The sequence below is a fragment of the Mytilus edulis genome, chromosome 12, assembly GCF_963676685.1.
Source record: "Mytilus edulis chromosome 12, xbMytEdul2.2, whole genome shotgun sequence".
Classification (NCBI taxonomy): Eukaryota; Metazoa; Mollusca; class Bivalvia; order Mytilida; family Mytilidae; genus Mytilus; species Mytilus edulis.
The window spans coordinates 73,691,718-73,980,075 of NC_092355.1; the positions used below are offsets into that span (position 1 = coordinate 73,691,718).

The 288,358-nt window shown below is 32.3% G+C and overlaps 4 protein-coding genes across 10 annotated transcripts; all 4 read right to left on the reverse strand.

Moving 5' to 3' along the window:
• Nucleotides 1–73,600: 73,600 nt before the first annotated feature.
• LOC139499160 (uncharacterized) lies at nt 73,601–88,755 on the reverse strand. 6 transcript variants are annotated; one of them, XM_071287849.1, is made up of 9 exons: nt 88,667–88,755; nt 85,992–86,071; nt 84,129–84,189; nt 80,211–80,373; nt 78,432–78,719; nt 77,677–77,743; nt 76,954–77,024; nt 74,796–74,873; nt 73,601–74,083 (listed from the first exon to the last, which is right to left on the reverse strand). In XM_071287849.1, exons 3-9 carry the CDS (start codon nt 84,162–84,164, stop codon nt 73,749–73,751), a joined length of 1,038 nt encoding a protein of 345 aa, XP_071143950.1. In that variant the 5' UTR covers nt 84,165–84,189; nt 85,992–86,071; nt 88,667–88,755; the 3' UTR covers nt 73,601–73,748. The 6 variants fall into 6 exon arrangements, with proteins under 6 accessions (XP_071143950.1, XP_071143948.1, XP_071143947.1 ...); XM_071287847.1 differs by having other exon boundaries at nt 88,520–88,755; XM_071287846.1 differs by lacking the exon at nt 88,667–88,755 and adding an exon at nt 88,520–88,654 and having other exon boundaries at nt 86,051–86,071.
• Nucleotides 88,756–117,990: 29,235 nt separating this feature from the next.
• Nucleotides 117,991–119,325, reverse strand: LOC139497833 (uncharacterized). The gene has a single exon (XM_071286071.1). It carries the CDS (start codon nt 119,323–119,325, stop codon nt 117,991–117,993), a length of 1,335 nt encoding a protein of 444 aa, XP_071142172.1.
• Nucleotides 119,326–121,088: 1,763 nt separating this feature from the next.
• Nucleotides 121,089–237,722, reverse strand: LOC139499158 (uncharacterized). 2 transcript variants are annotated; one of them, XM_071287839.1, is made up of 18 exons: nt 237,598–237,722; nt 198,861–198,987; nt 196,772–196,851; nt 194,971–195,053; nt 194,690–194,713; nt 192,111–192,194; nt 185,190–185,291; nt 183,697–183,795; nt 183,041–183,139; nt 182,307–182,414; nt 180,284–180,355; nt 171,838–171,889; nt 162,596–162,856; nt 158,778–159,209; nt 145,412–145,569; nt 143,092–144,363; nt 124,222–124,252; nt 121,089–121,798 (listed from the first exon to the last, which is right to left on the reverse strand). In XM_071287839.1, exons 5-18 carry the CDS (start codon nt 194,705–194,707, stop codon nt 121,518–121,520), a joined length of 3,069 nt encoding a protein of 1,022 aa, XP_071143940.1. In that variant the 5' UTR covers nt 194,708–194,713; nt 194,971–195,053; nt 196,772–196,851; nt 198,861–198,987; nt 237,598–237,722; the 3' UTR covers nt 121,089–121,517. The 2 variants fall into 2 exon arrangements, with proteins under 2 accessions (XP_071143940.1, XP_071143942.1); XM_071287841.1 differs by having other exon boundaries at nt 194,971–195,083.
• A 21,980-nt stretch (nt 237,723–259,702) lies between these two features.
• On the reverse strand, nt 259,703–262,381 carry LOC139497834 (uncharacterized). The gene has a single exon (XM_071286072.1). The coding sequence runs from the start codon at nt 262,379–262,381 to the stop codon at nt 259,703–259,705; it is 2,679 nt and encodes an 892-aa protein (XP_071142173.1).
• Nucleotides 262,382–288,358: the final 25,977 nt, after the last annotated feature.

The window sequence follows — 288,358 nt, forward strand, 5'->3', positions numbered from 1 at the left end:
GGATTATTTAAGCTTCTTTGGTCAAAAAGGGGTCTTACTGAACCTACTCCTTTGATACGACTGTCATACAAGTGAGAGGTTTAGCGATATAAAACCATGTTCGATTCACCATTTCCTACTTTTGAAAATGCCTGTACCAAGTCAGAAATATGACAGTTGTTGTCAATTCGTTTAACGTGTTGCATCCTTTGATTTTGCCATTTGATTTGGGACTTTCCGTTTTTAATTTTCCTCGGAGTTCAGTATTTTTGTGATTTAATGTATACATTTTCTGCCGTCAGACAAGCGAAGCAATGGTTGCGTTTTTGTAATTTGATAGATGCTGTTTGTGCTTTTTTATAAATGATTGTTTGTTTTGAGATTTAACACAGTGGTAATTGCTGTACCCATATTTTGACTTTTTTATTTATCGTGTCTGTTTTGTTCACGCATCGTTGTAAATATAACGAAATGTGATGCGACTGTCATATTAGCGATATAGGTACCAGGATTATAATTTTAATACGCCGGACGCGCGTTTCGTCTATATAAGACTCATCAGTGACGCTCAGATCAAAATAGTTATAAATCCAAACAAGTACAAAGTTGAAAGAGCATTGAGGACCCAAAATTTCCAAACAGTTGTGCCAAATACGGCTAAGGTAATCTATTCCTGAAATAAGAAAATCCTCAGGTTTTCGAAAAATTCAAAGTTTTGAAACAGGAAATTTATAAAAAAATGACCATAAAATTGATTTTCATGTCAACACCGAAGTTTATGTTTAGCGCTGTAAAACAAGGTTCAGTCCACCATTTTCTACATTTGATAATGCCTGTAACAAGTCAGGAATATGACAGTTCTTGTCCGTTCGTTTGATGTGTTTTGTCATATGGTTTTGCCATTTGATTAGGGACTTTCCGATTGAATTTTCCTCGGAGTGCAGTATTTTTGCGATTTTACTTTTAGTGAATATTAGTTTATTGGAAAGTTTATAATCCCCTTTTCAATAGAAAAATTGAATATTTGCTTATATTTAATTAATATGTTTCTTTCCTTAGCTATCATTACATGTCATTATATTCTATTCAGTGTTCTATGTTCTTCTAATCTATAAAATTTACATAGTTTTGACTGTTTAACAGCGAGGTCATTGATATTACAAATTCAGACACAAACTTTAGTTTCTTCTTTAAAGCAGTAGTAAACACTCTCCTATAATATTTTAAGCATATAGTACAAGAGTTATTGCATGTCGATGATGGATTTTGAGTGAAGTGCGACGCCATCTAACAAGTATTGCCAACCAGGAAATTAAGCGAATTCAAGATGTTGTGTGTAGTCTGTATAATGTTTTCCTGGGTGCAAATGTTGGGGGCCTTGCTCAAAAAGGTGCATATCAGATTATTTTGAATACAAAAACAACAGATAAAAAACACATTTCGTTCAATGTCACGGGCTGTTTTTCAAGTCAGTAATGCAAAACAATCTTTTATTGAACCGATTAAGATAACACTTGTTAATGAGAGACCGTTGACACTGACCGAGGATGCTATGTCCATGATGAAATGTGTCAATATTGTCTGTATTTGTAAAGGAAAATTTGTCTGCTAAAAAGAATAGGTTTGCGTACAACAGAACCTTTCATGTACAGACCTGTGTGCATGCTAGGCAAGTGAAACGTGTAGAAATATTAATACACGTCTTGTAATGGTTGATGGTAATGGAGTTAATGCTTGATTATATAGCTTTCTGTACTGGTACACACTGACCCAGGTAAGAGAGGGGTTTGAGCGCCTTCAAACTAGATTAACCCGGCAAATTCTGTATGAGTCTGTCTCAAGTCATGAACATATAGTACAGTGGTTGTAGTTTGTTTCTATATATTATATTTTTTGGTATTATTTTGTACATAAAATCTGGCCATTGTGTTTTTCGTTTGAATTGTTGTACTTTTTTGCATTTATGAAGAGCTGGTTTAGTTGTATGCGTATTACTCATTATATATACAAATAAGTGTTTACTGTTTCAATTACTATAATTTTTTTCGGTTCACCGTATGTTTCTACTGAGAAACAGTAGGTTTACATTATTGGTTAATATTCTTAAAAAGTCAAATAACAAATCAAAATGGATACAACTGACGTTAAAAAAAATTAAACACAATCGACTAAAAAATAATTTAGTAACTTAGTTACATTCTTTTCAATGGATTTAATGGAATGCCAACTTTTTTGATAATTTTCTATTTTTTTTTATTCATTTAAAATGTTACAACAATAAGACAAAACCTTTATCAGGATCGCTGAAAAAAAAACAATTAAGAAAGCCAATGATGAGTAAGAACAAACACAGTTGAAGAGCAAGATCTAAAAAAGTACCTATAAAAACACAACGTCATTAAAACGTCTAGGTGATTTTACAGAGTTATCTCCCTGTAGTGTTAGGTACCACCTTAAAAATTAACGAGATTTGAACATTGTTCTTTTTTTTAAGCTGTTATTATCGCAGTAAACAACGGAGATAATGCGATCACTTCACTTTGTCAACTTATACTCACTAGAGTATTCCTTTGATAACACTAGTCTATTGAGAAGGATCTTTTAACAGCTTGAATTTGGATAAACCTGTCATTCACATTATCAAGTTTAACGGAAAGGCCTAATCATATACCAAAGAATGACGAACATTTTATCTTAAATTCCTTATCAATAACCATGCTGTTGTCATCGATAACCTGTAAAAATTTAAACGTTGGTTTAAAGCAAAGCTGTACACTTTTATAGTTTCAGTTAGTTTTATCACAGCTAACGAATTTCAAAAAGGATCGGCAATATATATATTATCAATTAAAGTTGTACCAGCGTTCGCCTAAATTGTATAAATTTATAAGATTTTGATAGAGTCTTAATTTGAATTTACATGACTCATTTGACATCGTGCTATTACTAAAGAAGGATATCTGTTATCCGAAATATATATCATATTGTTCGTTTTATTGCGCTTTTTGGTGATGTTGTACCCTTTTAGACTTATATATTATCATGATCATTATACTTAAGGTGCAAAATTATTTTGAAAAGATAACGTTTTTTAAGTCAATTTAAAAAAAATCAAAGTTAATTGATAAGGCAAATTGAAGTTGATGCTACATATTTAATTAACATTGATAAAGAAGGCATCAGAACACACTAAAAACTTTTTGAAATTTGATAATATTTTACCCTTGTACATTTTATAAAATAGATATTAAAAAATCTCATGTAGCTATTAAAATTTTGTTCAGGGTCTAGTCTAGTAACATTTTGCGTGATATTGATTATCAATAAATATAAATTGTTTATAGCTTTAAAAAATATCGCTTTGAAAAAAACTTAACAAAACATTCCAGTTTTTATATGAAAAAAATACAAAAGCTCAAATTAAACGCAAGATGCGGGTCACGTTTAAAATAGACACATCTGTGACGTCAAATAAAAAAAGTTAAAAATGCCAAATAGAGTACGAAGTAGGAGAGAATTGAGAATTAAACATTTTGCAAAGTTTTGCCAAATACAGATCAGGTAATCTTTTCCTAGTGTAGAAAAGTTTTAGTGTTTTGAAATAATAAATTTATAATTATGACCATATCAATGATGATTCATGTCAAGAAAGAAATTCTGACTGTAGGCATTTGATACCTCGTAATGAAAACATTCACCTACAGTGTCATCGACTCAGAAGTTGCAAATACACTAATTATAGATACCAGGATTTGAATAGTGTTCGACTGATATGCGTGTCATAATATATACTATATCGGTCATTAGAAAGAAATATATAAAGATACATAAATCTAACGGGGGAGATAACGTAAGATTGACGAAAGTAACAAAGTCCAATTATATAATCATACCCGTATGTAAATTATCACGTGTCGACAATCGTTTTAGTCCTTCTAACTTCGTATGATCATTATCAACAAAATGTGGTTATATAAACAAGACTTATTAAGCTTATAAGGTAAGTTAAAAGTCTTTTGTAGTATTCATGAGGCTTGTCGCAAATATAGCATACTATTTTGTCCCACTTTATTGAACAAAAATAATTTTACCTAGTCAACGAATATCGATGGGCGTATTTCATGATGTCACCATCAATTTCGGGATACATTGAAATATTGTGTAATCGAAGGCTAATTGTGGCTATTAATTAATAACACTTTTAGGAATGCTTCGTAATAAATGCCTAAAGTGCATTTTAACAAATGGCATGCAAATATCTAGTTTAAAAACAATACATAATACACGAACGAACCCATACACAAACACACTACATGTAGTACCGGAAATCGTACATATACGTTTTTATTCTCTTTGTACTGCAATGGCAATCGGACCAGCAGGAACAATACGATAGCAACAATTGTGTAATGGTCGCAATCGGGAACACAGATCCAGTTTATCTACGTTCGTATTGAATGGTAACAGGTTTTGTTATCGTATATATTGATACACGTGATTAACTGTGCACACAATTTATTCTTACATCAGGAAATAGTGAAATGCATTACAGAACCTCGATATAAAACATTTAGATGTATTTATAAACTGTTTCCTTCACAGAAATTTATGAGAGGTTCCTGTCATGAAATGGTTGTTATGAACTGTATTGGTATTCGATAGAGAGGCAATACACATCTGTAGAAAAGTAAGTGATTAACACTGTGTAACTTATTAATCAGGTGTTTGTTTATTTTATCATCTTTAGAATTTTTAAAAAAGAATGTAAATACCTTCGCATAAACTCTTATAACGACTGCTGGTGATACTTAGGTGGGAGGTCAATAGTCCTTTGAAGAATAATTTTTCAAAGAACATGACAAACGTGAAATATTAGTATGACTAAAGCTGTTATAAGTGCGTTTAACTTATCAGAAATTGATATTGATCATACATGTAGGTCATTTATCAGTTTAATAAATTGTTGAACTTTACACTCAGTCTAGATTTAAAACTCAGATGATCCTATTATAATGATATAACAGTCAAATCTGATTTTTTCCAGATAAATTATATGATGAAATATGAATAAATACAACATAGGTATCTCAGTTTAGGACTGATTGTGTACTAAAAGTGTAATCGTAGATCACCGGAATATAATGACTGAATTATTCGGGTTAAACATTTACATGTAAAAAGTAAAATCACAAAAATACGGAACTCCAAGGAAAATTCAAAAAGGAAAGTCCCAAATCAAATGGCAAAATCAAAAGTTCAAACACATCAAACGAATGGATAACAACTGTCATATTCCTGACTTGGTACAGGCATTTTTTATGTAGGAAATGGTGGATTGAACCTGGTTTTAAAGCTATCTAAACCTCTCACTTGTATGACAGTCGCATCAAATTCCGTTATATTGACAACGATGTGTGAACAAAACAAACAAAAACAATAGGCAAAAATGTCACAAATAGGGGCAAATAGTCTAATTCGGTAGGTCACATTCGTGAAAAGAGAACGGAATTGTAGTTACGACATAAGGAACATATCCAATATCATCGGTGAAACGGATATTCCATAACGGTCAACCAACTCGTGATGGCGTCCGTAAAATTTACAAAGTTATGATTTCAACTTCACTATTTGAAACTCTTGGTTTAAAAATGAAAATTCACACAATTTGGAAGCTGAAATCATCTCTTTTGTCGTATAGTTTTGTTTTCAACCGACTCTCATAGTCAATTTGTAGATATAAGTCATAATCAAATGGCAAAATCAAAAGCTCAAACACATCAAACGAATGGATAACAACTGTCATATTCCTGACTTGGTACAGGCATTTTCTTATGTAGAAAATGGTAGATTGAACCTGGTTTTATAGCTAGCTAAACCTCTCACTTGTATGACAGTCGCATTTAAATCCGGTAGTAAATGAAACAAAATTAAAAAGAAACATACAAGACTTACAAAGGGAAGAGGCTCCTGACTTAGGACATGCGCAAAAATGAATCAATAGTTATACTAAAATATGCCATCTTTAATTACTTGACAACAGTATCGTAAATATATCCCTTCTGAATTAGTCTGTTTAAAGGTTTGGTTAGCTTTTATTGACGACATATTTGTGCTTTGTATACAATATTGGATGTGTGAAATACCAGAACGTATAAGATGTCGACATGTTGATTTATATTTAGGAATGGCGTCCTTGTACCGATGATAACATTTAGTAAATATTTGACTAGTTTGTGATATCGAAAATCATGGTGTTATTATATTCAGTAGGACGGTGATTTCTTTCAGTAAACTCAAATACGTCGTTACAAACACGAGAAAATCGAACAAGTTGAGATTCATCAACACAATAAGATGGTGACAAAGGAACCTCACCATCTAAAAATGGATAATTTACAATAGGAAATGAACATCATCTCTTTGTCGTTAATATTGGTATTAAACGGTCTGTTCAAGATATAGATATCAAGATCCAGGAAAGGATGTTTTCACTGTTAGCTTTTAAAATGAAGTCGTATTTATTGAGAGCCAATGAATCATCCAAGTATCAAAAAGTGTTCTTCAATTTTTGTATCGGATGTTGCTTCGATGGCTGAATTTAGTCATAAGTTGTTAATCATAACAATACAGAAACAGGACTGTAATAAGTGGTGCACAGTTAATCCCTATTGGAATTCTGATAACTTGCAAACAATAATTCGATCTAGTAAAATTTCAAGGGCAGTTATAGTATCAAAACAGGTCCAGTGACATATAGTTCTTTTGTTTGTTGTTACTAAAAAATGACCTTAAAGAGTTTGAACATATATATTCGCATTCTGAATTTTTGAAGGCCCATGTAAGTAGGTATGTGACTTTTTATTAACGAGATTATCAGGCAAAGAAGTATATAGTGTAAAAAATCAAAATTGTGAAAAGATTCGAAATCGGCTATATAAGCATGCAATGTATCAGGTACTTCCAACGAATGTTTGACACTCCAAAAGTAATTTATTTCACTATTTTCAAAGGCTTATTTGAACAATTTATTACCAGGTTTTGGATTGTAACAATTGTACTAGTAAGTAGAATAGATAGTTTAGTAGTGGAACAATTGCCTGAAGACGAAATAAATCTCTACTTGTAAGATGTTATGTGCAGCTTCGGAAGCCAGTACATAGTTTGAACTTTCATTGCATTTGGTTCTGCTTGAAAGAGGTAGCTAAAAGCTTATGTTTGTTACAAATGTCATTTTTCGAAAATAGATTTAGTTGGAATGTTGGTGAATTCGTGATTTCTTTATACAGAACCTCAATGTAAAATTCACGTCATACAATAAGGATATTATAAGCAGCCTTATAAGCCGAGACAAAAAACAAGTTCCTTGGGGAGTTCCTTTAATTTATTATTGATACGAGAAATAGGAATATTATGGTTGTTGTTATGAGTGAAATGTTCTTTGAAATGATTCAAACAAATATCAACTATGCTCATTACTGAATTTGGAGGGGGGGGGGGGGGGGATTTATGGATTTTTTGTCAACTTTTTCTCGTTTTTTCCATTTCGAGCTGTAAATTCGGAGTGAGTCGTGGATCATGTTACGACACTCATTCCACTTAATAAGTGACAGGGGGTGATATTTAGGTCCTTTATTGAGGAACGATTTCAACTCTCGGTCATGAACGATGTTATGGTTTCCTGTTATAACAAGGGAACTGGGAACATAAATGTATAATGATTATGATCTGCATTTAATACCCTGAATATTAAGTATGATTTTAACGAGATGTGGGATATACATCCATTTGATAACAACCCAAGGACACAAAAACAACTAAACGACATGTAAAATTATGTCAACATATGTTTATGGATCTAAACTGCTCCTAATTAACTTGATTCTTCTTATTAGTGTTCCATTTATACTTCCTTTTGCCTAATGTCAATAATCATTAAATGACGAGTATTCTTTTGACACCGTATTACTGATTATACTTTTACTGTAACACATAATAATTGTCTTGATGTTTTGTTATCATGTACAAAGTCCAGTACCTGTATTCTGAGGTGAACAGTTTTTATTTTTTATTTACGAAATTTCACATTTTGATTATTTTTGTAGACCGTATGCATGACTTCAAGATATTATTTTTATCTTGTTTTTTTGCCACATCGCAATTTCACTGACATAAACCTCTAATCCACGAGTTTGATAATAGTTATAAATTAAAACAGTTAAAAGTATGCACGACTTAAAAGTTGAAAGCAAACATGTTTAAATGATATATAAAAGAGATATTGGCCGGACATGGTTATACAAATAACACAGCAGAAGAAAAAACACAAAACGTTAACCCCAAAACACTTCATTGTCTTAAATATGAATGATATATTTGCCACTGGACTTTCATCAATTATCAAGCAATCAACCAAATCATTAAAAGTTGAAGTACCATTATTTTCGTTAGTGGTAACCATCGTGAACGTTCAAAGATGTTCGTTGAGTTTGCTTATAGTGAGCTGTCTGTTGATTCGAAAGAAAAACACTGGAGTAGAACCTCTTTAAATACAGCATACAATTTGTATGGTGAATTTCCATTGAAATAAGCTTTGAACATTTGACAAGTAGTGGTAACATGCATGCTTCTACCATGATACTGATCGACTTTGAGTAATCAAAACGCACAATGACCAGTACAATAATTCACAACGAACAGTACTAATCAAACAAACTAAAGACAACGAACCGTACAGTGATAACAGTCTTTAAACAAATAAAATATAACAAAAGGTTTGTCGATGTGAGTATTTTGAATAAGCAGGTGTATGAATTACTTGTAAACATTCTAAAATAAAAACTCGGTATAACACAAACCTCATTAACTAAAAAGTCAAAACTATAATACATAATTGGTGTCCGTATAACATGTATTATATAAGTGATATAACATTGTCAAAGAGAGACGAAAGATACCAAAGGGACAGTCAAACTCATAAATCTAAATCAAACTGACAACGCCATGGCTAAAAATGAAAAAGACAAACAAACAATAGCACACATGACACAACATAGAAAACTAAAGAATAAACAACACGAACCCCACCAAAAAACTAGGGGTGATCTCAGGAGCTCCGGAAGGGTATATGCACATTCCATTAAACATCCTTACTAAATGCAAACCGTAAGAGTGTATGCATATTCAATACTGTATAAATATTAAAATAAAATAAGAAGAAGTGGTATGATTGCAAATGAGACAACTATCCCCCAAAGTTCAAATGAAGTTGATGTAAGCAAATATAGGCAACCGTACGACCTTCAAAAAATTGTGTGCATCACATGTTTAAGGTTATTTAGAATAAACAGAACAACTATTACAGTCATTCCTTATAATTCAAATCTTAATTCCACTTGTATCATGCCCTTCTTAAATTATACAAGACGAACATTACCCGTATTATGCTAAACACTGACTTTAGAATAAATGCGTTTATTTACGATATGCAAAGACTATATGATAAGGCCCCTTAACACTATGTACACTAGATAAAGAAAATTAACGCCATTATATGCTCCGAAACATATAAATGAACCAAACTTTAAAAATATACAAGACGAACAAAGACTAGAGGTTCCTGACTAAGGACCGACACAAAAATGCGCCGGGGTTAAACAGGTTTTATGAGGGCTCCCCATCCCCCTTCACCTCTAGCCAATGTAGACATAATAACTTAAACGTTCACATCTTTGAGTGTCACTGCCAAAAATAATTTTTCGGCTCCCTAACAAATATGTCCTCTGCAGCTGCTCCAAAAAGTCCACTCTTAACTAAATCTGCAGAAGGGGTCTTTTACATATGTACTATAGGTTAGCTGCAATCTCCCTTTACGTATAATATGACAGTGCTTACTATGAAATTTAATAATAATTAAACTACAAGTCATCCGCTGTATTTCAAAATGCTATCTGTTTCTTCAGAAAATAACCATACTTTGCGTTGTAATTATGTAAGCAATCCATTCATTTGTTTACACGAGACTCAGATGAAGACCAAACTACACAAAAAGAATCAACAATACTGTATACAATTCTATCGTCATTCAAAAATTTTAAAGAGGTTCACCAAAAAATAAATATAATTATCCCCATTTTCACGCAAATCTAATTTTGTAATCGCAACTCGACTTTTGTCACCCGCAACTCGATACTCGACAAGAAGTGAATCTCGAAGTAAAAGTATGGAGCGTTGGCCAAATTCAAAACCACTATTACCAAAGTCAAAGCAATAAAGTATTCAGAAACACAACATGCTTGACTTTCTTAACATCTGCCATTTTAAAATGTTTGTCAGCACAATAAATGTAACAATGCATTTGATAATGTCAGTGTTTAAATATGAGGCTCAGGTTTCTCTACATTTTAACTTAAAAAAAAGGGCAGAAATGACATAATCAATTAGCACTGATGCACATGTCCATAGTATGGAACGTCAACACTGTTTTGTTATGACTATTTTCATTATATGATTTGCACTTGTCATATAATGACGTGCTAACACCTTTATATGATGTGCAAATATTCTTATAGTATGTGAAAGTATCCTTATATGATGCCAAACATCCTTATATGATGTGCAAACATACTTATATGATCTGCATATATACCTATATGATGTACAAATATACTTATATGATGTGCAAATGTACGTATATGACGTGAAAACATTCTTATATGATATGCAAACATTCTTACATGATGTGTAAATATCCTTATATGATGTGTAAATATACTTATCTGATGTGCAAATGTATTTTTGTGATGTGCACAGATCTGCAAATATAATTGTATGATGTGTAAATATACTTTGATGATGTGTATTTTCCATTACATTATGTACAAACATCTTTATCTGATGAGGTTTAGTCATTATAGTATGTGCTTGTAATAACAATAACGGTACCATTTTTTCTGCACCAGATGCGCATTTCGACAATACATGTCTCTTCGGTGATGCTCGGGGCCAAAATATGTGAAATCCAAAGTTTATATAAAGATGAAGAGTTATAATCCAAAAGTTCCAAAAAGTATAGCCAAATCCGTGAAAGGAATCAGAGCTTTGTATGAGGGAGATACATTCTTTAATTTATAATAATTTCTAACATTTTGTAACAGCAAATTTTAATGAAACAAAAAATCTGTATTTTCATGCCAGTATCGGAGGACTAGCTACTGGGCTGGTGATACCCGTATACTGGTGATAACCTTACATGATGTGGTTTGGTTTACTTCATTCAATGATGTCAAAACGTCATTATTTGATGTACTTTCATCTTCGTTATGGTCAATGAACATAATTACGACAAGAACGATTACTGTCTACGTCATAAATGATTCCGATCTACTTTTACGGAATTACTATAAACCCGGCTCAAATCTGTAGCTATCGTTTGGAAAATGGTCAAGATTTAAAAAGTGATAAACCTTGGCATGTTGGTACCTCGTTTTAAGATGAAGAAATCACATCTGATATTGTGAAAAATTGTCAAAATATGAATTGCAAAGTTTAGTTTTAATCGACGGGTCTACAATAATTAACATACGGTTAAAGTAATTAAATTTAAAGAAATAATTGTTTTATGTCATGCTCTATGCTCATTTAAACAAGGGTAGGCATTATATTTGTCAAGATCTTTATACCTAGCGTTAGTGTTTTTTTCTATAAGAAGTTAATACATGAATTTCAAGTATGTTCATTTTTGTAAATTTTGCCTTGCTGATCATTTTAGCTGTTCAAGTTTCTCTTTATGTATTACTTTTCTCATGATAGACACAAAAATGGGCCAAAATCGGACATTGATAGGGTAATGGCTCATATAAGGGACCGGTCATTTGTAACCCAAAAAGAGGGGATAGGGAGACATAAAGGGGGCCTTTAATTTTATTATTTTTGGAATAGAAAGGTGGTGTACAATTATTAATAGTTATAGATTTGCCGCCGTATAAAGTTATGGCGTTGTCTTCGTCATCCGTAGACATAAATGTTTACGCCTCGTTACGCTAATTCCTTTGTTTCAACCATTTCTTCTAGCAGAGTATTTTTCATCTGAAGCTTATATTGAATGAAGGTGTGGTAAATATCAATTAGACCATAACCGGCATATCCAAATTGAGCTCCCTGGAGTCGCAAACAACGTCCACGCTTGAAGTTCTAGATCCACTACTGACGCTATATTTTAAACTTATAATGCAATAGAAACTTAATTCGTTGGTTCTTTTGTTGTAATTACGCACAGAAGTATTGAAAATGTGTGTGATTGTTCTGTGGTGGTTTTTTTGGGGGGGGGGGGGGGGGGGGGTGAAATGTTTATGTCTTCGGAAAGGGGGGTCTTGATACCATAACTATGAATTATTTATTTTTAAATCTGTTCTTGTCTACACTTTTTTGAAAAAATGGTATTTCTATAGATAAGTAATCAAACTAATAAGTAATAAAACAACAAAACTCTTAAGAGCCAAAAAATGAGACCTCTACTAATTAGTATATTCAGACACATTGCAATCTATTGAAGTTTCCAGGATAAACGCAAAATGTTAAAAGCTGCTGCCGTCAATCTTCATTTTTTAAATTGGAAACACATTCCGCCCAACATGCCCAATGACCAAAAAAAAAATAGTTGGTACGTTAGCCCTGTTTACTTGAGTCTGGAGGTGTATATATGAGCGGCTTCCCACGAAACCTTTTATATGACGGGTTACTGTCCATTGACAGTCCTTTCGTGGTACAATGGTTGGCTCGAGTGCAGGAGGTCGTGGGTTCGAACTCCGGCCGGAAAAAAACCAAAGACTTTCAAATTGATATTTGCTGCTTCCCTGCTAAGCACGCGAAATTAAAGAGTAAGACAAAGGCTGCTCGGCTCGGAATCAGAATAATGAGTCCGGGTAAGGTGACATGTCTTCCTTAGGACTGTTACCCTGTGAACTAGCATGTTAAAAATCCGGCTCAGGATGTTGGTCTAGTAAAAAGCAGGGTTAATATTCGTATCACATTAACATGTTCTCGTACAAATATGTATGGAACGCCATGACTGCCTTATGTTCATGATCAGCATTATATGCAGTGGTCACAACATTATAAGCAGTGGTCACACCATTATATGCAGTGGTCACATCATCATATGCAGTGCTCACAACATTATATGCAGTGCTCACATCATTATATGCAGTGTTCACAACATTATATGCAGTGCTCACAATATTATACGCAATGGTCCCAACAATATATGCAGTTGCCGGGACATTACATGCAGTGGTCACAACATTATATGCAGTGGTCACAACATTTATACGTTTTTTCTTGAGGAAGGTGATGATCAGTGATGGTGATGATGATGATTGATGTATGTGATGGTGGTGGTTCAGATTCAGTAAACTTCGGATTTTTTTAGCAGAAATTACCGAATCCAGTCATAATTGGTAATGCCCAGCAAACAAATTGAAACAGTTAAAAAAATCATGTTATCATTAAGGCAATATACAATATTTAAAACTCTGATTGAGATAAGGAAATTAAGAAGTATGATCAATTTACCACAAAATTTTCCACACCAGGGCATTTTTTTCTTATTTTGATCTTATTTTGATGATAACTTTCGTCATATTCAAAACTTGATACGTATATGTTACAGGGAATGTGTAAAATCACTAACAGCTTCAGTGGTTTTGTAAATTCCCTAAAATTGTTAGGGATTTTACAAAATCACTGAAACATTTGAAAATAGAGCTATGGATTTTGTAAAATCCCTGACTATAAGTTTAACTTGCTATTAGAAATGTGTTTTTCTTAATATAAAAATAGACTAATAATTTGAAATGCATTTGTTTAGTAAATACAATGAGCTAAAACTAGTGTATAATGATAATGACTTAAAGGTATATAAACAGATATTTAGACCACAATTTACTTTTTTTTTGCATGACACGTTTCTGTGTGTGTTACATTGTAGTGTTGTGTCGTTGTTATCCTCTTATATTTAATGCATTTCCCTCAGTTTTAGTTTGTTACCCCGATTTTGTTTTTTGTCCATGGATTTATGAGTTTGAACATCGGTATACTACTGTTGCCTTTATTCATTGACATCTACTATTACATAATTGTCCTGCTTTTCTACAGGCACACCTGTTTTGTTCACATCTGTTCTTTCCAGAACATCCACATTTTAAAAATCCTTGTCAATCACAAATGGAAGAGAGATTAACAGCTTGTCGAAAAAATGTAAAATGTTCAATTCAAACAGCTGATGGACTCAAAAACAAGAAATCAGTGGGTTCAAACTTGTTTCTTGTGTATGACCCTAACAGAATATTATGCTTGGTAGCAAGACGATAGCCTTTCTCTGACTTTCCTTGGACAATAGCCATTATATTTCGGGGATCACCTTTTCCACGATCAACGACTGGGATAGGAATAACAACATTACATCCAATGTCCACTTCTTCTAAAACTCTATAAGACCGACTCAACATATAATTGGCTTGTTTTACCATTGAATCGGGAACATTTGCACGTTCTGTTTCAATGACTGTTTCTGTATCACACAGAGAGCAAATTACTTTTGACAAAAAGTCTTCTGTTATGATAGATTTTCCACATGAAACATGTACAGTTTTGTTACAAGAAGCACAAGAAGTTGCATTCAATGCAGTTGCTTCACATACAACACACAAGTCAGTTTTTGGTTCAGTAGGTTGTGGCTCAGAAATCTCAATTTGTTCATCATCAGTTGTGCATATGTTTTCGTCATCAGTATTTATATTAAGCGCCATGTTTGCTAAATCTGACAAATGTTCTTTGCTGTCAACTTTAGCTATAAATTCATCAGGTAGTGAAGATGATGTTAGCCCAACTCTTGCGTCGTATTTGGTTTTGATGTTATATTTGTTATTTTCGTGGGATTTTGTCTGATGCTTGGTCCGTTTCTGTGTGTGTTACATTTTAGTGTTGTGTCGTTGTTCTCCTCTTATATTTAATGCGTTTCCCTCGGTTTTAGTTTGTTACCCCGATTTTGTTTTTGTCCATGGATTTATAAGTTTTGAACAGCGGTATACTACTGTTGCCTTTATTTATCTACCCCAAACATAGCTTTGTAGGGAGCTCTATTTATGTCTGAATAATGACTTCTGTTTTTCTCAAATTGTGCAAATTTGACACCGACAGGCCAGTCTTTACAAAGGTTATCTCGCATCCATGTGATAACCATATCCTTGACATCAGCATTACCTCGCTCAATGCTGCTCTGTGTTGAGGTTTGTTATGAATAATTTTACATTCTTGCCATAAGTTTTTAAGCTCACTAGTGTACTTATGATGTTTGCAGTAATTCGGCACCATTATCACTTTGAAGGATGTTTGGAGTACCAAAAAGAAGAAATATATCAAGTATTTGCATTGCTACTTCATGTGCACGCTTTGGTGTAAGTGGGCGTAAAATTACAAATTTTGTTAAATGATCTTGATATACGATTAAAAATCTATAATCGTTGTATTTGAATGATTGCATGTCTATCAAATCAACCTGTCCTCGGGAATTCAATTATTGCTTATTATAGGCTTAACGACAATGCCTTTACTAGCAGTTCTACGTTTTTTAAGTTGGCATTCCTCGCACAGTTCCTTGTAAAGTTTTAAAGCTTCATATCAAACATTTGCGTACTTTCTATTTGCCTCCTTTCCCATTTTGTCCCTACAACCATGACCTATTGATATGTAAATTTTCTGTACTATGCTGTACATGTCTTCAAGACATACATAATATTTTACATCTTCATTTGATGAATACCGTTTCTAACGAATTTTTTCACATCTCCACATTAGAAACTTCATACCCACATCAAACAAAATAATACTTTATTTTTATTTGGATTAAAACAGATGAGAAAGTTTAGAAATTTATTTAAACTTTTATCACTTTGTGATAGGATACATGTATTTGAGATATGACCAAAGTAAATAAAACGTTGACATGCAAATCCGTATTCTTACCTATATTCTCTGTTGTCTTTTTTATTATCATTTTGTGAATATAAACGTTTTTATATTTGATTTTTATATTATTTAAAAAAAAATGAAATAATTGGTTTTATTTTTATAATAATTACAGAAAAAAACTATAATAAACAGTAACTTACTTTTTTTAAAACTAGGTAGTAATGAGAGCTTGTTTTGTCTTCTTTCTGTGGCTCTTTGACAATAAGTTCCAAAATGTCATCATATTTTTCCCGGTTCCATATGTTGCACTTTAATTTTCCCTCAATTATTTGGAGTAACTTCTGTGTGTATGTTTGCTTTTGATTTAAGGACATTTGTGCCTGAGCCATTGTTCTACAGTATGTTAGTTGTTTAGTGCATGAAAACTTCTCACTTAGATTAACCTTAAACTTATTGAGTGTTACTGCTGTAGGGTTTTTTCACAGAAATTTTTCAATCAATAAGAATGAATTTATTTTTACAATTTTCTGAAAACAATCAGTGAAAAAAGATCTTAATTATTTCAGGGATTTTGTAAACTCATTGGTCAAAATCAGGGATTTTATAAAATCCCTGGTCAAAATCAGGGATTTTATAAAATCACTGGTCAAAATCAGGGATATTATAAAATCACAAATCAGTTCAGTGATTTTACAAATTCCCTGAAATATCAGTGATTTTACAAAAAATTTAGACATATCATGACCCAGTATTTTTCAAGGAGAACAAAATATCTGTCAGGAGTAAACCGTTCATTGCATTTTGGATTTTTTTTAATTTATGTTGGTCAGCGATGTTATTCGAAATATAGTTTTACTTAAACATATACGATTTTTAATCTTATTTGAAAAAGGCATTAAACACTGATGTAAACACGGCTCTGATAACAATCATTCTTAGTTATAAATAAATAGCACGAAATATATCAAATCATTTTTAATTACAAAATGAATAATGGAAAGAAGAAGCCTTTTTTTATGTATAAAACATATTAGACATCACATGGGATAACAGTATCCTGAAATTTTAAGGTTGTGCATCTATCAAAAAAAAAAAATTAAACCTATTTAAACCGGAATTAAATAAGTTGATTTAAATCTTTCATATAAGGTTAGCGTTTGAGATAAATAATTTAGAGCTATTTGGTGTTCCCAGTGCCCAACATTTAGAAGTAACAGTGAAAACTGACCAACTCGCAGTAAACCAAATAGTATTATTCGCCTTTTTGTCATTCCTGATGAAGGTATATCCAGAAAAAGCGCATCGGTCGCATGCAACTTTAAACGTTTTGTTTTCTTTTTCATCGATTGTATGACGATAATATATTGCCTTTTATGATTTATTTCAGTTCCAAGAAATAACACGACAGGAATACTTAATGTATAGCGTCGCAATGAACGTTGTGCTAGGCGCGCTTCAGCTGGCCCCTAGACAAAAAAGTGTAAATGTTCAGTGATTATAGATGTCATACTAAACTTCGAAATATAACAATGAACTAAAATTAAAATCATACAAGACTTAAAAGGACAGAGGCTCCTGAATTGGGACAGGCGCACAAATGCGACGGGGTTAAACATGTTTCGTAAGATCACAACCCTCCTCTATACCTCTAGCCAATAAAGAATGAAAAACACCCAGTAATACGAACAGTAAAACGCACTTGAAAAGAAATGCAAGTCCTATGTCAAAATAGGAAACAATCGAAACTAATCAAAATGACAATGATAATAAATTAACAAAGAACTGCTATATATAAAGCTTGCAGTTACTGCCATACGCCAGCTCCAGACCTCAATTCATGAAACTGATTGAAAGGTTATGTCTTCATTATGCACACTCTCTCCCTGTTGTATTTATTGCTAATCTATTTCGGAACATTCATGAAATATGCGTCACTGGCAACAAAAAATCGATAATCTAAATTAGGTTGTTTACGTACAAATTACGAAGAAACTTAGGATTCAACTCCCTCGTACAAAGTAGCCCTTATAGATGGATTTTGATATGTTTTAACTTCACTTTGACCAAACACCTCTTCAATTGTTTTCGGTTCTTATTTTTCTTGACTTTCAATTTCAGTTTTCAGCGTTCCGTAGTTGAATTCTTTACTTAAAATTTAGCGTTTTACATTGTACTGGTTTTTTGAGAGCAACATTGGTGTACGGCCAAATATGGAAAAATCCATCATGCAGCTGACACTGTGCCTTCTCTTTACACGCCCCTTTCTGACTGGATGTACCTGTTTTCTTTTAGTTTGCTAAAAGTCGATTGTCGTACGATAATTTAAAAATGTTCCAATAAAAAATGCAAAACGGAACAATAATATCCCTTATTACAAAAAAATCCCTTTCCTTTTATTTACTATTTAAAAACAGTGGTTGATCTTAGTGTTGTACAGCGGCAACTATTACATACATATGAATGCTGAAAATAATGTTTATGGTATACGTTCGTATATGATATGAATGGTTTCAACTTTTATAAAACCAGAGTTATAAGTTTGATATAAACGTTTAATTCATTTGGCCTTTTTAATTTTATTTGACTTTATTTGTCTTTTTAACTTGATTTGAATCAAGCGTCACTGATAGGTCTTTTGTAGACGAAACGTGCGTCTGGCGCAAAAACCGGCAAAGTTTATATCCCGGTAACCATCTATGATGAGTTTATGTACATGTAGATACCTTGTAAACTGAATATTAAGGGCCAAAAACTTACAAAGGACAGATTAAATGATATATTCTTTAGCCAACATGATTGCAGAAAGTAAGAAGTCGTAGAACCAGTGATACTGTACGCTTTTTTCAAAACTACCTCTACCCTTTTTTATAAGGAAAATATACGTCATTTTCATCAAATTGGGAAATTTAAAATAAACCATGAATTTGACTGAAACTTCAACTTACAGACCCATTTTCAAGAGTCAAACCCTGCTTTAAGATAAGACCCCATTTTGTCAGTGATGAATCATGATACATAAATAGACCTTCAAATCTGCACATATATTTTTTTTTTTTTCAAACTGAGATTCTTCTCCAGGGGAAAAAGCCTTTATTCTCCACTAATTTAAGGCAAACAATATCACTGAGAGCAAAACAGAAAAAATTGAAATTAAAAGAGATAATACACCGTGTATTGAGCATTTCTATTGCTTAGAGTTCAGTAGAAAATATATATTCATGCTCAACCTAAACATACTATTTGACCTACTACGAGTTATTCAGTTTTTACTGTTACTCCTGTTTCTTCTTAAAAATGGGTGCTAGAAAAACCAGCAAGTAAAATGGCCAATATCAGATCCGTACGTCTTGTTTTGAAATGAATTCTCTTCTTTTGAGAAATATTTATTTTGTCATCCAATTTTTCACCGTTTACAACTGTCTGTCTGTCGTTTTATTTCATACATGAACTTTTAAGTATCAGTATGTTTTCAATTCATGTTGTTTCGTTTCGTTCCGCTTTTATTTCGTTTCGCTTTTTACAGGTACCCCTCTTTTTGCCCCTTTTCTATTTTTGATATTTTTATCAAATATTTTAAAAACAAACTTTCAAAAAGTGAAATAATCAAAAATGCACGTAAGGTTTAATATTTTAAAAGTTTGATCAAAATCCTAAACTATCAAATTTAAAAACAATATTTAGAATTTTAATCTTTTAATAATTTGGTTAAAAATTCAAAATTTCAAAACTTTTACACAATTTGAAATTTTGATATTTTAAAACTTTGATCAAAATTCCAAAAATCTAAAATTTCAAAACTTTTTAAAACTTTGAATTGATAAGTATTACACGGACCGTAACGTTCACGTCAAAATTGAGTCTGAAACGTCGTTTTTACGCAAGTGTGACATTCTAGTAAGATTCCGAAAATTGACGGTGATTTTAAATTATTTATAGGAAATTGATGTTTTTTTGATTTTTGGAAAATTGAGAAAAATAACATTTCGAAAAATCATGAAATTCGATTTTATCAGAGCACGAATAAGTAAAAGAAATGCCGTAAATTTGAGTTAAGTTCGTTTTTATGCCAAAAAATGGAAGTGCAACAACATTGTAAGCCTTTGAAAAATCGCCCATAAACCATCATTTTATATTTTACAGGATATTTGTCTGGAAATTTAGAAAATTAAGCAAAATAACATTGACGCAGAAATAAAGATTCTAACTTTTTTTCAATTTTAGATTAAATTTTTGGAACTCTCAAAACTGTAAACCCCCTAAAAATTCCAAGTGGGACAGAAATATCTTAGTTGTATGGAACGCATTTTTTCTATGGAATTATATAATAACATCATAAAATATTGCGTAAATGACTGAGGAAACATTTCTGTTAGACAATGGAAAAATCCGTTTTTGAAGATATTTTATGGTTAAGATAAAAAAAAAAATCATGGTTCAGTTGTTACAATAAACGAAACATGTTACGCGGGACACCCTTAAAAATCCCGTTGTTGTTAATTGAAGCTTGTCGCATGTAACATAAAACATAGTTTATACAATTATTTTCTTCGTTTTTCTTTTGAAATCTTTATATTTTAAAATGCGTACAACAGAAATTTATTTTAAATAACAAAATTGCAATTTCGAGACCCGTATCTTGCCGAACACGTCAATTTTTTCAATGAGATACGAACATCGCGCGTAACATCTAGTACACACACAAAGAAAACGCAAAAATTTTTCAAATGTAAAAAAAATGGATTTTTTTAAGAAAGAGGAGGAGGGGGAAATGTCTTGTCCCCAAGAATCTTTTATAAACTTATTTAAAACTTTAGCCGTATTTTACGCACCTTTTGAAATATTGGTCCTCAATGCTCTTCAACTTTATACTAGTTATATGTATAAATATTGTGAGTCTTTTGAAGACGGAAGAAACGCGCATCTGGCGTAGTCAATTATAAGCCTGACAACTTTGATGACTAATTATCAGTACCACTCCACATAAAAAGCAAGCAAATTAAGTTCATGTACGAAAACCTGCATATTTGTATTTCTTTTTTGTTATTTCGATTGAAAAGTTCAAAACAAAAACTATCCATATTTTACTTATACTCTTCGACCTGACAGACAGGAATTAAGATGTCGTAGCAAATTAGCACTTGCTTTGAATCTAACAAATCGTACAAAAGGCTCACACGAACAATTGCTTTGGATCGAACAAATCGTACAAAAGGCTTACATGAACCCTTGCTTTGGATCTAACAAATCGTACAAAAGGCTCACACGAACCCTTGATTTGGATCAAACCAATCGTAAAATAGGCTCACATGAACCCTTGCTTTGAATCTTACAAATCGTACAAAAGGCTCACACAAACCCTTGCTTTGGATCAAACCAATCGTACAAAAGGCTCACACGATTCCTTGCTTTTGATCCAACCAATCGTACAAAAGGCTCACATGAACCTTTGCTTTGGATCTTACAAATCGTACAAAAGGCTCACACGAATCCTTGCTTTGGATCGAACTAATCGTACAAAAGGCTCACACGAACTCTTGCTCTGGGTCAAACCAATCGTTCAAAGACTCACACGAACCCTTGCTTTTAATCGAACCAATCGTACAAAAGGCTCACACGAACCCTTGCTTTGGGTCGAACCAATCGTACAAAAGGCTCACACGAACCGTTGCTTAACGAACCTAGGTATCATTACTCTTTCAAAAGGTAGCGTACATTACTGTCAAAGTTAAACCTATTTAAAGGTCCACCTAACAAGAATTAAACATAACTTCCTTATTCATTGGACACGCAAATGTACCATTGATTATAACATTTGAAGGATCCAGTCATGTGGCCTAGATATAAATTATTTTTCTGAATGTGACCTACCGAATTAGACTTATTACCAGATGTGTACTAACATGAGCTGCATGACGGATGCCAAATCTATATACCCTTCCGGAGCACTTGACATCAACCTCAGTTTTTTATTGGGTTGCTCAGTCTTTAGTTTTCTATGTTGTTTTTGTGTATTTGTCTGTTTGTCTTTTCCTTTTAGCCATGACGTTGTCAGTTTGTTTTTGACTTATGAGTTTGAATGTCCCTCTGGTATCTTTCGTCTCTCTTTTATTGATTTATTTTCCTGGATGACAACACCTACACTACAACAACAATTAAAACTTTAGGCACAAAGCATTGGTTTTTTTCTGAGGTATAGTTAAACATTGTTCATTAAAAATAATATTTAAAAAAGTAAACAACATTGACATGACATAAAATGCTTAGTAAATTTTCACTGTATATATGTCTTCACAAAGCAATGCGTAGTACAAGTGACGTAAACTTCAACGTGATGGGCGGTCATTAAATTAGTAGAAGTAGGAGTAGAAGTAGAAAGTAAAATCACAAAAATACTGAACTTAGAGGAAGATCAATTGGGAAAGTCCATAATCACATGGCAAATCAAATAACAAAACGCATCAAAAACGAATGGACAAATCTTTCACTATTTAGGAATCTGCGACACTTGAACTATACACATTATTGCTATTCCCAGCTGACCCGATAATCTGTCCGCTTTAACTATTGACGTCATACAACAATCACTTTTCCATTGTGGCGTCAGATATTTTGTATAATGACGTCAAAACTTTACGGGAACCCTGTGTGATTTCCAGTAATAGCGTACAAATAGCGATAAGGTGTATTGACGTACTAAACACAACAAAATCACTTTTCGAATGTGGCGTCAGACATGTTCTATTGTGACATTATTTTTTTTTCCAGAATCAAAGGCTATGTGATGTCCAATAAGGGAGCTACCATTTGATTTTTATGGGGGAGGGGCTAGGATGAAAAATTTTGTCCTTCATTTTTTTTTTAGTTGAATCTCTGTCCTGCCTTTTTATTTTTCACTCTATTAGGTCCTGCCTTTTTTTTTATTAGTTTATCCTGACTTTTTTTACCTAAATTGTCATCCTGCCTTTTTTTTTACTCAAAACTCCTGTCCTGCCTATTTTTTCAAATTTCATCCTAGCCCACCCCCCTAAAAATCAAATGGTAGCTCCCTAATGACGGACAAAAAGCGACAAGGGAGACCCCTCGTGTGGAATCACAAAGTCACAATTTTTTTGCCGCAATATGAATCACATAATCAAAGACCCCATGAAGAGGCTTCTTTTATAAGGTGTATTTGTAAATGCTTTTTTGTTCCGACGTTGGAAAGTTCTTGGCGGAACTAACAAACTAGCACGTTTTAAAGACTGGACGGCCATACTTCCTTGACGGCCATTGAATATGTCGGCCATACCGTCACATCGTCCATGGGACATATCGGCCACACATTGTGAGACGTTTCGTCCACACTTTAATTTTTTTTTTCTTATTGAGGTTATAACATAAAATATAACAAAAAAATAAGTAATTATTCATAATAATAATATAAATATGATTTTGTAGTATATTTTTTCAATACAAGAGATCTTATTTATTCTTGTAAGAGTTGAGTGATCATCATCACTCGAGTTATAATTTAACTAAATACGGCCTAAATATCAATCATACCAATATACTCTAGCATAAGAAATAAAAAGATAATATATTTTTTAATATATTGATACTGTCTTCCTCGTACTGGTCCCACAGTGAAGTTAGGCGACCTTGAAGCTGCTTGTATGTGTCTCGTTGATATTAGCTGAGCTGCTGTTCACTCACAAGCTTCTGTGTGATGGACACGGTCTTGCGCTTTTAATTACGTAGTATTGTGAGAAGAAATTAAGACTTTAACAGATTTTATTTTTTCCCATGATTCAACACATCGGGCTAAAACGTCACAACCCACTCTCGTAGGTCAAGCAAAAAAGTTACAAATACTTGATTTTCTCCGTTATGAGAAGGAATATAAATATAAAACGTTGTGATTGTGTTTTTTATGTTTAGACGAACATATTAAGATGATAAGTAAAAAATCGCGGAATTTCCCTTTAAGGTCTGGAGCTGGCATGTCAGTTAACTGCTAGTAGTCTGTTGTTATTTGTGTACTATTGTCATCTTGTTTATTTTCTGTCGTTACATCTTCTGACGTCAGACTCGGACTTCTCTTGGACTGTTATTTAATGTGGGTATTGTTATGCATTTACTTTTCTGCATTGGATAGAGGTATAGGGGGGTTGAGATCTCATAAACATGTTTAACCGCGCCTCAATTTTTGCGCCTGTCCAAAGCCAGGAGCCTCATGCCTTTGTTAATCTTGCATTCTTTTTAATTTTAGTTTTTTGTGTATAATTTGGAGTTCAGTATGGCGTTCATTATCACTGAACTAGTATATATAATTGTTTAGGGGCCAGCTGAGGGACGCTTTAGGGTGCGGGAATTTCTCGCTGCATTGAAGACCTATTGGTGACCTTCTGCTGTTGTCGGATCTATAGTCGGTTGTTGTCTCTTTGACACATTCCTCATTTCCGTTCTCTGGAGCTTCTTTTTATTCAAATGTGTTGAGCATGGCATTGTAATCTTCGAAACTTTTTGCCAAAGTGCAATAATTGACCTTGAGTCGAATATGTAGAAAAGAGCCCACTAAAAAATCATCAGTCTTTAACTTTCATCCTTACATCTTTAATCATGATAATAGTCAATCAGTTTCTGAATAGATTGAAAATTGACGTGAAAAAATTCTATGCTATGACTAGAAATAATAAGGTGGGAAATTGCAAATTTGTATCAAAAGAAAAAATCGGCCCTGTATATTAATAAAACATCCGTCTATTATTTTGCTACAGTAGAACCACTACTGTAATCTAAGTAGCTAATGATGTATTTAGAGATTTCAATGAGATAGCAACAACAAATAAAGGCAACAGTAGTATACCGCTGTTTAAAACTCGTAAATCCATGGACAAAAAACAAAATCGGGGTAACAAACTAAAATTGAGGAAAACTCATTAAATATAAGAGGAGATCAACGCCACAACATTAAAATGTAACACACACAGAAACGGACTAAGCATTAGACAAAATCCAATGAGAATAACAAATATAACATTAAAACCAAATACATGAATTTGGAATAGATAAGTACCAAAAACACACTAGATCGAAACTAGTTCTATTAGGAAGTAGCATTCAGAGATAATTGAACAAAAATATAAGTTTGTTGTATTAGATGTGTCGCCTTTTTTTTTACAGGAATAGAAGGGTGATAATAAAAGTAAGTGTTCATTTTTTAATTTTAAGTTGTCATCCTTTATTCATTCAAAATAAAATAAAAAATCTTACAAGACATTATTTATCAATTGAGGGATAAGATGTTATTCATATTGAAAAACAATTAAATAAGCTGAATTAGTTTGTAATTCAAAAGTAAGCATCTAATTCATGTCTCCATTGTTTTAATTTGAAGAACTTGTATAAAATATATTAGATATACAATTTTCAAATAATAACAAAATGCATGATTGACATACATGTAGTGAAAACTGTCAAATTCTAGTGCAAATATTAGAATTAGATTTTATAGATGTTTGAAAAAGCTGTAGGGGTAAATTCAGTAAATAAATATACGTCATCAGGGACCGCCCATTTGGGGGAGAGCTTTCTGTCTAAAAGTGAAGGCATGTGCTCTTCTGATTGGTAGATAATGTTTGTAATCAATATTTTTTGGTAGATGGATCAAAACTAGAGTTGAAAAAAAAAAATAATAATGGGGGTCAGTATAGGAATTCAGTGCGAATCTACGTTGTTTGTAAACAAGGACATGTGAATGCCCAAAAATGCCGCATGACCCTATGTTTTTATTGTTGCAAAAGATAGGGCTACATTTGTACTTTCATGAATGATATATGAAAGTTTTTAATTTCTAAAGGTAAATCAGGCATAAATTTATTTCCACACATAGATTAGCATTAAAGTCAATGGGAGATTTTTTACTGAATTTACCCCTATAGGAAAATATGCACGTTTTCACTGTACTTGTTCAAGGCCACACAATAATCACAAAACTCATTTCCTGTAAATGTTAATGTAGTGGAGGTATTTTGGAACCATTTGAAGCTGTTTTTTTACACAAATTTCTATATTTAACTGCGGCTATCCAGAATGCACTCAGTGTACTGTGAGAGAAGCATGAAGTATATGGTAAAAATCAGTTTTTGTGTCCAGATTGAAAGAAACAATAGAAATTACACTTGAGAGTTATGATATCAATGAAAGGCATAAATATTCCCCTCATTCACATCACATTTTGCACATATTTCTCCTCATAATGTATAAAATCATATGGAAAAAATGGATTACCTCCCTTTGACATAGTGTTTTTTTTTTTTAGCTGTGTTTCCCATGTTAAGTTGTAGAACAAGTGGTAAATAAGCACTTTTCTAGTATTTTAACACTGGAATAATCTGACCGCATGAAGATATTCATTTATTTTTACATAACGCATTACGTTTCTTTATTTAAAGAACATACTAAACAACTTTTCATGATTACATGTCCTTCATCTATGAAACAAGTGTTGAAATGTTTGTAATTGGATTTTTATGTTAAATAATTGCTTTTAAATATTCTAAATTGTTACTTCAATCTCCCAAATGTAAAGTTTGGTCATATCTAATCTTATTTTTTCATATTTGGCACTTTTTTCTACTTCAGTTCTGGCTGTCTAGTTTTGGCGAAGAACCCATCCTGATGTTTGGGTAACAGGAATTTCTGCAGAGTGATTGTCAATGACATTTTGTGAAATTTACAAGTAATTAAAACATAGATTTAGTATGATGAAACATAATTGTTGTTTTCTTTGGTATGAAACTGCTTAAAAAAGCCTTTGAGAAGTCTTTTTGTGGTCTTTTCATGGTATTTAATCAAAAACTTCCATATAAGGAAAAAACTAACTAAGAGTACACCAAGACTTTAGTTTCTAGATGTACTTGCAATACTGGTCAAAGCAAACACAAAAAAACAATTCATATTTATTAAACATAGTATATTACACCATTCTTTTATAAACAGTCAATGCGCAACTTTATATACCAAATATACATTGGCCGCAGTATGGGCTGTAGTATAAATTCTGCTCTATCTTTACAAATTCAGCATTTATGAAGGTTGTATTGAAACTGGAACTTGAAAATTGGATACAATACATGTTTGTTACAAAAATTTTTGGAATAGAAGTAAAAAAGTCCCTTATAGGGGTAAATTCAGTAAATAAATATACGTCATCAGGGACCGCCCATTTGGGGAGAGCTTTCTGTCTAAAAGTGAAGTCATGTGCTCTTCTGATTGGTAGATAATGTTTGTAATAAATATTTTTTGGTAGATGGAAAAAAACTAGAGTGAAAAAAAAAGAAAAAAAAATGCTGAATGTACTATTTTTTTTCCCTACAGGGTTGAAAAGTAATGGGGGTCAGTATAGGAATTCAGTGCGAATCTACATTGTTTGTAAACAAGGCCATGTGAATGCCCAAAAATGCCGCATGACCCTATGTTTTTATTGTTGCAAAAGATAGGGCTACATTTGTACTTTCATGAATGATATATGAAAGTTTTTAATTTCTAAAGGTAAATCAAGTATAAATTTATTTCCACACATAGATAAGCATTAAAGTCAATGGGAACTTTTTTACTGAATTTACCCCTGTAACAAAATGACAAGATTAAAATGCGTCACAATCTCTTCAATTAAGAGTAATCTCAATGAAATATATTGCCGTGTATTCTTTAAGTATAGATTTAAATATAAAAAGCCATATTACCGTTAAAAAACTGTAAAAGACTTGCTGAACTGTCTTTGTCTTTGTAAACAAGATCTTCTAATCTATAGCTATTAACATGATTGGTAAAGGCAACATTAGTTTTCCGATGTTAATTTCCATGATTTGATTTAGAAGATAAATTAAAGTGAAAAAAACCATAATATGTGGGATTCGGATGAACTCCTAAGTAAGACTTGATGCCTCGTTATGATGATAATTTCCTGCTATGCATGCATCCCAATAATGCTCTCAGCAGTTACCACAAAACGTAAAGCAACTAATACTTCTTCAGTCATTTGGACACTATATGCACTGATTTATAATGGCCATTTACAAATGCTCATCATATCGATAAAAAGCATTAATATACAAAGTTGTTTCATTTCCAGTGATTAACGACATCTCTGCAATTTTTTTTATGATCTATCGTACGTAACAATTATATGCAGTATGTACAAAACAGTATGATATAAATTAATAAATCATGATAACACAACAGTTATGAAATGTATCTTGTTAAAAGTGTTATCTTTTATAATAATTTTTCAAAAGATAATAAAGAAATGCTTCATAAAATGATTGATTTGAAATAAATAACAGTAGTTAGTCTTGTTTAAATTATTCAGAATATTTGCACATGTTATGCTTAATTAGGCAATTCAAAAACTAATTGAAAAACAGAAACTGTCATACTCATAAGAGTTATATTTCATAGAAAATTGAAAAAGTTTTAAAAAGATGACAAAAGTTTGAAAAACGTGATAATCTCTTCAATTACTAGTAATCTCAATGAAATATATTGCCTTGTATTACTTTAGTATAAAAATAAAATAAAAAAACAGTATAATAAAAAAAGTTATGATACAACTACAGTTGTGAAAAATGTATCTTATTAAAACTGTTATACAATCTGATTTAAGGTACCATCGAAGATAAATATGACTACATCGTGCAGCAACGATAAGATATAAGTGATATTTTAGATCGAATGATGACACATTTAAGGAATGACTGTAATATTTTTTCTGTCTATGAAGAAATAACATAAAAAATTTGGTGCACACTGAATAACGCGCGTAGCGGGTTATTTAACAGTGTGCACCACATTTTTTATGTTATTTCGAATAGACAGAAAAAATCTTACAGTCATTTCTTATAATTTAATTCTAAATTCCATTTTCAACCGTAAAAAAACATGAAAAAAATCTACTGTTAGTATGTAAGCTGGATATATTAAATATCCCTCTGGTATGCTTTGTCTCTCTTTTACGTGCTGGATCCCTAGCATTATAAACTGTCAATTAGAAAGAAAAAAAATCTACTGTTAGTATGTAAGCTGGATATATTAAATACCCCTCTGGTATGCTTTGTCTCTCTTTTACGTGCTGGATCCCTACCATTATAAACTGTCAATTAGAAAACAAACCAAATCTACTGTTAGTATGTAAGCTGGATATATTAAATATCCCTCTGGTATGCTTTGTCTCTCTTCTACGTGCTGGATCCCTAGCATTATAAACTGTCAATTAGAAAACAAACCAAATCTACTGTTAGTATGTAAGCTGGATATATTAAATATCCCTCTGGTATGCTTTGTCTCTCTTTTACGTGCTGGATCCCTACCATTATAAACTGTCAATTAGAAAACAAACCAAATTTACTGTTAGTATGTAAGCTGGATATATTAAATATCCCTCTGGTATGCTTTGTCTCTCTTTTACGTGCTGGATCCCTACCATTTTAAACTGTCAATTAGAAAACAAACCAAATCTACTGTTAGTATGTAAGCTGGATATATTAAATATCCCTCTGGTATGCTTTGTCTCTCTTTTACGTGCTGGATCCCTAGCATTATAAACTGTCAATTATAAAACAAACAAAATCTACTGTTAGTATGTAAGCTGGATATATTAAATATCCCTCTGGTATGTTTTGTCTCTCTTTTACATGCTGGATCCCTACCATTATAAACTGTCAATTAGAAAACAAACCAAATATACTGTTAGTATGTAAGCTGGATATATTAAATATCCCTCTGGTATGCTTTTTCTCTCTTTTACGTGCTGGATCCCTAGCAATATAAACTGTCAATTAGAAAACAAACCAAATCTACTGTTAGTATGTAATCTGGATATATTAAATATCCCTCTGGTATGCTTTGTCTCTCTTTTACGTGCTGGATCCCTATCATTATAAACTGTCGATTAGAAAACAAACCAAATCTACTGTTAGTATGTAAGCTGGATATATTAAATATCCCTGTGGTATGCTTTATCTCTCTTTTACGTGCTGGATCCCTACCATTATAAACTGTCGATTAGAAAACAAACCAAATCTACTGTTAGTATGTAAGCTGGATATATTAAATATCCCTCTGGTATGCTTTGTCTCTCTTTTACGTGCTGGATCCCTAGCAATATAAACTGTCAATTAAAAAACAAACCAAATCTACTGTTAGTATGTAAGCTGGATATATTAAATATCCCTCTGGTATGCTTTGTCTCTCTTCTACGTGCTGGATCCCTACCAATATAAACTGTCAATTAGAAAACAAACCAAATCTACTGTTAGTATGTAAGCTGGATATATTAAATATCCCTTTGGTATGCTTTGTCTCTCTTTTACGTGCTGGATCCCTAGCAATATAAACTGTCGATTAGAAAACAAACCAAATCTACTGTTAGTATGTAAGCTGGATATATTAAATGTCCCTCTGGTATGCTTTGTCTCTCTTTTACGTGCTGGATCCCTAGCATTATAAACTGTCAATTAGAAAACAAACCAAATCTACTGTTAGTATGTAAGCTGGATATATATTAAATATCCCTCTGGTATGCTTTGTCTCTCTTCTACGTGCTGGATCCCTAGCATTATAAACTGTCAATTAGAAAACAAACCAAATCTACTGTTAGTATGTAAGCTGGATATATTAAATATCCCTCTGGTATGCTTTGTCTCTCTTTTACGTGCTGGATCCCTAGCATTATAAACTGTCAATTAGAAAACAAACCAAATCTACTGTTAGTATGTAAGCTGGATATATATTAAATATCCCTCTGGTATGCTTTGTCTCTCTTCTACGTGCTGGATCCCTAGCATTATAAACTGTCAATTATAAAACAAACCAAATCTACTGTTAGTATGTAAGCTGGATATATATTAAATATCCCTCTGGTATGCTTTGTCTCTCTTCTACGTGCTGGATCCCTAGCATTATAAACTGTCAATTAGAAAACAAACCAAATCTACTGTTAGTATGTAAGCTGGATATATTAAATATCCCTCTGGTATGCTTTGTCTCTCTTCTACGTGCTGGATCCCTAGCATTATAAACTGTCAATTATAAAACAAACCAAATCTACTGTTAGTATGTAAGCTGGATATATTAAATATCCCTTTGGTATGCTTTGTCTCTCTTTTACGTGCTTGATCCCTACCATTATAAACTGTTCATTAGATAACAAACCAAATCTACTGTTAGTATGTAAGCTGGATATATTAAATATACCTCTGGTATGCTTTGTCTCCCTTTTACGTGCTGGATCCCTAGCATTATAAACTGTCAATTAGAAAACAAACCAAATCTACTGTTAGTATGTAAGCTGGATATATTAAACATTTATTTGGATGTAGTTAATCACATGATTAGTCATTATGTATACACAGTAAAGATAAATGTATAAGCAGTTAGAATTAAAAAAATATTCATTGAAAAAAAATGTATTCAGTATTATGTATGATTATTATTTAAAAGATATAATGGTTAATATTTAATACTGTCGATAAATTAAAGTAACATGTGATTACAACTAATGAGCTAACAGTACCTAACTATTAGCATTACAAATTGCATATCAAACATTCAAGACAAAATATATGTACTTATTAGTTTGAAAAATCTGGAATTCCATAGGGATTTTATGGGGTCGGTCTTAGTAACCCTTAAATTTACACCGAAGATAAAGCTTCTTTGGCCAAAAAGGGGTCTTACTGAACCTACTCCTTTGATACGACTGTCATACAAGTAAGAGGTTTAGCGCTATAAAACCAGGTTCGATCCACCATTTCCTACTTTTGAAAATGCCTGTATCAAGTCAGGAATATTACAGTTGTTGTCAATTCGTTTAATGTGTTTTATCCTTTTTTGTTATTTGACTTTCCGTTTTTAATTCTCCTCGGGAGTTCAGTATTTTTGTGATTTAACGTTATACATTTTCTGACGTCAGACACGCGAAGCAATGGTTGTGTTTTTTAATGTGATAGATGCTTTTTGTGCTTTTTATAAAAATAACTGTTTGTTTTGAGATTTAACACAGTGATGACTGCTGTACCCATATTTTGACTTTTTTATTTATCATGTCTGTTTTGTTCACGCATCGTTGTAAATATAACGAAATGTGATGCGACTGTCATATTTGTGATATACATAAAGATTCTTACATTGATACCAGTGGATTATCGCCTAGGCGAGGACTTTACAATTTATTATTTAATTATCGAGATTGGATAAATCCGATAATCCACGAGTAACTATGTAAGAATCTGTTTCTCTAATGATTAAAACTACAATTTCTGTTTTTGTTAACCGAAAATCCCCTTCGAGTGCCTTTCACATTGCACGAAGTTGTCAATTTCATTAACACCTGTTAGCATATTTTGAATCATCCAGTTAGCTAAAAAGGTCATGACCCTACAAATTATCCAATGATCTTTTGAGATCACCAGCAACCACACGTTGATTAAATATTTTTATACAATGGGTTCGGAAAGGGATAAATTTCCATAGATTTAGAGAAATGTAGTTATCAACGGTACCAGGATAATTTGTATACGCCAGACGCGCGTTTCGTCTATATAAGACTCATCAGTGACGCACAGATCACAATAGTTATAAAGCCAAACAAGTAAAAAGTTGAAGAGCATTGAGGACCCAAAATTTCCAAAAATTTGTGCAAATGGCTAAGTTAATATATTCCTGGAATAAACAAATTCTTAGGTTATCGAAAAATTCAAAGTTTTGAAACAGGAAACTTATAAAAAATGACCATATAATTGATTTTTTATGTCAACACCGAAGTTTATGTGTAGCGCTGTAAAACAAGGTTCAATCCACCATTTTCTACATTTAATAATGCCTGTACCAAGTCAGGAATATGACAGTTGGTGTCCGTTCGTTTGATATGTTTTGTCATATGATTTTGCCATTTGATTAGGGACTTTCCGATTGAATTTTCCTCGGAGTGCTGTATTTTTGCGATTTTACTTTTATTGAATAGTAGTATATTGGAAAGTTTTTAACACCCTTTTCAATAGAAAATTGGCAAGGGAAGGGTTGTAGCGCCTTCAAACTAGATTAACCGGGCAAATTCTATATGAGTCTGTCTCAAGTCATGAACATATAGCACAGTGGTTGTCGTTTGTTTCTATATATATTATATTTTTGGTATTATTTTGTACATACAATCTGGCCATTATGATTTTCGTTTGAATTGTTGTACTTTTTTGCATTGATGAAGAAGGCTGATTCAGTGGTGGGTATTACTTATTGTTGAAGGGCAAACGATGTCTCAGTCGGTCTCTTGTGGAGAGGTATTGAATACCTCTGAAATTGTAGTACGTTGCAAGGGAAAACAAGGTTATGCATTTATTTGTTTGTTTTCGCTTTACATTTCGTTTAAAAATAACACATATACCAATTATAGTTCACATTTACTTTAGAATATGATTATCCGTTATACAATCAAAAAGTAAACAGTCATATTATATGCTGTGCATTTTCTTGAATAAACGAATATATATATACCTATTGATATATTCTACTGGCTTAACCGAAATTGTCCGTATTCAATCAGTTCTACAAATAGAACTTAACGGTCATTTTTGTTTTAAATTCAACCTGAACGTGTATTGAGGCATACCTATTCTTTGGTGTAAATTTAAGGGTTACCAAGACCGACCCCATAAAATCCATAAGGCAATAAAATTCCAGATTGTTCAAAAGTACATATATTTTGTCTTGAATGTTTGATATGCAATTTGTACTGTTAGCTCATTAGTTGTAATCACATGTTACTTTAATTTATCGAAAGTATTAAATATTAACCATTATCAGTCTATGGAAGAAGCGATTCGATAAACTTTTCTTATATCAACGAGCGATATTGTCTTATATCAACGAGTTGCATTGTGGGAAATTTCAGACGAATATTAGCATTTGTACGAAGAAAGGCAGATTTCTCGGTATAAAGTAATGACTCTTTTCTTAAAACAAGGTGACATTTAACATGACATACGTCTGGTGTATAATTTTCATGAGTTATTTTATGTAATAACAAGCAAGGTGTATTTAAACGAGAAAATTGAATTATTGAATAAATGAAACATAAATGCACGATTTATCATTTGTAGATGTACACATTCTATAAATATCATGTAGCAAATTCAGTGAAATGCAATTGAGATGAATTCAATTGTTTGCTACGCCAAAATCACCTATAAGTCAACGATACTGCTATATAATAAAATATCAATACGATATTTGTCTTATATCATAGCGACGATTTTTTAATATCAAAAATTTATGAATACGATACTTTTCTAATATAACTGCTATAGTTTTCTAATATAGAATTAATACGATGACACGTCACAATGCATGTCAAGAAAACTGCAAACATAATTCACAAACTTAGATCATGACCAGTTCAATGTTTTAGGATCAACATCACTAAAATTTCGTAACTGTAACACAATTAACGCTTACATGAATTTATCATTCCGAAAATGTTGCTTGACCCTATTGATAGTTGAAAGTGTTAACAACCTGTTCAGTCTATTGTTTTCAATCACATGGTTTAACCAACTAACTAACATGTTTAACCCTGCCACATTATTTATGTATGTGCCTTTCCCAAGTCAGGAGCCTGTAACTCAGTGGTTGTCGTTTGGTTATGTGTTACATATTTGTTTTTCGTTCATTTTTCTTTTATATAATAAGGCCGTTATTTTCTCGTTTGAATTGTTTTACATTGTCTTATCGGGGCCTTTTATAGCTGACTATGCGGTATGGGCTTTGCTCATTGTTGAAGGCCGTACGGCGACCTATAATTGTTAATGTCTGCGTTATTTTGGTCTCTTGTGGACATTTGTCTCATTAGCAATCTTACCACATCTTCTTTTTTATAATTATATTTGAAGTGATGATGCAATGGCGTAATTTAAAAGCGGTTGCAAATACGTATACCGACCTATTAGATTCTAATTTACTGGTCACACTGCTATAGTCTACCCACCTTGGTAATATCGAAATAGACAAAAAATATCATTACTTAAAAGAAACATTCATTCAAACAATCCAATCCAATACAGCTCCAAATTACAATGAATATTCAAATGGTAAAATCAATAATCCAAACAAATTAAAATGTACAAATGCTGATGTCCCGCTCTTTGAAGATACCAACTGAGTAGCCTCAGACTATAAAAATTGGACAACGAAAATCAGTATTAGTCTTCAATTTCTCACATTTTATTGATTACCCAATCCATGATTACGCCCATCATTTTTGTCGTCATATATCAATAACATGTGACAAATAAGTATGATACATTTGCGAAATGTGTCATGTTAACTACAAAACCTTTTCACTTACCTGATGAGGCTACTAAGTCTTGGTGACAAAAAAGTTTGTTGATAATGATCATATGAAGTTAGAAGGACTGAAACAATTGTCGACACGTGATATTTTACATACGGTTATGATTAATCTATTTGGACTTTATCTACTTCGTCAGTCTTAAGGTATCTTATGTTTGTTTATATATTGTTTCTAATGACCGATATATGACACGAACATCTGCGTACACTATTTCAATCTTGGTATCTATAAATAGTGTATTTGCATTTTCTGAGTCGATGCCACTGTAGGTGGATTTTTCTCTACGAGGTATCAAATGGCAATACTTAGAATTTCTGTCTCGACATGAATTATCATTGATATGGTCATAATTATAAATTTACTTATTCGAAACACTAAAACTTTTCTACACTAGGAAAATATTAACTTATCAGTATTTGACAAAACCCTGCAGAATGTTTCATTCTCAGCCCTCTTCTACTTTGTACTCTATTTGGCCTTTTTTACCTTTTTTTATTTGAGCGTCACTGATCTGTCTATTTTAAACGAAACCCGCATCTCGCGTTTAATTCGAGGTATTGTTTTTTTTTTTCATACAAAAAGTAGAATGTTTTGTTTAGTTGTGTCAAAGCCATATTCGTTACTATAAACAATTTCTGTTTTTTAATAATCAATAGCACGCAAAAGGTTACTAGACTAGACACTGAACTGAATTTTAATAACTACATGAGATTTTTTTCATATCAATTTTATGAAATGTACAAGGGTAAAAATACGAACATTTGTTTACAAATTGACAAAAGTATCCAGTGTGTTCTAATGACTTTTCTGTCAAACAATTATCAATGCTAATATATATTTAGCATCAACTTCAATTTGCCTCATCAATTAACTTCTCAAAGACATTAGTGTTTTCCCCCAAACAAATAATTTCTCTCTTCACCATCTTATGACCAATGGCTCTGGGAATCGATAGGTTATTTCACTTGAATAGGGTATTTAATTATTTGTGAAATGAACATTAGCTTAAAAAAAATTAGCTTTTCAAAATAATATTGCATCTTATGTATAATGATCATGATGATATATATACAGAAAAATCTCTAATTTAATTTTCTCATTTTTGAATTTGTCTTGCTCTACAGGAACGTATTTGATTTGGTCTTTCGACTGGATTGATTCTAGCGCCATTATTTACTCGTATGTAGAAATAACGAAGATCTATCAAATCGAGTTATACGCCTAATATCGTTCACGGGTTTTCATTTCTGTTCACTTGTTTCAGCTGAATCAGATTTGGTCTAGTCAGGATCAGTCCTATGTCATCCGTCTGTTAGCATTTCTTATTTCTTAATAATGGAGAACCCCTTATGTGACATGTTTGACCTGCTGTGACATTTATTTTCTGTTAATGTTTTAAAAGAATTAACATATAGTCTTTAAATACTGCTTCACAATAGAAAAATACGGGAAAAAAATAATACAAATTATTTTTAACAGGACATTAACACCAGTAGACCACTTACTTAAAGTTATTTCTCGCACACGTGTATTTGTCGATTCTTTTTTTAAATTCGTTAGCTGTGATAAAACTAACTGAAATTATAAAAGTGTACAGCTTTGCTTTAAACCAATGCTAAAATTTGTACAGATTTATCGATGACAACAGCATGTTTAGTAATAAGGACGTAGAGATACAATGTTCGTCATTCTTTGGTATATGTGCCTTTCGTTAAACTTAAGAATACGAATGACAGGTTTATCCACATTCCAGCTGTGAATAGATCCTTCTCAATTGACTAGTGTTGTCAAAGGAATACTCTAGTAAGTATCAATCGTGTTGGCAAAGTGGAGTGATCGTATTATCTCCATTGTTTACTCCGATTATAACATCTTCAAAAAAAGTATGAGTAGAACAATGCGAGACAATGTTCAAATCTTGTAAATTCGTTTGAATGAATTTGGCTTTTTATGGTACTTTCTTCATATAGCTCTTTAACTGTGTTTTTTCTTACTAATCATTGGCTTTCTCAAATTTTTTCTTTCAGCGATCCTGATAAAGGTATATTCAGTAAGCGCTTTGAACACATTATATTAATAACCTTTTGCTTTCATTCTTTTTAAATGAATAAATAAAATTTAGAAAATTAATAAAAAAGTTGGCATTCCATTAAATCCATCGGAAAGTATGTAACTAAGTTACTTAATTACTTTTTAGACGATTGTGTTGAAATTAATTTTGTTTAACGTCAGTTTTATCCATTTTGACTTTTTAAGAACATTAACCAATAATGTAAACCTACTGTTTCTCAGAAGAAACATACGGTGAATCGAAATAAATAATAGTAATTGAAACAGTAAACACTTATTTAGAATTATTGTATACACCGTAATGTTCGGTTTCACAAAAGAAACATTCGGGAAAACGAAACAAATAATGATTAATATTTGGAATAGTCCAATGAAACAGTTAACACTTACTTAAAATTATTGTTTGCACAATTTTATTCGGAAATCATTGTAGAAGTTCACATACTGAGTAAAAAAGTTATCTGAAATTATAACAGTGTACTTTTGTTACGATTATGACAACAGCATTTTTACGGATACGGGTTGTAAGATAAAATTTCCTTCATTCTTGCGTTTGTGCTAAGACATTTTTGTTAAATTGGAGAATTATCATAATTTCAACTGTATAAATCTTCTCTATCAAAGGAGCAGTTGTATCGAATGGATTATAAAATTGAGATGATCAAGTGATACAATGTCATATCTGTGTTGATTGCTACTTCTCGTAATCTTGGTAAAGGGTACCATATTGATTTAGATTGTCTTTACTATTGCTTTAGTCCAATTTTTTCAATGTCAGATTTTAAACATATATTACACTTGTTTCTCTTAAACGAAGCACCAATGTCTCCTCTACAACACCTATATAGTTTTGGGCCTATGGATTCTGTTTAGATTGATCCACAATCTAGTAGCATTGCATTTCATCAATAATCTCATTTTGTCAATTTCAGTTTTCAATCCTAACTACCGTTTTTCGTACGTACACTATATACCTTTTCTGTTAACAGACCATAGCGTCCCTAATCAATGGAATTTTCTTCTAGTATACTCAATGCAAACGCAGATATACCAAATGACGCCATTGAAGATGTGCATGTTTAGTAGGTAGAATAAGGATTGCGTATATGGATACATCGGCAGACCCTTAAAAAAAAATACCAGGAACATCATATTTTATCAAAGTATTTATCTGGAGAAAACACAGATTTGACTCTCATACAATTATAATATGGTCATCTGATGTTTAATTCTTGACTGAGTGTAAAGTTCGTCAATTGATTCAAATGGTAAATGACCTACATGTTAATCGATATCATATTCTGATGCACTTATAATAGCTTAAGTTATACAAATAATTTCACGATTGTCATGACTTTTAAAAAATGATTCTTCAGTGGACTCCTCCTTCTCCCCAAGTATCGAACTTCACTAGCAATCGTTATAAGTGTTCATGAGTAGGTATTGACAATCTTTATCAATACTTCTCAAGATGAAAAATAAACAAAGTCCTTGATTGTAATTGATTAAAAAGTTACACAGTGGTATTATTTTCGTTTGAACAGATGTCTATTGATACTCTATTGAATACCAAAAACAGTTCATAACAATCATTTCATGACGGGAACCTCTTATTAATTTATGTAGGAACAAACAAAAATTCACATCAAAATGAAGGAAAATTAAATTTCTTAACATTTCAAGGATTTATTCCTAGGCACTGTAATGCCTGACAACATTTCCAGATGTACGGGTGAATCATGACTCCAGAAAACATGCTGGGTACTGTTAAGCACGTTTCAATGTTTACAGTAAAACGACTATCGTAGATAACCTGCAGGGATCTCCATGGATGAAAATTGAACGATGGAGAAACTTTCACCATCATAAACCGTATCTACGCCGTACAGTGTAGCGCGATTAAAAGTATTTCATCCCTCCACATAAGGATAGTTTAACATGCTAATTAATTGCCTCTTTAAATTATATTTATTTGAATTTTCATTATAAATTCTATATAGAAGTATATATATTTTTAATAATTGCCGTTTGTAACCCTTCAAAGGCCAAGCCCTCATGCCCACTCCCTTTCCCTTAGTCGAGAATGACCAATACAATGTAGCTATCACGAAGGTCCCCATGTAGGTTTCTTGCTATTTTTGGTAATTGTTATGGGGTTAAAAATCATGTGGAGCTTATTATTCACGGACACTGTCAATTTCAGAAGTCATGAACCCATTACCGGTATGGCTGGTTTGCAGCATCGACAAAACGAGTCGTACGGGTTATGTAAATGGTTAAAAAGATTTGTAAAGCAAACGTTGTCAAATGAAAAGGTTTTGAATGACTGTTTCTAGCAAATCGATGCTATGCAACATGCATCTTTCGAGTCTGAATAGAAACCGGAAACGCGGATGTATCAATTTGATTGTAAACTACGAAATGAATTCGGAATTACGATACGATATTTCTTTACAGGAAATATTTAAAGTTTTTACTTTTTAACTTTTAAAGTAATTTTATATTATCGTTACAGCAGTACTCGAGTTATTTGCAATGAAATGATAATTGCTGTTTTACGTCTTATTTTGTAGTTCTTAAAAAGGGGGATGTTGATTTCGTAAGTCAAAATAAAAGCACGTGGTCGCCTTTTTAAACTTTGTAACTGGATTATTAATTTATTTATTTTATCTGAATTATCATAAGCATTTGCGGAAACTTAGTTAAATAATTCGACAAATGAATCGTCTATCTTCAGATAATATTCTCCTGTCTGGTTTGTTGATCTACCTGAACAAGCTCAGGTACAAGTGATTAGCGATCTTAATCCGGATATCCCTCAGGCGTTTGAACTGTATTGGATTATACTATAAAAAAAAAGCCTGAGGGTTATGCAATTATATGCATTTATTTATAATTGCTAAAAATATGACTTCAGGCTATAAAAACGATCACAGTTTTGAACGATGGCGGAAGACAATTGAACGATGGCGGAAGACAATTGAACGATGGCGCGAGTCATTTGACGATGGCGCAAGACATTTGAACGATGGCGGGGCGCCATCGTTAAATATGTCATGAAGATTCCTGAACCTGGATCTGTATTCCCGATTGCGAAATAGAAACAACTGTTGCGTTCTTATTTTCCTTTTGATCCAATTGCCGTTGCAGTACATTTGTACGCTGATCATAATACAGTCTGTTTTCATTTACGACAGTTTAATTTCTGTGTTAAACCTGCTGAATCTATTTGTTGGTGTGTTCGTGTGTGTAATATGTGTAGTTTTTAAACTATAATCAATGTATCGATATTTTTATTAGTAATACGATCAGTAGAAAAAAGGTTCTGAAAAATAATCAGGTGTTGCTTAACTTATGGCGAGGTGTATATATACACATGGAAAAAAGTATTGCAACACCAAATTGAAATTGAAATAAAAAAAACACTTTTTATTTTTTTGTGATACAATTTGGTAAAATAGAACAACTTAAACATTATTTAAGTATCACCTGAGCTTAATCAATAAATATCGAATCGATAAGTTTTTATCTGCATATGCAGCTACTGTACCCGTAAACAGCAAAACAGATGTTTTCATTCTCATTGTTTTCAACACTTTAAATAACCAAGTTTTTAAAGTTATGTGATTGACACCTTGTAATGGGTCCTCGACAACTCTAAACTGCAGCAAGATGGCACATTATCAGCATGAGAGAAGCAGGGATGTCGCTGTAACAACTGCAGGTATTGTTGGTCATCACCATTCCACTATAAGTCGTTTTGAGTTAAAAATAAGGCACTAAACGATGTTCAAGACCTTCCGAGATAAAGAAGACCCCCTATACCATTTGCTAGGGAAAATCAAGCATAATGAAGGTTGGTCAGAAGGAAACTCATTGCATACAATACAATCCTAAAAAGAGAGTGGTGGGCATACAGGAGCTTTTTAACAAGAACTGTTCGTGATCGACTCATCGCTACTGGTTATCGTGCGATAAGACCATTTCAGAGACCTTTGCTTACAAACAGACACACAGTTTTCCGTATCCAATGCAGTGCAGAGCTCGCTAAAGTTGACAATTAGCATCGTGGAGGAAGATCCATTGTTCCAATGGAACTCGGTTCATCTTCCTTGGACGGATCGTAGCCCGGATTTGAACCATACCGAGCATATATGGAACACTATTGGGCGGAACGTGCGCGAAAGGACACCCCAGTTCAAACAAATCATGAAATAAACAATGCTCTTCATCCGAAATGGTTGCTGCTACCTTAGCAACAAATTAGTCGATTTTTGGCAGGAATCAGAAGACGTTTAGATGCGGTTATCCGTTTGAATGGAGGCTGCGCACGAAGTTCTAATTCTTTGGCGTATAACGATCAAACATGATGTGAACAGTCATTTGAAGATTAATTTTGAAATGTCTGGCATTGTAAGGTTCGACTACAGTAAAAGTTATAAAATGCATTTTTTTGTACAAAAAACACTTCATTTTGTTATTAAAATTGTGGTTATATAAATCATTTTTTTTCTAACATTTTTTGTTCGTTTTAATCCCAATGTTATCAAAAACTATGTTTCAATAATATTATACAACTATTTTATTAAATTCAATCCAAAAAAAGAGGCTGATTTTTCAAATTTTAAAAAATTAAGGTGTTGCAATACTTTTTTCCATGTGTATATAATTGCCTGTTATTTATTCAAAGGCGATATATCTGGTTTACTATTGCTCATTTATTACTCAATATTTATCAAAGGTACCAGGATTATAATTGAATACGCCAGACGCGCATTTTGTCTACATAAATTGTAAGACTCATTAGTGACGCTCATATCAAAATATTTTTAAAGTCAAACAAGTACAACGTTGAAGAGCATTGAGGATCCAAAAATCCAAAAAGTAGTGCTTAATACGTCTTAGGTAATTTATTCCTTGGATAAGAAAATCCTTAGTTTTTCGAAAAATTAAAAGTTTGGTAAACAGGAAATTTATAACAATATTTGTCATAAGTATTCGATGATACACAGTGTCTTTGTTTTTCTAAAATCGATGGTGACACCATTAAATACGCTGATATTTTTGAACATTAACTACTTCAGATGATTTTAGAACATTTACTACAATAACAACAACCGACTTTCCTCCAAATTTTCCCAATGCAAACGAAGATAAATTGAATGACACCATTGAAGAGGTGCATGTTAAGAATGGAGACTAATTGAAAACGTTTGAGGATAGATTGGCACCAAACGTAATGCAAAAATACCAGGAAAATAATTCTTGATCATATTATTTGCCTGGAGAAAAATCCTGATTATATTATTTGGAATGTTTCCACTTCGTAACTTTTGTTTGTTTTATATATCCCTAGTTAGATAAATGTATAATTATATATGTGTTTATAATTAATGGTAAGTAACGTGCTCACAGAAGAGTCTTGTTGAGATGATTCTTGCGTCTGTCGCACAAAATGTCAATCTCCTGGTATCTTGGAGTTCATATACAACCAATCAGTCAAAGCCACTGCTGGTTGAGCTCCCCCCCAGGATATAAACAGCCAAGTAGTCAGAACTTCTGTCTTGTCATGAATCATCGTTGATATTATCATAATTATAACTCAACTGTTTACGAAATACTAAATATGGAAAAGATAACCACAGCTGTTATTTGCTTAATTTTTAAGAATGGTTAGTTCTCAATTCTCTTCAACTGCGTATTTTGTTTGGTCCTTTTACTTTTTTTATTTAATGTGTGTTTATCTTTCTTTAGCGAAACGCGCATCTGATGTACGTCTCGAGTTATTGTCTAAAACATAAAAGGTAACATGTTTTGTTTATTTTCAAGTCAATATATAGACAAACCATGTATCTGTCGAATAAAACTATACTCCTTGCATCTCTGACAAGTTTTAATTTTATTTAATTATTCATAAATATATTTGGGATTATTTAAGCTTCTTTGGTCAAAAAGGGGTCTTACTGAACCTACTCCTTTGATACGACTGTCATACAAGTGAGAGGTTTAGCGATATAAAACCATGTTCGATTCACCATTTCCTACTTTTGAAAATGCCTGTACCAAGTCAGAAATATGACAGTTGTTGTCAATTCGTTTAACGTGTTGCATCCTTTGATTTTGCCATTTGATTTGGGACTTTCCGTTTTTAATTTTCCTCGGAGTTCAGTATTTTTGTGATTTAATGTATACATTTTCTGCCGTCAGACAAGCGAAGCAATGGTTGCGTTTTTGTAATTTGATAGATGCTGTTTGTGCTTTTTTATAAATGATTGTTTGTTTTGAGATTTAACACAGTGGTAATTGCTGTACCCATATTTTGACTTTTTTATTTATCGTGTCTGTTTTGTTCACGCATCGTTGTAAATATAACGAAATGTGATGCGACTGTCATATTAGCGATATAGGTACCAGGATTATAATTTTAATACGCCGGACGCGCGTTTCGTCTATATAAGACTCATCAGTGACGCTCAGATCAAAATAGTTATAAATCCAAACAAGTACAAAGTTGAAAGAGCATTGAGGACCCAAAATTTCCAAACAGTTGTGCCAAATACGGCTAAGGTAATCTATTCCTGAAATAAGAAAATCCTCAGGTTTTCGAAAAATTCAAAGTTTTGAAACAGGAAATTTATAAAAAAATGACCATAAAATTGATTTTCATGTCAACACCGAAGTTTATGTTTAGCGCTGTAAAACAAGGTTCAGTCCACCATTTTCTACATTTGATAATGCCTGTAACAAGTCAGGAATATGACAGTTCTTGTCCGTTCGTTTGATGTGTTTTGTCATATGGTTTTGCCATTTGATTAGGGACTTTCCGATTGAATTTTCCTCGGAGTGCAGTATTTTTGCGATTTTACTTTTAGTGAATATTAGTTTATTGGAAAGTTTATAATCCCCTTTTCAATAGAAAAATTGAATATTTGCTTATATTTAATTAATATGTTTCTTTCCTTAGCTATCATTACATGTCATTATATTCTATTCAGTGTTCTATGTTCTTCTAATCTATAAAATTTACATAGTTTTGACTGTTTAACAGCGAGGTCATTGATATTACAAATTCAGACACAAACTTTAGTTTCTTCTTTAAAGCAGTAGTAAACACTCTCCTATAATATTTTAAGCATATAGTACAAGAGTTATTGCATGTCGATGATGGATTTTGAGTGAAGTGCGACGCCATCTAACAAGTATTGCCAACCAGGAAATTAAGCGAATTCAAGATGTTGTGTGTAGTCTGTATAATGTTTTCCTGGGTGCAAATGTTGGGGGCCTTGCTCAAAAAGGTGCATATCAGATTATTTTGAATACAAAAACAACAGATAAAAAACACATTTCGTTCAATGTCACGGGCTGTTTTTCAAGTCAGTAATGCAAAACAATCTTTTATTGAACCGATTAAGATAACACTTGTTAATGAGAGACCGTTGACACTGACCGAGGATGCTATGTCCATGATGAAATGTGTCAATATTGTCTGTATTTGTAAAGGAAAATTTGTCTGCTAAAAAGAATAGGTTTGCGTACAACAGAACCTTTCATGTACAGACCTGTGTGCATGCTAGGCAAGTGAAACGTGTAGAAATATTAATACACGTCTTGTAATGGTTGATGGTAATGGAGTTAATGCTTGATTATATAGCTTTCTGTACTGGTACACACTGACCCAGGTAAGAGAGGGGTTTGAGCGCCTTCAAACTAGATTAACCCGGCAAATTCTGTATGAGTCTGTCTCAAGTCATGAACATATAGTACAGTGGTTGTAGTTTGTTTCTATATATTATATTTTTTGGTATTATTTTGTACATAAAATCTGGCCATTGTGTTTTTCGTTTGAATTGTTGTACTTTTTTGCATTTATGAAGAGCTGGTTTAGTTGTATGCGTATTACTCATTATTGAAGGGCAAACGATGTCTCAGTCGGTCTCTTCTGGAGAGTTATTAAATACCTCTGAAATTGTGGTACGTTGCAAGGGAAAACAAGGTTTTGCATGTATTTGTTTGTTTTCACATTACATTTCGTTTAAAAATAACACATATACCAATTATAGTTCACATTTACTTTAGAATATGATTATCCGTTATACAATCAAAGAGTAAACAGTCATATTATATGCTGTGTATTTTCTTGAATAAACAAATATATATACCTATTGATATATTCTACTGGCTTAAATGATGGCCGAAATTGAACGTATTCAATCAGTTCTACAAATAGAACGAAATGGTCATTTTTGTTTTAAATTCAGCTTGAATTTGTGTTGAGGCGTACCTATTCTTCGGTGTAAATTTAAGGGTTACTAAGACCGACCCCATAAAATCCCTATGGAATTCCAGATTTTTCAAACTAATAAGTACATATATTTTGTCTTGAATGTTTGATATGCAATTTGTAATGCTAATAGTTAGGTACTGTTAGCTCATTAGTTGTAATCACATGTTACTTTAATTTATCGACAGTATTAAATATTAACCATTATATCTTTTAAATAATAATCATACATAATACTGAATACATTTTTTTTCAATGAATATTTTTTTAATTCTAACTGCTTATACATTTATCTTTACTGTGTATACATAATGACTAATCATGTGATTAACTACATCCAAATAAATGTTTAATATATCCAGCTTACATACTAACAGTAGATTTGGTTTGTTTTCTAATTGACAGTTTATAATGCTAGGGATCCAGCACGTAAAAGGGAGACAAAGCATACCAGAGGTATATTTAATATATCCAGCTTACATACTAACAGTAGATTTGGTTTGTTATCTAATGAACAGTTTATAATGGTAGGGATCAAGCACGTAAAAGAGAGACAAAGCATACCAAAGGGATATTTAATATATCCAGCTTACATACTAACAGTAGATTTGGTTTGTTTTATAATTGACAGTTTATAATGCTAGGGATCCAGCACGTAGAAGAGAGACAAAGCATACCAGAGGGATATTTAATATATCCAGCTTACATACTAACAGTAGATTTGGTTTGTTTTCTAATTGACAGTTTATAATGCTAGGGATCCAGCACGTAGAAGAGAGACAAAGCATACCAGAGGGATATTTAATATATATCCAGCTTACATACTAACAGTAGATTTGGTTTGTTTTATAATTGACAGTTTATAATGCTAGGGATCCAGCACGTAGAAGAGAGACAAAGCATACCAGAGGGATATTTAATATATATCCAGCTTACATACTAACAGTAGATTTGGTTTGTTTTCTAATTGACAGTTTATAATGCTAGGGATCCAGCACGTAAAAGAGAGACAAAGCATACCAGAGGGATATTTAATATATCCAGCTTACATACTAACAGTAGATTTGGTTTGTTTTCTAATTGACAGTTTATAATGCTAGGGATCCAGCACGTAGAAGAGAGACAAAGCATACCAGAGGGATATTTAATATATATCCAGCTTACATACTAACAGTAGATTTGGTTTGTTTTCTAATTGACAGTTTATAATGCTAGGGATCCAGCACGTAAAAGAGAGACAAAGCATACCAGAGGGACATTTAATATATCCAGCTTACATACTAACAGTAGATTTGGTTTGTTTTCTAATCGACAGTTTATATTGCTAGGGATCCAGCACGTAAAAGAGAGACAAAGCATACCAAAGGGATATTTAATATATCCAGCTTACATACTAACAGTAGATTTGGTTTGTTTTCTAATTGACAGTTTATATTGGTAGGGATCCAGCACGTAGAAGAGAGACAAAGCATACCAGAGGGATATTTAATATATCCAGCTTACATACTAACAGTAGATTTGGTTTGTTTTTTAATTGACAGTTTATATTGCTAGGGATCCAGCACGTAAAAGAGAGACAAAGCATACCAGAGGGATATTTAATATATCCAGCTTACATACTAACAGTAGATTTGGTTTGTTTTCTAATCGACAGTTTATAATGGTAGGGATCCAGCACGTAAAAGAGAGATAAAGCATACCACAGGGATATTTAATATATCCAGCTTACATACTAACAGTAGATTTGGTTTGTTTTCTAATCGACAGTTTATAATGATAGGGATCCAGCACGTAAAAGAGAGACAAAGCATACCAGAGGGATATTTAATATATCCAGATTACATACTAACAGTAGATTTGGTTTGTTTTCTAATTGACAGTTTATATTGCTAGGGATCCAGCACGTAAAAGAGAGAAAAAGCATACCAGAGGGATATTTAATATATCCAGCTTACATACTAACAGTATATTTGGTTTGTTTTCTAATTGACAGTTTATAATGGTAGGGATCCAGCATGTAAAAGAGAGACAAAACATACCAGAGGGATATTTAATATATCCAGCTTACATACTAACAGTAGATTTGGTTTGTTTTATAATTGACAGTTTATAATGCTAGGGATCCAGCACGTAAAAGAGAGACAAAGCATACCAGAGGGATATTTAATATATCCAGCTTACATACTAACAGTAGATTTGGTTTGTTTTCTAATTGACAGTTTAAAATGGTAGGGATCCAGCACGTAAAAGAGAGACAAAGCATACCAGAGGGATATTTAATATATCCAGCTTACATACTAACAGTAGATTTGGTTTGTTATCTAATGGACAGTTTATAATGGTAGGGATCCAGCACGTAAAAGAGAGACAAAGCATACCAGAGGGATATTTAATATATATCCAGCTTACATACTAACAGTAGATTTGGTTTGTTTTCTAATCGACAGTTTATAATGGTAGGGATCCAGCACGTAAAAGAGAGACAAAGCATACCAGAGGGATATTTAATATATCCAGCTTACATACTAACAGTAGATTTTTTTTCTTTCTAATTGACAGTTTATAATGCTAGGGATCCAGCACGTAAAAGAGAGACAAAGCATACCAGAGGGATATTTAATATATCCAGCTTACATACTAACAGTAGATTTTTTTCATGTTTTTTTACGGTTGAAAATGGAATTTAGAATTAAATTATAAGAAATGACTGTAAGATTTTTTCTGTCTATTCGAAATAACATAAAAAATGTGGTGCACACTGTTAAATAACCCGCTACGCGCGTTATTCAGTGTGCACCAAATTTTTTATGTTATTTCTTCATAGACAGAAAAAATATTACAGTCATTCCTTAAATGTGTCATCATTCGATCTAAAATATCACTTATATCTTATCGTTGCTGCACGATGTAGTCATATTTATCTTCGATGGTACCTTAAATCAGATTGTATAACAGTTTTAATAAGATACATTTTTCACAACTGTAGTTGTATCATAACTTTTTTTATTATACTGTTTTTTTATTTTATTTTTATACTAAAGTAATACAAGGCAATATATTTCATTGAGATTACTAGTAATTGAAGAGATTATCACGTTTTTCAAACTTTTGTCATCTTTTTAAAACTTTTTCAATTTTCTATGAAATATAACTCTTATGAGTATGACAGTTTCTGTTTTTCAATTAGTTTTTGAATTGCCTAATTAAGCATAACATGTGCAAATATTCTGAATAATTTAAACAAGACTAACTACTGTTATTTATTTCAAATCAATCATTTTATGAAGCATTTCTTTATTATCTTTTGAAAAATTATTATAAAAGATAACACTTTTAACAAGATACATTTCATAACTGTTGTGTTATCATGATTTATTAATTTATATCATACTGTTTTGTACATACTGCATATAATTGTTACGTACGATAGATCATAAAAAAAATTGCAGAGATGTCGTTAATCACTGGAAATGAAACAACTTTGTATATTAATGCTTTTTATCGATATGATGAGCATTTGTAAATGGCCATTATAAATCAGTGCATATAGTGTCCAAATGACTGAAGAAGTATTAGTTGCTTTACGTTTTGTGGTAACTGCTGAGAGCATTATTGGGATGCATGCATAGCAGGAAATTATCATCATAACGAGGCATCAAGTCTTACTTAGGAGTTCATCCGAATCCCACATATTATGGTTTTTTTCACTTTAATTTATCTTCTAAATCAAATCATGGAAATTAACATCGGAAAACTAATGTTGCCTTTACCAATCATGTTAATAGCTATAGATTAGAAGATCTTGTTTACAAAGACAAAGACAGTTCAGCAAGTCTTTTACAGTTTTTTAACGGTAATATGGCTTTTTATATTTAAATCTATACTTAAAGAATACACGGCAATATATTTCATTGAGATTACTCTTAATTGAAGAGATTGTGACGCATTTTAATCTTGTCATTTTGTTACAGGGGTAAATTCAGTAAAAAATCTCCCATTGACTTTAATGCTAATCTATGTGTGGAAATAAATTTATACTTGATTTACCTTTAGAAATTAAAAACTTTCATATATCATTCATGAAAGTACAAATGTAGCCCTATCTTTTGCAACAATAAAAACATAGGGTCATGCGGCATTTTTGGGCATTCACATGGCCTTGTTTACAAACAATGTAGATTCGCACTGAATTCCTATACTGACCCCCATTACTTTTCAACCCTGTAGGGAAAAAAAATAGTACATTCAGCATTTTTTTTTCTTTTTTTTTCACTCTAGTTTTTTTCCATCTACCAAAAAATATTTATTACAAACATTATCTACCAATCAGAAGAGCACATGACTTCACTTTTAGACAGAAAGCTCTCCCCAAATGGGCGGTCCCTGATGACGTATATTTATTTACTGAATTTACCCCTATAAGGGACTTTTTTACTTCTATTCCAAAATTTTTTGTAACAAACATGTATTGTATCCAATTTTCAAGTTCCAGTTTCAATACAACCTTCATAAATGCTGAATTTGTAAAGATAGAGCAGAATTTATACTACAGCCCATACTGCGGCCAATGTATATTTGGTATATAAAGTTGCGCATTGACTGTTTATAAAAGAATGGTGTAATATACTATGTTTAATAAATATGAATTGTTTTTTTGTGTTTGCTTTGACCAGCATTGCAAGTACATCTAGAAACTAAAGTCTTGGTGTACTCTTAGTTAGTTTTTTCCTTATATGGAAGTTTTTGATTAAATACCATGAAAAGACCACAAAAAGACTTCTCAAAGGCTTTTTTAAGCAGTTTCATACCAAAGAAAACAACAATTATGTTTCATCATACTAAATCTATGTTTTAATTACTTGTAAATTTCACAAAATGTCATTGACAATCACTCTGCAGAAATTCCTGTTACCCAAACATCAGGATGGGTTCTTCGCCAAAACTAGACAGCCAGAACTGAAGTAGAAAAAAGTGCCAAATATGAAAAAATAAGATTAGATATGACCAAACTTTACATTTGGGAGATTGAAGTAACAATTTAGAATATTTAAAAGCAATTATTTAACATAAAAATCCAATTACAAACATTTCAACACTTGTTTCATAGATGAAGGACATGTAATCATGAAAAGTTGTTTAGTATGTTCTTTAAATAAAGAAACGTAATGCGTTATGTAAAAATAAATGAATATCTTCATGCGGTCAGATTATTCCAGTGTTAAAATACTAGAAAAGTGCTTATTTACCACTTGTTCTACAACTTAACATGGGAAACACAGCTAAAAAAAAAACACTATGTCAAAGGGAGGTAATCCATTTTTTCCATATGATTTTATACATTATGAGGAGAAATATGTGCAAAATGTGATGTGAATGAGGGGAATATTTATGCCTTTCATTGATATCATAACTCTCAAGTGTAATTTCTATTGTTTCTTTCAATCTGGACACAAAAACTGATTTTTACCATATACTTCATGCTTCTCTCACAGTACACTGAGTGCATTCTGGATAGCCGCAGTTAAATATAGAAATTTGTGTAAAAAACAGCTTCAAATGGTTCCAAAATACCTCCACTACATTAACATTTACAGGAAATGAGTTTTGTGATTATTGTGTGGCCTTGAACAAGTACAGTGAAAACGTGCATATTTTCCTATAGGGGTAAATTCAGTAAAAAATCTCCCATTGACTTTAATGCTAATCTATGTGTGGAAATAAATTTATGCCTGATTTACCTTTAGAAATTAAAAACTTTCATATATCATTCATGAAAGTACAAATGTAGCCCTATCTTTTGCAACAATAAAAACATAGGGTCATGCGGCATTTTTGGGCATTCACATGTCCTTGTTTACAAACAACGTAGATTCGCACTGAATTCCTATACTGACCCCCATTATTATTTTTTTTTTTTCAACTCTAGTTTTGATCCATCTACCAAAAAATATTTATTACAAACATTATCTACCAATCAGAAGAGCACATGCCTTCACTTTTAGACAGAAAGCTCTCCCCCAAATGGGCGGTCCCTGATGACGTATATTTATTTACTGAATTTACCCCTACAGCTTTTTCAAACATCTATAAAATCTAATTCTAATATTTGCACTAGAATTTGACAGTTTTCACTACATGTATGTCAATCATGCATTTTGTTATTATTTGAAAATTGTATATCTAATATATTTTATACAAGTTCTTCAAATTAAAACAATGGAGACATGAATTAGATGCTTACTTTTGAATTACAAACTAATTCAGCTTATTTAATTGTTTTTCAATATGAATAACATCTTATCCCTCAATTGATAAATAATGTCTTGTAAGATTTTTTATTTTATTTTGAATGAATAAAGGATGACAACTTAAAATTAAAAAATGAACACTTACTTTTATTATCACCCTTCTATTCCTGTAAAAAAAAAGGCGACACATCTAATACAACAAACTTATATTTTTGTTCAATTATCTCTGAATGCTACTTCCTAATAGAACTAGTTTCGATCTAGTGTGTTTTTGGTACTTATCTATTCCAAATTCATGTATTTGGTTTTAATGTTATATTTGTTATTCTCATTGGATTTTGTCTAATGCTTAGTCCGTTTCTGTGTGTGTTACATTTTAATGTTGTGGCGTTGATCTCCTCTTATATTTAATGAGTTTTCCTCAATTTTAGTTTGTTACCCCGATTTTGTTTTTTGTCCATGGATTTACGAGTTTTAAACAGCGGTATACTACTGTTGCCTTTATTTGTTGTTGCTATCTCATTGAAATCTCTAAATACATCATTAGCTACTTAGATTACAGTAGTGGTTCTACTGTAGCAAAATAATAGACGGATGTTTTATTAATATACAGGGCCGATTTTTTCTTTTGATACAAATTTGCAATTTCCCACCTTATTATTTCTAGTCATAGCATAGAATTTTTTCACGTCAATTTTCAATCTATTCAGAAACTGATTGACTATTATCATGATTAAAGATGTAAGGATGAAAGTTAAAGACTGATGATTTTTTAGTGGGCTCTTTTCTACATATTCGACTCAAGGTCAATTATTGCACTTTGGCAAAAAGTTTCGAACATTACAATGCCATGCTCAACACATTTGAATAAAAAGAAGCTCCAGAGAACGGAAATGAGGAATGTGTCAAAGAGACAACAACCGACTATAGATCCGACAACAGCAGAAGGTCACCAATAGGTCTTCAATGCAGCGAGAAATTCCCGCACCCTAAAGCGTCCCTCAGCTGGCCCCTAAACAATTATATATACTAGTTCAGTGATAATGAACGCCATACTGAACTCCAAATTATACACAAAAAACTAAAATTAAAAAGAATGCAAGATTAACAAAGGCATGAGGCTCCTGGCTTTGGACAGGCGCAAAAATTGAGGCGCGGTTAAACATGTTTATGAGATCTCAACCCCCCTATACCTCTATCCAATGCAGAAAAGTAAATGCATAACAATACCCACATTAAATAACAGTCCAAGAGAAGTCCGAGTCTGACGTCAGAAGATGTAACGACAGAAAATAAACAAGATGACAATAGTACACAAATAACAACAGACTACTAGCAGTTAACTGACATGCCAGCTCCAGACCTTAAAGGGAAATTCCGCGATTTTTTACTTATCATCTTAATATGTTCGTCTAAACATAAAAAACACAATCCCAACGTTTTATATTTATATTCCTTCTCATAACGGAGAAAATCAAGTATTTGTAACTTTTTTGCTTGACCTACGAGAGTGGGTTGTGACGTTTTAGCCCGATGTGTTGAATCATGGGAAAAAATAAAATCTGTTAAAGTCTTAATTTCTTCTCACAATACTACGTAATTAAAAGCGCACAGATGATCGTTGGTCGTAGTTAATAACCACAATATCAAAATAAACGTGCGTGTACCGTTTTGTATTATTGAATAAAACTTCCTATATAATTATATAAATATAAATATTTTCGAATTAATTTCAAAAATTATTGTCCGGATTTTTTCATAAAATATCTGTTGAACATTTTTACTGATCTTGAACTGAAAATATTTTACGTTTTATTTACCGATTTAACTTTGATAACCATTTCAATGAAAAATATGTGTGGAAAGAGTGTGTATATTATTTTGTAGAGTCATTGTATATTTCTCGATTTGCGTAGAATTGGTTTGAACTTTACCTTGCAGCAATTTAGCCTCAGGTAGACATAGGTGTGAATTCAAGTGTACACAGCTGTGAACGTTGTCATTTCGAATGAATTAACAGAAAGGGTATAGCGAGTGTAATACACCGATGACAATAGAGAAACACTAATTTAATTGAATTTATTTATTTTAATTTTTTTTTTAATTTCGGAAGTGTATGCAACATAAAAATGGAACAATTTCCGATAATATTCTATGCAATTAGCATACAATTAAAATATTCAGTTGAAAGAACCTTAAAAATTAAATGCACACCTGATTTACTTTACCGGAATTTTTTAACTTGTGTTTAAATCTGGCGATTTTTAAAGGCTAAGTATCGCAAATCTTTCGCGATTTTAAAGTGATTAATTGAAAAAAATACAACAGTGCAACTAGCATGATTATTTTTTCTTTTTAACATTTCGTTCTTACTTATTTAAATTAATCTGACAATCACTAACTAGATTATTTGTGATAAGAATGCTAATAAATTATCGTTTATTTCATTCATGGATATACATATACTATAAATCTTATCTAATACATTATTTTGTTTGAGGATTTTTTTTTACAAGTTTGTTTTATATTCTATGCATGATAATTGCGTGCAATGTTGAACAGGATAGCGGTCAATTATCCAAATTAGTAGTACAGTAGTTGTAATAAAAAGCATATCTTAGTAATGTATAACTGCTATTGACGATTTTATACAGATTAATTCGTCCCAACCTCGTTTTTCTTGAAACAATCTTTACTTGTATACTTGTAAGTTTTCTGACGTATATGTGCCATTGAGGATGAGTTCCAGAGATCCTCTCTACCAGAAAAAGCAAACTAGTAGCGTTTCGTTGATATGATTGTTGGGACAGACGAGGTCAACCACTTGTATATAGATAACCAGAATTACCATATAAGTTTATGCTGTCAACACCATCAGAGAAGAGTTCCCATCGTCGAATGTGGTACATGATGGCTTCCAAAAATGTACAAGTGGCATGTCTGACTCTAAACAGTTTGTAAACGGACTAAACAGTGACCTATAGACATCGACCGCTAATTGTTCTTGACATTTGAAACTGCATGCATATATACGTTTTTGAGAGTGATTATTTATATTGTGTCTGACGAAAACTAAATGCCTGCATGGTTATATTGTTCGTTTTGGTTTGGTGAGTGTTCTCTCAAAAAAAGTATATATTTTACAAATACATGTATATACCACAAAGAAGCTCTGAAAATATATACTACTCCCATTTTGTTTGGGTGTAAAAACATCGATGTTTACAGCAATACTTAATGAATAAAATGATGATGGTAGAAAGAAATATGAGCGTCACGTGGCAAATATTACATGATCTCGGACCATGCCTAGTTGTCAATCTGTATTCCAATACAACCGTATTAAGTAGGTAGTATTACAGGGTTCTTAGGTCGTTTTACTTTAAGATGTATGAAAGGTTCTCTCTCTCTCTCTATATATATATATATATATATATATATCGTATGTAACAATAATCAAACGTCTATAGGCCATAACTAAACGGGTCAATTCGGGAGGAAGCCAACATATATTTAATAAGATAACGAAATAAAATTTAAAAAGGAAACAAAACCTATACATTTTTCACCGAATATACCAGATAGGGTCACACATTTTAATGTAAAGTGTCTTTACAAATGACCGTTCTGAATTGATTCCATATATCATTCAAAGATTAGTTAAAAAAACCAACTCTTTTAATAAAGAAATTGAAATGTCCGATATTTCGATATTTACATTTCTATAACCTGACATTGCAAATATTATATTACATTTATACCAACATATTATGTCCAAGCTAAAGCTCTTCCTAACATCGCTCCTTGTCAATAGCCGTTGAATAACATAATAGTGACTCTGTGGTTATGTAAAACCACATACTGTCAACGGCAAAATTATTTCATTTATTGATATTACTTTTACTTAAGGATCTTGACATATTATGAATGACAAAACTATTTTATTCAATAAGACTACTTTTTCTGTTTAGTCTGTTTTTTATGATATACATTTGACGTGAAACTGTACTTATGTATCCCGTCATACTTTGAACCACACCATTGTTTTATTTATTATTATTACTTTTACTGTTAAATCTGGTTTTTGTTATATCTACTTTACGTGAGTCTGCATTTATGTATGCCGTCATACGACAAAATTATTTTTATGTCTACCTGTGCGAATTTCAAACGCGCAATTTTACACCAGTAATGAAAACCTTCTATCATTTATGGGTAGACTTTACATAGATAAATTCAGCCGTATTTGACGTGAAACTGTACTTATGTTTCCCGTCATACTTTGAACCACACCATTTTTTTATTTATTATTTTTACTGTAAGTCTGTTTTTTGTTATATCTACTTTACGTGAGACTGCATTTATGTATGCCGTCATACGACAAAATTATTTTTATGTCTACCTGTGCAAATTTCAAACGCGCATTTTTCACCAGTAATGAAAACCTTCTTTCATTTATGGGTAGACTTTACATAGATAAATTCAGCCGTATAGGAAAAGCAAAATGAGAATGTTGAATTTGATGTATGCCTTTTTGTGCTACTTTGTTACATTTGTTGTTTATGTAGTGATATTAAGATGATAACACAATATTGACTGTTGTACCCCTATTTTTTACATTTTTACTCTTTGAGTATGTTTGTTTTGTTCATGCATCGTTGACAATGTAATGGAATTTGATGCGACTGTCATACAAGTGAGAGGTTTAGCTAGCTATAAAACCAGGTTCAATCCACCATTTTCTACATTAGAAAATGCCTGTACCAAGTCAGGAATATGACAGTTGTTATCCATTCGTTTGATGTGCTTGGACTTTTGATTTTGCCTTTTGATTTTTGATTTTCCTTTTTGAATTTTCCTCGGAGTTCAGTATTTTTGTGTTTTTACTATTTATTAATTTGAAAAATTACCTTGTCTAAATACGGAAATATTCTTGATATTAATCAATGTAATTTAAATAAAAGAGGCATACTAATGAATCTTTTGTATATCATTGATTGTTACAAGAACACTGCATTAATTTTGTTTTTCTTATAATTGAAACTTTTCTTCCTCGTCAAATCTATATACTATGTGTTTATCAACGAAATCTTATCATATAAGGATTTGATACCTATAGCTATCAGCACTGCAAGGTTATTTTGTCATTAAAAGAATATAATTACCAATCTCTCTCTCGAAAGAATGTTGTTCAAAATGGTCGTCACATACCAACTTAGCTTGCTAAAGATGAAACTTGTTGCTATTACTTTAAGGCTGCACAAACATGGAATGCATGTCTTCTTTGTGTTGTGGGATCGGGAAAACTATGTACACTTTTGTCACAACCTTGTTTGACAGAACAACCCTACACTTAGCAAGACATTTTAACAATGTATGACGTCTACGGCAATACCCGATTGATTGATGATAACGCACGGTCGGTAATCCCCGAATCTGTTTGTTCTTTGTGGTTTATAGATATCACCAGAAGTCACATGACAATTTTATATCGGACATGCCGACAAGATGGCGATTTCCAAGAACTGATAATTAATTTCAAAAATCGATTTTGATCTCTTTACATACAGAATTAAACTTTTTTATTGATGAACATGTGGTTTATTATGCTTCAAGAACAAAATATCAATTTTTCATTTTTTTGCGGAGTTTCCCTTTAATTAAACTGATTGAAAGATTATGTCTTAATCATATGACTATCAGACATACTCCCTCCCGTTAGGGGTTTAGTATCATATCATCATAACATAGATGAGAGGAACACCTACAATGTTTAAAAAGGAAAAAATGACAAAAAGCTGAATTTCTGCGGATGGCAGTATTTACGGCTACTGTATCAGTTTTTTTTATGATTTGTTGTTTGATTAGAAGTAATCATAATTATAGGAAATTAATGCTGTAATGCACTTATGTGCTAGTTATTACAGGGTTTTACTTAGTTTTAAGAGATAAGTAGTGACAGCAGAAAGAAAAAATGGGTTCATTCGTTATATATTGAAATCGACTGCGGCGCAAACTTTATATATACAGCCACACCAGTCATAAACATTACTGTCCGAACTGTTAAATATTGTCTTGTAACACATGTGCATAACATAAAGCTGTGTAAAAAGTACAAGTGAACACATATTTTACTTATCATCATCTATATATCAGTAATGCAAACAGCAAATCAGGAAAAAAACAAGCTCAAACAAAAAGAAATATATTTATCTAAATTCCCTCTAAATCATACCAGCAAGAAAACAAAAACACGAAACCAAAAGTTTTCGAAATTGCGGGCAACACATCACTGTTGTTACTCATTCGTAAACATTTGATTTTCTGTTGTTGTTTATTTGAATGTCTGTTGTTGTTTATTTGTTTGTTTTTTGTTGTTTGTTTGTTATGTTTTTGTTTTAAGAATCCACGTGTATTGCTTGCTTCACTACATTCATGTTTGCGGTTTTTTTATTTTTCTATTTTGGTGTTTAACCACTAAGTTTGACATATTATATTCTGATTATTGGAAAATGATTTAAACAAATAAAAGATGAAAAATGCAACAGATTTGGCTATAACATAAATATGTATAATATAGAATGTAATCAATCAACGAAGCATTGAGACAAGGTATCTTTACTAAGTACATCTAAAATAATAAATATAGATTTAAAAAAACTAGATTTTCATTGAGTTAACTAGATGTTACAGTGCTACGAGTTCAATAAAAACAAAATTGGTGTTTATAATAACTAAGATAAAATTCTATAGTTAACGCGATAGTATACCCGTTCTGGTGGTGATGATGACCAAAATATATTCTAAGGACATAAATATGAGAAACATACCTCATGCTTATCCTTTGTATGTTTGCAAATTTGAAATCAATATCAGTTTCAATGTTTAGTAAATAAAGAATATTAGTTACTTGATCTAAAAGGTCGACCTCTCCCCCCAAAAAACAATTTCCCTAAACAAAAACAAAAAAAACAAAGTACGTACCATGACCTGTAGTTGCTTATTTGGTTTTTAGTATAAAAAAAAACGTAATCCACTGCCAATATTATTTCTGATTCTTTTATTTTGTATTAAAATGTGTAAAAAAATGATATTGATATATAATTATCGTCGAAAACCTTTAAGAGATCGTCTTTTTTTTCTGTTTATTAGAGTCGTTACACTAAACTGGTGATTTCGTATAGTACATTTGAGAATGTGAGCTTACTTAAAAGCGAAATTGGTTTTAAAGGAAAAATAAACAAATTATTTAAAAAGAAACAACAGTATAAAAGAAGAGCGAAAGAAACAAAAGGGTCAAATAGTTATCAAAAGTACCAGGATTATAATTTAGTACGCTAGACGCACGTTTCAGAAGACTCATCAGTGACGCTCAAATCAAAATATTGATAAAGTCAAACATGTACAAAGTTGAAGAGCATTGAGGATCCAAAATTCCAAAAAGTTGTGCCAAATACGGCTAAGGTAATCAATGCCTGGAATAAGAAAATCCTTAGTTTTTCGAAAAATTCAAATTTATAAAAATCACCACATTATGGATATTCATGTCAACACCGAAATGTTGACTACTGGGCTGGTGATACCATCGGGGACGAAACGTCCACCAGCAGTGGCATCGACCCAGTGGTTTAAATAGTTATCAAAAGTACCAGGAATATAATTTAAACTCAGCAATCGAAATTTAACTGACAATGCCATGACTAAAACAGATACATACAAACAGACAAATAAAAGTACTATACAAGACACAACAAAGAAAACTTAAGACTGAGCAACACGAACCAAACAAAAATCTTGGGGTGAGCTCAGGTGCTCCTGAAGAGTAAGCAGATCCTGCTCCATATGTGGCACTCGTTGTGTTGCTCATGTTATTACAAATCCGGCAAATATTTTAATTCGGTAGGTCACATTCGTGAAACGGGTAGGGGGTTGTAGTTACCAGATAAGGAACATTTCCGATATCATTTGCGAAACAGTTCTTCAATAACGATCAACCAATTCGTGGTTACGATCGTAAAATTAACGAAATGAAATTGAAAATGGAAATGGGGAAATGTGTCAAAGAGACAACAACCCGACAATAGAAAAAACATCAGCAGAAGGTCAGCAACAGGTCTTCAATGTAACGAGAAATTTCCGCACCCGGAGGTGTCCTTCAGCTGGCACCTAAACAAATATATACAGATTTCAACTTCACCATTTGGAAGCCTTTGTTTATTAGCTTTCATTTAAGCATGCCACTTTTTTTCAAGATAATTGGAATCAAAAATTCAAGGTTGGGAAGGATATGTTAATTAATAATGTTCAGCTATCTATTTCCATATTTTACTGTGTAAACATCAGACAATAGTCAATAGCAAAAGTCGTTAGTTAAAGAATGGAAAAATCAAAAGCTCAAACACATGAAATGAATGGAAAACAGCTGTCCTGTGTCAAACACGTCAACTTTAAAAGGAAAAAAAACGCATTACTAGAAATTCCTTTTCTTAATTGTGTGATTGTCGGGTAGTATGTCAATACATTGTTTAACATTAAGTATATTATATTTGATATTTTACATTTATGCTCAATCAATTAAATAATACATACTGATAAATCAAAAGTGTAATCGTAGTTTCAGCTGACAAGAGTTAGAAATTCATGAAGATCTTACTATAACTGTATAAATTAGAAAGGTGAATAGTATTTATACATAATGAACAGGGCATACACATTGATGCTGATAAAGTATGCACGCCAGTTTTCAAAGTTAGTTGTACATATCTCCCTAAATAAAGGCAACAGTAGTATATCGCTGTTAAAAACTCGTAAATCTATGGACAAAAAACAAAATTGGGATAACAAACTATAACTGAGGGAAACGCATTAAATATAAGAGGAGAACAACGACACAACATCAAAATGTAACACACACAGAAACAGACTAAGCATTAGACAAAATCCGATGAGAATAACAAATATAACATCAAAACCAAACACATGAATTTGGGATAGAAATGTACCGTGACACGTCTTATAGTAATGTGAATTCACACTCAAATATAAGAAAAAACAAACGACAAACACACCATTAAAATGTTACATACACAGAAACGAACTATGATATAACAATGACCATTTTCCTGGCTTGGTACAGTACATTTTTAAAGATAAAAATGGTGGGTTGAACCTGGTTTTGTGGCATGCCAAACCTCGCATTTAAACAATGTATCTAATACAGGTCCTTATTATTGTCTCTTTTTAATTTTTTTTTGTATGTTGATATGTTGAGGTTGTGTGCATTTAACAAAGTATATTTGCGAAACTTTATTGTTCAAACGAGACGATTTTAATTTTGAAATTATTAATTTCCCCCATCTTAATAACAATACACTAACTTCACCTGCATATGAGATATACATTTCCCATCTTATTCGATATGCAAGAGCTTGTAGCTACTACTTAGACTTTGTAAATCGTCACCAGTGTCTGTGCAGAAAGTTGATGAATCCGGGGTAGGTCAAAGACCTTCTCGTCCTTTTACTAAAAAATGTTCATCGGAAGGTACCAAGACCTTGTTGATAAATATTCCATATCAAATTCACAAATTATACATGATGGTCTTGATGTATAGATTCTGCGTACTTACGTTGTTTATCATCTTTTAAATAACGTATTATAGTGTTTCATTTGTCTTTGTTTTATTATTAATATTACTTTTACTATTTTTCGTGATATTCATTTGACGTTGCTCGGTACTTATACACCCCGTCAATGTGTTTGTATTATCTTTCTTTTTTACTGGTGTGTTTTGTATATGCGACTTTTTGTTTTTTCTTTGGTACTTATAACATGACTCTGTACGTTAATAACAGACCCCGTTAATATGTTATTGTTTTAGTATATGTCATAATGTTATAGGTTTATTATGAATTAGAAAATACTTTGATCGACAAACAACAAAATCATTTTAATCGCGGAGTGGTATTAACCATTTGTGGATTCTTAGAGATTCTAAAGAACTTCTGGACAATTTGAAATCTCGATCTATCTCTGAAATTAACTTTTGATTGTTTAACAGTAGGTCTGTATACCAGCATTCCCCATGTGCAATTATAAAATTGTTTTGAATAAACATTGGACGACAACATTTCTTCCTATCTAATGTATCTAAAGTCAGACATGCGAAGCTATGAATGTGTTTTTAATTTGATAGATGTTTTTGTGCTTTTTGTAAAATTGTTTGTTGTAAGTAACACATTGATGACTGCTGTGCCCATGTCTTGATATTTTCTTTCATTTATTCTGTTTTGTTCACGCATCGTTGTAGATATAACGTAATTGTATGCACTGTCGTACAAGTCAGAGGTTTAGCGCTAAAATATCATGTTCAATCTTCCATTTTCAACATTTGTAAATGCCTGTTCTAATTTAGGAATATGCTATTCGTTTAATGTGCTTTGTCATTTGATTTTGCCATGTCATTACGGACTTTTCGATTGAATTTGCCTCGGAATTCAGATTTTTGTGATTTTACTTTTTTCGTACTAAATTTGAGTCAGAAGTGATTGACGTGTTGAATAATTTGTGTCTCAAGCATATTTACAAGAACAATTGTGATAAACGGCAAATGCCAAAAACAGTTACCTCTATAGTTAACCAACTGACAAAATATATAAACCTGAACTATGATATCCTCTGCATTTCAATTTGGTAACGTGTACGTTAATCTTTTATGCAGTTCCCTATTTGCTGAGAGAACTATTCTGAATTTTCATTTATTATCTGTTACTTGACATTCAGCAATTATCAATTGCTCAATTAATCATTAAACAGATCCTTTTAGCAGCCAAAAAGGTAAGGACACAACATTCACATTTGATACAGCTCTGAAGTTGGATTGTGATTAAATAGTTGTCACAGCATCAGTTTCTGACACCAAATGAATGTGGTCTAATGAACCTAAAAAAATAAATTTACCTAGTATAGTCCAATATTCGACATCTTAATACATGGACATGGATTGATTCAGCATATCGAAGCATTTCAAGAATTCATTTTTAATAAAATCAAACAAATCTGAATTTGGACCCTTTTGACCTTAATGTGGACCAATTGGATAACAGGGCCCAAGTCAAAAATCTAAATACATGGTTAGATTTTGCATACATATGTATCTAAGAACCCATACATTCATGTTTCATTAAAATCAAACTAAGTTAAATTTTAGACCCCAATGTGGACCAACTTGAAAACCATTAATAAAAAATATAAATACATGTTTAGATTATTAAGCATATCAAAGAAACCCAATAATTCAAGTTTTATTTGTCAAACAAAATTAAATTTTGAACCGTTCCGACCTTAATGTAGACCAATTGGAAAATGGTACCAGACAATTTAAATCTAAAAATACAGTTAGAATCGGCATATCAAAGTACCACAATAATTAGATTTTTGATGAAATCAAACCAGCTTTTTTTTACCTTTTTTACCTTTTACTTTTAAGACCAATTTTATAACATGGCCCCAAAATCAAAACTCTAGATTTACGGTTAGATTTACCATATCAAAGAACACCAGATATTCAATTTTTTTGAAATCAAACAAAGTTAAATTTTGGACCCCAATTTGGACAAACTTGAAAACTGGGCCTATAATCAAAAATCTAAATACATGTTTATATTCAGCATATTAATAAACTCCAAGAATTCAATGTTTGCTAAAATTAAACAAAGTTTTGTTTTGGACCCTTGAGACCTTAATGTAGAATAAAAAAACGGGATCAAAAATTAAAAATCTAAATACTGTAAATTCAACAATTATAGCGATGTTTTTATGATTGCGAAAAATGTGATAGAATTATATTCGCAATAATTTAAAATCTTTTATATGGAGTAAACAGGAACTTTTCTCAATATTGCAAAAATAGTACACACTTCCAGGTAGATTCGGTGGCATATCAAAGAACCTCAATAATTAAATTGTTGATGAAAATAAACAAGTTTAATTTTAGACCCTATGGACCTCATGTGGACCAATATAAAAACGGGGATCAAATTCCGAAAACTTAATACACGGTAAGATTCAGCAACTCAAAGAATTAAAGAATAAAATTCCATTGTAATTAGTTAAGAAATAAGCAATGAAACAAAGTTTTTGGAAAGTATTGTTTATGGTCCCTTTTTTGGACCCGAATCATTAAACGGTTTAGACCATAACCACCAAATACAATCCTAACCTACTGTTTTGAAATGGAACCTTGTAGTTCAATTTCAGTAAGGTCCATAACTCACACACAAGTTATTGTCTGAAAACTAGAAAAATACTTATTTTGTCCTATTTTTGGTCCTTTGATCCTAAACTGTTGGAACCATAACCCCCATAATAAATTCTTACTTTTCTGTTGTGGTTTCAAACCAAGTGTTTAAATTTAATAGAGATCCATTTACTTAAACTAAAGTTATTTTCCGGAAACTAAATGTTTTCGTACGATGCTGACGACAATGACGACGTGATACCAATGTACGAACTCATTTTTTATTTGCAGTAGTATAAATACTAATATCAAAGTTAATCCTATCTAGGGGAATTTTAAACAAAGTTCACTTGGTTTCCAGTATATCAAAGCATCTTCAAATTATGTGAAGGCATAAAAATATAAAACACATAATTAACAGAGTCTTGTGATTTTTCATAGCCTGGTCGGTTTCTTTTCATAGCCTGATCGGTTTCGTTCCATAAAAGACCATCAGAGGCAGAATTATGGATATATATATACATTATTGGACCTGAAACAATCCAATTGCATCTTTGGACCTGAAACAATTCAATGACACCCTACAGTGATTCAATTTAAGCTTCATTGATTATAACTCCAACGTGGGACATGGTACAGCTAAAGGGTCGATTGAAAACTAATGGTTAACACATTACATTGACAAATACCAAACGACGTGACTTTAATAGCTTCTTGTGTATTTATATCATGGAAACGTACCCAGAAACCATACATTTTTTAAATATGCATACATAAATCTTTTATTTGAAACCAGGAATGATCTTTACTAAACTGGAAATACGATTATCTCTTTTTTTACAAGCAAAAGTATATAAACCCATATTTTTTTATGGAGTTAAAAACTAATGTTTACGGGGACGAGTAATCAATGTTATCTTAAAGGTATGTGTTAAAGAAAGTTTGCCGTTACCACCAATAAGCCTATAATCATTTAGCTATGTTTAATCATAAAAAAAGGGTTACTTGTTACAAATGCAATATTTAAATCAATTTATACATGTATGTAGAGTTAGCAGCCGGTTCGTTAATCGATAATCAATAGTCAATATCCAATCGGATGCAAGCAGTCGGTTCGATATTCAAAATTAAGTCGAAAATCATAGAAAAAAAATACTTGATAACTTTAAAACCATGATTTTCATAATTAAGAGGACTAATAAGATACTTAGGAAATCGTTTAATGACCTCTTCAAGATCTCGTAAATGATCCTTGTCATCGAATATAAACCCTTTTCTAAATTGCATATAAGTCTTTATTTATAATAATTTTTTATCAATAAAACGTCTTCAAAGAAGTCCTTTTATATATGTTATATCTAACAACAAAAAGAAAAACCGATAACTCTAGCAACTAAAATGTTGATGGAAATTAAAAAAAAAAATGAAATGTATAGTGAAAAACTACCTGAACCGCTTAAATGCGGGTGAGACCCCCTGGTCTCTTAATTTCATAACATTTAGTTAATCATAGACCTTGCATTTATAAAGGTTGTATTAGAAGGATTTCCGAGAGTAATGTCATCTTTCGTATCTACGGAGAGCTTATATTGTCACTTTTCTGATCTCTCAATATGTCAGTAAAGATCTTTTTCTTGAAACCTTTGTGTAAACGTATTGATAGTCTATGAATTCGTCGAAATTAATTGACGTTAAAAGAACAAGAGGGTCTCATTATAATTTAACGGTCTCGTGTAGATTTTCGCTATATTTCTGAATATCTAACTGGCACTTTGGGCCCTCTGTAAACATAGAAGACAGGAGGTGCGCCCATATTCCCTTAAGTCACGTTTGTATCTACCGATAAACATAATGTCTGCTTAATATTAGGCAGATTGAGAGATCAGGGGGTTCTCATTGCGATGTGTCCTGAAATTTGCACTATTGCTAGCTGAAAGGTGACAATCGAAGTCCCTCATAAATATCGGAGATGACATTATCCTTAGAATCCTTTTTAGGGAATCAATATATATACAGAGTCTGTTGACTCATTACATGTTTTTGACATTGAAAGAACAAGATGGTTTCAGGGTCATTTAAGTGGTCTCAGGTAGGTTTTCACTATATATTTCTTTTTTGGTGGCTTTCCATATATATTTCTATTTCTATTTATAAATGTTTCTAGAGATATCGGTTTTTGTTTTTAGTTTTGTTTTAAATAATATTAGATTGAAAAACACAATTTTAATGTCGTTTTATTGATAAAAAAACTTAATAATATAAAGGTACAAAGTCTACATATGCAACTTGCATAAGCATTGATAAAAGTTTAAATTCGGGGACGACGATATTTAAATCAACTTGAAGTCTTCGAAAAACGATTTCCTACGGATCTTATTATCCCTTTCAACTTTGAAAATCTTGCTTTTAATGTTATCAAATATAATATTTTCAACTGAATTTAAATATTGAACCGACTGCTAGCAGCTGGTCGCATATTGAATATCTAATATCGAATAACTAACTGGCTGCTAACTTCGCATCCATAGGTATAGATGTATGTGAATTTTGCAGCCGCTTCGTTATTCGATATTCGAAAGCCAGCAGTGGGTTCGATATTCAAAATTTAGTTGAAAATCATAAAACATTAAATACTTGATAAAATTAAAAGCATGATTTTTATAGTTGAGAGGACTGAAAAAATACGTAGAAAACCATTAAATGACCTCTTCAAGTTGTCGTAAATTCTCGAATATAAACCCTTTTCTAAGTTGCATATTTGTCTTTATGTACCAAAATGTAATATAGATTTTTATCAATTAAACGACTTCAAAGATTTACTTTTATATGTAATATTTCTTAAAAAATGAATAAAAACAGAGAACTCTAAAAACATTTAGAAATATAAATAGAAATATTCATTGAAGGTCCAAAAGAGAACTATATATAGTAAAAACCTACCTGAGACCGCTTAAATGAGGGCAAGACCCCCCTGATCTTTCAATGTTCATAAAATTCAACTCAATCATGATAGACTCTGTATATGTAAAGGTTGTATTAGAAAGATTTCCTTGAATAATGTCATCTTCGATATCTACGGATGGTTTAGATTGTCACTTTTCAGCAAAAAATTGTCAAAATCTTAGAACAAAGGGCAAAGGGCAATGGTGAGAGTCCCCTGATCTCACAATCTCTCTTATATTATGCAGCCATTTAGTTAATAGGTAGATACACACGTGACTAAAAGGAATTTGGGGTAGACTTTATGTCTTCCATATTTACGTAAGGCCCAAAGTGCCAGTTTGATAATCAAAATGTATAGTGAAAACCTACCTGAGACCGCTTAAATGAGGGTGAAACGCCAATGGACGGTCTTTTAATGTCCATAAAATTCAACTATATCATAGACTCTGTATATATTTTAAGGTACTGGTGAATGTAACATTAAACAAATAGGTATTTAATTGCCCAGTGTAATTTATAAGTAAATACGTTATAGATAATGCATATTTTAAGGTTTTTCTTGTCGAAGAACACTCCGAGGTGTGTTCTACGACAAGAAAAACCTTAAAATATGCATTATCTGACTTATATACCGTAAAAAAAAACAATTATAAAGATTTGTAAAATTTAGTATCCTATTTTACCGACAACACTAAAGTGGGATATTCCTTTCTAATGCGTTCAGGTTTTAATACGCCCTGCGGCTCATTTAGAATGTGAAATAAAACTCACAACATAATTTAGATATAAACCTTTTAAAAAATATTATCCATACACAATTAAAATATTACTTTAACGGTGTATGACAAATACAAGACACATTGTAAGTACTTTATTGTACCACTTAGCTTATGAAAAAGGGGTAGGGGGTATGTTTTTTTTTCTTCTATTTGTTATGTTATTTCTATCGCGGAAAAATGGTTATTTTTTTAACAATTTTACTTGAATCGAATGAAAAATTCAGAAAAATTGTCTTTTGAATAGCAATACATTTTATTAAAAGATTGATCATTTGATAGAGTAAAAGGTATACATAAATTTAAAAAAGTTAAGAACTGACACGAAGACGAATATAAATACACGTAGGTCACAGACTGAGTATGATTTCCTATTCAGTGTGTATCGTTCTGAACATGCATGACATATTTGCCACTGGACGTTAAGCAAGCCACCAAAAATCAATCAACCTATTCAGTTTGACTCAATAAGATTTTCAAAATCTTACACACGAATATGTTAAATCTGGATTTGGTTTATGAAAGTCTACATTAAAATTCATCTGACATATATGATAATGTTTCTTTATTGTAGCGATAAATTAACAAAACTTCACGTTATTTGTCTCTTAAATTAAAATGTGGGACTACAATGACGGTTTCTTTTACATCTATCATCGATTGAACTTTAAAAAATAAATTTCCAAATAGGCAACAAAAAACTATAAGACGAATAAAGTTTTGAAGTAAATCATAGATTGCATGTTTATCAAGGAAAATAATGACCTCACACAGGTCATTATTTTATGCCTTGGAGCATATATCATTGAAAGATGGTATCGTCCGGGTTGATTCTGAAAAAAAATGACCTGTCGTTCTGAAAGAAAATTACTCCATATAGGTATATAATTATACTTATTACTATGATCACAAGTCAAAGTTCAAGTTTTTACTAAACATAAAGGGGAAGCATTTCATCAGCTGTAATATAACTTTCTAGTTCATGTTTGTATATAGGTGAGATGATGATGACAATTATCAAGTTAATCAAATTTTGAATGGTTAGAACACTGGAAGTGAAATGAATTTTTCATTTGTTTACATTTTGTTGTGCAAGTGTTACGAATGTATGTAATTACTCAAGGCATACCTTCTACATGCTATATATTATGTAATTCGCATATTAAGTATCATTTCTTGTAACCAAATATTCATATTTAAACGTCTGATATGCCCGATATACATAGAAAAATACTTCAACTGCAGTTGTTTATTTACGGAAACTTTTTTGTCTGCCATTTTTTGGGGACCGAAATATGTGTTTCTATATCTTTAAATGGTAAATGTGACGTCACGACATCCCAAATCTATGGCAGATTTTTTTAACAATCCTTATCTATGGCAATTTTTGTTGTTTCCTTATCTATGGCGGTTTTTTATTATTTCCAAATCTATGGCAATTTTTTGGTAAATGGAAAACAATGCCGTACATTTTCGACCAGTAAGTGACTTACATGACAACGGGATTTTGTCTATAAATCTTTGTAAAATAAACATTCCATAATGGTCAACCAAAATAGTCATCAATTATGAATTAATTAACCTTAAAAAAGACTTCAAGATGAAATGGTGTGCTCTGTAAAAAATAAACATTTTTAATCTGTGCATGGTACCTGTTTGATGTGGATTTATCCGATAATTTGGTCTTTCACTTTATAAACTTTGCCAGCCGTAGACCATAGACTACCATCAAAACTACTTTTCAAAAATATGCGATACTGAAAAAAGCGGTGCCCTTATTCATCTCGGGTATTGACCGCTACAGCACATCTTGTTCCTCTTCGGAATAGTCGGTCTCATCATTATTTTAACCACCGGCAATTTTTCAGGAAAATAGCTTCAATAACAAGGGTGTTCAAATCTATGGGTTCCGCCATCGTTATTGGCGGCGAAGATGTAATATGGCGTTATTCAATTGTGACGTTATATGTTACTCTCTCCCCAAGATCTGTCATGGATTTGGAGAAAACAAAAATCTGCCATAGATTTGAGTTGTTTGGCGTTTGTAACGTCACATTTACCATAGATTAGGAATCTGCCATAGATTTGGAACCCGCCATAGATTTGAGTCCTACATAGTTTATATAGTTTTAATATTTAACTGGCACTTTGGGCCCTCCGTAAACATAGAAAACATAAAGTGTATCTAAATTCCTTTTAGTCAGGTGTGTATTTACATATTAACTAATTGTCTGCTTAATATTAGGCAGATTGAGTAAGCAGGGGCTTTCGCCATTAGCATGTGCTCTTTGTCCTGAAATTTTGACAAGTTTTAGCTGAAAAGTGACAATCTAAGCTCTCGGTAGATATCGAAGATGACATTATTCTGGGAAATCCTTTTGATACAATCTTTTTATATACAGAATATATGAATTTGTCAAATGTTATGGACATTGAAAGAACGCTATATATTTCTTTTATGGAGGCATTCCATATATTTCTATTTATATTTCTAAATGTTTGTACAGTGATCGGTTTTTGTTTTTGTTTAAAGAAGTTTTAGATATAAAATTACAGATTTTATGTCGTTTTATTCATAATAATCTATATTACATAAAGACAAATATACAACTCACATAACTGCATGATAATTTATAAGGGTTTATATTCGAGGACAACGAGAGTTTAAGGCAACTGGAGGGTCATAAAACGATTTCCTACGTATCTGTTCACTCCATTCAACTATGAAAATCAAGCTTTTAATGTTATCAAATATTAGATTTTTTATGATTTTCACCTAAATTTGAATATCGAACTGCCTGCTAGTAGCCGGTATGATATTGAATATCGAATAACGACCCGGCTGCTAACTTCACATCAATCATAATATATACATTGTTTTCCCAGAATGAGGCATTTGTCAAAATTAGTAAGATAAGTGAGGCGTGTTATATCGTTAAAGGGTGGCATATCCAAGAATGGCAAACTGAGAGGGGGATTTTAGATGGGCAGGTGGTTGACCTTGCTGCCAAACAGCATAACAATGAACTAACATCTATTTGTTTTTAACATAAGATGCATCCCTAATACGCAAATGTTGACGAATCTATAATATTAAGTGTCTCATAAAGATCAAATATATAATGTAACAAACAAAAGTATAGATGCTTTAAAACTGCTGTTTGATTAATAGAAATATATTGAAAAGAACTTAAACTAAAATTACCTTTAACAGAAGTCCTCTTGTTTGAAAATTTCTACTTTCGTTTCATATATTAAAATTACCGATTGTCGATTAGTCATGTCTACATACGGGTATCTAGTATGGCATGCATGTTCATTGAACCTATAACAAAATATCAACTTTAAACGTGTGTAGTACGGAAACGTAAAAGCGCCATGAACATTTTCCTCTGGTTATAGCTTTAAATTGTGATCATTTGCGAAATAATTTGAGTCATCTTATATCTTATTATAATTTTCCAGAGAAGCATTTGTTGAAATTGGATGAAGCTGCGTGTTTCTTGTTTGCGTTTCTCTAAGTAGTGTTGGTCAGAGTATAATTAAAATGTTGATCTATGTAGTTTGTGTAGGATGTAGAATGTTACCAGTGTACAGTCGATCCGAAACATTTTATGTCATTATTTTATTATATTCATTGGTTTTTTAGCGGTTTTATTGAATATTTTATACATTATTTGCATTATCGCATATTCAATTGTTATAAAGATAGTTACGAGCCAGATTAATAATAGATTCTCCACAAGGCTGCAGACAAATGTCTATTTACCAAAAAGCAACAGTGATCAAAAGGAAAAGACACGTGATAAAACTGAAAAACCGAATGACAGTCTTAAATACTCGCGGAATATTTCATTTTTATTTATTGCGACATCAACTATGTCTTATATTGGATATTTGTTAACAGTGATCAGCTTTTTAATTGATTTTATCAATCAAGACACTACAAGTTCCTTTAAATCCGTGTCGGCCATTTTGTACAGAGGATTTTTCATTAGTAGTGCGGGGAATCCTGTCGTTTATCTGTTTCTGGAAAGACAGTTCAGAGTGGAATGTAAAAATATTTATTCTAAATTGTTTGGAAAATGTTGTTGGAGCAAGGAAATACCGATTACCGCATAAATGTCTTCAGAGCAAGGAAATAACGATTGCCGTATAAATATCATTCAGAGCAAGGACACAAAGATAACCGTATAAATATCATTAAGAGCAAGGAAATAACGATTACCGTATAAATATCATTCATAGCATGGAAATAACGATAACCGTATAAATATCATTCAAAGCAAGGAAATAACGATTACCGTATAAATATCATTCATAGCATGGAAATAACGATAACCGTATAAATATCATTCAAAGCAAGGAAATATCGATTACCGTATAAATATCATTCATAGCAAGGAAATAACGATAACCATATAAATATGGTAATTTATTTGACTTTCATTTTTCTGACTTGGTACAGGCAATTTCTTATGTAAAAATTGGTTAACTAAACCTGGTTTTATAGCGCTAAACCTCTCACAAGAACGACAGTCGCATCAAATTCCATTATATCGACAACGATGCGTGAACAAAATGTAACAAAGAGGGGAAAACAACAACACGAACCCCACCAAAAACGGGGGTTGATCTCAGGTGCTCCTGTAGAGTTAGCAGATCATGCTAAAAATGTGACACTGTCGTATTGCTAATATTATTACAAAGCCTGTAAATAGTATAATTTGTTAATTCTAATTCTTGTCAAATGATTTGTTTTTTGTATTTCTGAATACCCGAGTGCTCATTTATGCTTATTACTTGACAAACCACTGGTTGTAGTACCATTTTCATACAAAGACAATATTATTTGACGTTTCATACTTACGAAAAACAAGATATTTATCGTGAAGAGATGACATACATTTCACATCTTATTAGTTTTTGAATACAAGGATCGGTCGATTATTCAACAGTGTTTTAACTATGCAAAGACCTGATAACATTTATTCTAATGCAATTTGTATGTAACATCTTTTTTCATTGGCTTTAAGTTGCCGTCAAATCCACAGTTGACCAGGCGTAACTAAGGAGGGACAACCATTTTGAAATGATTGAATCAACAAATGTTCGATTACTACTTCTTAATCGAAAATAAAACAACACCTACCTCAAATTCGCCGTTTTAATGTAAATTTATTCGAATTTGAAGCGTACAGGTAACGTAATAACCTCCAGTTTGTAAGTTTTCATTTGTATGACGTCAAGTTTACCTATGACGTCTTTGCGCCAGAATCGTTCATGAAGTTTCGCGGATTTTTTTTTATTTGTCAAATTTAGACATTTTTCCAAGTTTTATCGTATTATTTCTTTTTGTAATGCCGTAGAATCGGAATAACAGTACTGTAGTTGAAGAGTTGCCACCGTCAATTTTGATTTGACGGTCGCAAATCTCCGTTTTACTGTCTCCGCTACGCGTCGCCAGTAAAACTGCATTTGCGACCGTCAAATCTACAATTGACGGTGGCAACTCTTCAACTACAGTACTGTTATTCCTTAATTATACTTGATTTATTTCACTTAAGTTTTAATTTGCATAAGAACAATCTATTTGAAGATGTGTGTAATAAGGATAATGACTGTTATAATTATTATTGAAGGCAAAGTTACTTGTCAGTCGACAGTTCTGCGGGCATGTTCTAGTTTGTGTATAGCAATGAATTACACAAATAATAAGTTTCAAAATTGTATTTCCTAAGTATAAAAGGAACAATATGTTTATCCGAAATTGAATTTTGTCTCAATAGTTTTTAAAGTTTCGTTCACACATGGTCATACATGATTTAATCATCGTTCATATTGTCGCTCTGAATAAATATGTTTATCTATTTTGTTCAGTGTTCCTTTGACAATTTCGAAATGCTATCCTATCGTCATCTGTAACAACTGTGTTTTCTATTCCATAAATGAGGTCATTATATTCCGGATGTCCTTTTAAAAATGTTAGAAATTTGTTATAACCGTTTTCGTCTCCAGATAAAAGTTCTCCCATTAAGATCCTATTCTTTTCTTTTTGTAATCGTCCAATTTCAATCGAATCGCCTTCCGTTTCATTCAACGTATTACCAGATACATGTTGATCTACCAATAATTGTTCTGTTGTGTTGTTATCTGTTGAACGATAGCGATATAAAACATCAGGCCACTCTGACAATCCTGCAAATATTTACAATTTTATTTCATTAAAGTCCTTACAAGTGCAGTATCAAATGAAATAAAAGTACTACAAAAAACATAAAATAATAGGAATACATGACCCAAAATATTGCAGTTACAAATAAAATGTAAATAAATCGAGAAAAATTGAGAGATCATTTCTCCTCATTTTGTAACATATACACTCGTACAGATTCAGAATACTTTATAAGTTTAAAAAAAGATATGCAATGCTTAGAGTGATTTAAATAAACTTCAATTATAAAAGTCAATTATATCCGATGTCATTGCAAACGAAGTAATGATCTAGGATTTTGGTGTAAGGGTTATAGAGCGTTGACAGAATAATTGTCTCTTGCCACAGCCAATCAACATGTCCTTCTTCTTTTTAAATATCTCGAAGCTGTTTTATGGAAGGGTCACGCCTGCATTACATAGTGATGACACGCGTTACGTTTGAGCAGAAATGTAAAAGCCATCCAATGGAGCAGATGGTATGGTATTACTTACACATAGAAAGATTACAACTAGAAATTTAAAACATCAGCTTTGTCATTGATTTTATTTTAAATTTCCTGATAACGTAGTGAGAAAGAAATCATATGGATTAAGTATGATCAGGGTAGTTTTTGCCAGATCTGATCACCTCTTTATCAATAGCATAACATTTTATTGTTATCGAACATTATATGTGTATTGAAAATATACATACCAATTACAGCTAACTCAGTGATCATAACATCTATTAATGCTATGATGAAGTAAAAACATGTTAATCTATATTTTCTTCCTGTAACGAGAAATATTTCTGTTCATATTTTTTCAGTACACGATCGCGATACTGTTTTGTCTGTAACAGAAATAACTTAATATATCTATGTATGTAAGACTTTAAAGTGCGATGGTACTCTAAAGTGCGATGGTCACGCTAAAGTGCGATGGTCTACGCTAAAGAACGATGGTGTCTTGCGCTAAAGTGCGATGGTTGTTTGTTTGCTTAAGTGCGATGTAACAAAAGAGACATGTTCAAGGGCACTAATGTTTAAAACAAGTCTTTTTGCACAATCTGGTTTGCTATGATAAAACATATAATGCGATAGACTTTTACTTTACCGGTATTATTATGTGACTGTTTCTAAATTTAGAAGACTGACCTAGTAATAATTTCTTAAAGTATAAAAGTATTATTTAGGTGTTACAAAATACTATATTTCCTTTAAATGAATTTTTAATAATTCGGCCGTATTGGATTGATTGTTGGTTGCCGTTCAGTGGCAAATGTTTCATGCATGTTCAGGACGAGGGACGTATTGGATGTATTTTGCCGTTTACACAGCCTATTAATGTAAACACGTCCCCTTAAAGTTGTCAGTTGCAAATACAAAATTCAGTCATTGTCGGGATAAATGAAATTTAATTGTACAATCTTTAATTGGAATGCGAGAGAAAGGGGTTGTAGTTTGAGCTTTCCCCTTTTCGTAGCGGATATTAATCATGATTTACGCTTGAAAACGTGTACCTTTATTTTACTTACGTTTATACTCCTCAATAAAATCGTAAACATTTATATGCATCTGTTCGCTTATTTCATCTTTCGGCAAGTTCATTTTTTGGTTTGTATAAACGACTGTGAACGTCATTATGCAACTTTGTTTCGTACGTCTATACTTTCGCGGACCATCGCACTTTAGCGTATGGAGGCATCGGACTTTAGCGTAGACCAACGCACTTTAGCGTATGGAGGCATCGGACTTTAGCGTGGACCATCACACTTTAGCGTGACCATCGGACTTTAGCGTGGACCATCGTACTTTAGCGTGACCATCGGACTTTAGCGTGGACCATCGCACTTTAGCGTGACCATCGGACTTTAGCGTGGACCATCGCACTTTAGCGTGGACCATCGCACTTTAGCTTGACCATCGTACTTTAGAGTGGACCATCGCACTTTAGCGTGACCATCGTACTTTAGCGTGGACCATCGCACTTTAGAGTCCTACATATATAACGATATATGTACTAACATTTGGTCAGATCATCAATGTACATGAACACATATATAATATCATGTTTGCATTAGAGACACTCATCCAATGTCGGGAAAACTTTTGACAACACAACTGTCGGTACACTTATAAAGTTTTCGTGGCTTTGTAATGAATTTGGCCTTTTAACATTAAAACTTTTGATTCGAGCATCAATGATAGGTCTTGTATGACGTACCATTCATCCGGTGTTATCAATAATATTTGTATATACCTGCTATCTCTGTGTATTTTATATTGAAATGATTACAGGATATATCAGATAATGTAATTCTGGCTTTCACCTGTCGTTAGTCAGGAATCTGTCGATTGTTGATGTGGGTCATAAGTGTTTCTCGTGTCTCGGTTTTTAAATACTAATATATTAGACCGTTGGTATTTCCGTTTAAATGGTTTCACATTAGTAATTTTTGGGGATCTTTATAGCTTTATGTTCGGTGTAAGCCAAGGCTCGGTGTTCTTTGACCTATATAATGTTTGATTTTTATTAATTGTGACTTGGATGGAGAATTGGCACATTGACACTCATACCACGTCTTCTATATCTATTAAACTAAGTATGTTGCATACAGGTGAGAACAACTGACTAGCTCTCCTTTTTTTTAAAGATTATTGGTCGATCTATGACTGAACATTAGTCTTAAAAATGCTAATTAAAATATTTCCGATTATCAAATTTCCCTACTATCAATGATAACAACATCTGTTGATCCTGTTAGTTTTGTTTGATACAAAGCATGCAGCATGAGATTCTTTTTTTCTTGTCAAATTTTAGTAGAATATTTATTGTAATTGGCCAAGGACATAAATGAGATAGTTACTTACCTTTATAATAACTACTTCTACCGTCGGTAAATCTGTCTACTGATGTTGTGGACTCATTCTTTTGTGTTGACCTGTGGAAAGTTATTTTCGAAAATTTCACTAATCTTAATAGAAAATAAATGTAAAAACTTTAACTGATTATACAGAAAACAGCGAACCTAACTTAATAATCGTGAATTGCATGTCTTGGCCTTTTATAGCCAACAACACTATTGGTTATTCCTGTTTAAAGGAAATAATTACATTAGATGTATGTTTCATTATAATACGTTATTCTGATTGGCTAACTGCACATCACCTGCTATTCATGAAACAATTGTATTAGACAATAAAATTTATTATTCATGATGACACGAGGTCCCACAATAAAGTGCACAGGTAAATTAAACGAAAACTTGATAAAAATCGTGTTTTCATGATTCTAGCTAAAAAAAATGTAATTATAAGTATTGAATGCTTCTTTTTATAACTTTATAGGGTTGTAAAAGCGTTGACCGTGCGCACATTTTTAGTATGAAGCGCTTCCGCGCTTCATACAAAATGTACTTCGGTCAACGCTTTTACACCCCAATAAATTTACAAAAAGCAGCATTCAATTCTTAATTGAAAAACGATTCTTAAGGTGGGAGAAAAAAAAATCCATGCATTAAAAATAGTAAGCATGCTATTGTAGTATTGAATGGTTTTACTGAATTTTTTTTATCATATAATCAATAAACTTACGGTCTGATAACAATTTTTGGACAAGATACATTCCGAACAGTAGAAGCAATAAAAGGACAGAGTGTATCTGTAAGTGCAAAAAACAATGAAAGAATCTAATAGGATTGAAAAGAATTATGACAATTACGTAAAATATAATATACATTTTGAAGATTGTCATGTAAATTGACATTATATCATAAGTCAAATCGAAGTAGAAAAAACTTACAATTATTTCTAATACATGTAATAGAGGGATTGTGTGCCTTGACATTTAGGTTTAAAACCTTCTTTTTACTAACATTACGTAGCAAATACACTGATAATGTGGATAAATTATGAAAGTTGAATTAACTAAGAAATGCGATAAAAGTAAAATAACAAAAAAAGGAACCTCGAGGTAAAATTAAGTCCCACAATCAAATGGCAAAATCAAAAGCTCAGACACATCAAACAGATACAAATGGACAACTGCCATATTTCTGACAGGAAGTTTCGTATGTCGAAAATGATGGTTAAACGTAATTAATTTAGATTTTAAAACTTAATTGAATTCATAGTTTAAATTCGCATTTTAAGAGGAAAAAATCCATTTGATTTGCAATGCTAGAAATTGAAACAAAATTGAAGATGCGTATTATCATCCCTTATTATCAATACAGATTTTTCAGTAGTATAAAGGACTAATTGATCAAATTGACCTCCCTAGTTACAAGATAATTTGTGACAGTGGCAGTCTTCCTCTCAGAGTAGTGAAGTTGAATATTAAAATTTACCTTTATCATTACAAGATAGCTTATGACAAGTGCAATCTTCTTTTGATGGTATACAGTAACAGTTGTGCTCTGGCTTGATAACAAATATGTACCCTTGTGAAGAATCGCATCCACATGTTGTATCATTTATCATACTTCCTTCACGGTGGACGATTTGACCCTCTTCATTACAAAATGACTTTTGATAAACACACTTATTGTTACCATCAGTTGAGAATGGGAAAGGCTGATACCGTTTATAGCTGCATCCTGCTTTGTTGAAATATGGTTCGAATATAAGTTTGCTGCCTATAATTGAAATAACAGTAATTTGATATAGACGACTTGCATTATAAAAAAATTTACAATAACAAATAAGAAATGTGCTTTGATTGCAAGATAACAAATTAAAAAAAAACAAAAGACACAGATATAAACAACAATAGATCCCCGTTCTGTCTTCAGGAATAACCGAAAGCAAGACAGTACATTAAGCTATATGAAAAACAACAAAACTACATTCTTTGAATATGAAATGTCACTACGGCCACACACACAACGAACGTGTTGTTAGTATTTATATAAATATTCTGTATCAACTTCACAAATAATACATGATGGTCTTGATGTATAGATTCTGCGTACTGACGTTGTTTATCATCGTAACAACGTGTTATATTGTTTTTTTCATTTGTCTTTGTTCTAATATTAATATTTCTTTTACTGTTGAATTGTTTTCTGTGATATCCATTTAACGTGGCTCGGTACATCCAGTCAATGTGTTTGTGTTTTCTTTCATTTTTGCTAGTGTGTTTTGTACATGCGACTTTTTGTTTTTCGTTGGTTCTTATAACATGACTCTGTACTTTAAAAGATCATGTCAGTATCCTATCAGTATGTTATTGTTCTATAATATGTCATTATGTTATATTTCTATTATAAATAAGAAAATACGTGGAACCACAAACATCAAAATTGATTTATTTAGTGAAATGAACCATTTGTGGATTCTCATAAATTCTATAGAACTTTTGGACTAATTTAAATCTCGGTCTATTTCTGAAATTGATTTTACATACTTTTGATTTTTTAACCCTGCATGCTAACATTGCCCATGAGACATTTTAAATTTGTTTGTATAAACATTGAACGGCAAAAATATGTGACGTATAAATTTTCTGACGTCAGACACGCGAAATTGTTTCTTTAAATTGTAAAACGATGCTGACTGCTGTACCCATATTTTGACTATTTTATTTATCATGTCTGTTTAGTTAACGCATCATTGTAACTATAATGGAATTTGATAAGACTGTCGTACAAAGTGAGAGGTTTAGCGCTATAAAACCAGGTTTAATCCACCATTTTCTACATTTGAAAATGCCTGTACCAAGTCAGAAATATGACAATTGTTGTCCATTCGTTTTTGAAGTGTTTTGTCATTTGATTTTGCCATGTGATAAGGGACTTTCCGATTTAATTTACCTCTGAGTGAGTATTTTTGTGATTTTACTTTTTCCATGTGACTAAGAGGATGAAAGAGCCGGTTGCTAAACAGTAAAACATTTCCAACTTAGGCGAAGCTAAGGTTAACAATGTTGAAGAGAGTCCATTGTTGAAGATGCTAATAAACCTAGACAAGGGTAAGTTTCTTTTTCGACATTGAGTTTTAATATGACTTTGGTAAATTGCGTCTATCGCTTTCTCATGATTATGTAAAAGGCTCGTATTTGACTTTTGTTTTTAGATACGGACTATATGAAGGGGTATTGATTGGTTAATAAATGATAACAGTTTTACCTGTGCTGCTGTAATCGAGTCCATCACAGGTCTCTCGATACGAATTCTCTGGTGAACGTAATAAACATACATAGCTCTGACCACAATAAAACTTTCTTGCTCTTAGACGCCAATGTCCTGGAGCTGGACATCTTAGTTCATATTCCAGTGTAACAACAACGAGCTTAAAGATATCAAGAATTAATTCGAACAAAACACTGTTTCATTGTGATCATATCTGTTATCAATATATCAAATTATATGATAAATTTATGTCAACGTAATTAGTATAAAAAAACTCACCGAACTACCAATTATTATCAAATTGTAATATTAACAAATGTTCCCTTTTCTTTGTTCTCATTAAAGCAATGGGTATGGAACAACTAGTTTTTTTAAAGCAATTGCTTTTATGCCGTCGCGTATGGCCATCTTTGTGACCCAGATCAGAGACTCCGCCCAGATCAAGCCATAGTATTTTGTTAAACAGGCTCCTGGTCAGTCATTCTTTAACACCTATGTATGTTTTCTAATGCAATACATAGCTTGAAACTTTAAAAAAAAGTTAGTGGATTTAAGAAGTTTCAGAATATGTTCTTGTAGATGTATTTTTGTATTTAAAGGGTCAACCGTTTGACTATCAAATAACATAGAAGTCCGAGTGAAAAAAAGTACATTTTAATAAATGCGATTCCGTTTTCCGCCGTTCGTACGATGTTTCAACAAAATATGGATTCATTTCAGTTGTTGATTTAGTATTGAAAATTTAACAGAATTATCTCCTAATAAATACGGTTTTTTATGTTTAATTTGTGTTTCTTTAAGAGGTCAGGTGCTCTTGTTCATTCATAAAATTATCGTTCATTCATACATTTATCGTAAAATCAAAATCACTACACAGGTTAATGCGTAGTGTCAAATTATTACCTGTAATCTAAAAATAGACAAACTTTATTTGCGCAAATAATTTAGCGGAACGAAACCCTTGTTGAAAACACATAACAATAAGTTCGTTTTCCTTTTCTGTCAAAACTCCGTAATATTTATCGATCACCTTACTAATGAAATGGACCCGCCCAAACGTAGTAGATGCCAAGTCGGTCCAGATGAAGAGATATTTACAATTTGGAATTTTCTAGTTTATTAATACATAGATTGAAAAAAAGTACGTCTTTTTAAATATCATGATCAAAACTGGGTTTGCATAAAAAATGTCAGATGAAACCATTATCCTCGTCTTTTCAGTGAACAAGTCTACTACACGTTTGTTGACACTCGACGGTCCACCGTGTTAGCAATTTTATTTCACATGTTTTCGAAATATTGAAGATCATGTTTCTCAATGTTTCCTGAAAATTGATAAATATCAAAGCAACGTAGAGCTGTTTGTTCTTGTTCGTATAATAAAATTGAGAATGGAAATTGGGAATTTGTCAGAGACAACAACCCGACCATAGAAAAACATACAACAGCAGAATTAAGGTCACCAGCAGGTCTTCAATGCAGCGAAAAATTCCCGCACCCGGAGGCGTCCTTCAGCTGGCCCCTATACAATATATATACTAGTTCAGTGATAACGATTTAATGTCATGTTTGGCTGTGATGACCCCCCTTTTCGGGATTGCATGAGAATTGTAGTTATCTCGTACCCACATGCACTTGTTTCTATCCATAGCAAGGTCGACTATCCATATAAAACTATTTATATGGATAATCGACCTTCCTATGGATAGAAACAAGTGCCTGTGCTCGTACCGCATCAGAAGGACACATATCAACTGAGCAATAATGTTTGGAACTTAGTTTTAACATGAAAATGATGACAAAGTAACATTATGAAAATATTTTTATTAAGCTGAAATATACATTTATTCTTTACATGTTTATGTCTTGTAAGATATTTTATTTCTTTCCCGTTTTTTAACATTTGCGTCTGGAAAGTTGAAATGTTTTAACTTAATCATTTGTGTTAATGGTTAAATATAAATTAATAATGAAAATTGTTAAAATTAAATCAATAAAGGAAATTATTGCCAAGGAAGTTACAAACACTACCAGGAGATAATCCATGATGATTTCTTTTTGAGTTATATGTTTCAGCACATGTATATTTGACCCCAACTTTAGCCTGGTAAACGTGTTGTCTCCTTGTGAAATATAAAACATATTAAAAATGACTTTCTGCTAAAGTCTTTTATTTATATAAAGTTAAAACCTTCTTACTTTTAACTAGACAACACTCATGTCAGGTTTAATTCTTGTATATATGTGGATGAAAAATAAAAGTCCCCAAACATTAACATGGCAGCAATTGCTTTTACAGCCTTTAAGGCTTTGATTTTAAATAATTAGCATACATGTTCATAGAGACCGTTTATACACACTAAACGTGTTAAATTTAAATGTATAGTAGTATTACAATGTATAGATATCATTTGACACTTAAGGATGTTCGCTTGTCATTTTTTGGATTTTTTGTCAGATTTTCGGAATCCTCTTGTTTTATCCATTTGAATGCCTTAAAAACTTTTGCCGATGTCCTCCAATTTTTTCTTTACATGTATAATTATAAGGCATCTATAAAAGCCTTATAGAATCGTTGTTATTTTTTAATAGTTTTTGAGAACGTAAACCTGTCAATGATAAAGCTATGAAAAATCAAGATAGAATATTTTCCCGCCAAAATTTCAATGGCTAATATCTGGAAAACAGGCACATTGACCTACATAATTATGTTTTTTGCTATTTTCTTTATTAATCCCCTATCAGTTTGTACTTGTGTAATGAAAAACCTTATTATTATGAAACTTAGTAGCGAACTCCCTTAATATACATATGTTACGGCTTGAGCTTGTAATATTAGATGTAAAATGTATGACAGTCAATAAAATATGATATTGCAATGACAAAAACAAATACTTTATTCACAAACATTGAATGTTCATACACAAGTAATTCATTTCGTTTAATATAATTCCCAAAAAGCAAGAAGGATATTTAAAACAAAGTAACCGCATTGAATAGTCAACAGTTAAATATAAAATAAAATAGCTAGTCTGCTATGAAATTGGATTTTACTAGTTTTATTAATTTCATAGAACATTGTGATTTTATTGGTGAATCAAGTTAGTTCAATCTTTATTTTTATATCGAAATATGAAGCATGCCTGTTAAAACCAAGAACTGCTCATAAAATTCCTTTACTGCAGTCAGATTATGGAAATTTATGACAGCATATCGATATACTTCTTTTTTCGATTTTTTAAATTTATTGAAAGCATGTTGTCTTGCAATTTACAGATATGAGCAACAAAATTCTGCTTAAACAGGTGATATAGACTGATATACATTTTTTTATGGTAATATTCTTTATACAGCATACAAATGTCAGTATTCACCTCAGAAGCTAACAAAACCTTTAAATAAACTTATTAAGAAGGGAGATGGTTACGATAATGTTGTCAGGTCATTTGAAATTGCATATTTTGGCTTAAATATTGATTCACTTATAGGGTCTTTGCATTTGAATTAAACACATTTACTTAAAAACCAGTTGCTGGCATGACACGGGTTGTGTTCTTCTCATATATATAGTTTAGTAGCGAACTCCCTTAATATACATATGTTACGGCTTGAGCTTGTAATATTAGATGTAAAATTGGCAATGTAAAGTTGGCAATGTTTTACTGTTTAACAAAGGGCCTGATCATCCTCTCAGTCACGTAGAAATTATATGCACAATAATATACATAAATAATACTTACAACACGTTTGGTGACCTTCTACTGCTGTCTGTTATATGGTCGGGTTGTTGTCACTTTGACACATTTCCTATTTCTATTCTCAATTTTAGTTACACATTTTTATGAAATAATTTGAACGTAGTAATTGTAGGAATCAGTGTGGTTCTTCACAAAGTGAACACAGAAATTGTCTTACCTGATAAAACCAACCTAGGAATAGTGTTTTCATCATAGAGAGTGTATAGAGTCAAGTCAATCTACAAAAAATTAAAGATCGTATACATGTTTTACCGTAGAATTCCTTGTCATAATTATATATACACTGCTTTTAATTATCAATCGCATTGGATTTTTTGTTATTCCGATAGTTTAAATACGGTCTCAAACTATTCTAACAAAATGTAAAGTATTGATTTTTTTACATTAATTGTTATGAATCAATTTGGAGATGAGCAAATATTTTTTATCGTTGACGCGTCGTCTTCGTCACGCAGGAGTTGTCTCTTACTTTGCTTACCTCGTCAAAGTGCCTCATTTTAATTTACCGCCCTTTTCGATGAATTGTAAACCCCGGCGGTGAACAACATGGAAAGCATGGCTGGAAGTGGAATGAAGTTGACTGACCAACTGTGAGCAGAAGAAATTTGAAACAGACGAATAAACAGTCAAGATTTTACTCAAAATATACCGCACGTTTGGTGGTGATAATCGAGATCGACTTGAAATCGGGTGGAACTTTCACTTTCAGACAGAGCTTCCAGTTTACACGCAGGATTACTGAAACGTCAACATCTAATTGATAGGTGACAATCAGACATTTTTTCAATTTGTTATTAGTGGCGGTTCAAAAATTTTCCTAAAAAGGGGGGGGGGCGCTCCAGTCATGCTTCAATGATCCATCATATAATCAACCAAATTTTTCCACAAAAAGGGGAACCCAGCCCCCCCTTGGATCCGCCTATGGTTATGACAACCTGAATAAGGAGGGGGCGACTGTGTGATTCTAGTTGTATTAAGGAGATGACATCAATTTCAATACTTTTGCGTCCTATCCCCATCTTCAATGTGTCCAAAGAGTAAAAATGGTTGATAATATAAACACAACCGACAACACCTAGAAAGATGAGTGAAGAAGTTATGGAATTTTATTGATTTGTCTTATATTTCTGATAGTCTTCCGACCTATTCACATATGTTTAAGCCTGAAGAGGTGACCTATTCCAGCAGCATGTCATTTCATATATTTGATATTATAGGAAGTGCCCCAGTATACATATCACCGAAATGCCAACCTAGTAAGAGACAATTTATATGTCTGGTCTCTTTTGTCGAAATCTAGTTGAAAGGTTTAATCAACAAAAATAAAACAATAACTTGAGAATCGTTTTATCCGAACACAGAAAAAATAGTTACTGCAACGACATTACTTAAACCTCAATTTGATTCAAATTAAACCAAACTTACACCGCGAAGAGAAATAATGAATATCTGATAAATAATGAATAGTCATCCAAGTTTTTAAGGGGTTTGTGTTTCTCTTTAGTTTTTTCTGTAGTGTTTTGTGTTTTGTATTTGTCTGTTTTTCTTGTTTTGTTTTAAATGGCGTTTTCACTTTGGTCTCTTTGGTATCTCTCGTCTCTCGTTTATGGAACGTCAATAACCAATTACAAATAATCAAATCATATTCCAAAACACAAATTACTGTTTTACGGGTGAAATCAAAGGCACCTTACATTAGCTCATGTAGTTTTTATTAAACCAAGTTTTTAATGTTCCTCAATTTCATGCTTAGTTATATAGAGACTAGTTTGTTTGAATTGTATCATATGAAGAATATTAACAAGAAACACATAAGATTGAATTGAAGGGCCAACACAGCGGTATTTGTGTGTATGCAGACAAAACCATTTTCTTTAGGAGAATTTTTGGGCTAAAACATATCATAACAATATATGAACTAAAACATTGAATTTAGAAATCAAGCAATGATTTTCAAGAGTATACAAGACTTCACTTATTGATACAAGATGAAAATCTCTCATTCTTTTACAGAACTTACACCAAATACATAATGTAGATTTGTTCTGTTGGCTCCTTCGTCTGAGTAAATATACTTACAAACAAACGAACGAAAGGTGTCTGAAATTATCAAATGAAAGATATGACTTGCTGTTGTTGTCTGCATCTACACTTCATCATCATGATCATTGTTATAATATATCTATCGAACCACAACGACTATCTTGGATAGTTATCAAAGGTACCAGGATTATAATTTAGTACGCCAGAAGCGCGATTCGTCTACATAAGACTCATCAGTGACGCTCATATCAAAATATTTATAAAGCCAAATAAGTACGAAGTTGAAGAGCATTGATGGTCCAAAATTCCAAAAAGTTGTGCCAAATACGGCTAAGGTAATCTATTCCTGGGATAAGAAAATCCTTAGTTTTTCAATAAATTCAAAGTTTTGTAAACAGGAAATTTATAAAAATGACCACATAATTGGATAGACAACATTAAAATGGATCAATCAAATTGCAGGATGCATTTAATCATACACCTTTAATATATATGATGTCGCAGGTAAATTAAGGTATCACAACAAATTCAATGTCCAAGAGTTTATCTTTATTTTCACCTTTTGTCTTTCAATTATTGACACAATTGTTCACTACAGTGCATTATCACAAAACTAATCACACAAATGAGTTGTGAATAGGAGATGTGAACATAAATTGTGTATCGTTTGATATACTTATTATGTTTGAACTTCAACTGATTGGCGCAATAATCTATCTATTACCTGCATGTAAACAATACTATGTGTGCTTTCAATATCAATATCAATATTATTACTTTTAGGAATTAAAACAACAGGTGATACTTTAAAAATACTTAAATGCCACCTTGAACTCTCACGATTGTTTTAAAAAGTACTTTGTAACAATACATACACATATAGGAAGGTACACGTATAGTGTATTGAATTAACAAGAACTGATAAATTACCAACAGTTGAAATATAATGACACCCTCGTACTTGATTTCAAAGTTTGATGCAGACAAATGTGAAACTACAAAACAGCAACTGATTAACATAAACATGATAAAGCAACTGATTCAAATATAAACACTTACGTTTCAATCAACGTGATCTGTCAAGCCTGATGCGCACAATACAGTCGTCGGTATTTAATTTAAGACATTTTTTCGTGTATTCAAATCAATTCACACTAGGTAAAAAAAACTTTAAAAATTGCACACATTCATTGTAAAATTGATTTGATATATCGTACACACGTTGGGTATTGTTGTCCTTATTTTTTTTTCACATTCAGTTCCAAACCTAAGTTTTAGAAAGCTTATGTTGAAATCATGTAAAAATTGGCTTGTTGATAATAAATTGTCTTTACATTTAGGAAAGACGGAAAACATTTTATTTGGTCCAAAAATAAAACTTTATAATGTTAATGTAGATGATTTGTCTATTGAATGTGATAGTTTTTAAATTGAGGGTTAATCAAATGTGAAATATTTAGGTATCATTTTGGACAATTTGTATCTGGTGAACATGTTGTTGATACTATTATAAAGAAAGCTAATCAAAGACTAAAATATTTATATAGATTTAAAGAACATTTGTCTAAACAATCTAGAAATCATTGTGTACTACTTTCATACAATGCCATCTTGATTATGCTTATGCTTGTTAGTGAAGGCTTATCCAAGAAACTTAACGACAAGCTTCAGGTTATTCAAAATAAAATTAAACGGTTTATATTTTATCTTCCTTAAAATAAACGAATCACTGTAAATGAATTCGAAAAATTGGGATTATTGAATGTTTGTAACAGAGTGAAACAACTTCGTCTGAATCATGTATAATAAATAATAATGACAGACATCAAGTATTATGCAAATTGGGTTAAATACCAAAAGGTGCTTCTTGGAAAAAGTTTAAATGTCATCTTGCACTCTCGCGACTTTTTTCGTAATCAAAACATTCAAATGTAAGAAGGTACACGTAAAATACACAATCTAGTGTATTGAATTAAAAAGAACAAATAATTGTAAGAGACAAAAACAATCAAAACCAAGGAGTAAACAAAGACTCACAAACAAAACAAAGGACATTTACATCAACAGTTATAAATAATAATTAAGAAACAACACGAACTCCACTTAAAACCGGGAGTAAAATCAGGTGCTCCGGAAGAGTAAGCATTTCCTGCACTGTATACGGCATCCGTCGTGTTATTTCTTTGTTCAGTCCGGTAATGATGGAAGGTTATTATGACTGAGGAAGAATATTAGATATGATTTCTGACACACTTTTGTCATAATGGCTCATAATCAGCTCTTGATGCCGACCGTAAAATTTCTTGAGTGATGACCTTAATTATAAGATTTGAAGCGATTGTTTGAAATGAATCTGCTGCGTTATGGATCAGTACTTATCTTATCGTACACAATTAAAAGGTGTTTACACCTATGTATTGATTTTAAAGTTTGATGCCAAAAAATAGAAAACTACAAAACAACCGCTGTTTTACTGAAGCAAATGAATCAAATATCAACACTTACTCTTCCGATATAGTTATCTATCAAGCATGAATTAATCTGTTCGTCGGTATGTGTTTGCCAACATTTACTATTCTACCAGAACGATGAATTTTTTATCTTCTAAGCATGAAGAAAACTGGTCATCAGTGTGTATTTACCAACACTTACTATTCTACAAGGACGATATTGTTATCTTCTAATCAAGAAGAAATACGATCGTCTGTTTGTATTTGTCGACATTTTGTTCATGTGTATAACAGTCTATGGAAGAAGCGTATCGATAAAAACTTTTCTTATATCAATGAGCGATATTGTCTAATATCAAACCGTAAATATGCAGACGCTGCATGTAAAAAAGTTTGTTTCTGGCAATGCAAATATATTTTATATTTATAAAAAAACGATTCTATAAGTTTGGAGTATTAAACGCGTCGGATGGAAGGTTTTTTTTCTACAACAATAAATCACTAGAGCGTAAAATCGACAATAACCTGCTTTTCAAGGTCATTTTGATAGGAAAAAATCAAGTACACCAGTGCAAAAAGAATCAAGGTAAGATTTTGTTATCAAAATACCATCTTTAGAACATATTGTTCAAATATAAACAACAATCAAGTCTAAATATATAGCCAATAGTTGGTTTAAAGCAAAAGTTTGTGTCCGTGTTGAATTTCAGGTGCGGTGTTTTTCTTATATACACAAATAAACAAATGCTATTTTGTCTAATATCAATGCGATACTTTTAAAATATCATAGCAATATTTTTTTTATATCACTATAAGTATAATTGTGAGCTAAAAAGCAGCATTAGGATCACTGCTTTACTTCAAAATGTTGTTGGAGGCATATTTGCAAATTTCTAATTTGTTTTTGAAACAAATCAATCAAACAAGCGTTTAGGAAAACTTGTTAAATAAGATAAATAGCAAACTATCAAAATTATTGTTTACATATATTACATTCACTATATTTTTTTTCAAAAAAAGCATCATATAGTTCCTCCATGTGCAAAGCTTTCAATGATTTTATTTTTATTTTCAGGCAATGGAAGTTGAAGGTGCGGTCGGCTCCACAACAGAAGAGGAAGATAATGAACCCGAATCCGGAAAAAAAACAAAAACAAAACAACACAAATGCAGTCAGTGTGCGTTTACCTCAAGATGGCCAAGTAGCATGCATAGGCATAAAAGAACCCACACTAAGGATTTTTTTTTATGTGAATTATGCCCTTCAAAATTCGTGGGAGAATCTCTACTACGCGATCATCAGAAAATCAAACACGGCGATGGTTTAATTTGTAGTCACTGTTCAAAGAAGTTTCGGAGTAGACCAGGTCTCTCATACCACATGAAAAAAGTGATGGGTAATTTTGAACACAAGTGTCCTTACTGTGACAGAACTTTTATTAGTAAACAACACTTTAATGCACATGTTAACAAACATCAGAATTACAAGCCTTTCAAATGTGCCCAATGCAGAAAATCTTTCTTCTACAAACATTTGCTGAGGACACATGAAAAAAAATGTCACGAAAAGAAGGAGGCCAAATGTGTTGAGTGTAATATGCAGTTTTCATGTCAAGTTGCTCTTCGCAACCACTATACTGGGAAGCACAGTGGTAACCTGCATCGTTGTGAAGTATGTGGAAAGTGTTACAATTGGGCTGCAAGCTATTACAGACATATTAAGACACATAAGTAAATAAAACTTGTTATCACTGTAATAGAATAAATATTCTGTTTTGTTATTGTTGTTTTAATGTTTTTTCTGCTTTATCAAGTCAAGTTGTCGTCTAAAAGAATACCAGCCCGAACATGAGGTAATGTTTTCGATTCGTCGACCTTATATCTCTCTGCACGGATGCCTTTACTTCCTTTGGCAGGTTCGTTCAAGCTGCTGATTGTTCCTCGTTTTCTTTTTGGATTTGTTGTTTTCCTTTCAGGCATATCAAAAAAATGATCTCTGGAAGAAGAAGAGACGGCAATGTAACAAATAAAATTACTACAAAATCAAATGCCATATTTTTTTTATATTTTAACGCAGCTGGTGTCTTTTTTGTCATGTTTTGGATACATTAGTTTGAAATACACAACACATATACATAGTCTAATATAGTACGTGTTTGTTAGATGTTTCTATTGGTTTTGTGTGTGTATATTTCGTTCCTCTCTTGTCAGAGTATAACAATATTTCCATAAGTTGTCTTATAAATGTGTATGATTTGACTAACGTACTGTACGTACTGTAAGGAAATGGGGAATGTGTCAACGCGATAAAAGCCGACCACAAAGCAGATAACAGCCGTACATGTCTGAATTTGTGTGTTTTCTCTTACAAAGTCTATCAGAAAATTCGCTAAAACTTTTATAAATACCTCATAGATATATTTCGAAGTCGACGAATATCTTCCTCTGATTGCAGTTTGCAAAAATATAAAACAACACGTTTAATAATTTATTGCGTCCGAAGCGCTTTTCTGGATTTACCTTCATCAGGAACGCTCAAAGCCAAACATTTGAAATCCGAAGATGTATAAGTACCGAAAAAGTGTCGATGTCATCATTGTTCGACTGGAGCATTGGAGGAACTGGATAAACCCTCGCCGATGACGTGTGCATGTAAAAACCCCTGAAATTTAAATAATGGTATAGTTTCGAGAAACTTTGAATCATTACATATTATGTCATCATGTTTTTAAATTCAATATGACAGTAAGTTTTTTTTAATTTTTATTTAAAATCTACATTAAAGTTCAGTTTAAATCAGTGTACTGTTTTAACATCACATCTTTACGATGATTCAAAGTATTGATTTATAAACTGCTTGGTATTTAATAGTACCTTATTTAAATATTTTGTATAAAAGACACAATTACCTGAATTCGTTTAAACGGGTATTGTACAGATCGCATGCACTAAACATCGCTTGTGGGACCTCTTCTGCCCTCAATACGCCTGTGCCTTTACAGTCCCAGTCCTGGAAAGCCCCAAACAGATTTTCTACATCAAGTGTTCCAATGCTTCTTGCGTTGTATGATCCACCAGTGAACGTATATAACTGAGAACGACGATCTATATGTAGCAGCAGTCCTTCAAATAAAATAACTGGTATATCTTTTACATATCTGCCTTCAAGTGGGAACACATCAAATCGGACGCCATTCAACAACCATTGTCTTAATTCCTGTTCGAACTTATGTCTCTGAGTGCACGATATGCCTGCTGCATCCTGTGCTCTGTACCAGTTTCTAAAAATCCGACAGAAATCTGCTTCAACTAAATACCCGGCATCTTTCATAGCCATTTCTACTTCAACACTAAATGTTTTAAGTGCATAGCCTACGTTTTGCTTAACCAAAAGGTCTTGAACCAAAGCGAGACTCAAATTTGATCCATTTTCTTTTCCGTTTTTGGCTACTTCAACCCAGGCATCAGCTTTTATTCCGGCTTGAGGAATACCAGTTGAACAAATCTTAGTTCGCATATTTGTGAGTAAATGCTCAGGATCAAGAAATTCAAGAATATAAGATGACTCTTCCTGAAGAAACTTTGGCTGTGAGTACCAGAATGATGGACACTGTGTTCCCGCGACTTTACATTCTAAACTAAACGCAGAACTATCATTCCATTTCTGTAGCTCTGTTGGGTATCTATAACATGCTAGTGATGCATTCAAAAATTGCTTTGGTAGCTTTGACTGTATATAGGCTTTGGCGATGCATTTCAGTTTCTTTGGCTGTTTGATGGTTTGTTTTTCTGTAATAATAGATCCATCACCAAAGGTTATTGTAAATGCATTGATCAATTCAGCTTTTTTCATCGTTGATACGAATCGTATTCCTTGCTCTTTAAATTTGTCATTCAACGGCTTAAAGATGTGAAGAAGTTCAACTTTTGTCAGTTTGGAAAGTGAATTACCTGACTTTATCAATTGACGAAATTCTTCTTCAGACACATTTCTTTTCTTTTCTGACTGCTTAAAATTTTCATACATATTATAAATGTCCAATGCATTTAGTGTCGATTTATTTTTTCCTGAGTTCGTTTCCATCGGATCTTCATTAACGACGTCTTCACCAACGTCTTCATCGGGGTCATTTTCGATGTTCACACACGAAAAAGTATCACTGTGTTCATATGAAGTGATGTCCCTTTGGGTTGCGTCTACTGTTTGTAAAACTGCTGTCATCACTGTGTCTGGTAAGTCATCACTATGTAGCAATTCTCGTATTTTGTTCTGAGATGGATGAAGAAGTTTTCTCCAGTGAGTGGGCGTTTCAAAAACACGTGAGACACCTTTTTGTCTTCCAACAACCAATGGTTCATCAAAACAATTTCCCTCGTCAAGTGAAAAAGTAACATCAACAGCTAAAATCACATCTTCAAATGTATGAAGACCCTGTAAAACTCCCGTCTGAGCAATCTCCTTGATAATACTTGGTTTCTTTGTAGCACAAGCAGATGACCATACGTCTTTTGCAAGTTGTAACATTGTAAGAGGTTCTCCCTTTTCTCCTCTAGTTGCCAATTTTGCAAACGCTCCGTCAAAGCACTGAGCTACTATATTCAACTCATATTGGCGACATGCCTTTCTAACTTCGCATAATATATTTGATGCTTGCTGAGTGGTAAAACTATATCCTGTAAACCCATATGCAACTGGACAAGAATGAGGAAGTTCAGGTTTGTAGACTCTTTCTAGGTCGGATAACATTACAACAAAAACTTGCTTCGCCAGGTCTCTACATAATGAATACGATGACAAAATGCTCTTTTCACAACTGAAAACAACTTGTTCAAAATATTCAGTCGACACTGTATCTCTATGCGTAACGTTTTCGTCATGTGACATAAAGAAGTCATCGACAGTGTTGATATCTATATCTGAATGCTCGCACGTATTCCACGATATGATTGTACTTCACAAATAAATTTGCAATTGGTTTGCGTAAACTCGGAAATATGTTGCTTTAACTCTTTCAATTTAGGATGCAAAGATGTAGGCCGCTTTGGTAACCCTCCACCATATAATTCGGTTAGAATTGACCACATGAAATCCCAGAGTGCATTTGAAAAAGATACCTCTATAACGCTTGTTGTTTCTGGTAACCAGCATACTAATAGTCCCGTTGTGACCTTCATAACATACATTTCCATTAGAACTTGTAGAACATATCTCTGAGGGGGTTTATAATATGGATCAGTTGAACACCCCATGAAATCAGTTTTACAGGGACACTTTATTTCAATAGCTATCTGTGGTTTTGAATTGATACGGAGACTTCCATCTGGACTGACAACACACAAAGTTTTACTGTCTTGTTCTATGATATAGCAGCCTTCTTCAAAAAAAGTTAAAGATGGATAATAAGTCGGCATAATGATATGTACCAAAGTTGCCACAGCATTTATTTCATTATCACATCCATAATTCATCCTAGATTTTACTTCATCCGAGGGCTCTAACTTTGGTTTACCACGAAGAACCTCATCAAAATGACGTTGTTGGGATTTCAAAGTGTCCAATCCAATGGCAGCATAAACTGTACTTCCTGTTACTCGAGCCTCTGTACGTATATCCATCCAATCCTGTGTTCTCTGTTTGACAAAATTACAGTAATGAGTTTTAGGTATATTGTAAGTTTCTTTCATGCTTTTAGTCATTCCAACTAGACATTTGTAGTTTACTTGAACTGACAGATCAACTAATGATAACATAGGTTTTTGAAATCCATTACATACAGCACCAATCTGTAATATTCGTGTCGTAGACGTTTGTATAAGAGTGAGAGTTGTTTCTATCTCGTAGAGTGATGTTTGGACGCTGCTAAGTACAAACGCCATCTTAGAATCCTTCCATTTCGGACCTGCCTCATTTTTTAACTTTTCTAAAGCATACTGACGTTTCTTTTTGAGTTGTCGTAGGTCTTTCTGTCTATGACTCATGCTTAATACCACATTTTTCAAGCCTTCAACAACACAATTTGGGTTACCGTCATTTAAAACATTGTCTTTTAGCAAAGTCTGAATAGATGTCAAATCAGTTAATTCATTACTAAGTTGTACTTTTCGATCAGAAAACGTTGGCGAGTTTTCAAAGCCAAAACAATCCACATCCCAAACTTTCCTCCTGGGTTCAGTTTTTTCAGGTCTATACTCAATTTATATGGACTATTAGGGTGTTTTCTTTTCTTGGCTATTGTTTGTATTAATGGTAACATAATACCTGGTTGTTTAGAACACTCTTTTATATCAAAATCGACAGAATCAAGACTTTCTTTACTGGGAACAATGAAATTAACTTGTGCCAAAGATGTATCATACTGTCCTCGTTCAATTTGATTCGATAGAATTTGACCTTAATTTTTCAATCCTGACATGAATCTTAAAAATTTTCCCTTAAATAACTGCTTTCCAGTCCTCCAAAACCGCCTAACTACTTCATTGTATCGCATTGCACTTGCATTTTCAGTAGTGAACCAGGTAACAACATTAAGAAATAGGTGATATGCTATGTTGTTTAAAGGAAGACGTTTGTTGGCAAGGCATCTGAAGAGAAGCGTTCAAGTGGCAAGCTGGTTATTGTCATATAGATATCGAATTGCCAACGGGAAAAAGTCTTTGATGTCAAATAAAAACTGCTTTTCCCTGTCTACAAGTTCTTCAGTGTTTATTATAAATGCATCTTCTGTTTGGCAAAATTTTTCATTCGTGGTATCTGACTTGGTTGTATCTATGGCCTGAGGCTGCTGAATTTTATTTTCATTACTTTGTTTTAGTTTTTTATTAGGATTACAGTCGATATCTTCTAAGTTCGGGACAATAGAAACTGTACATTTGTCTTTGTTTGGAATTATTATTTTTCCATTTAAGTATTCAGTTGCAGGCGTTATTGGGAACCGGATCGGATTCAGTTGTGTTTTGGAATGTTTTTTTCTTCTAAGATATGATATTTCCTTGTCTTTGTGAATATTAACAGCATGACCTATGATAGATTCAAATAGTTCGGTAGAATATACACAGTAGCCACATTTGAACTCCGCCATAGCATCATCACTGAAAATAAAATTACTCAGTATAACCATATGATCAAAATAAAAGCTTGCTATCAGTTAAGACTAACGATAGGGTAAAACAACTCTTTTTGAAATGATTAGTAAAAAGCGTTTTTTTCTGTTACGAGTGTTAAATTTTACATATATTTTGCTTTGTAATTAAACCCGTAATGAATCACATTTGAGAATAAAGTTTCCAGTTTTCTTAACATACGTTGTGACTTGTCGTATTTATTTTATATGATAAAACTATAGCAATTATATTAGAAAAATATAGCACTCATTATTTTTTGATATTAAAAAATCCTCGCTGTGATATTAGACAAATATCGCATTGATATTTTAAAATATAGCGGAATTATGGAATTATAGGTGATTTTGTTTAAGATAACAATTGAATTCATCCAATTTGCATTCCACCAATTTTGTAACATGGTGTTAACTGATAATACACTCTACAAATAATAAATCGTGCATCTATTTCTCATTTATTCAACATATCGACTTTCTTCTATTAATACAACTTGCTTGTTGTTATATTACACAATCTATGAAAAATATACAGGCAGACGGTTGTCGTGTTTAATGGTACTCTGTTTGAAGAATAATAGACTTTTACTTACCGAGAAATCTTCGTTCCTTCATAAAAATGTAAACATTCGTCTGAGATTTCCCACAATGCAACTCGTTGATATAAGACAATATCGCTCATTGATATAAGAAAAGTTTTTATCGTATCGCACCTTCCATAGACTGTATAAACCGTATCACGCCAGGTAAATGATTTGTATAAAACAAAATTTTGAATGAACTATCGGTTTTTTTCCTTTCAAGTTCATTCGGAATGTTTAACATGTCACCGTGGAACCTAAAAACTTGTTTTAAGTGTAGCTAAAAACTCTGGAGGCAAAAAACAAATACGTATATCACATAGAAAATATTGAGAAAGTATGCTAATTACGGATTGTGCAATGAATGTGTTCGGGCTAGACAACCTTCATTTGAAGGATTCAACATCTTATAACCAGTAAATTAACAGAAAAAAGGTATACGATATAAAAGGTAAAGTTCACAATAAGAGAAACAACCACCATAGGACACTATAATTTAAAAAAAAAAAAAAATAGTGTGTCAACATCGTATTTTATTTGGCCGCTTTAACTTTTTTGGATTCGAGCGTCACTTATGAGTTTTTTTGTAGACGAAACGCGCATCTGGTGTATATACAAAATGTAGTCCTTGTATCTATGATGAGTTTATTCATAATCAAAAAGTCAACTAAAGAGCAAAAACGAGTCCAAGGTCATCAATGGGTTAATAATTCAGTATGTTTTTTTTTATTTCAACCGGAAGCAGGTTTCAACTCGCTCTTAAAATAATGTATTATAGTTGTAACATGACACTACTTTAACTCCAAAACGTACAGAGGATGTTGACTATGAGCCACCATTTTCTACATTTGAAAATGTCTGTATTAAGTTAGAAATATGACAGTGACATTTTAATTTGTCATTTGATTAGGGACTTTCCATTTTTATATTTTTTTAGCTAACACCAGCTAATTTCTAGAAATGAATATCAGTACATATTGTTTACGACTGTCAACCCTGTCATGATCTGTTAAAGTGGCAAAACAAGAAAATTCGGTATTGTTGTTTTGAATTATTGAATCGTTCTCGTATCCGTAAATGTCTTGAAATAAGAATCTATACATTTTATTAGATATCTTCACTTTCCTGTGGAAAGACCTATTGGTTTTTTTCTGATTATTATTATTATTATTAGGTCTCCACTGTTTTGTGGAAAGACCTATTTGCTTCCACTGTTTTTTTTTAATTATTATTATTAATTTTTTTCTTCTTTCTCCACTATTTTTCTGACGGTGCTTTTGTGTTTCGCAAGATGTCGTTTAGATTTTTTTGTATTTGATATCGAACAGTTAATACGATTTTGAAACTGACCCTGTTAAGCCGAACACTTTTTATTGTAAGAGTTATATCCCCAAACACTGTTTTTCTTGTGTACAAATCTCCTTCGCAACCATTAAAGATTACGAAAAAACTATTTCACGTATTTGCTCGTTATATACTCAGGATCGTAAAATTAATTTTACTACATATGGGATACATTTCGCCTCTTGTATTTTTTGTAAGAAATATGTAGTTGTAATTAGTAAACCAGGAGTGATAGAGACCTAGGATGTTTTGATTTTAAGTCCTTGGTAAAAAAAAAACAATGGTTTAAAGGTACTTTTGATACATGTAACTATTTACACCACTGGGTCGATGCCACTGCTGGTGGACGTTTCGTCCCCGAGGGTATCACCAGCCCAGTAGTCAACATTTCGGTGTTGACATGAATATCAATAAAGTGGTAATTTTTATAAATTTCCTGTTTCCGAAAACCAAGGATTTTGTTGTGCCAGGCATAGATTACCTTAGTCGTATTTGGCACAACTTTTTTGAATTTTGGATCCTGAATGCTCTTCAACTTTGTACTAGACTTAGTTTTGCTTTATAAATATTTGGATATAATCGTCACTGATGAGTCTTATGTAGACGAAACGCGCATCTGGCGTACTAAATTATAATCCTGGTACTTTTGATTACTTTTAAAGTGTACGCTTACATAAAATTATAGTTTTCTCCCCTCTTTTGTTTAAAAATACGCATATGATGATACAACTCGTTAACCAAATTTAATTAAGACCTATGGTCTTTTGATTTGAGGTCCTTAGTTTATGACATTGTAATTGAGGTCAAGGTCATAGGTTAATTTGACGTTCTAGATTTTGACCTTTGCTTTACCTCATATGTATACATGATAAAGCCATGGAACTTTTTGCATTAAGTGCCAAGCAATTTGACATTGAAAAGGGAACCGGGAGTGACTCTGTGTAACCTTGAAGTAGCTATTTTTTGTACTTTTTTTTAATATAAAAGTATACAAAACTATATATTTTTTTGTAAACAGTGTCAATTTATGTAACCGAAGTTACATTTTTCAAACCAGAAGTAACAAATTATCACCCTAATTAAAAAAATATTGTACAGAAAGCATATTTTTTTTAAAATCAGCATACTATAAGCTATCATTTGACGCTGCTAATGACTTGTGGAAAGACCTTGTTAATTATTATTATTTTTTTCTTCTTTATGTCCTTCTGCAACTTTTTTCTGACGGTGTTTATTTTCGCAAGTTGTCGCTTAGATTTTTTGTGTATGATATGGAACAGTTATAACTATTTTCAAACTGACCCTGATAGGCGGAACACTTTTTATTGTAAGAGTTTTCTCCCAAAACACTTTTTTCTGGTGTACAAATCTCCTTCGCAACCGTTTAATATTACGTAAAAATATTTTACCAATTTGCTCGTTCTATCCTTAGGATCTTAACAATAATGTTGAGCGAAGTGATCCGGTCACTCCATATGAGAGTTATATCCCCTTCTGGATTTAAAATAAGTAAAATGTAAATGGAAATGGTAGACATAATTGATAGAGACCTATGGTCTTTTGCTTTGAGGTCCTTTGTCCAAAAAAAAGTGTCAAGGTCAATGGTCAAGGTCATTTCTAAATTTGGATTTTGGCTTATTTTCACCTCAAACACATATTTTTAACTTACTTGTTAGTTGCAACATGTCGTCACACATACATAATGGTTTAAAGGGTACGCTTACATAAAATTAGAGTTTTCTCCCTTCTTTTATTCCAAATAACGCATATGTCTGTTTAGTTCACGCATCATTGTAAATATAACGAATTTGATGATACTGTCGTACAAAGTAAGAGGTTTAGCGCTATAAAACCAGGTTTAATCCACCATTTTCTTACTTTTGAAAATGCCTCTACCAAGTCAGGAATATGACAGTTGTTGTCCATTCGTTTTTTTATATGTTTTGTCATTTGATTTTGCCATGTGATTAGGGACTTTCCGATTTGATTTCTCCCTGAGTTTAGTATTTTTGTGATTTTACCTTTGATTTAAATAAATACTTACTGTCTTGTTACAGATGTCACATGTGGTGCAGGGTCTGCTAACCCTTCCAGGGCGCCTTTTCTTGATGGGGTTTGTGTTGCTCAGTCTTTAGTTTTCTATATTGTGTGTTTGTTCTTTCTTTTTTAGCTATGGTAATGTCAGTTTATTTTTGTCTAATGATTTTGAAAACCAATGGTATATGTTACAGATGCCACATGTGGCGCAGGGTCTGCTAACCCTTCCGGATTTTGAAAACTGATGGTATATTTTGTACTATTTTGGTGACGCTATAGTTTTAAAGTTTTGAGGTACTAGATCAACAAATACCTAACCCAGCGACATTTGCATGCACCTGTCCGAAGAACAACATGTACAATAAATCGTCATTTGTAACTCTACATTGACTATTCATGTGGCATGCGTTTGATAATTTGACTTCTCTGAAATGTTTATATTATCAGATTATTACAATGCATTTCTCATATTGCATGTATTATCAGCTCTAGGTTTAATAAAGTTAACGGTACCAATTTTCTTGCACCAGATGCGCATTTCGACAATACATGTCTCTTCAGGGATGTTAATATCAGCCCAAGAGCCGCCTGGCTCGAGGCTGATATTGACCAAGGGCTGATAATACATGTGATATGAAAAATGACATGTAATGATCATTTTATCATATGCTTTAACAATTGAGAAAATAACAGATTCATATATATTGATCCTAACCTTTTACGTGGTTCCAAAATAGAAGTAACAAGATTGAAAAGTTCACGGACGTCGGACCCCAGATCTCATACATTCGATATCAAATCTTTCTATCATATGCTACAACCCAGAAAAGTATATACGAATCGACAAAATAATTCAACAATATGCATAATGAACACTGTTTAGAAAAGTCCACTTTTGTTAAATTAACTTTCTAAATTATGTTTGAAAGTTTTAAAAATGCATATAATTAATATTTATTTGTTGTTGTTTTTTTTTAATTATTTTACACTATACACTTTCCATTATCAAGATAATTGTTTTGTACATTTCTTTTATTTTTCTCGCTGGAAACGTAGCATAGCCATTGGGGTTTATTTTCCGCAATTCGCCAATTATAACGGATTGTCATGCGATAACGTCACGGATAGGCATGTGATAAACTTTTCGTATCAGTCCGCAAAGCACCAATTCGAAAAATATGGAGTTTACGTTAATCTAAGGTTGTTCGGGCCTATTCGTAGTTTCTTTCAGAAGTGCCGTAGTTTTTGTTATTTTATTCTTTACAGAAATTGAATCAAAATTGGTCGAAAAAAAAAATAAGGGGTCACGGACCATTTCAGCTAAAAATTTTACTTTTAAACAGGTATGTTCACATTTAGATATATTGATGATGTTCCGAATAACAATCCATACTTGTAGCTCTGATTGATGTCCATTACTATATATCCCATAAACAGACGATTTTAATGGATAATTATCCATTTCCCCCACTTTAGTAGCACTATATCAACTTCGCCTGCATATGTGATATATATTTCCCTATTTATTTGGTCTTCTAGAGATTGCAGCTCCTACTCTGACTTTGTGAAACGTCACCAATGACTTAGAAAAATGTGAATGAACCAAGGGTATGTCAAAGATCGTCTCGTCCTTTTTCTTAAGGTTCATCGGAAGGTATCATAGCCTTGTTGGTAAATATTCCGTATCAATGATACGGAATATTTATCAACAAGGCTATGATACCTTCCGATATTCAATTTTACAAATACAAGATGGTATTGCAGTATAGATTTTTGGTAGTGACGTTGTATTTTTTTTTTAGTCTATATGAATATTACTTTTACTGTTTAGTCTGTTTTTGTCGATTGACGTGGCTCTGTAATTATACATCCCGTCATTGTGTTATTGTTTTTTTGGTCCATTTTTGGTATTTTTGTTTTCATTCTTGCTATTGTGTATTACCTGTAGCCTTTTTTGTTTTGTTACATATGACGTAGACCTCTACTTATACATACAGGTATACCTTATGGCAATTTGGTCTAATCAAGAAAAAATAACAGTTATTTAGACAACTTTCGGTGTAGGTCATCAGTAACGAGCCGAGTGAAGGAAACAATACAAAAAACGACCAATAAGAGACTTTTATAGGTTTTGATTCACCTATTCGAAATCCAAATTATAGTAAAAAAATATTTGGTTGAAGTATTTACGATGGTTTAAACAGGTCTCATTAAAAAAAGTACCATGCATGGTGCCTTGTTTAAAGATGGTCCAAGATAGCGTCATCTGAATGAAAAACCTATCTGGAATTGAATAAATAGCGATGAGGTGTATTCCATCATTGTGTCATGTTACATTTTTATTTTGTATTCTTGTCTTTTATTTTTACTTATGTACTTTGTCTATATGCCTTTTGTTGCTTCTTTGTTATCTATTTTTTATTGTTTTATAGTATTTACGATTATAACACAATGTTGACTGTTATTCCCCTATCCATTCGTTTGATGTGTTTGACTTTTTGAGTTTGCCATTTTATCAGGGACTTACTGTTTTGAATTTTACCAGGAGATCAGTATTTTTGTAATTTTACATGTGTATTAGGATATGCATACCCTTCCGGGGCATATGTGATCCCCCAGGTTTTTGTATCATCTTTCGTTTTCTATGTTTAGTGAACTATTGTTTTTTTTGTTTTTTTATTTCTTTGTCAGCTATGTCGTTGTCAGTTTATTTTCGACTTATGAAATTGAATGTGTTTGTGGTATCTTTCAAATCTGCTTTTACAGGAAAATGACAACTACAATTAAACACAGAGTACATGTACTACATTTAATTATTGTTTTATTTGATAAAAATCTTTTAAGAATTGAAAGCTCTTTTTTGTTAATTCATTGGGGTGTAAAAGCATTGACCGCAGTACATTTTGTATGAAGCGCGGAAGCCAACCAGAATAAAGTATTATAATGAAACATACATCTAATGTAATCGTAATTGTATAAGAGTCATATGAGATATTTTTTACTTTAATGCAACAGTTTTAAGTGGGATGTAGTAAATAATGACATGTATTTTTATAATTTAATTGGTAAATATAGCAATACTCATACATATTACAGATATTACATGCTTGATAAAACATCCTTCAGATTTATAACTTTATTGGTAAATATAGCTATACTCATATATATTACAGATGATATTACATGCTTGATAAAACATCCTTCAGATTTAAGTATGGTTGAACTGTATATCAATCAAAACAAATCCTTAAATACAAACATCACACAAACATAAAAAGATATTTGGTAAGGCTTAGTTTTCATGGTGTATGTTAACTAGATAGAACAATATACATGATACACACACATAAATAGGTTTTGAAAGTGTCTTGTTTATTAATGTTAAAATCTACCTTCAAAACTATAGATATTGATAAGGGGATATTGCAATTAAATGAGTACGTGCAAAAATGATTAAATAAAATATATACAAAAAATCTGTTAGACAGACAAATAACTAAATAATCTACTTTAAAATCAGAATCTGTTAAGTCAGAGAATCTGTCAAACAGTTAAATGGCTGAATCGTCAACTGTAACATCAAAATCTGCTAAACAGTCAAATGACTCAATAACCTTCATCAGAATGCACCGAAAAAATCAAATGAACTAAAGGTACAAGCAAACTAGGTGTACGTTACATTTATAAGTGTTGATGTTAATCAATTGACAACCATATCTCTTCAAGGAAAATTGAAATTGTGCAATATCAAACTTGGCCTCTATATTGACCTGAAAGATTTATGATTTATTGCACGGACAGCTGTAATGTATGTTCACTTATCTTTTTTTTTACTTAATGTCAGATGATTGGAATCCTCTGGTTTATCCATGAAGTGTCATCAAAAACTTTGCGCTGTAACCCGCACTGCTCTATTTGAATGCTATCAATTATGGTTTGAATATGTATTTATTTAATTCTTATTCGTGTTATTATGTTCGTAGATTTTGAAATAAAATTGTGTTAATGTTAATTTTCAAGAGAATCGTTTTCTGCAAACAAAATATCACTTTCGAGTTTGTTTTTCACCGAAAAAAAACCTCCTCAATTATGCGCGCCTTTATGACATAGTTCACCAGATCGAGGAGAACCAACTGTATCCCTTTATTAACGTTTATCAACCGTCTTAATGATCAGATCGTCATTTTTGGGGATAAACTATAAGTAATGTTTGTGCAGTAGGTACCTCATGACAGCAGTGCTGATTATCAATTATGAAAATCCAATTTTCCGAAAAATACATGCATTATAGCATCATAGTTTCCGACCACTCGTTCAACATAAGGAGGGAAATGATGATGTCCCTAAACACACGAATGAGGTTCACGAAAACCATTTTTTATATCAGAAATGCATCGAACTCGTATCTTTCATTTTTGTCTGTTTTTTTCTTATTTCGTAATTTATACTTAATAAGTCTACCAACAATCATTTAAAAACTTAGAGATAAAAGATACAACAGATACAGATAAGGGATACAACAGATACTGATAAAGGATACAACTAGAGATAAAGGATACAACAGATACAGATAAAGGATACAACAGATACTGATAAAGGATACAACATATACAGTTAAATCGGCCTCATATCTTGACTAATATCTATAAAAGAGGGACGAAAGATACCAAAGGGACAGTCAAACTCATAAATCTAAAACAAACTGACAAACAATAGTACACATGACACAACATAGAAAACCAAAGAATAAACAACAGATAAAGCATATACAATGGGGGTCGGTTGAAAACAAAACTTTACGACAAAATAGATGATTTCAGACAGTTTATGCCTTTAAATTTTCATTAGACAGAATCCACAAAACGAGTTAATTTCAAATCAATCCATCAGGAAAGGCAAAACACCAACCTCAATATCAACCATGACATCATCCTGTCAATATATAAAGCAACAACATATTAATTAAAGAATAACTGATCGCAGAATTTGAATATAAGGAAATAGTCAACGAGTGACCTAACAACACATTAATTCACAGATGCACATAGTGCATGAGTTAATTAGCAGTGTTGTTTGATCACGACTTGACTATTGTTATGTATTTGTTTTAATACATTGTCAATTTTTTTTATAATTTTTATGAAATTAAAGTCAAACAATGTAAGGAACTATATCTTTTTCTAAGCATTCACATCTTGTTTTGATATCAAGTCTTGACAACGCTTTTTTTTGTATGACGTCAGAGAAGTGATAATCATTTTTATTTCACATGTGAATTTGAATTTATCGTTTTTTGTTTAACTGGAAAATCAATATCCTTCAATTGAAAAAAGTGTATAAAGAATTACTTGAGTTGTTCATCAATACTTTTAAACAAGAACAGATTGAACGATTGCCATCTAGTCCAAATTGAGGTTTAACGCTAATTTAAAGTGATTAACATATATTTTCCTGAACAACCATATGTAATGTATTACACCGTCAAATGACTCATGAATCTTCTGAAATGCTCCAAAGATCAAACTGGAGAGTATAAACAAAAATGCAACTAAACGTCACAGGAACCATCATTGAAATGCCATGCACATTTAAACGACTAGAGAATCAAAAATAGCATGCCTTGCAATACTACTACTGTAATAAGGACTAAATGGTACAACAACTGTTGTACTCACACTTTAACTTATATACAATAGACTAAAAACGTATATTAATCAAAGGTACCGAAAAAGTAAAATCACAAATATACTGAACTTAGAGGAAAATCAATTCGGAAAGTCATAATCACATTGCAAAATCAAATAACAAAACGCATCAAAAACGAATGGACAATAACTGTCATATTCCTGACTTGGTACAGGCATTTGCAAATGTAGAACATTAATGGTGGATTAAACCTGGTTCTATAGCGCTAACCCTCTCACTTTAATGACAGTCTCATCAAATGCCGTTATATTTACATTGATGCGTTACAGACAAAATAAATAAAATAGTCAAAATAAGGGCACATCAGTCATCATCGTATAACAATTTTAAAAGGGACACTTCAACAGAACACAAAAACATCTATCTACGAGCACATTAAATCATTTGAGTGTCTGACGTCAGAAAATGTATACGTCACATAAATTTGCCGTTCAATGTGCATACAACAATTTTAAAATTAACATAGACAATGTAGGTATACAGGGTTAAATAATCAAAAGTATGTAACAAAGAATAAATTTCAGAAATAGACAGAGCTTTAAACTAGTCCAAAAGTTATAAATATAATTTATGAGAATCCACAAGAATTTATAAGGAATACAATGTCTCACAAAGATGCATTAAATGAAATGAACAATTTCATGATTTAAGAAACAGCTATCAAAAGGTCAAACGGAAGTCATGTATGCACTCTTTAATTATTAGAAACTAACTTTCAAAAACGCTGACGCTGTTTTGTACAAAATACTTGGCTTTGATTTAATCACACATTTATCAAAGCTAAAATCAATGGGATACCCTTATAATTTCAATTTCATTTGTTAATAATAATGTTGAGGGAAAAAAATCACCTTATAACTAAATATCCCCGAACTCCTCTAAATATGACATCATATACCTGTCAATCTTTTTTTTCAACGCAGTTTATGACCTGCTTTAAAAAAAAGAAATTTCAGGTCATAACGCATACGAACATCATTTCAATTTCAGTATTAAGGGGACATTTCTTTTTATTCAAATCTAACACTTTCCTGAATAAGTTTTCTGGGGTACATTATTTTTCCTTCCATGCCTCACTGTACCCTCTCTCCTAGAATCATTCATTGTATTATATCAATTAACAAGCTAAAGTACCTTAGTGGTTTTTTAATCTCTATCCAAATATTCAGCGTTTATATACAATATATATATTACATAATATACTAAAATATTCACAAACCAGTGGTAAAAAGTATAATGACAAAGACATCAACACAATAATAAAAAAAAAAAAATGCAATGATAACTTTAGTCGCTTGCACTAAAACGTTTCATGCATGCACGTTAAAAAGTTTTCCAAAACATATCTCATAAATTTTAATCCACACAAATATTCAGTTGTTATATACTGTTTATTTGAATAGTTTAATAGAATTGACATTACTATTTACATTTTTAAGTAAATTCCTTCTTGTTAAATCACCTCACTATACATAACTTGACTAAAGTGCTTGCGTCTCAGTATTTATCATGAAGTGCAACCTCTACTTAACTGTGAGGGTTTCCAAAGCCCTTATCAACCCAAAAGATGATTGTTATTACAATAATAAAGCATGCAAAGAAAGTAGAGATGAATAAAATACAAATCATTTAAACAACTTGTTCTTTTTCTTAACAAACAGGTGTCTTTCTTTTCTCTGTACTTTCACCTTTTCTGTATTTTCACTTTCTCTGTAATTTCACTTTCACTGTTGTTGTACATCTACTTGTCGTTGTGTTTTAACGTGTTGATTATTGCTAAGTAGTTCTTCTGTAGACGTATTTTATAATCTGGAACATCTGGTAGATCTAAAATAATGTAATAAATGTGTTATAATCTGGAACATCTGGTAGTTCTAAAATAAGGTAATAAATGTGTTATAATCTGGAACGTCTGGTAGATCTAAAATAATGTAATAAATGTGTTATAATCTGGAACGTCTGGTAGATCTAAAATAAGGTAATAAATGTGTTATAATCTGGAACGTCTGGTAGATCTAAAATAATGTAATAAATGTGTTATAATCTGGAACATCTGGTAGTTCTAAAATAAGGTAATAAATGTGTTATAATCTGGAACGTCTGGTAGATCTAAAATAATGTAATACATGTGTTGTAAATAAAATATTGAGTAACATGTATTATCACTGTCTTGAATAGCTTCAAGGATAAACCAATACCTTGATTTAACCATTAATATTTAAGGGGAACAATTCTAGTTAAGAGCCACTTTGATTTTATTTTACAGCATCTGTCTGTAGAACTAGGATACTCCGAAAAGAGGGTAATATACCTTACCTAACAATGACTTCATGGTTTAGCTAACAAGCAAGCTAAAGTAATATGCCATCAAAGAAACCATTTAGTAGTTTCAAACATATATTTTTTTTTATTTTTGATATTCCTAATTATTTTTGTGGTTTATAAAGATGCAAATCAATAAAACAAAATCATCAACCATTAATCTTATCAAACTTTTAATCGGAAATATTGAAAATATTGATGTTAGTGAAAGAGTTGTAAACAACAATTTCTTTGTGCTTTCGTTTTATCCATTGTATTGACCTATTTAGGATTTTTTTTATTATTATGGCTACGAGTCGGTCAGACAATCAATCTTTCCAGCTGTCTAATAATGCAAAATACACAATAGTTATATTTTGATGTAAACATAATTTGTTGCTAGAAAATAAACCAACAGTTGAGACCATACAAATGAAAAGGGTGGAATAAGAAAAAAAAAAGAAGATGTGATATGATTGCCAATGGGACTACTATCCACAATAGACCAAAATGACACAAACATTAACAACTATAGGTAACACTTCAACAATAAGCAAATGGGGAATTTTCTAAATTTCAGTATCAAAGTGTCATTACGTGTATTCCAAAAGAAGATAAAGATAGACGTTATCTAGCTAATTGGCGCCCAATTAGCCTTATGAATACTGACACCAAGATTGCTTCTGCCGTTATTGCTAATAGAATAAAACCTGTTTTACCATCTATTATCAGTGACTGTCAGAAAGGCTTTATTAAAGATAGATTTATGGGTGAGAATACGCGTCTATTGTTTGATTTGATGCACTATTTAGAAAAGCATAACAAAACTGGTCTTTTACTACTAGTAGATTTTGAAAAGGCTTTTGACTCTATTGAATGGTCTTTTTTGAAAAAAAAGCATTGAAGAGTTTCAATTTTGGGCCATCTATATGCAGATGGTTTGAAGTATTTTATTTGAAAGCATCAAGTTGTGTTATAAATAATGGCCATCTTTCAAGCTTCTTTAATTTGGAGAGAAGCTGTAGACAAGGTGACCCCCTCTCCCCTTATCTTTTTATTATAGGTGTTGAGTTACTTTCTATGAAAATAAGGTCAAACCCCAAAATAAAGGGAATTTTTGTTCATGAAAACGAATCCCTTTTGAGTCAATATGCTGATGACACTTTCCTTGTTTTGGATGGAACTGAAACATCTTTGAGGGAGACTTTAAATTTTTCGACTCATTCCAAAAAGTATCTGGGTTAAAAATTAATTCTTCTAAAACTAAAGCTGTGTGGGTTGGGAATAAAAAGTATTCAGATCTGATTCACTGTCCTGATTTAAAACTTCAGTGGTGCTATTCAAATTTTAAACTTTTGGGAATTGAATTCTCTATAGATCTTGATAGTATGCCAGAAATTAATTTCTCCAAAAAGATAAAGGAAGTGTCAGGCATTCTTAAGAGTTGGCAACATAGAAAATTAACCCTAATGGGAAATATTACTGTTATCAAGACTTTGGCACTTCCAAAATTAATTCACCTGTTGACTGCACTACCCAACTTGCCAGAATCAAAATTAAATGAGATGAATACTTTATTCTTTCAATTCATATGGAATGGAAAACCTGATCGAATTAGACGAAGTACTTTAATCGGAGATATTCCACAAGGAGGTTTAAATATGATTAATATACATTATTTTAATATATACCTTCAGATTGGCTGGATAAAGAGGGTTTCATCCAATTTATATGGTAGTTGGCAATCATTATTATTAAAAAACCTTGAACAGTATGGTGGAGAAAGGGTATTGCATTTTCAAAAGGAGAAACTCAGAGAAATCTCTGATAGTCTTAGCAATCCTTTTTCGAAGGATGTATTTTTTAGTTTTCATGTAGCAAGGCCTGCTACCAATATTTCTGTTCAAGATATTTTGTCATTAGATATTTTAAATTTCGCACCTCTAGTAGATTTTCCGTATTTTATTCAGTGGCATAGAAGGGGAGTGCAGTCTTTGTTTGACCTTATTAACTTAGAGACTAAGGACTTTTGTAATTTTGATCAGATAGGACCAAGACTTCAAACACATAATTTTTTAAAGTATTATTGTCTCATTGCAAACATTCCAAAGTATATGAGAGAATATATTAAAGAAAAGATTGCTCATGTAAATTTTAAAACTTTTAACTGTATTGATAATTTTTTGGAAAGATTATTGTGTAACAAAAAGGCAAAGTTTGTATACAAAGATCTTGTTGACAGAAATGTGCAACTGCCAACAGAAAAGTTCTTACAAGGGGAGGAATCACTAGGTATTGAAATTGCAGATTGGTCAGAATATTATGTTATTTTAAGAAAATCATGTAAAGACACTTATTTAAGAACTTTTCAATATAAATTTTTACATAGAATAATTGCAACTAACACTTTCTTATATAAAGTTAAACTTAAAGATTCAAAGCTTTGTACTTTTTGTAAGGTTTCTGATGAAACCATGGAGCATTTATTCTATGAATGTCCAATAACACATTTTATATGGCAAACTTTTTCACAAAAATTGAAAAGATATTTTGTGAACTTTACATTATCTAAGAAGCACATTTTTCTTGGTCTTCAAAATGAGAGTTTACTGTTGAATTTGATTATTGTTATTGCAAAGAACTATATATACAAATGTAAATTGTATGAAAAGAAACCAAGTATTATAGGGTTATTAGCAAAAATAAGAAAATATCAGAAAAATGAACATTATATAGCAAAGAAAAATGGTACCACACCTTATGTTCAAAAATTCTGGGCCCCATTAGATTACATTTTTACTGATTAGTCACCACTACTTTTGATTCAAATCATATAAAATAAAAAATGAAACTTACAGTTCATAAAGAGCAGATCTTTACAAAGATAACATTTTTCTTTGCAATACACAAGTTGATTTATGTTATGTTAATGCAAGTGCGAGAGTGTGTGTATGTGTGTGTGATTGTTTCTTTTCCACTTTTTATTATAATGTTGATATTTAAATAATTTATATTCACATTAGAAGAAAAAAATGTAGTCAATTTTTTGTTGTATATATATATATATATATATATATATATATATATATATATATATATATATATATATATATATATCAAACCTCTTATCACCATAGTCAGGTGGTGATGTAAAGGGATTGTAAAAGCCTGACTACTGAAAAACAAATTAAAAAAAACAACAAAAAAAACAATAAGCAAATACCGCATAGTCAACTATAAAAGGCCCCAATATGAAAATGTAAAACAATTCAAACGAGAAAACTAACGGCCTTATTTGTATAAAAAAATGAACGAAAAACAAATATGTAACATGTAAACAAACGACAACCACTGAATTACAGACTCCTGACTTGGGACAGGCACATACATACATACTTTGGGGGAAGGGGTTAACATTTTAGAGGGATCCCCCCTAACCTGGAACAGTGGTATAACAGTACAACATAAAAACGAACTATAAAAATCGGTTGAAAAAGGCCTAATTCATCAGATGGACAAAAATACAAGTGGACGTAGAAGCATTCTTGATGCAGTAGCACTTATTATTAATTAGTGAACAGGGTTCTCTTTTAATGTTGTACATTTGTTGTCCATACAATAGGGAACACTTAGACATAAACAGTTGTAAATTACACTTTTTTACAGTGTACATATGCCTCAAAAATTGCATTGTACCATGAACAAATACTGTACACATAAAAAACGTCGAGTTGATTTAATTTTTTTGAAATGAAAAATACCAAATTTTGTAAAGTATTTATTAACTCATGATTTACCTATATTGCCCCTTCTTTTAGAATTGCTAAATGAGCATAACAAAAAACAATAGTAGGTACTTTATCTATATTATTCTACTCACAATTTGTTCAATGTCCTTTTGATAAGACTGGATCATATATTTAAAATCAAGGACAAAATGAGATTCTTTTTAATCAGTGTCAAAATGTCAATTATGCACAAGCATGCACCATTATTCATAAAAAACAAAATAACTAATGTCTATCCCAACAATGTCAAAATGTTAAATATAGGCTTACGATTTTTTTTTTATAATATTGCATATTCTTACAAAAAACAAAATAAAGACAAATAGTGGATCAAATTATATTAGGCATTTTTTTCTTAATACTGATTTCATCAGCTGGAATAAATGTTTACTTCATCGTAAGTGGCTTGATATGTTTGTTGACAGAATTTTGGTTTGAATTATAAAGCGACAAAGTGCTAAAAGTATTAAAAGTTCATATCAACTGATAGGGCGGAGCTTATGTTTTAATTTAAATAAAGACAGACTATTTAAATATATATGTGATAAGGATGATATGACCGTTATAATTATGATTGATTTATAATCACCTATCAGTGATAACAAACGGATATACAAATGACCTGAGTGTATGTGACGAATAACTGGACACTTCATTGATAAGTTTACCCTGACACACCTGTATATAGATGGACTAGTCTTCAATAAGCGAACCGGTTAAATCAAGCCCAGTCAAGTGAAATAATTCAAGTAATAGGAGTTACATACAGGTTGATAAACGCAGTGTCTTGAATAGCTTCCAGGATAAACCAATACCTTGATTTAACCATTAATATTTAAGAGGAACAATTCTAGTTAAGAGCCACTTTGATTTTATTTTACAGCATCTGTCTGTAGAACTAGGATACTCCGAAAAGAGGGTAATATACCTTACCTAACAATGACTTCATGGTTTAGCTAACAAGCAAGCTAAAGTAATATGCCATCAAAGAAACCATTTAGTAGTTTCAAACATATATTTTTTTTTATTTTTGATATTCCTAATTATTTTTGTGGTTTATAAAGATGCAAATCAATAAAACAAAATCATCAACCATTAATCTTATCAAACTTTTAATCGGAAATATTAAAAATATTGATGTTAGTGAAAGAGTTGTAAACAACAATTTCTTTGTGCTTTTGTTTTATCCATTGTATTGACCTATTTAGGATTTTTTTATTATTATGGCTACGAGTCGGTCAGACAATCAATCTTTCCAGCTGTCTAATAATGCGAAATACACAAAAGCTATGTTTTGATGTAAACATAATTTGTTGCTAGAAAATAAACCAACAGTTGAGACCATACAAATGAAAAGGGTGGAATAAGAATAAAAAAGAAGATGTGATATGATTGCCAATGGGACTACTATCCACAATAGACCAAAATGACACAGACATTAACAACTATAGGTAACACTTCAACAATAAGCAAATGGGGAATTTTCTAAATTTCAGTATCAAAGTGTCATTACGTGTATTCCAAAAGAAGATAAAGATAGACGTTATCTAGCTAATAGGCGCCCAATTAGCCTTATGAATACTGACACCAAGATTGCTTCTGCCGTTATTGCTAATAGAATAAAACCTGTTTTACCATCTATTATCAGTGACTGTCAGAAAGGCTTTATTAAAGATAGATTTATGGGTGAGAATACGCGTCTATTGTATGATTTGATGCACTATTTAGAAAAGCATAACAAAACTGGTCTTTTACTACTAGTATATTTTGAAAAGGCTTTTGACTCTATTGAATGGTCTTTTTTGAAAAAACTTGTAAGGGTTCCGCGGAACCCAGTGTCTCGCCTACTTTTGCTGAAATTCACAGGCTCAACAAAATGAGGAAAAAAATCAATAAAAATATTCCTCTTGATACTATCTTTTGATTTTCAGTAGCTTCTGTCCAAGTTTAGTAAAAATCCAGGATAGTTTATGAATCTAATAAATGTTTTGAAAAACTTAAACTGCAGACTGTATGTAATGTTAACTGGAAGAAAACTTAGTCCATTTATAAGTAAAATACAGATACACAGGTACAAAATATTATCAAAATTTCCTTCTAAATACTAGCTTATGATCTTAAACAAGCTTCTGTCTAAGTTTGGTACAAATTAAAAGTACAAAAAGAAAGTTTTTTTTTTTTTAAATTTAACCACAGAGTGAACATGTTATTTCCTGGCAGAAAATCTAAGTCCATTTAAAAGTAAAATACGGAAAAAATGGATTTATTTTTTTACAAAATTTCCTTATGCATAATATCTTTTGATCAAAAACTAGCTTCTGTCTAAGTTTGGTACAAACCCAGGATAGTTTAAGAAAGTTATTAAAATTTTAAAAACTTGAACCACAGAGTGAATGTAATGTTTCCCCGCAGAAAAACTAAGTCAATTTAGAAGTAAAATACGGAAAAAATGGAATTTTATTTTTTACAAAATTAACATTTGGATACTATCTTATGATCATAAACAAGCTTCTGTCCACGTTTAAAAGTAATCCAGTAAAGATTAAGAAAGTTATTAAAATTTCAAAAACTTTAACCACAGAGTGAATTTAATGTTTCCCTGCAGAAAAACTAAGTCCATCTATAAGTAAAACACAGAAAAAATGGAATTTAATTTTTACAAAATTTACTTCTGGATACTATCTTATGATCATAAACAAGCTTCTGTCCACTTTTGGAAGTAATCCAGTATAGTTTAACAAAGTTATTAAAATTTCAAAAACTTTAACCACAGAGTGAATATTTGTGGACGCCGCCGACGCCGACGACGGAATGTAGGATCGCTTAGTCTCGCTTTTTCGACAAAAGTCGAAGGCTCGACAAAAAGCATTGAAGAGTTTCAATTTTGGGCCATCTATATGCAGATGGTTTGAAGTATTTTATTTGAAAGCATCAAGTTGTGTTATAAATAATGGCCATCTTTCAAGCTTCTTTAATTTGGAGAGAAGCTGTAGACAAGGTGACACCCTCTCCCCTTATCTTTTTAGTATAGGTGTTGAGTTACTTTCTATGAAAATAAGGTCAAACCCCAAAATAAAGGGAACTTTTGTTCATGAAAATGAATCCCTTTTGAGTTAATATGCTGATGACACTTTCCTTGTTTTGGATGGAACTGAAACATCTTTGAGGGAGACTTTAAATTGTTTCGACTCATTCCAAAAAGTATCTGGGTTAAAAATTAATTCTTCTAAAACTAAAGCTGTGTGGGTTGGGAATAAAAAGTATTCAGATCTGATTCTCTGTCCTGATTTAAAACTTCAGTGGTGCTATTCAAATTTTAAACTTTTGGTAATTGAATTCTCTTTAGATCTTGATAGTATGCCAGAAATTAATTTCTCCAAAAAGATAAAGGAAGTGTCAGGCATTCTTAACAGTTGGCAACATAGAAAATTAACCCTAATGGGAAAGATTACTGTTATCAAGACTTTGGCACTTCCAAAATTAATTCACCTGTTGACTGCACTACCCAACTTGCCAGAATCAAAATTAAACGAGATGAATACTTTATTCTTTCAATTCGTATGGAATTGAAAACCTGATCGAATTAGACGAAGTACTTTAATCGGAGATATTCCACAAGGAGGTTTAAATATGATTAATAAACATTATTTTAATATATACCTTAAGATTGGCTGGATAAAGAGGTTTTCATCCAATTTATATGGTAGTTGGTAATCATTATTATTAAAAAACCTTGAACAGTATGGTGGAGAAAGGGTATTGCATTTTCAAAAGGAGAAACTCAGAGAAATCTCTGATAGTCTTAGCAATCCTTTTTGGAAGGATGTATTGTTTAGCTTTCATGTAGCAAGGCCTGCTACCAATATTTCTGTTCAAGATATTTTGTCATTAGATATTTTAAATCTCGCACCTCTAGTATATTTTCCGTATTTTATTCAGTGGCATAGAAGGGGAGTGCAGTCTTTGTTTGACCTTATTAACTTAGAGACTAAGGACTTTTGTAATTTTGATCAGATAGGACCAAGACTTCAAACAAATAATTTTTTAAAGTATTATTGTCTCATTGCAAACATTCCAAAGTATATGAGAGAATATATTAAAGAAAAGATTGCTCATGTAAATTTTGAAACTTTTAACTGTATTGATAATTTTTTGGAAAGATTATTGTGTAACAAAAAGGCAAAGTTTGTATACAAAGATCTTGTTGACAGAAATGTGCAACTGGCAACAGAAAAGTTCTTACAATGGGAGGAATTACTAGGTATTGAAATTGCAGATTGGTCAGAATATTATGTTATTTTAAGAAAATCATGTAAAGACACTTATTTAAGAACTTTTCAATATAAATTTTTACATAGAATAATTGCAACTAACACTTTCTTATATAAAGTTAAACTTAAAGATTCAAAGCTTTGTACTTTTTGTAAGGTTTCTGATGAAACCATGGAGCATTTATTCTATGAATGTCCAATAACACATTTTATATGGCAAACTTTTTCACAAAAATTGAAAAGATATTTTGTGAACTTTACATTATCTAAGAAGCACATTTTTCTTGGTCTTCAAAATGAGAGTTTACTGTTGAATTTGATTATTATTATTGCAAAGAACTATATATACAAATGTAAATTGTATGAAAAGAAACCAAGTATTATAGGGTTATTAGCAAAAATAAGAAAATATCAGGAAAATGAACATTATATAGCAAAGAAAAAAAATGGTACCACACCTTATGTTCAAAAATTCTGGGCCCCATTATATTACATTTTTACTGATTAGTCACCACTACTTTTGATTCAAATCATATAAAATAAAAAATGAAACTTACAGTTCATAAAGAGCAGATCTTTAGAAAGATAACATTTTTCTTTGCAATACACAAGTTGATTTATGTTATGTTAATGCAAGTGCGAGAGTGTGTGTATGTGTGTGTGATTGTTTCTTTTCCACTTTTTATTATAATGTTGATATTTAAATAATTTATATTCACATTAGAAGAAAAAAATGTAGTCAATTTTTTGTTGTATATATATTATATATATAAACGCCTAAAAAAGTGTACACAACAACTCCAAATACAAAAAAAGGTAACTATAAATGTAATTATTTATAAATATTTCGGATAACAGATATCCTTCGTCAGTCAGATTCTGATGTGAAATGAATCATCTTTGAGTCTCGTTAGATTAAACTTTTACTAAATCTTGAATTATATACAATAAAAAAAGTCAAACCGAACATCAGTAAAGACGCTTGCACCATTCTAAAAAAAATGTTAACATGACATAGGTTATATGGTTTATTACAACAGAGAGCACATATATATGCTTTAAATACAAATAATAATGTGCGATTTGAACTAGCACAATTCTAAAACTGTATCGGGAACGACAATTATGATGGTATAACATGTATACGCATGATAACGTCTGTAAAATTACCCAATAGACAGCACTGAACGATCTAAATATTTGAAATTGAGAGTAAAGTAGTTACATCAGACAGAGTCTGAATATTTAAACATCGTGAACAAACGGCCGTAAAAATGTAATAATATTTTTTTACTAAGTATAACTAGAAGAACGTGGCTAGGTACTTATACATCCCTCAAAAAATTAAGCAATTTAAATTGGTATCTTCAACAAATGTATTTAACAAATGAAAAAGGTTAAGAAAAAGAAACAGAGACTGTAATAATAAGTAATATAACCTGAATGTGAAGCACTACACGGAGTCGAACTACATCTTTTCATTTATCCCATTTGGTGCCAAAGTTGTTAATTTTCGTATCCAAAATCTTTCCCGAGCGAGTCTATCCTCCTTAGACCAAGCAGAGTTGTGGTCAATGATTTTAATGGTCAGTCGATTGAGATCTGCCTTAGTGTGGCCAGGGGATCTCAAATGTCGACTGAGAGGGAGGTCTGGCTTGCATTGGTAGTCGCTACGATGGCCGTTCATTCGTTTGTGAAACGGCTGTTCTGACTCGCCAACATACTGTTTACCACATTTACACTGTAAGAGATACACAACATTTGAAGTCTTGCAGTTAACATTGCAAAATATGGTGTATTCTGTGCCAGTGGAGTGACTGTTAAAAGTCTGGGTATCCAGTATTTGTTTGCAAGTCAGACATCGTTTGTTTCCGCAACCCTTGCAAGATCCCATAGATGATAAGCCTGCTTGAGAGGATAAATCAGCTCTCACCAGCAAGTCTTTAAGGCTTTTGGGCCTACGGAATGCCAGTACAGGTGGTTCGGGAAAGATCTTGGATAGTTTTGAATGTTTTTCGATCTCTTTCCAATTTTCGCGGATAAGGTGAGATAAGTTGTCAAATTTTGGATGGTAATTCAACACAAAAGGCACCCTCTTGTTGACCTTTTTTTCTTTATATTGTAAAAGCTCATCTCGGCTGATGTTGTTAGCACGAGAACAACCTTTATCAATGTCTTTTCTTTTGTAGCCCCGATGTTTAAGGTGACCGCGAAGTTCTTGTAGACGTTTTTTTGCAATATCGTTGGTGGAGCAAATCCTTTTTATTCGTATGGCCTGGCTGTAGGGAATGCTCTTGGTGCAGTGTTTGGGATGACAACTCAAAGGAGATAGATATTGATGTTTGTCTGTGGGTTTGCAATACAGATCTGATAATATGTTTCATTCCCTCAATTGCGTTGTAGTGTCAAGAAATGTGATCTTAGAGTCAGAGATTTCATATGTGAATTTTATTGAGGGATGGGCATTGTTGGCATGATGAATGAACAGATTTAGTTCTTGTTCAGTATTGTCCCACTTCATGTCAATATCGTCGATAAATCGAAACCAAGAGAGGGGTTGATGAAGAGATGCATTGAGAATTCTTTGTTCTAATTTCCCCATAAAAATATTGGCATAAGACGGGGCCATCTTTGTTCCCATTGCTGTTCCATTAACTTGGAGGAAGTGTTCGCCATTAAATACGAAGTTATTGCATTTCAATACCAAAGTTAGAAGCTGGATGAGACATTCAGTTGGTGGATGTAAGGTGTTACGAGAGTTCCAGACTTCCCTACAGGCTTCAATACCATCGTCATGGGGGATGTTAGTATAGAGGGAGGTAACATCAAGCGAAACAAGGATCGTTTCAGGTGGGAGAGGGTTCAGAGATTCCATTTTCTTAAGATAGTGTGTTGTGTCTTGTATATAGGATGGTAAATTTTCTACATGTGGTCTCAGATGAAAGTCAATAAATTCTGATATTTTCTCTGTAGGGTGGTCATTGGCGGAAACAATTGGTCTACCGGGATTATTAACTTTATGAATTTTAGGCAGAAGATAGAAACGCCCGGGCTTTGATTTTTCAGGTTTTAGGTATTTAAATGTGTCTTCATCAATATGCCCCTGTTCACACATGTTTTTCAGGTTTGTTGTGATCTCTTTGTTGAACTGAGGGGTGGGGTCAGTGTCTAATTTCTTATAAAATCTCTCATCAGAGAGTTGACGTTCTGCCTCTTGAATGTAGTCACATTTGTCCATGACGACAACAGCGCTACCTTTATCAGCTGGTTTAATTATAATGTCGTCTTTGTTCTTAAGTTTCCGCACAGCTTCATTTTCTTCAGACGATAGATTGCTGAATGTTTGGGAAGTGGCAGTGGACAGATGTGTTACGTCGGATTTAATTTTGTCAATTATATGTTCCAAAGTTGCACATTTACTGGGTTTCGGAATCCATGAACTTTTTTTCCTGAATCTGGGAATATCGACATCTGCTTGGTCGTCATCTGAGTCGAGATCACTTGTGTCACTTTGAGTGGTACCATTTGTGGTGTTCTTATAAAAATATTCCTTGATTCTGAGGGATCTTGCTAGCTTGTCTAGGTCATCTTCCAAAAGTATAGAATCTATTTTGCCCGGCGTGGGACAAAAATTAAGACCTTTTGACAGTACCTTAGTCTCGGTCTCCGACAAAGCAACTGTAGACAAGTTGACTACAGTGTTTGTGGAGTTCATGCAACTTTGTTTTTTTCTCTTGAATCGGCGATTCCGGGTTTTTTTACCGGTTATGATGTTACGATTGAGAGTTAAGGTGGTCTGCTCTCTTGCAACAGTGTCCAAAAGTACGCCGTCTCGTGTAAATTTATTAATTTGTTTTTTGTGTAATTTCCGGGATTCAATGCGTAAGATGTCATGGAGGCGCTCGTTGATGTTGAGCAATTCAGGACCGGAAAGTTCTTGACATGATTTGTTGTAAATGTTGTTATAACTACGTTGTAAATTTAAATGTTTATGAGACGCTTCAGTGTGTAATAGATCCATCAATTTCACGGAACTACTGTGGAGAATATTATTCCATCTATCCATAAATCTGATAGATTTTGCACCGGTGGTAAGGGGTGAAGCTTTCAAAATAAGCCCCATCGGAACAATACCCTGAGACAAATAAGTTTTTAAATTTGATACATGATGTTCGGTTTTAACTATTTTTAGACTCAAAGCTCTAAGCTTTTTAAAAAATGACATAGTTTGCCTGATGTTAAGGCTGTAAGAAAAATCGGATCGCGTAATAAATCACTCGATACAGACTAAGAATAAAAATATATATATATATATATATCAAACCTCTTATCACCATAGTCAGGTGGTGATGTAAAGGGATTGTAAAAGCCTGACTACTGAAAAACAAATTAAAAAAAACAACAAAAAAAACCAATAAGCAAATACCGCATAGTCAACTATAAAAGGCCCCAATATGAAAATGTAAAACAATTCAAACGAGAAAACTAACGGCCTTATTTGTATAAAAAAATGAACGAAAAACAAATATGTAACATGTAAACAAACGACAACCACTGAATTACAGACTCCTGACTTGGGACAGGCACATACATACATACTTTGGGGGAAGGGGTTAACATTTTAGAGGGATCCCCCCTAACCTGGAACAGTGGTATAACAGTACAACATAAAAACAAACTATAAAAATCAGTTGAAAAAGGCCTAATTCATCAGATGGACAAAAATACAAGTGGACGTAGAAGCATTCTTGATGCAGTAGCACTTATTATTAATTAGTGAACAGGGTTCTCTTTTAATGTTGTACATTTGTTGTCCATACAATAGGGAACACTTAGACATAAACAGTTGTAAATTACACTTTTTTACAGTGTACATATGCCTCAAAAATTGCATTGTACCATGAACAAATACTGTACACATAAAAAACGTCGAGTTGATTTAATTTTTTTGAAATGAAAAATACCAAATTTTGTAAAGTATTTATTAACTCATGATTTACCTATATTGCCCCTTCTTTTAGAATTGCTAAATGAGCATAACAAAAAACAATAGTAGGTACTTTATCTATATTATTCTACTCACAATTTGTTCAATGTCCTTTTGATAAGACTGGATCATATATTTAAAATCAAGGACAAAATGAGATTCTTTTTAATCAGTGTCAAAATGTCAATTATGCACAAGCATGCACCATTATTCATAAAAAACAAAATAACTAATGTCTATCCCAACAATGTCAAAATGTTAAATATAGGCTTACGATTTTTTTTATATAATATTGCATATTCTTACAAAAAACAAAATAAAGACAAATAGTGGATCAAATTATATTAGGCATTTTTTTCTTAATACTGATTTCATCAGCTGGAATAAATGTTTACTTCATCGTAAGTGGCTTGATATGTTTGTTGACAGAATTTTGGTTTGAATTATAAAGCGACAAAGTGCTAAAAGTATTAAAAGTTCATATCAACTGATAGGGCGGAGCTTATGTTTTAATTTAAATAAAGACAGACTATTTAAATATATATGTGATAAGGATGATATGACCGTTATAATTATGATTGATTTATAATCACCTATCAGTGACAACAAACGGATATACAAATGACCTGAGTGTATGTGACGAATAACTGGACACTTCATTGATAAGTTTACCCTGACACACCTGTATATAGATGGACTAGTCTTCAATAAGCGAACCGGTTAAATCAAGCCCAGTCAAGTGAAATAATTCAAGTAATAGGAGTGACATACAGGTTGATAAACGCAGTGATGGACTTTCGAATCATGATATGGTATGCAAGTTGTTGTGTATGGTATAAAATAATAGTACAGTTTCTAGGTTCATAACAGCTATTTCTTAAATTAATAAAAGGATCAAATGCACACAAGGCATCTCTATGCTATTTTTTATGAAGACAAATACACATATTACCTGTATTAGTTAGTGGTGGCACTGTGCTTTGTGAATAAGACTTCAATTTTTGAGCTAGACCTTTGTATCTTCTATTTTGCATTAAAACATCAATACAAACAGATTTATTAGGCTCTCCCCTTTTGATTACTATATCTAGCATGGTGTTTTCCTGGTCAGTATTTTGTTCAATGGTACGTCTGTCGTCCACTGATATCACTAACCTTGTCATCATTTGATCTAAGATATCACTGAAGTCTAATTTGGTATCTACAATCGTATAACATAACACTTTAAAAATGAGTATTATATACAATAGACAAAATTAAATAAGAAAATGTGGTCACAGGTGTTAATGATACAGATATTCATCGACTAAATGCCACGCAGGTCATTGCAATGCCTTATTTGCCGGTAATTAACAAAATGGGATGCTTTAAAACTCACTTATTTCAGAAGATATGAAACAATTCAAAAAAGGAAGAATACAAAGTCTTGGTTCCTACTTGATTGAACAAAATCGATAGAAAACCAAATGAAGTATGACATCAATAGAATTATCATTGTTTTGGTCACATTCATTAATTATTTGTTTACAAGACTTTGAGCAAGAGGGAGCACTCCATAATAAGATTTACTTCCGGAGGAATATATTGATTGAGTGTATTTGATAAATCCTTTCGAAGTTTTGGGCTCTCAAGGCATTTAACTTTCGTTGCTTATTTAATATTTCAATTTCATTCATTTGAGTGTACCTGATTAATTGTGTGCGTACATTTTAATGTATGACTTCATTATCTTTGATGAGTTATTGTGCATCTTTCCGGACTTAAGAAAGACAGATAAAGAATGTAACAATTGTTTAAAGAGGGTTGTGTGAGCTCAACCCAACTCTGAAAAGGGACATGGTATTAACAAACAGCAAAAATAAAAACGGTAAAATTCAATCGGAAATGGCTTAACACCAATTGTCAGTAAGAACAAAAAAATGTGAATATTCAATGTAATTGTATAAGTTTAGTTGTGTTATAATATTTGCATTAATGAATAATCAAATAAATGTTTCAAGTTCCCTTTCTCAATAAGTGTACTATATTATTGTCTTTGACATAACTTGAAATTAGCATGCTTACATGATTGGTATAACAAAGAAGACTGCTATTGCGACAACAATCCAGCAGAGACTTGGATGAAAGCAACATTTCACATTTTGGAGTCCACAAAAAATACTTCTGATTTAAATATTCCCCGTATTCAAATTTCATATCATATAAACTTTTGATGAAGTTGGCACATGATATTTATATATTTACTGAGGCAAGCGATCAAGGATGAATATCTTATCTATGGGGTTGATATAAAATAAAGAAGATGCGGTATGATCGCCGCATAGTCAGCTATTAAAAGCCCCGAAATGACAATGTAAAAAAATTCAAACGAGAATATTTACTTTTAATATAAAAAGAATGAATGACACATTCAATATAAACTGATATCAACAGTAAAAACTTGTCTTATTATATAACTTATTTACCCATCTCTAATTTCTAGTATTGTCTATAATCTACTTCTTCTTTTGTACTAAATAAAATATCTGCTTTGGCAATTACTTAACTTTTAAACTCTGGTTGAAATATTTGAAAACAGATTTTTTTAAATTAATAACATCAAAAAAATAACAATGACAAAGTTACATCAGTGTGTAGAAAGATTATTTTGTAGATTTATTAGAAAGGAAAAACTATATTACAAGATCGTAAAAGAGGGACGAAAGATACAAGAGGGACGGTTAAACTCATAAATAGAAATAAACTAACAACGCCATGGCTAAAAATGAAAAAGACAAACAAACAATAGTACACATGACACAACATAGAAAACTAAAGAATCTAAAGCAACATGAACCCCATCAAAAACTAGGGTTGATCTCAGTTGCTCTGAAAGGGTAAGCAGATCCTGCTCAACATGTGGCACCCGTCGTGTGTTGCTTATTTGATAACAAATCCGATAAATAGTCTCATTCGGTAGGTCACATTCATGAAAGGGAAGGGGATTGTAGTTACAAAGTAAGGAACATATCCGATATCATTTGTGAAACGGTTATTCCATAAATAACTGTCAACCAACTCGTGATGGATTCCGTAAACTTAACGAAGGGATGATTTCAACTTCACCATTTTGAATTCTTGGTTTAATAGCTTGCTTTTGAGCAGCAACCCTCTATCAATACATACCTAATAAGAAATGCAAGCACAGGAATATCATATCAATTGGGAGATTTGTACCCCGTAAGCAGGTGCTGCAGGAATGTTGCTACTTAGAAATGGAAAGTACACAATTGGAAAGCTGAAATCATCTCTTTTGTCGTAAAGTTTTGTTTTCAACCGACCCTCATTGTCAATTTCTAGATGTAAGTCAAGATATGAGTTATTTGTAATGTAATATTATGTTCTTCTTTGATATGTATGTATCTACTGTATTCGATAGATTCTTAAATGTTTTGTTATAGAGAACTGTACTAATTTAACTTTAGATATAAATGCTAATAAATGAATGACGTTATGTATCATACATTGTCATGTTATTTTCTAAATGTGGTTGAAACTGAGTTTAGTATTAAATCTATTAGGTAGTTTGTGCCTCGGTGACACTAAATGTTACACAAATACATATCAGCTTAAATGTAACCTTACCTGCTGCACTAGTGTCAAACTGTTTTTGTTTCTGTAGAATAAAAGAAGGATACATTCTAGAGTTTGAGATAGGAGTGCACATGCTAAAATGTATTGCCTGCTTTACTGGCTATTAATGTTTTGTTGATATTCCTACAAGTACCACATTAACTTTACATGATTCAAGAAAAAGATCAAGGTCAAGGTCATATAGATTAAGCCTAAAATACATATACATCAAATGTAATCCTTCCTTACACTAAATATAATTGACCTATTGCTTATAGTATAAAAGAAACATACCAACCATTCCAACTTTATATTGACCAATAATCTATGAAAATGAGGCCAAGGTCCAAAAAAAACCTGTCAGAAAGATATGTTCACCTTAAAATCATTCCATATACATTTGTACTTAAAATAGTTGACATATTACTTATAGTATCTAATAAGCAAGCATACCAATGAGACTTTACATTGCTCAATAGACCATACAAATGCAGTGAAGATTATACTTGTCAGACAGATATATATATATATAAATAACAATAATTAAATACGCCAAATGCAGTTGACCTATTGCTTGTAATGTAAGAAAAACAGACCAAAACACAAAACTTAACATTGAATAATGAACCTTGAAAATGAGGTCAATGTAAAATAAAACATGCAGCCTGACATTGTACAACACTTTCATACATCAAATATAGATGCTAATTGCTTGTGATTTAAGACAAATAGATCAAAGCACAAAAACTTGATTATTAAATGAGGTCAAGGTAAAATGCCTTATGTCAGACTGACATACTCATTGTAAAATATTTCCAAACACCAAATATAAGTGACCTGTATTGCATACATAATTATAAAAACAATATAAAATACAAAAAACTTAACTTAAAACTGTGCACAAAACGAAGTAGGGTCAGATGACAACTACCAGTTGAACATGTACAATTTTACTCCTTATATTCACCACATAGTAGAACTATTGCTCATAGTATCTAAGATATATGTAATTGACCACAAAAACTTAACCTTGTTCACTGACTCATGACACGAGGTTCAGGTCAAGTGAAAACTGTCTGACAGCCATTAGAACCTAGCCATTAGAACCTACGAACGAACAGATGCACATCACTGTTTAAATTTTTTATCACTATCATTGAAACTCCAGGCATTGAAAAAATACTAAAAGTTATCATGAGTTAATTAATCCCTTTGTATTATGTAAATTTAATTGACAGGAATGACAGTGCCTTGTTATTTATTTGGAGCCCGAACCATTCATCTGGACATTTTAAACAAAATTGACAGAGACCACCAGTAACATAAGTGTTAAATTGAAAATTTCGGAACAAAATTAGGGTGGTAGTTAATTTGCTGCACATTGTTTTTCAAGATAATACACACAAATAAATCAAAGTGCTTGTCCTCAAATAGATGAGGTAATCAAAGAGCAGAATGCTCTGAGGGATACGATTGCCATAGTTTTCATTGACACATGTAGAGCAGTTCTGCCAAATTTTCATTAAACAAATGCATGAGATTTGGCCAAAATTCAAAAGATCAAAGAGGAAAGAAATAGATCCAAGAATACTGTTGCAAAAAAAGCATGAACATGCGCGAGTCTCAAGCATTTTTGGCCGGTAATCCTGGTACAGCTGGATAGTATTATTCTCTAAACTAATTCAACTGCACATGCAAAATGTAACAATCTGAATAGTCACTCAACTTGACTGTCCCTTTGGTATCTTTCGTCCCTCTTTTAAAGAATAGCCAATCCCCGTTACAAGTGTATGAGCCATGTACTTATTGTGTTTTATCGAATTATAGTTATCCTGTACCATTGTAAACTCGTACCATTAAAAAAAAACTTGTACCAATGCAAACTCGTACCATTGCTAACTCGTACCAACTTATTTAAATGCATTCAAATGGTGTTAAATGATGAATATACCTGATATACGTTACTTTCACCGGGTTGACCCAATACCTCTTAAGTCTGTAAAATGTATATAATTTGAAAGTACAATGACCAATTTGTAGCTTATGTTCCTTGTATATTGGATAGAAAATACTGTGGCAGATGTAGATAATTAAGGTATATACAGTTTCACCCGAAGAAAATTTTTCATGAATAATTAAATCTTAGCAGTTAGTCAAAATGATTGCCAAAATTATTTTTACTGTCTATAAATAAATGTAACAATGAAATTTAACTGATTCCTGATAAGGGGGTCCGCATTTTCCCCGCAAAAAAAGCACATGGCTTTCAACAATTGTAAACATAGCATTCAATTTGTGATCATGGATTACAGCTTTAATTAACTTTAATTGGATATATACATATTAAACATGTTCAATTTTAATAAGGTACAGTTAAAGCAATGTTTTAACTTTCCTCTAGATTAAGTTCTACAGTGGCGGATCCAGAACTATTCCTAAGGGGGAGCCCGCAGACTGACCTAAGAGGGGGCCCGCTCCAGTCATGCTTCAATGATTCCCTTTATTATCAACCAAATTTTTTCCACAAAAAAAGGGGGGGCTGGATCCGCCTATGTTCTAGATTGAAAGATCAGTTAAAACATTAATGCTTTAAAACATTCTTTATTTTTGTCTAAGTTTTCATTTAACTCCTGTGTAAAATTCAAGTAATTCAACTTTATTTCTATTAAGTTTACAAACAGAAACCCATAAAACATCATATTTTTTATATATTTTTCTGAATGTTACAGACCTTCTAAAATTCAAACTGACCACACGCACGATACACGCACGCACGATACACGCACGGTGAATGCACGATACACGCACGGTACACGCACGATACACGATACACGCACGATGAGCGATGAGCGTTACACGGAGGATTAACGCCAAATGAATGATGAATGATGAACGCACGATACACGCACGATACACGATGAATGATAAACACACGATACACGCACGATACACGCACGCACGATACACGCACGTTGAATGATTCATTAACGAATGAACAACGAACGCTTTTTACACGATTCTCAAAGCTTAGTATTTAAAATTGATATTCATTGTAATTAAAGGCAATAATATGCTAGTTGCCAGCTCAGATTCAAATAACTAAAGTTAAGACGGGTATTTTATGGTATTTTATAGGCACCGGAAATATTTCTGAACTTAGACAGAAGCTCCTAACAATCAAAATATAGTGTCTTAATTAAAGTTCAGCCTGAGACTTCAAGTTTACGGCAAACGAAGGCGAGACATTGTGTTCCGCGAAACCCTAAACTAATTTTATTTCATACAGTTAAAAATCTAAATTTTATTTTTATGCATATAATGTCCGACGCATTATATATATCTATAGACAGTGACTGATTCTAGAAATTATTTCAACTACATGTTAGATATAATTGATTGCAATAAATGAATGATCTATGTAGTTTTGTTTTCATGTTATATAATTTTCACTTTGACGGTTTATATGTATATATCTAAAAAAAAAATAGTAAGCTGTTTTCGTATTCACTTCAAGCATAGCAGAAATTATTTGATTCTTTTATGATTCAGATTCAGATTCAATATTTTATGTTAACATGCACTACAATGTTTTGTAGTTCTGTACATAAATACTTAGGATATATTAGGTTAATTTCACCAATAAATGAGCAGTTTAACATTATTTAGAACGTGTCGGATTGTCCTTGATATTGCCGAAAATCAGTGATTCGACTGACACGAGCGAACTGACAAAACAACTGATTAAACAATCATAATCTCTTTTTTTATGTAAGTTACAATGTTTCTTATATTATACATTGTTATCAGAATCGTATATGTTAATTTAGAGCAAAAGATATTATTTTGTCAGAAAATTTGATTGAATTTCGTACAAATTAATTAGAACTAGCTAAGAAAATGACATTTACTAAATAATTAGAAAATTTAAACATTTGTTATACCAAATACTTCATTATATACTTCTGAAAGGTCTTTTCGTCCTGAATTTGCATGAAACTTTTGCCACTGGACGTTTAAACAACCACTGAATAGTCAATAAATCATTTTTTTTCTCTCAGTAAAAATGAATTAAACAATATAACTGACACAATTGGTGTCTGTTGTTTTTTTGTACAGTAAACATACTGAATTTGTTTTTATTCCTTTTATACAATTTCAAGTATGTAAGAAAATTCATACATATTTCCAAACATCCTGACACTTCAAATTTCCAGGAGGTGAGATTCTCGGGGTTTTACATAAAACTCTTTGGGATAATGCAATTTGTAATTCCAATTTGAAACCGAACAGTAATCGATATCCTATGGGTTTTTTTTAAATGCAGGTCTAATTTAATAAGGAGATTTGAAAAACCGATCTTAATATTAGTTGAAATTTTTCAGTGCAATCATTTTGTGTCCGTCGTTGTCTTTCATACATATCAATTGGTGTATCCACTGTTAGCTGTTCGTAATCTGTTGTTTATGGCAGTCAGGCCTCCCGATCGGTGTCCAAATTTAAGCCCCCACTTAGGTAAATTAAATTAAATGATCATTTATAAGGGGGGGGGGGGGGGCATTTTTCTCTATGCAAACATTATTTTCCTTCCTGAAATAAAAAAACAGCTTACTAATTTTTCTATATTTTTTCATTTAATCATAAACCGATGCATATTAAAACTTTGCAAATGTGGTTCTTATGTTAAGATGAACATAATTAGATGATATGTAAAAAATCGCGGAATTTCCCTTTAAAAAAACATTTTCCTGTCCCTAAGTACCTATGACTTTTGATACTTTTCCTGAAATTCTCAAGTCATTAAATCTTTTACAAATTTCTTCCTACAACACTTTACATCCTTTCAAATACGCTCTGAATGCCCGCGATTTCGCGGGTGTGTTCTAGTCGATTTTAAAATTAGAGTATCAATTCACTGCGTGCAGCCAATTTGAGAATCTTTGATCATCTTTACGTTTTTTAGCCACGATATGTCTATGAACAACAAAAGCCCAAAACAGTAACCTTATGTAGTCGTAATTACGAGTGGATATCTTGTCAATCGTACGGTTGTATTATCAAACTTACTAATTTGATACGGAAAATGTTTGTTTTTTTTGTAAGTAACCAAGCATGTCGTTTTTTTCTGTTTTTTATGGGAATTGGTTAAAAAGTCATAGTTCAAAGTCATGAAATGATAATATTAGTCCAGTCGAAATGTGAAACAATTGCTCAGAAGGTGGTAAAAGCATCAAACTTTGCAGAGTGTTAGTTGGGGTCATAACTAACATTTATAGCTATGGACCCAATTCAGAAAATCAAAATGGCGGCTCTGGGCGGCCATTTTGAAATCATGTCCAAAAAGTCAATAAAAATTATTTAAAAAATATGAAAAATCTGTTACTTAACTAATTTTGATAAACTTTCGTGTTTCTTATGACAAAGAATATAAACTGAGGACTATTGAAGTATTTAGTGGCCATCTTGAATGGTGGCCATTTTGGAAACGTAAATTTGCAATATATTATTATTCGCTGTCCTAAATTGTTTTTTGAATTTAATTTAATACTAAGTTTTATATGCATTTACAACTAGTTTTGCTCATCATTTATTAATGACTGTTGCTTTTCATATAAGATATATTCACCAAGTGCTCAAATAAGGTATGCTTATGTTAACAAATAACTGTATTTAAATAAATACGTAAATTCTTTTAATTGCAGTTTAGTATGTAGGGCGTAGGTAATTTTTTACCATTAAAAAAATCCGTATATAAAATATGAGCACTGTATGTTGAACAGGAAAAAATACGTAGGTATCAAAATCACTAGAGTTGAACAAATCTAATAAATGAATAAAGAATTCCGCATCGGGAAGAGAGGACACGTGATGATTTACAATGCCAAGCAAATACAAAAAGAGCAGACATAGACATTTGAGCTTGTAATCAGTCATTTTTTGTAAGCATACAACTGTTCAACGATGATGAAGGCCATACAATGGGAGAATCACAAGGCAAAAGGTACTAATCCTGTCAAAGCAAATCTTAATATATATAGTCAGAAAAAACAAAATGAGTCAAGGATTAAAAAACCCAGTAGAATAACCAGCCACAGTTGTGATGAATCAACAAGAACAATGATTGCAGATATTTCTTTACTTCTTTGTGATGAGGTATCTGACAATCATCATGAAGCATCAACAATTGTGATTGACAATAGAGTATGTGACTGTCACTTGAACTACTAACCATTGTTCTTTGAGCCAGATACAGCGCTGAAGATTAATATTTCAGGAGCCGATCTCATGCTAAATGTGTGTTAAAACTGCACAACAAGTCAATAAGACAGAATTCGAGACACAGAAAGAAAGACAAAAATCTGTTATCCATTGCAATAGGGGTTGCCAAAATAATAGAAAACAGTGATGGCTCACAGTCTGTAACAGATATTGTTTTAATATTTGAAATTGATGATATGGAAAAATGGTACAGTAAACGTCCTTAGTAAATACTAGTTGTCATGGATGGAATGATTAATACAACATTTATGAAAAAATTAATACTAGCTACCATAGATGATATGCAAGCACACATGAAAGATTGCGTCTTTCTCTGGATTCTCAATGAATATGTCGGGTAAAATCTGAAACAGGCTATGTCTTTTACAAAATGTTTAAGTCGTGATGGGGAATGCCTCTTCATACTCAAAGTAACTAGAATAGTTTGAAGGGTTAGGCTTGCTACTATAGAAAGGTTTACAGGGACATTCATTGTAGGCTTTCACAATGATTCCGTTCCTCAATCTTTGAGACATCTTACTCTCTATTGGAGGACTGATCAGTTGCAGTTGCATCCCTTCGATGACGAGTTGCACAATTGAACTATTATAGCTGAGAAGTGGTGAGTGTTGTCTTTCACTCATCGATATCACTAGATTGTGTCTCGATGGTTGGCCATCCTTTGTTAGTTACATTCCTATTTTGTTAGATGCGTTGCATCAGTCCTTCCTTCCATGATAACTACAAGTTGTTCCAGGCGTTTATTGTACAATTTAGCGTGATCTGCAAGCTTGGAGATTGGTACAATACCTCTGCCAGACCGTGTGTCGTCAATCTATTTTATATTTTTGAAAAGCACAACTCCAAGGATAAAAGATTCTTGGCTTTCTTTCTATGTCTTTTATTCTGCCTATCTGCTATGTCAAGTTTTATCAATCATTAAGCAGGATACTGGTGATTTGAAATCTCCAGCTCTTACTTTGGCTAAGGAATTATGTCTTGTAGTACAGTTGTACAGTCATGTCCCATTTTTGTCAATTTTTAAATTTCGAAGTATCATGGAAATCTTCAGATACATCACCACAGAAAAAATACATTGCAGTCATTGTTTGTGTTGATTCAGTATCACTTAACAGTGTCTAGTTACTTCTTGTTTTCTTTCAACTGGCAATTTATCTCCAACATCAGAAGAATGTTTTCCCTTTTACTGATGAAATATTTTGAGGTCTGAAAATTTGTTTGACAGGATTTGTGCCGTCTTGAGTGCTTCTGCAGTTCCATAACCCTCATTCAACTGTTTCAAATTGAGCGGAAGAAAAACAAATTCAAGACCCAACATTGTTGTATGCCTGCATCAAAAAGAGTGATTGCCAGCTCAAATGTCTATGTCTGTTCTGTTTGGATCTGCTTGTCATTGCATGCAAACCCTCACATGTCCTCTCTTGCCGTTTCACACATTCCTTCTACACTAAACGCTCATTATTTTCTTCTGATATCTAGCTCCAGTGTTTTGGAAATCTATAATTTTGATATTTTCCAACAACAACGTTCAGTCATAAATTATATTAAATTCGTAATTTCTGTTTTACAAATATACTTAGGCAAACGTGTAGGTAACAGTTAGAAATTCTTATACTGATATCTTTATTGTGTAAACATGTGCATGCCTTATCTGACCATTTTATAAATATCTAATGCATATTAGTAGAAAAAAGTGTGATTGCAATCGGTGAATAAATAAGATTAGCTAATAATGTAATATTGGAAATTCATGTTTTCAAAATGGCCATCATTCAAAATGGCTACCAAAAGATCAATACATATGAAGTCCTCAGATGACAGTCCTTGTCATCTGGGATGAATATACCATATGACTTTATAATAACTTCTTGCAGCAAGCGCTTAACTGATAAGTCAAAGTGAACACGGTTACTAAGGAAATGCAAATGTGTAAAGGCAGTATTACGTATGTAAATGTGGAGGACAATGTGATAGAACATGATAGACAGAGTGATGAGGTTTGACAAATCATGTACATTTCATTTTTTGTTAAATATAATTGAGAACATTTGAGCAGTTGGTCTTCCTATAACATTAATTACTTGTATGATATGAAATTCATTATGTCTGCAATCAAGGTTTTTGAAAGTTGTTTCAAATGAACAATATCAACAAAACGAATTTTCATGTAATCAGCCAACTATTATAAATGACAGGTATACAAATAATTTTTTTGCTTTATTTATACTTGTAAAATAAAATTCTCCTGTTATTCTATGTTGAACAAGCGGTGGCAGGAATATTGCTTTTAGAGTTATATATGTTATAGTTCATTTTATGATCTTCTTTGTGGTCGCGTTTTAACTATGTCGATTACTTTTGAACATTAGAGACATGTACATTGTCTGAAAATATAAAGTAATTTGTACCCTCTACGAAACAAAAGAAAAACTCGGGGAGGGGGTTTATAGGCTCGCTTTTCGTCCTGTTTATATAGCTCAAACAAATACATTTGTATATCTTCGACATTGTTTTTTTTTTTAATTTTCATCGAATAATGACTACTTTTTTTGGCTTAAAAAACAAAGATTTTTCAAGATGGCCGCCATTCAATATGGGTAATATTTTCAAAAACTTTGTTCAACAAGACAATTGGAATCAGCACTGTTATTATATTACCCAGGTTTCATGTCAATATCTTCTATAATATTTTTTTTAGAATTTTGTTTATTAATCTTTAGAGATCAAACGGCCGCCATTTTAAAATGGCCGCTTCTTCCGCAAATTTTGACTTTCAGAGTGGGTCCATAGCTTAAAATGTTGTCCATGACATATACTTCCTCTATTCCAAATTTCATGCTTTTACCACATTCTGAGCAATTTTGTCAAAAATCTGCACAAATCGACTGGACTATATAGGTGTTCCGTGAAAATTGTTTTCGAAAATCTAATTTGTTCATAATTCTTTTATGTAATAAACTTTTTTTAATAAATTCGGACCTCCCTTCTCTGATCACCTGCATGGCTAAAGGTATTACTCCCAAAGGTATTGTGAGGTGACACGTCCAGGTATTCAAGCGATTTCCTGTCGGGTGTATAATATACATCTCTGTCTTGCGTGTCCGATAGTGATATACTAGTCAATATTACTTAAACTGATACGCTTGTTTATAAATAACATTTCTGGAAAAAAGAATATTATTTATAAAAATCTAAATAATAAAAAAAAAAAAAGATTTGATAAAATAAAAATCTGTTTACACATTTTTTTCCAAGGGTAAATTTGGTAAAATGTAAGTACTCGTCTCGTTGTCAAAAGTGAAAGACAGTTTGAAGCATACAAGAAATATTGATTTAACAAAAATATATGCACTTGTCGACCATTCGTTTATACGTCTGGGGCCTGGTTTTCGAAAGTATCATAAGATATGTGATAAGATATGTCATAGGATGTAAATCAAAGCTGTCTTAAGAGATTCATAGCTATGATGTTCTTATGACTGTCATAAGTGAACATTATTTTCTATTAGTTTTAAAAATGTTTAAAAAGTATTAAATATAAGAATGAAGATGAAAAGTATGAAACTTTAACCACAGAGTGAATATTTGTAGACGCCGCCGCCGCCGCTGCCGCCGACGGAATGTAGGATAGCTTAGTCTCGCTTTTTTTACTAAAGTCGAAGAGTCGACAAAAAACATACACATCAGATTTCCTTCTGACATACGGGCGCACTACGCTTTTTTAATACGCCCGTCAACATTTTTACAGGATGTATTATAGTAAACAAATGTACGGCGTACGTCCGTCCGCCGGGCGTCCACATGTCGCACTGTAACTTGAGAACCCCTAATCCATTTCATGAAACTTAACATAGTTGTTTCATATGATGGTTTTCGGAATTTACGGTTTTTATTGAAACCATTTGTATATGCACGCATCTTTGTCGGAATTAAAATAAAAACAAAACACTTATAAATATATATATATTCATTTTGTCTTCGTATATCTTACATAAACATTTTAACATGCTGACCACACTCTTACTTATAAGTTAGCGCACTTCAAAGTCGTGCTCATATGGCAAACAATTGTGTTGGGAAATAAATAAAACAACAGCAAAATTATTTGTCCTTTTTGTCATTTTAAATAAGAACAACACAATTAATTATAAATATTTGAAGCATAAATATTTTCGATACAACTGTTTTAAATTACTTAAAATAAAAAGATCGTGATTGTTCAATCAATTGCTATGTTATTTGGCACGTGTCAATCGGTTCATTGATTTTCGGCATATCAAAGAAAAACCGGCACGTGTTTAAATAATGTTGAATATTTCGTTTATTTACGAATATTTTTCTGTAAAATTTGAAATTTAAGCATTAAATATCATTCTCTACCATGAGATATCAAAATAATACATATAACAGCACTCCTTCTAGTCCTTAGTAGCATAGTCAAGGCCTTGGTGCACTAAGGAGTTCTTACGCAGTGTTTAGACGTACTGAAAAAATCCATCCGTCATTTTTTAAAAATCATAGAAGGTTAACAACTACATGTACATGTAGTCTGTTTCCCGGCCGTTATTGAAATTCTTGACAATACCTTAATATTGGTATATTCCAAAGGCATACTGAATGTTTTACGGAGGGGACCAACCTAGTTAACAACATACTATTGTGAATTATTTTTTCGGATAATAATCTTTTAGACATACATTAAAAACGGTGTCATTGATAGGCAATCATGAACACAATGAAAAATGAATACGTGAAAGTGTTCCATGTTTATTCCATTCAAATAAAGATTTGTTATGATATTACCATATTTTAAACTATTTTATAAAAAAGAGCCAAAAAAAAACCAAGATTATATCCTAACTTGTAAATTCAAATTCAAGTTTTAAAAGTTCCTCAATTTAAAATCCTTCTTAAGGAATATGATAATACATGATATATTTGCCTGATCTTATATTTGTTTAATTAATAATTAAATAATGCCTTCATATAATGTTTATTTTTATTCAATTTTCCACAAAACATATTTAGCTTAGTTTAAATGAAATTCAGGACAGATATTTCAAATCTTTTGAAGAGGATATACATATTCGTGTTAATTCGCCTCAGTTTGACATTTAACATTTTAATCCGCAATCCACATTTACCCGACAATTTTGTATATTGTATTTTCTCAATGGAATATCATTACGTGCATGTAACCGTCAGAAACTAAGACAAAATATTTATTATGGTATTTATCAACATTTAAATATTTGAAAATATCTTAGTAGCATATGAATTGGCCAAATTAGCGAAGAATTATAATCCAGCATAGTCCAACAAAGGATTTGTATAGTTTCTTTAAAATAAAATATTGTTGGTGTTTTGGCGACTAGAGGTATAGGGGGAGGGTTGAGATCTCACAAACATTTTTGCGCCTGTCCTAAGTCAGTAGCCTCTGGCCTTTGTTAGTCTTGTCTTATTTTAATTTTAGTTTCTTGTGTACAATTTGGAAATTAGTATTGCGTTCGTTATCACTGAACTGGTATAAATTATATTTGTTTAGGGGCCAGCTGAAGGACACCTCCGGGTGCGGGAATTTCTCGCTACATTGAAGACCTGTTGGTGACCTTCTGCTGTTGTTTTTTCTTTGGTCGGGTTGTTGTCTCTTTGACACATTCCCCATTTCCATTCACAATTTTATAATATTTGTCTTAAAACTACATATAACATGTATAATGGGCATTTTAGAATGACATGAAGTTCATCTTCAATAGTAGAGCTACAACACATGTCATCTCGTGGACTTCTTTTCTTTCTAGTTTCATTTTTTTAGTGGAGCTACCCCATATCTAAATTTTGCAAAAGCACTTTTGTTTTTAATTGACAGAATATTTTTAACAAACAGCAGTTGGCCAACAGTATATATTTTAAGTCCATTTCGAATAGAAATTACAATTTTAACTCTTCTGTCGTAGAAATGTCAATATCATGTTAGTTGTACGTACAACATGTATCATTATATCAAAATGTGTAGTCCCAGTCAAGATTCACTGAATAACCAGAAATATTTACAGATGATAAAATGTTTACACAAAAAGTCATGAATCTCTATTAACGTTATGTACGATGATGTTTATTTTAAAAGTGTTCACAAGAAAGTAAGTATGACTGTAAGTTTTATTTTAAGTCGGAACAAATATATATACTTTTACCGTGAGAAAAAATATATGCTTTGGTGAGCTCTATAACCGACTATCATATAAAAATCGCAATGTATGAACGTTACACAATTAGAGATGAACGTTTGACAAATTCACGTTATCTGGTATATATCACAATTATACACGATTGACGAACGCACGATACACGGTTAAGAATGAATGATTGATGAACGCACGATACACGGTTAAGAATGAATGATTGATGAGCGCACGATACACGCACGATACACGATTAGGAATACACGATGCACGCACGTTACACGGAAAATACACGGAGCGATGAATGATGAACGCACGATTGGTACACGCACGATACACGCACGATGCACGCACGCAACACGCACGATACACGATGAACGCACGGAATAATGGTCAGTTTGAATTTTAGAAGGTCTGTATGACTTCCCAGTAGTACAAGTTAACTTTTTTGGTTCCAATGCCGTGGTACGAGTTAACTTGCTTCCGTATCTTATCACCGTAATTCTAGGAGGAACCCTAAACTGGACCCCTATTGTGTTCACTTATCGCTACACTGACCTTCGGTGCGAAGCTATATATAGAACGGCGGACCAGTTTAGGAGGAACCCCATTTCTTACTCTTTAATTATTGAAGTTCCTTTGGGTCAGAGGGCATGACTCCTTTCCTTACACACTCCTCTGTTTACATTGAGATCGTTCTTAATATAATACGACGTTTACCGGCATTAACGAGTTAATTCTTCTTGACGAATACTTCGAAAAGGGAGACAACTCGAAACGATAACATGGAAGATTCCATTTCTGCTGAAGGGGTGTTATAGGTAATTTTTACGATGAAACATTTATCTTAATTTAAATTATGCATGTGATTTAAAATTATGCAACAATAATAGCCCTCCATATGCAGACAGACATAGAAAGAATCCCATGAGTTTCAAATTAATCAATGGAGCGGGGAATCACTCAATCTGATACCCCTTGAAATCAGGAAAACTACACGCATGTGGGGTCTCACTAATTAGCGACAAAAAGCGTCAAGAAGCGACAAGAAGAAAAATAATAAGTGACAAAAAGCAACAAGAAGCTATTTAGCGACAAGAATACATTTTGTTATCACATACATTAAAATATTTTTTAGGATTATATTGAAAGATGAAGAAATAAAAAAAATTTGATGAAGAGATTGTGTACTTTTTATTATCATATTGATAGATGTAGAAATTAAACATGTGTAAGAGCAAAGGAAATGTAAACGCTATAAAATGAAAATAAAAACAAAGATTTGTCACCTTCCTTTTGAAGGATTTAATAAAACAAAAACATGAAATATTATTTCCTTCCTAACTGTACAATTAATTTTTCCTGATAGGACCAACATTAGCTGTGGCTTCACTCTAAGGTAATACACAATTAAGAGCAACAAATGAGATTAACTAGGTGCGTGTCCTTTGTTTTATTGCAACAATAACATCCATAAACACCTTCATCAATTACACGCACCAGAATATACAATTATTGTACCGAATAGTGAACACCTGTTGAAAACTCAAGATTGTCATCAGTTTCCTTTAATCTTCAATCTCTATGCATAAACATGATAAATATCGTTAAATGAGACAATACACTAAATAAAATGATGAAAAATATTCACATTTTAATTATGTTTTCCTCTTGTTTGATTTCAGTTCTTAATTTGTATTTCACAATTTGTGTATGTATTTTCTGGACAATTATGCACAAATAATGCATTTTGCAAGTTAATTATATATTGTACAAAAATGGTTTTAAAAACAAATAAAAAGACAAAATATACTTCCTGTGATACCTTATAAAATATCATGTAAATAAATGTAGCAATTGAATTAGATTTACAAGTTTCATTTTTCCCCCTATCAAAATTAACTTTCCTGTCGTTGAAATTGTTTTCTTTTGCATATTGTTTTAATATTTATTTCGAATAAGTAATATAAATAAAAAAAATGTTTTCTTGTCGCTAAATAGTTTCTTGTTGCTAATATTATTCTTCTTGTCGCTTCTTGACGCTTTTTGTCTCTACAATTCTTTTTGTCTCTAATTAGTGAGACCACGCATGGCCATTAATACATAAACAAACCGCGACTTGCGATTTGGAACAAGAACGTTTATTAAATGATATGATGAATGGTTCTCCATTTCTTTATGAGAGTACAGTATCAAATATCAGTTTCATAACGGTAAAATATAGAAATACTCCACTTCAGTTCTTGTGACAGAAATAGAATTATCGATCGGCTTTCAGAGAACTCTCGCAAGTTATCAAAATTTGGGAATTCCCTCTGACGTGTTTCTAAATTTATAAAAACACTAAATATAAATACTGTTTAATTCTGATTTTCCGTATTGTTAAAAACACGCATATAAGTCAAGGAAAATATCACACATGAAGATTATGAGTAAAACATTACAGGAAAGTTGTGTATGTTCAATTGTTTTGCTTGTTTTTACCCTTTAAAGCAAGACAATCATAAGAATCTGAGATGTTGCCGAATGTTTAGAATAAAACGAATGACGTGAGGGAGTGTGTCATAGGGTCAATGGTAAAAGTCTACAGATTGCTTGACAGCAATCGTATCCCAAAAAACTAGATTGAGAGCCTGTGTCGCTCACATGTTACTGTATTTACTGATGTTGGCCATCTTGGTTGGTAGGCGGGGTCATTAGACACTTTTAAAAAATAGATACCCTAGTAATGAATGTGGCCAAGTTTGGTTAAATTTGGCCCATAGTTTTAGAAAAGAAGATTTTTGTACAAGTTACAAAAATGACGAAAAGTTGTTCAATATTGACTATAAAGGACTATAACTCCTTAAGAGGTTCTCTGACAATTTTGGTCTTGTTGACTTATTTGTAGATCCTACTTTGCTGAACATTATTGCTGTTTACAGTGTATCTCTATCTATAATAGTATTCAAGATAATAACCAAAAACTGCAAAATTTCCTTAAAATTACCGATTTTAGGGCAGCAACCCAACAACAGGTTTTAGGATTCATCTGAAAATTTTGAGGGGATAGATCTTATTCTGATGGACATTTAAATCTTGAAAGATTTGCCCTAAATGTCTAAGTTTCAAAGATATAAAGCAAAAACTGCATTTTACCACTATGTTCTAATTTTAGCCATGTCGAGCATTTTGTTTTGAAGGTGGGGTCATCGGACACATTTTTAAAACTATATACCACAATTATGATTGTGGCCAAGTTAGTTTAAATTTGGCCCAGTAGTTTCAGAGAAGAAGATTTTTATACAAGTTACAAAAAATGATGAAAAAGTTGTTAAAAGTGACTTTAAAGGGCAATAACTCCTTAAGGGGTTGACTGACAATTTTGGTCATTTTACTTATTTGTAGGTCTTATTTTGCTGAACATTATTGCTGTTTTCAGTTTATCTCTATCTATAATAGTATTCAAGATAATAACCAAAAACTGCAAAATTTCCTAAAAATTACCAATTCAGGGGCAGCATCCCGACAACAGGTTGTTCGATTTGTCTGAAAATTTCAGGGCAGATAGATGTTGACCTGATCAACTATATAACTCATGTCAGATTTGCTCTAAATGCTTTGGTTTTTAAGATATAAGCCAAAATATACATTTTACCCCTGTGTTTTATTTTTAGCCATGGCGGCCATCTTGGTTTGATGGCCAGGTCATCGGACACATTTTTTAAACTAGATACCCCAAGGATGATTGTGGCCAAGTTTGGTTAAATGTGGCTTAGTAGTTTCAGAGGAGAAGATTTTTGTAAAAGTTTACGAACGCCGGACGCCAAGTGATGAGAAAAGCTCACTTGACCTTTCAGATCAGGTCAGCTAAAAAGGAAAACTCAAAAAAGTCAATCAATTGAGAGAAAAACTAAATTCAGTTATACGTTATATACGTTAACCGGGAAATAAATTTGTAAAACAATTCCTTCTAGATACTAGCTCTTGATCAAACACAAGCTTCTGTCCACGTTTGGTACAAATCCAGGATAATTTAAGAAAATTATCAATTTGTTTTAAACTTCAACCATAGAGTGAATATAATTTTAGCTAGCAGAAACGCCAATTTGTTAGTAAAATACAGATACATAGGCATTTCGTTTTACAAAATCTACTTCTGGATACTACCTTCTGATCATAAACAAGATTCAGTAAAAAAAATTTAGAAATCCGGCATTGTTTAAGAAAGTGATTTAAACTTAACCACAGGGTGAATATTTGTGCACACGGCCGATCAGGACAACAAAATGTTGGGATCAGGATGGCTACCTTTTGCGACAAATGTCATAGGCTCGACAGAAATAAGAGTAAATTTAAATTAAAAGTACATGATAAGGGACAGATAAAATTTGAAGATTTTCCACACTGCACACTATTATTTGAACTTTCAAAGGTCCTAAGAAAGAAAGATATGCACATTGGAAAGGGATAAATAAAAGTTGCAAAACTTATTTCCCAACCAACTATAAATAAATATGTTTAAACTAAGAAAGGAAGATATAAGATGAACAGTGACATAACGAACATTGAATTAGATTTAGATTGAAGATTGAATTAACATAAAACTGTTGCTAACAAGAGGAGGAGTTCTTTCGAGAATATGTAAATAAACTCATCATAGATACCAGGACTAAATGTTTAATAAACGCCAGACGCGCGTTTCGTCTACAAAAGACTCATCAGTGACGCTCTAATCCAAAAAAGTTAAAAAGGCCAAATAAAGTACGAAGTACGAAGTTGAAGAGCATTGAGGACCATAATTCCTAAAAGTTTAGCCAAATCCAGCTAAGGTAATCAATGTAAAACACTGTCATTTAATGTCATCCAATCATAATGGCTTCCTTTTGATGTATACGGTATGTTGATATATTATAGTTTGGGATAATAATTCAAAATACTCAAATAATTCAAAAATTGTCAAGTTAAGATTTTAGGTTAAAACACATGAAAAAGAAAAAAAGAAAATCATCACTCTCTCAATAATGAGTCATCTGGTAATTCTTCTGCAAACAAGGAGTTAGATCTTGATATTCTAGTTCAAAAGAAGAGGATCATAGAAAAGATTTACAATACCGACCGATGCTAATTGATAACAATTAATACATTGTATTGCCATATTTACCAGGTAAGGAAAAAATAACAAATGGCATTAATATTACAGCATGAGTATGTGTCAATTTTGAGAAAGAATTCAAATTTTCCAGTGCTGATTGATTTCCAATGATGTATTTTCCATGGATGACATTGATGATCGTTAAAAGTTTTCATGAATAATTGAATATATACTGCAGCTGTGCTATTTGAGCAGTCAAATTGCATTGACCGTATATTTATATGTGATGTACAGTCACTGACCGTATATCACCTTGTTAATGACTTTGACAATGTGTTTCCGTAGAGTTTTATTCATGACGTCAATAAAACATACAGGTTCGCGGAAATTTTACGTCTTCTACTCAAAATGAAGAAATGATGGTTGTTACCCTTAAGGCGGCTCGCGGGTCTAAATGATTTTTTTAAATTTAATATAGGATTTCTCTATATTTTTCTATAAATGAACTTTATCTTATAATTAATAGAAAAATGAAATAAAAAAATGGGGTCACCGTTCATTTACGCTCACAATCTGCTTTCGAAAGAAGCATACATTTTTGTTAATGTCCTTTTTTTCTGTTGAACTAATAGGAGAAATAGCGGTAATATCGAAATAAAAAAAGAACTAAATTACAGAAATCGCTAAAATTTTATAATTATTTAGTTTATGTACAGCTTATTCGAAAACAACAATAAAAAATATAGGTCACCGATGAATTAAAAAAGATATTTCAATTTTAATGCCAAAAAATGGCATTTTTGCACCAAAGGGAGATAATTTGGAGCTTTTTAAGTGATATCTACATTTTAAAAGTCCGCTGGGGCCAACACGAATTGATTTTTTGGAATGATGTTTGTACCACATGATAAAGTAACAACTACTTAAGGTAATAAATAAAATTTGTAATGAAAATTTAATGTTTAATTTTTTTCTGAAAATCTTATACCCGCGAGCCTCCTTAATACTTCATTTAGAACAGTTATAAGAGTTGCAGTATGTAAACAATAACCATACATTGTCTCGAAATATCAATGTTATTTGTACTGGGCTCGAAACAGGTAGAAATGCTCGTCACAGCCTTGCTTTTTACCTGTTTCTAAGCCTTGTACAAATAACATTGATATTTCGAGACAATGTATGGTTATTCTATATATATCATGAATATTTTAAGGTTTTTATCGAATCTGAAAATAGAAATAGTTAATTCAAAATATTACCTTTTCGATATAGAACGTTGACAATATAGTGTTATTTCCTCTGTAGAAACTTACAATCAAATGTGTCTATTTAGTATCAAAAGTCACTTACCCATGGTGCTTTTTTGTGTTGATTTGACCATTCGTCAATGAACATGTGTTTAATTTGACATGTATCACATTGATATTCTGTTATAGGCTTGAACTTGTTTGATCCTGTTACACTCTGTGGCTTTGTAAGGCCACATTCCCAGGTTTTCTCAAATGTTACATTTGACATTTTGAATCTTGTATGCATAATGGCGTTTAATTCCTCCGTCACAAAGTCGGCAATATATTTGTACATATCTTTTTTAATGTCTTCCCCAAATTCCCAAACCTGAATCTGAATAACATTTAGACATGTCATTACAAGTAATTTTCTTAATTTTGTCTCTTGTAACTCAAAGACAGCGGTGCCTTTGAAAAGAGCAATTTGTCTTTTCTTCTGCTCAGTGACAATCTTCTCTGCAATGTGTGAAGATTTTCTTCTTTTTTTCTCCCTCCTGCCTTTGTCCATTTTATGGTCAACCACTTCTGCAAATGTATATTTCCTGTTCAGTGACGCAATCAAATGATTGATAAGGTGTGGTGGTAGGAACCTAAATTTAAAACACAACCAAGTTGATCTTGTATTGATATCTTTCGTTACATTAAGCATTTTATAAATGTCATCTTCCGGTTCTTTTTTAATCATGCAAGGTACATAAATGTCATTAGCACCTTCTGATCTGTTTGGACGTATAATGATATCAAATTTCTCCATTACATTCAGGATATGGTCTTTATGATTACGCAAAATTGGTTTCTGCTTTTTAAATATATCTTCTAAAACCTCCTCATTTAATTTGCCAGTTTCGAAAAATTTGTCCCACAATTCTTGATTTTTAGTAGTAGCATGGAATTTCTTTGCTGTTACTATACATTTGAAAGCATCAGACAACCATTGTGTATCTAAAACAATATATTCCTTAATGTCTGCAAAAAAAACCAAAGTTCTGAGTGCGTGATGAAATTCCAGAAATAAATTAAGTTCTCGCTCACTTAAAGCCTTTGGTAATTTTAAAGACATTTCTCGAACTTCCTGATAAGAAATAATTGGCAACTTTGTCTTCTCTTCTTGAAGCCTCTCTTCAAGCTTAATAAATTTTAAAGGATACTTATTGTTCCATGTATTTAACTTTCTGGCTAAGGTTAAGATGTCTTCCCGTATCTGCTTGAATACACTGTCAGCATCATCTTTATTAGAAATAAAGTATTCACAATTGTCCCTAAAATGTCGACGTTCATCATTTGACAACTGTTTAGTATACTTTAAAAGGTTTTGTCTGCATGCTCCCTCTAGCTACAAAATCAAGTATCTGTTTTGTTTAATAAGTCTAAACGAAAAAATCTCACCAACACATGAAAGCATTTAGCGTATCAAATCCATCCCATCATGAAGCTAAATAAGTAAGTATTCTTATATTGTCAATTACAAATTGATCTGTTGAAATAAGGTGTTTGTTATAGTCACCAATCGACGAGGACAATATGACATATGCTTGAAAGAAGCATTGGTTGTGTTAAATGCTCTTGAAACTTAACTGTAAAACATCTTCGTATAGTTTTCTTTTTTCAATCTTATAACACGTCGCTTAATTGTCTCATTTTCCCATTTTCATAAAATTTTACAAAACACATTTACTTTGAAGATAATAATTTCATGGCATGCTCTATGCGTATGTCAACATTGGTAGGCAATATATTTGTAGAAATCTTTCCACTGAACATTACGAGAAAGAATTATTTCTATTTCCTTAACATTAAAAGAGTTTACTCAACATACAAAGAGCACTTCTGTTTTTGTTTTTGTTTTATGTAATCGCCTTTGCTGTAGGTAGTTTCACATCACATGATTTTAAAATACCTACCAATTATTCATTTTTGACAACAGATTAAAGATTATAATAAATGATAATCTTTAAAAATCGCAAAACTTTAGCCGTACCTAAGTAACAAAATGGATCAATAATTAACTTTGAATGGATACATAATAAGCAATGGCATGGATTTTAAAATGGTTTTAAAAAACACCAAAGTTGTTAGGGCTATGATATTTTTTGAAGCATGACCAATTTAATCATGTAGACCACTAACTATACTACTGATGATGTATTAAACATTATTTTGCATTTACATACAATTTTCAGTGGCATTGAAACTAACAACGCCATGCCAAAAATACAAAAAAAAAAACAACAAATAGAATAATTGATTATATTTTGCTTTACATCCAGTCTAAATATGTCATGGAAGTTGAATATAACAAAAATATAAGAGTCTAATTAAGTCCTATAAAATAAACACGAACAGTAGATGTGTGTTTGAATCCTTAAAAAAATAATATATACATTTCCTGTTTTAGAGTCCACAGCATCTTTCCAAGTGCCAACAATAACTACTGGTGGATCAAGATCCTCTAATGATCTCATTTTGTCATCAGATTCATTTTTGTCGTTTTCCAGTCTACTGTAGCAGTGAATTGAATCCATCCATAATTTGAATAAATCTAAACATTGATTGTAGAATGATTGCAATATGTACATTTATTCAAGTATAAATAAGGCTGACAGTAATATTGTAATAGAGGTGTATGGTGAAACAACTTTACTGATATGTTAACAGGAATCAATATATAAGGATGAGGAAACCCTGCATGAAGTGTCTTTCATTCCGATAGCACTTAAAGGGAAATTCCGTTATGTTGTACTTATCATCTTAATATGTTCGTCTTAACATAAAAAATACAATCACAAAGTTTTATATTTATATTCCTTCTAATAACGGAGAAAATCAAGTATTTGTAACTGTTTTGCTTGACATACGAGAGTGGGTTGTGACGTTTTAGCCCGATTTGTTGAATCCTGGGAAAAAATAAAATCTGTTAAAGTCTTAATTTCTTCTCACAATACTACGTAATTAAAAGCGCACATATGATCGTTGGTTGTAGTTAATAACCACAATATCAAAATAAACGTGTGTGTACCGTTTTGTATTATTGAATAAATCTTCCTATATAATTATATAAATATAAATATTTTCGAATTAATTTCAAAAATTATTGTTGGGATTTTTTCATAAAATATTTTTTGAACATTTTTACTGATCTTGAACTTAACATATTTTACGTTTTATTAACCGTTATAACTTTGATAACCATTTCAATGGAAAATATGTGTGAACAGAGTGTGTATATTATTTTGTAAAGTCATTGTATATTTCTCGATTTGCGTAGAATTGGTTTGAACATTACCTTGCAGTAATTTAGCCTCAGATGTACATAGGTGTGAATTCAAGTGTACACAGCTATGAATGTTGTCATTTCGGCGTCATTTCAAATGAATTAACAGAAAGGGTATAGCGAGTTTAATAGACCGATGACAATAGAGAAACAATAATTTAATTGTATAAATTTATTAAAAATACATTTTTAATTTCGGCAGTGTATGCAACATAAAAATGGAACAATATCCGATAACGTTCTATACAATTAGCATAAAATTAAAATCGAGTTGAAAGAACCTTAAAAATTAAATGTTGCGTTTCCCAAATAAAATTATTGCACATCTGATTTACTTTACGGGAATTTGTTTACCTGTGTGTTTGAATCTGGCGATTTTTAAATGCTAAGTATCGCAAATCTTTCGCAATTTTAAAGTGTTTAATTGAACAAAATACAACAGTGCAACTAGCATGATTTTCTTTTTAACATTTCGTTCTTACTTATTAAAATTAATCTGACAATCACTAACTAAATTATTTGTGAAAAGAACTCTAATTATCGTTTATTTCATTAATGGATATACATGTATTATAAATCTTATCTTATACATTATTTTGTTTGAGGATTTTTTTTACAAGTTTGTTTTATATTCTATGCATGATAATTGTGTGCAATGTTGAACAGGATAGCGGTCAATTATCCAAATCAGTAGTTCGGTAGTTGTAATAAAAGGCATATCTTAGTAATGTATAACTGCTGTTGACGATTTTATATAGATTAATTCGTCCCAACCTCATTGTTCTTGAAACAATCTTTACTTGTATACTTGTAAGTTTTCTGACGTATAAGTGCCATTGAGGATGAGTTCAAGAGGTCCTCTCTGCCAGAAAAAGCAGACTAGTAGCGTTTCGTTATGATTGTTTGGACAGACGAGGCCAACCACTTGTATACAGATAACCAGAATTTCCATACAAGCTTATGTTGTCAACACCATCAGAGAAGAGTTCCCATCGTCGAATGTGGTACATGAAGGCTTCCAAGAATGTACAAGTGGCATGTCTGACTCTAAACGGACTTAACAGTGACCTATAGACATCGACCGCTAATTTTTCTTGATATTTGAAACTGCATGCATATATACGTTTTTGATAGTGATTATTTATCTTGTGTCTGACGAAAACTAAATGCCTGCATGGTTATATCGTTCGTTTTGGTTAGGTGAGTGTTCTCTCAAAAAATAAAGTAATTTTTATATTCCACAAATATATACCACGAAGAAGCTCTGAAGGTATATACTACTCCCATTTTGTTTGGGTGTTAAACATTTATGTTTACAGCAATATTTAATGAATAAAATGATGATGGTAGAAAGAACTAGAGGCTCTAAAGAGCCTGTGTCGCTCACCTTGGTCTATGTTAATATTAAACAATGTACACAGATGGATTCATGACAAAATTGTGTTTTGGTGATGTGTTTGTAGATCTTACTTTACTAAACATTTTTGCTGCTTACAATTATCTCTATCTATAACAGTAGTTTCTGTGGAAAATATTGGTGAAAATCTACAAATTTTGTGAAAATTATTAAAAAATGACTTTGAAGGGCAATAACTCCTTAGGGGGTCAATTGACTATTTTGGTCATGTTGACTTATTTTTAGTTCTTACTTTGCTGTACATTATTGCTGTTTACAGTTTATCCCTATCTATAATAATATTCAAGATAAAAACAAAAAAAACCAGCAAAATTTCCTCAAAATTACCAATTCAGGGGCAGCAACCTAACAACCGATGATCCAATTCATCTGAAAATTTCAGGGCAGATAGATCTTGACCTGATCAACAATTTATCTTCGTGTCAGATTTACTCTTAATGCTTTGGTTTTTGAGTTATAAGCCAAAAACTGCATTTTACCCCTATGTTCTATTTTTAGACGTGGCGGCCATCTTGGTTGGTTGGCCGAGTCATCGGACACAATTTTTAAACTAGATACCCCAATGATGATTGTGGCCAAGTTTCAATTAAGTTTCAGAGGAGAAGAATTTTCTAAAAGATTACTAAGATTTACGAAAAATGGTTAAAAATTGACTATAAAGGGCAATAACTCCTAAAGTGGTCAACTGACCATTTTGGTCACGTTGACTTATTTGTAGATCTTACTTTGCTGAACATTATTGCTGTTTACAGTTTATCTCTGTCTAAAAAATATTCAAGATAATAACCAAAAACAACAAAATTTCCTTAAAATTACCAATTCAGGGGCAGCAACCTAACAATGGAATGTCAGATTCATCTGAAAATTTCAGGGCAGATAGATCTTAACCTGATAAACAATTTTACCCTAATCAGATTTGCTCTAAATTCTTTGGTTTTTGAGTTATAAGCCAAAAAATGCATTTTACCCCTATGTTCTATTTTTAGCCATGGGGGCCATCTTGGTTGGTTGGCGGGGTCACCGGACACAATTTTTAAACTAGATACCCCAATGATGATTATGGCCAAGTTTGGTTAAATTTGGCCCAGTAGTTTCAGAGGAGAAGATTTTTGTAAAAGTTAACGCCGGACGCAGGACGACGACGACGACGACGACGACGACGGACGACGGACGACGGACGCCAAGTGATGAGAAAAGCTCACTTGGCCCTTTGGGCCAGGTGAGCTAAAAATGAGCGTCATGTGGCAAATATTACATAATCTCGAACCATGCATAGTTGTCAATTTGTATTCCAATACAACCATATTGAGTAGCTAGTTACAGGATTCTTATGTCGTTTTACTGTAAGATGTATAAAAGGTTCTCTCTCTCTCTCTATATATATATATATATGAATATAATTATTTTCTGTGACTGTATCTTACATTAATTTGTAGGATCCTTTACTATAGATAATTTAGCTGATCTGTAAACAATAACATCTTCATGCCTTATATATCATGTACTGTAGTACGCCGCTAGATTAAAACTGACGTGGAAAGGTAACACATGCCCACCGAAAGCTCTTTTATTGAGAGCCCAGGTGGTCGTGTGGTCTAGCGGGACGGCTGCAGTGCAGGCGATTTGGTGTCACGATATCACAGTAGCATGGGTTCGAATCCCGGCGAGGGAAGAACCAAAAATTTGCGAAAGCAAATTTACAGATCTAACATTGTTGGGTTGATGTTTAGACGAGTTGTATATATATATATATGGTCCAAAGGGTAAGATTCGAAGTATTAAAACATTGAGGTTTAAAAAGTCTTTTTGCAAAAGCTATTATGTTAAGGTATAACATATGTGATAGGCTTTACAATTTACCGGTAGTCGGAAGTAATTTTTTCTAAATTAACAAGTCCGACCAAGTAATAATTGCTGTAAAGGTAATTTATGTTTTGCTAATATTATAGTTCATGTAAAATGAATTTTTAACAATTCGGAGCGTATTGAATATTTGGATAATTGGTGTAGATTGCCGTTCACACCAATGTTACAACCTCCCTTACATTTGTCATTGAAAATTAAAAAAATCCCTTATTCGTTCATTGTCGGAATATGCCGCATTTATTTGCATAAGCTTAAATCTAAATGCGAGAGAAATGCAATGCTCGCCGAGCTTTCTCCTTTTCTATATTTTCCTACAATATGCAGTACGAACTTATGTGTTAGCAAACAATTTATAGTTAACGCATGAAAACATGTATCTCTATTTTATCGACGTTACTTTTCATTAAAATCGATGGCGGCATGTTAACGGGGATCACAAAGTAAACTGCCGAATAAACAATGATTCGAATTGTATCCGTTCGCTTCAAATAGAAGCAGGATAAGTATGCCTTTACTGTTTTGTATTTATATAGTAAAATGTTCGACTGTAGGATACTAGTCCTTTTTTCAGCACTTGAAAAAAATAAACATTGTGGTTCAGCCGACAAAGAACGGTTAAATGCAATCAATTACTCGTTAGTCATGGACATATGGTGTAAAAGTTGTTAATCAAATATTCCTAATATTTTCCGGTATGTTCATTTTTAGTTTGTATAAACAACTGTTAACGTCATTATCGAACTACGTTTTTACGTCTATATTTTCCCGGACCATCGCATTTTAGCGTATGGAACCACGTACTTTAGCATAGACCATCGCACTTTAGCCTAACCATCGTACTTTAGCGTCCCCATCGCACTTTAGAGTCCTACATATATATATGGTATGTAACAATAATCAAACGTCTATAGGCAATAACTAAACGGGTATGAAGATTTTTTTATACAGTTTACACAATCATTAATAAAGAAACACAGCAACACTACGATATAACAAATGGAAAACTTAATCATTTTTAAGTTATAACCATGCCGCTATGCAGACATCAAGTAAGTGCACGTGAATATCAATTAGGAACACGATGTGTGATTTTGTATAACTAAAAATATCAAAGCGAGCAATAACTTTGTCATGCAAACATTTGTTTCCCAATGTGCCTCTCTTTTTATATCCGCTTCTTTGCAATAACTAGTTCCCATTTTCGTCGATCATTCTCTTTATTTTTTCTCTATTCGCTTATATATTGTTTTCAATATGCCACTCTATCTACACTTCTTAATTTTGATACAATGACAAATTCCCGTGTCATCCTAATCCTTATAAAGATATAGTGGACATAAGACCAAAAAAACGGAAAGAAATAGAAGGGATTCTCAGATTTTCTTCAAGTGACTATAAGTGTTGCATTACTGTATCTGCATCTTTGTCAATCGACAAAAGCTTTTATTTGCATGAAGATTTTTTTCTTCACAAAAAGGCTCTATAATCATGACAAAACATTATCTATTTCTCAAAAATTTCAAAGTTCATGTTTATGATTTTTTTAAACTTATTGTCAGACACAAATATGTGGTTCAATAAATGTTACCCGTGCACACTGGGTACATCAATAAAGAGACCATGCATTAACCTGTCACTGTTTAATTGTGTCATACGAATTTAAGTCGACAGGATGTCACTGGAATACACAGGGACATGTATCGAATATACGTCTTTGGAATACCTAGCTGAATTTGTCACTCTGGCATTACATCTAACAATAATTCTAACATACCTTTTGTCAATTCGGGAGGAAGCCAAAATATATATTTAATAAGATAACGAACTAAAATTTAAAAAGGAAACAAAACCTATACATTTTTCACTGAATATACCAGATAGGGTCACACATGTTACTGTAAAGTGTCTTTACAAATGACCGTTCTGAGTTGATTCCAAATATCATTCAAAGATTAGTTCAAAAAAAGAGATCTTTTAATAAAGAAATTGAAATATTCGATATGTAGATATTTACATTTCTATAACCTGGCAGTGGAAATATTATATTACATTTGTATATCAACATATTATGTCCAAGCTAAAGCTCTTCCTAACATCGCTCCTTGTCAATAGCTGTTGAATAACATAATTAAAAAAAATGTTATTTATAATTGTATAACTTTATTAATTTGAAAAAATTACCTTGTCTATATACGTAAATTCTTGATATAAATCAATGTACTTTAAATTAAAGAGGCATACTAATGAATCTTGTGTATATCATTGATTGTTACAATAACAAGTGCTGCATTAATTTTGTCTTTCTTTTAATTGAAACTTTCTCCCTCATCAAATCTATATATTTGTTTATCAACGAGATCTTATTATATAAGGATTTGATAACTATAGCTATCAGCACTGCTAGGTTATTTTGTTATTAAAAGAATATAATTACCAATCTCCCTCAAAAGAAGGCTGCACAACCATGCATTGCATGTCTTTCTTGTGTTGTGGGATCGGGAAAACTATGTAGACTTTTGTAATAACCTTGTTTGACCCTACACTTAGTAAGACATTTTTACACTGTCTATGGCAATACCTGATTGATTGATGATAACGCACGGTCGGTAATCCCCGAATCTGTTTGTTCTTTGTGGTTTATAGATATCACCAGAAGTCAAGTGACATTTTATATGGGACATGCCGACAAGATGGCGATTTCGAAGAGCTGATAATTAATTTTAAAAATCGATTTTGACCTCTTAAAATACAGAATTAAACCTTTTTTATTGATGAACATGTGGTTTATTATGCTTCAAGAACAAAATATCAATTTTTCATTTTTTTGCGGAGTTTCCCTTTAAATACTGTTCCTACCTTGTGTTGCTGCTGTGAAACGGATACAATGAAATAGGAGATATTCACTAGATTATGTCTTAATTGTATGGTTTATATATTCAGGAAGTTGGAATTTTCTTCTTAGGATTTGTGACACCAGTTAAATTATGAATATATTAGTTTATGGATTTTTAAAATTATTTTTATAATATTTCTTTATTGTGAAAATTTAGGCAAACAAGAAATAAAAGACCTTTGGCTCATGCTTTTAATGCCTTTTTGAATAAATAAAGGGGGTGTGATATGGTAATGAGACAACAACCCCCTTTATACAACAAATTGTCAGAATGACAGCAAACCTGATTTTCCTGCATGGAAATGGTATTTGCAAATCTTTTTTTTTTTAATAATTATTCAGTTTATTGCACAATTGGTTGTTAACAAATACCCTAAAGGTACAACTATCCCAAATAGGCTTATCTCTGTGTGTGGATTATCAAATAAACCAGGGGATTCACAAGTTAGATAAACTTATTATAAATTTCAAAAGTGGTTAATAGAATATTACAATCTATATAGTTTACAAAATTTGCATAGTAACAAATCCGGAAAACAAACGTTCTCTCTGTTTACGTTTTTCTACTTATCTTAATTGTATATCACGTGGTATAGATGTTTATTATGTATCTCGAACACATGTATTTTAATCATATTTGTATGTTGGAATATTCTTAACTTATTAGGTAAGTTTTAAATTAAATGAAATAACTGTTGTTGTTTTTTTATCGATAACTTGTACGCGCTACGAAATACTGAAAGCTTGAAGCATTATATGAGTATTTATCAATCATTGATGACATTCTGATGGTAAGTTAACCTGATCAAAAACATAGATAAAGAATGAGTTTTTGTTATACTTTTTATAAAGTATTGCCAATGGTTTCGTGTAAACAGGGAAAGAGTTTACATAAAACATAAATGAAAAACATAATATTGCTATACGAGTATAATGTCTCAACTTTCACATAAACAGAGACACACATATACAGTACTTGCAATCTTAGGCGTTACTGTTTGACGTGAACTGGACTGATCGGTGACGGATATTTGTTTGATCGATGAGTGATCGGTGACCCGTATGATCCGTCAGATAAGTCAAATAACCTATGTGAGAGTTACCGTGACAACGGTCAGCGATCAATCAGTAAATTAAATTCATGCACAGATCGGACGGATACGTATATTTAAAAAATTCTTATGTAAATCGAACTCGACAGTGTTTACAATCGATGAACGCGGACCTCTACAAAGACACCTTAATTTGTAATAAAAAAAAATGAAAATAGTATAACAGTAGAAGATGCATAGAGCGTTAAATTGTTTGTGTTAATTAATATAATTAATATACATAATTGTATAATATGTCTCTGTTAACATACACTTCTCCCTACGAAAATGGTAATGTGTCCGCCATGGGATTTTTTTAACTTTTTATAGTTTCGAATAGGTTGTTTTTTTCATGAAATTAAAATAATGTCAAAGAAATAATATTAAAATTTTGTTCGCATTGTTTAGAATTGCTAAATTTATTTGAAATCAGTTATTTCAAACATCTCGAGATAAGTCTTTTAATTAGAATTTAGAAAAAATTAAATTTAAGGTGTTTAAACTTTTATTTTTGTGGAATAAGAATGCAGTTATTGCTTTATTTTGATACAAATTATTAACCTCAATATGATTTCAGTACTTTTTATTCATGGGGATTAGTTGTTTCTCATAATATATGTTTACTTTAAGGAAAAAGATACTAAATTGTTGTACGCGTTGCCTAAAACGCAAATATTTTTTCTCATATTGGAAAATATTGTAACTTCAATTGCTATCAGTTGTTATAAATGCTTTTTTATTACCAATTTTGTTTAAAATGTGAATATTTGAAGGATAGGTATGTGTTTATTTTTGATCTTGTTGAACCAGAATGCAATCAGTTCTTCATTTGAATGAAAATTATTGAACACAGATTCCACTGTACCCTCTCAGCAATCGAGGGGTGCTCCGTTCACGGAGGGATCTTAGTACATACATACATACATACATAGTCCGAGATTATTCTAACGTACAAATTGGCTGTTTAGCCAGACAATATATGGTGTTGTCCAACGGACACAGCTTGTCAGGCAAAATAGCCGTTGGATGTCAGAGTAATCTTGGACTACAACAGACATAGATAGAGCTATTTGTCTTGGATGAAATTGATATTAAATTCACATGATTTAAAAAAAAATGATATATTAATCTTATTTTCAAATTGATAAAAACCCATATCCCCTTGTTAGTTTATTGACATGCACTTAGAACACTTTTGTAATGGACAATTTAAGACTTCCAATATTCGAGACCAAAGTGGTGGTGGCCTGCAAATAATCATAACGCATGTATTATTGGTGCAATCACTTTCAGTTTGAGATACATTTAGGTTTCAGGGGCAAAAGGAAAATGCCAAATCAGAATAATGCATGTGAATGTGGTTTAAGGACATAATGTATGTTAAGGGAATGTTTCATGACACTGAGATCAACATGCACAGCAGATTGCTATAAATATTTTACTCAAGATGTTGTTGAATTATTCACCTCACTCATTATGTTGACCTTCTTTTGGATAAATATTTCTGACTAGATGCCGAGCAGCCAATAAACAATCACTTCTGTATATGAAAATAACTGCATCAAATGTATTAAATATTTTGCTAGGGCATTTTTTGAAATATATTATGTACATAGTTTAATTGTATTCCATACAATATATTTACCTAACTTACATAGTTTCTCTCGTTAAACTTTCTCCATTTTGCCTCCTTTTTATTTACTTTTATACACATGAGTGAATTTGAATAAAAATTCACACAGTTATAGCTTATTTGACAAAAATGATCAAAGTTATACTAAATAAAAGTTTACCAGAAAGTTGGGTATGGTATAGACTGTACTACAGGCACAAATACATCAAATTATATACATAAGAGCATGTTTCACTTCCATTTTCTTTGAATTTATCCTGTTTTAACAGGTACACAAATTTCTAAATTGCACAATTTTAAAAAATATTATACCGCTCGCTCCACTTGTAGAGCACCCGCCTCAACAAAACTTATTTTCAAGAATTTTTGTTGGAGATTTTGTCCAAAGAACTATAAATCAAATTTGTGTGGCCTAAGAATTAAAATACTTAAACTTTCATTTTTGTGGAATAAGAAGGCAGTTCTTATTTTATTTTGATACAAATTATTAACCGCCATCAGTACTTTTTGTTTTTCAGGATTGGTTGTTTCTTGTACAATATGTTTACTTTAAGGAAAAAGTTACTAAATCTGTGTATGCGTTGCCTACATTTTTGTAAAATGCAAATATTTTTTCTCTCATATTGGAAAATATTGTAACTTCAATTGCAATCTGTTGTAATAAATGCCTATTATGACTAATTTTGTATAAAATGTGAACATTTGAAGGATAATAATGTGTTTACTTTTGATTTTGTTAAACCAGGATGCAAGTATTTCTTCATTTTGAATAGAAATTATTGACCACCATTTGATTGTTGTTCTTTATATAGTTTAGGTTGTTTTTCATAAAATTTAAAGAATGTCAGAGAAATCATACTAAAATTTTATTCGCATTGTTTAAAATAACAAAAAATTTTCTTCTTTTTATCAAAAATGATACTATTTTTTTAAAATCAGTTATTTTTACCATCTTGAGACAATTCTTTTAATTAGAATTGAGATATAATGAGAATTAAAATACTTAAACTTTTATTCTTAAGGAATAAGAATGCAGTTATTGCTTATTTTGATACAAATTATTTCAGTACTTTTTGTTCATCAGAATTGGTTGTTCTTCATAAATAATGTTTACTTTAAGGAAAAAGATATTAATTTTTTGTACACGTTGTCTTAAATGCAAATATTTCTTGTCATATTGGAAAATAATGTAACTTCAATTTCAATCCGTTGTTATAAATGAATGTTATATGTTTTTTGTAGAAAATGTGAATAATTCAAGAATAAATCTGTTTAAAGTTTTTGTTTTTGTTAAACAAACATGCAACTATTTCTTTATTTTATGGAATATATTGACCACCATTGGAATTTTGTACTTGTTATTGTTTAGGACTGTTTTTTTATTATTAAGGTTAAAAAGACTATTAGAAAATTATAATGTAATGTTGTTTGATTGTTAAAAATAATTCACATTTCTTTTAAAAAAAACCAGCATTTTTTTTGTAATTTGTTATTTTAAAGGCTTCGATTGTGACAAGAACATAGAAAGTCAGTGATTGTGATAAGTTTGTTTTTTTTAAATTTATGTTGATAAGGATACAAAAAATTAAATTATTGAAAACAATAGACTAAAATTTTCAATAACTGATCCTTTTATTTTGTTTACAAAAATTTATGAAAATTGTTAAAAATTGACTATAAAGGGCGATAACTCCTTAAAGGGTCATTTGAAATTTTTGGTTTGTTAACTGAATTGTAGACCTTTCTTTGCTGAACATTATTGCTGTTTACAGTTCATCTCTATCTATAATAATATTCAAGATAATAACCAAAAACTGCAAAATTTTATTTAAAATTACTATTTCGGGGGCAGAAACCCAACAAGGGGTTGTCTGATTTGTCTGAAAGGCAGATAGATCTTGATCTGATAAACAATTTTATTTATTGACAGATTTGCTCTAAATGCTTTGGTTTCAGAGATATAATCCAAAATCTACATGTCACCCCTATGTACTATTTTTAGCCATTGTGGCCATCACAACGACAGCAAACCGCATTTATTAACATTCATGTGTGTCCTGGCAATATCACAAGAATCATAACTGATGAACGGTGAAAGAGAAATTCTTCAATATCAAATTTGACCTCCATTTTGTCATCAGTATCATCATATTAAAATTTGAAAAGCTTAGGTTGAATGGTTCATGAGTAAATGCAACAACATGAATGGAAATGTCATTTTTCAATCTTTTAAGAACCATAACTCCTGAACGGTAAAAGTCAAAATCGACATTATTAAACTTGACCTCCATTTTGTCATCAGTAACAACATATTAAAATTTAAAAAGCTTTGGTTGAATGGTTCATGAGTAAATGCACGGACAACATTTGGTTGCCGCCCGCCAACCCGTACATTACCAAATCAATAACCGACATTTTTGACACAAAAATCCGGTTAAAAATTGAATGTAAAGGGCAACAACTCCTAAATAGTTATCAAAAGTACCAGGATTATAATTTTATACGCCAGACGCGCGTTTCGTCTACATAAGACTCATCAGTGACGCTCAGATAAAAATAGTTAAAATGCCAAACAAATACAAAGTTGAAGAGCATTGAGGACCCAAAATTCCAAAAAGTTGTGCCAAATATGGCAACGGTAATCTACTCCTTGGGTAAGAAAATCCTTAGTTTTTCGAAAAATTCAAAGTTTTGTAAACAGAAAATTAAAAAAAAATGACCATATAATTGATATTCATGTCAACACCGAAGTGCTGACTACTGGGCTGGTGATACCCTTGGGGACGAAATGTCCACCAGCAGTGGCATCGACCCAGTGGTGTAAATAGTTATCAAAAGGACCAGGATTATAATTTTATACGCCAGACGCTTAAGGGATTCATTGACAATTTTGGTCATGTTTACTTATTTGTAGACCTTACTTTGCTGTACATTATTGCTGTTTACATTTTATATCTATCTTATAGTATTGCAGATAAAAACCCAAAACTGCAAAATTGGCTTAAAATTACCAATTCAGGAACAGCAACCCAACAACGGGTTGTCTGATTTGTCTGAAAATTTCAGGGCAGATAGATTCTGACCTGGTGAAGAATTTAACCCCCATGTCAGATTTACTCCAAATGCTTTAATTTCAGAGATATAAGCCAAAAGTTGCATTCTATTTTTTAACCATGGAGGCGGGTCATTAAACACATTGTTCTAGATACCCCAATGATGATTGCAGCCAAGTTTGAATAACTTTGGCCCAGTAGTTTCAGAGGAAAATATTTTAGTAAAAGTTAACGACGGGCCAAGTGATGAGAAAAGCTCACTTGACACTTTTGGCCAGGTGAGCTAAAAATACCAAATACCACTTTATTACTTATTGATGATTGATTGATCAATTGTTTGTGTTTCACCCTTTACAGCACTACTGGCGATATCGTGGAGGAAGCAGGAGTACAACACACCTGCATGGTGCGTAGTTGGAACTCACAACTTTAACTATTACAGGCTAAGGGTACAATAGATGAATAACTTAGATACATTGGCCACCGATGGCCGTATAAAATAATGATCTATATGAAATATTACCTTGTGCTTCTTTGTCGTTAGCCTCAGTGAGATTTGTTACTACAAGATAAATTGCATCTGAAGACAGAAAAGTTTGATGTGTGTGGTAAAATTCCTCATCTCCTCCAAAATCCCATAGCAATAATGTGGCATACTCCTCTTTGTCATCAAAATTAACTTTGGACATTTTTTCAATATCCCCTTTTGCCCATTCAGATGACTGGTTTGACTGCTGGGAAGTTACTGGAGGTTCTGCTGATTCTGGAGATTTAATCATTTTTGGCTGCTGGGGTACTGCCTTTGATTCCTTTGATTCATCAAAGCTTGTTGCTTGTGTGCTGTCCTTGATTGCTATGTTAGGTTCAACTGGTTCTCCAATTGTTTCATTGTCCTGTAGTTTTTCATGTAAATGTTTTCGTAGTCTAGCATGTGATTCAGTGTCTTCATTGTTTCCTATCATTAGAAAATAAAAATAGAAAGTTCATTTCTGAGTAAGAAGAAATAAGAAAAAGTATAGGACAAAGGAATAAGGTAGATTATTTAAATGAGGAGTATTCTGATAATTTTTTCAGTAGATTTTGTCTTGCTGATAATTTTTGCTATATATCGTTTGTTCCCATCGATTATAGTTTTCAAGATAATATGCAATAAAAAAATCGATATCACTAACAGAAAGCTGAATACTAAAATTTATGATAAAAGGGATGATTTTTCATTTCCTATCGTTAATTATCCATTTTTAGATGGTGACGTTCCCTTGTTACCATCTTACGGTGTTTATATATCTCAACTTGTACGATTCACTCGTGTATGTAACAATGTTTTAGATTTTAACGAGAGAAATTTATGTATTACTGAAAACTTATTACACCAGGGTTTTCGATATCACAAACTAGTCAAAACATTTACTAAATTTTATCATCGGTATAAAGACATCATTCGTAAATAAAGCTCAACATGCAGACTTCTTATACATTCAGGTATTTCACATACAATTTTTTTATAAAGCACAAAGGTGTCAGTATTCACCTCAGAGACTTACAAAACCTTTGAATAGACTTATTAAGAAGGGATATAATTACGATACTGTTGTCAAGTCATTAAAGATTGCATATTTTGGCATTAATATTGAGTCACTGAGAAGGTCTTTGCGTCGGTACTAAACACATTTATTCTAAAAACAGTTGTTGGCATGACACGGGTTATGTTCTTCTCATATATGTTATGATGGTATGATACTAAACCCCTAACGGGAAGGATTGTGCCTGATGTTCATATGATGAAATCATAATCTTTCAGTCAGTTTAATTGAAGTCTGGAGCTGGCATGTCAGTTAACTGCTAGTAGTCTGTTGTTATTTATGTATTATTGTCATTTTGTTTATTTTCTTTGGTTACATCTTCTGACATCAGACTCGGACTTCTTTTGAACTGAATTTTAATGTGCGTATTGTTATGCGTTTACTTTTCTACATTGGTTAGAGGTATAGGGGAAGGGTTGAGATCTCACACACATGTTTAACCCCGCCGCATTTTTGGCCTGTCCCAAGTCAGGAGCCTCTGGCCTTTGTTGGTCTTGTATTATTTTAATTTTAGTTTCTTGTGTACAATTTGGAAATTAGTATGGCGTTCATTATCACTGAACTAGTATATATTTGTTTAGGGGCCAGCTGAAGGACGCCTCCAGGTGCGGGAATGTCTCGCTACATTGAAGACCTGTTGGTGACCTTCTGCTGTTGGTTTTTTTATTTGGTCGGGTTGTTGTCTCTTTGACACATTCCCCATTTCCATTCTCAATTTGAATAAAACCAAACTAAGAGCCTGTGTTCTCATAGGGGTCAATTTGCATCATTTAACATTACAGACTAGATGTATGGATGGAAGTATGGTTGTTTAATTTCCAGTGGCAAATAAAGTGCATATCCAAGACGAAAACATGATTAACTAGATCAAATTGAGATGGGAGCCATCTCTGTGGGTCCTGCTGTGAATAATGTGTGGTAACAAAATTGGAACTTTATCATTGCAAATAGCGTCGTCAACTGAAACCAAAGTTTTTGACCTTGACCTTTGACCGAAAAAGTTGTATATATACAGTATGACACACCCTTTGGTGTTGGTTAATATACCTGTCAAGTATAAACTTTGAAATCATGACAGTTTTCAAGATATAGAGTGGACACGATCTTTACCATAGGACATGGGGTTGTCAACTAACACCAAAGTTGTTGACCTTGAACTTTGACCTAGGAAGTTGTACATACATTATGACACACCATCTGGTGTTGGTTAATATACATGTCAAGTATAAACTTTGAAATCGTAATGGTTCTCTACATATAGAGCAGACACAATGTGTTATGGACAGACGGACAGACTGATCACTATAGGGTGTCCTCCATTTGGCGGGGGCCTAATCAATATAAAACATAAACCCTACTTTGAACTAGACTGATACACTGAGCTGGATTTTTTTTGTGCTTGTTTACAAGGTAACAGTCCAGATTCTTTGCTCTTGTCCTTTAATGCTTTGTGGTTAGCACAGAAGCAGCAAATACCAATTTTGGTGTGATCCAGTCAGAGTTCGAACCCATAACCTCCTGCACTCAAGTCAAGCATGCTACTAAGATACCACCGATGCGGTTTTGGAGACTATTTGTGAGAATATCATCAATATGTTTATCTTCAACAATCAAGCAAGGATAAACATTTTCATTTAAAGGCACTAACTCATATAAAGGGTTGACCAACAATTTCTAAAATTAAACTTGTTTGTAGATATACTGCCGATTATAGTATCATTCTAACAAACAAAAATGTAAAAATGGTAAAAAAGGTCATTCCGTAATTTGATTTTTAGTAGATCTTGTATTACTAATCATTTCTACTTTTAAAATTTCTATCGATCTATTATAGTGTTAAGGATAATAGGTAAAAATATCAAAAAAGGTAAACACTATAAATAAAATAGAGATAAAAGAATTCAAACCCACAAGTTGAAAAAAGGACAATTCAATGACCAAAAAAAAACCTGAAGAATGCATAACACGAACCCCACAGAAAACTGGATGCGACCTCAAGTGCTCAAGAAGGATAAGCAGAGTCTACTGCACATATGGCACTCATCGTGTTTCTCATATAAGTACAAACCCAGTGATATGTCTAATTTGGTAGTAACCTTCAATGGAAAGATTTGGGAATTTGGTTACGACAATAGAAACATATCTGTTGTCATTTGTATAACAGTCAATCAACTCGTGGTGTTGTCCATTAGTCAAGATATGAAGCTGACTTAACTTTATCTATTATATTCTTTATTTCAGATTCGATGGGATAAATCAGCATGAATATATTACCATCGCTTAATTTTGCAAAATCTCAAGACATCTTGATATTTGCCTCGAGCGTCACTGATGAGTCCCAGTCCACTGCTCAAAATGGCCAAATTTGTAACTTAGGATGAACATCTCGTTTTAAGAGATGACAAACATTTCCAACAATTCTATTTATTGTAGATAGTGTCTGGTTGATTACTTTTGCTGGTCAGAGTTTTTCTTTTTTTTCATTATAGTTTTCAAGGAAAAAGGCAAAACCATGTTGGTAAAAAATAGCCATTTAAGGGATCTAACTCATAAACGGAGCATTTTATTTCATTTTTTATATTTGATTGCCATGTTGGTTAGAAGGATCACAAGATATATTTCATAACTACTATAAAATGTACGACAGAACAATTCGAACTTCATTACTTGGAACTCTTGCCAAAAGTTTGAATATTCAAAACTGTATATTGTTGAGAATAGAAAAAAATATTTGTTTTTTTGATTGTCAACATCATACCATCTAATTTATTCCATATGCCATCATCAGACTTCGCTTTGCATTTAATTTTGTGAATTTCGATTCCATTTGTACTGTTTACATCTTGTATGTCTTCACCAAACAATCTTCTAATCAATGATGTCTTTCCGGCACCTTTTTTTCCAACCACTACTAAACGTATGTCTCTCTTTAATTCATTGCCTGACTGAAGTAATTTGAGGTACAAATCAATTGATCTTTTGTCCGCCATTAATTTTATTTCAGTTGGAACTATATCATCTACAAAGAAGAACATCATAACTGTTTTCTACTCGATTAAGTATAACTAGTCTTTTCTGTTCCATGTTTTTATTGTATGTTAATATTTAATGTTCAGTTTAAAGCAAACTAATTGCACTTTTGTTTCATCAGAATCTTTCATTTTGATTGGCTGACAGTAGATAAACTCATCATAGATATCAGGACTAAATTTAGTATATACACCAGACGCGCGTTTCGTCTACAAAAGACTCTTCAGTGACGCTCGAATCCAAAACAGTTAAAAAGGTCAAATAAAGTACGAAGTTGAAGAGCATTGAGGACCAAAATTCCTAAAGATTTTGCCAAATTCAGTTAAGGTAATCTATGCCTGAGGTAGAAAATCCTTAATGTTTCAAAAAATTCAAAAATTTCTAAACAGTAAATTGATAAATATAACCATAACTATGACAATTCATGTCAGCACAAAAATAGAATAGTGGCATTAACAAATTATGCCATATAACAGGTTTTTTTAGCAGGTGTAAAAGTTTGCAATTTGAGGGCTAAAAAACAGTATAGAAAAATTTTGGCGGATTCTTAAATTCAAATTACAAATTTTGGCGGAATCTGAAATGGTTGCAGTTAAAAAGTTGTAAAAATTGACAAACAAGCATCTATTGTTCTGGTTAAATGGTTGTTATACAGGCTTATTTATTGATTATATTTTGATACAGTTAATGAAAGATCTGAAAAGTGCACACACGTTTAGGTTGGTCCCCTCCGTAAAACATTCAGTATGCCTTCGGAATATACAAATATTAATGAGATAATGATGGCCTTGAACTTTACGTTTCGGTTCCCTGTTTGACGCCGTTCACATACGGTACCAGTTGAAATGGCGTTAAACGTCAGACTGGAATTCATTTCTTGATCAGTTCATGGAAACATCCCAAACTCATTGATTCTTGATTTTATAATAGTGGCGAAACATAATTATATTAAAGAAAAGGCTTTTAGCGGGCATCGGCAAAGTAGCAAAAAAGATATTTGACCAGCTCTGATTAAAATATCTGAATGCAAGCCGGCAAAATAACTGAGCTAAATGTAATATTATATAGAAATAAATTGCATCATTATAAATTTGATAAAATAAATATTTATAGAAAACAACATAGACAATCACATAGCTCCAAAAAATATTTTATTTGAAATAATAGCTAGTTATTTGAATTGCATACCATATCTTTAAATAAAACATGTTTCAACTTGGCTTCCTCTTACCAGGGACTTGTCTCTACAGTATACTGAGTCTCTATTAGTTTTCATTAATTATATTATTATCATTTATATATATACATTGTTTGTTGTACATAGACAGTCCCTCTGCTACATTGTAACTTATATTCTATTTTTCCAGCGACCGGCAAAATGACACTAAATTAATGGTGCCGGTAAAATAACCATTTCTATAGAAATAGGCTATTTTGCCTGTTTTAACTAAGATAGTTGACACAGTGCCGGCAAAATAGTATAACTGCCTTTATTAAACAACAAAAAAATATTGATTACATGACCATGACTCATTCAATAAGTTTCGTGAAATGTACGAGCTTATCATAGATAGCCGATAGAGCGACGATATAATGTATAGGTCAATAAATGAGGTGGTGGGGGTAGGAGGGGTCCTGATCCCGAAATCCCGGGCTCAAAAACACGAAATCCCGAATTTAAATAAATCAAAATCTCGACATCCCGAAATTCGAAAAAAGAATTCTCGGATCCCGAAATCCTGAGCTTAAAAATCAAAGTGATGGAAATCACTCATGGAAAGATGGGAAGAGTAGTTTGAATAATTTCATATCGGTATGGAGTGGACAAACAAGAACATTAATAATTTAAAGCACTATTTCTGACAATTGCATTAACTCTAGGTCTTTATAAGGAAGAGTGCTTTTCCAGTGTGAAGATAAATTAAGCTCAATTTAACTCTTAATTTGCACAATTTTATTCAAAGTGCAGTTTATATCTTAAGCAAATAATCAGTTAGGGGCGTTACTTAAACAAGTTATTTTTTTGTCAAGTATAAACTTTGAAATCATAATGGTTATCTAGATATGGAGCGGACACGATCTTCACCACAGGATACGGGGTTGTCAACTGAAACCAAATTTTTTTACCTTGACCTTTGACCTAGGAAGTTGTACATACAACATGACACACCCTCTGGTGTTGGTTAATAATCATGTTAAGTATTAAGTATGAAATCATAATGGTTCTCTAGATATGGAGCGGACACGAAAGTGTTACGGACGGACGGACAGACGGATGGACAGACAGACTGATCACTGTAGGGCGACCCGCCTTTGGCTGGGCCCTAATTACTCATTTAAATACATCATGAAATATTAAAATATAAAATGTCATGATTAAAATTAATTTTAGTTAAAAGTAACTTCTAAAAAAAATAAGTGGGGAATGTGTCCGAAGGGACACAGATGATACCCCCACTAGGATATAATGTTAAAAAGGGACATAAATCAAGAACTGTAAAAGTGAGGCTGCCAAAAATTGAACTTGGACTTAGTTTAGAGGTACTTAGAATTATATTAACATTTCATTAAATTTAGTTGAGACAAACTTAAGTTAAGAGAACAGAAACAAAAAAATATTCAATGTTTCCACTTGAAAAGAGGCATAACCCTAGAATGGTAATCAAAGTGCTTGTAATCACTGAATGACAAAGATTGTTATAATTCATCAGTTGGTAGTAAAAGTGAATATTGCATTGTATATTGTAAAAAGCATTGATTTAAGTTGATTCAACTACTATCCTGGACAAAGAAAGATAACTCCAATTTTCAAAAGAATCATAATCATGGCCAAAAATAAACAAAAAAAGCTTCATTAGCAACATTTTATATTGGCAAATTTCCAATGAAGTTTATTAAACTAAAGTTATTGGCAAATTTCCAATGAACCCCATATATTCATTTTTTGTTGAAATCAAACAAAGTTTAATTTTGGACCCCAATTTTTGACCAACTTGAAAACTGGGCCCATAATCAAAAACTAAGTATATGTTTAGATTCAGCATATCTAAGAACCCCAGGAATTCAATTTTTGTTTAAATCAAACTAAGTTTAATTTTGGAACCTTTGGACCTTAATGTAGACCAATTTGAAAACAAGAGGCTCTCAAGAGCCTGAATCGCTCACCTGAATTTTTTTGGTTTAATCTCTCATCAATGATTATTTTGGCTTTTCAATTTATTTAAATGTTCTTTAAATCCTATTCTCTTCAAAAGCCAAAAAAAAATCGTTTTCTTCTATGTTCTATTTTCGCCATAGGAGCTATGTTTCTTGACATACAAGGAAATGAAATATAAAATTTATACTAGATACTCTGAAACTCATTTAGCCTAAGTTTGGCTGAAATTGATACAGCAGTTTCAAAGGAGAAGATTTTTTAAAGTAAGTCAACATGATGAACAAATTGTGAAAAAAGTCTTTAAAGGGCAATAACTCCTTAAGAGGTCAAATTGAAAATTTTGGTCAAATTGACTTATTTGTAGATCTTACTTTGCTGATCATTTTTGCTGTTTACAGTTTATCTTTATCTATAATATTATTCAAGATAATGACCAAAAACTGCAAAATTTCCTTAAAATTACCAATTAAGTGGCAGCAACCCAACAATGGTTTGTTTGATTCATCTGAAAATTTCAGGGCTGATAGATCTTGACCTAATGGACATTTTAACTTCTGTCAGATTTGCTCTAAATGCTTTCGTTTTTGAAATATAAGCCAAAAACTGCATTTGACCCCTATGTTCTATTTTAAGTAACGGCGGCCATGTTTTTTGACGGATCAAAAATCAAAGCGCACACTTTGTGCAGGATACTCTAAGGAACAATCATGCTAAGTTTCATTCAAATCAATTCAGTAGTTTCAGAGGAGAATATGTTTGAAAAATTGTTAACGACGACAGACGACGGACGCCAAGTGATAAGAAAAGCTCACATGGCCTTTTAGGCCAGGTGAGCTAACAATTAGATTCGGCATATAAAAGAACCCCAATAGTTAAATTTTTGATGAAATCAAACAAAATTTAATTTTGGACCCTTTTGGCCCCTAATTCCTAAAATGTTGGAACCAAAACTCCCAAAATGAATCCCAACCTTCCTTTTGTGCTCATTAACCTTGTGTTTAAAATATATAATTAAAAACTGCATTTTACCTCTATGTTCTATTTTTAGCCATGGCGGCCATCTTGGATGGTTGGCCGGGTAATTAAAAACTAAATACATCAATGATGATTGTGGCCAGGTTTGGATTAATTTGGCCCGGTAGTTTCAGAGGAGAAGGTTTTTGTAAAAGATCATGGACATTAACGAAAAATGGTAAACAATTGACTATAAAGGGCAATAACTCCTAAAGGGGTCAAATGACCATTTTGGAACCTTATTGCTGTTTACAGTTTATCTCCATCTATAATAATATTCAAGATAATAACCAAAAACAGAAAAATTTCCTTAAAATTACCAATAAAGGGGCAGCAACCCAACAAAGGGTTGTCTGATTCATCTGAAAATTTCAGGGCAGATAGATCTTGACCTGATAAACAATTTTATTCCATGTTAGATTTGCTCTTTATTCTTTGGTTTTTGAGTTATAAGCCAAAAACTGCATTTTCCCCCTATGTTCTATTTTCAGCCATTGCGGCCATCTTGGATGGTTGGCCGGGTAATTTAACACAAACTTTAAACTAGATACATCAATGATGATTGTGGCCAAGTTTGGATTAATTTGGCCCGGTAGTTTCAGAGGAGAAGATTTTTATAAAAGGTCATGGATATTTACGAACAATGGTTAAAAATTGACTATAAAGGGCAATAACTCCTAAAGGGGTCAACTGACCATTTTGGTCATGTTGACTTATTTGTAAATCTTACTTTGCTGAACATTGTTGCTGTTTACAGTTTATCTCCATCTATAATAATATTCAAGATAATAACCAAAAACAGTAAAATTTCCTTAAAATTCCCAATTTAGGGGCAGCAACGCAACAATGGGTTGTTTGATTCTTCTGAAAATTTCAGGGCAGATAGATCTTGACCTGATTAACAATTTTAGCCATGTGAGATTTGCTCTAAATCCTTTGGTTTTGAGTTATAAGCTGAAAACTGGATTTTCCCCCTATGTTCTATTTTCAGCCATTGCGGCCATCTTGGATGGTTGGCTGGGTAATTAAAAACAAACGTTAAACTAGATACATCAATGATGATTGTGGCCAAGTTTGGATTAATTTGGCCCGGTAGTTTCAGAGGAGAAGATTTTTATAAAAGGTCATGGATATTTACGAACAATGGTTAAAAAATGACTATAAAGGGCAATAACTTCTAAAGGTGTCAACTGACCATTTTGGTCATGTTGACTTATTTGAAAATCATTAATACTTTGCTGAACATTATTGCTGTTTACAGTTTATCTCCATCTATAATAATATTCAAGATAATAACCAAAAACAGTAAAATTTCCTTAAAATTACCAATTAAGGGGCAGCAACCCAACAATGGGTTGTCTGATTCATCTGAAAATTTCCAGGCAGAAGTATCTTGACCTGATAAACAATTTTACCCATGTCAGATTTGCTCTAAATGCTTTGGTTTTGAGTTATAAGCTGAAAACTGCATTTTACCCCTATGTTCTATTGTTAGCCATGGCGGCCATCTTGGATGGTTGGCCGGGTAATTAAACACAAACTTTAAACTAGATACATCAATGATGATTGTGGCCAAGTTTGGTTTAATTTGGCCCAGTAGTTTCAGAGGAGAAGATTTTTGTAAAAGTTAACCAAGACGGACGCAGGAGGACGACGCCGGACGCCAAGTGATGGGAAAAGCTCACTTGGCCTTTTAGGCCAGGTGAGCTAAAAAGAAACATATTTAAGATGGAAAAACATCTGGGTTGATACTGCCGAAAGTTTCAATATTGTGTTGATGAAAAAAACCAATACATTAAGGAGCTTGGTGGTGAAAAACCCAATTTGATATTTATTTGAGGGGTAAATTGGAATTGATAATGCAATTAAAAAACTTTATCACCCAATTACATAAGAAAATGGTGGGTAAAAACCCCAATTTGTGAATTCTGATCTGGAGCTCTGAATATTATTCAAGATAATAACTAATTCAAGAACCTTAGTGTCAGAGCGCGCTCACATACCCCACGTTCCCACATTGTCATTAGAAAATTGTATAAGAAAAAAAAAATTGAAACATAATTTCCTGTCAATATGCACATCTACATAGTATGTCCTTATTATTTAACTACAAAGTTTCATGAAATTCTGTTGTATGGTTTCAGAGAAGTTGCGATGACGAACTGTTGCAGTAGTACATTAAAGCAAATAAGTTCAAAGGGGGGTAACTCCTGGAAAAAAAATGAATCGTAATTTCCTGTAGATATGCACATCTACGTAGTATGTCTCTTTTTATCTACAAAGTTTCATGAAATTCTGTTGTGTGGTTTCAGAGGAGTTGCTATGACAAACTGTTGCAGTAGTACATTAAAGCAACTAAGTTCAAAGGGGCACAACTCCTACAAAAAAATTGAATCGTAATTTCCTGTCGATATGCACATCAACATAGTATGTCCTTTTTATCAGAAACGGTTTCGTGAAATTCTGTTGTGTGGTTTGAGAGGAGTTGTGATGACAAACTGTTGCAGTAGTATAAAGGGGTGTATAGTCCGCGGTTTTTTACCCTGGGAATGAAATTGATGGAAGGGGTGCGGACTATGCAGTACTATAGGATTTCATGACCTTTTTTTCCAGAGTTCGGATACGATGTTGAACGAGGTTTGGCCAAGAAACAGAAACATCATGTGTTGTCAATGTTATAATGTATTCTTGACAACTCTTTGTATTATTTAGAAATAAAATAAACAATCCAACTGTATTCTTGACTACTCTTTGTATTCTTTTGAATAAAATAAACAATTTAACCGTGTTGACTTAGTAATTTGCATAAAATTCAGCCTTTGATCGAATGTCCGCTTTGTTTCGGATTTGGTCAAATTTGTGTCATTACATCTCAACAGTGTACCTGAATCCTGAATATCAATGAAAGATGAACCCTTCAATGGTAAAACTGTAATAGTCAAGTTGAAACCTAGTGAAATCTTCCCAAGATCGATTGTGTTTAATATAATTCGCGTGTGTAACAGGTAAACAACGAGGCGCCATTTTGAAAGTGTGTGATTAAAGTATCAAATATTTTCGTATTCCGACTTTTTGTGTTCAACTCTTAACTTATCGACGTAAATGAATAAAGACCTGACATTTTTTAATTGTAAATCGTAACCATTAATACTGAAAGTGTAAACCCGAAAGAAGTGGAATTTTGTATACGAAACTATATTTCCAGGTGAAAGGTCATATTGTGCAGGTGTATCGGCTTACATGAATGAGTTTACGGGTGTGTTGAAAGCTATTAATTAACCATGTCAACTTTTGACAAGTGATGAATGTAATTCAATAACCTGAGGCAGTTCTTCAAATCAATAAAAGAAATGATAAGATTAAAGAGTTATAACAATTTAATATACCAAAAGGGATAAGCTTGGTTTTTACAGTCTGAGTTGAATTCATTTTCGATCTTAACTGTTTGATCTTTAATTTCTTTTGTTTGATAGCATACCAAATATTTATTTTTAGAATTTTAAACAGTTTATTGGCTTGGGCAAGCTACCACTTACAATGATATCAAAAGTGATAAATGTACATGATTGAATTAATTAACATTTATTACATGAATACAGAGTTTTTACTTTCATTGTTTGGGACTTTAAATTAATTAGTAAAGAATGATAGTCTGTAAGACGATTTAATTAAGCAATTAAATAGAATCTTTTGAAGACTTAAAATAGATTAAATACATATCTTTTAAGTCCTCTTTTACAAACTGATCATAATTTTATATTCATCATCGATCTTTTAACCACAATGATTAGTGTGTTGCAATCTTTAACAAAGATTAAAAATATATCTTTAAAGATCCCATTCAGAAACTTATCATAAGTTTTAACTGACTATCCATCTCTTTAACAACAATACTTACTATATTGCCGATCTCGGCAAAAAAAAAATAAAAAAAAATACCGCAAATTCGGCATTTTCCGTCATTGTTCGCGGACCCGATCTTGTCAAAAGTTGCCGCGGACTATACAAGCGAACTAGACTTTTCCCTCGATATTTGGGGATGAAGAAGGGATGCGGACTATACACAAATGCGGACAATACACGGCCGAATACGGTACATTAAAGTAAATAAGTTCAAAGGGGCGTAACTTTTAGAAAAAAAAATTAATTGCAATTTCCCGTCGATATGCACAACTACATAGTATGTCCTTATTATCTGAAAAGGTTTCGTGAAATTCTGTTGTGTGGTTTGAGAGGAGTTGCAATGACAAGTAAACAGGACTGACGGACGGACGGACGGGTCAAAAACATTATACCCTCTGCAACCCGTTGCGTGGGGTATAAAAACAGTAAAATGTTCTTATAATTACCAATTCAAGGGTAGCAAACCAACAACGGGTTGCCTGATCGGTCTGAAATTTCAGGGCAGATAGATCTTGACCTAATGAACAATTTTATTTTCGTCAGATTTATTATAAATGCTTTGGTTTGAGAGATATGAACCAAAACTGCATTTTACCCCTATGTACTATTTTAGCCATGTCGGCCATCTTGGTTTATGGGCGGGGTCATTTGCCGCATTTTAAAACTGGATACCCTAATGATGATTGTGGCCAAGTTTGGTTAAATTTGTCTCAGTAGTTTCAGAGGAGAAGATTTTTTGTAAAAGTTAACGACGACAGACAACGGTCGACAGACACAAAGTGATGAGAAAAACTCACTTGGCCCTGTGGGCAAGGTGAGCTAAAAAAAGCCATATACAACATTTTGGAAGACCAACGATTATATATATAATAATGATATAAAGTTAAAAAAAATACCTTCTATCCCTAGTTCAACAGTAACACCTGAATATTTCTCTGACATGACAGTCTGAAAAATAAGAAATATGCACTGTGAATATATCTTGAATCATATCACTTGTAGAAATATTAAATCTCTAAAACATCAACCCCTAAAAATAATATATAATAACAATGTTTCACATTATATTATATATATTGAACAAATTGTAATATTTTTTCAGGAAAATGTGTGGCCCCAAGAGTGATAGATTATAGTTTAAATCTGCACAGGTTGTTTTTGAATTTGGAACATCTCCTTGAAGACATAATATTTGAATGCACCATACATTGAATAGAAAATTATTCCAACTGTAGAACATTCTAATATTCTGTGACTAGCTTACACTCATCATTTGTCTTGATTATGTCTCTGTCCAAGTAATAAATGTTCTTTTACACATGGTGACCATTGTCCAAAAGTCCATGCGGGCTATACAAACAAATAACCACTTTTGAGCAGGTTGTATTGCATTCATTCTCGCTAAGAATAAGGTCAGCTTGTTTAGAAATCTGTGGTCAAATCTCAAAGAATAGCCACTTCTGGCTTCACACACTTGATAGAGTTTAGTTCCGAATTTTGTGGGCTTTGAAGGATTATTTACTTTAAATTTCAAGTTGACTCATCAAAGCTGAGATCTTTTGTAGAGCAATACACATCAGGAAACCTTCCCATAATTAAAGACAAATCTCTCTATTGTTTTTGCGCATATACAAGCGCAACAGTACTATGCCGTCCGCGTTTTATGACGTGGCGGTTTCCGCGAACCCAAAACGTAAGTGAGAGTTATTCCTCTTTGACCCGATGGGGAGAGTGACAATCGTTTTGATAGGTAGATTTCTCGAGAAGAAAATGAAAATCGTTTCAGAATATTGGATAATTATATACAATAATTATGTGAATTAAGTACAGCTGAAAAACAAAACAAAACAGCAAATAATGAAATATATGAATAAAAAGTAACATCACAAAAATACTGAACTCGGAGGAAAATCAATTAGGACAAGAACAGTCATATTCCTGACTTGGTACAGGCATTTTCAAATGTAGAAAATGGTGGATTAAACCTGGTTCTATAGCGCTAACCCTCTCACTTTAATGTCCACGCAGACAAAGCCCCAAATAACATCTTTTTTGTCTGTAAAAGTCATTACATTAATTGCTTGATAAACGAATTAGGTATAGACAATTCACTTGGAAACCCAACATATACCCTCACGAAACTTACCAAAGAGGAAATCCTGGATAATCATAGGTCTGTTGTTTGTTCCTTTGGTATTTCAACCAAAGATGAAGAACTGGATCTTCCATCACTGTATTGGATACCTAAACTACATAAGTGTCCTTACAAACAACGGTATATTGCTGGGTCTTCCAAGTGCTCCACGAAACCCCTTTCTAAATTATTAACTTCCATTTTATCAGAAATCAAAGACGGGCTTCAAAGTTATTGTGAAACTGCTATTCTAGAAGTGTCGTGAATCAGATGTGGATACTTAAAAATTCCAAAGACCTTTTAGAGTACATACAATCTAACTCTCTTTCATCTTGTAACAGTATTAAAACATTTGACTTTTCTACTCTTTACACAAGTATTCCACATTCCAAACTAAAAGACAAATTAAAAGAGTTGGTATTACTTTGCTTCATAAAAAAGAATAACCAACGTAGATACAAGTATCTTGTCTTAGGGAGGGATAAATCCTACTTTGTAAAGAATCATTCTGATTCAAACAAAAAATTCTCTAAAACCGATATTATCAAGATGCTTGATTTCTTGATTGACAACATATTTTTTACGTTCGGAGGACGTGTTTTGTAACAGACTGTCGGCATCCCAATGGGAACAAACTGTGCCCCTCTACTTGCTGACTTGTTTCTTTATTATTATGAGGCTGACTTCATGCAGGAACTTCTTAGGAAGAAAGATAAGAAGTTAGCAATATCCTTTAACTCTACTTTCCGCTATATAGATGACGTTCTTTCACTAAACAATTCAAAATTTGGTGACTATGTGGATCGCATCTTTCCCATCGAATTGGAGATAAAGGATACTACAGATACAATTAAGTCGGCTTCATATCTTGACTTACATCTAGAAATTGACAATGAGGGTTGGTTGAAGACAAAACTTTACGACAAAAGAGATGATTTCAGCTTTCCAATTGTGAACTTTCCATTTCTAAGTAGCAACATTCCAGCAGCACCTGCATACGGGGTATATATCTCCCAATTGATACGATATTCCCGTGCTTGCATTTCCTATCATGATTTTCTTGATAGAGGGTTACTGCTTACAAGGAAGCTATTGAACCAAGAGTTCCAAATGGTGAAGTTGAAATCATCCCTTCATAAATTTTACGGACACCATCACGAGTTGGTTGACCATTATGGAATAACCGTTTCACAAATGATATCGGATATGTTCCTTACGTCGTAACAACAATCCCCTTCACTTTCATGAATTTGCCCTACCAAGTCATACTATTTACCGGATTTGTAATCACATAAGCAACACGACGGGTGCCGCATGTGGAGCAGGATCTGCTTACCCTTCCGGAGCACCTGAGATCACCCCTAGTTTTTGGTGGGGTTCGTGTTGTTTATTCTTTGGTTTTCTATGTTGTGTCATGTGTACGATTGTTTTTCTGTTTGTATTTTTCATTTTTAGCCATGGCGTTGTCAGTTTGATTTAGATTTACGAGTTTGACTTTCCCTTTGGTATCTTTCGTCCCTCTTTTAATAACAGTCTCATCAAATTCCGTTATATTTACATGATGCGTTAAATAAACAGTCACAATTAATAAAATAGTCAAAATATGGATACATCAGTCATCATCGTATAACAATTTTAAAAGGGGACAATTTAACCGAACACAAAAACATCTTATATCGTAACGAACACATTGTTTGATTGAGTGTCTGACGTCAGAAAATTGTATACGTCACATAAATTTGTCGTTCAATGTGCATACAAACAGTGTTAAAATTTACATAGGCAATGTAAGCATACAGGGTTAAAAAATCAAAAGTTTGACGTTTTATGGTTCTCGAGAAGAAAATGAAAATTGTTTCAGAATATTAGATAATTATATACATTAATTATGTGAATTACGTACAGCTGAAAAACAAAACAAAACAGCAAATAATGAAATATATGAATAAAAAGTAAAATCACAAAAATACTGAACTCAGAGGATAATCAATTAGGAAAATCCATAATCACATGGCAAAATCAAATAACAAAACGCATCAAAAACGAATGGACAAGAACTGTCATATTCCTGACTTGGTACAGGCATTTTCAAATGTAGAAAATGGTGGATTAAACGTGAGAGGCCAACTATACAGCAATCTAACAACAATAAACACACAAAACGAATGTCAAGACAAGAAATAAAATCTGGATACTCGACAAAAAGTTGAGCCAATTAAATTATAATACAATACTAATTTTCATAATTTTCTACGTGTATGGACTTATCTGTTCTTTAGAGTCAATCTCTTTGGTAGGTTTATGATTGTATTTATATTTCCACAAATCATTAAGAAAGTAAGAAAATCATCAATCATGTCATCAAAATTCAATGTATCTATAGCAAAAGGTACATTTCTTTAAATATATACCTACATCTGGATATGGCAAATTGCACATACGTATTTTGAATGTGCAAGGCGATTACATTTTTACACAAATATAATATTTAGATTTCTGATAAACACCAACAAAACAGTAGACGCATACGTGTAAAAAAGAGTCCATCTAGAGAAGTTAACTTTACGCTTCTAACATTGTAGGTTTTTGTATTTGACGACTCCGAGTCTGATCCGATTTGCCAAGTTTTATATAAAAAAACAACATAATCGTGCCTGTGTTTAAAAGTTGTCAGAACAAAGAATTAAAGAGGAATACATATGAAAAAAAAATCTATAGTTGATTTGAGAAAAAGAGGTCGGACTAGGTTCCATTCATAATCACGGTATGACAACTTTATGAGTATACTTAGACTGAATTTCTAGCAATATTACCGTTTATTTCGATATGCATAGATGCATATGGATGCATGATCAAAACAGAAAGTATGTTTTAAAAATAGACCCCGTTAACACTTTCACAAAATTGAATCAAGCTTTATTAAGAGCATCTCACGTTAAAGATCTTTTTAGAAATTGTGTGTTTACATTTAGTATACATTGCAATCTTAAAATAATCAGTCTAATAATTTCTTTAAAAAAAATTCGTAGAAAATAGAATAAGCCAGGAAATATTTGGTTCATTAGATATGCTTCTACATTTATTAATTATCAGAATAATTTTACTTATAATAGTCATTTGGTCAAAGATGAGGAATTTACAGAAAATAACAAGGAACGAATAAGTAACAGGACATTAGTCAAGTACTGAAACGAGTATTTACCAGACGCAAGAAAAAATGGCAAAAAATTGTTATAAGGGAATAAGTTACAGGGCATGGTGTAGCGCTTAAACAAGTATATACGCGCTTATAGGGATATATGTTTCACTTTGAAGAACCCATAGCTAACACCAGAGACAAGAAAACAATAAAAAAAGATGTTTTTTTCTTAAAAGTTGCAATGTATTACAACGTGTAATTAGCAAATACGGAACGAATAAGTAACGGTATGCAACAGGTCCTGTCCCAAGTCAGGAGCTTGTTATTAAGTGGTTGTCGTTTGTTAAAGTGTAACATATATGATTTTCATTTATTTATTTTTTGGTTCATAAATTAAGCCGTTAATTATTTTCTCGTTTGAATTGTTTTACATCTGTCATTTCTGGACCTTTTATAGCTGTATATGCGGTATGAGATTTGCTCATTGTTGAAGGCCATACGGTGACCCATATTTTCTGTGTCAATTGGTCTCTTGTGGAAAGTTGTATTATTTGCAATCATACCACATGTCATTTTTACTATTTATCTTTCAGAAGAATGACGCAAAAACATCGTATACATTTTATTTTATTTTATCTCCATGTTCTGCCAAATCATTTGAGATAATGGACGAAACATTGAAATCAGTTAGTTATATAAGAATACATTAAACTGACCATGCACAGATTTATTTTCATATCTACATAAAACACTTTGAATTCTAGATCAGTCTATTGCGATGTATCTAAGCGTTTACACTTAAACAAATATCAGGGTTGCGTTCAATATCGTAGCGGCTACATCGGGATACTTCGATTTTTGACTATTGAACGTGTAGCTAGCCTAGCTACTACATAGATATTGATATAAGCTAGAACAGCTACTCGTTCAATAGTCATAAATCTACATAGCCCTATGTAGTCGCTACGATATTTTGAACGCAATCCAGGAGGTGGTATTTTTAAGTCCGATGGAGATCAATCTTTCTCATTTTTGCAATACTAAGATTGGCGATCTTTATTGTTAATGGAAGCGGGGTCTTAGATTTCTATTGATTTTAAGTAATTGTAATCAAAATAAAAAGGAACAGCATTCTTAACCGAATTTAAAATTCATGTTATCAAAATCAAAGTTCTGTCTTGTCTTTCAGATAAACTTTGACTGAACTATAAATGTATTCACTATTTTAAGAAGAATTTCTATTCAACACAGACATGTAAGCACTATAAATAACCTGAATAGAAATGTTGTTAATAGAAGCATTTGTGATTACATTTGTACAAAGCATTGTTTTCCAACCCTCGCATTTATATTATGTATCTGTGAAACTGACTGAAAACCAATTACTATCATGCGTAAATTAATGTGCATTTATTGTAGCTCAAAACAAAGAAACAACATAACAGCAAATAACAAGAACTGTGTTGTCCGTAATATGTAAGAATATCGCCCAAACCAGCCGAATGTCTCTCGACGTTGTTTAAGAATTGGCGTAATGTGTTCCCCCCAATTCAAATTGTTAACCTTTTTTGAGAAATATCTCTTATTCCATTCCGCTGACCACATCTTTTTATTTCATGATTTTATTTAGATATAAACAACGCTTATTCTGTTGAATACTCAAAGAGAAATTATTGGTCAATTTTTATTAAACTTAATTTTTTTATAGTTATTTCACAATAAAAAAAGGCGGGAAAACTATTATAGCAACTTATCGTTATTATTTTCCACTCAAAAAATAGAAATGTTATGAAAATAGTTTGTATTACTCGCTACGAGATATATAAAACATCTAAAGTTTGATTTTTTTCTGTTCAATCCATAATGAAAGTGAAATAGTGAAATGAAATAATAATTCGCTTTTTGCAGCCAAAAAGGTTCAATTTTGTCAAATTACGCTAAGAAACATTGATAATTAGTGATTCACTTGCAAGTGAATGAGTCGACCTCTTTAAATCCGTATTCATGTGAACTTCAATTTAACCCCTAGCTAGAAATTGACAACGCATGCATTGTTTGTGTACTGGTTATTTAAAGAACAAGAATGTGTCCATAGTACACGGATGCCCCACTCGCACTATCATTTTCTATGTTCAGTGGACCGTGAAATTGGGGTAAAACTTATAATTTGGAATTATAATTACAAAGATCATATCATAGGGAACATGTGTACTAAGTTTCAAGTTTATCATGTTTATGTAACTTTAACTTTATCAAAAACTACCTTGACCAAAAACTTTAACCTGAACTTTGCACTATCATTTTCTATGTTCAGTGGACCATGAAATTGGGGTCAAAACTATAATTTGGCATTAAAATTAGAAAGATCATATCATGGGGAACATGTGTACTAAGTTTCAAGTTGATTGGACTTCAACTTCTTCAAAAACTACCTTGACCAAAAACTTTAACCTGAAGCGACCGGACGCACAGACGGATTGGGGAACGAACGTAGGCATAGACCAGAAAACATAATGCCCCTCTACTATTGTAGGTGGGGCATAAAAATGACGAAAAGTTGTTCAATATTGACTATAAAGGGCAATAACTCCTTAAGGGGTCCTCTAACAATTTTCATCATTATGTTGACTTATTAGTAGATCTTACTTTGCTGAACATTATTGTTGTTTACAGTTTATCTTTATCTATGAAAGTATTCAAGATAATAACCAAAAACTGCAAAATTTCCTTAAAATTACCAATTTTAGGGCAGCAACCCAACAACGGATTGTGATTCATCTGAAAATTTGTTAGGGGATAGATGTTATTCTGATGGACATTTAAATTTTGAAAGATTTGCCCTCAATGTCTTAGTTTCAAAGATATAAAGCAAAAACTGCATTTTACCACTATGTTCTAATTTTAGGCAGGTCGGCCATTTTGTTTGGAATACAGGGTCATCGGACACATTTTTTAAACTATATACCACAATGATAATTGTGGCCAAGTTTTGTTAAATTTGGCCAAGCAGTTTCAGAGAAGAAGATTTTTGTACAAGTTACAAAAAATGACAAAGGTGTTAAAAATTGACTATAAAGGGCAAAAACTCCTTAAGGGGTTGACTGACAATTTTGGTAATGTTGACTTATTTGTAGGTCTTCCTTTGCTGAACATTATTGCTGGTTACAGTTTATCTCTATCTATAATACTATTGAAGATAATAACCAAAAAACTGCAAAATTTCCTTAAAATAACCAATTCAGGGGCAGCAACCCAACAACAGATTGTCCAATTCGTCTGAAAATTTCAGGGCAGATAGATCTTAACCAGATCAACAATTTTACCCATGTCAAATTTGCTCTAAATGCTTTGGTTTCAGAGATATAAGCCAAAATATACATTTTACCCCTATGTTCTATTTTTAGCCATGGCGGCCATCTTGGTTGGATGGCCTGGTCATCGGACACTTTTTTAAACTAGATACCCAAAGGATGATTGTGGCAGAGTTTGGTTAAATTTGGCCCAGTAGTTTCAGAGGAGAAGATTTTTGTAAAAGTTTACGGACGCAGGACGACAGACGACGGATGCCATGTGATGAGAAAAGCTCACTTGACCTTTCAGGTCAGGTGAGCTAAAAATCAAAATTATTGGTTACATTGTGGAGGTCAGTCATTATTGGACTGGAGCAAGCCTGAGTACCCTGAGGGAACCATCAAACTTCGACAGGTAAATTAAGATTGAAGTTGAAAGCAACTCACAAGCTCACTGTTGGATGCAATGTTACAAGATTATTTGGTGAAAATAGAAGGCAGGTAGATCTTTACAATCAGAGCATTAATGGTCCTGAGAGTTTTTTTCAATCTATTGTGGTTTTCAAGATATAAGACAATTCATGTAATTTACCCTTATGTACTTTTTTTAACTATGACAGCCATGTTTTGTTGTTTAAGGCTACAACTCCTTAAGAAGTCATAATTTTTTTTACTTATTTCTACCCTGAAGTATCTTGGTTTTGTGATATTTGATTGCTTAGTTTTTTTATTTTCTACTATTGTCTTCTAAGTTTGTTACTCTATATCACTATAAGTACCTGTAAGTATATCATCACTTCTTCATACTGTCCCCTCTTCCAATCTGCTGCTTGATCGTAAGGAGTCTGACCCTGAAATACAGATACATTGTTATATTGCTTTCATCTGATAACTACAAAGAAGACTTTTGTCACACATATCTCACAATAAGTATTAGTAGCAGCTGAGTGGTGTTTTATTTTATTTTTATAGATGCTTACCATATTATTTTCGTTCATTAAATATAACTCATGAGACAAAATTTAGATTACTTTTGACAATTGTTTAAAGACTTAAGAAAGGCTTTTTACTTTTCTTTATAAAGAATTAGAACAAAAGCTCCATCTGTCATCATTTATTCTAAAAAATAATTCTTTGTAGTTTTCTTTGAGTTTAAAGATTGTTAAATTCATCCTTATGTCTACATGAGGGTGTGGGACTTTGAGGGTCTTCATTTTTAACTATCTTTTCTAATTTTTTAGACACATTATTGATAGTCCTTTATATTTCAACACCCAAATATTAATCTCTAATCTTTATATTTTTTCACCCAATTCTTTTCTATTCATTAATTTTTGGCCTATTTTTCTCCATTTTCAATGTTTTTTTTCCATTCATGATTTTCTATATCTGCATATCCCATCCACACCCTCTTATATCTGTATACCCCTCTACACCCTTATATCTGTATTTCTAATCCTAAGCCTCATATATGTGTTTACTTCATCCGCACCCTTGTATATCTGAATACCCCATCCACACCCTCCTATATCTATATACCCTATCCACACTCTCCTATATCTATTTACCCCATCCACACCCTCCTATATCTGTATAGTCCATCTACACCCTCCTATATCTATATGCCCCATCTACACCCTCCTATATCTATATACCCCATCCACACCCTCCTATATCTGTATACCCCTCATATATCTATATACCCTATCCACACCCTCCAATATCTATATACTCGATCCACACCTTCCTACATCTATATACCCCATCCACACCCTCCTATATCTGTATAGTCCATCTACACCCTCCAATATCTATATACCCTATCTTCACCCTCCTATATCTGTATACCCAATCTATACCCTCCTATATCTATATACCCCATCCACACCCTCCTATATCTATATACTTTATCCACACCCTCCTATATCTGTATAGTCCATCTACACCCTTATTTATCTATATACCCCATCTACACCCTCATATATCTATATACCCCATCTACACCCTCCTATATCTATATACCCCATCCACACCCTCCTATATCTGTATACCCCTCCTATATCTATATACCCTATCCACACCCTCCAATATCTATATACTCCATCCACACCTTCCTACATCTATATACCCCATCCACACCCTCTTTAATCTGTATAGTCCATCTACACCCTCCTATATCTATATACCCTATATTCACCCTCCTATATCTGTATACCCAATCTATACCCTCCTATATCTATATACCCCATCCACACCCTCCTATATCTATATACCCTATCCACACCCTCCTATATTTGTATATTGTTATTTTACAGCATTCCAGTTTTTTTAGTGTTATCACTGGTGTTATTGTTTAAATAAGAAAATAAATAAACTATGATAGGTATCTCTGCCACAAGACAGTTTTAATACAGGAATCATAGTCTTTATAGGATCATCTCTTTCAAATTAGTGCCATGACATTTTTTATTTCCTCCTTATTGAACATACAAATATTGTCTAGTACTTAGTCTTTGTTATAATTGTCATGACAACGGATTGGTGTAAGCTTTGTTTGACAATTTGTTTGTTTACACTGACTTTAATTACAGCCAGTATGATAGTCTATGTTCTTGTGTTTTATAGTAAACTTTAGACATTCAAGTCTATATAACTTTTTCATATTTTAAGTCCAATTTAAATAATCATTTGACTTTTGACTATAGCCTTTAAAAAATCCATTTGACCAACCATATGTTATACATCATTTTAGTGATTCATTACATAATAGTTGAACACAGGGCAAATACTATAAAATATTACCAAATGTGTTTTCACCAAGGGACTGGCACCTCCTTGTTCTACCAGACATTGTGTGGTCTGTAGATGTCCTCTCACAGCAGCAAAATGTAAAGCTGTGTATCCACTGCTCTATAATATAACCAAATAACATGTAGCTATAATGTACAATACTTTGTTGTCAATATCAATAATATACAACATGTCCTACAACTGACATTAAAACTTGTCTGATAAATTGGACAATGTTGTGTAATAAATATAAACAAAATATATATCACATGAATCAGTGGTCAAAACTAAATACAATGACCAGTCACACTTGTATTTATATTCTATATAAACAAACAATAAACATGTTGTGTTGTGAAATGTCAAAATTTCCATAAAACCTGATATCTTAAAAAAATATTTTTTTCAAGAAATATGTAAAATAATTATATCAATGGATTCAGTAGAATAAAACAAGTAAAATGAAATCCCACTTTATATGATTCTTACACATATTTGTTCATTAAAACTGTCTAATTAACAACAGGAATTAGTGTAGACTCAGTATAATCATTCATTCTAATAAAAAAATTTTTTTTAATAAACTTGTAAAAAGTCATATTTTCTGATTCAGAACAATAATATGAGTAAAATGAGACCCCACTTGATATAATTATTACAAATATTTGTTCATTAAACCTGTCTTATTAACAACATGATTTAGTGTAGATTAATAGTAATGTGATCAGACTAAGTAGATAACATACTGATGTGATGTCGATCTTACATCCTCTATCAATGAGGAGTCTACAGACCTCCAGGCGTCCATACACAGCAGCAATCATTAATGCTGTCTCTCCACCAACCTGGAATAATACAACTGACATCAAAACTTGTCTGATAAACTGGACAATGTTGTGTTATAAATATAAACAAAATATATATCACATGAATCAGTGGTCAAAACTGAATACAATGACCAGTCAAACTTGTATTTATATTGTATATAAACAATAAATAAACATGTTTTGTTGTGAAATGTCAAAACTTCCATTAAACCTGACATCTTAAAAAAAAAAAATTCAAGAAATGTGTAAAATAATTATATCAATGGATTCAGTAGAACAAAACAAGCAAAACGAGACCCCATTTTATATGATTCTTACAAATATTTGTTCATTAAAACTGTCTAATTAACAACAGGAATTAGTGTAGATTCAGTATAACTATTCATTTTAATAAAATATTTTTTTGAAGAAACATGAAAAGGAGTAATATTTTCTGATTCAGAACAATAATACGAGTAAAATGAGACCCCACTTGATATAATTATTACAAATATTTGTTCATTAAGCATGTCTAATTAACAACATGATTTAGTGTAGATTAATAGTAATGTGATCAGACTAAGTAGATAACATACTGATGTGATGTCGATCTTACATCCTTTATCAATGAGAAGTCTACAGACCTCCAGGTTTCCATACCTGGCAGCAAACATTAATGCTGTCCCTCCATCAACCTGGAATAATACAACTGACATCAAAACGTGTCTGATAAACTGGACAATGTTGTGTAATAAATATAAACAAAACATATATCACATGAATCAGTGGTCAAAACTGAATAAAATGACCAGTCACACTTGTATTCATATTGTATATAAACAATAAATAAACATGTTTTGTTGTGAAATGTCAAAACTTCCATTAAACCTGATATCAATCTTAAAAAAATATTTTTTTCAAGAAATGTGTGAAATAATTATATCAATGGATTCAGTAGAACAAAACAAGTAAAATGAGACCCCACTTTATATAATTATTACACATATTTGTTCATTAAAAATGTCTAATTAACAACAGGGTTTAGTGTAGATTCAGTATAGTCATTCAATTTAATAAAAAAAATTTTTTTTAAAGAAACATGAAAAAGAATTATATTTTCTGATTCAGAACAATAATACGAGTAAAATGAGACCCCACTTGATATAATTATTACAAATATTTGTTCATTAAACTTGTCTTATTAACAACATGATTTAGTGTAGATTAATAGTAATGTGAACAGACTAAGTAGATAACATACTCCTGTGGTGTCGATCTTACATCCTCTATCAATGAGGAGACGACAGATCTCCAGGTGTCCTCTCCAGGCAGCCTTCATTAATACTGTCCATCCATTAACCTGGAATAATACAACTGACATCAAAACTTGTCTGATAAACTGGACAATGTTGTGTAATAAATATAAACTAAATATATATCACATGAATCAGTGGTCAAAACTGAATAGAATGACCAGTCACACTTGTATTTATATTGTATATAAACAACAAATAAACATGTTTTGTTCTCAAATGTCAAAACTTCCATTAAACCTGATATCTTAAAAAAATATTTTTTTCAAGAAATGTGTAAAATAATTATATCAATGGATTCAGTAGAACAAAACAAACAAAGTGAGACCCCACTTTATATGATTCTTACACATATTTGTTCATTAAAACTGTCTAATTAACAACATGATTTAGTGTAGATTCAGTATAGTCATTCATTTAAATAAAAAAAATTTTTTAAACAGACATGAAAAAAGTTATATTTTCTAATTCAGAACGATAATATGAGTAAAATGAGACCCCATTTGATATAATTCTTACACATATTTGTTCGTTAAAACTGTCTAATTAACAACAGAAATTAGTGTAGATTCAGTATAATTATTCATTCTAATAAAATATTTTTTTTAAGAAACATAAAAAGGAGTAATATTTTCTGATTCAGAACAATAATATGAGTAAAATTAGACCCCACTTGATATAATTATTACAAATATTTGTTCATTAAACCTATCTTATTAACAACATGATTTAGTGTAGATTAATAGTAATGTGATCAGACTAAGTAGATAACATACATCTGTGATGTCGATCTTACATCCTCTATCAATGAGGATTCCACAGATGTCCAGGTATCCTCCATAGGCAGCCTTCATTAATGCTGTCAATCCACCACCACCCTGGAATAATACAACTGACGTCATAACTTGTCTGATAAACTGGACAATGTTGTGTAATAAATATAATCAAAATATATATCACATGAATCAGTGGTCAAAACTGAATAAAATGACCAGTCACACTTGTATTAAGATTGTACATAAACAACAAATAAACAACCAGTTTTTTTTGTGAGATGTCAAAACTTCCATCAGAACTGTCATGTTAATTTTTTTTTGTTTTTTTTTAAGAAATGAATAAAATATTAACATCAATGGATTCATTACAAATCTCTGAGTAAAATGACATCTTACTTTATATAATTCTAACAAGTATTTGTTGATATAATGATTAAATCTGTCTGATTAACATGATTCAGGATAATGATCAATTTTTTAAAAAGTAACTTTTTCAAAGAAATATAAAAAATAGTTACATTTCCAGATTAAGTGCGAGTAGACAAACAAAATGATACCCCACTTTATATAATTCTTACAAATATTTGTTGTCCATTAAACCTGTCTAATTAACAACATAATTTTGTATATAATAAGGAATGTGGTCAAAATGACGCAATAACATACATGTGTGATATTTGTTTTACACCCGCTGTAAAACCTTGGTGTAAAAAATGTTCTTGTAAATATTCAAAGTAAGAACTTTATCAACTATAATTCAAAACAAACAAAAAAAATTAATGAGAGAGAAAAAATACCTTTATGCATTTTTGTTCTCTCACTAAAACTGTTAAATTAAAAACAGATTTTGATTTAATATCAAATTCAGTATAATGATATAAATATCAGTTTCCATACAGATATATTATTATATTATGTTCTGAAGTAACATGTAGTTGTGTGTTTTATACTGCTTATGTACAATCTGTTAAGTTATGAAGTAACTTGTAGTTGTGTGTTTTATACTGCTCATGTACAATCTGTTATGTTCTGGAGTAACTTGAAGCTGTATGTTTATACTGCTTATGTAAAATTTGTTATGTTCTGAAGTAACTTGTAGTTATGGGTCTTATACTGCTTATGTAAAATCTGTTCTGTTCTGAAGTAACTTCTTGTTGTGTGTTTTATACTGCTTATGTACAATGTTATTTCTAAAGAAACTTGTAGTTGTGTGTTTTATACTGCTGGTGTACAATCTTTTATGTTCTGAAGTAACTTGTAGTTGTGTATTTTATACTGCTAGTGTACAATCTGTTATGTTCTGAAGAAACTTGTAGTTGTGTGTTTTATACTGTTGGTGTACAATCTGTTATGTTCTAAAGTAACTTGTAGTTGTGTGTTTTATACTGCTGGTGTACAATCTGTTCTGTTCTGAAGTAACTTGCAGTTGTGTATTTTATACTGCTGGTGTACAATCGGTTCTGTTCTGAAGAAACTTGCAGTTGTGTGTTCTATACTACTGGTGTACAATCTGTTATGTTCTTAAAAGTAATTTGAAGCTGAATGTTTATACTGCTTATGAAAAATTTGTTATGTTCTGAAGTAACTTCTTGTTGTGTGTTTTATACTGTACAATTTTATGTTCTGAAGAAACTTTTAGTTGTGTGATTTATCCTGCTGGTGTAAAATCTGTTAGGTTCTTAAGTAATTTGAAGCTGCATGTTTATACTGCTTATGAAAAATTTGTTATGTTCTGAAGTTACTTCTTGTTGTGTGTTTTATACTGTACAATTTTATGTTCTGAAGAAACTTTTAGTTGTGTGTTTTATCCTGCTCGTGTAAAATCTGTTATGTTCTGAAGTATCTTGCAGTTGTGTGTTCTATCCTGCTAGTGTACAATCTGTTATGTTCTGAAGTAACTTGTAGTTGTGTGTTTTATACTGCTGGTGTACAATCTGTTATGTTCTGAAGTAACTTGTAGTTGTGTGTTCTATACTGCTGGTGTACAATCTGTTATGTTCTGAAGTAACTTGTAGTTGTGTGTTCTATACTGCTGGTGTACAATCTGTTATGTTCTGAAGTAACTTGTAGTTGTGTGTTCTATACTGCTGGTGTACAATCTGTTATGTTCTGAAGTAACTTGTAGTTGTGTGTTCTATACTGCTGGTGTACAATCTGTTATGTTCTGAAGTAACTTGTAGTTGTGTGTTCTATACTGCTGATGTACAATCTGTTATGTTCTGAAGTAACTTGTAGTTGTGTGTTCTATACTGCTGGTGTACAATCTGTTATGTTCTGAAGTGACTTGTAGTTGTGTGTTCTATACTGCTGGTGTACAATCTGTTATGTTCTTAAGTAATTTGAAGCTGAATGTTTATACTGCTAATGAAAAATTTGTTATGTTCTGAAGTAACTTCTTGTTGTGTGTTTTATACTGTACAATTTTATGTTCTGAAGAAACTTGTAGTTGTGTGTTTTATACTGCTGGTGTACAATCTGTTATGTTTTGAAGAAACTCGTAGTTGTTTGTTATATACTGCTGGTGTACAATCTGTTATGTTCTGAAGAAACTTGTAGTTGTGTGTTTTATACTGCTGGTGTACAATCTGTTCTGTTCTGAAGAAACTTGTAGTTGTGTGTTTCATACTGCTGGTTTACAATCTGTTTTGTTCTGAAGTAACTTGCAGTTGTGTGTTTTATACTATTTATGTACAATCTGTTCTGTTCTTAAGTAACTTTCAGTTGTGTGTTTTATCCTGCTGGTGTACAATTTGTAATGTTCTAAAGTATCTTGCAGTTGTGTGTTCTATACTGCTGGTGTACAATCTGTTATGTTCTGAAGAAACTTGTAGTTGTGTGTTTTATACTGCTGGTGTACAATCTGTTCTGTTCTGAAGAAACTTGTAGTTGTGTGTTCTATACTGCTGGTGTACAATCTATTAGGTTCTGAAGTAATTTGTAGTTGTGTGTTATATACTGCTGGTGTACAATCTGTTAGGTTCTGAAGTAACTTGCTTGCAGTTGTGTGTTTTATACTATTTATGTACAATCTGTTCTGTTCTTAAGTAACTTTCAGTTGTGTGTTTTATCCTGCTGGTGTACAATTTGTAATGTTCTAAAGTATCTTGCAGTTGTGTGTTCTATACTGCTGGTGTACAATCTGTTCTGTTCTGAAGAAACTTGTAGTTGTGTGATCTATACTGCTGGTGTACAATCTGTTAGGTTCTGAAGTAATTTGTAGTTGTGTGTTATATACTGCTGGTGTACAATCTGTTAGGTTCTGAAGTAACTTGCAGTTATGTGTTCTATACTACTCGTATACAATCTGTTATGTTCCGAAGTAATTTGTAGTTGTGTGTTCTATACTGCTGGTGTACAATTTTATGTTCTGAACAAACTTGTAATTGTGTGTTATATACTGCTGTGTACATTCTGTTATGTTTTGGAGTAACTTGAAGCTGAATGTTTATACTGCTGATGAAAAATTTGTTATGTTCTGAAGTTACTTCTTGTTGTGTGTTTTATACTGCTTATGTACAATTTTATGTTCTGAACAAACTTGTAGTTGTGTGTTATATACTGCTGGTGTACAATCTGTTATGTTCTGAAGTAATTTGTAGTTGTGTGTTATATACTGCTGGTCTACAATCTGTTATGGTCTGAAGTAATTTGTAGTTGTGTGTTCTATACTACTCGTGTACAATCTGTTATGTTCTGAAGTAACTTGTAGTTGTGTGTTCTATACTGCTGGTGCACAATCTGTTCTGTTCTTAAGTAACCTTCAGTTGTGTGTTTTATACTGCTGGTGTAAAATCTGTTAGGTTCTGAAGTATCTTGCAGTTGTGTGTTTAATACTGCTAATGTACAATCTGTTATGTTCTGACTTAACTTGTAGTTGTGTGTTTTATACTGCTTATCAACAATCTGTTATGTTATGAAGTAACTTGTAGTTGTGTGTTTTATACTGCTGGTGTACATTCTGTTATGTTTTGGAGTAACTTGAAGCTGTATGTTTATACTGCTTATGAAAAATTTGTTATGTTCTGAAGTTACTTCTTGTTGTGTGTTTTATACTGCTTATGTACAATTTTATGTTCTGAACAAACTTGTAGTTGTGTGTTATATACTGCTGGTGTACAATCTGTTATGTTCTGAAGTAATTTGTAGTTGTGTGTTATATACTGCTGGTCTACAATCTGTTATGGTCTGAAGTAATTTGTAGTTGTGTGTTCTATACTACTCGTGTACAATCTGTTATGTTCTGAAGTAACTTGTAGTTGTGTGTTCTATACTGCTGGTGCACAATCTGTTCTGTTCTTAAGTAACCTTCAGTTGTGTGTTTTATACTGCTGGTGTAAAATCTGTTAGGTTCTGAAGTATCTTGCAGTTGTGTGTTTAATACTGCTAATGTACAATCTGTTATGTTCTGACTTAACTTGTAGTTGTGTGTTTTATACTGCTTATCAACAATCTGTTATGTTATGAAGTAACTTGTAGTTGTGTGTTTTATACTGCTGGTGTACATTCTGTTATGTTTTGGAGTAACTTGAAGCTGTATGTTTATACTGCTTATGAAAAATTTGTTATGTTCTGAAGTAACTGCTTGTTGTGTGTTTTATACTGTAAAATTTTATGTTCTGAGGAAACTTGTAGTTGTTTGTTTTATACTGCTGGTGTACAATCTGTTATGTTCTGAAGTAACTTGTAGTTGTGTGTTTTAAACTGCTATTGTACAATCTGTTGTGTTATGAAGTTACTTGCAGTTGTGTGTTATATATTACTGGTGTACAATCTGTTATGTTCTGAAGTAATTTGTAGTTGTGTGTTCTCTACTGCTGGTGTACAATCTGTTATGTTCTGAAGTAATTTGTAGTTGTGTGTTCTCTACTGCTGGTGAACAATCTGTTATGTTCTGAAGTAATTTGTAGTTGTGTGTTTTATACTGTTGGTGTACAATCTGTTTTGTTCTGAAGTAACTTTTAGTGGTGTGTTCTCTACTGCTGGTGTACAATCTGTTATGTTCTGAAGTAATTTGTAGTTGTGTGTTTTATACTGTTGGTGTACAATCTGTTATGTTCTGAAGTAACTTGTAGTTGTCTGTTTTTTACTGCTAATGTACAGTCTATAATGTTCTGAAGAAACTTAAAATTTTGTATTTTATACTGCTAATGTACAATCTGTTCTGTTCTGAAGTAACTTGTAGTTGTGTGTTCTCTACTGCTGGTGTACAATCTGTTATGTTCTGAAGTAATTTGTAGTTGTGTGTTTTATACTGTTGGTGTACAATCTGTTATGTTCTGAAGTAACTTGTAGTTGTCTGTTTTTTACTGCTAATGTACAGTCTATAATGTTCTGAAGAAACTTAAAATTTTGTATTTTATACTGCTAATGTACAATCTGTTCTGTTCTGAAGTAACTTGTAGTTGTGTGTTTTATACTGCTTATGTACAATCTGTTTAGTTATGAAGTAACTTGTAGTTGTGTGTTTTATACTAGTTATGTTCAATCTGTTATGTTATGGTTATGTTCTAAGGTTAATTGTTGTCGTGTGTTTTTGTACAATATTCAACATTTACTGTTGTTTATTTTTAAGTAATTTTAAGTTTTATACTGTTTTACTGTGCTATATTTTGAAGTAACTTGTAGTAATAGTTTGTGTGTTTTAAAATGGATATGTACAATATCCTGTATTTTTAAGTAACTTGTAGTTTTACACTGTTTCACTGTACACTATTTTTAACTAACATGTAGTTTTACACTGTTTCACTGTACACTATTTTTAACTAGTAACTTGTAGTTTTACACTGTTTCACTTTACACTGTTTTACTGTACACTATTTTTAACTAGTAACTTGTAGTTTTACAGTGTTTTACTGTACACTATTTTGAACTAGTAACTTGTAGTTTTATACTGTTTCACTGTACACTATTTTTAACTAGTAACTTGTAGTTTTACACTGTTTCACTGTACACTATTTTGAACTAGTAACTTGTAGTTTTACACTGTTTTACTGTACACTATTTTTAACTAGTAACTTGTAGTTTTATACTGTTTCACTGTACACTATTTTTAACTAGTAACTTGTAGTTTTACACTGTTTCACTGTACAATATTTTTAAGTAACTTGTAGTTTTACACTGTTTCACTGTACAGTATTTTTAAGTAACTTGTAGTTTTACACTGTTTCACTGTAAAGTGTTTTTAAGTAACTTGTAGTTTTACACTGTTTCACTGTACACTATTTTTAACTAGTAACTTGTAGTTTTACACTGTTTCACTGTACACTATTTTTAACTAGTAACTTGTAGTTTTACACTGTTTTACTGTACACTATTTTTAACTAGTAACTTGTAGTTTTATACTGTTTCACTGTACAATATTTTTAAGTAACTTGTAGTTTTGCACTGTTTCACTGTACAGTATTTTTAAGTTACTTGTAGTTTTACACTGTTTCACTGTAAAGTATTTTTAAGTAACTTGTAGTTTTACAATTTTTAACTAGTAACTTGTAGTTTTACACTGTTTCACTGTACACTATTTTTAACTAGTAACTTGTAGTTTTACACTGTTTTACTGTACACTATTTTTAACTAGTAACTTGTAGTTTTATACTGTTTCACTGTACAATATTTTTAAGTAACTTGTAGTTTTGCACTGTTTCACTGTACAGTATTTTTAAGTAACTTGTAGTTTTACACTGTTTCACTGTAAAGTATTTTTAAGTAACTTGTAGTTTTACACTGTTTCACTGTACACTATTTTTAACTAGTAACTTGTAGTTTTACACTGTTTCACTGTACACTATTTTTAAGTAACTTGTAGTTTTACACTGTTTCACTGTACACTATTTTTAAGTAACTTGTAGTTTTGTGTCTTTTATTGTTCATGTACCATAAGACGACATATCTTAAGATGATTTTTCTATGAAGTATTTTACTCACATCTTGATAATCAATGTCTGCACCATTCTGTAGACTTAATTTTAAGGCTTCTATATCTCCACGCTGACCAGCTATAGCAAGTTTCTGTAAGTAAAACATGAATTTTAAATTTAATAATTTGTGTATTAAATAATTGCTGTTAATTTAGGTAATAATTATTCTTCTGTTTAGCAATGACTACATAAATCAGTAGTATCCTTCCTTAATAAAACATTCAGACAGAGAGAAATTCTATAAATAGCATATGAATTACATAATTGACAGTTTAAACAAGGATTCTGAAGGTACTACATAAATAATACACTGTCTACTACTGGAAAGTAATTTTCAGAGTATACACTCATACTTAAAAAAAAATTTCAATAAATTTCTTACTGAAAAAACTTTAAATTGCATTTTTGTTTGTCATCAGTTACTCAATACATATTCAAATTTTTTTATGTACCTAAACAGCCACTCAGTATTGTATGATAATAAGCAGAGTCTTCCCATGTAAGTTATTGACACACTAACCTCAGAGAATATATATTAAACTTACTACGAAATCTGCATGTGTGCAAGTGTCAACCGTGTAAAGTGTACAAGATAAGACAATTAAGTGTCACCCGTCTAATGAGTAGAAGATAGGTCGATCAAGTGTCACTCTCATAATGAGTAGAAAATAAGACCATCAAGTGTCACCCGTGTAATGAGTAGAAGATAAGTCGATTAGGTGTCACCCTTTTTATGAGTAGAAGATAAGAAAAATTAGTGTCACCCTTTTTATGAGTAGAAGATAAGACAATTAAGTGTCACCCATGTAATGAGTAGAAGATAAGTCGATTAAGTGTCACCCTTTTTATGAGTAGAAGATAAGAAAAATTAGTGTCACCCGTGTTTATATGAGTAGAAGATAAGACGATCAAGTGTCACCCTTTTAATGAGTAGAAGATATGACAATCAAGTGTGACCCGTGTAATGAGTAGAAGATAAGACAATTAAGACGATATCTGCTATAGTTATTAGCAACACCTTAGTTGGTCAAATGTTGTGAGTCACCATGCTATGTCCCGGTTTTGTTCTTGTTTGTTTGATCTGTTTTCTTCGAAATAGTAGTTTTGTTACATTCGCCTAGAATTCTACAGGTTTTTATCTCAAATTACCACTTACATAGATGCCAACCCCTTTTGAGACAATCAGTAACAAACTATCAAATTTTCCGTATTTTTGAAAAGTTTTCAGTAATCATTCAAAAACTTGCATTTACCAATAAAAATTAATGACGAGTGGTTGCAAAATGATGTGCACTAAAATTTGTCGTTCAACATGTTGTCTGTAGTATGAATTCCATTCATTAATTGTTCAGATGTTCTCGACTCGTACATTTTCGTTTTGTCAAGGAGAAGTAGAGAAAGGGGGAAAACTACTTCATAAAATGCAAGTTTCCTCTTCAGAAGTCAGTTAGTTCCAATCAATAGGTTGATAACTCCTGAGAAACCGGTAACATTACATTGCCGTTTTCTAAATACCGGACCAGGACGGAAAAGTAATGATAAAAATCCGTGATTTACAAAATTGAACGGCGATGATTGGGAATCCGTAACTATTCGACTTTGACCGTAATAGCGTAGTTTGTATCGCAAAATCGGAAAAAATTACGGAAAAATCGTAATGGTTGGCATCTATGCACTTACTTGTATCTAATTGTAACTGTATAGACTTAAGGGTTACATATTTGACATTGTAATCAAAGATTCAAATTTTTTTATGTAACTAAACTGCCACTCAGTATTGTATGATAATAAGCAGAGTCTTCCCATGTAAGTTATTGACTCACTAACCTCAGAGAATATATATTAAATTTACTAGGAAATCTGCATGTGTGCAAGTGTCAACCGTGTAAAGTGTACAAGATAAGACAATTAATTTAGTGTCCCCCATCTTATGAGTAGAAGATAAGACAACTAAGTGTCACCTGTGTAAAGAGTAGAAGATAAGACAATGTGTTACCCGTGTTATGAGTAGAAGATAAGTCGATTAAGTGTCACTCATGTTATGAGTAGAAGATGAGTCAATTAATTAAGTGTCACCTGTAGATGATCAAGTGTCACCTGTGTAATGAGTAGAAGATAAGATGATTAAGTGCCACCTGTGTAATGAATAGAAGATAAGTCCATCAAGTGTCACCCATGTAATGAGTAGAAGATAAGACAATTAAGTGCCACTTGTGTTATGAGTAGAAGATAAGATGATTAAGTGTTACCCATGTAATGAGTAGAAGATAAGATGATCAAGTGTCACCCATGTAATGAGTAGAAGATAAGATGATCAAGTGTCACCCATGTAATGAGTAGAAGATAAGATGATTAAGACGATATCTGCTATTAGTTATTAGCAACACCTTAGTTGGTCAAATGTTGTATGTAACCTTGCTTTGTCCCAGTTTTGTTTTTTTTGTTTGATCTGTTTTCTTCAAAAAAGTAGTTTTGTAGTTCGCCTAGAATTCTACTAGTTTTTATCTCAAATTATCACTTACTTGTAACTTATTGTACAATAATGGGGAACAAAACCACACAAGGAGACTATTAGGTAAATCTTACCTTATTCCAATCCTCCATTATATCCTAAAAATAGAAAAGAAAAATTATATTCGATATATACTGTTGAGTTATTATTGAGGTACATGTATTATAGTTACTGCCAATTAAAAATACATGATCATTATTAGATATAATATACTGACCTAATATTTTTAGATACTAATTTTAATTAAATAATAATAGCATTGAAACAGTAATTTATCTCAACTTTTCTGGCAATAAGACTGCAGTATTAGAAGTTAATGAACTGAACTAAAAACCTTGAAGATTTGATAACATACCTAAATGATGTACAAATGTATTCTACAAGCAGGATGTGACTCTTTCCATGGAACACCAGAACATCTATTGCACTTTCCCAGGTCTAAGAATGTCAAAAGTTTTTTTTTACCAGCTTTAAGACACACATTAAAAAAATATCAAGTAACAGTTTTCTTAAAACACTATCAATAATTGACTAGAACAGTCAAATTAAATTCAACTGTTTTTTTTATTCTGTATGAGCCTGTCCAATAACATAGTGGATGTAGTTAGAAGTTGTGTACCATCTTTGTTTTTACTTCATTGTTGTTTTCAGCAGTGGATTTTTTCTTTTGAAATGTTTCACATTTTATCATACCAAGGCTATTTATAGATGATTATATGGCATGGGTTTTGCTCATTGTTGTAGGCTGTTGGACAACCTGTAATTGTTTATAACTGTGTCCTATGGTCTAGGAATAATGGTATCATTGTTAATCATACCACACCTCCTTATTATCATATGGTATGGGTTTTGCTCATTGTCGAAGGCTGTTGGCCAGCATGAAATTGTTTATATCTTTGTCCTATCGTCTAGGAATAATTGCATCATTGTTAATCATACCACAACTCCTAATTATTATATGGCATAGGTTTTGCTCATTGTTGAAGGCTGTTGGACGACCTGTAATTGTTTATATCTTTGTCCTTTGATCTAAAAATAATTGTATCATTGTTTATCTAACCACACTTCCTTATGATTATATGGTATGGGTTTTGCTCATTGTTGAAGGCTGTTGGACAACCTGTCATTGTTTATATCTTTGTCCTATAGTATGAATAATTGTATCGTTGTTTATCATACTATATTTCCTTATTTTTATATAATAAAATGATCACAGATACCCCCTCACTCTTAACATACTTAATGTATTTACAGGATTGAAGCTATAAGTAAGTTTTACAATTTGCCTAAAAATATGTTAAGTCCTGGACCATTTGAAGTTTCGAGTGAAAGGCCCTCCTCAAGAAATTCAATGGTCCTAAAATAAGTACTAATGTAACGGATTGTAGGCCATGGACCTTTGTTTTCCAAAATTCAAAGGTTCTCTCACAGAAATGAAAGGTTCCTGACCATTGGGCCCACACTAATTTAAAACTATGAAAAGTAAAGTAAGAATAATGTAATGGTGTGTTATATTGCCATATTTTAGGTTGTTGCTTGGTCCTTAACTAAAAGCTCTTTTCAAAAATGGCACTAGCCTATGCTGTGGAACCATAACTTCGAACAAGACAAATAGATCTGTGTCGCTGCATGCAATTGATTGAGGTAACATATTTACTGAAGCATAAATGATCATTCCATAAAATCATAAGAGCCAAGAAACTTACATGAAAATTATCGTTGTACAATGAGTGTTGCAAAATTTCAAACTATTGACAAACAGGGAAAAGCTGCACAGCCGAAACAAAAATTGCTAACACGCTACAACTCAAATTTGTCAAACTGTTCATCTAATATAAAATCATTCCTCTCTATAGAAGCCAAGAAAAGTTCAAAGAAAGTTTCATTGTACAATGAGTGTTGTATAATTTCAAACTATCGGCAAACAGGAAGCGACTGCATGGTAGATGTGAAAACTGCTTCGTCTGTATTGATTTACTTCATTTTAGAGAAGCAGCAAATATCAATGTTCAAGTCTTTGGTTGAACTGTACAGGGTTCAAACCCACCACCTCCCACACTTAAGGTTAACACAATACCATAACACCGTGAATATCAACGAAGCAGTTTTTATGAGAAAAAAAATTGTTATGCAATCTTAAAAAATACGATACATACTAATTAGATAAATACTGATGAATGTACCTCTGAGGTCAGCCTATTTTATAAGTATAAGGTTGTGCCATCATCTAAAGCATCTGTGAAAATTAACTATAAATCATATTTACTTCTTAAGCCTGAAATATGTAAACTATATGTATCACTTAAAAAAACTTCATTGGTACTTCTATTTATAGTTAATTGTTATGAATCTTTCTTATAAATATATCAATGTTTGTGTGTTGTCTCCTTGTATAAACATATAAATGTTTGTGTTTTATCTCATATCAATGTTTGTGTATTATCTCCCTTTCTTATAAACATATCAATCTTTGTGTGTTATCTTCCTGTATAAACATATCAATGTTTGTGTGTTATCTCCCTGTATCTTATTAACATAACAATGTTTGTGGGTTATCTCCCTGTTTCTTATAAACATGATCAATGTTTGTGTGTTATCTCCCTGTTTCTTATAAACATATCAATGTTTGTAGGTTATCTTCCTGTATAAATATATAAATGTTTAAGTGTTTCTCCCTGTTTCTTATAAACATATCAATGTGTGTGGGTTATCTCCCTGTAAAAACATATAAATGTTTGAGTGTTATCTCCCTGTATCTTATTAACATATCAATGTTTGTGGGTTATCTCCCTGTTTCTTATAAACATATCAATGTTTGTGTTATCTCCCTGTATAAATATATAAATGTTTGAGTGTTATCTCCCTGTTTCTTATAAATATATCAATGTTTGTGGGTTATCTCCCTGTATAAACATATCAATGTTTGTGGGTTATCTCCCTGTATAAACATATCAATGTTTGAGGGTGATCTCCCTGTATAAACATATCAATGTTTGTGGGTTATCTCCCTGTATAAACATATCAATGTGTGTGTGTTATCTCCCTGTATAAATATATCAATGTGGGTGTATTATCTCCCTGTTTCAATAAAATAAACTTACAATTATATTAAAGTTATAAGGTTTGCTACTGACCCCCTACGGATCCATAGACTAGAGGGTTATTAAAATCCATAGGGGTTGGGGCCAAAAGGGGTCAGTAGTGAACCGTATATAGGATATAGCAAATTTATTGCACATGGGACTTTTCCTGTTGCATTTTGTAGAAAAATAAACAATGAAATACAACAACATCAATAGATGACGTCACCATTAACAATAGACAGACGTCATGAACCCATATGAAATTTACTAACCCCATACGGATCCATTTGGGGTCACCATGTGACGGCTTTAAACCAATCACAACATCATAGTTCACCCGCGGAGCGATAAAAAGGTATAATGCGCAATTATTTCATTAACATGAATAAATCCTAAATGTTATGGCCAGCTTCATAAAAATGTAGACCTTGTCATATGAGGTTATTTTTGAATTGTTGACTATATATTGACCTGTACACATCTCCTATATATTGACCTGTACACATCTACTATATATTGACCTGTACACATCTCCTATACCTTGACTTTTACACATCTCCAAATATTGACCTGTACACATCTCCTATATATTGACCTGTACACATCTCCTATACCTTGACTTTTACACATCTCCAAATATTGACCTGTACACATCTCCTATATATTGACCGGTACACATCTCCTATATATTGACCTGTACACATCTCCTATATATTGACCTGTACACATCTCCTACATATTGACCTGTACACGTCTCCTATATATTGACCTGTACACATCTCCTATATATTGACCTGTACAGGTCTCCTATATATTGACCTGTACACGTCTCCTATATATTGACCTGTACACATCTCCTATACATTGACCTTTACACATCTCCATTGTTGACTTGTTGGGTTGCTGTCTCATTGACATTTATCTCACTTTATTTTTCTTTAGCACAAGTTCCATGCTTAAGTTCAACCAATCTATTTTTGAAGGCAAATAACACTGTAATGATGTCATGTGTCTTGTTTACTATAAAAACATTGGAGTTATGGTATTTTGAATGTAAAAACTATATGTTGATTATCTCCCCTTATAGAGTTTGAATATTTTACATTGGAAACAAATTTCAATAGTAAATGATCCTATATAGTTCACTATACTGTACACTTACCTATAATAACAACTTGGCTGGACAAGGATCACATGGACTATAATAACAACTTGACTGGACAAGGATTACATTGACTGGACATGGATCTAATAAATATAAATAATAGAAGTTCAAACTAAAAACATGGCTAAATAAGAAAAAGACAAACAACAGTACACAAAACACAAAATTAACAAGAATGTGTCCATAGTACACAGATGCCCCACTCACACTATCTTGTTCTGTGTTTAGTGGACCTAAAAATTGGGATAAAAACTATAATTTGGCATTTAAATTAGAAAGATCATATCACATGGAACATGTATACTAAGTTTCAAGTTGATTGGACTTCAACTTCATCAAAAACTACCTTAACCAAAAACTTTAACCTGAAATTTGCACTATCATTTTCTATTTTCAGTGAACCATGAAATTGGGGTCAAAATTTTACGTGTACAGGTCATTTGGCATTAAAATTAGAAAGATCATATCATGGAGCACATGTGAACTAAGTTTCAAGTTGATTGGACTTCAACTTCATTAAAAACTACCTTGACCAAAAACTTTAACCTGAACGGATGGACGGATAGACGGAGGGAAGGACAGACGGACGCACAGACCAGAACACATAATGCCCCTCTACTATCGTAGGTGGGGCATACCAATTAAAGACTAAGCAACAGGAAACCCATTAAAAGTTGAGGGCTATCTCAGGTGCTCCACATGTGGCACTTGTGTTGCTCAATAATAAGTCAGGGATGATTCCAGGTGTTTTCAAATGGGTCGTCCCTTGAACATCAAATTGGGAATTTTTTATGCATACAATCTAAGACGAAATAATATCATTTTCCTGTAAAAACATGAACAACGGAAAATGTTTATTAAATTTCGCCTGTACACTGATTGAAGAAGTTATTGGATTGAGAGCAGGGAAGTTGTAATACATGAATAAACTTTATAAGATATCTTATATACTTTTTAAGATATCTTATATACTTTTTAAGATATCTTATATACTTTTTAAGATATCTTATATACTTTATAAATTATATAATCGTGTGGTCTAGTGGGACGGCTACCGTGCAGGCAATTTGGTGTCATGATATCTCAGAAGCATGGGTTAGAATCACGGCGAGGAAAGAAAAAAAAATTGCAAAAGCAAATTTTCAGATCTAACATTGTTGTTTGATGTTTAGACGAGTTATATACATAATGTACACAGCAGAGTTGGGGTAATTGTAATTGTAATCATTAATCAGCTGTAATTGATTACAATTTTTCAAGTAATCATTGTAATCATTAATCAGCCAAAAATCTGATTTCATGTAATTTAATTTAATCAATTACTTTTCAAAATACCCTGTAATCCTGATTACTTTATGATTACATTCTGATTACAATGAAAAAAAATCTTAAACTGTGTTTATGGTCAATAAAGGAAACTTTTTGTTATTGTTATTCAATTTATATTGAACATGTTAAGATAGTTTGGTTTACTTTTTTACTTTTTAGCAGCAAGACTGTTTAGTAAAGTTAGATTTACAAACACATCACCATCACCAAAACACAATTTTGTCATGAATCCATCTGCTTCCTTTGTTTAATATTCACATATACCAAGGTGAGTGACACAGGCTCTTTAGAGCCTCTAGTTTATATAAAACATGACCATTGGTTTGTATACTTCAGTAAAACATAAACTGTTACAGTATTGAAAAGTTATCAATAGCCTAAGAAGAGACATAATATACAATTATATGTTTCTGGCCTTAGTAAGAGATATTCACAATTAAAAGATGTACATATATATATTTGATAATAACTGTTATATTCAAGTAATACTTTTCTTTAACCCTTAATTATAAGCTTTTGTTAATGTTGTGGTTTTTGACTACTTTGAATTGACAGGTAGGAAACCAATTAAATAAATATAAGGTTTGTTTTAAAGGGAAACTTCGCAAAAAAATCAAAAATTGATATTATGTTCATTCTGTATAGAAATGCTCAAATTCATAGATATTAAAGTTTTATTCCGCTAGATAAGCGATCACCATCGATTTTAAATTTATAGTATCAATTCTCTGCGTTCCGCCATTTTGTCTTCTTTCCCGATTAATAAAAAAGATATGTCTATAAACCACAAAGAAACAAAACTAGAGTAACCGATGTAGTCGTAATTGCTTGTCGATATCTTGTCAATCGTACGGTTGTTTTATCCGACTAACTAACTTGAAAATATTCTTATTTTTTTTTAAATTACCATGGTCTGTTGTTTTTAAACTGTTGATATTGTAATTAGGTGAAAAGTCAAAGTTGAAATCATAAATAAGTGTTCCGTGAAAATTATTTTCGAAAATCTAATTTGTTCATAATTCTTTAAAGTAATAAACTTTTTTCAAATAAATTTTGATCTTTCCTCATCTGATCACCAGCATGGCTAAAGGTATTACTTCCAAAGGTATTGTGAGGGGTGTGAGGTGACACATCCAGGTATTCAAGCGATTTCCTGTCAGGCTTGCAAGTTCATGCATCGTTTCACTTCTGCAGGTATTGATCAGTGTACACGGCTGATAAGTTATAACTTATAACTTTCCATTTTGAACTATCAGATGTATAATATACAACTCTGTCTTACTTGTCATTACTAAACTTATACGCTTGTTTATAAATAACATTTCTGGTGTAAAGAATATTATTCATAAAAATATAAATAATACCCAAAAAATAAGATTTGATGAAATTAAAATCTATTTACATATTTTTTCCAAGGGTGAATTTGGGAAAATGTAATATATACTCATTGTCAATAGTGAAGGACAGATTGGAACATACCAGAAATATTGATTTAAAAAAATGTACACACTTGCCGAAGATTCGTTTATACGACTGGATAGAAAGTTACGGAACTATAGCGCAATTTAAAATATATACATGTATACATTGAACAAAAGAAAAAAACATACATTTTGAATAAATAGGGGTAAAAGTGTTGTAAATAGACTAGTCCACGTATGTCAACAGTATGTAATCATGGAATGTCGATAGACTATTGTATACCAGAAGAAGAAGAAAACCAATTTTATTTAAATACAGGTCGATGTATAACTTTTGCTTTGGTTCATTGAAGTTGTGGACATAGTAAAATCACAGATTTATATTTCAATAAGATTGTTTTTGAACAAAGGAAGGAATTTGTCATCACAATTGTTATATATGCCACTGGACGAACACTAATTATCCCCAAGGGATGTGAATATTTTGCTGGGAAACTTTTGAGTGTCAAAGTTTCAAATTAATTTCGGGATTTATTTTCTTTCTTGGTATTCAATAACAGAAAAAAGGGCTGCGCTTTAGCGCATGATACGCCCGTTGCTCTTTTAACTTGTCTTTTATGCTTTAAATGCATTGTCCCAAAATTGGAAAATCCCCCCTTTTTTAAGCATAAAAATTCATAACACAGAAATGTAAAATCTGAAATTTATAAAAATTGAAAGGGAGCTTACATCAATAGATATAAACAATTCACCAAAGTTTCATTGACATTGGTGAAAGCCTTTTTGAGTTATTGTCCGAAGTGTTAAAAATCCCCCTTTTTTATGAATTAAGCCCCATAAATCCAAAACTGAAAATCTGAAATTTAAAAAAATTGAAAGGGAGCTTGCATCAATAGATATAAACAATTCACTAAAGTTGCATGGACATTGGTGAAAGCCTTTTTGAGTTATTGTCCAAAGTGTTAAAAATCCCCCTTTTTTTATGAATAAAGCCCCATAAATCCAAAACCGAAAATCTGAAATTTATAAAAATTGAAAGGGAGCTTACATCAATAGATATAAACAATTCACCAAAGTTTCATGGACATTGGTGAAAGCCTTTTTGAGTTATTGTCTGAAGTGTTAAAAATCCCCCTTTTTATATGAATAAAGCCCCATAAATCCAAAACTGAAAATCTGAAATTTATAAAAATTGAAAGGGAGCTTACATCAATAGATATAAATAAGGCCGTGTTCACATTGACCTAAATTCGGTGTTGTGTTAGTGTAACTCACACGTAAACTAAACACAATTGCGTTCCCATTGATAAAACTCAATGTTTACATGTAGTTTAAATCATGTTTTATCTACACACAGTCGATAGTCAATGTAGGCCTTGTGTAGGTTAAGTGAACACAAAACTAGGCTTTCAGGACATTAGTTTTACCGTGTATATATTTAAGGAGGAAACTATTTTTGAGTAAAATTGATATGTTTGATAATTATTAGTAAAGTTCTTTACAGAAATTGTTGTCTAAATTTTACAGATTTTTTTTTGTTAAAAAAAATTAATGTACTTTATTAAATCCTGATCAAGACTCAAAGCAGCATTATTGCCGAACCCATAAGACAGCAACCAATTGATTTTCGGGGTGAGGGAGGGCTATTATAGTTGAGTATAAAACATAAAGGCAAGGGGGTGGAGGTGGTGAGCTATGGATTTTGTTTCGCGCGTACGTTTTTATTCCTTTTTTTCGATGCTGGTGATCAAATACTTTTTTTTCAATATTTAACACTATAATGTATGGGGAAACTCTTGATTCAGAATATTTTTTTTTTCATCTGTATGACCATTTTTTTTTTTATTTTTTTTATCAAATTGGGGATCGGAATATTTCCATTCCCACCCCACCCCCCACCCCCCCCCCTTTTGATGTCACATGGTTATTCCCTTACCGCTAGAAAAATTGTCAAAAAATTTTGAATTCAGTTCTACATAATGAACATTTAAATGACATATAGTTTACAAGTGAGAACAAATCTTATGTACAGGTAACTAAACAAGGTGTATAGATGTGAACAAATGTTATGTGAAACCAGTGTACACTACACTAAACTAATTGTAAACATGTTTACTCTACACGGCGTTTGGTGTGAACACGGCCTAATTCACCAAAGTTTCATGGACATTGGTGAAAGCCTTTTTGAGTTATTGTCCGAAGTGTTGAAAATCCTCCCTTTTTTTAATGAATAAAGCCCCATAAATTCAAAACTTAAAATCTGAAATTAAAAAAAAACAAAAGGGAGCTTATGTCAATAGATATAAACAATTCACCAAAGTTTCATGGAAATTGGTGAAAGTGTTTTTGAGTTATTGTCCGAAGTGTGGACGACGGACGGACGGACGGATAACGGTATACCATAATACGTCCCGTCGACGACGGGCGTATAAACATAGGGAAATATGACATTAAATTGGTTCTGTCTTTTTTTTAAACATCGTTAAAAAGATGTGTGTCTAAGGTAAACGCCACAGAACAGAACAGAACAGAACAGAACATATTTTATTTCCAATTAAGGGCCCACAAGGCCACAAGGGCATACAGAGCATACATGAATAAGAAATAAGAATATTGATTTGCATAGATACATAGATACAAACATTTTTTACATACAGTTACAATACAATTACTAACTCATATTCAAGAACCACAAGAACCACAAGAACACTGTAATACTAGTACGAGAGTATAGCATGTAAACATTCCTTCTCAATAATATGGTTGTATTGGAAATCTTTTCATACAGATTGACAACTCATTGTCCGATATGCATGTAATATTTGCCACATGACGCCCATAGTTCTTTCTACCATCATCATCTTATTCTTTGATATTGCTGTAAACATCCATGGTTCACACCCAAACAAAATGGGAGTAATGGACCGTCAGAGCTTCTCCGTGTTATACACTTGTGAAATATATAGACGAAATTTCTGTATTGAAATGAATCTACATCTCACAAACAGGATTTTCAAATAACGATTTTGAGTAATCACCTTACAAACCAATATAAACGTATGGCAAGATATAACCATGAAGGAATTTAGTTTTCGTCAGACGCAAGAACTCATCACTATCATAAACGTATAAGTATATATATGCATACAGTTTCAAATATCAAGAACAAGCGGTCGATGTCGATAGTCAGTTTTCTAACTGTTCAGAGTTAGACATGTCACTTGTTCATTCTTGGAAGCCTTCATATTCCCCGTCTAACAATGGGAACTTTTTCTGATTGTGTGGACTATAAATGCTTGTATGGTAATTCTGTCGTTTATCTGTACAAGCGGTTGCATTTCCTCTCCTTTCCCAACAAACAAACGAAGAAGCGCTACTAGTCTGCTTTCTCTAGAGCTCATCCTCAATGGCTCTTATACGTCAGGAAACTTACATGTACATGTATACTAATAATGATTGTTTCAAGAACAACGATGTATGGACGAACTATTCTAAATTCGTCAATATCAGTTATGCATGACTAAAATATAACTTTTATTATAACTACTGTATTACTTATTTGGATTAATGACGGCTATCATGTTCAACATTGTACAAATATTATCATAGAATTTTTTAAAAAATCCTCAAAAATCCTCAAAAAAATAATGCCTTAGCTTAGATAATTGGTATTCTTTTCACAAAAAGTTTGTGTAAATGATTGTCAAATGAATTTAATTATGTAAGAATAAAATGTTAAAAAGAAACTAAAAAAAAATCATGCATGTATTATGTTGTAATTTTTTGGTAATTAAAAACTCTAAAATTGCAATAGTTTTATTAGCATTTAAACACAGCCAGATTTGAATACAAGTTAAGAAATTCCGGTAAAGTCAATGATATCAAACAGATGTACAATGGTATATCAAATTGGGTAATATTGCATTTAGTTTTTATTAAAGATTAAAACTACTATTTTTTACTTCATATTTGAATCTTTACGCCAATTGCTGCTAAGAAAGTAATCAAAAATTGTTTCCTTTTATTTTTTTTACACTTTCGGAATTACGAATCTGAATTTTATTTTCAATTAATTTACACAATTTAATTATTGTATCTTTATTCTAATCGTGTATTAAATCTTAGTGTATTAACATCGTGACAGCATACTCTTTCTAATCCTGTAATTTCTCTTTATCCTTTCCAAATCACAACATTTATACCTGTGTACGCTTGAACTCACACCTGCGGCTAAATAGCTACAAGGTAAACGAATTGACCTCAAGCCGAGAAATATACAGTGACCTTTACAAAATAATATACAAACTCTGCTCACACATTAGTTGCATTGAAATGATTATCAAAACAATAACGGTAAATAGAACTGAAATATTTTCAGTTCAATATCAGTAAAAATGTTCAATAAATATTTTAAGAAAAAAATCTCAACAATAATTGATTAAATTTATACAAAAACATTTACTAGAGATAATTTTATAGGAGTTTAATTCAATCATTACAAAACGGTATATGCATATTCATTCATTCTTATATTGTGGTTAATAACTACGACCATTCGTCAGCTGTGCGCTTTTGATTACGTATATATTGTGGATAAGCTATAAGAGTTAAACAGATTTTATTTTTTCCCAGAGTTCAATAAATCGGGCTAAAACGTCACGACCCACTCGAGAATTCAACCAAAAAAGTTACAAATACTTGATTTTTTCCATTATTACATTATTAGAAGGAATATAAATTTAAAACTTTGCAAATGTGTTTTTTATGTTAAGATGAACATAATTAGATGATAAGTAAAAAATCGCGGAATTTCCCTTTAATTGCAATTACCAACTGAGTATAGCTGTAGGACAATATATATGGTAAAAGATAAATCAGACATGTGATCATTTATCTAATAAGCACAAAATTAATTAAAAGTTGGACAAATATCTTGTTTAAAATAAGCAAATTTGTGTATCATTTGTACTGTACTGGACATGAAAATTGCAATGATTTTTAGCACTTGTATTATGTTTACAATTGATTAAACTGGTAACTTTATTTCATCCATATTTCAACTCCCATTAACTGCAAACATAACCGGTGAATCAAAATGTGTAATTTTTTTCTCGAAAAACTCAATTGTTCCATTAATACTATTCTAACATCAACACAACCCACAGAATAAATGTTAAAGTTTTAGAACTTATAAAAAAGGATACAAAAAGAAACCAAAGGCCGAATACCAAATTAAGGTTCATATAGAACAACAATAAGAGCACTGTTCCTTTGCTTTTCGTGTGTGATTATTTTTGGTGTGCATGTACTGACTTTGTGTCATAAATGGATACCACATACTTTATTTTTCCTTTATATTATTCATTGTTTTTCAATGGCAGCTTCAGCACATCCTGTATACATGTGCTTTAGGGTGCACAGTCAGGGGACTTACTGAAATAAGTGATTTTTAAATCACTTATTTGAGTAGCAAATTCGAGGTTTTGTAGTTTTTTCAAAATTTTAAACACATAGGTTTAAATAATATCTTTTAATTAGTAAAATTAAAAAATATGAACTTTTTGCTTCTTTTAAGTAGCAAGGTTTATGCCTTTGATGCTATCATTTAGCTGAAAATTCTATTTTAGTCGAAAAAATGCTACAATAATGGCTTTACATAATGAACTGATACTTTCTTAAAAGATTTTTCACAGCAGTGGGAGTATTTTTCCTATGAAGTTCAAGGTTTCATCTTTTAGATTATGTAATAAAATTCTACTGTTCGCGATAAAAATTTCACTGTTCAGGGGTGTTGAAATTAGTGGGGGTTATTAACAGAATGATACTTAAAGAAGTGATTTTTGGGAAGGAAATTGAGGTCTGATACTTAAACAAGTGATTTTTATGTCATTATCCTAGATTCAGTACAAGGTCATCACCTGAAATGACCTGGTCATCCTAGACAACACAGATGTTGGTTCTGATAAGTTTAGAAACATAATTAGTCCCTGGATGCTTTGTATTCTATTTTAAAAGCTACAATAAAATTAAATCACTTCTTCAAGTGATTAATTTGTACTACTTAAATAGGTGATTATTAAAGAAAGACAACTCTAACTTCCAACCTTTATGGAAATAATGTTACTTGAATCAGTGATTTAGAAACACAACTTAACGAAAACACGAATAGTATTGTTACATTTGTAATTAATCTCTTACTAACCCAGCCTAGCATTACGAAAATTAATGTCCAACATAACAATAACTATACAGTAGTATATGTCACTTGGTTTCAAGGTAATTGTAGCCAGTGCTATTGATACCCTGTACAATTTGTGAACTGTCTCTGTACAGACCATCACGTGAAAGACCCTATTGGGTAGTCAATGATTTACGAGTTAGAGAAGGATTTTTTTTGGGGGGGGGGATGGGGTCCACCCTCTTCCCTTTTTGTGGAAAAAACTTGATTATTTAGGGAATCACTGGAGCATGACTGAAAACCGGTCCCCTCTTTGGCAGTCAGTGGATTCGCCACTGCTTCTAAAGTAAAACTATGACTATTTAGTATTACTTGTGTATATTTTACTGTTGTGTATGTATGTATGTACTGGTAAATGCCTCCGATATCCGAAGAACCCCTCGAAAGCTGCGAGGGTACAGTGGCATCCATGTTCACTCCCTAACGGGATTAATGGAGATGTGTCACTAACGTATATTTATACGACAATTCTTTTTACAAGGACAATCAATCCCCACCCAACACAAAGGGAGTGCTAGGACACCGGAAGTCTGTTATTTTGGTGGAGGAAGCCAAAGTACTCGGAGAGAACCACTGGGCCACTCGGTGGAAACAGATAAACCAGAGAGATATCAGAAGATTGATCTCCAGGTCAAAGTAGGGACACTTTGATCAACCGAGGCCCCCAACGTACCCATTCTAGTTTAAACTCCGGTCTGGTTACCAGAGATGTGTGTGAGAGGGTTAAAATTACCCTTCTAATGTACTGATATTTTTAGTACCCCGAGTGAGAATCGAACTCGGGACCTTCAGCACTGTAGCCTTCGGTCTTAACCAATAGACCACGAACTCACACTTGTTGTTTGGAACTAGGACCACCACTGCACCAGCTGGACCAGCATTTCAACTTGCACGTCTTATTTTAATAATCTTCTTTGTGTATTCACAACATATTTGATATTTCTTTGAGTATGTTTGACAAAAACCGTCTATTCTTACCATTTCTTTCACAATCGTTACAGGAAACATACTTTGACAGGCGGCGGGAAGATCTACATGCACAATACTATACAACTCGTTTCAGGACTTGTTTCCGGAAATTTTACTGATAGGATTTTTTTTCTCAGTCAAGTTTTGCTGTCTAGAGAACAAGTCAACACTAGGGAATTTCTACAACTAATAGGTTTAATTTCAACAGACGTCATAAGAATATAGTCTTGATTTTTTTTCTTTCTTCAATTGATCTTTTAAAGGGTTCAGGATCACTGTGTATCACTTCAGCGCCACCAGAAATTGGGTACTAGGCCTAACTTGACGAAGCGGAGAGAAAGGAAATTAAGTACCCGAGAAAATTTCGAGGCCAATCGCCCTCCGTCCCACCATTGGCAAAATACTCAACTGATTTTCATTCTTTTTTCCTGGCAAATCTTTTGATTATGATAGTATGAATTCATATATATACTGTAATTCGCTCTCAAAAAGACGATTTCTAAAGAATATCAGCAAGGATTTGTATAGTTAGTTAACTATACAAATCCTTGATATCAGTAAAATGAATAGTAAACTATCAACTTATTATAGTAATTGGCTAAAATATCCTGTCCCCAAGTATTTCTAATTAAAAGTTGACGAGAATGTCAATTTACATAGTTGTTACATTTTTGAGACAAATATAATGTCACTTCAATCTTTACGGGATTTTTTTTACTCGTATTTATTCAATTAGAAGTAGATTCTAAAGCTATCGCATATATTGATTTGGTTAGAGAAAAAGTTTAAGTTTCAACTTTTGTCTCGCTTTGGAGGCATATATATATAAAAGTGACAACTATGCGACAGATCCAATGACAGGATCACCAGTGAAGGTGTTACACGACTGAAAAAAAACAACATTTTAGATTCACTATATACAATGTACTTGTATATGGGATTGACTGATAGCAGGCTAGCCTCGAATACAAATTCAATTATTCTGTTGGACCCCCTGATCGAATGACTTTAAGACTGCTTCTCCACCAAGCATGATGCATTCACGAGCAAGAGCAGGTATTGGTTTACTCGTGGAAAGACAAGTTTTTTTTTATAGTGGTTACGCTCTCTTGTTAGCTAGCATATGAAAATGCGACTCTTAATTGTTGGGCATGTTTAAAAAGGTATATGTATTTATTAGTGTTGTCAAATCGAACACTTTTGCCTAACCGGTTACTCGGATAATCGTTCGACCGATTAACCGGTTAACCGGTAATTTAAGTTGGTATTTGAAAGCCTTATCAATAAAACCTACACATAGATATAAAATGTGATATGAGTGTCAATTTGACAACCTTTCATATAAGTCATAATGTCTAAACCGATTATTCTTTTATTTTCTCTTGTTGTCTCCGAAAACAATTGGGTGTGTATCAATTTGAAATGATTAGTTATAAAAAAAGAAGATTTGGTATGATTGCCAATGAGACAATTCTTCACAGGAGATCAAAAATGACACAGAAATTAACAACTATAGGTCATTGAACATGATGTACGTTCTGTTTCTTCACTGTGATTGCTTTTTCTTTAAGCATGTTACTCGTACTTTCACGTATGCATTCACTATTTATCATTATAATTAATTTTCATCATCCTCAATATGTATGTAATATTTGTCGCTGGATATAAGACATACATCAGTATCATCATTATCATAAGTGCTATAGCTTGAGGCATAATCTTCGTCGTAAGTACATGTATTATATAGAGCTTGAGGCTTCTTCGTCGTAAGTATAATGTGAGGTTTAATTCTTATTTTATATTTAATAGATATAGGAAGATGTGGTGTGAGTGTCAATGAGACAACTCTCCATCCAAATAACAATTTAAAAATTAAACCATTATATGTTAAAGTACGGCCTTCAACACGGAGCCTTGGCTCACACCGAACAACAAGCTATAAAGGGCCCCAAAATTACTAGTGTAAAACCATTCAAACGGGAAAACCAACGGTCTAATCTATATAAACAAAACGAGAAACGAAAAACACGTATATATTACATAAACAAACGACAACTACTGTACATCAGATTCCTGACTTAGGACAGGTGCAAACATTTGCAGCGGGATTAAACGTTTTAATGGGCCCAAACCTTCTCCCTTTTTCTGAAACAATAGCATAACATCACAACATAGAAAAACATACGATAAAATATCAATTGGCAGACTTAACTCAATCAAAAAACGTATGATTACACAATGAACGAATAAATTTGATCTGCGATATCTGAATACAAATGCACAGTTAATTAAGCCAGTTTATGTCGAGAACTTATTTTACGCATGCATATCTATGATACATAGTTTTTTTATAAATATCCAAGTTATAGCCAATGGAGATCATAGAAGTATGTTTATCAAATGATCATAATCACAATTAAAACAGATAGAAAGGGATTGACTCGTGAGACTGAAACGAAGCATAAAAACAGCTAGCCATTTCTAGTATTTCCAAATGAGCTCCATGTACCGAAATGATAGTATCCACAGCTGCTGAACACTATCTTTAAAACAACTACAACTAATAAATAAAGAATAATTATCCCGTTTATAATATTGATTTTGTACTGTTATGCCATTGTCCTAGTACGGATGTGACTGTCCGAAGTTAGAAGCTTTTAGTTCAGTGCTTATCGTTTGTTGTTGTGTTTTCGTTGATTTTAATTTGACATTAATTTGGCTGTTAGTTTTTGTTGTTTTACATTTGTCATTTTGGAGCCTCTTATAGCCGAATATGCTGTATGGGCTTTGCTCATTGTTGAAACCCCTTCCTTGGACTAAATTTCTGTGTCATTTGTTCTCTTGTGAAAATTTGTCTCATTGAAAATCATACTACACCGTGATTTTTGTATATATCACAAATTAAGAATAAAAAAATCATAGACAGTCTACAAAAGCTAGACCTTTTGTCATGTCAAAAGTACAGAGTATCTGTAGGACCATTAGTGGTCATAATTGTATAACAGATTTTATGTAGTGCCCATGTGTCCATTAGTTTACACGTCAGTATCACATTTCTGTATTCAGTGAGCTACTTAATCACGGGAAAAAATCTAATTCAGTTTGTAGTCTTAAACTTTTAAATCACATGCTAGATGCCTAATGTTCAGACATTGTTGTTTTTAAAAAGTATTTATCAAAGTCAAACGACAATCATTTAAAGTTTTTTTCCGTGCAATACAGTTCGTGATTATGGCCGGATCCAAGATATTTGAAAGAGGGTGTAGTTTTCGATAATTGAATTTATACTGACGAGCGAAGCGATGCAAAAAACAATTCGGACAATTATACGCTAAAAATGATATTGTGGAAAACATGAGATTTTTAAACGAAAAGGGGGAGTACCCCTGTATCCTCGGATTAAGTTAAGGTATACTTAAACAAAAACCTCGCCCCATAATTTGTTATTGGTAAAGAAAAGAAAGTACTTTTGAAAAATATATCATTGATATGAATTTCTGACCACATCAAATTATCTTCAATTAAATTATAGAAAAATATTATTTCGTTTTAAAAGTCGAGTACATCTTTTACATTCGGGTGTGTTGGAATTTACTTTAAACGTTAAATCTTTTTAAAACAATATAAAGGCACCCTTCTCGCTTCGGAATTCGTTATTTTAATATTTGTATGCTAAATGTCGTCTTGGTAGTTTTTAAAATTCATAATGTGAGATGAACTAAAATATTGTTCAAGTGAAATGACAAGAAATGATGGGTGTGTTTGATTACAAGTTGCTAATTAACTTGTTCCATTATAGTATTTATGTCCATAAAATCATTCAAAGTTTAATGACAAAATATTTAAAGAGTAAAAAAAAATAGTTGGGGTTGATTTTTACTGAAGGCATATTCCAGCAACAATGCGTGTTCAAAGATCAAAACATGCATACAGTGTATGCTCCCCTCCGTCATGCTTCAATGCAGTAGGACGAAATACATTGAGTTAGGTCGGTTATGTCGAGTAAAGTAATTTTATTGGTAATCTCTATCAGCCGACTAAATTTATTATACATAACATTGCATCGACTATACGGTATATGTTTTTTTCATTGTTGAGTTCCGTACGGTTGCCTATAATTCCTGCCAACCACTTCATTCAATTGCCCTCAATAGCCGACTATACCTTATATGGTTTTTTTCCATTGCTGAAGTCCGTACGGTTGCCTATAATTCCTTACAACCACTTCATTTGAACTTTGGTGGATAGTTGTCCCAATTGCAATCATACCACATCTCCTACTTTTTAACTGGATATTCAGAAGGATTTTATCAGGGTTGAAAAAAATTCAGGAAAAAAATAGAATCCACAGACAGGCTAAAAAATATAATAACCCATCGAAGAAAATACTAAATGAAGTTACCAGTTTAATTAGAAAATCAAAGGGTTAATATAACAACAATTTAATTAAAAAAATCATGAACAGTAACCCTTCCACTACAAATTGTTGGAAAACGGTTAAACAAATATCCGGATTAAAAACAAGCGAAAGCAAGGGTTAATAACAACTTAATATTGGATGAAATCGAAAAGGCAAATGAATTTAATCAATTTTTTTCTTCCCAGTCAAATATTGATGATTCAAGTGCTATGTTACCTGAAGAACTTCATACTCACGGTAGGTATAGTGTCCGACTAGGATCGTGGTTTTTCGAGTGATTTGATCGGGCTTTTTCGAGTGTGACCACTTTTTTATCGAGTGAATATGATCAAAATTGTAAACAAACAGACTTCTTTTCTAACAAGACGTGATATAGAAGCTTGAGTTTGATATACAAGGTTATATATGATATGTTAGTATTTGAGATATAAAAATAGTATCATTCTGACATTGCTTTTCGTTTAAAAAGTTAGATTTAGCCTTAAAATGCTTTTATTCCAAAATACCGAATAAAGCCATTTTCTTATACATACCAATGCTAATGTCGACGAAAATGCATACATGAAATCTATATATCTTTAGATATACAGACACTTTACAAAAACTATTGGTATTGCATTGAAAACGTCATTTTGAGACTAAATTCAGTTTCTCATGTCCGGGCTTTTTCGAGAGCAGTCCGGGCCGGCTTTTTCGAGTGTGTCCTTTTTTATCGAGTGATTGTACACATTTCTTCTAGCTAAGATGTTATGTGTTGACGTTTAAAATCTATAAAATAAAGGCTCAAATTAAGTACTTTCAAGGCACATGGTATATCAACACTTGCATTTTATCATGAAACACGTATTGTTCATTTGTAGATATTCTTTTTCTCACATCTAATAAAATGCCTGTACAGTATATATCCGTGATGTCAACAATCAGAGGTGAGTGTTCCGGACCATATAAGTATTTGGACCTCATGGGGTAACTATTACTGAACAGCAAAATGTCGACTTGGAAGATAACTTCCAAAAATGTCTTAATGAACTGTTAAACAAGAGTTCAACTGTTTTACTAACTGACAAAAAAGTCAATATGATAAAGATCTAATAATTGATACTAGAGACGGACAGAAAACAGATACATCCAATTAAGACAATTAATTGATAGACAATGAGTTTCAACTTGTAACTTGTGCTGTTTTGGGTAGCGTTTGAACTATAAAATTAATACATTTCATGTAACCGTCATTGTTACACATTGTTAAGTTTATTGTTTAATGAATCGTTTCTATATAATGTATACCTATATGGTCCCAAATTGGGTTTCCCCTTGGGCAATTATTTTTTTCGCCAAAACAATATATTTTTCGCCACTTTATTAATTTTTTCGCCAAATAACATAAATATATCTTTCGTTTAGAATTTTCTTTTTTTTTCTACCCAACCTCGTCCCTAAACCGTTAGTTTTTCCGTTTGAATTGTCTTTAACTAGTTATTTTGGTTGTTCTTTATAGATTGTTGTTCGGTGTGAGCCAAGGACCCGTGTTGAAGGCCGTACCTTAAACCTATAATGGTTTACTTTTATAAATTGTTATTAAGATGGAGAGTTGTCTCACTGGCACTCATACCACATCTTTATATATCTACTATATGGTCCAAACATACGCGTACAGTTTGACCAAATGAGTATACGCCATGGTCGTTACCATACGCGTATGGTCCTAATACTAATAAGGTCCGGAACATAAGCATAGACAATTTGAATTGAGACGTTCAAACGTATGTTGTATAAGATAAGAGGTATGTTTGTTCTTATAAGAGTATACATCTTAGATATTTCATTATCTATTTGTCTTGTATCTTACATTATTTATTTTATTGTTTAAGAAAAAAAACGAAAATGACTAAATGGTACAACTGTGGGGAGAAGTCTGATTATGCAAATATAATAATTGGTCATACAGCAACTAAACACCATGATAACTTCCTTTCAATGTCTAAAAAGTGAAAAATATGAATATTAATCAAGACATTACAATGTTGATTCTGGTGTCGTTCTAAGCACTGGACAGTCTAGCTGGTGATTAATCAAGACATTACAATGTTGATTCTGTTGTCGTTCTAAGCACTGGACAGTCTAGCTGGTGATTAATCAAGACATTACAATGTTGATTCTGGTGTCGTTCTAAGCACTGGACAATCTAGCTGGTGATTAATCAAGACATTACAATGTTGATTCTGGTGTCGTTCTAAGCACTGGACAGTCTAGCTGGTGATAGCATATGCTATACACATTTTGTATTTGTCTATCATTGCTAAAGGATCATATTTAGGCTAATGAATTATTCATTTCATTGTTGATTTTATCTGAAATTTTATTAAAATGTTGTGTGCAATGGCAATAAAAATGGGGTGAATTAAGTGTGTGTGGTTTTTTTATGTTTTTTTATTAATAGGTTTCTTTTATTAATCTCCAAGTTAATCACAACATTTTTTTTTAACTGTAAAATCAAAAGGAGCATGAAATGAAGTTAAAATGAATATAAATTTCCTGCATAATGTTCTAGACACCGTTTTGTTATAAGGATCACGTTATTTCTAAATGAACACTGGAAAGTAGTTGTATAACGCTCTCCGAACAGAATATTTGCATAAAATTGAAAAAAAATAATTATTTTTTATATGTTTTAATGACTTATTGGGAATATATGATATTGTCCCTTACTTAATTACAGTTGTTAACTAGAAAAAAGTCATCTTTAAAAGTCTAGAATACCTTCAAATTTTCTGTAAAAAAACCGAGACCATTTGTCTAAAAACCCGGACGATTTCACAGTTGCTCTCGAAAAAACCCGGACAATAACAAACACTGATTTGTTTATATTAAATACAAGGAAATGGAGCTTCTTTGTTGATCAAAACATATATAGTATTCAATTTAAGATGGGTAGTAATGTGAAAAACTGTTATAATTACGAAATATCGGTTAATTGAACTTATCGCATGTTGAATCACTCGAAAAAGCCCGCACTTCACTCGAACAAAATGGACCAAATCACTCAAAAAACCACGAATCTAGCCGGACACTATACCTACCGTGATACTTTTAGTGATGACATTAGTTATATAGAACTTACTGTTACTGAAGTTGAAGATATATTGAAAATTGTTAATCTCACAAAATCTTCTGGCCCAGACCTCATAAGTTTCCGAATTGTTAAAAGAAGTACGTCTACTTTTCCAGATGAATGGATTAAAAGAGCAAATGTTACCCCAGTTTAAGATAGTAAACCGAATGACGTTAAAAGCTATAGACCTATTTCATTGTTGAGTGTAATTTCAAAATGTATGAAACGATGTGTATATCAACATGTTTACAATCACTTTCTGCACAATAATATTTTAACGAAAAATCAATCAGGCTTTACACGGGATGATTCATCGGTTAATCAATTAATTAACATTTCAAATGATTTTGGGAAGGCTTTAGATAGCGGTAAAGACATAAGGGAAGTATTCTATGATATACGTAAAGCGTTTGATCGAGTTTGGCATAAGGGACTGCTATTTAAACTTCAACAAGCAGGCATATCGGGTTCTTTACTAAGGTGGTTTTGAAAATTGTCTTACAAATAGAGTCCAGTGGGTGATATTAACTATTCAAGTGCCGAATGTTTAATACTTGTAAATGCAGGCGTCCCTCAAGGGTCCATTATATGCCCTCTCCTTTTTTTGGTATTTATAAACGATATTGTAGAAGACATCAGGCCTCTACAATAACTTTTTTTCAACTTGTCCAGTAGGACAAGTACATACCAAAACTTACTTGTCCGAATGAAATTGTTACTTGTCCAATTTTTTTTTTTATTAAAAATAACCTTTTTACATCTTAAGTTGATTAAAGGAACAAAACGAATTTAAACAATAGAACAACATTTGATGTCACGATTTCTTTCGAAATACTTTTCAAAAATATGAGTCAAGTACAACTGAATCTAGTCATGTCACTGGACTTAAGTTCTAGTTTTCATCAATGATAGTCTCACCAGACTCTGCACATGAGGCACCATCTAATAGGCCTGTACACTCATTGGATTTGTATCCTGTTTATTTTTAGTTGAAAAAAAAATATTCAAATGCAATCAATAAAAAGAAGAAGATAAGGTCTGATTGCCAATGAGACAACTCTCTGCAAGAGACCAAATGACACAGTTTTAATTTACAACTATAGGTCACCATATTGCAAAGTATTGTTTTTTTCTACTAATGATCAAATATGATTTTGTGAATTTTATGGTGAATACAAAAAACAATTGTGAAAAAGTTACCGGTATTGTATTTATTATAAGGAATAGGACGCGTTATCAAAATGAGGTACTGATTTGTCTTGGTCCCGAAATGTCTCCTGCCTTGCCAAACTGTCTATCAATCATGTCTACTAAATATGTCTCCTAGGTGCCAAACTGTCTATTAAACTTGGAGCTAAACCTGTCAAGGTGACGAACTGGCCACAGACCACAATTAATTCCTCTATAAGTTCTTTATAACTTTTTGTCTTATTTAAAAAAATTGCACTGAATCTTTTTGTCCAATTTTTTGTGTGTGTAAAGTACAGTACTAGTCCAAAAATATATCCAAAATTCAGAAAGATTGCTTTCACACAACTTAAAAATTTAGCCAATACACATCCACACCCCTATGGACAAGTCAAGAGATGTTCCGAAAACTGTAAATATTACCTTTTTGCACTTGACCTAATCACTCTTTCCATATTAAAATCAGTTAAAATACCTTCAACAAAAAGTTATTTCACCTCTCTTCTTTCATTTCCACCCCATAAAAACTAACAAATGAATGAAAAAGGCAAAGAAAAAAAATAAAGAAAAAATACACTATAATTAAAGGGAACTATATTCGTGAACAATGAAAAGTAGGGTCATTAATTGTGGTCTTGGGCCAACTGTCCTGAAAAGTTACCTTATCTACAAAGCGCATCATTGATTCCGATCAGTAAGACTGGTTTCCGAGAATAGTATACCTTTTTCCTTTTAAAACGTACCTGACAAAGAACCAGCTTAAAATTATCGATTGCAAGTAAACATGTTGAAGAAAACGGTTTTGCAATTGAATAAACAGAATACAGAAACATGTCAAATTAAAATGTCTTTTCTTGTTTTTTGTTTATAATTACTTTGTTCATCAAAGTTGGATAAAATTAATTTTCTGCAGAATAATTGAACTTGTCCCAACGGACAAGCTTGATAAAGCTTTTACTTGTCCGACCTTTTTTCCCTCTGGTACCGGACAATCGGACAAGTGTTATTGTCGAGGCCTGGACATTCAAGCTCAAATTAAGCTATTCGCAGATGACACTTCATTATATATTATGGTTGACAAGCCAACAGAAACAGCTACAATTTTAAATGACGATGTAGATAAGATTTATCATTGGTAAAAAAAAAATGGCTTGTGAATTTTAATGCCAAAAAAACTGAAAGTATGATAATTTCAAAAATAATAAATAGACCCTTTCATCCTCCTTTAAATGTGAATACCGGAGAGCTACAAACAGTAGGTAAACACAAACATCTATAGTATATATAGGTGTCTTTTTTTCTAACATCGGATCCTGGAACGACCATATTGAATATATAGTTTCTAAATCTTACAAAAGAATAAATATAATGAGAAAATTAAAAAATGTTCTTGATAGATTTTCACATGAAAAAATTTACATATGTTCGCCTAATTCTTGCATATATCGATGTCGTTATTATATCATATATTAATTTTCCTCCTTTACTACTCATTATTTTTTCACGCGTTTTTTGTTTTTTTGTTTTCTGCATTTCGTGTTGAAGAATTTTTATTTTCATGGTCTTATGTCATGATTTACCCAAAAGATCACACTGAACAATGCAAACACCAAGACTACCACGGGGCACATCGAGCTATATGTTTGACAACTTGGGAGGAAATATCGTACGTGTCATGCTGGCAACTTGATAATTCGAAAAGATGCTAAACGTCCTCCAAAAGAACTAAACTATCTTAGCCGGTTCCTTTGCGGATTTATTTTCAGAATTATATTTTAAACACTAACTGTTTTGAGGGGCATGATTTTTCTTTAATGAGAAACTTTTTTCGAAGGAGTAAGCTACCATTTGATTTTGGGTTGTTGTCTCTTTGGCACATTCCCCATTCCATTCTCAATTTTATTTGTAAGATGTAACACCAACTGGAACCCGGTCAAAATATTTAATACATAATTTTTCCTACCGACAAAATAACATTTCATTTCAAACTATGTAGAATATAAGCTGCACTCGCTCCAGCAAATCAAAGTGGAACGGGTGTAATGTAAGTTGTAAGTACTTGTTTCCCAATCTACTATAAATAGATAATGTAAACTAACATAATATATTAAGAATAAATACTACCTAACTAAAAAAGCAAACTTAAAAACATGCACCTCAAGCACCCAAGCTGTGATTTTTTTTTGAAGAGCTCTGACTAGTAAATACTGTGTTCAAATTTTATGAAAATCAGTGTATGTAAAGTGCGGATCCTAAAATATCATTTTCACTGTATATGCCAGAAATTTTTGATGTAGAATGATAAATAAACAGACGACTTTTTTTTATTTTTGAAGAAAATGAAGAAAATTAGTTAAAAAGTATATGTTAAGAAACACATGATACTAATAAAACAAAGTAAGAGATGCGAACGGGTTTTTTTTCGCGCCTAAATTCAAATAGCTGTGAAATATATACCAAAATAGGTGAACATTTAGGACATTTCACGAACAGATCGTGCAGGTAGGATGGTGTTGCAGAATAAATATGCATTTCAACACAATTATTAAAGTTGTATAACGTAGAATAGGTTTTGTCATTCAGTTTCTTCATATTGAACTGAATTCAACTATGATGCTTTCTTTATGCGAGTCATGTTTACTGTCGAATAATGATACTATTCTTTCATTTTCACTGTAGAGCGATTCATTAGTATTGTATATGCGGCGCATTTTCACTGTATGATATATTTATATATTTTTTTATCTATTACAGCGTATTTTTTTAAGCATGTAAAGCAAGACTTTAGTTAGCGTGCTTGCTTTGTTTTTTTTTATTGCACAATCATTATGATAACACCTAATTTAATTCAAATATAATAATTATATAAATACAGGTTAAATTATGCCGATACATATTGTTTAAAGATGTCAATCTTATTTACAAAGTTTGTATAAACAATTATACAAACTAGGCAAGCAAGTCAACCAAAGTTTTGCTTTACATGCATTAGGAAATTAGCTGTAAAGCCTTAACTTAGCCGACTTGCTCAAACAATAGATAAAGTAAGAGACGGATGTAATAAATTTTGACTTATGGAGGAAATTTTGGTTTTAAAACACTCTAAATAAATTCAATAGAAATAACAAATGTATTCCATTTAATTTCTTATAAATCGTATAGGGATCTTTATTCTTGCTTTTTTATCCATTTCCATATCCTTGTTTTTTTTTAATCCATTTCCATGACACTTCACCACTAATTACGTACATCTTGATATATATTATATCCCGTTTAAAAGGTTTTACACTGGGGCCCTTTATAACTTGCTGTTCGGTGTGAGCCAAGACTCCATGTTGAAGACCGTATTTTGACGTATAAAGGTATACTTTTATAAATTGTGAATCGGATGGAGAGTTGTCTCATTGTCACATATGACATCTTATCTATCTGTGGCTCAAACCGAAACGAGACGAGATAAAAAGGGATAAAAAACACACTTTTTTAATATATTTATAATGGGCTTAATATGAGTCAGAAAAGAGTAGAATAGTGGGTCGCGTTTGGGTATAAGCGTGACGCGGAATTGCCGAATTTTTTGTAAGCTTGACACGTGAAAGTCAAATGATTGTGTCATGAAAACGAGAAATAAAGTATAGCGGGACACAGAAAATTAAAAAAAATAGAGAACTGCATAGTATAAGCGGGATACGGGAATCTGACAAAGCAGTAAGCGGGATCAGGGATCAGACCCCCCTCCCCAATGAGACCCCAGAATAAGATATTCATTTATCTTCATCCTATTGTTACAGTCATGCCTTCAATAACAAATGTATCAAATGCATGCATTTTTACATTTTTGGTCCCTTTTTCAAGTTTTTGGTCTCCAAATTTATAGACAAAAGACCTTATGGATATTTGAGGTTCTTTGCCATGCTGAATCTTATTCTTGTATCCAGTTTTGGGATATTTTGCCAAGTTACCGAAATAGCCCACATAGAGGTCCAAAGGGTCTAAGATCATCAAACATGCATTGAAGCATTCATGTCGTGTACAATTACCCAAATGTGCATTGTTTGACCTATCTGTGGTAGTATACACTCGTGAATCTAGAAATTTTTTATAAGTAGGGGTCCTAAGAGGGGGCCCGCTCCAGTGATTCCATATAAAAGTAAACAAATGTTTTCCTATAAAAGAGGCAAGCCCCTGTCCCCCCTATATCCTCCTCTGGTATCGAGCTGTGCATTACGGATAAAAAATGTTGTATCAAGGGTGCTCTACTTCACGTACCAATGTAAACAATAAAGTTCGCCCACATACCTTACATTTCTTGTTTTTATTACTGTGGATAATTTATGTCACATACCGTTTCACCTTAAACAGTAAAAAGCTTGCAAGCAACACTCGAGTCAAGAACATTTATTCTACCAAAAACTGTCTTTTTCAGAATATGGCAATTGAAGCAGTAGAGGGTACAACTGGGAAAGTTAATCTTTTATAAGCTTTTCTGTCACCACTGCGTTTCAAGATGCATATTTCTCTGTTCGCAAGTGTATTTATTGCGTGGAAGATAACGTCCTCAAATGTACTCGTCTCTATTTTACACAGACTGCACTTAAACTCCGCCATATCAATATCTTTTTTTTTTAAATCAAGGAAAAAAGTAATTTGAAGAATACAATATGATATTTTGAGAAGCGTTTTTGTTACAAGTTTGAAAAACTATATATTTGATAAAGAATGAATGAGGAGTGTGTATTTCAATTTGAAAATACATTTATCATTAATTATAAAGTCATCAACTAAGTTTTTTTCATTTGTTTCAAGTGCATTTATCACATAATTCTACAATTAAAATTCCTCGCATCTTCGAAAATTCCACATCAGAAATGACTGCGCTAACAGTGATAATTCATCGCATCTATAGTTAAAATGGATCGCTTTCAGTAATCGATATGCTAAATTATGTTGTTTTTATAACACTTATTTGAACTTTAATGCTATGTTTGTACATAATAAAGGCATATCACAATGAAAATATGTAAAAACTTTCCTTCAAATCAATTAATTTGGTATTTTCAACGTTAACAAATACAGTTTCCCCATGATCCTTTATTCTACAATAGACATACCCGCATATGACAGTGAAAATGAACTAGCTGGATTCGCACATTATATACACTGTCTGAAAATTTCTGAACATTTGTTTCATGAATATGATATAATCAGTCTATGGATGAAGCGTATCGATAAAAACTTTTCTTATATCACATAGCGATATTGTCTAATATCAATAGTAAATATGCAGACATTCCATGCGGCAAATGTTGTTTTCGGCAACGAAAAATTAAGAAAAAACTAATTATAACTTTAAAACGTATTGTTCAAATATAATCAACAATTGAGTCTAAATCTACATTCAGAAGTTAGTTAGAAGCAAACTTTTATGTCCGTGTAAACTTGAAGTGCTGTATTGTTCTTATATACATAAATATACAAATGCTATTATTTCTAATATCAATGCGATACTTTTAAAATATCATAGCGGTGTTTTTGTTATATCAATATTAATACTTGACTGCTGTACCCATATTTTGACAATTTTACCTATCATGTTTGTTTTGTTCACGCATCGTTGTAAATATGACAGAATTTGACGAGACTGTCATACACGTGAGAGGTTTAGCGCTATAAAACCAGGTTCAATCCACCATTTTGACGTTCTAATTTATGGACATTTGTTTCATGAATATTAAAATATTGTTAAAATTTGAAATGCCAGTACCGATGGGGTTTAATAAATAATGTCGTAATCAATAGCTAAGTATCAAAATTATTGTTCACATATATAACATTTAGCAAATTTTATAATGAATGCACCCAAAATAATATATATCTGATATGCTCGCAACGCACGCATGGAAGACTTTCTTTATTGATAACAATGAAACTAACTTGTGACAAAGATGAATCATACTGTCCTTGTTCAGATTGATTCGACAAAATTTGACCTGTACTTTTAAATCTCCTTTTTTATACAAATTAGACCGTTGGTTTTCCTGTTTGAATGGTTTAACACTAGTATTTTTTTTGTTCCTATATATAGCGTGGTGTTCGGTGTGAGCCAAGGCTCCGTGTTTAAGGCCCTACTTGGATCTATAACGGTTAACGTGAAACAAATTATTTCTTTGATAAAAGTTGTCTCATTCGAACTCATGCACTATCTTCTTATATCTATAAATCTTTAAAATTTCCCCTTATAAGTAACTGTTTTCCAGTCCTTCAAAAACGTTATTTAGGTGCGGAATCTTTTGTAAAGTGTAATATGAACTAGCACATTTCTGAAGCTTTAACGGTAACGACAATTATTATGGTACAAGCACGATAATGTCAATAAAATTACCAATTTTACAGCACTGAAGGATATAAATTTATAAATATAGAAAAGATACGGATTGTTATTTTGCACTAAGCAATGTGCGCGTATTTATACTATTGGTTACTAGTCAAAAACGAAAGTCAAATCTCTATGGCAACAATATATCGGAATGCCCTCACGGTCATCGCGATGTAAAAGAACATCCATGCAGCGAACTGATTATGTTCATCGATATATCGATTTACCTACAGAAAAAGTCTTTGATACCCAAAAAGAACTGTTTTCCTTGTCAATATTTTTTTCAATGTTAATGATAAACACATTTTCTGTTTGACATTTTTTTTTATTTTCGTTGTATCTGAAGTTTCTAATTTATAGTCTGAAGCTACTCAGTTGGTATCTTCAAAGTTCGGGACATCAGCATTTGTACATTTTAATTTGTTTGGAATATCTATTTGACCATTTGAATATTCATTGTTATTTGGAGCTGTATTGGATGGGATTGTTTGAATGAATGTTTTTTTTTCTTTTAAGTAATGATATTTTTTGTCTCTTTCGATATTACCCATGTGGATAGTCTATAGCAGTGTGACCTCAAGAGCGGATCCAGTCGTTTTCAAAAGGGGGTTCCACATCCAGGATTAAGGGGGGGGGGGCAAACCATATGTCCCCATTCAAATGCATTGATCGACCAAAAAATGCAGGTTTCCAACCGGCGGTCCCCCTGGATCCACCACTGGACCTATACTAGATTCTAATAGGTCAGTAGACTATTCACAACCGCATTTAAATTCCGCCATTGCATCATCCGATTCACTTCAAATAGAATTAGTCGGTTAAACCATGTGATTAAAAACAATAGACCGAACAGGTTGTTCACACTTTCAACTATCAATAGGGTCAAGCAACATTTTCGAAATGATAAGTTCATGTAAGCGTTAATTTTGTTACAGATACGAAATTTTAGTGATATTGATCCTCAAACATTAAGCCGGTCATGATCATGAACTAAGTTTGTGAATTATGTTTGCGGTTTTCTTGACATGCATTGTGACGTGTCGTCGTTTCATTTTATATTTAGAAAACTAAAGCAGTTATATTAGAAACGTATCGGATTCTTAAATTTTTAATATTAAAAAAAAACCCATCGCTATGATAAAAGACAAACATCGCATTGATATAATAAAATATAGCAGTATCTTTGACTTATAGGTGATTTTGGCTTAGTAAACAATTGAATTAATCTCATTTGCATTCCACTGAATTTGCTACGTGATAGTTATTGAATGTGTACATCTACAAATGATAAATCGTGCATTGATGTTTCATTTATTCAACAATTCAATTTTCTCATTTAACCTTCTTGCTGCCAAAGGGACATTTATGGCTTCTACACACAAATCTGGCTGATTGTGTAGAACGTCAAAGGTTCATTGTACCGTCACAATACTCAGGGGCACTGACAACGTCAAAAGACGGCGACAAAAGGACAATTTGGCGGGAATGAAGCAAACTGAATAAAATGCTTTAAAAGCATACTTAAAACGGATTTCAAGAAATGATACAGGATCATAAGCTTGTTAGTTCTATAATACCAACTTATTTAACGTGTTTACTAATTATTAAGTTCGTCATTTTCATGTAAAATGTTGCATTCTTTCGAGAAATTTGTTTTACGTTTTTTTCGTACATCTATCAATCAGAATATCTCATATATTAATCGTATTCCCAATAAGTAATAATAAAAAAGGCAACTGTTATACTTGATAACGCGAAATATTAATATTCAGTCGCAATACACGCTTTATTTAAGAGAACAAGATAATTTATTTAGGACCGCGACTCAAATGCCGCGATTGAAATCTCAGTTAAGATTTTTTGTTTGTTAAAGTACACACGTGTTAACCGATATACTTGTATTGTCATACGATATTTCAATACATTTTAAACCGTTTCATCATGGAAGCACTGACTTAAAAATATTCATTTTCATTCGGAATGGTGATGTTAAATTAGTAGTAGACACAATGCTTTCTATTCCTATCATATTTATAATCGATATCCTTTCCCAGTGACAACCTCTATTTTCTCGCATTCATTACAGATCTTTTACTTTGTAGGACCCACTGAGCAATGTATTTATTGTATATTGAATTTCAGACGTCCTTTATATTGCATGAAATATTTGCCACTGAACGTTGAGAAGAGAACAATAATTTATAAATTAACAGATTTTAAAGATATTTCGTGTATGTCAATTACAGTGTGTACTTTGTCATAGTCAATGAAAATGAATTATTATTGATTCAGGTTCACTTGTAGACAAAAGAAATTTATTTTAGAGGATTTCTTCCCTCGTTTTTACTGGGTTTTTATTATTCGTATTCACTAAAATTTTGAGCAATAAGCGGTCAACATACTAATAATAAACATGATTAAAAAATAATCAAAAGGAATATACCAAAACAAGGATTGAAATGATAATTTTAATCTGTCACGTTTGATACTTTACAACAAGAAGTAGTTCATAGAATGAGAACAGCTGCTCGGAGATTATTTTTTTTTGTACACGCTTTGTTTTTATTAATTTTTTTCATTGGGTGCCAATGTTTTGCCGTTTATATAATGATTTTAGAGATTTTGTTTACGGTAGTTACCAATTATAACAAGGTTTACTAATAAAAAAATGAGAATAAATATATTTTAGTATTTTTTAGGTGTAAAGAATCATTTATGCGTTTCACTTGACAAATATAAAACAAAGTCGCCTTCAAAGCTAGTATAATATTTTCACTTTAGTTTAAGACAAGAAAGATGAGAAAAAAACTTTATTTCAAGGTTAAAAGTTGTATTTTTAAATAATGTTGTATTAAAAACATCGTTTATGCATTCTTAGAGCAATAACTTCCGTAAAATTACTTGTACATCGCTTTTCATAATAACGGCTACATTGACGCGGGAAAAACTATTGACGGCGGGAAAGCGCAGTTCTACAGAGAGGCACAAGTTTTGCAACGTCACAGATAAGAAACGTCAAGATGCTTTTGGCGCGACAAAGCAATAAAAAAACTCGGCCGCAAGACAAGGGAAAAACATACAAGGTTGGTAGTTGTTGTTTTTTCATTTATTCCCTTACAACAAAAGTAAACAAACGTTACGGTTGTTGGTAATACTGTGGATTCATTTATTTTCGTGGGTATCAATTTTCATGCTCTGGAAACATATACGACTATGATTTCATCATCTGTGTTGTATGTGGCGAAAAATTTCATTTTCAATTCCAAAACATTACATCAGACTTTTTCAAATCAATGAGCTTCGAAACATTATAACGTTTTCATTGTATGCAGTGTACCGTCTCGTTAAAATACCTATCAATTTGTGAACTAGAAACAGACGATCAAATCACTGAACAAAGTGCTAACTCCCTGAACTCACCTGAACAATCAAATTGTTAAATTATCATCAGAAACTGGTACATCTGATCACATCTCTAGACCACTTGCGTTTAACTATGTATAGTATTCAACAACTTAAAAATGCAAGAGCTCCTGAAAACATAACATCAAGCTCTCAGATCCAAATAGATCAATCAGACACCACCAAATAGGAAGCTTATCAAACGGTACCAAAGAAACAGAAGAACGTAAAGCAAGAATATCTAAAGTCTAAGCTTGCCATTGCAGAAACTCACAGTACAGCTCTAGAAAACACCGTTTTAGATAACAATAACACAATAAGGAACTTGAAACTTGCTCAGTTAGATCTTAATGATATCAGCCAAAATAGAGTAGACTATCTCAGCTTGAACCATAATGTGTTGACCACAAATGCTACTTATCAAAACTGCCATTGTGCAAAACTGAATAACAGGATTAAAGAACTAGAACGAGAAATGACCAATCTCGGATTAATAAACTTCGAAACCCAAATTCTAACGCTCAGGAATCAAAATGAAAATAACTTCAACTCACAAGTTTCTGTACATATGGTGCGACCACAACATGTTTTTCATGTTACCACGACAACAGCACCAAATCAATGGATGCAACAAGCACAACCTCAGCCATTATTCCATCGTGGTGTACCTGCTCCTCCACCGTATATGTATAGACAATCAGATAGAATACCAGAAGCTTCAAGACTAACTCAGAGACCTTATATTAATCAGCAAGTTCAAAAAGCTCTAATGTTCAATCCTATACCAAGAGAACTTGTAACTCAGTTACCGACCTCTGATAGTAATAACTGTATTGCTGTCAACCAAACATCGTCTCAACAATTTTTTTTAACCAATCATACAGAACTCAAAGAAAAGGCAATGTTGAATCCAACATGCAATCTAAAGATACTGGAGATGTAAGTAACACTCTGAGCATTGACAGTAAAAACAGTTTTGCTGTCATAGAAGACTTGAAATTTAAAGTTCCTAAAGATAAATATAACACATTGAGTCAAAGATTATAGTAAAAATAGAATTGCTGTCCGCATAGAAAATGCTATAGAGAAAGTGCCAAATAGTTCTATACAGTCGTCATTCTACAGTTTCAAACTTACCACACGATTCTCATCAAAACATAAAATTCATTCCATCAAAAGACTCATCTGCTACTAATAGTTAAAACTGTTTTGCTGTTAAACATTTGAAGGAAACAAAGAATTCAGACAATTATCCCAAAGCTGTTCAACCACATCCAAATCATCCTGTTCACAGTGGGCTAAAAAATGGAACTTCTTTTTTAGACAAAGGACAAACCATTCTCCTAGATCCATATATAGCGACCCCCCTGTGAATCGAATGATGTAACCTTGGAAAAAGCAAGTTCACTACGTATTGTCTCCTTCAATATTAAAGGCTTCATCTCTAACAACAAGAGTGCACACGCTGAAATGTCTCGCCTTCTTTACTTATCATTGATATTATGCTGATAGTCCTAAATATAAAGCTTTATTACAACTGTCACATCAACTCAACATTTACCAAATAAAATAAACATTGATCAAAGGTCAGAGGAACCATGCAAGGCATACATGTACAGCTAACAATTCTTTCATACAACAAATACAGTTGACCTATTGCTTATAAATTAAGAAAAACAGACAAAAACACAAATACATAAAACTCAGTAATACCGTAAAAATGAGGTCAAGGTAATATAAAACCTGCACGACTGACATATAGATTATACAATATTTCTTTACCCAAATATAGTTGACCTATTGCTTATGGTATTAGAAAAATAGACCAAAACTCAAAAACTTAACTTTGACCACTGAACCATGAAAATGATGTCAAGGTCAGATTACACCTGTCAGCTAGACATTTACACCTTACAATCATTACATACAGCAAATATAGTAGACCTATTGCATATAGTATGAGAAAAACAGACCAAAACACAAAAACCTAACTGTAACCACTGAATCATGAAAATGAGGTCAAGGTCAGATAACACATGCCAGTTGAACATGTACACCTTACAGTCAAGTGAACATGTCTGACGGGCACGAGGACCTTGTAAGGTACGCACATACCAAATATAGTTATCCTATTACTAATAATAAGAGAGAATTTAACATTACAAAAAAATCTTTTTTTCTAGTAGTCACTGAACCATGAAAATAAGGTCAAGGACATTGGACATGTGACTAACGGAAAGTCCGTTACATGAGGCATCTATAAACAAAGAATGAAGCATCCAGGTCTTCCACCTTCTAAAATATAAAGCTTTTAAGAAGTTAGCTAATGCCGCCGCCGTATCGGCCGCCGGATCACTATCCCTATGTCGAGCTTTCTGCAACTAAAGTTGCAGGCTAGACAAAAATTATTTGAATGAACTGCTAGATAAACACGACATCTTGTTTTTTAAGATCACTGGCTTTCTATTTATGAAAAAGAACAAAACCATTCAGACTTTCTCACCTTCTGAAGACATATTGATGATGACGAACCAATGTCCCCAATAGATCGACTGAGATGACATGGTGGTATCGCAATCTTATACAGAAAATCTATGTCTTCAATGTTTTATCAACTTCCAGACGGAAACAACAGAGTTCAAGCTATTGAAAAATCTACAACCAGAAATCCTACTTGCCTTATTAATGTATATCTTCCTTCTAGAGGTTTCGATAGTGGACACGATGCTAATAAATTATCCTCAAGTATCAAGAAAACCACTCAATTATTATAGCAGGGGACTTTAAAGCCTCATGTATTAAACATTAAAAGGCCTCCCAAGATGAACTGTTCAAACATTTTTGTAAAGAGAATCGAATGGAACTTCCAGTTAAATACCCAGCTGATCACACATATTTTCAAAGAACATCTAGATCACAAATTGACATATTGGTCAAATTTGTTGAGAACAATATAAGATTAAAAGAACTTATTCAAGTTAAAATCCTACGTGAAGGTCACAACACTTCTGACAATTATCCTGTGTCTGCCGATCTCTGTATAGAACTAAGGGCTAGTCAGAAACAGTATAGAGGATATATCTGTACCAAAATTAACTGGAAAAAGTAAATCAGCAAAACTATGAACTCAATGACTGTGACCAATAGTAGACAAGATAATATGACACATGACTGACTGACTAATGAACCAGAAAAATAGAGTAGAACTGTACTAAAAAGATATAAGAGAATAGAAGAATTGATGAACTCTTAATAAACATATAATAAAACTACTAATTAATATTAATTATTCTGCAAGAAAATAAATATTAATGCTAAACACTCTACCACATTGAGAACAATATAAGATTAAAAGAACTTATTCAGGTTTAAATCCTACGTGAAGGTCACAACACCTCTGACAATTATCCTGTGTCTGCCGATCTCTGTATAGAACTAAGGGCTAGTCAGAAACAGTATAGAGGACATATCTGTACCAAAATTAACTGGGGAAAAGTCAATAAGAATAACTATAATATTCTCTAAAAGTACAGGAAGTACTGAAGGATAGAAACTACCTTAATTTTAGAACACCATATGGAATTGATCAAGCTACAAATTAAATACTTACTGTTTAAATAACGCATTGGATACATGCTATCCTCGAAGAAATCTAAATTTATTAGAAAGAACAAGATAAACTGGTCACCAAAACTAGCCAATACCGTCAGTAAATCAAAAAAGGCATTCTTCCTCTGGAAAAAAAGCAGGATCTCCTCCTTCTAAAGATAACATATATAACATACTTAGGCTTGATGCTAAACGTATAGTAAGATCAAAACAAAGACAACAAAGGGCTGACAAAAGAAATCTGATAGGGACAAAGAACTATTCTTTAGATTAAAAAAAAACTTCTCCCAATTCACTCATACTCTGCAGACTCCAGATAATGAATATATAATATGAATGAACTCTTTAAAGAACATTTTGCAAACTTAGCGAAAACAAATGCGAATCACTTTTTCGATAAAGAACATGACAATTTGGTCAAATTAGACGCAGAAAAAATAGTGAAATTATGTAAAAATAAAGACATAACTGTTCAACCTGTTACCTCCTCTGAAATTTCAAAACTTATTTCACAATAAAAAAAACGGAAATCTGGAGATGTAGACGGTTTAACATCTGAACATCTTATATACGGAGGTATATCTCTATTTGACTACCTGACAACTCTGCTCAATAAATTATTCTATACAAAACATGTACCTGCTGCTATAAAAAAAGGGACTTCTAACTCCAGTCCATAAAAAAGTCAAGGTGCCAACAATTCCATCAAATTATAGAGGAATAACTGTTATCTCTATCCTTAGAACTCTATTTACGAGCTAGAATTGAAGGTACCTTGAATAAGCAACAAAATAGACTACAGAACGGTTTCACAAAAGGTGCTTCCTCAATAAACATTGTTTTTTTAATCACCGAAGCAATGAACGAAGCGAAAGATAATGATGAAAAATTATCTAAATCACCCTAAATGCAGAAAAAAAAACATTCGATGTCAAAGATCACATGCATCCATTTTGGAAACTATATCACCAAGGAATTACAGGCCCAACCTGGTTACTGATCAAAGAACTATATAAAAATACTCTCAAGTAAAAATCTCAAGGATGTATCTCGCAAGCTTTCACAAACGAACAAGGAGTAAAGCAGGGGGTATTGTATCTGCCAACTTCTACAAAGCATACAATGAGAATATCCTAGATACACTTGAAGCAACAAATATTGGATTTAAGATCGGTACCAATTACTTAGGTTGTTAAACGTGTGCAGATGATATTATGCTATGAGCAACTTCTGAACAGGGTACTCAGGGGCGGATCCAGCCATTTTAAAATGGGGGGTTTCCAACCCAGGACAAAGGGGGGTTCAAATTATATGTCCCCATTCAAATGCATTGAGCGGCTAAAAAAAAGGGAGATTCCAACCCCCGGAACCCCCCCCCCCCCCCCACCTTGGATCCGCCATTGATACATCAACTCAACTCCGTATCATTGAAAGCTGTACAAGAAATGATTGAGTGAAAATCAATAGTAAATAAAAAAGAAATATTATTGATCAATAAAAAAAACAAAGAATCAAACCTTGAACTCTTTTCACCGAGAAGATAAGCGAAAAACAGACCATAACGCATCTGGGTATTGAAAGACAAGACATAAATACCCTAAATGAAGTCAATAGAATCTCTACTGCTAGAGCTACCATGTATTGTCTCATGGGAGCAGGTTTACATGGAATAAACGGAGTAAATCCATTGATTTCATATAAACTGTGGAGAACATTTGTCATACCAAGAATGCTATACGGCTTTGAAATTCTGAATTTTACCAAGACAGACATTTATAAATTGAAAAATTCCAAGAAAAAGACATGTAAACATCTGCTATCTCTACCACAACGAACTACAGACGCTGCAATATATATTTTGCTCGGGGCAGAATCCATTGAACAACTCATCTAAAAGGCAATGATTTCTCTATTCCTTAGAATTTCAAAACATACAAATTCAATTGAGCATAAAATAGGAATCAGACAATTAGCAACAAAAGATAAGAACTCCAACAGCTGGTATATAAAAGTGGAACGTATGTTCAAGTCATATGGATTGCCCTCTGCGCATCAGATAGTTTTAAATCAAACGAAAAACAGGAAAAGATTGATCCATGATATAATAGATTCAACTTGGAAACCAAATTGGTCTGAGATAGCTGAAAAAAAATCAACATTAAATCATATGGAAATAAGCAAATGGAATTTCCGTAATTCCAAATAATTGTTGGAGCACTGTCAGAGACAACAAGAGAAATGTTGCTAAAGGCATAATTAAATCCAGAATACTGACTGGGACGTATAAAACTCAAAGGATAAACAACCGCTTTGATTCAACAAAATCTGCAGACTGCAAACTATGTATGGAAGAAACAGAAAACTATAAACATGTTCTTATTAACTGCAAAAGCCTTAACTCTGTCAGAAAAAATACCATGTCAGACTCAAACATTTTATGATTGAAAATCAGATCAACTACAACTGCATCTGATTCATTGAATCTGTAATTGTTCTACTCCAATTATTAGTTGACTGTTCCATCAACCGTTGCATACCAAAATCTCAACTAGTAGCTATAGAACGAATTTGCAAAGACTGGGTATATGCATTACATATCAAGAGAGCAGAATTTCAGTGAAATATATATAACATTTATTCTCTGCATACCAATTAGCAAGAGTGCAGAATTTTTGTGAAAGATAATAAACATATGTACTTGACTCTTTGCTGGTAAACATCACATCATATAAAAATCTAGCTAGTGTCGGTCATGAGAATGGATATAAATAAGAACATATTATTAATGATAGTTTTGTTTGTCATTCCACTCTTCAATACTCCATTGAAATAGAGAGTTAAACCTGTTGCTGAATGATAAATAATATCTAATCCTCAATGTTCAATGTTCTATTTTTAACATAAATAATAATAATACATGTTAAAAGCAATAAATAAATGCAACAGTAGTATACCGCGGTTCAAAACTCATAAATCCATGGACAAAAAACAAAATCGGGGTAACAAACCAAAACCGAGCGAAACGGTTTTGTTAAATAACATGGGTTAATGAGTTTTAAGATTTTAATGAAACATCTAATGAGGAACCTCGCTTGATTGTTAACTTTTTATCATCACTGACATAAATAAATCTTATCACATATTTTTATCTTTTAACAAGTGGACATTTTTAAACTTATTAATTTTAAGTTTTCTCCATTTTTGAATTTTAAAATCTAATGTTTTAAGCTCATGGCAGTAAAATCTGTACAGTATAAATACAAGTTTTACTTTTTATCCTTATTTTTTTTGCTTTACTAAAACAAAGTTACATATTTAAACTTAATAGAATTTAAATATTTTATAAAGTACGCATTTTAAAAAATTATCCAACCTAGTATATTTTTAATGCGGTGACCCTACAAATAGGATATATTTCCGGAGAAGAAGACAGGTGGCAGTCATACTTGGTTGATCCTGGGGTACGTAGAGGGCGTACGCTACACTTTGATCGCCAAAACAGTTTCTCATTGTTCTCACAACTTATATGATTATAAAAACGTTAAAAAACATTCCGCTCTAAATACACTTTATAAAATGAGCCTCCTCATGGGGTTTGTGATTATGCAAATTTTGGAATAGAAACCTATGTTAAATTAAATTTGAACAAAACTGAACCATCTTTTAACACAACTGAGATATGGAGTTCTTCCTTTGAGGCTATAGACTTGAAGATATAACGGCGAGCATCCAAATGAACGCGTATGTACGTTTTGTAACAGCAAATCAACAGAGGATGAGTGTCACTTTATTCTCCTCTGCTCCTTATACAATGAATTGATAGAAAGTACTTTTTATTATATCTTTTCTGACAATGAATCACGAAATATGACCAACGATGAAATGATTTCCTTTTTGACGACAAACTATCCTAGAAAGCTAGCTAAGAATACAGTGAAAGCGTTCCGGCATAGACTTTTAGTGTTATAGACATGCAAAACTTGATAACAGTATATTGTAATTTCTAATTTAATAATGTAGTTGACAGTAATTGACTGTAATATTAAGTTTAAAAAGGTTCATTCATCATGTTCATGGTCACTTTAAATATTTTCCATTTCTGTATTATAAATATTAATGTATTAGTTATTCAACTGGAAATTTACTATGTCGATATTTAAATTTTCTTATTTTTATTCAAATCTCAATTCGTCATCATGAATTAATTTTGAAATAAATTGTTCTATTTTTTTCATTATTTTGTTTGAAATCCGTGATCAAAGAAATACGTTTTATGATTTGAAAGTGACTTATAGACCCAATAGGTCGGGTGTTTTTTTATTGTTTATATAATATATTTGTATTTTGTTAAACTGTTATTACACATGTCACTACAATAAAAATGAATTTTTTCTGTTAGGATTTTTTTAAGATAGGTTGCAGTCGTACTGGTTGATCCAGGGGAACGTAGAGGGCGTACGCTACACTTTGATCATCAAAACAATTTCTCATTGTTCGCACGATTTATATGATTATAAAAACGTTAAAAAAAATTTTGCTCTAAATACACCTTATAAAATGAGCCTCCACATGGGGTTTTTGATTATGTGATTCATATTGCGGCAAAACAATTGTGATTATGTGATTACTTGGACATCCCCATGAGGGGCCTCTCTTATCGCTTTTTGCCCGTCATTACTGGACATCACATAGCCTTTGATTCTCGAAAAAAAATTAAGTCAAAATAGAAAATGTCTGACGCCACAAAGGAAAATTGACTGTTGTATTACGTCAATAGTTCAAGTGTCGCAGATTCCTAAATAGCGAAAAGGTTTGTTTCCGCTCGTCGGTAGTAGATAGATTCCGTTTTCTGAAATAACGACGCCCCCTCGTTTGAAAGATCATGGACTCGTCCTGAATCTTGTATATTGACTGCTCCATGGTCTTATTTGGTAAACAAATACATGGAAAATGCTGCATAGAAATAATTTCGTAATGGGACATTCCATTCAATATATGAAAAATTTTAGGCAAATTTTAATCACTCACGTGCTTTGATTTAAACCCCTCAGATGCCAAATTGTGCCAGCATTCCCTCAATTTTACATGTTAAGACAACAAAAGACCCAACAGAAACAAAAATGGGCAACCTTCAGATATATTTTAAGCCAATCGGGCATAAGAAATGGCTTTTGATATCCCTCAGAAAAAAAAACCATCCACCCCTTTTAAGATATTAAATTACTCTGAAATGTCCAATGTACTAGTACTAAATGTGATCATGTGAACAGTTTTCTTGACAGAAAACAACAAATGTTGCATTCCAAAACATTATTCGATTTGCAGTATGAAGATCACATAAAAAAATTAAGAAAAAACCTGACATTTGGTTGTCAATCGGCAATACTTATACAAATAAAGTATAAGTGACCGCTGTCGACAACAAACTAGCAATTGATAGTAATATAAATCGTAAACAAATAAAATTGAGAATGGACATTGGGAATGTGTCAAAGAGAAAACAACCCGACCACAGGGCAGACAACAACAGAAGGTCACCAACAACGTTGTTTGTAGTAAATTTATGGAAGTATATTAACACAGAAAAACACAAAAAAAATATTACAGTAAAAAGAAAACAAAAAGATACCAGAGTGACCTTCAAACTAATAAGCCGAAAACATACTGACAACGCTATGGCTTAAAAAGAGAAGACCAACAGACAAATAATAGTACACAAAAAACTTAGAAAACTAAAGACTGAGCAACACGAACCCCATAAAAACTCAGGTTGATCTCATGTGCTCCGGAAGAATTAACAGATCCTGCTCCACATTCGGCAACCGTCGTGTAGTTCATGTTACTACAAAACACATTCAGGAAACTAATTTATGTCTAGGACATCATTCAAACGGTATAATCAATGGTACATTTGCGTGTACAATCAATAAGGAAGTTATGTTTAATTCTTTGTTAGATTGACCTTTAAATAGATTTACCTTTGTAAGCTACCTATTGAAAGAGCACTGATAGCTATTACTTGTTCATCAAGTCATTTACGGGGCGATACACAAAGACGATTGAAAAACCTGTAAAACTTGTTTTTAAGTTTATTTTAAACCTATAAATGTGTGCATCTTACAAGGCTCAGCAAGTTTGTATTACGAAGTACAGCTTTTCTTTTTGGTTTGCTATGAATTGAATTAATAACTTGGTAAAATCGTGGCTTACAAAGTTGTCTTCTCATATTTAAGAATGAGGTATCCAAAGGGCATATAAACGTGTAACATAAGATATATTTTATCATGTAGTAGCAGAAGGAGGCTTTCATAGATTAGGGAGGATACAGAGGTGTAAATTTAAAAAAGAAGGCGGTCAATATTAAAAAAAAATTAAAACATAAAACTCAAGTTTCAACACAAGTTTCAACATATGATGCATCCCTGATAAACTCATGCTCCCATTTTATTTTCTTCTCACAATGACCATTTAATATAACACACAATTTGGTAACATTACGATACTTAAAGCACTGTCTGAATAAGGAAAAGTAAAATAAAAAAATGCCGAACTCAACGAAGATATCAATTCGGAAAGTCCCTTATCAAAAAGCAAAATCAAAAACTAAAATACATCAAACAAATAGAAACCAACTTTCATAGTATATTTATATTTAAAATATATATTCAACAGAGCTAAATAAAATTACCTTTAAAAGTAGTCTTCTTGGATAAAAAGAATATCCATTCTCGTTTCCTTTATAAACATTGCCGATTGCCGACAAGTCATTTCTACATACGGGTATCTAGTATGTAATGCAAGCCTCATCAATGCAATACAACAACTATGTTTATTGAACCGAAAAGATTAACTTTAAAATAATTTTGTACATAATGTAAACTTGTTTTTGCTTTTAATAATAGCGTTTACTTATAATGCGAATCTTTCTGAAATAATGCAAAAATTTGAGTCATCTTTTTCTTATCTAAATTCCAAAGGAAACAGTTGTAAAAGAGGGACGAAAAATACCAAAGGGACAGTCAAACTCATAAATCGAAAATAAACTGACAACGCCATGGCTAAAAATGAAAAAGGCAAACAGACAAACAATAGTACACATGACACAACATAGAACACTAAAGAATTAACAACACGAACCCTACCAAAAACTAGGGGTGATCTCAGGTGCTCCGGAAGGATAAGCAATTCCTGCTCCACATGTGGCACCTGTCGTGTTGCATATGTGATAACAAATCTGGTAAATAGTCTAATTTGGTAGGTCACATTCATGATAGGGAAGGGGATTGTAGTTACGACGTAATGAACATATCCATTATCCTTTGTGAAACGGTTTTTCCATAACGGTCAACCAACGTTTTCACTTACATCTTGATAATCAATGTCTGCGTCTATGTCTCCATCCTGGGCAGCTGTAATAATTTCCTGTAAGTAAAACATAGAAATAGATTGTAATGAATGTCCTTACTGTTAACTCAGGTAATAATTATGTATTCTTTTGTATAGCAATGACTACATAAATCAGTAGTATCCTTCCCTAATGAAACATTCAGACAGAGAGAAATTCTATAAATAGCATGTTATTGTTGAAATTTATGCATTTTATTTTATCAAGAAAAACAAAAATTGTTAACCTTCGAAAAAATATTTTTTTATAGAATCATGGACTAGATTTGGCATGTCCTTGATTTTTCTTTCTTGTAGTGTTTTCTGGACTTTGACCTTTGTCCTTTAAAAGACATGTAATACACTTAGTCCTTTAGTTGCCCCTACTTTTGTCTTTATTAAGACATGTAGTTGTGTTTTTCATTCACTTAGTCCTTTAATTGCCCCTAAGGAACTTTCTCATCCTTTTTACATCAAAACAGTAGAAATATCTCTTCACTTCCTTACAGAGAAAACTTTATAAATGTATGTAGACTGAATAAATGTAGATGTGGGTTATAATAAAGCAATGAGAATGTAAAAGAGGGACGAAAGATACCAAAGGGACAGTCAAACTCATAAATCTAAATAAACTGACAACGCCATGGCTAAAAATGAAAAAGACAAACAGACAAACAATAGTACACATGACACAACATAGAAAACTAAAGAATAAACAACACGAACCCCACCCAAAAATAGGGGTGATCTCAGGTGCTTCGGAAGGGTAAGCAGATCCTGCTCCACATGTTGCACCCGTCGTGTTGCTTATGTGATATCAAATCCGGTAAATAGTCTAATTCGGTAGCTCACATTCATGAAAGGGAATGGGATTGTAGATACGACGTAAGGAACATATTCGATATCATTTGTGAAACGGTTATTCCATAACGGTCAACCAACTCGTGATGGCGTCCGTAAAATTAACGAAGGGATGATTTCAACTTCACCATTCGGAACTCTTGGTTTCATAGCTTTCTGTAAAATGGTGACAGTTGCATACATTTAATTTTATCTCTCTATTCATTTATTTCAAAGTGAAAGACTGGAGTGTTGATAACATATATATACATGACATTATAATCATGATAATGACCAGAACAATAAAATAATAATAATAAAAAAAAAAATAACTGTTAATGAGCGTCTGGATGGGGGTCCTTCATTTATGCATTCTTTGATTTTTTAAATGTTCCTCTATATATATATATATATATATATATATATATATATATATATATATTATGTTGTTTTTCAATTCTTCTCTATTCTATTTAATCGCAACCACTCTTGTGTACGTGTTGATGGTTTTAATTCTCATTACATCACCAATGAAGTTGGATTGATGCAGGGCGATGTGTTATACTTGCTTCATTATATGTCAACGATTGTGAAAGAGCTTTCATTAATGGTAATACCATACCATATGAGATGAAAGGGTTGCATTTATTTCTACTTATGTATGCTGATGATATCGTCATTTTCTCCGAATATTTTTTAGGGTTACAAAATATGTTTGCTACATTATACCTTTGTACCGAAAGCTAATGTATCACTAGCCAATCAGATGATGTTACGGGCGGTTTACAAAGACGATTGAAAAACCTGTATGACTAGTTTAAAGATAAGTTTGTGAATACGAGCATATATGCACATCTTACAAAAAAAAATTGTATTAAAGGAGACGTGACACGATTCTTATATTAAATCAATAAGACAATAACAATCAAAACCAAGGAGTAAATAAATATTAGTCTTAAAACATGTTTTATAGTATAATGCCTGGTCAATAGACATTAATCTGGTCAAACAATTCAGCGCTTGTCATTATGATTATTTAGATAACTTTCACATGATCGTGTTTACGTTCGTGGTTACAAGCTGAAAATGACTTCTAACTAAACGATAACGATACAGTTTAGACAGTATTGGCAGCAGTCTGTCCGATTACCGACACATTACAAAGGCAATCGACCTCTTCAATTTGAGTTAAGGTAACTTAGAAAAGGATACTAATTATTCATGACAAGAGCCCAATAATGACGAATTTACAGACAATACCAATTGGATTGTAACCATACATATGGATTTGTCACATAAATAGATTTAATAAACAAATTATGCATTTTTTTAAACTTAATAAAACTACTATAAATCATGATTAAGAATATGAATTTCTAATTATTGATAATCAATTTGTTGGGTTTTTTTTGCTACGTATAGACTTTTAATATGTATCAATTATCCAAAATCTGAGTTTTTCCTTGTGTTTTTTTTAACAGTATTAACATGAACTTTTGCCAGAGAGACAGTTCCTAATTTAAGGGATTTTTCTCTTTTGGGGATTGTTCTCAACCTGTTTATCTTCGCGATTGCTTGCGCATGTCTTTTCCGTTGTTTATGTACTTTTTTTCAATTTCAACGATTTCAATACAACAATTGACTTAATTGGCCTAGAATGTGACAAATCGCCCCACTGGTATATCGCCTTAAAAATCGACCCACTCGTATTTACCAACTCGCCCCACTTATGAAAGAAAAGGATAAAATCCCATTGAAATAGGGTCTGTCAACTCGAAAACTAAAGAATGAATTATAAAAATTAAGTCTGTGACTTATTCAAATTTAAATCAAATATAATTAATTTACAAATTAGTATCAAGTAACTGATCTAATTTTTTGTCGCATGTGCCATTATACCACATTACTTTGTGTTTCATTAACAATTAAGCACATTGCTTTTTATATCATTGAAAATTATACCACATTTTTTTTGTCTCTTTGCTTTATATGTATATGAAAGTTTTCAATGATTATGATATATTGCATTATAATACAATTAACTGGGTTCTTTTCAATAGTTATGCAAATAACTAGGCTTACAATAATAAAATTATTCTCCAATAATACGAAAATTACATTTAAGTTTATAATTTCCGAAAGTCAAACACCATTTAATCTCCGTAATAATAATAAAAGATTTTTTTTTGTATGCTGTGTAGATAATTTTTCATTTCAGTGGGGCGATTTGGCAGGAGTAAAACAAAACGGATTTAACCCTTTTTACACGTGGAACGATTATATATATATATATATATTGGTGCGAGTTGGGAAACCAGTATTGGTCGATTTTTGGGGCGAGTTGGTAAAAAAGTGGGGCGATTAGGTGTGGGGCAATCTGCCAATGGGGCTTCCGAATTTTCCTTATCACTATCGTCATGTGCATTTCTCCTCGTCCGATTTATAAACGAAATATTGAAATTTGACGGTCCCCCTTGTTTGTCAATAAAAACATTTCAGCGAGGCGCGATTTTATAGTGCGGAACCGTAAAAAATCTGGAATTTGAAAAAAAGTCGACCACCTCCGAAAAGGAAAAGATGGTCGGCTTTCAAAAGAAGATGGTCCGCACACCCGGCTTAAATGCGGAATAGACAAAATATATTTTACAACAGCAGATTCCTAATATAAACGAAAGATTGCAAGCGTTAATCAGCACCCGACTACTTTTCTTTAAAAAAAAAAAGCAATAACTGCAAAACTTAAAAACTGTTTTCAAACCTTTGGTCTTTCTGACACATTATCTTTCTATGTCCTTTCTTTGATACAAAAAATTGTTACCTCAACAGTTGATTGTTTGCAGCGGTTGTTGGCGAAGGAAATGATGATTTGTTTGTGGTTGTATAGTCATGATTTAAAAAGGCGGTTAATATTTGTTTTCACGAATAATAGACAGCCGGATACATAAGCATCATATTATTGTTCAATCACATGAAAGAGAGTGCGCACAGTTTTGTTGTGTTGTTTCACCAAACTGCATAGAGAATAGACGATTCGAAAGACTTCCAGTAAAATAACTAGCGTGAAGAACTTGCAAATACATTTTTGAATTTGAAGAACATGTATCTTCAGAGTGTACATCGCCGATGGCCTTCAAACTGAACTCTTTAAAATAGTTTTGTCAGAACATCAAAACTTTAAGAAATTCTAAATTTTGAAAACTTGCCTTTTGTTATAGAAAGTGACTGTAATTGTGCTATAGCATTACACATTGCCAAAATCTGTTGTGAAAATTAAGCTTCTCAATGTTTTATTTCTAATATTGGCTTTAGAACACTATCGTTTTTAATCCAGCTTTTGTAAGTCTGTTTAGCAAGGCATTAATATTCTATTTTCTTTAATGTTTTGATGCGTCATTTATGTTTTGTAATATTGATGGTGAGAAATAAATGAACTATGTACAAATGTACATGGTATTGTCTTATAAGAGGTCTATTTTTATTGTTTTTATTCCATGTTTAAAAGATTTTTTTTACATGTGAAATACTTTCTCTCAACATGATTTAATATATATTAACAAAAACATTTAGATTTTTCTACATATTAGTGGTTTGTAGGTATAAAATTAACAGGACCTTAACTACGATAATATTTCGCTCTGAAAATTTGAAAAGTGAACTTATAGAGTGGTTTATTTCCTTCAAACAAGAATAAGAAAGCAACCCACTTGCCAAATCAAAAATATCAATAAATACCAAAGCGTAGCAAAAATGAAATAAATGTTGTGCATTACATATACACTTAAAACAAAAGATGAAGAACTGGATCTTCCATCGCTGTATTGGTTACCTAAGCTTTATAAATGTCCTTACACACAACGGTATATTGCTGGGTCTTCCAAGTGCTCCACGGAACATCTTTTTAAATTATCAACATCTATTGTATCAGCAATCAAAGCCGGGCTCTAAAGTTATTGTGAAACTGCCTATTCTAGAGGTGGCGTGAATCAGATTTGAATACTAAAAAAATCCAACGATCTTTTAGAGTACATACGATTTACGACTCTCTCACCTTGCAATACTATTAAAACATTTGACTTTTCTACACTTTACACAAGTATTCCATTCCAAACTAAAAGACAAATTGAAATAGTTTGTATTACTTTGTTTCATTAAAAAGAAAGGCGAACGTAGATACAAGTATGTATCTTGTCTTTGGGAGGGATAAATCCTACTTTGTAAAGACTCACTCTGATTCAAACATAAAATTCTCTGAAAACTGACATTATCAAGATGACAACATATTTGTTACGTTTGGAGGACAGACTGTTGGAATTCCAATGTTTTTATTTAAGCTATAGCGTTGTCAGTTTTTTTTTTCAATCTATGAGATTGACTCTCCCTCTAGTATCTTTCATCCCTCTTTCTTTTAAACAGTAACCATTGCAACGATTCGGATATAAACAATAAAAGACAAATAAGACATTAGTTTATCGATTAGATGTAATTGAAACCGTCAATATATCATGACAATAAGAAAAATTAATACTCCTGTCTTAACATGTTTAATTCATAATCATGTTTATGAAAACATATTTGCAACTGTGTATTTCTTAAACTTATATATCTATGTGTTCATTAATAAAAAAAAATAGGTAGTTATATGATATTTTGTTTTCGTATTTGATCACACCAACCGTCTCTGTAAATACATATGGTAAGATATTTTAAGTATAGGTATGCATGACCCAGCTGATAAAAGTCGGTGACTAGAACGTTCTCCAATGTTACATACCGTCTTTATAAAATGAAAAATCCTATGTAACATAATTAATAGAATTATATTGAATATCATATTGAATTTAATAGATTACGTTGACAAAAGCTTACTACTGTTTTTGATGACACACTAAGTAGACGATTTGCAGACGATTCTTAAACTTGTCGTTTGTTTAACATATCAACATCAACAATACTAGATATTGGTGACATTTTACATTTGATTCTGTTGGTATAACATGTTAAATGTATCACTTTTTTTGTCTTTTGTACTTACAAAATAAAAAAAATTGTACATATGCATTTACTGAGTAATGTGATATTCTGTTTACTTTAATGATCACTTCTTCCAACAAGCTGTGGTAAATATTTACTAAATAGAAAAAGAAAGTCTTGTTATATATCAAATATATATGTAAAGTATGGTCTAGAGAAACGATGATAGTCTTTCGAAAGGGGGTGATACATAGCTTTACCGTTTAAAAAGAGATCAACGTAAAATGCACCAATGGAAATTTTGAAAAAATATCAGACTAAATGCCACTGCAAAGTCGCACTAGCAAACACAAAGTGGAAAGGGTTTGATATAAGTTGCAAAAACTTGTTTCCCAATCGACTATAAATGCACATGTTCAAACTATCAATTTTTGTTTTTTGGTAAATAAAATGGCGATCTAAAATAAATAGACCTGGTTATTTTTTTATAATAACTATTATATACTCTATGGTGAATTTGGATTAACAAACAAAACTAAACTATACATTTATAGGTATGTTTTCGCCTTTGAACTATGCAGACTAATAATAGCTTTCAGTTTTAATTTTCAATTGTCCAATTATGAGAAATTACATTTTAGAATGTAGTTTATAACACAAGTCAGAAAACTGTTTAGACTGAAGCTTCTTCATTTTCTTGAAACTGATATTATTAAAATTTTACTTAAATAAAGTTACCCCGAGTAACAGGGTATAAATCAGAAGACTTACTAAATTGCAAATAATTTCTACTCCCAAAACATATTAGAAATAAAAAAAATATTAGGAGACGAATAAGTGAAGATCCCAAAATATAAAAAAAAAATGCTATTAATGTATGCGCAACACATTTAGTATAGTTTGCAATAAAACAGTTTATCATCGAGGAGCTCTAATTTTAAGACGATAGATACTGTTTACGCTTATATTTTGAAATTATAATTAAACGTATTAATGTTTGATATATTTGTCGTTTCTTGTTGTACACATATATTTAAACATATATTTAAACTGGTTTTATAATACGATGTAATTAACCTGATGATTGATCACGACAAATACATTCAAAGTGTTAATCGAACATTCAGTGTAGGTCTGTCCATCCATCTGTTACTTCGAATCAAATATTTGATTACTCCATTGGAAGATATCTTTTTAACAGAAGAATAAAACCACTTTGATTATAGGGGATATGACACTGTTTGAAATAAAAATGTACAGTTGTTGTCGTTTGTTTATGTAATTTATACATGTTTCTCGTTTCGTAATTTTTCATATAGATTAGACCGTTGGTTTTCCCGTTTGAACGGTTTTACACGGCTAGTAATTCAGGGGCCCTTAATAGCTTGTTGTTCGGTGTGAGCCAAGGCTCCCTGTTGAAGGCCGTACATTGACCTATAATGGTTTACTTTTTTAAACTGTTATTTGGATGGAGGGTTGTCTCATTGGCACTCACACCACATCTTCTTATATCTATTGGCATCACCTGGGGAGAATCAGAAACAAAGGCTAGAGACAGAACTGGATGGCGAAGTCTTGTGGCGATCTTATGCTCCGTCAGGTTCGAAGAGGATAGGTAAAGGGAAATTTAGCTTCAGGCCCTGTCGACGATACTTGATATAGATGGACAAAGCCCCATGGACATGGACAATCCGTCATCCATCCGGAATCAGATGAGGGGATGAAGGGGTGTTTTTTTTTAAAACGTTTACCATCTAATGCATAACATTGGACTTATTGTAGTTCACGTGCATTGATTTTAACAACAAATGCATAGTTAAATACATAGTGAAATATACAGAAGAGTGTGACATACAATTTATTTTGGAATGTATAATATCGTTATAACATCCTTTGTTGACCTTGTACTTAAACTTATTTAACCTTAGTAACCAAAAATAACTTGTTTACCACATTAAATATCGTATGTTAAGGTATGTTAAGGTATGTATATGACCGATTTAAAGTGCAGATGTTTGACGAATCCTATTACAAAGTTAGTTGGTTTTCCTTTCAGTTCATTTACATATAAAGTACTTTTTACCCTAATAATTTATTTTAAACTTCGAGAATTATTTTTAAATTTTTGTTGTGATTTTGACCAATTAAATATTGCATTGTTGAATCTTCAGACATCAGTTCTTTTTATATAATATTTTTACTCTATAATACTCCTCCTGTTTTATAAAATAATGTAAATGTTGTTTTTCATTATACACGAACAAATTTGTCCTTTTTGTGTTTTTTTCCAGTTTTAACATATATTGATCTAGGTTTGTCTTGTACGGACACTTAATTTTTGTTTTCTAAGGGGAAACAAAAGCTTTATAGACAGCTGTATGTGTTCCCCCTTTAAAAGTCCGTATTCGTTTTAAAACAACTTTGATCCGATTAGAATTTATCTAATTTTGAGTTTGTTTTGATTATAAAAGTAAAAATTGTATCGTTTCAGATTTGCATTTTTGCAATTATATCCTAATATTAAAAATCTGTAACCTGATACAAACGTTAAAGATTTCTTAATAAAATAAAAAGAAACAAACAAAATTATTGCAAACCGTACATAGTACCAATATCAAAGGGACACATTACTAACAGCAGAACAAGTAGGTTTCGATATGAATGTTAAATACAAAACAGTAAAATAATGCAAAAAAGTATTCCGGTATTTTGTTTAACGAATTATAGTTGCACTCACCTCACTTAAAGACCAAACAGCCAATTGTTTATGCGCATCAACTAACGCAACTTGGTAGTGACATCAAAGCTCTGTGACGTTGTTTCTAGCAATGAAAATACGTCAAATTATAACGTCCAATTTCGCCTTTTTCACGGATTCCAATATGGTGTAAGCTTAAAAATACGTCTCCCAAGAAAAGAGGAATTGATATATCTTATGGAAATTTAACACAAATGGACACAAAAGATACTAAACTATTATATTTAACCTTCGTTCTAATAAAAATAATGAAACATAAATTTTGATCTGGACTTTTTGCATTTGCGTCGATATGCATTTCTCTTTCATATGCGTAGATTTTGTCTTATATTTGCGCCGATCTACATTTCATTTTTATTATTATTTCACTTGCGTAGATTTTGTCTCTCGTTTACAAGTTAATTAGATAGGTAAAAGTTATTTGTATGCATAGTTTATGGGCATTATGTTTTCTGGTCTGTGCGTCCGTTCGTCCGTCCGTCCGTCTTTCCCGCTTCAGGTTGAAGTTTTTGGTTAAAATTTTTGGTCAAGGTAGTTTTTGATGAAGTTAAAGTCCTATCAACTAAAAACTTAGTACACCTGTTCCTTATGATATGATCCTTTTAATTTTAATGTCATTTTTTTTTAAATTTAAAAAATTGAGTATTCAGAAGGTAAGGCCGATAAACAATTATTCCTAGAAGTTTTGACATACTGGCAACGTAATTCATTTATTTAATAATGTATGCATGTAACTGATGTTTCTCGTGAAATAATGTCCGATCTTGCAATGAAGTTAAAATTTATTCATACTGCTTATTTGACAAAATCTTATAATAAAAATAAAATAATGACAAGGGGTCATTGTCGTTTCAACTTCGCTACCCAAGGGTTACGATCCACTCCCGCTCTCTCCACCCTTGGCGGATTGAGATAAAATTTCGGAGACACAAGATAAGGATTTTCACTGGTTGCAACCAAAACTCGCTGCATCCAATCAAAAAGCGTCTATAACATGATCATGTGTAAATGAAGAAGGTGTTTGTAAACAATTGCCACGTGTTTATTGTGCAACAAGTCATTACATCCCTAAACATACGACTATATTTAGTGACAACATGATTTTTTTTAATCTACAAATAGAAGTTCCTGTGTATGTTTCATGCACAAATGCATGTCTGTTGACGTATCTTTTCGTTTCCAGCTTTACCAAGTGTGTAGAATCTAGACGCTACCGTGTTTTTACCTCGAAATTGAAGAGTTCAAGTGCTACCATTGGTCAAGAATAATGTATTCGGAATAGGAGTGACATTAATCTTCCGATAGATGGCGAAACATTGTTTTCACAAATGTTGGCTTAATCTGCCAAGGATGAAGAGAGCGGGAGTGGATCGTAACCCTTGGCTAGCGACGATGTTGTCGTTTGTCATTTTTTTTTATTTCAAATTGTCTTAAGGAGAAATGATAAACATTTCGCCTGATCTCACTGAAACTTACAGCTAATTTCCTAAAGATCAACACTTTGGGTAGCTTGCTTGCTTTGTTTGTATATTTTGATAACGTCCAATTGAATTTAAATATCATATACACAAGTATATATATCTATATATATATGTAGATGTCAATCTTAATTTCAAAGCTTGAATAAACATGTATACACACAAAGCAAGGAAACCAACCAAAGTGTTACCGTACATGCATTAGGCAATTAGCTGTAAGGCAAAACATATTAATAAAATTAATGCACAGCGAATGTGAATTAAAATCGAAATTTTCGGTATTTAAAACTGAATTATTGTAAATTTAACTTATGACAAAAATAATTGCTTCAAACATATTTTTTTTGAAAGGTCGGTGACTTTTTTTGCTTTATTTTGAAAAGTACAAATGGCACTTTCCATCTTGAAATTTTTATGAAGAAATCACTTGTTAATATTTTTTAATGCTGGAAACGTTTTTCATTTTTACGTTTTATTTTTGGCGGGAATGAAATAAATCATATTTGTAAAGATCAAAACAATATGAATCTTAAACCCATGAACCTGTATTTGATAGATACAAATCTACTGTTTAACGTGAAGCAAGAATTATACTTGTAGGTTTGATATAAAGGATTCTTTTGATAATTTAGATAACGAGCAAATATTAAGTTAATATTCGGGAAAACACGAAACTGAGGTTGCTATATAGTGACAAACCTAAGTCGTTGACCCCCAATTTTTTTTTATCATATTTTGTTTCTCAAATCAAGAAATACCTTCACACAAAATTTGAAGGAAAACTCACTGGTAGAACTGAACAGGCTGTTTGGTCTTTAATTGGTTGGACACACGCCAGTTGAATCTGTCGTTATTAGTTTTGTATTGGGTTTAATTTCTATCAACTGTTTATACAATTTTTGAAAGTTTTGTGTATATATGAATTGTATGTAATTTTTGTCCCAAGATATCGTTTTATCTAATCAGTCCTGTAGACAGATGTTTAAGTGGAGAATTTACAATGAAAATTGTCCAAATTCTGTCTTCTTATCGTCCTTTTGTCAGTAACTCGCGATTCAAAGGTTCGAATTTAGGTTATGATTTTTTGTAAGTGTAATATGATATATTCCCCTAATTCCACTTCTTGTTTAGTAAAGCGGGAGGTTTGGCATGCTACAAAACCAGGTTCAACCCACCATTTTTCATAAAATGCCCTGTACCAAGTCAGGAAAATGGACATTGTTACATTATAGTTCGTTTCTATGTGTGTTACATTTCGGTGTTGTGTTTCTGTTGTGTTGTAGTTCTCTTATATTTGATACGTTTCCCTCAGTTTTTGTTTGTAACCCGGATTTGTTTTATCTCTATCGATTTATGAATTTTGAACAGCGGTATACTACTGTTGCCTTTATTTAGTGGTATAAATTAATAAATATTTGGCGTATTAATAACAACCAGGATAACAAAAAACGTTAAAGATCATTGTCTTGTGTTCAAAGATGTTGAACCTTTAGCTATTTTTAATAATTTACTTGTATAGACCATGTAGACGTAAAGAACAAATTTATTAAATACAATTTTGTTAAACTGATTGTTGATAAATGATAATAAAATAAGTCACATAATGTAATATAAATCTGTTTTATATTTAAATTATCTAGTATAGTCTTTCATCATTGTTCATGTTGTTATTACTTTTAAAACATTATTTAGATGATGTAGCTTGTTTATGATATTAAAACTTGATCATGTTAAAATTTAAATGTCATTTATATTGGAAAAGGTAATAAGCTTATAGCAACAACATAAATAGTTATCAAAAGTACCAGGATTATAATTTCATACGCCAGACGCGCGTTTCGTCTACATAAGACTCATCAGTGACGCTCACATCAAAATAGTTAAAAAGCCAAATAAATACAAAGTTGAACAGCATTGAGGATCCAAAATTCCAAAAAGTTGTGCCAAATACGGCTAAGGTAATCTACTCCTGGGGTAAGAAAATCCTTAGTTTTTCGAAAAATTCAAAGTTTTGTAAACAGGAAATTTATAAAATGACCATATAATTGATATTCATGTCAACACCGAAGTGCTGACTACTGGGCTGGTGATACCCTCGGGGACGAAACGTCCACCAGCAGTGGCATCGACCCAGTGGTGTAAATAGTTATCAAAAGTACCAGGATTATAATTTCATACGCCAGACGCGCGTTTCGTCTACATAAGACTCATCAGTGTAAATCTCGTATTTTAATTTATGTATATGACCGAATTAAAGTTCAGCTGTTTGTTATTTTTCCATTGCAAAGTTAGTTCTGCGAAAATATTTAGGTGGGTTTTCTATAAAGTTGAATTTTAAAGTACTCATTAACATATGAAATACTTTGTACCCGACACATTTATCTCAAAATAAGGAGAAATATTTAATAATTCTTGGTGTGATTGAAAATTGATTTTAGAAGAATGGCTTTGTTATTACAGATATCAAGTACTTATTATAATTAAAACATAGGTTGTCACGTATTATTAACTTCTTAAATCATATTGCTATAAATTTAATTATAGTGTTGGATACATTTTTTTTTAATTTATGCTCGTGCCGAATGTGTATTGATTTTGTTTTAGTTTTAATAGGAAAAATTATCCCTTTCGTCTTGTACGGACGTATATGTCATAATGTAATTATCATATACTTAGAGTAAATAATATCTGATTTTTACTGTATGATAATACGTTAACTCCATATTTTTCGAATTGGTGCTTAGCGGGCTGATACGAAAAGTGTATCACATATTTCGATTGTTATCACATGCCTTTCCGTAACGTTATCGCATGGCATTCCAGTGATACTCGGCAAATTCCGGAAAATATACCTCAATGCTACATTTTCAGTGAAAAACATTACAAAGTAGTATACAAAACAATTATTTTGGATACCTGAAAAAATATTGTGTAACATAATAAAAAACAAAAAACAAAAAAAACACATATTTATTAAATGCATTTGTAAAAGTTTAAAACATATTTTAAAAACAAGTTGACTTTCAAACAGTGTTTATTATGTATATTAATGAATTATATTTTTTGTCGATTCGTCCATATTTAAATATTTTTTCCTTCTCTATTGAGGCATATGATAGGAAGATTTCATATCGAAGGTTATTAATCTGGGGTCCGAAGTCCGTGAACTTTTCAATCTTTGAACTTCTATTTTAGAACCACGTAAAAGGATCAATATATGAATCTGTTATTTTTCTTCATTGTTGAGGCATATGATAAAAAGATCATAACATGTAATTTTTCATATCTCATGTATTATCAGCCCTCCGTCAATATCAGCCCTCGAGCCATGCGGCTCTTGAACTAATATTTCACCTACGGCTGATAATACATGCGATATGAAAATGCCATGTAATAATCTGCTATTATCACACGAAAAGGATTTTCTGTATACAAAACTTTGAATTTTTCGAAAAACTAAGGATTTTCTTACCCCAGGAGTAGATTACCTTAGCCGTATTTGGCACAACTTTTTGGAATTTTGGGTCCTCAATGCTCTTCAACTTTGTATTTGTTTGGCTTTTTTAACTATTTTGATCTGAGCGTCACTGATGAGTCTTATGTAGACGAAACGCGCGTCTGGCGTATAAAATTATAATCCTGGTATTTTTGATAACTATATCATATTCATTTAGTCGGTTGGATGTATTTCCCCTTTAACGTCCGCACACGTTTTAAAACAAATCCGACCCGATACAAACTTTTGCATTTGTTAATCTCATACTAACACTGACGAGCTTTCAAATCCCAAAGAACCATCACTATTGTCAAATCGAACCACACTGGTTGATTTAATCAATGTTTTGAGGTAAAAGTGTGAAAAGAAATACACAATTTAACCCGTTCTCTCCTTTTATCATCTTACAAAATCGGGACTCATAGACAAAACCGGGTCTTTCTATTGTGATATGACCACTTTGCTTTAGTTCCAAGCATAACAATAAAAAAACAAAGGTGCTAAAAAAGAAAAGTCTTGCACATCTATTGTGTAAATCTTTGTTGCTGTAAATTTCTTTCTTTCTGCACCATTCAATGAGAATAAAAAAAAAGCTTGTGATAACGTGAATTAAATTCATCATTTTGAGGAGTATTTTGTCTCAATTAATCTAGAACTGTTTGTCGGTTGTTCGTCACCGTACCAGATTTAGGATACAATTAAGACGAAACCTGTTTGTCGTGGTAGTCTAGACATAGCGGATCAAATATTTCAGGCTTGCATTTCCCATCTGGAATTTCCTAACAAAGGGTTGCTGCTCACAATAAAGCTAGGAAACCAAGATTTCCTAGTCGAAATCACCACGTCACATTTTACGAACGCAATCATCAGTTAGTTGACCGTTATGGAAGATTGGAAGATTTTTTTTCATGTTTGAAATATTTTCAGATGAGAAGATTTTTGTAAAAATAAACGACGACGGACGACGACGGACGCCAAGTGATGAGAAAAGCTCACTTGGCGCTTTGGGCCAGGTAAGCTAAACAAATAGGTAGGTCACATTCGTGAAAAATGAATGGAATTGTAGTTACGATATAAGGAACATATCCGATATCATCTCTGAGACGGTTATTCCATAACGGTAGTGAACTTATTTGAATCAAATTCCTTAAAGCATAATTTTCAATTGGGATAGTGAAATTGTAATTTTAGCATCGCATAGATAAGCAGTTAAAATCTTTTTATGTTATGACAGAAGAATACAATAAAGTATACAAAATCCTTTTGACAATGAACCAATGGTTATGTATTGAAAAAAAATCAGAAATAGATGCATGAATTCTATGTTAACACTATCAATATATAAAATGTAGATTTGAATAGAAAAAAAATCTAAACAAATATATTGCTTTTACTAATCAGATTATCAAAGACTTTAAATAAGAAAGAAACATAATTTGTTTTCATTTCAGTTATGTCTTACATAGAAGGAGATTAACATTATTTGCCCCATGTTATAAATTGTACTTCATTGGTAGTTTTATAACCTGTGATTAGGGTGGTTTTCAAGACAAAATCATTAATTGATGCATGTCATTATAATTATACATTTTGATCTTTGAAATCAGCTGAACTATTTAATTATTCTACTGTTTCATAAAACAAATTCTAGAGGAAACTCCCAACATTGAAAGTCACTATGTTATAATATACATATTTCAAGCTTTATTCAGTCAGTTTGAAAGCAAAATTAAAAAAAACACCTTCAATATATTTAAATGACTGATGCAATGCGCTGTCATCTGTCATTCATGTTAAAAGTAGACGTTTCAAAATTGTTTGAATATTGCTGATCATCAGTAGGAGTTACCATCTGGAGAACACCTGTCAACTTAAAATTGGGAAATTGATGAATACGTTGAGCAACACTATTGTCTTTAACTTAACTGTATTTTTTTTTAAAGTAGTCGAACAGTAACTTGTTTAATTGACAGTAGTCAAAAGTAATTTAATTACTTTTGATGAAGAACAGCATCATCGATTACACAAACATACTTTCAGTATTAATCGTTCCAAAGTCTGCCACGTAACAATATCTAAATGAAAATTTCGAAACAAGAGTAATTATCGTCTGTTAAATCTGTTGGTTTTATTTTTTTTTTCTGAGAATTTACAATCGATTTTGTGATATAATGAGATTTCGGAGTCCTTGTACAGCTGACAACAACTTGCAAATCCCTACTTGATACGGTCATGTTCAAATGTAGAAAATGGTGGATTGAACCTGGTTTAATTGAGTTAAAACTCTCACTTGACAGTCGCATCAAATTCCATTATATTTATTACGATGCATGAACAAAAGAAGTCATTAGTGTGATACAATCTGAATTCAAACAAAAACAAACAAATATTGAACAAAGAAGCGCAAAAAGCATATATCAAATTTCACAACCACCTTCATTGCTTTTCGTCAGATGCAGTCACATATTTTCATTTGATATAATATTGCATCTATTCTAAATGGAAATGTCTGTATTAGTTATGATCTGATACTTTTTTTTCGAATGAGCTGTATATAGTTATATATATAATTTAAATGTAATCAAAGTGCAGGTGGTTTTTTTTTAAATATCGAACGTGTATTGATTTTGTTCTGGTTTTGATTGGACTAAACATCTCGTTTCTTCTTGTACGGACGCTTATGTATTGACATATTTTATCACAGGAAAATGAGGTATGTACACTCATAATGTTGGATTTATTTGCACGTTAAGATCCACACACGTTAACAAAACAAAGTCTGATCCGATACATTTTATCTTTTTTCGCGTTTTATAATCTCATACCAACTTTGAAGAGTTTGAATACAGAATAACCATAACTATTGTCAAACCGAACAATATGTTGATTTGATCAATCTAAGATACATGAATGATTTATGTAAATAAAATCCATGATTTAATCTGAACCTCTCCCCCTCTTTTCTAATTTTAAGTTTGTAGACACATAACAAAGCTATTGTATATAATATTGTTAGACTGCTTTTAGTAGGTTATTTTTAGGTTTTTTAAAGGTAAATCGGTAAACAAAATGAACAGTGTTTAGTCATCGTGATAAAACAAATCTAATATTGTTAAAGAAATCTGTTTTATTTTGTTACTATAAATGCTATTTCTGTCGTCTGTCATACTTTAAATAACTTATTCTTTAGAAATTACATATAATTATGGGTTTTGTATTACAATGAAACCCTATAGTTATTAATTTTAAATGTCATCCAATGTTAAAAAAATCGGTTTAATGGCAGTCATATCAATGTCTGATGATTAAACTAGATAAACTACAATGTACCTGCATAACGTGATTTACATCTAAAATAAAGCGGTATCTCACGAACGAAAGGACAATTTCGCAGTATATATGTATGTAAAAGGTGATTTCTGGACAGTCAAATAATAACAAGTCCAATTCATCTTAGTCTAGGGTTCTTTATTCAACAATGATGTAATCATATAATTATTACAAACCCTACAAAATATAACAAGATACATATTAAACACATTATTCTAAAACTACTGTATCATACTGTGTTACAGTTATTATAACATTACTGCAGATCAACATAAAATCAGAACATTGAATGTTTATAGTTCTTATACAATATCAATACACAAGATGACATGGCATGCCTGATGATAATTAACACTTGCAAATATTCACTCATCGTTCATATACAATCATCAGCTTTGGCAATTAAACATACTACTATAATGTCAAGATCATATAACACTATTTCAATTAACTAAATAGATATATGTAAATCTATATTCTACAAATAACCATAGCATATATATCAACGGTAGATAACTCTATATTATATCAAATGTTCTTCACTCTTACATGAACACTATATATTAAGCTATTTCAAGTATACATAAACTCACCAGTCTGTGGAACTGAGTTTAATAACTAACATCGACAGTCTACACAATACTAACAGTAACGATCTTCATACTTCTACAGTAATGGTAACAGAGGTTCGCATCAAATATTGGTCTGTAAACAATGTATGACAATAATAAGTAATCTGACTTTAATATCTTAAAGGCATCATACAATTCATAATAAATTATACTAATCTTTATCTTTCATCTCGAATTCACAATTATAAATAAGTAATCTTATGTCAATGCTAAAAACATAAAGTACAAGTACAATTGTACTGTTAATTACATCACATTGGATATACCAATGTCATTTCATGACTACATGACAAAAGGTCAAGGTCATTCATAAAAATAGATTAAATCTCTCTTTCTAACATTTATACTAAAATCTCTCAAATAAATCAGATTCAAACTACACTCAAAGCACACTCTTTCATAGGGCTGGGAAGCTTACCAAAATGAATGTAATAAACATTTATTTTAAAGTTATGGATCCAGTTCATCCAAGACACCTCAAAGAGTACAAAATGTAACTTACCATATAAAGTCATGATGTCCTGTTCCAGAATGAATTCCATCACTATACTAATCCATAGAACTTATGGAACTACTAATCAAACACAATATAAAGTCTATGAGCACAATGTGCATCAAAACAATCAAATATATCAAGATCACAACAAAGACATCAATCCTCCATTACTGTTTTCAAAACTACCACCAAAACTGGGGGCAAGGCTTAATAAACCAATCAGAATACAAGAAAACCTATACACTCTAGTGAACAGTGAGTACTGATAGTAAAATCAATAATAGGTAAATGCTACAAGGTAAACAGTTAGATCTTATAGATCAATGAATAAGCAATAGGCAATCAATAGGCAATCAATAGAATAAAGGTAAACTAAGTAAACTACTCTGCAAATGAAAGAATATAATAAATGGTGTCTCAGAATAACCTATGAAACATATAAAATATATAAATGATTAATATGATAAAAATCCACTCTACCACATCCTCCCCTCTGTTGGAGAATGTCTTCCATGACATCACAAATATCTCTCCTCCTCCTGAGAAAAAATATTACGTCCTCGTAATCAATACTGATCGTCTGTAAAGTATGCCATCACTTCTCAGAGGCAATCTTCAAAAGGCTTGCTAGAATCTGATCCTCCATGCCTTTGAAAGTACCACTAGAAGCAATATCCTTCAGATAATCGGCTCTACTCTTCCAGTCAGGTTGTGGCTGACTCTTCTTGGATACTATAAAATCCTTATACTTCGTGGTAGCTGTCGATGTTCTGGCACGTACAGATCTTCTCGGTTGAACTTCTATCCATGGTGCTTCAATGTCCGGTTGAGTGACATTATCTACTGTTTCATCAACAGTGTCGTCTTGCCCAGGTTCCTCTGTATCATCAAGTAATGAAATGTCAGCTTCTTGATGTTCGGTCTCTGACACTTCATCAGGCTCAAGTACTGGATCAACTGTATTACTGTCTTCAGATGGAAGGTCGTCACCCTTAATTCCAGTATCTTGCTGTTCAGCAACGTGTTCCTGATCGTCATCATCCTCGTCCTGAACGGTATCATCATCATCCTGCGCTTCTAACTCATCAATAGTACTGTGTGGAGCACTTAAGTCTTCAACGTCAGGTTCTTTAACCACATAAACCAAATAATCGTCATCACTTTCTTCATCAGAACTTGTCAGAGTGCTATCATGAAGACTTGGCGTTGGTTGTGGATATATTTCTTTATTCTTCCTGGGTCTTAATCGTGGTGCAGGAGTAGGTCTAGGCTTCTCCTTTTCTTCATCTTCATCGATGGAAACTGAACCAATAGGCAAAAGAAGGTTCCTATGTAAGGTTCTCTTTCTGCCATGTCCGCTTTCCTTTCTCACTGTAAAGACTGGGATAGTGGAGTTAGGCTGATCTAATATGACGTAGCTGTCACTCTCCCATTTATCAGATAGCTTGTGCTTTCCATCGAAACTCAGAATCTTTACGAGTACTCGGTCGCCTGGATGTAATATGGCTCCACGCACTTTGTTGTCATAATGTTTCTTCTGACGTCCTTGTGCTATCTTTGCTGAATTCGTAGCTAACTCATACGATTTCTTCAGTCTTTCTTTTAAATTCTCAACATACTTCGTATTTGTCTTCTGTTCTTTCGTTGTTTCTGTTCCTAGTGCAAGATCTATAGGCAGACGTGGTTCTCTGCCAAACATCAGAGCAAATGGTGAAAATCCTGTTGTTTCCTGTTTTGTGCTGTTATATGCGTGAACAATTGGACCTAGGTATGATTTCCAATCTGCTTTCTGGTGATTCTGTAATGTGCCAAGCATACTCAATAAAGTGCGATTGAAACGTTCGCATTGGCCATTACCCATGGGATGGTATGGAGTTGTTCTTGACTTCTTGACACCAGTTATACTGCAAAGTTCTTTCATCAAACGACTTTCAAAGTTTCCTCCTTGGTCCGAGTGTATGCGTTCTGGAAGACCATAGTGTATCACGTAGTTATTAAAGAACGCTTCTGCTGTTGTTCTTGCACTCATGTTCCTAGTTGGTATCGCCTGTGCGTATCTTGTAAAATGGTCGGTTATTACTAAGATGTGCTGAAAACCACCTTTCGAAAGTTCTAGTGTAAGGAAATCCATACAAACAATTTCCATTGGTTGTGTTGTTCGGATGTTCGTCAATGGAGCTCTTTGGTTTGGTAGCTGTTTTCTTTTTAAACATCTTGGGCATTTCTGTATCCACTCTTCAATATCCTTTGTCATTCCATGCCAATAAAATCTGTCCTTCACTAAAGATGTTGTCCTATCACGACCTTGATGACCCATGTCGTTGTGAAGTGAACGGAGTATAGATGGTATCTGTGAGAATGGTAAGACAAGCTGATCTTTTGTATCTCCATTAACAGTTGTTCTTCGGTACAGGATTCCATTCTGTATCACCAGTTTGTCGAAGTTGGCGAAGAGCTGGTTATGTGCAGGTATAGACGGTATATCTTCCTTTCGTGGTTTCTGTCCATGCGATATATAATTTATCCAAGTTTTTATCACTGGATCACGTAGTTGCTCTTCTCTGATGTCGATCTTTGTGGTTGATGCTGTATCCACTTTACTAGCAAGATCCTTTGTAGTTACTGCAAGACATTCTACATATGGTTGTTGTTGTATCGAACTACAAATAGCTTTCACACTTTCTGTTGAGATGTTTGTTGGATCTTTAATACTCTCTTTTTCATGTATATCCGGTGTGCAATCTTGTTGACTTATAATCGCTGGTAATCTTGATAACCCATCAGCGTCGGCGTTGTTACGGCCTGGTCTGTATATGATGTTAAAATCAAAGGCAGCTAAAGCAGCAATCCATCTGTGACCTGTCGCATCAAGCTTCGCAGACGTCAATACATAAGTTAATGGATTATTATCTGTGTAGACGGTAAACTTGTTTCCCTGCAGATAATCTCCAAACTTCTCTGTCACTGCCCACTTTAGTGCTAGGAATTCCTGTTTATGGACTGGGTAATTCCGTTCTGTCTTCGAGAGACCTCGGCTGGCATAGGCTATAACTCTCTTGTGTTCTCCCTGTTGCTGATATAAAACGGCTCCAAGTCCTGTCTGACATGCATCTGTGTGCACTTCGAAAGGTTGCTTGTAGTCAGGAAAACCAAGAATTGGCGGTGATGATAAGTGTGACTTCAATGTCTCAAAAGCTTCATTCTGTTCTTTGTTCCAATGCCAAGATGTTGGTTCTATTGGGTTCTTCTTCCCTCTGGTTTTCTTCTTACAAGTTGTTGGCATCAAATCTGTTAATGGTCGTGCTATCTTCGAAAAATCCCTGATAAATTTCCTGTAATAGCCAACAAATCCCAGGAACTGGCGTACTTCCTCTGGGGTCTTTGGTCTTGGCTAGGTGGCTGCTTTTTCCACTTTCTCAGGATATGGCTCTACACCATCAGCAGAAACAATGTGTCCGATGTACTTAACTCTTCTCTGTAAGAATGAACATTTCTTTGGTGATAACTTAAGTCCTACATCACGGAGTCTCTGGAAAATTCTCTCTAGGCGTACAAGGTGTTCATCTATGGACTTCGAGAAGATAATAAGATCGTCTAGGTAGATGTAACATATACGTGTGTGTAAATCACCTAAGCATTCCTCCATGAGTCTTTGGTACGTAGCTGGTGCGTTGGAGAGTCCAAATGGAAGTCTGTTGAACTCGAAAAATCCTAACGGTCCAACGGTGAAGGCGGTGCGCTGTTTATGTTCTTCTTCGATCTCAACTTGATGGTACCCACTCTTCATATCTAGCACTGTAAAATATGTGTTGCCTCCTAACGAATCCAAAATCTCTTCAATACGAGGAAGTGCATATAAGTCCTTAATGGTCTTTAGGTTGAGCTGACGATAGTCTACACACATTCTAAGCTTTCCGTCCTTCTTACGTACTAAAACTACATTCGATGACCAGGGTGAATGGGATCTTCTTATCACTCCTGCTGATAACAGTTGTTGCAAATGGTTACGTACTTCTTCTAGCATAGATGGTGGTATTCGTCTGTGACGCTGCTTGAAGGGAACATTGTCTATCAAATCGATACGGTGACGTACTGCTGAAGTGTGTCCAATATCATCGTCTCCTTTAAAAAATATATCTTGGTATCTGTGTATGAGCTCTTTTCCTCTTTCATAGTCATCATCAGTTAAATCATCCATCGGTAATTTAATGTCCTTCATAATATCTTTAAATTCTTTTTCCTCCGGTGTAACAATATCTTCAATGTCAACTGGTTGAATTTCGCAAATGAGAGCTCGTGGTTGTAGTGTAACGGTTCTTGTTGTGACGTTTGATATGTGTATTGGTATACTTCCTCGTTGTTGACAATCGTAAGTAATTACTGTTGGCATGATATCTAAATCTTCTGGTAAAGCTGAATTTAACGTAGGTTGTAGTATAGCACACATCTGTTGTTGTTGAAGCTGTTTGTCCAAATATCCATTGATTACAACTTGAGAGTTAGCTGGTATTGTAATCGCGTGTGTTTCGGCGGATTTCACAACTGCTAATCGGTTATGACATCTTTCCAATTCCTTGTTTCTAAGATTCATGCATCGGAATGCCAAATACCATGGAGTGTGTAGATTAGCTTCTTGTAAATACCTTGGTCCAGTGTTCTGTTCTACTTCCTGCATTACAACTGACATGATGTTTGTTCCTATCAATAATGGTACGGTCATGTTGTATTCGCTGTCCGGTATTACTAGAAATATGCCTGGATATGATGATCTTGTAGAAGATATTCCATGTAGTTGAAGGTCTGCTTCGATGTAACCAAGATAAGGCATTGATAGTCCGTCTGCACATTCTATCTTCAATATACGGGTAAGTGATTCAATCGGTGTAGATCTCATGTTGTAAAATGACTCGCTGATCGTTGAAACCGATGATCCTGTATCCAGCAATGCTTTTGTATCTATTCCATTTATGCTGATGGAAACTTCATTTGCCGGTCCGCATAATCTATCTTCTTTGTTGTATGTAGTTGGTGCTGGTTGATAATAATTCGTGACTAGTTGATAATTCATGGCTCGATCAAATTTCCTAGAGTTATCCAGTCTTACTTTACATCCGATGGCGATAGGGCCAAGTTGTCCACATCTCCAGCATGTTTTCTGATGTTTCTCTCTTCTCTTATTCATATCCAATGGTCTATATGCTATAGTTTCATCTGGTATTTGGTGTATCAGATCTGTCCTGTTATGCTTACTGTTGTTAATCAATTGTTCTTGTCGTTTCTCTAATAGTTCAATCTGTGACATCAACTGCTTAACTACGGTCTCCAGTTCGTTCTTATCCTTTTTCCTTGGTGTATTCGCTCTCTTAGCTGGTATTGGTTTCTTTTGAATTTGAGGTGTGTTTTCTTTGGTATATTCCTTCTGTTGATGTTCCAATTCTCGCATCGCCAATAAAAGATGGTTGAAATCCTTGATCGTATCAAACTTGTATCCTGAAATTCTCTTGAGTTCCGGTTTTAATCCTTTCCAAAACATTGATCGTAACATATCTTCTGCATCTTCCTCATAAATCTTTCCTTGACGGCGTGCTTTGTTGTAAATTTCTTCTAAGCGACATCCCCAGGTGGAAACATCTTCATCTTGTTCCTGTCTGGCTGTGTAAAACTGTGCCAAAAACGCTTCCTTTTGATCTACAATTCCATAAATGCTATCCATCTTGTCGATGATGTCGTCGACAGTAGCTTTAGGGCCTAACCGCATGACTATCTTGCTAGGTTCTCCTCTAAGTGAACGTCTAATAGCCTGAGCAATTACTTCATGTGCATAGTTTTCTATGATAAGACATAAAACTTGGTACCTCCATACTTCGTAGGTGTTGTCTCCTTTATTGTCTCCGGAAAAGGTAGGAATCTTTGGTATATATCCAGTATATAATGATTTCTGAGTTGAGAACTCCTTCATCCAATCTTTAAATGCATCTGGAGATTCTGCATTTGGCTTCATATGCATATCCTTGAAGGCAGCAATGATGTTCCGAACTTCCTCTTCTGTTAAATCAACTGATGTATCCATGATAATAGACAACTGATAAAAAAATCAGTGTAGGAAAAAAAAATCTGAAAGCAATATACTCAAAAGTCATGAGATCTAATGCTAAAGTAAAATAAGAATTGTCTGATTAACTATGTATGCATATACCAAATAACACTAATCTAATATGACAAAGTAATAAAACTTAACACTCACCCCTGCTTAGTAATTCATCTGTGTCTTCAATCACACTTTCACAATGTTACCTGTGTGTGATCACAATACGTCAATATATGTATACCCAAAAGTTATACCTAGTACCAATAACTACAAAGATGTACACCTATACAAACTCAGTCTCAAACACCAGTCACAATAACCAAGGACAACAATAACCAAACCAAACCAATAAATACCTGGTTCCTACAACTTCTGGTTGCTAATGACAAGTAATCCTGGTCTTAGTGAACTTTCGTCTATACTTACTTAATGTGGATATCTATTTCCACTATAAGCTTAAAAACTTCTGACAGATGAACACTAAACCGAAAGGACAACTACAACTGGGAATGGCTTACTTATTTACTAACCTGTTGTATTAGGATATCTCAAATCATATAGTGCTACATGTATAATATGGCTTATTATACTTCTAGTGTTCTGCTATAATGTGCCTTTTACCTGATGGTTTCCTCAAAAGTCTTATGTAATGCTAAATGGGACTCGCTTTCGTTCACCTTTACATATACATATTTTATTCTTTATTACACAATTACAGAAATATCAATTTATATATCTATATTGACACAATTTCAGATATAACAATATGACACAATATAATTACAATATAGTTTCACCTAGTAACTAGTACAGTGTTACTTCAAATAACAATTAATAGAAATTCTAAAGAAATTAATAGGCTCAATATTTTGAATGAAAAATGAATGGAAAAGAAATTTAAAAGCCAAAAATTAAAGATAACTTTTCCTCTTTCAATAAAAAAAAAAAATTCAAAAATATACACTAATCTGTGTCCACACTTTTGAAAAAAAAATGTAATCAAAGTTTAGATTCACAAAAAATGAAACAATCAAATGATTTTTTTTTAATATACACACAAAAAATTAAAACATAAACATGTAGTCTATATGTTCAATAAACAGTCTTTATCTGTATCTGTCAATACACACTAAAGTAGTAGTTCTTTTCACAACTAATTATACAACTGCTTTCCAAATAATTTAAATACACTAAGTATTAAAAGTACACTGCTATACACTGACAATAATTTACATATAAGTTTAAACAGTGTAGGTAATATATCTATTCAATGTCAATCTAGTTTATTTATTTATTAATAATAATCACTCAGTTAGTCTTTATAATCGTATGTGATTAATACAGGTAAAATCTGTATATATTTTTCCACATATCGAACCAATTACAAATAGTCAATATCTAGTACGGCTCATCATCTTTACAATAACTTCATCATATCTGCTGTACATGCCAGGTTCTTCGAAACGTTGGGCGCCAATGTAAAAGGTGATTTCTGGACAGTCAAATAATAACAAGTCCAATTCATCTTAGTCTAGGGTTCTTTATTCAACAATGATGTAATCATATAATTATTACAAACCCTACAAAATATAACAAGATACATATTAAACACATTATTCTAAAACTACTGTATCATACTGTGTTACAGTTATTATAACATTACTGCAGATCATCATAAAATCAGAACATTGAATGTTTATAGTTCTTATACAATATCAATACACAAGGTGACATGGCATGCCTGATGATAATTAACACTTGCAAATATTCACTCATCGTTCATATACAATCATCAGCTTTGACAATTAAACATACTACTATAATGTCAAGATCATATAACACTATTTCAATTAACTAAATAGATATATGTAAATCTATATTCTACAAATAACCATAGCATATATATCAACGGTAGATAACTCTATATTATATCAAATGTTCTTCACTCTTACATGAACACTATATATTAAGCTATTTCAAGTATACATAAACTCACCAGTCTGTGGAACTGAGTTTAATAACTAACATCGACAGTCTACACAATACTAACAGTAACGATCTTCATACTTCTACAGTAATGGTAACAGAGGTTCGCATCAAATATGGTTCTGTAAACAATGTATGACAATAATAAGTAATCTGACTTTAATATCTTAAAGGCATTATACAATTCATAATAAATTATACTAATCTTTATCTTTCATCTCGAATTCACAATTATAAATAAGTAATCTTATTTCAATGCTAAAAACATAAAGTACAAGTACAATTGTACTGTTAATTACATCACATTGGATATACCAATGTCATTTCATGACTACATGACAAAAGGTCAAGGTCATTCATAAAAATAGATTAAATCTCTCTTTCTAACATTTATACTAAAATCTCTCAAATAAATCAGATTCAAACTACACTCAAAGCACACTCTTTCATAGGGCTGGGAAGCTTACCAAAATGAATGTAATAAACATTTATTTTAAAGTTATGGATCCAGTTCATCCAAGACACCTCAAAGAGTACAAAATGTAACTTACCATATAAAGTCATGATGTCCTGTTCCAGAATGAATTCCATCACTATACTAATCCATAGAACTTATGGAACTACTAATCAAACACAATATAAAGTCTATGAGCACAATGTGCATCAAAACAATCAAATATATCAAGATCACAACAAAGACATCAATCCTCCATTACTGTTTTCAAAACTACCACCAAAACTGGGGGCAAGGCTTAATAAACCAATCAGAATACAAGAAAACCTATACACTCTAGTGAACAGTGAGTACTGATAGTAAAATCAATAATAGGTAAATGCTACAAGGTAAACAGTTAGATCTTATAGATCAATGAATAAGCAATAGGCAATCAATAGGCAATCAATAGAATAAAGGTAAACTAAGTAAACTACTCTGCAAATGAAAGAATATAATAAATGGTGTCTCAGAATAACCTATGAAACATATAAAATATATAAATGATTAATATGATAAAAATCCACTCTACCACATGTATTCTGATGTTTCCTCACATGTTTATAAAGAAATAATGTCTTCAGACCAATTTTGAAGAGACACACCTTTTTGTTTTAAAACTTTTACCGTAAACATTCTTTTTTTGCACATTCAAACAGTATTTTGTTTCTAATGTTGCAGACATGTATCAGTAGCTGAAGTTTTTTGGTTAACAGCCGACTTCATCCTAATTCTTAATGCATTGGAGTTCCTTCAAAAACTAGAAAATAAAAAAAAGCGCAGTCATTTATTTTCAAATTCAGATATATTGATGATGTTCTTTCCATTAACAATCCAAACTTTCCTATTGGTTTACATTAATTTATCCCCCATAACTAGGATATAATGACACCACATACACGGCTTCCACAGCATTATCTCGAATTAGACATGCACAGTCATCTCAGCATTTAAATCCATGACGAAATATTCGCTTTTAGTTTTGAAATTTTCAATATTTCTCCATCGTAATAGCAAAATGCCAACGTTATCTGCATATGGAATATACATTTTTAAACTTATTTGGTATTTGAGTGCATGCAGCAACTACTTAGTTTTTGTAAAATGTCACCTGTGTATGAGCAGACAGTTGATGAACAAAGGGTATGTCACGAACGTCTCATCCTTTTTGTGTACATTCATCAGTAGGTACCCAGCCCTGATGATAAATATCCCATATCAATTTCACAAACAATACACGATAGTCTTGAAGTATAGATTCTTTGAACTGACGTTGTTTAAAATTTAAAAAAAAGTTGTTTTAGTGTAATTTTTTTGTCTTTTCGAATATTACTTTTTTTTATTTAGTTTAGTCTGTTCTTTTGTTGGTATCGATTTGACATGGCTTTGTACGTATACACCCCCTCATTTTGTTAATGTTCTATAATATTTTAAGTATTTTTGCTAAGATGTTTTTTCTGCATACCTGTTTATGCTTCTTGTTTACATATGACGTGGCTTTGTATTTTTTGGGCGAGTTGGTAAAAAAGTGGGGCGATTAGGTGTGGGGCAATTTGACAATGGGGCGATTTGTCCTGCTTCCGAATTTTCCGTATCACTATCGTCCTGTGCGTTTTTCTTCGTCCAATTTATAAAAGAAATATTGAAATTTGACGATCCACCTTGTTTGTCAATGAAAGCAAATCATCGAGGCGAGATGTTATAGTGCGGAATCGTAAAAAAATCCGACATTTGAAACAAAAAGGCGACCACCTCCGAAAATGAAAAGATGGTCGGCTCTCAAAATAAGGAGACGGTCCGTACATTCGGCTTAAATGCGGAATATAAAGAAAAAAAATTCAACAGCAGATAATAATTTAAACAAAAGATTGCAAGCGTTTTACAGCGCCCGACCTCTTTTCTTAAAAAAAAGCAATAACTGCAAAACTTAAAGCTTACTTAAAACCGTTGGTCTTTTTGACACATTATCTTGCTATGTCCTATCTTGCATACAAAATACTGTTACCTCAACAGTTGATTGTTTGCAGCGGTTGTTGGGGAAAGAAATGATGCCTGTTTGTGCGTGTATAACCATGATTTACAAAATGAGATTAACATTTGTTCTCACGAATAATAAACAGCCGGATATATATGCATCATATGATTGTTCAATCACACGATAGAGAGTGCGCACAGTTTTGTTGTGTTGTTTTTTCATAGTGTACATCGCCGATGGCCTTCAAACTGAACTTTTTAAAATAGTTTTGTCAGAACATCAAAACTTTAAGAAATTCTAAATTTTGAAAACTTGCCTTTTGTTATAGAAAGTGACTGTAATTAAGCTATAGCATTAACCATTGCCAAAATCTGCTGTGAAAATTTAGCTTCTCAATGTTTTATTTCTAATATTGGCTTTAGAACACTATCGTTTCTAATCCCGCTTTTGTAAGTCTTTTTAGCAAGGCAATAATATTCTATTTTCTTTAATGTTTTGAAATATTGATGGTGAGACATAAATGAACTATGTACACATGTACATGGTTTTGTCTTATAAGAGGTCTATTTTTATTGTTTTTATTCCATGTTTAAAAGATTGTTTTTACATGTGAAATACTTTCTCTCAACATGATTTAATATATATTTACAAAAACATTTAGATTTTTCTACATATTAGTGGTTTGTAGGACTCATATTAACAGGACCTTAACTACGATAATATTTCGTTCTGAAAATTTGAAAAGTGAACGTATAGAGTGGTTTATTTCTTTCAAACAAGAATAAGAAAGCAACCCACTTGCCACATCAAAAATATCAATAAATACCAAAGCGTAGCAAAAATGAAATAAATGTTGTGCACTACATATACACTTAAAACCAAAGATGAAGAACTGGATCTTTCATCGCTGTATTGGATACCTAAGCTTTATAAATGTCCTTACACACAACGGTGTATTGCTGGGTCTTCCAAGTGCTCCATGAAACATCTTTTTAAATTATTAAAATCTATTTTATCAGCAATCAAAGCCGGGCTCTAAAGTTATTGTGAAACTGCCTATTCTAGAGGTGGCGTGAATCAGATTTGAATACTAAAAAAATCCAACGATCTTTTAGAGTACATACGATTTACGACTTTCTCACCTTGCAATACTATTAAAACATTTGACTTTTCTACACTTTACAGAAGTATTCCATTCCAAACTAAAAGACAAATTGAAATAGTTTGTATTACTTTGTTTCATTAAAAAAAGAAAGCCGAACGTAGATACAAGTATCTTGTCTTTTGGAGGGATAAATTCTTCTTTGTAAAGACTCACTCTGATTCAAACATAAAATTCTCTGAAAACTGACATAATCAAGATGACAACATATTTGTTACGTTTGTGGGACAGACTGTTGGAATTCCAATGGGAACCAATTGTGTCCCTCTTCTCGCCTGACGTGTTTTTTATTACTATGAAGCTGACTTCATACAGGACCTTCTTAGGAAAAAATATAAGAAGTAAATAGTGTCCATATATCTCCCAATTGAAACGATATTCCCGGGATTATTTTCTATCCTTGATAGAGGATTGCTGATCACAAAGAAGCTTTTAAACAAAGCGTTCCACATGGTGAAGTTATATATCTATGTGTTCATTGATAAAAATTTAGGTAGTTATATGATATTTTGTTTTCGTATTTGATCACGCCAACCGTCTCTGTAAATACCTATGGTAAGATAATTTAAGTATAGGTATGCATGACTCAGTTGATTAAAGTCGGTGACTAGAACGTTTTCCAAGGTTACATACCGTCTTTATAAAATTACAAATCCTATGCAAAAGTATTAAATATCCGAAATACTAAGGATTTTCTTATCCACAAGAAATAGATGTAATCCTATAATTAATAGAATTATATTGAATATCAGATTCGATTTAATAGATTACGTTGACAATCATGCATTGATAAAAATAAAAGCAAATACTCCAATCCAAAAGTTTAAGTTGTTTAAGGTGTTTCCACAGCCTACACATTATTGATTCGATGCAACTGACAGATGTTACTTTTGTTAAAGCTTACAACTGTTTTGATGACACATTTAGTAGACGATTTACAGACGATTCTCAAACTTGTCGTTTGTTTAACATATAAACATAGACAATTCTAGATATTGGTGACATTTTACATTTGATTCTGTCAGAATAACATCTTTAATGTATCACTATTTTGTCTTTTGCACTTACAGGATAAATAGCTTGTACATATGCAGTTTACTGAGTAATGTGATATTCTGTTTACCTTAAGAATCACTTCTTCCAACAAGCTGTGATAAATATTTACTAAATAGAAATAGAAAGTGTTATTATATATCAAATATATATTACTAGATCTATGGTCTAGAGAAACGATGATAGTCTTTCGAAAGGGGATGATAAATAGCTTTATCATATGTTTAGTAGTAAATACAGTAGTTTTATATATTTGATAAATAGCCTGCTATTTAATCCATATCCCGCAACTTTGAGGCGCATCCTTTATCGCATACCCTTTATCACTACCCTACCCTTTATCACACCCTTTATCCCACCCCTACTTTTTTTTTTTTTTTTTTTTTTTTTTTTACATATATACAACTTTACAAAATACAAAACACAATTTTTAAAACAACAGCACGCAAATTGTAAGGTAACCCAGGTGCGTTGGATAGGTAATTGAGCAGTTCTTTTAAGGCTTTTAAAACAAGACAAAAGTAGAACTGAAGGTAACCCAGTGCTTTGGATCAGAAAACAGTTCATATAATATAATACTCTCCTGTTGAAATATATGATAAAGCGTATAAAACATGGCAAAATCCGTATCACATGCCGTACCACCCTCGACCAATATCATCCCTCGGGCATAAAGGCCCTTGGGCTCATCTTGGTGTCTCGGGATGATACGACATATGATACGGATTTTGCCACGTACTATTCGCTATGTACCGTGTAAAGAGAGATCCACGTAAAATGCACCATTTCGAAAAAAAGCAGGCTTATGCCGCTGCAACGCCGATCTAGCACCCACAAAGTGGAAATGGATTGATATAAGTTGCAATAACTTGTTTCCCAATCGACTATAAATACATATGTTAAAACTATCACTTTTTGTTTTTGGTAAATGAAATGGCGATCTAAGATAAATGTATCTGGTTTATTTTTTATAATAACTATTATATTCTATATGGTGAATTTGGATACACTAACAAACAAAATTAAACTATACCTGTATAGGTATGTTTTTGCCTTTGAGCTATGCAGGATAAAAATAGCTTTCTGTTTTAATTTTCAATTGTCCAATAAGGGGAAGTTACATTTTATAATGCAGTTTATAACACAAGTCAGAAAACTGTTTAGATTGAAGCTTCATGAAACTGGTTTTATTATGACTACTTAAATAAAGTTACCCGAGCAACAGGGTATAAATCTGAATACTTACTAAATTGCAAATAATTTATACTCCCAAAACATATTAGAAATAAGGAATATTAGGAGACAGACGAATAAGTGAAGATCCCAAAATAAAAAAAAAATGTTGTTAATGCATGCGCAACACATTTAGTATAGTTTGCAATAAAACAGTTTATCATCGAGGAGCTCCAATTTTAAGACGATATATACTGTTTACGCTGTAATGTAATATTTTGAAATTATAATTAAACTTGTTAATGTTTGACATATTTGTCGTTTTTTGTTGTACACAGATATTCAAATTTGTTTTATAATACGATGCAATTAACCTAATGATTGATCACGACATATAAATTAAAAGTGTTAGGTTCAATTTAAGCATTGGTCTGTCCGTCAAACTGTTAGTTCGAAATAAATATTTGATTACTCCATTGGAAGATATCTTTTTAACAGAAGAAACCACACACTTTTGATTATAGGGGATATGACACTGTTCGAAAAATCAGAAAGCATTTATAATTACAAAATGGTGTAATTTTGTAAGACACTTTACCGGGACAAATCTTTGTCGTGAAATTGCTAAAGCTGAAGTTGTCCTTTTGCAGATGTAAGCTGATTACTACACTTGGTTAATAGGTAGGCGGTGAGATCATATATTTTGTAGAATCTGTTTTGTCATCCAATCAAATTGCATGTAATATACCGCTCTTCTCTTTATACACATGCAATATTCTTTTTAAAAAAAACAGCATTTGTTCTAATTTGGCTAGAATTTACGGTTAATTTCTAAGTAGACATATCGTAGTCATCAGTCGAAGTTTTGATCGTTGTATGACGTCACATTTAACATGATGTTGATGTACACAATCCATTCAAATTGAGCAGAAATTTTGCCTTTAGTACTCTTGTGAAAAAAAAAAATATATATATACTTACACAATCTATCTAGGAACTGTGGATAGTACAGAAGATCCGACACAAAAAGATATTAAAAGTAGGCTAGCCAAGGCAAGACCTGAATTACCAAGACTGCGACCCATTGGAAAGTCCAAACAATACAACAGGAAAAGAAAGAACAGGCTATATAACAGTAATGATAAATGTGTCCTTCTGTATGGAAGTGAATGCTGGATAGTAACACAAACAGATATGAGATCGCTCTCAAGTTTCCACCACAATTGTCTGAGGCGAATCTGCATAATCTTCTGGCCAAACCGGATTTCAGATGAACATCTTCTTGAAATGACCAAATACATGTGTATCCTGAAGGAAATTCGACAGAGGCGCTTCAGACGACTGGGGCATGTTCTCAGGATGCCTGTATCCAATATCATCAGGACAGCTCTTAGACACCCCATGGAAGGAGACCAAGAGGAAGATCCAAAATCACCTGGCGTGGAACGATTGAAGCCGAACTTAAGGAGCTTGGCATCACCTGGCCATGGGAGAAGCTGAAACAAAGGCTAGAGACAGAACTGGATGGCGAAGTCTTGTGGCGATCTTATGCTCCGTCAGGAGCCAATAGGATAGGTAAAGGGCAATTTAGCTTCAGGCCCTGTCGACGATACTTGATATAGATGGACCAAGCCCCATGGACATGAACAATCCGTCAACCATCCGGAACCAGATGAGGGGATGAAGGGGTGTTTCGATTTTCAAAACGTTTCCCATCTAATGCATAACATTAGATTTATTATAGTTCACGTGCATTAATTTTAACAACAAATACATAATTAAATACTTGGTAAAATAGACAACAGAGTGTGACAAACAATTTATTTTGGAATGTATAATCTCATTATAACATCCTTTTTAGACCTTGTACTTAAACTTATATAACCTTAGTTACCAAAAATAACTTGTTTACCACATTGAAACCAGATTGTTTTCACATTTAATTGTCATTGATAGTGAGAAATACAAACTGAACGCTACAAAATAAATATCGTATGTTAAGGTATGTTAAGGTATGTATATGATCGAATTAAAGTGCAGATGTTTGACGAATTTTATTACAAAGTTAGTTGGGTTTTCCTTTCCGTTCATTTACCTATAAAGTACTTTTTACCCTATTAATTTATTTTAAATTTCGAGAAATATTTTTAAATTTTTGTTGTGATTTTGACCAATTAAATATTGCATTGTTGAATCTTCAGACATCAGTTCTTTTTATATAACACTTTTACTCTATAAAACTGCTCCTGTTTTATAAAATACTGTAATTATATTCATTATACACGATCAAATTTCTCCTTTTTGTCTTCTTTTCAGTTTTAAAGATATATTGATCTAGGTTTCGTCTTGTACGGACACTTATTTTTTTTTCTAAGGGGAAACAAATGCTTTATAGACAGCTTGATGTGATCCCCCTTTAAAAGTCCGTATTCGTTTTAAAACAAATTTGATCCGATTAAAATTTTTCTAATTTTGAGTTTGTTTTGATTATAAAAGTAACAATGGTATCGTATCAGATACACATTTTGGCAATTATGTCCTAATATTAAAAAATCTGTAACCTAGTACAAACGTTAAATAAGTATTAATAAAAAAAATAAGAAACAAAATTATTGCAAACCGTACATAGTACCAACATTAAAGGCACACAATACTAACAGCAGAACAAGAAGGTTTCGATATGAATGTTAAATACAATACAGTAAACAGTAAACTAATGCAAAAAAGTATTCCGATATCTTGTTTAACGAATTATAGTTGCACTCACCTCACTCAGTCGAGATTATGCCAGGCAATGGGCTAAGCACGAGAAGGAAGACGTAGACACTCTTTCCGAATGGATTAAGGCAGTGAGGTCGTTGATACAAATCAGAATTAAGAAACTGAATGGGTCCATCAATGCCCATGCTACGTCAATCTTTAAAGTCCCAAATGTTGCAAAAGACCTATCCGACCTCCATGACAAATATGTTGTTGTCCCCGCTGATAAAGCTTCAAATAACATCGTTTTTGTGTGTAAAAGTCATTACATCAACTGCTTGATAAACGAATTAGGTATTGACAATTCACTTGGAAACTCAACATATACCCTCACGACACTTACCAAAGAGGAAATCCTGGATAATCATAGGTCTGTTCTATGTTCCTTTGGAATTTCAACCAAAGATGAAGAACTGGATCTTCCATCACTGTATTGGATACCTAAACTACATAAGTGTCCTTACAAACAACGGTATATTGCTGGGTCTTCCAACTGCTCCACGAAACCTCTTTCTAAATTATTAACATCTATTTTATCAGCAATCAAAGACGGGCTTCAAAGTTATTGTGAAACTGCCTATTCTAGAGGTGGCGTGAATCAGATGTGGATACTTAAAAATTCCAAAGATCTTTTAGAGTAAATACAATCTAACTCTCATTCGTCTTGTAACAGTATTCAAACATTTGACTTTTCCACTCTTTACACAAGTATTCCACATTCCAAACTAAAAGACAAATTGAAAGAGTTGGTATTACTTTGCTTCATTAAAAAGAATGGCCAACGTAGATACAAGTATCTTGTCTTAGGGAGGGATAAATCCTACTTTGTAAAGAATCACTCTGATTCAAACAAAAAATTCTCTGAAACTGATATTATCAAGATGCTTGATTTTTTGATTGACAACATATGTGTTACGTTCGGAGGACGTGTTTTTCAACAGACTGTCAGCATTCCAATGGGAACAAACTGTGCCTCTCTACTTGCCGACTTGTTTCTTTATTATTATGAGGCTGACTTCATGCAGGAACTTCTTAGGAAGAAAGATAAGAAGTTAGCAATATCCTTTAACTCTACTTTCTGCTATATAGATGATGTTCTTTCACTAAACAATTCAAAATTTGGTGACTATGTGGAACGAATCTATCCCATCGAACTATAGATAAAGGATACTACAGATACAGTTAAGTCGGCTTCATATCTTGACTTACATCTATAAATTGACAATGAGGGTCGGTTGAAAACAAAACTTTACGACAAAAGAGATGATTTCAGCTTTCTAATTGTGAACTTTCCATTTCTAAGTAGCAACATTCCAGCAGCACCTGCATACGGGGTATATATCTCCCAATTGATACGATATTCCCGTGCTTGCATTTCCTATCATGATTTTCTTGATAGAGGGTTGCTGCTTACAAGGAAGCTATTAAACCAAGAGTTCCAAATGGTGAAGTTGAAATCATCCCTTCGTAAATTTTACGGACGCCATCACGAGTTGGTTGGCCATTAAGGAATAACCATTTAACAAATGATATCGGATATGTTCCTTACGTCGTAACTACAATCCCCTTCCCTTTCATGAATGTGACCTACCGAATTAGACTATTTACCGGATTTGTAATCACAGAAGCAACACGACGGGTGCCACCTGTGGATCAGGATCTGCTTTCTTCCGGAGCACCTGAGATCAGCCCTAGTTTTTGGAGGGGTTCGTGTTGTTTATTCTTTAGTTTTCTATGTTGTGTCATGTGTACTATTGTTTTTCTGTTTGTCTTTTTCATTTTTAGCCATGGCGTTGTCAGTTTGTTTTAGATTTATGAGTTTGACTATCCCTTTGGTATCGTCCGTCCCTCTTTTAATTGGTTGGACACACGCCATTTGAATCTGTCGTTATTAGTTGTGTATTGGGTTTAATTTCTATCAACTGTTTAATACAATTTGTGATAGTCCTGTGAATATATGAATTGTATGTAATTTTTAATAATATTGTCCCAAGATATCGTTTTATCCTATCAGTCCTGTAGACAGATGTTTAAGTGGAGAATTTACCATAAAAACCTTGTCCAAATTCTCTCTTCTTATCGCCCTTTTGTCAGTTACTCGCGATTCAAAGATTTGAATTTAAGTTATGATTTTTTGTAAGTGTAATATAATATCTTCCCCTAATTCAACTTCTTTTTATAGTAAAGCGAGAGGTTTGGCATGCCACAAAACCAGATTAAATCCACCATTTTTTTCATAAAATGCCCTATACCAAGTCAGAAAAATAGCCATTGTTACATTATAGTTCGTTTCTATGTGGGTTACATTTCGTTTTTGTGTTTATGTTGTGTCGGAGTTCTCTTATATTTGATACGTTTCCTTCAATTTTTGTTTGTAACCCGGATTTGTTTTTTCGCTATCGATTTATGAATTTCGAACAGCGGTATACTACTGTTGCTTTTATTTAGTGGTATAAATTAATCAATATTTGACGTATTAATAACAACTAGGATAACAAAAAAAAACCGTTAACGATCACTGTCTTGTGTTGAGAGATGTTGAACCTTTAGCTACTTTTAATAGTTTACTTGTAAAGACGTAAAGAACAAAACTATTTAATACCATTGTGTTAAACTGATTGTGGGCAAATGCTAATTTAATATATCACATACTGTAATAACAATCTGCTTTATACTAAAATTATCCGGTTTACTTGTCTCTCCTTCATCATTGTTATAACTTTTAAACATATCATTTAGATGATGTAGCTTGTTCATAACATTGAAACTTGATCATGTTAAGATTTAAATGTCAGTTATAGTGAACAAAGAAATAATCTTATAGTTACAAAATAAATCTCGTATTTTAATGCATGTATCTGACCGAATTAAAGTACAGGTGCTTGACGATTTTCCATTGTAAAGATAGTTCGGCGAAAACATTTAGGTGGGTTTTCCATAAAGTTTGATTTCAGAGTACTCATTCACATTTGGCTTTCTTTGTACCCGAATAATTTATATTAAACTGAGTAGAAATATTTGATAATTCTTGGTGTGATTGAAATTTATTTTATGGAGAATAGCTTTGCAATGTCAGAGATCCATAAATTTTAGACATGAGTTGTCACGTATTATTAACTATTTAAATCATATTGATACTGCTTTAAATGTAATCATAGTGTTAGATGTTTTTTTTATATTGCATGTATGCATGTATCAAACGTGTATTGATGTTGTACCATTTTTTATGGGACTAAACATCTCGTTTATTCTTGTACAGACGTATATGTTTTAATTTCGTTTATCACAGGAAAATGGTGTATATACATTTAGTCGGTTTGATCTATTTCCACGTTAATGTCCACACATCATAATCTAACACCAACGTTGAAGAGTTTTTGAAATCCTGAAGAACCATTTCTATTGTCAAGCCAAACAATATGTTGATTTGATCAATCTAAGATACATGAATGACGTATGTAAATAAAATCAAAGATTTTATCCGTACCCCTCCCCCTCTTTTCTAATTTTACGTTTGTAGGCGCAAAGAACAAAGCTATTGTATACAATATTGTTAGACTGCTTGTTATAGTTTGTTTTTTTGTTATTTCTTAAAAGTAAAGCAGTAAGCAAAATGAACAGTGTTAAGTCATCATGATGAAATAAATATAATATTGTAATATAAATCTGTTTTATTTTGTAATCATCGGGGATGCTATTTCTATCGTTTGTCATCCTTTAAATAACTTATTCTTTAGAAAATACATATAACTATAGTTTTGTATAACAAAGAAACCCTATAGTTATTAATGATAAATGTCATCAAATGTAAAAAAATCTGTTTGATAGCAGTCATATACATATCTAATGATTGTACTAGGTAAACTACCTGAATAACGCGATTTACATTTAACATAAATCGTTATCGTACGAACGAAAGGACAATTTCGTAGTATATGTTTATTCTGATGTTTCCGTAAAATTTTATAAAGATATTATTTTGAAGAGAATCGGGGTTTTTTCTTTAATTTTTTTTGACCGTAATCATACTTTTTGGCACATTTAAACAGTTTTAATGTTGCAGACATGTATTCGTAGCTGGAGTTTCTTGTTAACAGCCGACTTCATCTTATATTTTTTATGCATTGGAGTTTCTACAGACACTTTTCAAAAACAAGAAGCTCGGTCATTTTTATTCAAATTCAAATTTATTAATGATGATATTTCCATTATCAATCAAAACCTTTCTATTGGATCACATTAATATATCCATCAGAACTAGAAACTAATGAAACCACAGACACAGTTTCAACAGCATTATATGTATATCTCGAATTTAACAATCACGGTCAACTCATCATTATAAACGATACGATTTTAATTTTGAAATTTTTAATTTCAGTCCATTTTAGTAGCAATATACCAATAAAATTGAGAATGGAAATAGGGAATGTGTCAAAGACACAACACCCGACCGTATACTAGATAACAGCAGGTCACCAATAGGTCTTCAATGCAGAGAGAAACTCCCGCCCCCGGAGGCGTCCTTCAGCTGGCCCTTAAATAAATATATATAATTGTTCAGTGATAATGAACGCCATACTAAACTCCAAATTATACACAAGAAACTAAAGTTAAAAATAATACAAGACAAACAAAGGCCAGAGGCTCCTGACTTGGGACAGGCGCAAAAATGCGGCGGGGTTAAACATGTTAATGAGATCTCAACCATCCCCCTATACCTCTAGCCAATGAAGAAAAGTAAACGCATAATAATACGAACATTAAAATTCAGTTCAAGAGAAGTCCGAGTCTGATGTCTGATAACAACAGACTACTTGCAGTTAACTTACATGCCAGCTCCAGACTTCAATTACACTGATTAAAAGATAATGTGATCATCGTATGAATATCAGGACCAACCAGTCTCGTTGGGGTCGAGTATCATACCATCATAACATATATTAGAAGAACACAACCCGTGTCATGTCAACTACTGGTTTTTGAATAAATGTGTTCAGTTCCGATGCAAAGACCATATAAGTGAATCAATACTAAAGCCAACATACATGACATATGCAATAGTTAATGGCCTGACAACAGTACGTAACTATATCACTTTTTAATAAGTCTATTTGATGGTTTTGTTATCTTTTGATGTGAATACTGACATTTTTGTACTTTAAAAAGAAAATGTTCATAAAAGATGTGAAATACCTGAACGTATAAGAAGTCTGCATGTTGAGTTATATTTACGAATGATGTCCTTGTACCGGTGATAACATTTAGTAAATGTTTTGTACAAGTTGGGATATATAAACACCGTCAGATGTTGACAAGGGAACGTCAACATTTAAAAATGGATAATTTTCGATAGGAAATGAAACATCATCTCTTTTATTATAAATTGTGATATTAAGCTACCCGTTAATTATATAGATCGAGGAAAGGGCAGAGGTCATTGTTAGTATAAGCTTTATTTAAAGTAAGTTCAACAGGATACATTTCTTTAGTACACATACTGATGTCGTCATTATCGAGAGCCTTTATAGCATCAACATCTTTAAAAGTATTATTAAATTTTTGAATCAGATTTTGTTTCGATAGGTCTTTGCTGATTTTGGTAATACATCGTAACTCATGGCAATACAAGAACAGGTTCGCAATAAGTGGTGCACAGTTAGTCCCCATTGAAATTCCGACAACTCTATCTGCATATGGAATATCCATGATTAAACTGATTTGATATTTAAGAGCATGCAGCAACTAATCTGACTTTTTAAAATGTCGCCAGTGTATGAGCTAAAAATTGATGAACCAATGAGAAGAACGTCTCATCCTTTTTCTAAAACAAAATCATCTGTAGGTACCCAGACACTGTTGATGACTATACCATATCAACTTCACAAATAATACACGATATTCTCGGTACTGACGTTGTTTATATTTTAAAAAACGTGTTATTATATCCTTTTATTTGTCTTTTTGAATATTCTTTTGAATGTTTAGTCTGTTCTTTTGTTGGTATACATGTGGCTCTGTACTTACACACCCTCTCATTGTGTTATTGTTCAATGATAATTTTTGTATTTTTGTCCTTCGTTTTTGTTGATTTGGTTTTACTGCATACCTTTTTGTGTTTCTCGGTTACATATACCGTGGCTTTGTACTTTTACAACCCGTCATTGTGTTATAGTTCTATGATGATTATTGTATTGTCTATTTTTATATTGTCCTGTCTGTGTGCCTGTTTGTGTTTCTTTATTTGATGTCACGTAGCTTTGCACTTGTAAATTGCGCCATTGTATCATGTTAAAGGTTTGTTCATTTATCTGTTGTCTTTTATGAATAACAAAACGTTGAATGGGGTGCCTTGGAAAATGCTTGGGAGGTAATAAAAATATTGAGACTCAATGTTCTGTGATAATGTTTTTCAAACATTATGTATAGAGAGCCGTTTAAGGGTTTTTACAAACAAGTGGTCTCAATGGCAACTAAAGGTATATCAAAACATCAACACATCTTCTCTCGATAGTCCTGATAAACGAACAACATGATGACTCGAGAGTCAAAATTGAAGGTTACACATCAGGGCATTAGAAAACGTTATTCCGAACAGCAGGTCTGGATGATCTCTGATTTATGATAGTACAAGCATCCAGTATTTAGGATCCCTGGTGAAGTTCTTTTCACAAATTAAATCTCGCGATTATTCCAACACAAAATGTGTATCGAATTTCCCTGACAGAGGTGATTTCAATAAAATTGTCTTGATAATCTACAATGAAAAACATTCAAATGAAAAGAAAAAACGGACAAAAACAAAACTTGTTACAAAAACTTATAATAAAGTTAAATTATTAAGTTCCTAACGTTTGTTATTAATTTTAGAATATATTTAAACACGATGGATTTCCACCATTTTCTGCATTTGAAAATGCCTGTACCAAGTCAGGAATATGACAGTTCTTGTCCATTCGTTTTTGATGCGTTTTGTTTTTTGATTTTGCCATGTGATTATGGACTTTCCAAATTGATTTTCCTCTGAGTTCAGTATTTTTGTGATTTTACTTTTTTCTATAGATATAATATACATTTTCTTCTAATAAAGTTTAGTTAACACAACAATAATACATACAGTGACTGGTAGTACGTTATTACAAAAAACTAAAACTAACGTGGAGTTAAACCAAATAAACTCATCAATCAATTAATTAGAAGCTTAAGTTTTCACAGACAATTTACAATATCTGTTTGCTAAATAAACATTACTGTTTAATTATAGAAACAATTTACACATCCATAACCAATGTTTAATTAAACATACATGCACAAATATATTTTTCAAGAAAAGATCTATAAAAAAAAATTTCCAACTTTTTTAACTTACTTTTAATTGTTTTGTCAACATTAACCAAACAAATAATATATGTATTTTTCATTGGCTTTATAGCATCTCCTTTTATTCGAATATCATGCAAACTATTACCTTCTATGCAATGGGAGACAACTCAAATTTACAATCGTAGGTAATATATATCGCCTACTTGTAATCATATATCAACCACGAATTTACATTAATTTATTATTTCAGTTCACATGATACAAATGCATACGTCAATGCATAATTATAACAAAATATCTGCGTGGAACACATATTCTGGTACACTTAATTGGTGCATGCCAAATGATAATGTTGAAAACAATGATTCGAGGCAGTGAAAGCATATTAATAGTACTGATGGATAAACAAACATTTCTCGGTTTGTTGGAAACCAGGGTTTGGGTGGCATGAAAACTATCGATACTGTATACCGATGGTATACACAACAATGCTGATGGTATTTCAGTCTTAGATACATGAGGTTTATATAACTTGTTTTTGGTTTTGAACTTACTATCATTAATTACAAATACAATCAACTTTGTACTTGTTTGGCTTTATAACTGTTTTGATCAGGGCGTCACTGATGAGTCTTATGTAGACGAAACGCTGGTCTTGCGTATTAAATTATAATTCTTTTATCTAAGATAACTGTTCAGATCTCAGATAAGTTACGTCTTTTTTAACTGAGTTTCATAGTTTATTCTTTTGGTATGCTGTTTCTCCACTGTTTATTGCTAGAACGAACGTTTAGCATTCACATTCATCTCATGTTTTAGTTAGTTTTAGCAATTGAAAAGTTTCATATATGTCCGGATCATTTATAGCCTACGATACGGTACGGGCTTTTCTCGATATTAAAATCCATACGTTTGCCAATAAATGCTTACTCCGACCTCATTTGAACTTTTTTTGTCTGAAAAACATTCATACCACATCTCCTCATTTCTATAATGTAGTGCTCTTGTTTATGACATGTTTAGATATATGTTGGTTGGAAGGAAATATGTGTGTAAAAAAATGGAAAAAAAAATTAGAAAAAAAGTTGTGAGAAATAATTATGCTACACGAAGACTTGTTGTTACATTTGTAACATCTTTTGACATCGGACTCGGACTTCTCTTGAACTGAATGTTAATGTGCGTATTGTTATTCTTTTACTTTTCTACATTGGCTAGAGGTATAGGGGGAGGGTTGAGATCTCATAAACATGTTTAACCCCGCCGCAATTTTGCGCCTGTCCCAAGTCATGAGCCTCTGGCCTTTTTTAGTCTTGTTTGATTTTAAATTTTAGTTTCTTGTGTATAATTCGGAGTTAAGTAAGACGTCCTTTATCACTGTACTATTATGCATATTTTTAGGGGCTAGCTGAAGGACACTTACGGGTGCAGAAATTCTCGCTACATTGAAGACCCATTGGTTGCCTTCGGCTGTTGTCTGCTCTATGGTCGGGTGGTTGTCGCTTTGACATATTCACCATTACCTTTCTCAATTTAATTGCAATGGCTAAAAATGAACTGTATGTCCGTACAATAAATCTCATTTCTAAAAAATCAAATACACTATTGTGATATTTGCTTACTACGGAATGTTTGGTTTCACTGGCAAATATTACATACATTTCAGTACGAGAACATGTTTATAACAGATCGATTATTTATGCTCAGTGGCAAATGTTTCATTAATATCAGGATGTGAATATGTGTATAACGGATAAATGTTTAATGTTTAATCATTATGGCAAATATAACATACATATCATCAGCAGAGCTTATATGTTTAGTATCTGGTTCACTCTCCGTCTAGTGTCAGTAAGCCGAAAAATAATAAACATGGTTAGAGAAACATGCCTTAGGGAGACAGGTTTAGATTCTAACGAACATGTATATACTATTGGAATATGCATAACTTACAAGAAAGGAAAAGTAAACAGGTGATAATAAAAAATCATTTAAAGAAAAAGAAGATGAGGTATGAGTGCCAATGAGACAAATCTCAATCACAATGTGTAAAACGTTAACAAGAAAAGTCAAATAACTGTAACGCGGGGCTATGCTTCACACCGAAATTCTTGCCATAATTAATAAAACAATTTAAACAGAAAGACAATCAGGCCGATCAGCATAAATAATGAGAATCGAAAAAGACTTATAAACCACATCAATAACTGATAACCAGATACCTGACCTAAGATAGGTGAATCAAATTGCAGCGGGTCTAAACGTTTATAATAGCAGGGCTAATATCTGTACCGAGTGTTTATTTTAATGGTGCTATAAAAACTTTAACCATGGATGTAGAACTTTACTAGTGTACAGTCAATACGAAACATTTTATTTCCTCTTATTTTATTATATTCATTGGGTTTTTTTGCGATTTTATTGAATATTTCATACATAATTTGCATTATCGCATAGTCAATTGTTATAAAGATAATTACAAGCCATATCAATAGTAGGTTCTCTACAAGGCTGCAGACAAATGTCTATTTACCAAAAAGCAACAGTGATAAAAAGGAAAACACACGTGATAAAGCTGTAAAACCTAACGACAGTCTTAAATACTCGCGGGATATTTCACTTTTATTCATTGCGGAATCAACTATTTAATATAGCTCAACATGCAGACTTTTTATACGTTCAGGTATTTCACATCCAATTTTTTATGGAAATATTCTTTATAAAGCACAAAGGTGTCAGTATTCACCGCAGAAACTTACAAAACCTTTAAATAGACTGATTAAGAAGGGATATAATTACGATAATGTTGTCTAGTCATTAAAGATTGCATATTTTGGCGTTAATATTGAGTCACTGATAAGGTCTTTGCGTCGGAACTAAAGACATTTATTCTAAAAACAGTTGTTGGCATGACACGGGTTATGTTCTTCTCATATATGCTATGATGGTATGATACTAATCCCCTGACGGGAAGGATTGTGCCTGATGTTCATATGATGAAATCATAATCTTTCAGTCAGTTTAATTGAAGTCTGGAGCTGGCATGTCAGTTAACTGCTAGTAGTCTGTTGTTATTTATGTATTATTGTCATTTTGTTTATTTTCTTTGGATACATCTTTTGACATCAGACTCGGACTTCTCTTGAACTGAATTTTAATGTGCGTATTGTTATGCGTTTATTTTTCTACATTGGTTAGATGTATAGGGGGAGGGTTGAGATCTCACAAACATGTTTAATCCCGCCGCATTTTTGCGCCTGTCCCAAGTCAGGAGCCTCTGACCTTTGTTAGTCTTGTATTATTTTTATATTAGTTTCTTGTGTACAATTTGGAAATTAGTATGGCGTTCATTATCACTGAACTAGTATATATTTGTTTAGGGGCCAGCTGAAGGACGCCTCCGGGTGCGGGAATTTCTCGCTTCATTGAAGACCTGTTGGTGACCTTCTGCTGTTGTTTTTTATTTGTTCGGGTTGTTGTCTCTTTGACACATTCCCCATTTCCATTCTCAATTTTATGTCTTATATTGGATATTTGTTAACTGTGATCAGTTTTCTAATTGATTTTATCAATCCAGACACTACTGACTCCTTTAAATCCATGTCGGCCATTTTGTACAGAGGGTTTTTCATTAGTAGTGCGGGAAATCTTGTCGTTTATCTGTTTCTGGAAAGACAGTTCAGAGTGGAATGTAAAAATGTTTATTCAAAGTTGTTTGGAAAATGGTGTTGGAGCAAGGAACTAACGTTATCGTGTAAATGTCTTCAAAGCAAGACCATAACTACAACTGACCGTGCAAGGGCTGTATAGCCAGTCAAGGTATTTTAAAACTTCTGCAATCATCATAACTATTACCGTATAAATGTCGTCAGAGCAAGAACATAACTACAACCCACCGTGTAAGGGCTGTATAGCCAGTCAAGGTGGTTAAAAACTTCCACCCCAAGCATAAATATGACCGTATAAATCTAAAATCTTATTATATTGAAACTGGATAACTCATAACAAGATCAGAGTTCTAACTTTTGATCACTTGGTAATGGTCCATAACATAAATTCTAATTGTTCTTTTAGACACATAATCATAAGTGCTTCTATATGTCAATAGATAACTTTCTAGTTCGTTATTCCCGTCAAAATTTTCGATTTTAGATAACATCATTCGTGAGTTTATGGGCGTCGTTATAAATTACGAATAATGAACAACAATATAGATCGAATGACGATCACGAAGACACATGATGAACTTTAATAGAAACAACTCGAAAGAGGTCTACTTTATCTGTTATTTTGTTCTTTCGATTTTATGAATAATTATATCTGGCAGACTTCAAGTAAGACGATTTATATCGTTTGATCATTGATAAACTTAAGATTGTAATCGTGTAAAGTATGTTGGCTTTTTAAGTGCCGGATTAAAAAAAGTTACTTCACTTTTCACTTCCGAAAGTTATGCTACACATTTTAAACTTTTTTTTTATGTGCTATTGTTTTTACAGACACAACGCACTACACGAAGGAACTTATTGTTTGTCATCATCGCAAGAATATACAATACAATAGAATGTGACAAGTTTACTATGTTAAATAAAGGTATTTTATAATATATACCTCCAAGGGGTTGTTGTATTTCGGTCCTTTTGAAGACCAAACCGGGGTTATCTCAGGTTTTCATAAAATGTGATTAAGAGCAAAAATTATAGCCTGCGTTAGGTTATCATTTACCCTGATTTAAATGCAATCTACAGAGTATACAAACATTTAATTTGTGTTTTAATAAATTAAATGATAACTATTTACACCACTGGGTCGATGCCTTTGCTGGTGGACGATTCGTCCTCGAGGGTATCACCAGCCCAGTAGTCAGCACTTCGCTGTTGACATGAATATCAATTATGTGGTAATTTTTATAAATTTCCTTTTTACAAAACTTTGAATATTTCGAAAAACTAAGGATTTTCTTATCCCAGGCGTAGATTACCTTCGCCGTATTTGGCACAACTTTTTGGAATTTTGGATCCTCAATGCTCTTCAACTTTGTATTTGTTTGCTTTATAACTATTTTGATATGAGCGTCACTGATAAGTCTTATGTAGACGAAACGCGCGTCTGGCGTACTAAATTATAATCCTGGTACCTTTGATAACTATTAATGTAAATAAAAGATTAACTGTACAATTTTCTATCTTTCTTTATTTTCAAAGTTTAGGCAATAACAACTCCGTTTACTAGGCTAAAACAAATACCGTTAACTCATTTAACCATTTTGATGACAAAAACGAGACGTTCTTCGACATAAATAACTCTGGTTCATCAACTTGTTGCTTAGACACTGAGAAGTAATGTAAAAGTCTTGAGTATCCACTGAATTTGGAAATGTGTTCTACAGCCTGGTGAAGCTTTTATAATTGCTTCTATATACTGTGAAAGTACTTTTATTCGTTGGGTACCAATTTTCGTGGTTTTCGTGGATGACTTTATCCACGAATTTAAGTGTCCAACGAAATAAAATATGTTACTGGTTTCTTGACATGTGTATGGCCTAAATAACACCTTCAATGGTCTTTAATCTGTTGATCACTTTATTATGGGTCAATTAGTGTTATCACTACGAATAACAGGGATCAATGTTTACTTTGCAATTTCCTAAATCATGTAAATCCAGAATATTTGTAGCCTGGCTTTAATTTAATTTTTTTTTATTTTTAGAAAAGAAAAATCCACGAATTTAAAGTCCCACGAACATGTAAATTTTCCTCAAACCACGAAAATTGATACCCACGAATTAAAGTACTTTCACAGTATACGTTGGGGAAAATTGATAATAAAAACATTAAAATCGTCTCGGTTGTCATAGAATCTTTTACTAAGATGACGGCGTATGCCTTATTCGAGTTATGATTCTAAAATGAAGAGAAATAAGACGTGTCTGTTTTGTCTTAAAAGTCTTGTTAAGGAGAATATAGAAATGGAACCCAATCACAAAAGGAAGGTTGTTAATTGAAAGAACACAATCAATATATTTGAACGAGAAATTAAATGATCTGGCTTCATTAAACGTCTTGTTATTTACAAGTGTCTGAAAGATATGACCTAAAGGAAAATAAGAAGAGGTCGACAAGAAGAGACGCACAGTTTGTTCCCAAAGGAATGCCGGTATACTAATTTGTTGAAAACATCTTCCTCCAAATTCATTAAATATGTTGTCGATAAGAACTTCTAACATACTGCTAACTTAGTCTGCTGTGTATCAAGCTTTACCTTTTTGTACACTATACAGATACAATGCCATATGATATCTCAAAGTAATACCGTTGGTGCGTATTATTGAATTTCAAGAAGTTCAAAAGAGTTTTTTAGAATCCACATCTGGTTAAGACCACTACTTAAGTAAACAGTTGCACAGTTTTTCACTGTGGACATACCTTTTATCAATCTTATTGACAATAACTCTGTAGAACATGCAGATGCGCCTGTAATGTACTGAGTTCGTATGGTTGTTTGTGAAGCGTAGGTATCAATACAAACAAGGTAAGTCCTCAGAGTTTCTGTTCACTGTAAATGTTCATTGAAGCCATGAGAGACTTCCGAATTAGGCTATATACCGGATTTGTTATCTCATAAACAACATAACGATTGCCACATGTGGAGCAGGATCTGCTTACCTTTCCGGAGCACCTGAGATCACCTCTAGTTTTTGGTGGGGTTCGTGTTGTTTATTCTTTAGTTTTTTATGTTGTATTATGTGTACTTTTGTTTGTCTGTTTGTTCTTTTCCTTTTTAGCCATGGCGTTGTCAGTTTATTGTCGATTTATGAGTCTGACTGTCCCTTTGGTATCTCTGAGGAAAATTAAAATAGAAAGTCCCTAATAAAAAGACAAGGCCAAGTGTTCAAACAAATTAAACGAATAAATAACAACTGTAATATTCCTGACGTAATACAGGTATTTTCTTATCTAAAAAATGGTGGATTAAATCTGGTTATATAGCCCGAAAACTCTCAAAAGTACGACAGTCGCATCAAATTCCATTATATTGACAACGATGCATGAACAAATTGTAACAAAGAGGGGAAAACAACAACACGAACCCCATCAAAAACTGGAGATGATCTCAGGTGCTAATGAAGAGTTACCAGATCCTGCTAAAAATGTGACACTGTCGTGATGCTAATGTTATTACAAAGCATGTAAATAGTATAGTTCGGTAGGTCTCATTCGTATTTGACAAACCACTCGTAGTAGTACGATTTTCATACAAAGACAATATTATTTGACGTTTCTTTCTTAGGAACAACAAAATATTTATCGTGAAGAGATGACAAACATTTCACATCCTATTAGTTTTTTTTATACACGGATCGGTCGATTATTCCACAGTGTTTAAAATATGGAATTTGACGTTTTTTCAAAGACCTGATAGCATTTATTATTTTTGACTTACGTTTTAATTTGAATCAGGACAGTCTATTTGAAGATGTGTGTAATAAGGATAATGACCGTTATAATTATTATTGATTTCTAATCACCTATAGATCAGTGTCACTAAACGGATAGATATATTGATGGCGATCCGATGGATACATCTGTTGTAGGGTTGTCACTGACTCAGACGTACATATGAATATAATTATTTTCTGTGACTGTATCTTACATTAATTTGTAGGATCCTTTACTATAGATAATTTAGCTGATCTGTAACAATAACATCTTCATGCCTTATATATCATGTACTGTAGTACGCCGCTAGATTAAAACTGACGTGGAAAGGAAACACATGGCCAGCGATAGCTCTTTTTAAGAGAGCCCAGGTGGTTGTGTGGTCTAGCGGGACGGCTGCAGTGCAGGCGATTTGGTGTCAAGATATCACAGTAGTATGGGTTCGAATCCCGGCGAGGGAAGAACCAAAATTTTGCGAAAGCAAATTTACAGATCTAACATTGTTGGGTTGATGTTTAGACGAGTTGTATATACATTATGTTCACAGCCATGTATCACCATCATTGATGGCGATCCGATGGATACATCTGTTGTA

What these genes read in the sequence shown, in the direction of transcription:
- LOC139497834 (XM_071286072.1), bottom strand. Translation starts at nt 262,381, where the DNA reads ATGGATACATCAGTTGATTTAACAGAAGAGGAAGTTCGGAACATCATT.
- LOC139499160 (XM_071287849.1), bottom strand. Translation starts at nt 84,164, where the DNA reads ATGATGAAAACACTATTCCTAGGTTGGTTTTATCAG. An exon ending in ACTCGATTACAGCAGCACAG is followed by an intron (nt 78,720 to 80,210) that starts GTAAAACTGTTA and finishes TTTCAATTATAG; the next exon opens with GCAGCAAACTTATATTCGAA. An exon ending in CCAAAAATTGTTATCAGACC is followed by an intron (nt 77,025 to 77,676) that starts GTAAGTTTATTG and finishes AACTTTCCACAG; the next exon opens with GTCAACACAAAAGAATGAGT.
- LOC139497833 (XM_071286071.1), bottom strand. Translation starts at nt 119,325, where the DNA reads ATGAACTCCACAAACACTGTAGTCAACTTGTCTACAGTTGCTTTGTCG.
- LOC139499158 (XM_071287839.1), bottom strand. An exon ending in CCTTGGTGAAAACACATTTG is followed by an intron (nt 180,356 to 182,306) that starts GTAATATTTTAT and finishes TCTGTATTTCAG; the next exon opens with GGTCAGACTCCTTACGATCA. An exon ending in AAGTGATGATATACTTACAG is followed by an intron (nt 171,890 to 180,283) that starts GTACTTATAGTG and finishes CTTATTTTTCAG; the next exon opens with ACTGTCATGTCAGAGAAATA.